The 256,190-nt window shown below is 47.4% G+C and overlaps 2 protein-coding genes across 7 annotated transcripts; both read right to left on the bottom strand.

Annotated features, from left to right (window-relative positions):
• Positions 1–21,950: 21,950 nt before the first annotated feature.
• On the bottom strand, positions 21,951–71,155 carry ARFGAP3 (ARF GTPase activating protein 3). 4 transcript variants are annotated; one of them, XM_072596335.1, is made up of 17 exons: positions 70,911–71,095; positions 68,074–68,197; positions 64,276–64,394; positions 58,734–58,806; positions 55,851–55,982; positions 52,242–52,325; positions 51,008–51,095; positions 46,035–46,094; positions 45,129–45,175; positions 44,681–44,814; positions 41,413–41,541; positions 40,852–40,977; positions 35,496–35,633; positions 32,460–32,583; positions 29,763–29,853; positions 23,631–23,752; positions 21,951–22,617 (listed from the first exon to the last, which is right to left on the bottom strand). In XM_072596335.1, exons 2-17 carry the CDS (start codon positions 68,143–68,145, stop codon positions 22,600–22,602), a joined length of 1,557 nt encoding a protein of 518 aa, XP_072452436.1. In that variant the 5' UTR covers positions 68,146–68,197; positions 70,911–71,095; the 3' UTR covers positions 21,951–22,599. The 4 variants fall into 4 exon arrangements, with proteins under 4 accessions (XP_072452436.1, XP_072452437.1, XP_072452438.1 ...); XM_072596336.1 differs by lacking the exons at positions 68,074–68,197; positions 70,911–71,095 and adding exons at positions 69,375–69,412; positions 70,814–70,833; XM_072596337.1 differs by lacking the exon at positions 68,074–68,197 and having other exon boundaries at positions 70,911–71,155.
• Positions 71,156–85,999: 14,844 nt separating this feature from the next.
• On the bottom strand, positions 86,000–238,429 carry PACSIN2 (protein kinase C and casein kinase substrate in neurons 2). Of its 3 annotated transcripts, XM_072596339.1 has the most exons (12): positions 238,241–238,403; positions 191,381–191,424; positions 136,021–136,148; positions 115,766–115,922; positions 109,848–110,083; positions 109,221–109,376; positions 98,149–98,324; positions 95,583–95,703; positions 91,496–91,617; positions 89,362–89,484; positions 88,524–88,720; positions 86,000–87,750 (listed from the first exon to the last, which is right to left on the bottom strand). In XM_072596339.1, the coding sequence occupies exons 3-12, from the start codon at positions 136,078–136,080 to the stop codon at positions 87,638–87,640; spliced, it is 1,461 nt and encodes a 486-aa protein (XP_072452440.1). In that variant the 5' UTR covers positions 136,081–136,148; positions 191,381–191,424; positions 238,241–238,403; the 3' UTR covers positions 86,000–87,637. The 3 variants fall into 3 exon arrangements, with proteins under 3 accessions (XP_072452440.1, XP_072452439.1, XP_072452441.1); XM_072596338.1 differs by lacking the exon at positions 191,381–191,424 and having other exon boundaries at positions 238,241–238,429; XM_072596340.1 differs by lacking the exons at positions 89,362–89,484; positions 191,381–191,424 and having other exon boundaries at positions 238,241–238,413.
• Positions 238,430–256,190: the final 17,761 nt, after the last annotated feature.

Below are 256,190 nucleotides of genomic sequence, written 5' to 3' on the forward strand. Positions count from 1 at the left end.
CCTACATTATGCATGTGTTCATTTATTCATTTTTATATGTGAGGGTGATACTTCCTGAGAATAATCATTCCCAGCATCGTGGACACTGCGTGGAACACAGTAGGTGCTTAATAAATGCTTTTTGAGGGATCATTTGAATGCTGGAGAGGGCCAGCCTTGGAGTCAAGAAGTCCTGAGTTCAAGGTCTGTTTTTGATTCTTATTGACCTGTGATCCAGGCAAATCCCTTCACCCCCTCTGGCCTCAGGTGACTCTGACTGTTAGGTACAGAGGAGCTGCTATAGTGGTGGAGGGAATTTCTCTATGTGGAGGTCCTGACATCAGAATCAGACATCATAGGAAAGGGCCATGACCTGAAGCCAGAACACCCAGGTTTGAGTCCTACCTGTCATTTACTAGCTGGGCAACCAGGGATACATCCCAAACTCAAAAGTTTCCTCCCCTACAAAGTCCCTGCCCTACCTCCCCCTACAGTGAAATCATGGGCAAGTGATGGATGGAGGATGTTTGTGACAAACACCTTCTTGTGAGGTGTAGGAGAAGGCCAGAGTCCACAAGTTCCCACTCCAACCTTGTACTGAAAAAGGGCTCACAGCCTCTCTCCACACCAATTCTCTCCTCTGTAAAATGTGGGCATCAGATGATGTGATCTCTAACTCCCTCCCAGCTCTGACCTTCTCTCTTCTAAGACATTCCATGTTCCAAAGTCCTTTCTGTTTCCTAATGATCTAAGGTCCCTCCCAGCTCTGGTTTTGCTCCCAGCTCTGACATTCTATGTCCTTTGGTCTAAGGGCCTTTAGAAGTCAATCCCTTCAGCTGCTAGTGCCATCCTTTCAAGCCAGGTGCCTAAGAGGTGGCTGGCTCTAAGTGACGGTAGCTATGTACAGAGACTAAAGCTGGATATATACGTGTGAGAGTCCTCTGCACAGAGATGCCCATTGAACCCATGAAGACTGAGGAGATAGTATAGAGGGGAAAGAGAAAATGACTCAGGAAAGAGCCTTATGGTAACCACACCCTTAATGGGTGGGAGATTCAGCAAAGGGGACTGAGAAGGAGCTAAAAGGAGAACCAAGAGAGAACAGTGTCACAAAAATCTAGAAAGAAGAGGGTGATCAGCCATGAAGAGAAGGCAAGGAGGATCAGGATTAAGAGATTAATGACAGCCCTGAAGGAATCAATGGTAACTTTGAAGAGGATTCAGTTTAGAGATGAGGCCAGAAGCCAGAGTGCAGAAGATCTGCCTCCTGACAGAGTCTACGATTTCGTAGGATGTGATCATGGAACCAAAGAGTGCTCCTTGAGTGACATCCACAGGGACCAAACACCAAGCAAAGAGGCAGATGAAGAGCCTTGTCAAGCTGAATGTCAGAAATGAGGGGATCAGATAGCAATGCACTTCCAGGTCATCATCACTAGAAATGACTGAAAATTTATGCTTAGAAAGTCTGTGCTTGGTCATGGTGACAAGCTTTGCAAGGAAGTGATTGCATTTGTGCAATGTCACTGCAAGGGCACTAACACCCATCACCTGTCAAACACCTAGAAAGACACAAGGCTCAGAATTAATATACGTGAGCATTGCTGGTTTCCTTAAACATACAACCAAACCCTTCACCTCCCAAAATGCTTGAGAATTCAAATAAACTCCACAGGAGTCAGAGCATTCTAACAGATAAAGTGACTCCAGAAATATCACTGAGGCACAAAAATTTCAGAATATTTTGAATAGAAGCTACCATTCTGAACGCTTTTAAACTCCAGACTGCATGGAATGAAAAACTCTTCAAAAGCAGAGTTTTGTGGGAGGAATCAAAGATGTGCAAGAACAGGAAGAATCTCATTATCGACCAGGCACCTACTCTGTGCCAGGCTAGATACTGGGCTTGACCCAGACATGTTTTCAGAGTCCAGAGAAGATAAGCCCACATCTCAAAATTTGTATTCAATTGCTGAAAAAAAAATCTATCCAACCAACCAATTTTGCCTATTTATGTAACACTTTGCAGAATGCTAAACATAAAATAACAGTGGTAGCTTGCTTACTTGTCACTCATGTCAACCTGGATGAACCTAACCTTCCCTCCCACCCCACTCCTCTTCTTCTTCTTCTTCCTCTTTGACTCTCTCTCTCCCTCTCCCTCTCTCTTTCTCTCTCCTTCCTGCTCTCCATCTCTCTCTCTCCCCCCTCTCCTCTCCTCCCTCCTTCCCTCCTGCTTCTGCTCCTCCTTCAGTTAATAATTTCCCCAAGCAATAGTAAAAGCTGGTGGTGTGCTTTATGATGTGTTGATATGACGTGAATATAATGAAAACTGAGTTATTCGATTAATCAGTAGTCATTTATATTAAGCGCCTATTCCATGCCAGGTCCTGGGGATACAGAGACAAGGATTGTGGGAAAGGCTCTACTCACTTCCAAAAGGAGGAGATGAGAGAGAGAGAGAGAGAAAGAGAGAGAGACAGAGAGAGAGAGAGAGAGAAGAAAAAAAGAAGAAGCAAAGTGAGGTGGGAGGGAAGGAGGGAATGATGGCACTCTGGTGGGAGGGTAGGGTCATCCAAGCTGATATGGATGACAAGTAAGCAAGTTGGGGTAAGAGCCTCAAACATCATTTGAAGGAACTGGGATCAATGAACCTGGAAAAGAACTGGAGGTGGCCTGATGCATCCCTCTAATGTCACAGACAGAAGAAATTTGCCCCATTGTGCCAGTCAGGGGGGACCAATGGGAATGGAAGGTTCAGTTAGGGCCTCCCAGAGCAGGAAGGCCAGTCTCTTGGGCAGGGAAGCCCTACCTCTTGGACAGCTGCAAGCCCTGGGGTCTCTTTCATCTCTGAGGTTCTCTTGCTGCTTGATGACACAGGGCTCCAGGCCCTGTGACCCAACAAGGTCCAATGGGACACATTCTGGGGATGCTGCCAAAGTGACAAGTCACAATTGATTTACAGCTCGCAACGATTCTCTATCATCTTACAGCCTGTTCCTCCATCTTCAGGATGCCCAGCAAGGAGGCTTGAGAATGAAGCTGAGCCAGAAGTGAGATCCTCAGGACCCAGATCTTATAGGGACAAGCTGGGTCTCAGAGAAAGGAAGGGACTTGCTCACAGCTGCATCACTCGTGGATCATTTAGTTAGGATTTGAAGGTGAGTCTTCCTGACTCATCTCTCCACTATTGGTACTAGACAGTGCCCCTGGCCTGGAATGCTCTCCCTCATCATCTCCAGCTCCTGATTTCCCTTCCTTCCTTCAGATCTCAGCTAAAATCCCATCTTCTACAAAAAACCTTTCCCAATCTATCTCCCTAAATGCTCATGGTTTCCTGGGGTGTTGATTATCTGTAGTTTATCCTGTGTGTATCATTTGTACATGGCCTGTTGGTTGGTAGGCGAGTTGTCTCTTCTTATAGTTCCTTAAGGACACGGAGCTGTCTTTCACCTCTTTGCATCCCTAGTGCTTAGCACAATGCTTGGCACACACAAGGCACTTAATAAAGGCTTGTCAGTCTGGCTCTCTACTCCATGCCACTTCCAGTGGGAGCAGGGGCAGGTAGGACCCATTGGTGCAATCCAGAAGAAAGCTGAGCTCCTCCAGGTCTGGGTGAGGCCTTAGAGGGTCCCTAATGGAGACCCAGGAACAGTCTTCTGCTCCTTGAGCACCTCCCTCCTTTGGTGTCCTTGCACCAACTTGCTTATGCGTTGTGTCCACTGGAAGGGCAGTGGACTTCCTTTCCCATGGGTTGCACTTTTTGGATTTCTCCAGCTTTTCCACTAAGATCCCAGGAATCTCATCACTGTGAAATCTCTCCCTTCTGCAGGATGGAGAGAGCTTTGGCTCTGGGTCTTATGAGGAAGGACCCTCTGCCCAAGATTGGGGCAGGACCAGGCACTCCCAAACCTCCCAGGTCATGCCTCTTTCTGTCTCACCCAACTGTACCCTTCTGCACTTCTTACAGTTTCTCCCTCACCCCCTCCACACACCCCTCACACCTCAGTAGCTTCCTCGGGGGTGTTGTTCTCCCATTGGACTGTGAGTTCCATAAGGGCAAGCACCCTTCTTTTTTGTATTTACAACCCAGTGCTCGGTGCCACGTAGTAGGTACTGAATAAATTTAAGTGTTTGGATCTGTGTCTCTGCATCCCCAGATCTAGCCCAGTAACTGGTATACAGTAGGGACTTCCTTAATGCTTGGTCACTCAGTACCCAATAAGTGTTTGTCTGGACTCTGCTTGAAGATTTCCAGGAACAGGAAACACCATCTCCCAAGGGAGCCCCTGACATTTTAGGAAACTAAAGAAGTATTGTCAGAGTTCTTCCTTACCTTGCTGGGCATTTGATCTGGGGTTTCCCTGATGTACTGGGAGGGCCCTCTGAAACTTCCTGACACCCCCGCCTTTATTAGGAAGAAGATAGGAAAGTGAGAAAGCTGCTTCTCCCCAAGTGGAGGTCCTCCTCCAACCTTCCTTTTTCTTCTCTCTCCTCCCCCCATCACCTCCCTGGCTCATGCAAAAGGCTGCAACCTTTGGGGTTTATGCAAAACTCATTTGGTCCCTGGGAGTCTATGGCCACACTGGGGGCTGGGGAGGGTGAAAGCCAGAGGACGGGAAGATGGGGGGGTTCCTTGGGGGAGCTGTAGCTAGGGAAAAGTTCTGCTTCTCTGCTATGGAAGTCAGTGAAGGGTGATGGGACTAATCCCAGATCTGGATTTGAATCCCACCTTTGTGACCCTGGGGAGGTCAGTTCCCTCTGTAAAATGAGGGAGTTGGAATAAGGACATCTGAGATCGTTTTTGCTCTGGATCCATAAGCCTTAGACCCTTTCCCCAAAACGTGAGGGGTGCAGGAACCTGTGTGCTGGGCATCTGACCCCAGAGGCAGTGGGATTGTGGAAAGAGCCCCGACTTTGGAGCCAGGAAAAGCTGGGGTCAATCCTCTAGCCCCTGGTGCTAAGGCCACCTCCTGGGACAGGTAGCTCATTCCTAACGTCCTGATGAAGCCCTGCATCCCTCTGGTCCCCTGGGGGAGGCTCTGCTCCCACTCACAAGATAATAAACAGTCCTAAAGTGCGACTATCTAATCTCCTCCATGGCTCTCCCTTCCTGGTGCCAAGCAAGCCCTCTGCCCCTCCCCCATGAATTCCCTACCTCTCTTCCCATAGAGGCTGGTCTATGGGAAGCCTCCCCAAACCCCTTATCTGACCATGATAAGTAACAGCTCAAATAGCATTGATGGCTTGAAAAATACCTCATCTGATCCTTACGCAACCCTGTGGGGAAAGTGCTTTCATCATCCCCATTTTACCTAGGGGGAGACTGAGGCAGAGGTGAAGTGACTTGTCTAGCTACAGTCACGCAGCTCTGAAGCCTGAGGCTATCCTGACCCCAGGCCCAGGGACCCTCCCTCCTTGACATCATCCTCCCACACTCCCCATCGTTACTCTAGCCTGTGTCAAGGAGCTGGTCCTTCTGGGCCAGGCCATTCCCTCTACAGCCCTTGATTCCAACCCCTCCAGTCTTCCCCAGCCAGGCCCGGGCGACTGGACCTTTGGAACTGGCAAGAGCTCCAAACCCGGACTGGCTGGCTCTCCCCAACTCCCCCAGCCTATGCTCCCCACTCCTTTCAACTGCTCCCTCCAGCCCTCACCCCACCCTCCTTCCAACCCCCCTTCTTCCAGCCCCCTCTTCCAGCCCCCCTCCAGTCCCCCAAGTTTTGGAAGCATTGTGTCCTCTTCCTGGTCTGGGGCCACACCTTCCCTCCAGCTCTTGGGTGAACCCCCTTCTCCACATTCCTGCACCCACCCCACTGCTTCAAGCTCTTATGGTCTGTTGGTTCTCCCTGCCTCAAACCTCAAATCCAGCCTCCAGTCAGTCAGTCAACAAGCCTCTCCCTTGGGCCAGTGGGCTTAGTGCTAAGTGCTTGCAATACAAAAGCAGGAGTGAAGCAGGTCCTGCCCTGGAGGAGCTGACATTCTGCTGGGGGGGAAAGACTGCCCAATGAGCACCACAAAGTGGCAGGGTTGGGTTTCCCCAAAGCCTAGATCTGACAGAGGCAGAGGAGGCTCCTGGGGACTCCCAGGATCTATTGGAGACATGTCAGTCTAGCTCTCAGCCCCCTTCCCAGCCAGGCCCCTTCTCACTGGAGTTCTTACACATTACTCCCTTCTGTCCTCCGTAAGAGGCACCCAGAGAGGCCCATTGCTGTTCAGCATTCATGATAGACTTGCTACTTCCTCCCTCCACATCTTTGTATGGGCTGATACCCAAGCCTGATATATCCTTCCTCTCCTGGCTTCCTTCAAGGCAGTTCAAAAGTAGCGTCTACAGAAGGACTTTACAGGCTCCTCTCCGAAATTAACTTTAGAGTTTTGGAGACACCTATACCTGTGTAAGGGCCACTTACATAGGTGGGACAGAGTCTAGAGTGTGGGCCTTGAAGTCAGGAAGACCTCAAATACAAGGAGTTAGGCAGATACCAAGCAGCTATATGACCCTAGCCAAGTCATTTCCCTGCTGTCTGCCTCAGTTTCCCCATCTATAAAGCAGGGATCATAATAGCACTACCTAGAAGGGTTGTTAAGAAGATTGGCCAAGAAAAAATTTGTCTGGAATGTTATGTTGCCGTCTTCTTTCTCCTCCCTGGTTAGATGTACTTCCTTCAGGGTAGGGACTATTTCCCCAGGATCTCTGTATCTTCCCAGGCCTGACCTCTAACCAACCTTAGACTCATGGAAGCCTTCTCTCAGAAGCAGATCAGATTCAAGACTTGAGTTCAAATCCTGCCTTTGCCATTAACCATTTCTATAATCACAAGCCAGGCACTTGGCCCCTCTGGGCCTCAGGTCTCTTTTCTGAAAAATGAGAGTATTGGGTGCAGGTATTTCTTTTTTTTTTAAATTTGATTTTATTATTATTATTTTTTTATGTTTTACAATCACTGCCATAAAATTAAGATTTTATCCCCCCCCCCACCCCCCTCCCTCCCCACGACAGCATACAATTCTGTATAGGTTCTACATATACTTTCCTATTGAGTACATTTTCACTATAGTCATGCTATGTAGTCGAACTAAAATAAATGGAAAAAATCATATAACAAATCAAAACATAATACACACACACACACAAATATGATCTGCTACATTCTGCAAATGACTTCCATATTTCTTTCTCTGAGTGTGGAAGGCATTTTGCCTTAGAAAACCACCACTGGGATTTTTTTTTTTAATAAGTTCTTGCGTTATTATGAAATTCCAAGTCTACCAGAAAAAACTCTCGCACACTGTGGTCATTGCTGTGCACAAAGTTCTCCTGGTTCTGCTCCTTTCACTCAGCATCAGGTCATATAAGTCCTTCCAGGCCTCTCTGAAGTCTTCTTGTTCATCATTTCTTATGGCACAATAGTACTCCATTACACTCATATACCACAACTTGTTCAGCCATTCCCCAATTGATGGGCATCCTTGACTACCAGTTTTTGGCCACCACAAAGAGTGCTGCTATAAATATTTTTGTACATGTGGGACCCTTTCCCATTTTTATGATCTCTTGGGTATATAGTCCTAGTAGCGATATTGCTGGGTCAAAGGGTATGCACATTTTTGTAGCCCTTTGGGCATAGTTCCAAATTGCTCTCCAGAATGGTTGGATGCGCTCGCAGCTCCACCAACAATGAATTAGTGTTTCAGCTCTCCCACATCCTCTCCAGCATTTATCATTTTCTTGTTCTGTCATGTTTGCCAATCTGATAGGTGTGATGTAGTACCTCAGAGTTGTTTTGATTTGCATCTCTCTAATCAATAGTGATTTAGAACATTTTTTCATATGATTATAGATATCTTTAATTTCTTCCTCTGAAAATTGCCTGTTCATATCCTTTGACCATTTATCAATTGGGGAATGACTTGTATAGTTATACATTTGAGTCAGTTCTCTATATATTCTAGACATGAGGCCTTTATCCCCGAGCTTAGCCATAAGAATTCTTTTCCAATTTACTACATCCCTCCGAATTGTGGTTGCATTGGCTTTGGTTGTGCAAAAACTTTTCAGTTTAATGTAATCAAAATTATCCATCTTGCATTTCATAATGCTTTCTATCTTTTCTTTAGTAAAAAATTCTTCCCTTCTCCATAAATCTGATAAATGCACTATTCCTTGCTCCTCCAGTTTATTCATGGTATCAATCTTTACACCTAAATCATGTATTCATTTGGACTTTATTCTTGTGTACAGTGTCACGCATGGGTCTATGCCTAATTTCTGCCACACTGTTATCCAGTTTTCCCAGCAATTTTTGTCAAACAGTGAGTTCTTATCCCAGAAGCTGGGGTCCTTGGGTTTATCAAATAGGAGGTTGCTATATTCTTTGCCTACTGTGTCTTGAGTGCCAAGTATATTCCACTTGTCTACCTCTCTGTTTCTTAGCCAGTACCAAGTGGTTTTGACAATTGCTGCTTTATAGTACAATTTGAGGTCTGGTAGCGCTAGGCCACCTTCCCAGGCATTTCTTTTCATTAGTCCCTTTGATATTCTGGACCTTTTGTTCTTCCAAATGAATTTTGATATTATTTTATCCAGCTCTAGAAAATAATTATCTGATAGTTAAATTGGTATGTTACTAAATAAGTAAATTAATTTGGGTAGAATTGTCATTTTTATTATATTAGCACGGCCTACCCATGAGCAACTAATGTTTTTCCACTTACTTAAATCTGACTTTATTTGTGCAAAAAGTGTCTTGTAATTGTGTTCATATAGTCCCTGGGTTTGTTTTGGCAGGTAGACTCCTAAGTATTTTATGCTGTCTACCCTAACTTTAAATGGGATTTCTCTTTCTATCTCTTGCTGTTGGACTTTGTTGCTAATATATAGGAATGCAGAAGATTTGTGTGGGTTTATTTTGTAACCTGCAACTTTGCCAAAGTTGTTTATTATTTCAAGTAGTTATTTACTCGAGTCTCTGGGATTCTCTAAGTAGATCATCATATCATCTGCAGAGTGATAACTTAGTTTCTTCTTTGGCTATTCTTATTCCATCAATTTCTTTATCTTGTCTAATTGCTACAGCTAACATTTCTAGTACCATATTGAATAATAGTGGTGATAATGGACATCCTTGTTTCACCCCTGATCTTATTGGGAATGCATCTAGCTTATCCCCATTGCATATAATGCTTGCTGAAGGTTTTAGATAGAAGGTGCAGGTATTTCTAAGGTCCCATTCCACAGTAAAGCAAAACTAAAGCCAGGGAGCTCACAGAGGCAGGGGAGCTAGGGCTGAATCTCTTTGCTCTGCACTCATTCCCTGTGTTGCCTTAGAAAGTCCCCTCCCTGGCCTCAGTTTCCTCCCTTGTAAATGAGGAGGTGGGACTAGGTGGCTGCAGGGGCTCCTCTCTCTCATCTCTAGGAAGGGAGAAGAGGCTAAGCAGGCAAGTCAGGTCTGCTGTCCTGAGGTGCCCTTCAGACTTCCAGCCCCAGGACTTGGTGAAGGAGGAGGTGTGCTCCCAGCTGGCCGCAGCTCCATCTCCATCCCTGTCGCCATTTCCAGCTCGGTTCCCGTGCAGGGGCTGCCTCCTGCTGGGATCAGATGGGGCAGGGTGACTGGCTCACCTCTGCCTTTGGCCTTCAAGAACCTTCCTTCCCAGGCTGGTTCAACCTAAAGATGCTGGGGGTGGAGGAGGGAAGGACCAGAGGGGAGGGGGCTGGAAGGAGAAACAGCTGAGGGGGAAGGGAGGTTTTCTTGCCTGCTGAGCCCCTCCCTCCACAAAAATGGTTCTGAAGTCCTTTGCACCCCCCTGTCACCCTCTTGGGAAGTCAGTGGGTGCCCCCTTCTTTGTGGGGGGGGGGGGAAAGATCTGCGTCTCCCCCCATCCATGGCCCCTTAAAAACCTCCTGTAACTGGCCTCTCAGAGTCTGAGGGCCCTTTCACCTTCATTCAATAAATATTCATTGAGGGTTTCTATATGGCAGGCAGGGGTGGCATTTTATTAAGGAGAAACACTGAGTCCCCCAATGAGTGAATACAAAATATCTATCATGTAAATGTGAAGAAAAGGGAGGGGGGGTAGATTGGGGATCAGGGGAGGCTTCAAGGAGGAGACTGCTCCTCAGCCAAGTCTATAAAGAAACTGGGGATTCTGAGAGGCATGGGTGAGGAGGGAGGGCATGCCAGGTGGGGGCAGGAGACGATTTCATACACAGGAAATGCCACATGCAGTGTATGAAAAGGAGTTCTGGGCACTGGGGCCAACCTGGAGCAGGCTGGCCAGTCCAGCTGGTGGGGCCCCTGAGAGGGACCGCAATGTCTGATCTGAGGTTGACCAAGCCAGGGTCTGCCCTGAGGCCTGAGGGTGAGGGGGCAGGGCTTACCCTGGGCCCCTCCTGGACTCCATATTTCAACCCCCCCCCCCCCCCCCCCCGACTGCATCCTTATCCCTTGGACTGGGGAACTCCCTGAGCCTGTAACTGGATTGGAGTCAAGGGGGGAGATGGTGCAGGTCCTGGAACATAGTGGGGGGGTGGAGGGGGAAGAACTTGGAGAGGGGGCTTACCCCTCTGGGCCTCAGTTTCCCCAGATGTCAAGCAGAGGACTTGGATCAGACACGCACACTGTAAGCACCTCACAAATAGTTGTGGGCCAGCTGCCAACTCCATCGGATCTGTAGGCAGTGCCTTAACCTCAACCTTCGAAACCCTGGCTCTGTGGCTGAAAGGAGTGTCCCTGCTCTCGTTCTCTGGGCCCTGCTCTGCCATGGCCTGACTCCTCCCACGATGAAGCTGGGTTGGGTGCCTTGCCCTCAGGGGATAGCTGTCCCTCCATCTCAGCCTCCCTCAGTTTCCTTATCTGTAAAGTTCGGACCGCAGCAGCACCTGTTCCCAGAGTTGTCATAAGGGTCGTATGAGATAATGGTTGTAAAGCGTACGGCACCTGGCACATAGCAGCGGCTTACTAAATGTTACTTTCCTCCCTTCCTTCTCACGATCTCTCCCTTCTGCCTCTGAACCCCTGAACATTCTGCGCATAATCATCCTGACAGCATTTACAGGCTCGATCTTGACGACAGCCCTGGAAAGGAGGTGCTGCCATTATCCCCCTTTTACAGATGGGGAAACTGAGGCAGACAAGGGTTGACGTCACCTGCCCACTTGGGGAGAGGCTAGTCAGGGCCAGTAACTTGTTAGTGAGTCTGGGGCTGAATCTGAACCTGGTCCTTCTGACTTCAAGTCCAGCTCTAGTCACTGGGCCACTTACTTAGGCAGACTTTCAAGTGCAAAGACAAGGGGGAAGAGTTTGTCTGTGGAATTGTGAACTCGGATGGCTCCTCAGGAGAGTTGCCACTGAACCCTGCTTGTACCTGTCCCCCCAGATGACCAGGTTTTTACTCACTTTACAAAAGCTGAAAGAGGCTCCATTCCTGCAAGTCAGGAAGTTCATAGCTCCATTTGCTCTCAAATTTTTAAAATTATAAACAAATCTAAATAAATTGTTCTTTTACATTTCATATTAGTCCAAATATGTTCATTTTATGATCAAACTATGGTGTCCATCTGTTATAGGTCTGGGATTTCAGGAGAAAGAGACAAGTTCTCAGAGTTCATCTAACTACAGGACTGAGTGGAAACACAGAGCCCACTAGCCGCTGTACTCATTCCTACAAGAAGGGAACAAGATGGCACCCCACAGTTGCTCCCACTTTGTCCAGACAGACAGCCTGAGGCACAGTCAAGGCTTCAGGAGGCTGTGGTTTTATGGTCGGGTTGACAAAGGGCATTTTGACTGGTACAAAGACACCAGTCCTATGAGGTAGGGACTATGGGCACTGTTATACACAAGAAGAAACAGAAGCTCAGACAGGAGTGATTTGCCTGTGACCATATAACTAATAAGGCCCGAGGCAGAATTTGAACATAGATGCCTTCTGTTCCTAAGCTCAGTCTCTTTTCCCCATGCATCATTGTTGCTGAGCCATGTTTGGGTCCTGCATGCATGTTACTTGGCCTGTTCTGGATGCCCCCCACAGGCGCACTGGGCATGTCCCTGGTCTGTCACCATCTCTGTGTGTGACAAGCGAGGACTTCCCCAAGCCAGGCCATTCCACCTTTCCTATCTTCTCTCCTGCTCCAAGGCGAGTCCCTTGTCCACTTGGGGTCCCTCTTTCTGGCATCTCACCACAGCCTTCATCTCCAAGCACTTAAATCCGCAGGCCCTGGGGATGTTGCTCACATTCCCACCGCTGGACTAACAAATGTTCCATGAAGAGTCTTCAAGGCCCCAGAGCAGAAGCTAACTCTCCAGGAAGCCCTCCTCTTCTTTCTAGAGAAACCTCACAGGCCCTGAGTGGGCTTCTCCTCCAAAGTGACTTGCCCAGGGCCATGACTTAAGCTAGAGCTCCAGGCAGGATTCTGGTCTCCCTTTTTTCTCACTGCCCTAAGTACTGACCACTTTGTCTTTCAGGGCTACTTCCCATGTGTACAAAGACAGGAGTGAACAAGACCCCAGAACTGACCTTTTCCTTCCTCGCCCTCACTATCTCCTCTCCAGCTCACTCCAGTGCAGAGGAAAGCTGGAGTTTGAGAATGGAGACACTGGGGCAGCCCAGACCCCCGAACATTGGTTGGGAGTCTGTTAGGAAGACAGGCCTAAGAAAGACATCCCCACCCTGATCTAGAGGGAGGTGCAGGCCTCCAGGGACCAGGATGGGGAGGCCAAAGACAAACTGAAGTCATAGAGCTAGTTATCTGGTCAGGACCATGGGTTCCTGTCCTAGGTTTTAAAATCTGATATTTGTCCCTTGCCTTGGAGGTGAATAATGAGACTTCATACTCAGAGCCAAGCAATCTCGTGTGTGGGTTCATTTTCATTGCCTGTTTATTGATCACAAGAGAGTGGTGCTGGGGCTGAGGTGGAGATGCTAAGAGGGTCAATGGACCATTAAACAAGAATATTCAGAAAAATAAAACGGTCTCATTCTCTTGGGTTTGGTCACTGGGGGCAAATCATGTCTCCTCTCAAATCTGTTCTAAAGTCTCCATAGAGCCCAAACTGAACAGAACAGAGACTTGAGAAAAATGCTTGTCTTCCTTAAGAGTCAGATAATGGCTAGTACTTCTGAGAGAGGCAGGAGCTGAACCATCCTGAGGGGGAGGCATCGGGAAGGGGGTGTGAGACTGGGTAGGAGGTGGGGGCTGGCAGAGGAAAGAGAAGCATTGATGGTGTATGGGGATGGTTGGGAGGAGGAGGTCGAAGTCTGGGCTTCGGGATGGTATGCTGTTTCGTTAAATGCCCCCCTTTTTAAAAACTAATTGTGCCTTCTGGCTATGGTGGTGGGGGCTCATGAGTTTTGGTTTTAAGTAGATGTGGATGGACACACAGAGTACTTTGAATCTCCTGGCTTTAGGAAAGGCGGTTCAGGGGGACACTAGACAGGATTGTCCTTGTCCTTGTCTCAAAGGGAAGGGCATGCTTTCCCCCATCACTTGAGCCCTTCAGGGCCTGGACAGAAGGAGTCCTAACCCCCTCCAATTGTAGAGGCTGGGAGAGAAGAGGGGAGAAGGTAAACAAGATATACAGGCACAGAAAGATAAGAATGGTAAATAGTGTTCTGTGCATTGATTACAAATAAAGGACAGAGAGAAAGGCCCCATATCTCTTACCTCATCAGAGGTCACAGCTGTACCAAGATCTACCTAATATAGTAACCAGGGTAAGCCAAACACTCCTGCAGACACTGGAGTAAAGGGTAGAGGGTGCGGAGAAGCACATTTAAACCCATTATCAACAAAAACATTGAAAAGACAGCAACCCCCTGATCAATGTGCTGCTGATAGCACCTTCCTGGCAGAGAGAAAGGTAAACGACAGTTACAGACTGAGGGCTGGAAGGGACTTTAAAGGTCATCTGGCTCATGTCTCTCCTTACAGACGTCTGGTAGGGGTGAGCCAGGGTTCTAGACTGGGTTCTCTGCCTTGCCTGAGCCATGCCGCATGCTGCTTCCTGCCCCCATCCCTCCCAGTCCCCCCAGTAACACAGTCAGGGCCAAGAGAAGCCCTTCTGGAGGAGGCCCATTTAGGTGGCTCCATTTACCTCCCACCCACTGGTTCTGCTCCAGAGCCTCCTGACTTCTGGCATTCTTTCCCCAACAAGTCTCCCTGTGGAACTGATTATCTGCTCTGTGGCTTCGTTGGGGGCCCTCCCATAGTCTGGCCATTTGGTTTTCCTGGGGTTTTTAGAAGACACTAGAGTAGACAAAAGCAAAAAAAGGGGAGACCCAAAAGAGCCCATCTTTGGGTCCCAGTTCTTAAGGGGGTGGGAGCATGGACACTGAGGTTACCCAGGCTCTCCTTTGCCCAGAATCATAACTAGGGTGGAGTGACTGGGATGTGACCAAACGCTGGGGCTCTCATAGTCCCTAATTGCTCCCCTTCAGGAGAGTTGGGGTCTCACATCGTATCTTTCAATCACTGTAGTTCGTCATTACACTGTAGGATGGTTTCATCCCTGATGTGGAGCTGGAACCCACAAGCTGTATGGACCAACTGCTTTATTCTATAGATAAAGACCCTGAGGCCCAGGAAAGCTCCTGACATAGAATCACAGCTCAAAGATTTAGAGCCCAAAGGGATCACTGTCTAAATGAAGAAACTGAGGCCCAGAGAAGCCAGTGACTTGCCCTAGGCAGGCATAAACAGGATGTGAGGGAGTTACTGGACTCCAGGTGCTCAGATACCAAGCCTAGACCTTTTCCCCACTGTACTATATAAGCTATAATATCAGGGCCTCAACCCCCATTAATTAATGTCTTTCACCAGAGCATGGGGAAGCCTTTGTCCTCCTTGTTAAGACCAGACGGTGGCATTTCCAAAGGTTTCTGTAACCTTTGTTCCAGCCAGTGCCAGGGTCTGCTGGTCAGTCTTGTGGAGGGCTCACCCTCTGCAGGTTGGTCATCCTGGTCACTCAGAATCTGTCTCCCATTGGGGCTTTCTTCTTGAGCTGATTTCTGTTGTTCCCATGGTTCTGTTTACTTCAGTCTGCAAGTCTTTCCAAGTTTGTCTGAATCTCTCATATTCATAATTTATTTTATGTATTAAATTTAAAGTTAATTTTAATTTGAGATTAAATTTGATTTAAAACAAGCATGTATTTTTTCTGCCTCCTACCTCCCCTCTGTCACATATGCATTCATAATTTCTTTCAGCACAATTACATTAATGACACAATTTTTTCAGCCAGTCTTCAAACGATAGGTGTGCCCATTTTGTTTTCAGTTTTTTGCAATCACAAAAAGTTTCACGAGTATTTTTACATATATCCCACATTTAAGATGAAATTTAATAGGGATTAATGAAATGTCTTACATTTGGGTTCAAAAACAATCCCTTTGAAAATATAAGATGAAGGGAGCTTTCTTCTGAATAAAGATCTCAGGGTCTCAGGGGCCTGCTAGTTCAGGACAAGGCATCACACTGAACACTGAAATGGCAACCAAAACACCTAATGGAATTGTAGGTGTCTTGAGGGAGGAGTGTTGTGTAGGAGCAGGTAGTTAGCAGTCCCACTGCCTACCCTGCCCTGGTCAGGAAGGTTATTGGCAAACTGGAGATGGCGGTGAGCAGCACTGAGATAAGGCCACAATGAGAACTGGATAAAGAAACCAGAGAGACTTAGCTTAGAGAAGTGAAGGCTTAGAAGGACATGGCATGGGCTTCTGGGAACTGATATAATGTGTCAGAAGGATCTGGGTTTAAATCTTGCTTCAGGTCCTTCTTAGCTGCGTAACTCTGGGCAAATCAATGAACCTCCTGGGCCTCGGTTTCCTCATCTGTAAAATGGGGGCACCTTTCTTTCAGGGTGGCTGAGGATCCAAGAAAATGATATTCATAAAGCATTCTGTAAACCCCAAAGAGGGACAGAAATGCCTACTGCTCTTGTTACTTGGCATGTGAAGATTCAGCTTGTTCTGCCCAGCCCCAGAGGGCAGAGAAACTGGGATCCATCATCAAGAAAAGCACTGAAAGACGACAGAGCTCTGATCATCAAGGCCACTAATCCCTTCTTCTTGGCAGAGAGGAGGCAGAACGTTGGTGTGACATGAGGCACGAGTTGTCAGAGTGGCCCGCGTGGGGCTCTGGTTTGCTTATGTATACTGTAATAGTAATTGTGACTGGTTCACCAGGAAGTGGTGGCGGGGTTATGAAAAGTATTGGTAAGAGATTTGTCTTTAAAGAAGCAAAAGTCCTTGCAAAGGGGCCCTGCCAAATCAGAACAAGCTGTCTCAAAAGGTAGTGAGGTTCCTGCTTATGGAAGTCTTCAAGCAAAGGATGAACAGAAAATTTTTTTGACATTTTGACATTTTTTTTTTTTGACATTTTTTTTTTTATTTAGCTTTTAACATTCATTTTCACAAAATTTTGGGTTACAAATTTTCTCCCCTTTTCTCCCCTCCCCCCCCAAACGCCAAGCATTCTAATTGCCCCTATGACCAATCTGCTCTCTCTTCTATCATCCCTCTCTGCCCTTGTCTCTGTCTTCTCTTTTGTCCTGTAGGGCCAGATAGCTTTCTATACCCCTTTACCTGTATTTCTTATTTCCTAGTGACAAGAACATTACTCGACAGTTGATCCTAACACTTTGAGTTCCCACTTCTTTAGCTCCCTCCCTCTCCACCCCTTCCCTTTGGAAGGCAAGCAATTCAATATAGGCCAAATCTGTGTAGTTTTGCAAATGACTTCCATAATAGTTGTGTTGTATAGGACTAACTATATTTCCCTCCATCCTATCCTGTCCCCCATTACTTCTATTCTCTTTTGATCCTATCCCTCCCCATGAGTGTTGACCTCAAATTGCACTCTCCTCCCCATGCCCTCCCTTCTATCATCCCCCCCCACTCTGCTTATCCCCTTATCCTCCACTTTCCTGTGTTGTAAGATAGGTTTTCATACCAAAATGAGTGTGCATTTTATTCTTTCCTTTAGTGGAATGTGATGAGAGTAGACTTCATGTTTTTCTCTCACCTCCCCTCTTTATCCCTCCACTAATGAGTCTTTTGCTTGCCTCTTTTATGAGAGATAATTTGCCCCATTCAATTCTCCCTTTCTCCTCCCAATATCTTTCTCTCTCACTGCTTGATTTCATTTTTTTTAAGATATGATCCCATCCTCTTCAATTCACTCTGTGCACTCTGTCTCTATGTGTGTGTGCGTGTGTGCATGTGTGTGTGTGTAATCCCACCCAGTACCCAGATACTGAAATGTTTCAAGAGTTACAAATATTGTCTTTCCATGCAGGAATGTAAACAGTTCAACTTTAGTAAGTCCCTTATGACTTCTCTTTGCTGTTCACCTTTTCATGGTTCTCTTCATTCTTGTGTTTGGAAGTCAAATTTTCTTTTCAGCTCTGGTCTTTTCATCAAGAATGCTTGAAAATCCTCTATTTCATTGAAAGACCAATTTTTCCCCTGAAGTATTATACTCAGTTTTGCTGGGTAGGTGATTCTTGGTTTTAGTCCTAGTTCCTTTGACTTCTGGAATATCCTATTCCATGCCCTTCGATCCCTTAATGTAGAAGCTGCTAGATCTTGTGTTATCCTGATTGTATTTCCACAATATTTGAATTGTTTCTTTCTAGCTGCTTGCAATATTTTCTCTTTCACCTGGGAGTTCTGGAATTTGGCCACAATGTTCCTAGGAGTTTCTCTTTTTGGATCTCTTTCATGCGGTGTTCTGTGGATTCCTTGAATATTTATTTTGCCCTCTGGTTCTAGAATCTCAGGGCAGTTTTCATTGATAATTTCATGAAAGATGATGTCTAGGCTCTTCTTTTGATCATGGCTTTCAGGTAGTCCCATAATTTTTAAATTGTCTCTCCTGGATCTATTTTCAAGGTCAGTTGTTTTTCCAATGAGATATTTCACATTATCTTCCATTTTTCCATTCCTCTGGCTTTGTTCTGTGATTTCTTGCTTTCTCATACAGTCCTTAGCCTCCATCTGTGCCATTCTAATTTTGAAAGAACTATTTTCTTCAGTGAGCTTTTGAATCTCCTTTTCCATTTGGCTAATTCTGCTTTTGAAAGCATTCTTCTCCTCATTGGCTTTTTTAACCTCTTTTGCCAATTGAGTTAGGCTAGTTTTCAAGGTGTTATTTTCTTCAACATTTTTTTGGGTCTCCTTTAGCAGGGAGCTGATTTGCTGTTCATGCTTTGACTTCATGTCTCTCATTTCTCTTCCCAGCTTTTCCTCCACCTCTCTAACTTGATTTTCAAAATTCTTTTTGAGCTCTTCCATGGCCTGAGCCCATTGAGTGGGCTGAGACACAGAAGCCTTGATTTCTGTGTCTTTGCCTGATGGTAAGCATTGTTCTTCCTCATCAGAAAGGAAGGGAGGAAATGCCTGTTCACCAAGAAAGTAACCTTCTATAGTCTTATTTCTTTTCCCTTTTCTGGGCATTTTCCCAGCCAGTGACTTGACCTCTGAATATTCTCCTCACACCCACCTCGCCTCCTGATCCTCCCAGCCAGTGTTTGGGGTCTGAGGTTCAAATGCTGCTTCCAGCCTCAGGGCTTTGGGCGGGGGCAGGGCTGCTATTCAGTGTGAGATTAATTCAGATGCTCAGGTGAGGGCAGGGCTGCCTCTCAGGCTCAGTTCCCTCAGGGAGTTTATGCACAGACCTTCAACAATGGATCCAGGCTCCTGCCTGCTTGGGGAGCCCTGGTCTGCCGCTGCCCCTCAGCTTCTGTCTCCCGAGGGGGCCCGAGCCATGGGGGCACCCCACTCCCCCCTCGACCCGCCAAAGGGACTCTCTCACCGACCCCCGTCACCTGTGGGTGGAGGGACTTGTGCGGCCGCTGGAGATCCCGTCCCTGAAGCCCGCTCGGATCTGTTCCTCTCGGTGCCGCGGCCACGGCAGGGCTGTACTCAGCTCCCAGTCCCGGCGCCCAGTCCACAGCACGAAGGACCTTTTACGAGAGGTTTGCAGGTCTCTCCGGAACAGAAATCTCCCTCGCTCCAATGTTCTGTGGCCTCTGGGTGCAGAATTCGCCGTGAGTTACTTCTTTGTAGTTGTTCTATGGGTTGTGGGTTCGGAGCTATGTGTATGTGCGTCTTTCTACTACGCCATCTTGGCTCCGCCCTCAGAAAATTTTTTTTAAAACTCTGATTTTCTTTTTCAATAAAAAAATAAAGTATTTTCTCTCCCTCTCATGTCCCCTCCCCGCCATGAAAGAAAGGAAAATCAAAATCCCTGTAACAAACCTGCATAATTGAGCAAAGTAAATCCCTGTATCAGCTATGTCTGAAAACATAGGCCTTCTTCTGCACCTGCAGTCCATCGTTTCCCTGTCCAGAAGTGGGCGGCAGGGTCACCACTGGCTGAACTGTAGTCAGCCACCGCACAGGCCAGAAGTCCTAAGCTTTTCATAGTTGGCTGTCTGTCCCTTCTGCGTGGTACTTATTTTACTTGTGGTTCTGGTTCTCTTGACTTCCTCTGCATCAATTCAGATAAATCTTCTGTTGGGAATTTTGTAGAAGAAATTCTTGGACTGGTAGAGGAAGGGTTCTAACCCTGGGACCTGAGAACCTGTTTTCTCAAAAACTCTTTGGATAACTATATTTCAATGCAATCGGTTTCCTCTGTAGTCTCATGTACTTTATTCATGAATTGGAAAACGTGATTCTGGGAAGAGTTCCATAGGTGTCACCAGAATGATGCCCAAGGGGGTCCTGGACAAAACCCACAAAAGCCCTGTAGATCACAGTGCTACAGTTTCATTGGGTGTTGTGGGGGTTGTCTCAGAGAATTCAGATTCAGACCACCTTCCATTGAGGTGAAGGCATTTACTGAGGATTTTGCTTTCCATCGGGCTGTGTTCCAAGAGGAAACAGCAACTTAGGAAAAGGCGATTTCATAGTGTAATGATGCTGATTATACAAGAGAAATCATAAATATTAACAAGGCAGGAGGAGTTTGTGAAGGAATTAGGTAATGGGGGAGGGGTCCCAGTGAAGCTCGGCATGTGGTTACCCACAATTCATACAGAAAAGCCCAAAGGGGGGGTATTTATATATGATAATGATATTATAATAAGCCCCTCTATGTCAGAAGTTCACCTAATGGCCAGCTTTTGCTATTACCAAGCAGGTATCTACTTAGGGAAAGTTCCTTCTATTGTGTGGGGGTTCACATCTTGGTCCTGCTGCTTTCTGATTGGCTGGCTGTTGTGGTCCTGCCAGAGATTAGATGGATATGGTTGTGGTTGAGTGCATGGACAGACACACCTACCGTTTCTGTGGGAAACTTGAGGAATGAGTCTGGGGGCGTTTGGCTAGCATTCCAACACATGGGTGCACCTGTTCTGAGGAGGCATCTATGAGGAAGTAAGGACACTGAGTGTGTGTGGGGGGGGGAGGGGGGCAATGGGCCTGCCATTCAGTGGGACCTATGATTGAGTTTGGGGGCCTGTGGTGTGGTTAAAGCTGGACTGTGCTGTTAGATCAGGCTATTCGGCAGGGCCCAGAAGGAAGTCAGAATTTTGGGGCTGGGGGCTGCTTTATTAGGATTCCATCAACAGTGCCACAATCTCGGAGCTTTTAATCATCTAATACAGGTGGGGGCAGGGAGGAGAGAAGAGGTTCAACGTCCTAAACACACATCTTAGCTTGAAGATGGCCAGTGATAAGGGGGGTAGTAACTGAGAAAATGGGGCTCTAGCTGCACCTTCCCTCTCCCTGGCAAAGGGTGAAAAGTGTTAAGTTCTCAATATGCCCAGACTCGAGGATGACGCAGGCATCCCTGCAGATTTCAAAGGGTCACAGCCAATTCTCAGATGTCAGTGAGGAATGCCATTTGAAGAGAATTCCTTAAATCTGGACCGGATCTAGGTGGTAGGAGAATCTGGGGTCATTTACTCCAGCCTCCCCTTCTAAACAAAGGAGGAAGCTGAGGCCTGAAGGGCAGAGACACCCCAGAATGGAATCGTCAATCCAGGGCTCTGCTTCATCGCTTGGGAGCTAGGTTTCTTTTAGGGGGAGGAGGCAGGAACGGGAAGGCCAGGGTTCCCAGCACTCATTCCTGGCCAAGCTGGGTGCAGTAACAGATGGGGTGGGCACAAGTTCTGGTGGCCAGCAGCCTCTCTTGCCACTTCTGACGCTGTGGGGGACCTAAGCTGGAGGAGGTCCTGCGGGCTGAGCCGCTGGAGAGGTGGCAAGAACAGCCAGTGGCTCTGCCCTGGGCTGGTGGCTTCTTTTCAATTCATCTCAACAGGAAAAATGAGGCTCTGGGTGCAAGCTGAAGCAAGGGCTCCAGGGAGCCTTAGCTGAGATGATCTTGGAGGATCCCTCCTGGTCTGTATTAATACTTTGGCGGGAGTATGGCGTAGCAGAGTACCAGGTTTGGCATTAGGAGAGCCCCCTCCAATGCTCACTACCTGTCTCTAAAGGCACACGGATCCGTCTGCCTCCCTGCAGACAAATACCTGAAGCCCTACCCCCACACACCCTCCCAAGGCTCTCGGGGAATGCTCCACATCCAAAACACAGGCCACGCAATCTAGCGCAACTATTTATTAGCTTGAGAAGTTTACAAATGTGAGATTTTATCCTTTTATGAAACAGATGCATTCACCATTCAGCTGGGACTCACTTTCTGGTTTGCCAAATTTCTTGCCTGTTTTCTCTGTATTTAAAACACAGCCAGCGCACTGGTTTCTTTTCAACTGGAGGCATTCTGGGATTTGCTGAAATCCAAGATTCAGGTAAAAATACCAACAAAACCCTTCATTGTCACAGGTGCTGGTGGAGATTATGTGTAAAGATGTGCACGTACGTACGTATGTGTGTGTACCCAGACCCAATTCTCCCCTTCTATTCTACACACCATATTACCTCACCTAAGCAAACCCCGAATTCTCAGCCGGTGTCCCTCCAGAACTCAGAGGCCCCACCCTGCAAGCAGCAAGATCCATTCATTCCTGAAGCCACACGAAAGCTTAGATTTATTTAATGCACTCATTGGAAAATTTAAAAAATCTTATATTTCATACAAAGTTAACAATTTTAAAAGGGATATAACGTCTTCAATACAACCTTCCCATCACTGTAACAAACAGAGGCATGGGAACTCAGGAATGTGCCTGGAGTTGTTTGGGGATCTTCAGCTTTGGTTGTCAATGGTCCCTGTGAAGGGGGCACGTTCCATCTCTAGATGACTGTGAGTAGCAGGTCAGCAGCTCTGAAAGCCCCTCTTCAGAGAAGGGAGATCTGGGAGACAGTGGTGGGGCAGAGGGGACGCTGAGCCCTCCCTTCAGCCACTCTCTCAAGTTCCTGGCTGTGATGGGAAGTGTGGCTGGGCACAGACAGAATGGCCGGGCTACCTGTGTAGGCCCCCAGGTGCCTGGGCTGGGGCAGGGAATCAACACGTACTATAAATTAACAGAAATTACTAAAAAGCTTCTACTACAGCAAGAAAAAGAATTTCTCAAAAAGGAAGAGGACCATCTGAAAGCTCCCCACTTGACAGAAAGGTGGCCGGATTCTTGGCGTGACGGCCACCTGCTGGCCTGGGTGTGACAGCCGAGAACGCTGAAGGCTGCACAGCACGCACCGTTGCAGCTGCAATCAAGATCCATACCGATCCTGAAAAGGAACAGGGCAGTGACCAGCAGGCCTCCGTGCCAGATGTTTATTCAAAGGGGCCTGCCACAGTTGCCTGGACTGCCCATTCCCAACCCTGGGGCTCGGCCCAGGCATGAGACTGGTGGCTGTCCCTGGTTTCCTATTCTGCTCCTCCCAACAACACTAGGTGGTGAGGGTGAAGGGGATTTTCACCCCCATTTTACAGATGGGGGGCCTCAGGAGCCGTCCCCTGACATAGACACCCAGACATCTATCTATGATAGGTCCTTAACACAGGGTCTGCGTGCCCACAAGGAAACAGTGGACACATTTCCAGGGGTCTATGAACTTGGATGGGAAAACCAAGGAAACCAGTAGCTTTGCTCAACCTGCCTGAGACTGTGTACTTCCTTTCATGATTAAGCATATTCTGGGAAGGTCCCTAGGGGCTCCCCAGAGTATCCAAGGGGCCCATGACCCAGCTCCAAGCACTGGCCCCAAGACAGCACAGTGACATCCCCAACACAGACCACAGCCCAAAGCCCAGCAGGCTGGAAAGGCACAGGAGTCTGTGTAGGCCTTTTGTTTGAAGGCAACTGCACAACAGATGCGGGGCTGGAGAGGACACCAGACAGGTGCAGCATCCAACTCCCCCACTGCAAAGAGGGAGACAGCTCTTAAGAGGGATTTGAACCCAGGTCCTGGAGGAGGGTGGGGAGTGGCCTGCATCTTCTCAAAGAACCAGAAATAAGCCCTTCCTCCCACTGTGCTTCCTAACGCCTGCCTCTAAAGCGGCCAATGCTGCACCAGCCTTCGAGGGTCCTCAGGGACCTCAGGACCTGCCACATGTGTGACTTCTGGTCACAAGCAAGTCATTTGGTTTTGGTTTCCGGCAGCCCCAGGCCCACTGTCCAGTGGCCAGAACCTCCACTGTGAGTGGGGCTGAGCAGGATACTCTTCTTCCCCAACCCTCTCCAATAAAAACAATGAGGATGAGAAGGGGGAACGGGAGCCCCCTGGATCATCCCACTGACCTGAATGGACGTCATGACTCCGTTGGCCAGTACAGAGAGTTTCCCTGCCACCGATCTCACTCCTTGTTTAAACTGCGTTATGTCCGGGGCATTTGGCAAGACATTGCTAAGGTTGTAGCTTCCTAAGGGAAGAAGGAAAACCTGCATCACAGTCCATAACCCCAGGAAGAGCCACGGGGAATGCCCTGACCTGCCTCAGTTTAGCTCATTCATCCATCCCATGTCAGCCCTTTGCCTGATGCCCAGGAAGGAGAGACAGCCAGGGCAGTATGTGCCCCGGGGCCTGCCCTCATCACCTCAAAGTCATGGCTTCCTCCACAACACTGGATGGCTTTTCAAGGCTGAGAGTGGGAGGCTCCCAGACTGTTTACAAGGGTCTGAGTTCCTGCATGAATGTGAGTTACAGCTCAGGGTGGGTGGGCCAAGGGATGGACCCTTTCTAAGCCCCAGAAGCTTGTCAAGGGGCTAGCAGCTGTTGGATTAACTGAGAGGTGGGCCTTGAGGATGAAAACGGGGGTGGGGGTGGGGGACGGACGGACAGAATGGGCCAGGCAGACTCTGCCACCTAAGTACTGGGACATATTCTGTAAATACAGTTTTTCTAGGCAAGATCTGATGAAGGTTTTCTTGCTTTGATACTGGGGGATGGCCAAGTCCAGGATGGTGTCCTGCATCCAGGAGCTACTGGCTAGCTGGTCATGGCATCCACTGGACAGGCAGGAGACAATAGCTGTGACAGCTGGGGCCAGATTCAGAGATGTCACTCTGGGGTGCCTGTCAAGGTGTCCCTTTGTCTTTGAATGACATGCACCTGAAGGCTCCTCTCCTTTCTCTGTCCTGATCTGCTCTCTCTCTTCCTTCTTTTCCTCCTGGGCCCTCATTCAGGCGTATCATACCCCTCCCCCCTCCCCTTCCCCAGTGCTTAATCACTGCCTGATCAAGTTGTCCTGCTCTCCCTGGCCCCCCAGTCCTCACATTCATGGCCTAGAAGATGGGGGCAGGAAGCTCCCAGCAGGTGCTTAGATGGAGCTGGTGCTGCCCCGATCCTGGGACAAGGGCCAAACCACCCCTGCCATGCCCCCAGGCACCCAGTATAGTGGCCAGGCAGAATGCCACCAGGTCTTGGACATTAACCAAAAGTCCAGCAATTCCCATTACACTGGAAAACAGACAAGTCAAGACAAAGGGCTTCATCCTGGCTTTCTGAAACCATGAGACTAAGGGGACCAAGTGATGTACAGAATGCTTCTTGGTGACAAGTGTCACTAGAAAGCCACCTTCAAAAAATCTGTGTCAGCAATGCCCCGGAGGCCCCAAAGACATGCACACACAGGCTGCAGAGAAGATCAAGGGTCCCATGAAGGGCCCCCTGGCACCTGGGGGACTCCCCAAACGTTCCTGTGTGCCAGGCTCTGTTCTGGGGATGCAGAGACAAGGGCCCTTTTCCCCATGGAACGTAGGTACTAATAAGGGGGACTGATGAGGCCAAAGGCCTCTTCAGGGAGGCTCAATGTCACTGAGTGACAATGTTAGGGAGGGCAGGTGGGGGCCGGCCTGTGTGGTCAGTCAGCATCCTGAGCAGACGGGGCCTGATGCTGTGTCTGCCTGGTGTCTGGCGTGAGGGCAGCTCACCAGGTGGCAACTGGAGCTCCAAGAACTTCCCACGCTCCTGCCTCTGCTCATCAAGGAGCCCTATCTGTGACCCTGGAGACTAGCCCCACTTAATCCTGCTAAATACAACTCATGCTGAAATTTGTGAAAAAAAAAAATCAACAGCCAGAATCACACACACAAATGAAATTAAATGCACACACAAAATAAGTGACCAAATTCTAGCCCCAAACTGTAGGCAAGGAGGGATCAGAAGATGCTAGTATAAAAGAATAAGGATTTCTGGCTGAAATGAGGTCTCTGAGCATGCTCCAAGGACTCCTCCTCCTTCCTTGTCCTTCCCCCCTCCTCACAGCCTGCAACTTCACAGCCATGGGAGGCCAAGTCGACTGCTCTGCAAAGCCCTCCTCTCCAACCTCTGAACTGCAATAAGGGTGAAGGTTGACAAACGGGTCATCTCGTGACCTTAGTGGACAACAGCCAAGTCAAATCTAGCAAGACTCACTAACCAGAGAACACTCTGATTGGGCAGATCATTGGATGGAACAGAAACTGAGAAACCGGCCCTCTCAGGAAACACCATCTGAGGGCAATGGTCTCACACTACCTCGAATTCTACTGGTTACCAGGTGCACCAAGACCCTGGCGGGGCTATTTCCCAGAGGTCAATTCTGGATCAAAGGCTATCAGGGGTCAGCGGATGGTCTTGCCCAGCTTTCCTCATGGCCTTAGGCATAAAGGGTGGGCTCGGCTGTCTCTGCAGACAGATCCGTCCTGCCCAGCCGGGGCAGCACTCGTGAGGGGGCACCAGGCTTGGCCCAGGTCTGAACCTTGGTTGTACCACTCACAGCCTAAGTGGCCACATCATCTCCATCAGGCCTCAGTCCCTCATGAGGAAGAGGAAGAGGGCCAGCTTCTGGGGTGGCCTCTGGGTCCTTCTCTGCTGGACCTGAAGATCAAAGTGCTTCACAGAGACCTCACAAAAGCGCTGTGATCCACACACAGCACTTTTAGCTTAAAAAAAAGCTCCCTCACCTGGCTCCAACTCTGTCCTTCCAGTCTCATTATAGATTGACTCCTTTGGAATGATATGGTTTTGTCAAAGAGGACTTCTTGTGGTTCCTCACACACCTCCCTCATCTTCCACCTCTGTGCCTTTGCCTGGGCTGTCTCCCATGCCCACAATGTACTTCCTCCTAGAACCTCAAGTTTCCTTTGAGGCTCTGCTCCAGAGCCACATGTCCCAGGATGCAGGAGGCTGTGTATCCCCGACCCACCTCATATCGATTTTGTACAGGACTTGACAGCTATGTTGTTTTGTTCCCCCAAGGGCTGGGAATGTTTGGTTTGTCTTTATTTTCAGAGCCTAGCATCAAGCCTGGTGGCACAGGAGCTTAACACCTGCTGAAGCTCCCCTAGGAAGGCTCCCATGTGTGGGGCTGGGAGAGACCTCAGGGACCCTGGAGGAGACAGGCCTGGGCAGGTGAGGCAGGAGCCAAGGAACTGTTATCTGTATGTCACCCATGAGGTTGGGGGGCTTTTTCGAGTGCCCCAAGTAAGGGCTGGAAACCAGGGCTTCACACAGCACCTTGCTGAGCTATGCCTTGGAAGGCCTCGGTGACTCCATCTGTAAAATGGGGCAGAAGCTGGCAGCAGGTTTGTTTTCTCCCAGGAGTGGTCTCCCAGGGTCAGGCTCTCCAGTGTTAGGCCAGTTAAGAGAAAAAGAGAGTGAAGCAGTCGCTTGCTTACCAGCTGCCCTAGCTATTGGCAGACTTCCTTCAAAGATTGAACTGAGGGGCCAGACGAAAGGCTTTGGAGATGCTGTGTCACTGGACACAGGAGCTAAGGGGACCTCCTTTGGGGGAGTTGAGGAACCCACAGCAGACCCCAGGGGGCCTCTGCTCCTGAGGAGACGCCCTGGCTAGCCAATGATGGTCTAGTTTGCAAGGGGATCTGGGGGACAAAGCCGTGATGTGGGCAGTCTGATCTTAGGGTGGCCAACACCAACACTTCAGAAGCTACACTGGCCAGTCCCAGGCCCCTCTTCTCAGCGCGACTGGCCAGTGAGCAGCATGGTGTTCTAAGAAAACAATAATAATCACCACCACAGAGGTGGGATTGTACTCTTAGGGTCCCCATTTTGTAAGCCAGAAGGCTGGGTTCTGGCAGGCTGTGAGCCTGGGGACAGAGGCATCCTCTGTCTAAGGAGGGACAGTGAGCTGTTCTCTGGGCCCCAGACACATCAGGAAAAGATCCACAGGCAAGCAGTTGGTGGTGCCGATGAGAGGTGACCCTCCTACCTCCCATTCCTCAGGTCCACAGTCACACCCCATGGACTGTCCAGAAAGCTTGTGCTGGGCTAAAGGTTGGGGTCGGGTTGCGTCTGGCTCAGCAGCCAGCATCAGCCCTTTCTCAGTACATGGCAGATAGGGCCTGGCGGGCTCCACAGGAGTAGGGCAAGACTGTGGGCACCCCTTCCTCTGGAAGGGTGGGGATGTGGGGGTGGTGTTCTTATGAGAGTCCAGCATCAAAGCGGGGGAATGGTCACTTGTCAGTCACCCAGACTTCTTGTCCTGCCTCATACAAACAACCCCACCTCCTTCCTGCTAAACATAGGCTCTAGGTGCCAGCTGGCTCCTTCCTGTGGGCAGCCCCTTCCTTTCTGTCCCTTCAAGTTGGACTTCAAAGCACTGAAGCTGGTGAGGCATCTGAAGGCTAAGGCTCCAGGTCTGACCCTTACTGAACTGGATGCTTCTCATGTGCACGACTTGAGTACTTTTCTCTGCTGTGACCCTGGCTCTCAGGGAGCCACTCCCCAGGGAGCCCCCAAAAGACAGAAGCTCTCTAGGCCTGAAAGCTGGGGGGAGGGAGGCCTCAGAGAAAGCTCCCTGCTCTAAAAAGATGGGGTCCCGAGAGATGCCAGGACCCAGGTCAGGACCCCCATGACAACAGGCAAAGCAGCAAGAACACAGATGAGAGGTGAGAGAGCTGCTGAGGCAGAGGGAAGGCTGTTCCCAAGGAGATGAATCAGAAGACTGCCAAGTTCCGGCAGCCTGAGAGAGCCCTCCCAGAGATCCTGGGCCACAGCTGGAGGGTCAGAAGGACATATCCAGGAATGATGGTGCAGAGGCTGGAGAAAGACCAGCTCCTGCACCTTTTGCAAAGGGAAGATTCCAGAAAGGCTGGCACACTCATGGCTCTCTGAGGCCTGCATATGCAGACAGGGCTCCATGAGCCCAGGGCCAAAAGCTGACTGGACACAGGGTTCTTAAGCCATGGGGCACTGGAGGATTCTCCTTAAAATGGCATGCTTTAAGTTATTTTGACACTGCTGTTAAGACCAGAATGGACTTAAAAGAATACCAGGGAAAGTTGCTAAGACCCTGCCATGCCCCAACACTGTTGTTTCCTACCCTTCTCCTCCCTTTCTGAGCCAAACCCTTAGAAAAAGCTGTCTACACTGGCTGCCTATGCTTTGTTTCCTCAGGCCTCTGCAACCTGCTTCTCTCCGGGGACCTCGGGAGTGACAACCTCAGCAGCCTCTGCAGCCTCCTTGCCCCCATGAGTCCTTGGCAGCTCTGGTCCCACCCCAGTGCGCTCCACTCCCAGATCTCTCCATCTTGCAGGCCCCCCCCCCCCCCCCATCCCTCACACCCTTCAATCACCATCTCCACAACTGCATTTCGTGGCTTTGTCCCCTTCTCTTTTGCTATGTCACCATCACTGTGATGCAGGCCCTCATAGTACAGCCTCCTGGCTGTCCTCCCTGGCCCAGGCCTCTCCCTCCTCCCATGCGGCTCTTGCATGGCTTCTCAAGTGATTTCCCAAGGGACAGGGCTTGCCAAGGCCTCTTCTTAACTCAAGAGTGAATCACAGCCTCCTTTGTCTGACTTCTACAGCCCTTCCCAGGCTGGCTCCCCATGGCTCCCCCCTGCCCTTCTTGCTTTATTAGATAATACTTCCCTTAGTGCACATGCGCTCTCCAGCCCAGCCAATCTGGCTTCTTGCTGCATCTCCAGCTTCTAAACCTTTACAATGGCTGTGCCCACACCTTTGATGCCTTCCCCTCCTCACTGAGCTCTTAGAATCGCTTACTTCCTGCAAGACACATTTCCAGCAGCCCTTTCTGAGCCCTGGTTCCTGATGCTCTCCCTCCCCATGGTACTGCATATTTATTTCGCGCTCTGTCTTTCTCCACAACACGTTTTCTCCTCTGACACACTATCCGCTTCCACAGGACGAGGGTGTGTCGGGCAGCAGCTGTGCTGTGCACGGTGATGGATGAGTTGCTACTTCGAGCTCATCCTGTGAGAACTTGATTGCTCTGACTCTAAGTGAAGACAGCCTTGACCGTGGCCGCCAGAAAGGGGACCTTGGGCAGCCATCTCTTGGTCCTAGACTCCCTTGGACTCCACAGAAATGGGCAGGAGTCTGGGCACAGGGAGCGCCAGGACGTGCAGATGGCGAGGTCCTCTTCAGGCGGCCTCTCCCCACTCCCCAAGCCCAGCTACCCACCCTTACCTGAAGGTTGTCTCCTCTGCTCATCAAACAAGTCAGCGGAGCTTATGGAGGAGCTCCCCGAGAGCCTCTCTAGCCGAGCCCTTGTCTCATACTAGAATGAGAAAACACGGCACGTCAGGGGCTGCCATCCTGGGAAGACTCCTTGTGCTGACACTTTATCAGGTTAAAAGTGGGGCCAAGAGTCCTCTTCCTGAACATGGGTGGCTCTGCCTGAGCCTCTGTATGCTAAGGATCAAGCAGCCTGGTGGGTAGAGTTGTTTCCGGGGCCCAGCAGACCTGGTTCTGTATCCTGCAAGGCTATCACTGCATCACCTGGCACATGGCAGGCACGTAACAAATACCTGCTGCCCTAGGCATCCAGGTAAGATGCAGAAAGAATGTGTACACTTGGAATCCCCTGCACTAATGAAGTCATAGACGTGCACAGAAACAAACAGCCAGCATCTCCATGAGGCAGGTTTGCTGGACGTTGATTAGAAGCATGTGGAGGAGAGACCAAACCAGACATAGAGAGATGCCTGGGAGATGAGAGGCATAATTCTGATTATAAAAAAAGTTTAGTTTTTTCACTAACAAATTCAACACAGCTCAAATCAGAAGTAGAAAATTGGGGCAGGGTGGGGAATCTCTATAGCTAGTCTCCCTAAAAGCCCTCTCATTCCTAAGATATATAGGGAATGGAGCCAAAATTTACAAAAATAAGAACCATTCCTCAATCAAAAAATAGTCAAAGGATATGAAGAGACAGCTTTTAGTGGAAGAAATCAAAGATTTCAACAGCCATCTTACATCATTAATAATTAGAGAAATGTAAATTAAAACAACTTCACATGCATCAGAGTGGCTAAACTGACAAAAAATTAAAAGATAAATGCTGAAGGACAGGTGGGGAAAATAGGAACACTAATGCGTTGTTGGTGGAGTTGTGAACTGGTCCAAGAGAGCAATATAGATCTGTGCTCAGAGAGCTAAAAACTCTGCATACTATGACGTCACTGATAGGTCTGTATCCCAAAGAGATCAAAGAAAAAGGAAAAGGACATATTTATTTGTCCAAAAATATTTATAGCCACTCTTTTTGTGGGGACAAAGAAAACTAGAAACTGAGTACATGCCCATCAAGTGGGGAACAAGCCTTGGTTTATGATTGGGATAGAATACTATTTTGCTGTAAGAAATGAGGAGCATGGTTTCAGAAAAACCTGAGATGACTCCTATGAACTGATGCAAAGTGAAGTGAGAAGGACCAGGAGAACGCTGTACACGGTAACAGCAGAATTGTACGACGATCAACTGTGAATGACTCGCGACAATTCCAAAGAACCAATGATGAAGTACACTCCTTAAAGAGAACTGATGGACTCAGGGCAGAGGCAAGCACATTTTCTTTTCTTTCTTTCTTTTTTGGACATGGCTAATGCAGAAATTTGTTTCCCATGACCATACAGATTTGAAACAGATTTTGTTTTTCTTGCCTTCTCAGTGGGGGAGGGGAGAAAATCTGGAATAGAATTGGGCAAGCAGAAGTGAATGACTTTATGAAGCATCAAGAAACAATAAAACAAAGTCAAAAGAATGAAAAAATAGAAGACAACATGAAATATCTCATTGGAAAAGCAATTGATCTGGAAAATAGATCCAGGAGAAATAACTGAAGAATTACTGGGCTACCTGAAAGTCATGATAAAAAAAAAAAGTCTAGACATCATCTTTCATGAAATTACCCAAGAAAACATCCTAGAACCAGAGGGTAAAACAGAAATGGAAAGAATCCACCAATTACCTCCTGAAAAAGAGCCCCAAGTGAAAACTTCCAGGAATGTTATTGCCAAATTCCAGAACCCCCCAAGTCAAGGAGAAAATATTGCAAGCAGCCAAAAATAAACAATTCAAATATGGTGGAGCCACAGTCAGGATAACACAACATTTGGCAGTTTTTACCCTAAAGGACCAGTGAGTTGAATTATGATACTCCAGATGGCAAAGGAGCTAGGATTACAACACAGAATTACCTACCCAGCAAAAGTAAGCATCATTCTTCAGGGGGAAAAAATGGATATTCAATGAAACAGAGGACTTTTAAGCATTTTTGATGTGAAGACTAGAGTTGAATAGAAAATCTGACTTTCAAAATATAAGACTCAAGAGAAGCATAAAAAGGTAAACAGGAAAGAGTGATCATGAGGGATTATAAGGTTAGCCTGCTTCTATTTCTGCACAGGAAAATCACACTTGTAACTCCTAAGAACATTCTCATTATTAGGGCAGTTAGACAGAAAGCACGGATGTGAATTCATGATGGGATGGTTATCTACAAAAATCAAATTAAGGGGTGAAAAAAAGAATGCACTGGGAGAAGGGGAAAGAGAGAGGGAGAACAGGGTGAATTATCTGACATGAAAAAGGCGAGAAAGCTTTTTACAGTGGAGGGAAAGATGGGAGACCCAGGAAAAGGTCAGTCGTGGTCCCTGCCTTGGCATCCAGAGATCACAGTCTAGCTGGGGGGAGAAGACAGACGCAGTGAGAGAACAATTCAAGCGATGAAGGTCCAAGCAGAACCCCAGGGGCCCTGAGTGTGGGGGGAGCACCGGTGGGAAAGCTCAGAGCTGAGAGAAAGCCAAAGAAGGGCCCAGATTGAGATCTGCGGCACTGAATGTCCCCCTCCCCTCCTGCTACATACGCTATTTTAATACTTACATCAGCCTGGTCTTGTCTTCCAAAATACATGTCCGATGAAATGGCTTTGACGTTGCCAAATTTTTTTTGCGCCTCATCTGTATTTCCAACTGGCTCATAATCAGGCTTGCGACGCGAAGTCGGTCTACAATTAAAAATAAATTGGTTTCAAGATCAATTGCAGTAAAAATTGATTTAACTGAAGTAAGACAAATGTTACTCTCACTGATAATATAGAAATTTGTATTTGCATTTGAAAAGAGACGGAAAACAAGAATAGTCATTTTAAGAACCAACACTTGAGAAATGAAATCTCCTAAATGAAATCAACCCCGCAGGCACACAACATAAACAGAAACTGTCTTTAAAGTCCTCTTGGCTTCATCTTAGATAGTCAACCTTCCGGTTCATGGCTCCTCTGCTGCGGGGTGAAATTCAGTCCCTCCATTCAGTCAACGAGCATAAAGACCCTGACAGAGGGAGGCCAGGTCATCCAAGAGGGGGAGGCAGGGCCAGAGACGTCCCATGTACCCAGCATGACCTCCTTGGCTGCCCATACTCTGCCAAGAGAGGCTGCTGTCAAGGTCCCCTCTCTTTGCATTGAAGAATAAAGAAAGGGCAGCCTGTGGCCACCATCCTGGTGGTAGTAAAGCTAGGGATGCCCAGGGGCTGCCATGATTGGGGTGGGCAGATGGACAGACTATGTGAATACAATGGAGTGTTAGAGCACCATCCAGTAAGGAATCCAGAGAAAGTCAGGAGAGCCTGGACACCTGACTGATGGATGGTGACCCTGATGATGATAACAACAACTGGCATTTATACAGTATCTACTGTGTGCCAGGCACTGTTCAGAGCACTTCACAAATATGGTCTCATTTGATCCCCACAGAAGCTCTGGGAGGGAGATGCTATTATTATCCCCATTTTAAGTGACTGGTCCAGGGTCACTCGGCTAGTAAGTATCTGAGCCACATTTGGACTCAGAGCCTTCCTGACTCTAGGCTCAGTGTGCTAGCCACTGTGCTCCCTGGCTGCCCTTAAGAGAACCAAAAAAACAAGCAATATCCACAAAAGCAGCTGCTGGTAAGGGAGTGGCCCTGGGTCACAGGTTGCAGGTTGCAGGTGATGAACGACAAGAGACAGGTGAGAGAACACAGGGATGAAACATTGCACGCATTCTCAGGCAGGGCTGTTCCAGAGACTGGCTTTGCTAAACTGTCTTTCTGTTGGGCAGAGGTGATCGATTTCTCTATCGCTCACTTCTCAAGAAGCCCCAAGAAAACGGGAACAAAATGGCCTGAGATGGAAAGTCCGCCTCTTCTGCCCCTTCAGGATGAATATAGTGACTCGCAGGCCTGTGGCCTGTCCTGGGGCCTGGAGACCAGAGACCCTCTGGCTCAGTCTCAAAGATGCTGACATTACACTCAGCAATTTTGTGAAATGGGGCAAAGTCCTCAACTTCCTCTGTTTTGTTCCCCAGTTTTTCTGCCTTCCTTTCATCCCAAGGGTCACTGCATATACTCCGAGGACATCATCAGTTTTTACTGGTTTGGCCCAGGTAAGCTCAGCAAGCGTGAATGTTTCAAAAAGAAAACAGGAGATGTGTGGCTGTTATTTTAGGAAGACTCAAGAACCCGAAGTCCCAAAGGTCTGCTCAGTCCTCATGAAGGTCTCAGCCACCTTGGCCAGACTCCCTTTCTGGCACTGAGGGGAGGGGCCTGTTCACTCCTCTATACATCAGAGAAGCCTCCAAACCTAAGGCTCACAGAAGAGGCAGTGAGAGAAGGCTTCCTGGAGGAAATGGTGCCCAAGGAAGCCCTAAAAACAAGGGCAGGAGACAGAAAGGGCACAGACAAGAATGAGAAACTGCCCTCACTGAGTGTGCCAGGCAGGAGAGCTGAAGAACCAGGTGGTTTCATGGGAGAGTGTGCCAGGGCAGGTGAGCACAAAGCTGTGCCCAGAGGGGGAGGAGAGATGAGCTGTATTGTTGTAAAGGTGAAAGGTTGCCAGGTGAGGAGCCAAAGGACAAGGGTTAAAGCATGGGCCACCTGCTGCCTGTGTCACCTGGGAAACAACCCAAGGTCTCTGAGTCTCAGCTTGCTCACCCACTAAGGAGTGTGGATGAGAGGCCTGTGCAGCCCCTTGGGACTCCAGCCTTGTGACCCCATGAAGCTGCCAAGCATTCTGGGGGACTCAGGATGGGACTGGTACCACCAACACCACATCATCAGCATCTACTTTCTGCCCCACCGGAGTTCCTGCCTGCTGGGCACAGGGCTGGGCACGGAGATCCTAGTAAAGAATCCACAACCCAAGGGGATGGGAAAACACACATTGGTCATGACCAGCAAAAGGCTGGCCACAGCAGGCTTCCAATGAGTGGCTTGAGAAAGCAGTTAAAGCAGGGCTGTCAAACCCACATCCAAATGGGGGCCACTGAGCCGAGCAGGAGCATCTCTCTGGCTAAACACAGACTGACTTGGAGAGCCACATTAGATCGCTCTTTTCCTAGGAATATGCCAACAGCCTAGAATCTGGTTGGGGCCACATTCGGGAGTAATGTGGGCCTTATCAAAGGCCCCTCACTATCTTGAGCTACTCTTGGCATGGGACCAGCCTGGCAATGGATGCCCCTTCTCCCTACGGGGCAGACTACCCCAGAGCTGATCTAATACAAAGTCAAGATGGGCCTCATGGAGGCATCTGGGCGACCAGCTCTGGCTATGAGCATGCAGCACCCATTGCACCATGGCTGGGTGGTTTTGGACAAGTTACTTCTCCCAGAACCTTGTCATCCGTAAATTATGGATAATATGTGTCCCCCCTGCCTGAGTTGTCTTAAGAAGCCCATTAAAAGACTGTAAGGGAAAAAGTTCTATACAGGCAGTAGCTGGCCATGAGGACACGGATGGGAGCAGGGCTGGGAATGAGGGGACTGAGTCACCGGAAGCTGCAGGATTGCTGGAGCCTAACACAGATGGGAGACCCATCCCTGGGCCCCCCACACTCCCAGTGTCTCTGGCCTCAAGCAGGGCCCAGATTCGTAGGGTGTACCTGTCTGCATAGCTCATCCCTTTTGAACTCAGGATGGTCTCTGTCTCTCTGATGGGCTCGTTCCTCCAAAAGGCATCTGAACTGTCATCCCATTTAGAGACAGGGCTGCTCCTCATTTCAGCAGGGTCCTCAAAGTACCTGCAGGAAAGAAGCACAAAGAAGACCCTGAGCAAGCCCACAGCTCCAAAAGCAGGGGCAACAGTGGCTGGCCTTCCTTCGGTGAGTGTCTGCTATGGCCACAATAAATGCCGGCTGTCCCCAGCAAACACTCCCAGTGCTCTGCAATTGGCCTGTGATCTCTGCACCTGGCATTCCCTGGATAGTGTCCTCAGCCAGTCCTCTGGTATTGTGGTCATCGTCCTACCGACCCACTGTGAGGACACCACCTGGCAGCTTCACAATCAAAGTGCCGCCCACCAGGATCTCCCCCTCCCCCTACTGCAGTAAAGAGCAGATGACCAATGGTCAGAACCATCGCACTAGGAAGGCCTACTCAGCTAACAGCTGGGTGGATGATGTCCAAGCTCCCATGGAGCTGGTGGAATGTGCAGTTCTCCCTGATACCCCATGTGGCAGAACCAGATTGACTGGGGGGGCCTTTATCTCCCCCACCAGGCCCAAGCCTAAGCCGTGGCCCTAACAGCAGGCAGGTGGCTCACAGGGCATTTGTGGCTGTAGGGAGGATGTGGTGACTGTGTCCATCACTTCAGAAAGGCCCTAAGTAAAGACCGCCCTGATTTCTTCTGGTCCTGTGCAGACTCCATCACGAGCCTTTTTGGTTACTCTCGCCACCAAGCGGCTTATTTCTAAGCTAAGGTCTACACAAACTCTGAATCAGAGCTGTCACTGTGTCAGTGACCCCCCTTTGGCTCCAGCAGCTGCTCCCTGACATGAGCTGCACAACAGTTTTCAATGGATTTCAGCATTCCACGTTTCATCCTTGATTCCTCCTCAAACACTCCAGAGAGTTATGAGCCTGCATCTCCCCCCACAGTCACTCAGAAAGGTTGCTCGGAAACGGGGAACTGTTTGTATGGTTCCAGACAAGACAAAGGAGCCAATCAGGCCACATCTGCTTTACAGACAGAGAGAAATAATACATGGTGATACTGAGAGAGGCAGCAGAAGGGTCACGTTTCACTTCTTTGTGCACCACAAATAATCTGATTGTTTATTTTCTGAAAATCAAGGGTTAGACTCTAATGAAAACTAAGGATGACACTGATCTAATTTTAAAAAGATACAACCCACAAGCCCTTCCCTAATTCATAATATTCTAGTATTAATGGGCTAATGAAGAATTTGGAAGCAGTGAGGGCTGTTCTGAGAATATTCAGGGAACCTGCCAAGGAAGCTTGCTCTCCTTCCAGCTTGACCAGGCCTGGTAACCTTCCTCCAGATAAGGAGAACAGAAAATAGCTCCTGTGTTGCTCACGGACAATGGGCAGGTAATGCTAAACCATTCTCCCATGTCCAGCTGGCAAGACCCAACAATGAAGTTTCTCCACAAAAACACCATCTGTTCCCTAGCTTCAGTTCCTAAATGAGTGTCTCTGATTAACTGTGGCCTTTACAAAGTACATGCTCATGCTACAGCTAGCCAGGCTGATGACTAAGCCTGCCTTGCAAGGTGGGAAAGCCCAGCACTGCTCAGCTGGTCCAGGTCAGGCTTTAGGATAGAGCTCAGAGCCGGTTCCCCAGGGCTCCCCATAGCCACAGGAGGACCTCATGATGAGCTGAGGAAGTCAATGAAACATGTTTGTGCAAGAGCACGGATGAATGAAAGCCCAAATCAGCTTTACTCATACAAACAAAAGCAGGCACAGTCAGACAACGGCCACTCTTTGGAAACTCTGGGGATCTGAGTGGAATGCAAGCACAAGCAGAGACAGCAGCTGTGATGGGGCAGGAAGGGGACAGTCTGGCCATCCTCGGCTCCTGAGGTCTGTCTGACCTTATCGGTAGGACTGTGGGCAATTCTGGGCTCCTCAATATATGAAGGCACCAACATGGAGAGTGTCCAGAGAAGCGTAACCAGGCTGGGGAAGGGCCATCACATATGGAGATCAGTTTCCAGAATGGGGCATATTGAGCCTCAAGAAGAGAAGACTCAAGGAGAACTGCCTCCAAGTATCTGAAGGACCATCCGGTGGAAGGAATCAGACTTTGTCCCTTTGGCCCTTGAGGCAGCATGAGAAGCAGAAGCCTCCAGAAGACAAGAGGCATGAGGCACTGCCCAAAGTGGCACAGGCTGGCAACCTTCAAGCAGAGGCTAGATGCCCATTTGTGAGGTAGAGATTAGAGGGATGCTGAGGCCCCTTCCAACTCTCAAATCCTGTGAAATTCACGGTTTTTGTGCCTTTAGTTTTACCATTTTTTTCTCACTGATGCTGTCAACAAGGCAACTCTGGTTATTCTGAAGTGCGCCTTTGGGACAGTCTCTCCTCAAGGTGTTGTGGAAGGAAGAATGAAAATGAAATGATCAGAGGAGGAGGAGAGGGCACTAAAGGCCTGGCCAGTTAATCCGATGGCTCAGCCACAGGGGTTAGTGACGTGACCGAGCTGAAGAGGAGCAACACTGACGCAGACAACTCTGCCTCCGGTGATGCCTTCACTTGTCCATCATGTCCACTATCATCTCAGACATGCATATGCTCCAAAAGTCCGTCCACACCAACAGCTCCTTTCCCAGGTGGCTGGACTACCCAGCACATTTTAAAAGAATGACATGGACTGGATCAGAAGAAGCTGGGTAGAGTTAGGGCTCACAGCCCACTAGAACCAGTGTTGAACAAAAGCCGCCCTAGAGAATGGGGAGGAAGATGAGGTCAGATGTGGGTATCCTGCCGCCCTCACCACAGGGGGCCCTCTCTCCACCTGGGAAGCCACAGCCTTCCTTACATGTGTGTACTCTGTCCCTAGGAATATGCTTATATTCTGGGGTTTGGGAGCTAGATTTTTTTTTCAGAAAGCTGGATAATTTACTTCTTTGTTCTTATGATTTCTTGAAATACAGCTTTGAAAAAAACAATGTTGGTTTTAAAGGAGTCCAATGACTTGCAGGACCAGGGCACTGTGTTTCAAGGGGAGCTACCTGACTAGCCTTTAAACCCAAATTGTTCTGGTTTTCAATGAATAGTCAGTAACAGCTCCCAGCCCAAGCCTCTGTGGCTCATTGTTTAGATAGCTCAGAATGAGTGTAAATAGTAACTGTTTTTTGTTCTGGACAGAAACTTTGAGGGAATTCCCCTCCCAGGCTGATATTTTTGTGATGGTAAACTCGGCCATCTTTTGTCTCAATTTTTTCCTGGTGTTTAGTCATTGAACGGACATGGCCTCAGACAAACTGAGCCCTGGGAAAGACACAAATTTAGAAAGGTCACGTCATCCGCTGCATCCCAGCCATCGCCAGTCATCTTGACTTCTGTCCTCTCGCTGGCCTCCAATGACTCTGGTGGAGAAATCGAGGCTGAGGGCTTTGTGTGGCTCTGCCTCACTTCAATCCAATTCCTCGACAAGTCCAGACATCACCCTCACCATGTCACTGGTCCGAAGGAAGGACAAACATGGACAAACAGAATGGACTACAAGGAATGAGAGACAGGAGAGCAGAGTCTGAAAGTTGGAGTGTGACGTCGATCAGGGCGTGGGCCCCTTCCCTCAGGCCTCTGAAGGGGGCTGACTGAAATCACTTCCAATGTCCCTCCAAGCAGCAGGCAATACGGTGCTGCAGCAAGCAAGGAAGGAGCCAGGGAGCACAACCAGGACTCTCCCAGAGATGCACAGAAGCGGATGCTCCAAGCCTTTGGTGTGTTGGATTGGAAGGACCTGCATTAGGGTGCTGCAGATCATGACCGGGGAGTGGCGTGTGGGGGCAGAAATGCTTCTGGGTGACACCTCTTTGAGGTATGGGGGTTCCCCCCTACCTTAAAGGGGTATCTTTTTAAAGGGGGAACCACAAGTGATGTGTACACCTGTAGAGAGAAAATCCCCACGGCCTCAATGAGTTTGTGCTATCCAAGAGGAAGCCACTAACTGTCAGTGTTGCCAGAGGCTGAGCTCCCTTTGGCCCTGGGCCAGGGGACTCATCTGCTCCTTTCCCCCATAACTGTTGTCAGAATCCCAAGAGCTAACAGGTACAGGGCATGCCAGCCACTGCCAGATGCTCGTGCTCTCTCGGTCTCTCTCAGTACTCAGTCCCTCTGCCAAAGCAGCTAGCACAGATGTTACTCCTACTTTACAAAGGACACTGAGGGCGCTGCCCAGGGTCCCCCAGGGCACTCCCTGCCAAAGGTAGGGTTCAAATCTCTCTCTCTCTCCCCTCCAAGCACTCACTGCCTGGTCAACATTTCTCATGCATGCGCTGGTCTCCTCAGTCCTCTTGTAAAGCACCTCCCACAGTTTATGATCGCCTTCAGAGCTTTCCAGGCCCTCCTGTGTCTGATCTTGACTTCTCTTTCACCTTCTCCCTGGCTGCACCTGCTATGAACCTTTCCCTTATGAGAGGGGCCATTTCTTTAGAATTTTAAAGATTGAGAAACACTTTCTCTCCAACGTATCACTGGATCCTACAAAATCCCCACGAGACAGCAATGCAGACTGAGCCTTAGATGGTGGCCTCTGCTGGCCTACTCTTTCCAAGCTGGATGGGCTGTGTGTGCATACACATTTGTGTGTGTGTGTGTGTGTGTGTCTGCTATGGGAAGATTGGCCCAGCAAAGTCTGGTGGCCTCACTGCCCAAGGGCTGGCCATAACGACTCACCCACTCCTGTTAGAACAGGAAAAGGCCCCGGCCATCTGCCTCTGTGGACACGGTACTCTCTGAAGAACTAAAAACATCTTTGTACGTATATGGACACATGAGAAAAAGCAGCACAAGTCACAGCAGGATGGTTATAATTTGCTATCGATGCACGTATTTCTAAGCACAAAATTATAAAAGGAAATACCTCAGGATGCCCCACTCTGCGCCCAGACTCTACACTTCCCTCTCACACAGGCTTCCAATAGGTAATTTGGTTTCTTGAGTAAACCCACCCACTTGCAAAGGATGTGTTATATTAGTTCCTAGGGCCACAACCTCCCACAATAAATGAATAAACTGCCATTCTGTTTGATAAATTAACCTCTTGTGAATTTGTTTAGCTCAAATTGGTTCCCATGAGCCAAACAATCTCTGGGAAACCTGAAAAACTTAAATTCCTGAACCCAAAAAGCTAAGGGCCAGGTCCTCTGCCTGCCCAGGGACTCCAGAAGGGCCATATTAACAAGGATAAGACAAAGGGAAAGTTGTTTGTCATGCCGTTAGTGGGTCTCGATTCACTCCCCTGCACAATTGTAATTTTAATGTGTTACCTTGTGCTGGATGAAGTGAAATAGGAATCCTCCTTATCGTCACTATACTTCTTCCTTGGCTTGGCCAGAATGGGGGTCTCTTGTTCAATGGTCTGCATGTCTGAGACCACAGAGTGCGAGATTCCACTGTAAAGGAAGGAATAAACACACTGACAATCAATTGCAGAAACGCACTGCTTGACTCAGACGTGAATTTTTACTAACATTCTGTTTTTGCAAAATGCTGAAGAAAGGTTAACATTTAGATGTTAACAATCAAACCCAAGGTAGTGGGATCTTTGTTTTTTTTTTATCTTTTTCACAAGTGGAATGTGCTCCCAACACCGCCCCCACACACACCCTGGTTTCTCGCTATATTTCAGCCAAGGAGTTACTGCCCCACTGTACCCATCCTTTGAGGCTTTTCTCCAAGAGACTGGAATAGTTTCCAGCCATATCAAATTATGCAGTCAATAAAACCACTTATTATCATGGACTCAATCCCTACATCTAAGGGCTAACAGAATTAGAAAACCAAACATTTAAAATCCATTTGAATGAGAAAAAACCCCAGCTCCCTACCTTCTGGTGACCCCAAACCCCATGCCGAGCCTTTCTGACTCTATCTTCTTTTTGCCACCAAAATTCATCTTCTCATCTCTCTTCATTTGAATCTCCAGATCCTTGTAGGCCAATCGTAATGACGACACCCTACAAAAACACACAGCTCAAACACTATATGCTAATTCACCATTAACTCCATCAAAATGAAAGGACACAAAATGTGAAGTCCTTCTTGCAGGTCCAGTGCAAGAGGCCGCTCCCACTCATCTCCCAGCAGCACACGCATGCATGCGTGTGTGTGCATGTGCACATGTGTGTGCGCACACACAGTTTAGTCACCCATGGCAGGCCACAACCTGCCAATAAAGCTTCTGAGACTCCCTGGGCACGTGAGCCTTCAAGCATGGCTCGGCTTTTCTGGGGGATGGAGGACAACCACAACCATAGGGATGACTTCTGGTGACATCTCTACCAAGAAGGGTCTGGTTGTAACTGAAGGGAAGGGTTGCTCTCAGAGCCCAGTGCTGGAGGGAATTAGCCCTCATGGATGTCCTCCTCCCACTTAACTCCTTTAGAATGAGAGTTCCTGGAGGGCAGGGACTGTGTCCCTCTTTGGCATACAGTAGGCACTTAATAATGCTGGTTGATGTAAGATGATCCAACCATTCTGGAGAGCAATTTGGAACCATGCCCAAAGGGCTACAAAAATGAGTATACCCTTTGATCCAGCAATATCATTTCTAGGACTGTATCCCAAAGAGATCATAAAAATGGGAAAGGGTCCCACATGTACAAAAATATTTACAGCGGCACTCATTGTAGTGGCCAAAAACTGGAAATCAAGGGGATGGCCATCAACTGGGGAATGGCTGTTGTAGTATATGAATGTAATGGAATACTATTGTGCTGTAAGAAATGATGAACAGGAAGACTTCAGAGAGGCCTGGAAAGACTTATATGAGCTGATGCTGAGAGAAAGGAGCAGAACCAGGAGAACTCTGTACATGGAAACAACCACAGCGTGCAAGGAATTTTTCTAGTAGACTAAGCCCTTCACAACAATGCAAAGATCTAAAAAATGAACTCGAGGCAAAATGCCTTCCACATCCAGAGAAAGAACTATGGAACTGGATCGCAGATGAAGCAGACCATTTCCTCTTATGTTGTTTTATTTTGTTTTCGTGGTTTCTCCCACTCAATGCAACATGACAAAGGTGAAAATGTATTTAGTAAGAATATATGTGTAGACTCCATATAAGATTGCACACCATCTCGGGGAGGGGAAGGGGAGCGAGAGGAGAAAGAAGGGGGAGAGGGGAAATCTAAGATTTATGGAAGAGATTGTAGAAAACTGAAAACAAATAAATTAATGGAAAAAAAGGAGACAAAAAAATGCTGACTAACAAGTTTTCCTCAGACCAAGGGTTCTGAATCTTTTTTGACCCAGCCTGCATATCAAAAGCATGTGGCTGGTACTATGAGTTTTAGCTCATTTAAGAGGAATAGGGACAAAGAAAACTTTAACAAAATAGATAAATCAGAGAGTGGGGCCTGGATATCATCCATCCTTCCTCAGTAAGAACCACAAAGGTAAAAAGACCGTTTGCACCAGGGACCTCACCCTGAGCCTGAAGAAAGGTCCTTTATTCACAAACAGATTCGGGTGAGTTTACTGGTAAACGAAAGAGCCAACACACAGCCTGATCTGCCAGCACCCATCACGCCAATCACAGTGGTTCCAGGCCAGCCTGCACTCAGGCCTGGGGAGGTGAAGACCCAACAGGTCTTGACATCAAGGGGCCTGACTTTTTCTGGAGCACAGAGATCATGTTCACAGATAAAACAGACAGGGGAGAGAAAGCAGGAACAAGTTGGGGATGAGAGATTCAAGCTGCATGGAATCAGGAAAGAAGAGATAGAGACAGGGAGGGAGGATATGGCTGCCATGGGGGACAGTGTGTGCAGAAGCCTGGAGAACAGTGAGCCAGCCAGTGTGGCTGCACAGTGGAGCTTGCAAAGGGGAAGGCCAGGGATGGGCTGCAGGGGCTTCCCCTGGGGACACAATGACTACAGAGTGAATTACTACACCCTGATTATATTATTATATTCTCAAGAAATTATTATACTCTTAAGAGATAATGAGAAATGACACAAATATCTCTGAAGAAAGACCAGAGAAATACCAGAATGAATTAAAATGTTCTTAATAATGTTCAGGCTTGATGAAGGGCCCAAAGGCTGAGGCCTGCACTTGAGCTAATAATCCCTTGGGGTGCCCATGAGTCCCTGGACTCCAATATGTGGAGAGCCTACACCCCTCCTGCCCATAGCACAATCAGCGGGATTCCTAGAGGGAAGCTGGAGATATAGACAGAGCTATGAATGGGTGCTGAGGATGGAAGTGTGCCAGAGGCAAAGGAGGCTACGGACAAGGGGAATGGGAAGAGAAATCAAAATGATGCTGTGACTGTGCCCTGCTGGGCAGGTGTCCACAGCCCTCCGCCCTGCTCAGCCCACACTGCGGCCTGGCAGAGACCAGGTACCCTCCCTGGCCTCCCATGAAAGGGCATCTGGGAAACTGACCATGGAGGCTAGGCTCAAGGCACCTCCAAGAAGGAGAGAGGTCCACACTAGGCGAGTGACAAAAGGCTGTCAGAATCTGAACTCAGACCCTTTGTGAACTGCATGCCTCTCTGGCAGGTGGGGAGGCTGGGAAGGGTGGTCTGGCAAGTCTGGACACTGCTGGCCCCATGCCTGGACGCAGAGGCACGTGAGTGGTTGCCGTGGCCCATGGGTCCCTGACGGCCCTCAGCGAGGGAGGGAGGAGTCTGGCTCCAAAGTTACATCCTAAAAGCCCCCCTAGATCTCCAGGATGAAGCTATTGTCACCTTAGGTAATTAATAAAGGCTGAGAGTCAATGGCAGCTTGTCACAAGGCCTCATTCACATCAGAGCCTCTGCTGCCACCTGGTGGGCACATGCAAGAAAAATGCCTGACCATTAATGTGGGAAAGTGGGAATGAGCACGCATTAGGCATCTACTGAGTGCCAGGATCTGGGCTAAATGCTTTACAAGGATTACCTCATCTGAGCCTCACAACAAGCCTTAGGAATTGGGAGCTGTTATCATCCCCATTTTACAGCTGGAGAAACTGAGGCAGGCTGAGGTCAAGTGACTTGCCAAGGGATCACCCATACACTCATGATGTCAGGCAGGTCTCTTTTCACTCTCTCGGGTCAAGCGATTGCCCCCCCGCTCCCAGGACCCCTTAATTTCCCCCACGTACATGGACTCTTCTTTGGGCGCCTGGAGGTTGTCCTGCTCCTTCCTCTTCTCCACTGCCTGGGCCTGCTTTTCAATGTCACTGAAACTCGAACCACTCACTTTCTGGGCCCCCAAGCCTCCTTTCTTGCCCCCGAGCTGGAAGAGAAGACGGGTGGGGGGGTCACTGGGAATGGGGGGAGCAAATGTGTTTCCCTCTAAGGATGACCACCCACTGCACTGCTCAGGCCGCCTCTGACTGACAGTGACCAGGTACAAGCTCCTTGTTTTTACCCTGCTCTAAACCATATGATGAATACCCCATGCTTCACAAACTGCATGACCAGCCCTGGCCAAACTTGCACCCATCACCAATGAGCTCCAAACAGGTCACTCAGAAGCCAAAAGCTGACCCTCTGAGGGAGTAAAGTGGCCTGGAAGAGTGGAAGCAGCAGTATGCACATGCCACTCACCCCCTTTCGAGCTTGGATTGGTTTCTTTTTTATGAGAGAGGAGACATCTGCAAAAAAAAAAGAATTGTTACTTCAGATAAACAGGAATAATATTGTCTTCTACCTTTTGGTTTGGGTTTGCCAACGTCCATAAAAACACTAACTCTAGAGATCTAATTGTAAATTGGAGTTAAAAAGATAAGGCATCTCTTGAATTAATTTGCTACATGAAAGACCCAGGCCCAGCACTAAGAGGACTTTTAACAAGAATTTTCAGGTACCTTCGGCCTGTGCTTGCTCATGGCCAGCAGTCAGAGAATGCCACCTTTTTGAGCACCTACTGTGTAAAGCAGGACCAAAGAGCAGGAGTCTCCTGCAGGAATACTTTAATTCACACAGCTCCTAGCCACCTTCAGACTCACTGTTTATGTGTCAGTTGGTGGAGCCTCTGGAGAGAGCGGGTGGCTTAGGAGGGGAGGAGAAAATTTGGAAGAGAAAATTTCAAAAAAGAATGTTAAAACTAGTGATTCTTTTGAAGTATGTTAAAAATCAATGTGATTCTCTTTTTAGAGCTTGAACCAAACATTCCCTGTTTGTTATGTTTTATAAGGGGCACAGAAAGATGGTAATATGACATATTCTCAAAAGAGAATTTTTTTGCATTCTCCTGATTCTCAGCAGAGAGGTGGACTATAGGTGTAGAATGAGGTTTACATTTTCAAAATCCCTAAAATAGATGTGATATGGATATGGAATAAACTAACAGCAATCAGTTTAATTTGATTCCACAAATGTAAGTGCCTACTGTGATATGGCAGTCAGAATACCCTTTACCTTCCAAACCACATGAACACAGCCATTCCCTTACCACCATTTACAACTAACTAGTTAAGATAGATGCTTACGCTTCTGGAGGAGGAGGATTACCTAATGAAGCTTTAGGTGATATACTCAGGCCATCAACACTTGGTCCTTGCTCTGGTCTACCTGCAAGTAAAAATATTGAGATGAATGTAGAAAAGAAAGCTCTTCCAAACATGCTGTGTGTTTGGACAGTCCAGCCTCTAATTCTCTCTGGGTCATCTTTCCTTTCTGTTCCTTACACTACTTTCTCATCATAGGGACCTTCATTGATTACAAAATGAAAATGCATGGTCCCAAATAACATCTACCTTATAGACTGGTGATCTAAAAAAATCATGTTAAGATAGAGACCTAAAACATGTGCAGATTGAAAATCTGCAAATACCCAAAGAACATGAGATTCTAACACCCCCAGATCAATGATTGGAGTTCAAAACATCTGGATGTCAGCCAGCCCACAATAACTTGTATTTCAGGATTCCTTAGAGAAGGAAAACGCAGAGCAGGAGTCTGTAAAAGAATGCTTGACCTGAACTGGTGCTGGTGCGGCAAAGGGATAAGGTTTGGGACTCGTGGGACAATCAGCCAACTCTGGTCTCCTGAGAATCCTAACCAGCAATAAGGTTTGGTATAGACTAGTAAAGGACACACATGCCCACAGGACACAGGCCAGAGCTCAGGGCTGGTGAGTCCAGGGGGCTTTAGGAGCAGAGGGGTCCCCATGGTCAGCCTGTGACAAACACTCATCCCATGACAGACCAGCCAAGTCACAGCTTAGGTAGGAAGCTGCTTCTATTAAGTCCAAATCAGCCCTCCCAGCTCAGCAGCCAGAGGAGGCCATGCCCAAGGCCTTTCCCAGACTGCTGCTAAGACCCCCCTAATTCTCTTCTCTGGACTAAATAAACATGCCCAGACCTTTCCATCCACCCCTCGAGGTGACAACTTTCAGCCCGATCGATCCCTCATTTGGACATGTTCCAGACAGCCAATGTCCTTCCTAAAAGGCAGAGCCCAAACCCTGCAGACATAGCTTGATGATCCAGAGGAAAGTATGCCCCACAAATTCACACAGAGGCAAAGTTCACCTCTAAGACTACAAGTCAGCCTCAATTCCTGGAATTGGGGTCTCCAATTATCTTCCCTTCTGTACAGTCAAGTCAGCTGAAAAGGCACAACCAAAGGAAAGGGTCTCACAGGTCTAAGAATGGGGCCCAGGTCTTACATTTCTGTGTCCAGCACAACACAAATGAAAGAAATGCCCCATTTCTGATCTGAAACTGGACATCATCTAGTCCAACTGTCCTCGAAATGAATGTAAATAGGGAAACTGAGACTCAGAGAGGAGAAGTCACTGATCCCAAGTCATGAAACATGTTTGACCTGTGATGGGTGCCCCCTTGCCTGGTTCCTTCCTCCACACAGTTCATGGCTTCCATTGATATATACTGACTGACTGGCAACACCTTCACCAAGGACAGCTGAGTCCATGAAGGCCAGAGAAAAGTTTTCAATCTTGTCAAGAATTCCTTTTGGGAGCTGCATGATATTCTGGTTTGCCTTTGTGCTGCTAATGCTCAAGGTCCAGGGGAGAGAGGCCCAGCCTGGGCCTGGCGGTCAGGAGGAGGCCTGAGTGAGGCCAAAGCCCACCTGGGATCCTGCCTGCCAAGGTGGATGGTCACGGAAATCCTCCTCCTCCTCCTCTGTGAATTAGAAATGAGAATACTGCACCAGGTGAGATTTCCCCCTGTGCTTGGAGATACCCTAAGGGAAGAAGGGTTTTCCTTCTTAACCAATGCAGCTCCTTCCTTGGGAGGTTACAATGTAACACAGTAGGAGGAGGGATGAGAAGCCTGCACCAAGAAGCAGGAGGCCGCTGAGAAAGAAGAAGAGCTTCTTTTTGCTCTTTGTCTCAAGGAATGGCTCTCAGGTGGCAACCCTGGGAAATGAGGATGATGTCAAAACAAGACATTTACCAGCAACTTTGTAGAAAGGAAGAGTTTGGAAATGACTGAAGGGAAGCCCATGCTTCCTTCCCAGTGCTCAGGGGAGCGGGTGGGAAAGGATTTCAAGGTTAAAAGCAATAGAGACCAAAGCCATTGTCTGAGACAATGGAGACCCGGAGTTTCTCCTGATGCCCTGTGGTGGGAAGCACACAGCAGGTGACCCTGTCCTGGGGCAGCAGCTCCATTTAAAGAGCAGGGTACTGGAGGAGATGGTCCAGTTCACCCGGAGGGGGGCATCAGTACCCACGTACCATGGGCTTCCGACATGAGACACAGGCATGTGTGACTCTTGTGACTCTTCAGACAGAGCTGCTTGCAGGCTGCCCCTCCAGGCCATCCATCCCCAGCAGTGCTCATCTCCCTGTAAGTCCCTCCTGCACAGGGCTGGCTTTCCCAGCCCTCCACTGTGCCCCGTGGACCCTACATGAGGACCATCTCGAGCCATCTTGAGGTTTAAAAAGGCTCCTGTTAAAGGCACCAACTCCACACCAAGAGCTAGCCATGATAGATGCCACTGGGTCTGATTATCTGGCAGGGATATACAATAATCCGGTTTGCACTCACATATAAACGGATTTAAGTGAGGCTGAGAGAGGGTGACATGCCCAGGGCCACATAGTTGCCTGAGGCAAGTTTTGAATGGAGGGCTGCCCAACTGAAGGAATATGTATATGAGTACATATAAAAGAAACTGAGCTTTTTTTTCTGGAGGGTAGCAGAGGATAGGTGGGGTGGGGTGGAGCCTTATCACAGACCTCACGTTAGGTGGAGTCAGAGATCCGAGGCAGCAGAGGTGAGGCTGGAGAACAATCTAGGGAAGGGGGTCTGGGCAAAGGACTGTGTCTGAGAAGGAGCGCAGGTGAGTTTGGCTGGAATGGGGGAGAGGAGAAGGAGAAATCAATCACACAGAAATTCAGTCCAACAAATGCTTAGTAAGCACTTACTGCGTGTACAGTACTGGGCTGAACACTGGATGGACATGCTCGACCAGGTACGATGAGAGGAGCACCAGATTTGGAGTCAGAGGACCAGGGGTCCAACCCTGATTCTGCCACTTATGGCCTGGGTGACCCTGGTTGAGTCACTTCCCTGAGGCAGGAGGGGTGCTCCCCAGGGACTCCCCCCTCCAGTTTCCCTTCCTAGCTCTCAGTTCCCCTCAGCAAGCCCCTGCAGCCTGGCTTTTGCACCCAGCATTCACCTAACACTCCCCTTCCCTGGTTACCAAGGATCTCTCTTAGACTATTATTCTCATGAATGTCTTTTGGTTTTACACCGACATTTGCCAGCACCTTTCCATCTCTTCTCCCAGAGAGCCAATCTTTTAACATCCACCGAGTAGCTAAGTCTGGCCTGACCTGTTGGGCTTCACACCCAGTCACCACCACCTTTACCAAGAAGGCAGAAATGCTCTTTTCTCTCTTCCCTGGGCCTAGTACCAGGACGGCACTCAGATGCCTAGTGACGCTGTTGTAGCCTCTGTGTCTCTGCCTCAGTTCTTAGGGTCTCCGCTCACCACACTCACCACTTCCTACACCCCAGTATCATTCCACCCGTCCCAGCACAGGTTGCTCAGCTCCTTTCCCTTTCCATGCAGCTCTTGATGTCTGGATGTCAGTGGGGACTTTTTTTCTACCGCTGACATCCTTGAGGAACATGCCTAAAAGCAGAACCTCTGGGTCAAGGGGGATGGACTATTGAGCAATTTCCCTTGCAGAATTTGAAACTGCTTTCCAAAAGAGCTCCACCACCACCCCAATCTGCAACCCCAGCAACAACACACTGGCGGGCCCTTGTTTCTAACATCAAGTATTTCCACCTTTGGTCACTTTGCCCATTATTAGCTGGGGGAGACGCGAAACCATGGAGCCATTCCAGTGCGTTCCTCTGAGTGACTTAGAATCTCACTTCCCATGGGTCCCGAGAACATGTGATTCTTTCTGACAAGTCTTTGTTTACTGGGGAAAGGCTGTTGATCTTTTACATCTCATTATCTCTTAACTGCTAAGTCCAATCACCTCAGCTCTGTCCTCCTCCTTTCCTTAGACTCCTTCATTGATCCACAATCCCTCCCTCATCCCCCAAGTACAGATGCCTCCCAGTGCTCTCTTCCTGCTAATCTCAGTCGGTCTCATGGCTTCAAATATCATCATCACACAGGATGACTTCCACCTCCATATCTGTCCCCAAAGTCTCTCTGGAACTCTAGTCCTGTGATGCTAGCTACCCACTGAATGCCACCTGGGCACCTGAGAGTCAACATGCCCCTCAAACACCAACCCTTCTCTACAGGTACTCAGCTATGTCACCTAATCATTCTCACCTATTCCCCATAAATAATCAAGGACCAAATCTTGGTCAATTCTCCCTCCACAACTCTCCTGTAAATCCCCCTATCACTACTCACATAGCCACTATCCTAGCTCAGGTCACCTGATGCCTCTAGGTCAGGCCCTATACTATGGTGTGGACTAACTGGTCACTCTGCATCTCTGCCTCTGCCAACCTTCCCCCCACACTACAGCCAAAATCATCTTCCTAAAATACTGACCTGGCCACATAAACTTCCTGCTCCGAAGCCATCAGTAGGAGCCCCCACTGCCTCAAAACATACAAGTTTCTCAGCCTGGTATTCGAGGCCCTCCCTGCTGGATTTTCAAGACAGGCCAAGCCCATGTGGTACCTTCTGGCCCAGGAAATGTCTTTATCCCTTTGCCAAACTCTATGACTCAAAGATTTCCAGACTCTTTCCTTACCAAAAAGGCTGGGGCTACCAGCATGAGGCTCAAGGATAAGAAATACTCAGGGATGCACAGTACTTAGTGGCAGGAGAGTCTTACTTATCTAACCCACATTCTCGGTGACTTCTGTGTAATTTTTTTTTTTAAAATAAAGCTACACATGTTACAGATGCATTGACAGCACACCCAACCCCTCTCAAAAGCTGCCAGACATGAGTCATTTTAAGAAGGCCGGAGCCTCTCCCAGAATCATCATTTTGCTCTAATTATAAAACAGAAGCACCCAAGACTCTACCTCCACTGCTCTCTGGTATGGCTTCTGAAGAAGTTGGTCTGAAAGGAACTGATTCAGGCTGTGCTGATGCCCACTCTGGGCCACCAACCTGGAACAAGGGGGAAAAGTCATGGATGAGCAAAACCCCAGAGTGGGCAAAATAAACACCTTACAATCACCAGGCCTGTCCCCAGGACAGTCTGAAGTGCTGGGTCCCTCCTTCCCACAGGCCTTTTCCCCAGGCTGGGCCCCACCCAGACACTATTCTCTTTCTAACAGAGATCACTGAGATCACAGCAGGATGAGACCTGTGAGCTACTGGAAGCTAGGTCTGGACCTAGGGTGGCCCGAAGGCAGCAAGGATGACCTCCTACTTCACAAAGGCCCCACCTTCATTATACAGAGGAAGCATGTAAAGACTGTCAGGTTTTATGTGACACCAGCAGCACAATGGAGTACATGGAGGTGAGGCCTTAGAAATCACCTCCAAGGCCAACAAAAGAGAAGGAGAAGGATTTAGTGTAAAGGGACCCATAATGCACTGCCTGTTCTCACCCCAGGGGACATACGCCCAGACAGCAGGCATCTTGACTGGCCTAAGTCAAAGGAGCCAGAGCCAGAGGGGATCTTAGAAATCCTCTAACTTAACCCCTTCAATTTACAGAGAAGGAAACTGAGGCCCAGGGTGGAGAAATGACTGGCCAAGGCCTCCCAGGGAGCAAGGGGCAGAGTGGAGAAGGGGATGTAGGCTCCCCAGACTTTCACTTCAGGGCTCCTTCCCCTACCCACAGTTGTTTCCAGTGAATTTTTAGAAATGGCCACATGATCCAGGATGAAGAGAATTATTAGTACTTGTGTAGAGTTGGCCTTTAATGAGTATTTGCTAGATGAATAAATAAGACAGTATTTAAAATGTATGTGGAGTTTTTGTCTTGCTGGTTGATCTCCATATCTGTACAAATATTTCTCAAACACCCTCATCCCACTTAAGCTGAAGGGACAGTGCCAAGCTAGGAAAAGCCTTGTGGGTCCAGTTGTTCAAGCAGGTCTCTTGTCCCCAAACCAGCAAAGGAAAAAGACCAGCCTCCTTCCTAACCAGCACAGCAGGTGATTCCACCAGAAGAGTGATTCCTAATTTCCCAGACTCCAAGTTAAAGAAGACTTTAATCATGCAAGAGTAACGCTATTTGGAAAAAACCAAATCAACAGAAACCAGAAACCATTAGGACAAGATTAGGTGGAGTGTATCACCTACCTTGGGAGAAGCATGGGAAGCAAAGAAATCCTCTTCTTTCTGCTGCGGTGATGACGGCGGAACCACACAGCTCTCCAGCCACAGCTAAAACAGAAACACAGGTCCTGGAGACCATCCTTGACCCCAGAATCTCAGAGCTGGAAGGACAATGGAGGCAGCCAGCCCAACCAGCAGCTGGACACACAGCCCTTGGACAGGTCCTCACCAGGGCTCACTCAGCCTCCACACCACCAGCTCCCAAAGCTGTCTGTCCCATCGTGGGACAGCAAGGCTGATGGTGGGGAAACCTCAAGGTGCCTCCCCAACAACAGCCAACCCTGTCCAGAGCCCTTGGAGCCTTTGCTTCTGCAGAATCGGTAGCCCCTGATTTCTTCAGCTGAGACCATTCATCACCAGCTCTCTGTAAAGTGAGGCACTCACACTGAAACCAAAGAGCTCAGATGCGGCCTGCTCAGGACAAAGTATGGAGTGCCTTCTTCATTCTGGGAGCTAGCTTCTCTTAGCACTGCGTCACAGGGCAGTCTCCAAGGCTTTAGGGGCCCCCAAAACAATTGGCCCTTTGCTTACAGGTGCAGTGCTTGTGTGGCTGACAGATCTGACCCCGAGTATTGGCCTTTGTTTTTCTCTCTACTCACTTTCATCGTGCTGGGTCTGGCATGTCATTCTGTCTGAATTTGATCCACTTGTGCCCTTAAAGTGAAGTGTTGGGTGGCCCAGGACACACAAAGATAAAAGCCAACACCATCCTGCCCATAAGGAGCTGGCCTTCTGATGGCACGGACATTTTTTAAGAGGTAAGTGAGGAGAGCATGATTTGAGAAGGAGAAAGCATTAAGAACAGCAAGGATCCAGAATGGCTCCTGGAGGAAGTAGGAACCTTAAATGAAGCTAACAATGCTGGGAGATGGAAGCGAGAAAGGGCTTCAACACGCAGGAAAGTCTGGACCAAAGGATGGAGACAGGGATACAATGCTGAGTTTGAGGCCAGTTTAGCTAGGACACCCTCCACCAAGGAGAGGGACGGGCACAAAGAAGTCCAGAAAGGCTGAGGCCAAGCTGAGCAATTGGTACTTTATCCATGGAAGATTTCTGAGCAGAGGCATACCATGGGAGAAACTGTGGGTTTAGTGATATTTGGGCAGCCATATGGAGAAAGAGGCTAAAACCATTATTTGCCTTCAGTTATAATCCCACCCCCAACCCAGTGTTCTGGGTACAGTAAGAAAGCACTTCATCCCTGTTCCTAAGATTATCCTGAATAACGACGTCTTGTACATCTGAGCAGACATGGAATCTGCCTGGATATGCATGGGGAGGGATGAGAAAGGTTGAAGGGCCAAGGATGATGCCAAGGCTCGGAACCTGGGTGACCAATCAACAGAAACAGGCCTGTCTGGCAGAAAGGTGGGTTTGGGAAAAACAAGGAGCTCCATTTTGGTCCTATTGGGTTTGAGAAGAATACACGTCTAAACATAGCTATGGAGAGGCAGTGGTGACATGGACTGGGAACTTGGGAGAGACATTAGGCCTGGCCACAGAGATGTAGATGTCCTGTATGGAGAACACTGAGGGAGACAGGGTATAGAGAAGAAAAAGAAAGCAGCTGAGGATGGAACCCTGGAGAATGACCACAGTTACAGGCATGACCTGGATGAAGACCAAGGAGAGTGGTCAAGCAGGTGGGAGAAGTCAGGAGAGAAGAGATGCTCTGGATCCTTACCCCTGAGCTTTATGTCACCCACAAAGCTACAGATCTAGCTCTACTACCCAGCCCTGCATGGAGGAACCTGAAGGCCAGCATTCAAGCCTCAGCCCTGTCCTTTAGAAACAGAGCCTGAAACCTAGGAACTTAAGATCTCTGCAGCTCAATTTTCTCTTCTGTACAATGAGAATAAAACTTGTGCTACCTATATCACCCAGTTGGGAGGAAAGTACATTGTAAACTGTGAAGTGCCATCTCATATCAACTGTTGCTCTTATTTTGAAAATACCTGTTTATTGACCCCTTTGGTTTTTATAGCACATTAACTTCCCCCACTATCTCACTTCTCACAGAGCCATCCTATGTAAAAGAAAATTTTTTAAAGAAAAAAAGCAAATGAGTAAAATTGACCTATGGGCCCAAAAATGTAATTTGTAACATTGCGTATGAGCTCTCCCCTCAATAATGGAGGCATCTTCTCACCCTCCTCTGGCCAGCTTGACTTCTGTCTTCTCTTAGTTTCACCTGCACTAATCTTTCCAGCGCCGCAAACTCAAACCCATCCTCTTACTTCCCCCCAAACCCACCTCCCCTGACTCTCTGACCTTTGTGAATGATGCCCCGATTCCCTTCATCACCCAGCAAACACTCCCCTCATCTCCCCTCATTTGCCTCTAGAGTCACTTTCCAGCCTCTCTGACTCATGCCCATTTCCGTGGTCCAGGTCCAGGACCATCTCAGGAAAAACTCACCAGATTTTCTTGGCTGACCAAGGGGGCAGAGAGAGGAGCAAGGTGGGGGGAAACTGCAGAGAGGTTGATTCTGGCTCTCCAGGAAGACTAAAGGCCAACCTTTGATTTGACAGAAAAGGAAACAGAGGCCTGGACAGAAAGTGACTTGCCGAAGGTCAGCAGGGCAAAAGGAAAGGATCTGGGTCCCACTGATGCCAAGGCCAGTGCATTTTCCATTGCTGTAGACAAGGTGACCCTGGAAATCCCTGTGTGAGTAGTCAAGATTCTGTGTGGATCTGGCCATGACTAACGTTCTTATAAACAGAAACAACTTGCCCATCACTGCGCAGTCTAGTGACAGCCAGCACTCACAAGCCCAAGGCCAGGACAGAGTCTGGATGATCTGGTCAAAGATTCAATTATGTTCCACGCTGTACTTACTGGCCCCCAAAGGAGCAGAAAAGAAAGACAAGAAGGCCATCAGAGCAGTTTTTAAATGCACAGAAGAGAAGGAAATGCAGGAGACCCAGGGAGGGAAGACAGTTTTGAAACTACAGAGCCTGTAACAGATTTTTTTACAAAAGCAAGCTACACATAATGGAGATGCGGCTTCATGGGCAGGCCTCTTTTCTGTTCTTCTTTGTATATGGAAGTGCTCATGCTAGTCAGTGTCTGTCAAGGTCAGAATAACAGAAATTTAAATTCTACTTATTAATTCTGTGTTCCTCCATTTCTGGGAAGAGTTCAGAATCTTGAAAATTCACGTCAGCCACAAGCTCCACTTCCATGCACACCAATCGGCTGTAAAGGTGTAGAGGTGGACAAGGTTTCTTGTGCAGTGGGGATGGAGGTGCAGAGCCAGCTGAGACACACAGCCCAGGCCCGATCTGAACGGGCGCCACCAACTGGGCAGGAAGGCGGCAAAAGAAATCAGCAGCACCAGTCATGGCGAGGCAGGAGATGAGGCAAAGATTCCACAGTAAGCGGGGCGCGGTATGCTGACCAGGCCGCTGGCTTTGGGGATGAAGCTTTGCCCCCAGCCCCTTCTCAGTGAGCCTGGCCTTGGACGGCCACCCCAAAAGCCACGTGACTTTGCCCACATGGAAAGCAGCAGGTTCAGGGATGCCCAACAGACAGAAAAGCTCATCTGAAGCAAGAATCCTCCTCTATACTTACATCAGTGCCATGCTTCCGAGCTGCTTGGGAAGCAAGAGACTTAATCTTCTCCCGATAAAGCTGAGCAGCACGACTGTTATACTTGGCATTGGTGTCATTTGTTGTACAGCCATGCTGATGAAAGAAGGAAGACTAAAAAAAAGAGAATAAAATCAGCACTAGAAGCTACAGTATACACTGAAAGGAGGTGACAAAAACTCATTTATTGGGAGACACTAAGTAAAATATGTTTTGTTTAACCAACTGGAACTTGAAAAGAATCCTTAGTTTAAAAAAAAAACAAACTTTGAATTCATTTAGAATTTATCAACAGATTAAAACCAACTTCTCTGCTATGCAAGTTTACAGACTAAGACAATGCATCTCTGCATATGTGGGTCCATACAGTACTTGAGGTCAAACTGCCAACCCTGGAGCTTAGTAAAGAGCCCGAGAACTTCCCATGGTCCTGTAAGGATCAGACTGGGGAAAGGAAGCAGGGAGCCCAGGGGCATGGCAGGCTGAAGACCACAGCTGGGACAGAGGTTTCTCTCACCTTCTGTTTTCTCAGCTCCCGAGAGCCACCTTTGGACTAGTAGTGACAGAACAAAAAGGACTAACAGGGAAGAGACAGTAAGAGAACCCCTAACAGGCCTGATACCTAGAGAAGCACCTACTGTGTGCCAGGTACCATGCTGGACACTGGGCCCACAAGTCTGAAGAATGAAAACACTCCTCCTCCACAAGGAGCTGATGCCATTTCGGGTCAGCAGGCCCAAATGAACTGTAAAAGCTGATGGGAATGTTTACTGGGCACTGAAAGATCACTTCAAAAGGGAAGGACTTAAGGGATGGAGAAGGGTCAAGGTTCTCATTTTTAAAGAGAAGAGAACAGCACCTGAAACCATGGGCTAGTAATCCTGACTACAACAGATTATTAAAAAGGTGGAAATGGAAGCAGTGATGCCAAAGAGCCAGCCTGGCTTCAGCAGAGCTAATCATGCCATACTGACCTCTCTGCACAGGATTAGTAGCCTGTACTGCACAGTTGACCTAAATGTTATTAAAGTATTTGATAAAGCAGCACATACTCTCTCTGTGGGTTAGATGGGAGCACAATTAGATAGATTCCGAACTGGTTCAGAGAAGTCCCTAATGTTTCAATGTCAACTTGGCAAGTCTCCCGTGGAGTGCTCCGCTGATCTGGCCTGGTCCCTGTATCTACTAGACTACTTCTATCAATGACTTGGGCCAATGTATAGCTAGCACAGTCACCAAATGTGCAGATGAGAGGATGGTGGGAAGGAGAGCTGACACACAGAGTCCAATTCCAAAAAGATCCTGACAGGGTCCAATCAGTGATGCACTGCACTAGCTGGCCAAGGGCCCTTCCCACTCTAAAGTTTGGGGTAACCCAGGTGAGATCTAGGAGGGGAAGATGCAGGGGATGCTGGGTGAGCCACCTGGTCTCTCTGGGTCTCAGTTTTCCCATCTGTAAAATGAAGGGGCAGACCAGACAATCCCCAAGTCCCTTTCTAGCCCTTGCTTGATATCCTATGATGAGTCTCATGTTGCCTTCCCTGTAGCTGGCTGCCTCTCAAGACTTAGAACCAGAAGCTAGTCCATTCAAATGATATAGAGCCACAGAGTTTAGAGCTGGAAGGGACCTTGGAGGCCAGCTAGTCCAGATGAGGAAACTGAGGCCCAGGGAGGTTCAGGGACTTGCCCAAGGATACATAGATAGAAGGCATCAGAGGAGGACTTGAACCCAGGTCTTGTGACTCCTGAGGCTGGGCTGCTCCCTGTGATGGGCAAGTGGTCCATGGGCTGCCTTCTCTGGAGTCAGGGAAGTTCCTACACTGAGGAAGGTGGGTGGATTACAGCAGGGCCTATGTTCTCTTCCCATTTTTCTCCAGCTGCTATTCTTACCAGTGACAATGCACCCTGAGCCTCTCTCCTTTGCTCTACCTTAGCTAATGCTACTAAGGGCCAACCCGGACCCTTCCATGCACTCAGCATGGCCAAAAGTCAAGGCGTCCAACTGAGTGAGGTGAGCAAAGCGGCCCTTCAGAGACATCCTCACACTGCTTTTGGTGGCTTTAGATCTTTCTCAGTACTGAAGCTGGATTCTGAGTTTCTTACTTTTCTACACCTTAAATTCTGCCAAACTTCAAGCAAAATGTGCTCAAGTCAAGATAAAAAACAAATGAATATCTAATTAACAGGGATTACTTTGGTAACCTATAAGAAAGCTCTTCTCATCTCTAAATCTGCCCAGTTTTTAGACTCCCCCGGAAATAGGGCAGCCAGATGACTCTGCATCTTTCAGGGAGGGCTCTGGGACCCTATCTAGTCAAGGGGTACCAAAGAAAGTCTCAGAGACCTTGATCCTAATCCCTATCCCTCAAAGAGGGAATGGCTAACAAATCGTTAACCCAAAGCAGCTCAGTTCCAAGATGGTCACTGTTTCCTTTTGCAGAGGTTCAGCTTCTAAAGTTGGAGTCTCAACAATTCAGATACTTCAAAGTGCTGTGTGTGTATATGTGTATGTGTGCATGGGTAGATAGAAATGCTAGGGATGAGCATGCCATCAGTCCCCAATCTAATCCTCTTTCCATCTTCTCAGATCTTCACCATTTGAGATCTGCATCTAAAGGGGGCCGCAAGGGTGCTGGGCCTACTTGGAAACTTCAAATGTGTTTGAAGCAGAAATCTTTCATCCATTTGGGTTAGACCCTTGAATTGCCTCCTCCATAAACTTCTGACAATGAAACACAAATGACATTGTATGTTCAGTTTCCCTTTCCAGGAAGTCTTCAGGCCACAGGCACTCTTAGACCTAATGGTAGAAGTTCATAGAAACAGCTGCCCCACCCCATCTCCCCACTCTCCCGATAAACTTACAGCATTGGAATTCCCTCCAACTTGCATGCATCTCAGCTGAAACCAAGACCAGTTAGAGTCCAGCTCGGTAGATCTGACAGAAGAGAACAACAGTTTTTCAGCACCATATCACTTACAGAAGAGACAGAAGGTAACTTGAAGGTTTCTAGGACTTTCAGAACTCCATGCAAGTGTGAGGCTTTGGTTTAACATGAGGTTGTGGGTGCTAAACATCTCTAGATTGTGGAGCAGAGGAAATGAACAACCCAGGGCCAGTCCAGAAGTGAATGGCCCCAGCCTCCTGGGAAAGGGAAGGTAAACCAAGTCAATGAGCCTCCTCCAAGCTGCAGAGGAGAGCTGAGGGGCAGGCAGAGGGGGACGCCAGCAGAGCCTCTAACTGCCACCCCCCAACCTCTGCTAAGAGGGGGCAACAACACCCCAGGTGAAGTGCCCCAGGCAACCGGCCAGCACCATTCTGACAGGGGCCATTGGAATCTCTCAGATCCCAATCTCCAAACCATCAGGAAAGCCACTAAATTAAAAAGGGCTCACATGAGAAATGTGAGCAGCCTACTCATTTATCATTCACCAAAAGCTGCCTGAGCACCTACTATGCCTGGGTCACCAGGGGATTATTCTAGATGTCATCACTGCTTATCCCTAAATAAACAAGAAAACCAACCATTCCCCACTGCCATTTTGCCCTTAAAAAGAGAAGAGAGAATGTTAGAGAAAGCCGACAATCAAGACGCCCTTCGATCCTGGCCTTCCCTGGCTGGACATGCCTTCTGAAGGTCCAAGAGAAGGCCAGCAATGATTCTGTCTGGACAAAAACAACCATTATCATGATTGCTGACACTTACATAGTGCTCTCTATGTGCCAGGCACTGTGTTGAGCACTTGGCGATAATCTCATTTGATCTTCATGACAACCCTGGAAGCTAGGGGCATGCTGATGGACAGATGAGCCATGACCCGGGATGGTATCACAGTGGCTTTGAGCATTTTACAGTTGAAGAAACTGAGGCAACAGAGGTTAAGTGACTTGCACAGGGTCACACAGTTAGTGTGTGTTAGGTCTTCCTGACTCCGGTTTGAGGGCTCTATTTACTGCTACAATTTTGATCCACAACCCCCAAAGTGCGTCTGAAAATAACAATTGTCTTTTCCTACTGATAAAGAAAGCTATGTCAAAATTAGGAGCACTTCCCCAAAGTTCCCCCTCTCCCCAGTGCCCAACCACCCCAACAGGGAGTGGGGGAAGGCAGACTTCCCCAGGACATCTGCCCTAATCTACACCTGTTCTGCACTAGGTGTTCATGGAGGAAATAACACCCTGACTGTCAGAAAACAGTTTTTCTGGATGTTGTGGGAGCCTGCCCAAAGCCACTGTGTAACAAATGTAGGCCACACCATCAAATAGGACCTCATCCCCAAATGAGCCCACTTTGAAAGGAAACCTCTAGGGACATATAATGAAAAACAATGCTGACTGTGGACTAAACTCGGATTTTATGAGTGATACCATCCCGGGTCATGGCTCATCTGTCCATCAGTATGCCCACAAGGGGAAAAGGCAACCACTCTCAGCAGAGGATCTCCCAGGGCGTGTGGGAGACAAAGCCTGTGATAGTGTTGAGGGGGGATAGGATGATGGAGGCTCAGTAAAATGCTCTCCTTAATCGACATAACAAACCCTAAAATATACCTGCCATACCTCCTTTGATCTAGGACAAGTGAAAAAAGATCTCGCTAGAGAAACAGCTATTGATATAAAGACACGTGGAAGGTCTCTGGTCAGACAGCAGCTGAGCCAAGGCTGCCCTGGGGGTCATGCATGCAGCCTGTGCCCCTCCAGTCTCCACCAAGCATTAGTACATGGGGGGGAGGTGTTGCCTTCCTCATTTGAATATATGCTCCTTGAGGGCAGGGACCATGCACCTTCTCAGTATCCTTATGTTTAGTACAGCGGTGCTAGCATTTATGAAGTCTTTTTTGGGTGCTGGGCACTGTGCTAAGTCCTATGAATCCAAGGACAAGCAAAAACACAGGCCCTGCTCCCCAAGAGCTCACAATCTAATGGGGGAAACAGCAGGTCTGCAGCACAGACAACATCCACACAAGAAACTAGGAATCAAGCCAGTGGCCATTGATTGGGGCAAGGCAACTGACCAAGACTGCACCCTAGCAAGACTCCAGAGCAGAGAAGATTCCACAGGCTGAGGAAAAGGGCACATAGCAGAACCAGCAGAACCAGCCATTCCACCTGGGAGAGCACCTGGTACAGGAACTGATGGCCTGCACAGAACTCTGACAGCAACGGGGACTGAAAGCTGTGTCATTAGAATGACCACTCACCCCTGCCTTCATAAATGACCTCTCTCTCTCTTCTCTGAAATCCGGAGGCATATGGCTAGCAGTAGGCTGGTTGAGCCAAAGGGTCCGGGCATTTCAGTCCCTCTCTCCTACGTTACAGTGCCTCACACAGTGCCAGGTGAACAGTAGGCATTTCATGTTTAGTGACTGATTTTCAGTGAGCTTTTTTCAGCCTCGTCCAATTCAAGAACAATTATGTTTCACAACCCTTAAGATACAATGGGGATAAAGATACAATATCAGTAACAATGTTTCCTAACATAAGCACTGATGTATCCTGATACAGTTGACTACAGGCATGGATGCTAGCCTGCTGAGAGCAGCCCAGAGGCCACAAGCCCCTCCAAAGTTGGCCCCTCCTGCTGCCTCATCACCCACTCACTCCTCAGGTCCTCAAAATCAAACTTCCTTCCCCTTCAGTACTCTCTCCTGAAGCCAGGGTCAGCAAGCATCTTCCAATGGAAACCCAATGCTTTTAAAGTCTTCCTCCTCCTGCTTCCTCTGCAGCTTCTGATAATGGTGACCACTTCAAAAATATAATGGGCAGCGAGACAGTGAGGTGAACTGGTACCACACCTGGAGACAGGAGTCAGGAAGACTCATGTTCCTGAGTTCAAATCCAATCTCAGATGCTCACTAGCTGTGTGACCCTGGGCAAGTCACTTCACCCTGTTTGCCCCAGTTTCCTCATCTGTAAATGAGCTAGGGAAGGAAATGGCAAACGCTCCAATATCTCTGCTGAGAAAATCCCCAATGGAGTCACTAAGAGTCAGACACAACTGAAAACAATCGAACAACAAAGAAGTAAAAGCTTTAATTTTCATGGATTAGTAAACTTCAGTGTGAGAAAATCAGTAAGATCAGAATGTTTGTGTGTATGATTGGCTACTAAACGTTTTCCATTAGGTAAAAGGATATACTAAAAGGACTCTTGATAAATGTAGTTGTTTTAGGAGCCTTGGCAATTCAGCCCTTGAGCCAGAGAAAACAAACAGTTAAAGACGATGGCCCTAAATGAGACATTTTAAATTTGCTCCTAGAGGAAACAGAGGGTGTGACTGAAGGAAGGAAAGTAAAGTGCTGTCTCCCGGAAGGGTCCATTTCCAAAGGCTTCATTACCCAGCGCTGGATATGATCCAAATGGTTTCTAAAGTCTGAAGCTAGATTGAGGCTCTCCTATGTAGAGGGGCTTTAATTAATTGTTAAGAAATTTTTAAATCATGATATTTTTTTCTCTATAAGGCATCCCTGATAACATCAAGAGAGAAAGAGTTATTTTTACAAAGTCACGTCCTCAAAGATTTTTTTAAGACTCTTCCTCTAGTCCAGGCTTCTGAAACTTTTTCCACTTGCAACCCTTTAGCCCTTCTTGAATAGTGGGTCAAGACCCCCTATGGGATCACAACCCACCATTTAAGAAGCACTGCCTTGTCTATAGCCAGCATTCTCTGTCATGGCAAGGTGCAAGCAAACATGGAAAGACCAAATCAAATGTTGGAAACTTTTCAAGACCCCTGATATACTAACAGGCAGCTTCATTTGACGTTTTTCCTATTGCCCCAATGTCCAGAAAGGTCACTCCATCTATTTCCACTGGCTTTCACCACCTGAATGACTTCCTGGAAGGCCAACATGAGTAGGCCATGTTCCCAAGGCTTACTGCGAGCAGGCTCAAGGAACATTACCTCAGAACCCTCCACAAGCGGCTTGGAAGCTAGAAAGGACATCTACCAGAACAAATGCCTCTGCAAAGTTTGCAGGGACAAGGGGACTAGAGGCCCATTCCAGGTCCTATTAACAACTGACGTCCAACTAAAGACACCAGGATGTGGATTCAAATGCATGTGTCTGAGTTGGAGTGCACCATGGTGCAAGACAGTTCCCCAATACAGAATTCCCTGGGAGAATGCTCCCAGAAGCAGATGACTTCATGGTGTAGATGGCTGACCCAAGACAACAGGTAAGTCGAAAGGTCATGAGGCCACATTCTTGCTCCTTGCCCTTTTTTGTCTTTCTGATGATAGTTATGTTGTCCACTGTTTGTTCCAAAGCCCCAACCCTTGGAAAAGGATCTTCATGTTTGCTTTAGAACACAACAGGAAGCTGACATTCAGGCCCTCTCGGTTAGTTCCTTATAAAACTGTTTGGCAGTTGTGCCTCCATAAGATCCTGTCCTTGGGGTTCTCAGAGAGAAAAAAAGGCATCGCACTCCTGGCTCTCTGTGATGTGTTCTAATGGATTTTAACAAAGCCTTCACCAAAGTCCTGCTGCGATGCCATGACACAGGGTAGAGGTGAATGCTCATTCTCAAGGCTGTCCGATATGTGACAGGTGCCACACATGTTGACCCACAGACTCCACAGAAAGCTATGCAAGATGCTGGAGCACAATGCAGACCCTGGGGTGAGCCCATCCATCACACTGTCCTCAAGGACCTTGTTAAAAATGAGAGGCTGGAAGGATGAGGTCCATCCAGCATCCCAGCACAGGGTCCAAAAAGAGAATCCACTGTATGCATGCAGACTTTCATCCTCCAAACACTGATGCAGAGCCTTCCCAAGGCACAGAACCCATCCCCACAGAGCTCAATGACACTGTGCCTGGAGGTGACCCTAGAGGTCATTTAGTCCAAAGGGAAGAAAGCAAAGGCCCAGAGAGGGAAACGTGGTGTCCAAAGACACACAGCAAGTTCGTGGTCAGGCTGAGTGGGCTCACTAACAGGAGTCTGCTCCGGTGAGATCATGAGGTAAAAACATACCAGCTGGTCCTTTCCCACAAGGGGCGAGAGTTGACCTTTACATTTCGCCCACTGTCACTGAGTTGTCTACTTGACAATAGCCTCCCATGCACGGCCAACGGTCCCACCACAAAGTCCTTGGTCCATCAAAGACAGACAAGATTTGTCGTGGAAATGACATTAGGGGGCACAGCTGGTGCCTGCTGTGGCTCAACTGGCAGCTGAAGCATTGTGTGTGCGTATATGTGTGTATGTATACATGCCTATCTGTCTCCCACCTCTTCTCTCTGTAGCCTCAGCACTCAGCACAGGACCACACAGAGAAAGGATCTTATAAATCATTCGTTCATTCACTCACTCAAATGAGAATCTCTAGGGCCATTTTTAATCTCTCGACTCCACCTATGGCCTGTCCAGAAGCAAACAGTCAAGGGGGCAAAGGTCACTTACCGAATGAAGCTCAGGTGAACCCCAAGAGAGCGATGTGTGCCTGAGCAGTCGATGCAGAGAAACACGCCATATGTTATGCTGGCCCAGCTGGGGTTTTTGGCACCACAGTCAAAGCACATCTGAAAGAAAAATGCCATCCATTAATTGCGATTGGTCTAATGAGTCACTGTTCAATGTCCAAACAGTACTTGATTCAAATGAAACAGATAATCCAAGGGTTTAACTAGCATCACTCGGGAGAGAGCTCAGGACAAAGCAGAAGGTCTGGGGGTCTGAAGTCAAGGTGGGTCTGGGATCGCATCCCAGTGGGACCCCAGGAAAGTGGTCAAGGAGGGAGGATGCCCAACTCTCTGGGCTGTAAGCCTGAGCCCACAGGACTCAGGCAACCAACTAGCCCATACCTCCCTTCCTGGGCACCCAGAGCAGCAGCCACAATGGTACTGCTGGGAAAATCCTGCCCCATTCCTGGCTAGAATGGCCCCCCATCCTTTTCTGGCTGCCTCAGGGCTAGTGGGCCTGGAGTGAGGCCTCTGAGCTCTTGGCAATGACAGTGGAAGCCCTGCCTCCCTCCACCCCTTTCATTTTGGGGGAGGCAGCATGAGTCAGGCAGGATGAGGAGGTATGGAAAGAATGGAATTGACATCATAGCTCTGATTATGTTATTCTTCCCCTGAAACCACCCTCCTGATTCCCCCCCTCCATCCTTTCAGTCAGCCCAGGTCAGCTTTGACCCTTCCCTCTCCCTCACTCCTGGAACCCAGCCCCATAGCTTGTCAAACTTTCCCCTCCAAGACCCTCTGCCCATTTGGTTGCTCGGGCTCCCCCCACTTCAGTCCAGTCAGCCACCAATGCCCACGTCTGACCATATGCTCACTCACTAACCTGCAATAGCTCCCTATTACCCTAAAAGCTGCATCACCATCATCTCCTTTGTTTTAAGGTCTACTTTTTTCTGAGTTTTAGAACAATCATGATTATCAGCAGCTTGGCCTATGTCTATGATTTATAAATAAACATGAACGTTGGGGACGTGTGCTCAAACATTATGTATGGATGGGGTGCCCAGTGGAAAAGTTGGGAAGTGACTGTGCCATTCCTGAGGTGGCAAATGAAAGAAACCCCAAGATAGGCTTACAGGATGCCAACATTGCTTAGGAAAAGAAACTTGGCCTTTTCTAAGTTTTTCTAACGTAGCAAAAATGTCCTCAAAGCCTTCTGATACAGAGGGATTCCTCATTCCTCACTGGGATGTCTTCCGTGTGACATTCAGTAACAGGTGACATCACGGGGCCTTGAGTTGGGCCTTCTCCCTGGCACCACCATTCTCATAGAGTGTTCACACCTGGTCAGTATAAACATACCAGGTTGCTGGAGGGGATTTCAGGGGGGCTGAACCCCAAACCCCCCAGTCATGCACCTGCCTAGGGAGCAATCAGCATCTGTTCATTCCCCCAGCAGCCCACAACGTCATCCCTGCCCTTTCCAAACACAACCCAAGTCCAAGCAGAAAGTTATTATTCATCCTCTGATGCCCACTCGACCACTTCCTAGCAGTGTGGCCAGGAAGGCGGGTCACCGGACCCATCTTCTCCTTCACCTAACTCGTCCACCTCAGAGCACAGAGACCAGCAAATGAGGTCACAGCCGTGAAGGTGGATGCACAGGTCACAAAGGAGAGAGGGCTGTTATTAAGCAGTGGGGGGGGGGGGGGGGGGCTAGAAAAGTATGGGATAAAGCCAGTACCATGGCTCTGACACCAGTTTATGTTACCCTCTGAGCCTGTAAAGTGGAGACAATGTCTGCACTAGCTTCCCATCCCCTCCCAACCCCCTCCTCCTCCCCGCCCAGAAGCTGTCTATTAAGCTTGGGTCCTGTTTGGGGTGCCCAGGGGAAGGCAGCCAATTTCCCCACCCCTCACCCACAAGCCCCAGGCCAGGGGAGGGCAGAAGTGGCTTTCTCCTGACCAGGGGAACCTCCCAAGCAGCTCTAACATCAATGAGCCTCTTGGGGGCGGGGCGGGGTGGGGTGGGGTGGGGTGAGCAGGTTGGGACAATTAAGAGAAGTAAAAGAAAAAGAGCAAGATGGCATTTACTATTGGGAAATTGCTGAAGTTTCTCCCAATCTTGGTGGGAACCGAAAAACAAGCTTCTCCCTTTAAAAGCAGCTCATCTAAGAAAGGTCAGTGGGAGGCAGGGCAGTGTCTGCTCTAGGGGAGGACAAGCGAGAGGACAGGTCCAGCCTCAGTTTCCCCAGTCTGGCTGAGTGTGGGAGCAGCAGGGCCCTCCAGCTCTGGGGCCCACAGAGGCTGGGGAAGAGTCCTTGGGCACCTGCTCTAACCATTCACACCAGGAAGTATGGACAAGATACACAGAAAATCAATAGCAGGCCCACTGCATGGATACCTGCTCTCTTATACAGAGGTTCAGCTCAATGAACATTCAACCCACCAGGCAGCTGGGGGAAGGAGGAGGGCTCAGTGGAGAGGACCCCACTTGGAGTCAGAAGAGCAAGGTTTGAATCCTGCCTCAGACACAAGTCCTTCACTCTCTCTGTGTCTTAGTTTTGTCATCTGAAAAATGGGGCTAATAATAGTAGCGCCCTTCACTCAAGGTTGTCAGAAGGACCAAAGGGGTGAGCATGTGAAGCACCCTGCAAACCTTAAAGCCTATTGAGCAAAGGTGGATCTTGAAGGCTCAGCTGACCCCCAAACTCCTAGAGGAACCTGAGAGGCATGAACTTGACTTAACCTGGACAAACTTGGAGAGATTGTGCAGGACTGAGGGTGGTGGGCTCAGGAAGAGAGTTGGACATGACTAAACAACAAAAAGGAGGGCACCTCAGACCACACTTGGACGCTGTACAGTGCCAAATATGGCCCTTCCCTCCTGGAAGCCTCAGTTTGCCTATTTTGAAAATGGAGGCACCATAAGGAAAGTGAACCTCCGAGCACCCTAGCAACATCAGTGACTCACCTCAACTCAGTCATCTGGAAGTTTTCCAATAATCAAGCCCAGGAATGGGGAAGCTGCGGGCTCCAGTACTTCAACTGAATCAGGGCCACACTTGAGAACCAAGAAGGCCACATGTGGCCTCGAGGCTCCTGATCAAGTTGAATTATGTGCATGGGAGGCTTGGAGATCCAAGAGGGGATGCCTGCCATCTCATTCTGCTTAGAAAGTCTGCCTCCACCCCTGTCCCTGAACATTCACTACTGGACCAGGAAACTAAAGAGAGGATTCACCGGAGTCAAGCAAGTACTGGCTGTTTGCTGACGAAGCCAATCTAGAGTAAACACTCAGCACACAGGCAGAGAGGAAGGAAAGTGGACACCATAGCTTCCAGGCAAACCGTGGCAACCCCCCCTCCCCAGTGTTCCTGAGCCCCTTCCCATGGCCCCTCCAGAAAGGAAGACAAAACAAACCACATACACTACTTTTCCATAGTAGTAAATCCACCTGCCATCTTGTTTCGGGTGAATCAGAATTGGCTCTGACCAACAAAAAAAAACCATACAAATCAATAATTAAAGAGAGGCAGCTAATACAGGAAGCCAGATCAGGTGTTCCCTGGTGTGCCTAAGTGAGACAGGGCCCCGAGAGGCTGTGCAGCCCTGAGAGGAGGAAGCTCCTGACAACACCTGTACCTAGCAGCACCCAGCTGCACCAAGATTTCCACATGGCTCATGGCACTCTCAGTTTACTCATCTGTAAAATGGGGACACTCCTATTTATACTGGTCTGCTTCCTATGAAGCAAGTACTTTCCCCAAGTGGCTTCTACTCCTGAATAAGGTACCTGCCTGATTCCCCCCAAGCAAGGGTCTTTCCTCCTCAGCTGCTCCCAAAAGCCTCCAGCTGTCCTCGGTTCCCATGGCTCCCACCTCAGGATTCCACTCATCACCAGGAACTGTGCAGCCCTGGCTCCTGGAAGAGGAAGTCTTTGGAACTTAGTACCTTGCACATAGTAGGTGTTTAACAGACATGTCTTGAAGTGAATTATGATCTTATATTTCCAGGACAATATTTTTTTTCTTAATTTTCTTATTAATTTCTAACCAAAATGAATTGTCAGTCAAAAACTGCTAACTTTCAGCCTCTCCCAATGCAGTACGTTATTAGGAGTACAGTGTTGATAAAATTAACCACAAGCATCCTTCCAGGGTTTGCAGCCATAGGCTTTGCCAGCTCTACACAACTCCACAAAAGCATGGCTAGGGAAATACTGCAAACACGTGACTCTTATCTGGGGCCTCCCTCCACTCTGCCCTCCCACCCCACTGGACTGTAAAGGTCTGGAGGGCAGGGACCCTGTTTTTTTCATTTGTCTCCCCAGCAATGAACACAAAGTGGGCACATGCCTCACTGCTGCCTGAAAGGCCAAGGACATGGAGTCCAGCTGTCTCAGGCCTGCACCATCCCCCCACACACACACCATGCACACAGACACACATATCACACACAAACATACGCAAAAACTGATCTATATCTGAGCCAGACAAAAAAATCTCATTTAAACACACTAACCCAGATTGTCAGCTTTGTCTATCTATTGTCATAACTGGACTTTTACAAACAGAATCATGTGACTCGTATTCAAGGAAATGCCACCAAACTACTACATGGGAAAACAGATTCCTGCTTGCTCTCCCTCTCCCTCTCTCTCCCTCCCTCCCTTTCTCCCTGGTTCCCCACAGTGCCCAGGCATCACTTCAACAAATGATTCCTTTCTCTAGCACTATGAACCCATCTTAATACAAGGATGTACCCCCACAAAATTAACAACATTCTAGCTGCATTATCACAAACTTAAAGAGCATATTTTGTTCTAGAGATCTCCAACTGGAGATGCAAAAAAAGGTGAAGTGAGGGCAGGTCTCTGTAGCCCCTAATAGGACAGCTGGACCAACAGGGGCAGGATGGGTTAGAGGGTGGGGGGCTCAATCTGAATCCTGGCCTTCAGTTAACTCTCTATGGGGCCACCAGCAAGCCTCTTCCTGCCTCGGGGCCTTTGTTTGCTCATCTGTAAGGCAGGGGTCTTGGATCTGAGGATCTTTAGCTTGGCAAGAGAGAACTCAGGGGACAAGACCCCATCTTGAAGTACCTGTCTCCAGCAGCATGATGAGGGGCCAATTTCTTCCACTTGGCCCAAGGAGGAAAAAGAAGAGAACAGGTGGCAGAGGTCAGTAAGAAGGTCCAGTCTGAACTGCCCCATAGTGGAGTGAGACATGTCAGAAATATCACACCCCTGGCTGGAGATCTTCAAGCAAAAGCTGGCTGATCCCTTGGGGATGCTGGAGGGGGTGGGGGGAGGGCTCTTGTCTTGGGGAGACATTGCCCCCTGAGACCCTTCCAGTGCTGGAATCCTGTGACTAGAGAAGTCCTCTCCCTTTCAGAGCTAAAAGTCCATGACTCAGTAGCCCTCAATGGGACAAGGCAGGAGGGAGGGAGGAAAAGGGAAAGCAAAGCAGCCTCCTTCCCTTTTCCCTTCCAAGGCCCCTAATAGGAATGGTGCCTCAACCACAGTCACCAACTACAGAAGCAAAGCTCAAAAGACCCAAGATGGGGCAAGAACCCCAAAGACTCTGATTCCAAATCAGCTCAAATGGCTCCTGGAGATGCTTTGTGGGGGCGTGGGGGTGAGGCCTGTCCAGAAGAGACAGAGCTGTGGGAGACAAGCTTCTATGGGGCTTCTGGCCTCCCAGCAACTGGAAAGGGTCATGGGGGGCCCCTTCCCGGAGCATCTGCTCCTATTGCCTCTAGTGTGCTCCACGCCTGGGGGCAGGTGAGGGAGAGGTGGCCATGAATCAAGGAGCTCCTTCCGTCCCCCAGCTGTGCAAAGATCTGTCTTGGTCCTCCTAAGAAACCCCGATCTCCTGGAGGATGAAGCGGCAGGACATGAAGAACATGAGCAGGAAGCAGGAGACTCAATCCGGGCCCTGCTCGGTGCCTCGGTTTCCCCATCTGCACAAGTGGGGGCAGTAACGCTCTTTAAGTGCTTGGTAAACATAAAGCGCCCTAGGAAGGAGAGTCAGCTACTCCTCTGGAACCCACACCCCTAACACAGAGCGCGTGCCAAGGCGAGGGCGGCTGGGGAGGGGGACGCCAGGGTCAGAGAAGGCACCTGAGGCCAGCCGGTTCGAGAGAAGGAAACCGAGTCCCTGCCTGGGTGAGGGGGAAGGTGGGGGCTGGGGGCACCGGGGCGGGATCACGGCTGGGGACCTGGAGAAAGGGGGGTCTCCTAAGGGGGATGCCGAGCGGAGCTGCGGGAAGGCGCCCCCCCTCAGACTCCCTCCGCAGCTAGGAAGGGCCAGCCTCCCAAGGGCAGTGACGGGGCCCTTCCCCTCTGTCCCCCCAGGAGATGGCAGCTTGAGGTGGTCCCCTAAGGCAATGACAAGGGCAGACAGGAGGGGTCTCCCCCCACCCTGTGGCTATGCCCCGAGGTCCTGGCCCCCGGCCCCACAGTGCGACGTGTCCCAAGCATCGGAGACTCCGCCTTGCTTCCCCCCACCGCCTGGCCCGGTGCCACGCAGGCGCACTCACGCTCCTAGGCCAGCTCCCCCGCCCTCACTCGGCCGCGCGCAGGCGCACTCCTCTCCCTCCCCCCCACCCCGACGCGCCTGGCCCGCGCGGCCGTTACCTTATTGGGAGGCACGGAGCGGAGACGCCTGAACACGGCCGCGATGTCCTGCTTGCTCGGCTCCGCCATGGCCTCGGCGGGACAGGGTAGCAGCGGCGGCGGCAAGGCGGCAAAAGAGGCGACGGCGGCGGCTGTGACCGAGGCGGCAGAAACCCCAGACGCTACAGGGAGCCCGTGGGCCCGGGGCGGGGCTGCGGGGGCCCCGCCTCCTCCGGTGCCACCTCCTCCGCCCGGAGCCCGCAGCCTGACTGGCTGCCTGGGCGCGCGCCCCCGAGTATGACCCCGCCCCCTCCACTATGGCCCCGCCCCCGCCGCTCCCTCTCGCGTGCCACATCGACGGCTCCAGCTGAAGGGGCGGGGCCGGAGCCGCGGGGCGGGGCCGGAGCCGCGGGGCGGGGCCACGAGAGCCTGGACTCTAGAACCCACCCCAAATGCTGAGAGCCTAGGAAAGGGAGACCCGGCGGAGGGCTGGGCGGCGTTATTCCCCAGCCCCCCAGTCCTAAGTGTGGGTACCAGGGAGGGAGGGCTTGAGCACCCGTTCCTCGGGAGCTTTCCTCCACGTCTGGAGACTGGGCTGCCTCTGCCATCTCCCGCCCCGTGCAGGGCACAAATGAGGAGCCTCAGGAGTACTTTAAGATGGACCAAGCCCGTGGCGGAGGAGCCTCCGAGAAGGAACCCCGAGTCTCGGGCTACAGGCCAGCCCCCTCGTCAGTCACCCCCTTAAAGTGAAGATGGGTCCAGGTGGTCACCGAGGCCCCCCGAGCTCTGAAAAGTTGTGCCGGCTAGGTCCGGGGTCCCGGACAAATGCGTGGCCCAAGCACAGCTTGGCGTTGGCCGTCTGCTCTTGGCGAGTGGGCCTGGTGGCTTACCTCAGCCCCCATTTCGTACATGCTTTATTGATCTGTAGCTGTTGTGAGAAGCATCTCCAGACGTGGATCCACAGGACCAGAGCTTGGATTCCACCATCTGCGAGCCTCAGTTTCCTCATGTTACCTGCCCTTGGGGGTGCTCTAGCTCCTAAATCTACCACCCCCATATTCCTCTCCCCCAAGAATAATATACAGGGATTAAAGACTTGCAATTATAATACTGGAAGAGACCTTGGGAAGAATTGCAATGATGCCCTTTGCAGAAGAAGCCAGGTTTAGAGGAGGCAGACCCACCTGTTATCTCAAAGCCAGTTGGTGGCAGGGCTCAGACCATGGGACCCAAGACGACCCAGGGCCATCTGGTCCACAAGTGAAACAACATTTGTGAAGCTCCTGGCTTTGGACCTGCCCCCAACCCCCTCCCCTTCCCGTTCCATCTAGTCCCAAACTCCTATAGGAGGCCCAGAGGAGTGAGGTCATGGCTCCCATAATGCCAGGCTGCTTCTCCTGGCTCTCCTAGCCCTTAGTCCAGGGGTCTTTCATTCTGTTGGTCCTCTCTAGTTAAAGGGTTATGAGCCGAGCCTACTTCTGTGTTCCCAGGTGAGCCGAGGAGCCTTCCAGGTGCTTAGAGAAAGATAAGAATGGTCATTGGTATGAACTGCCTTATGACTTATGAGTGAGCTTCACAACTTTCCAAGACTTCTAAACCACAGGGATTACCCTCATTTTTCAGATTAGGAAGCTGAGCTTCTGAGAGAGGTGGGTAACCCTTGATCACCAAAGGTGGTAGGGTAGGACCCAACTGATAGAGTTCAGACTCTGGGAACCTCCCTGAACTCCCCTTGAATCTTCCCACTTGGCCTTTCATACTCAAATCTGTTGCCCTTGGCTCTGGATTGCCCCACCTGCTTCTCACCCAAGCCTGGCATTGTCTGATACCTCCCCATTGCCTGCTGCTGTTTCCAGCTCTTGACAGTCACCCCCAGTCCCATTGAGGTCCTCCTTGGACTTCTCCTCAAGACCCTCCCTAAACCCCTCCTCCCATCATCCTAGACTACCAGACCACCCCCAGATCCTTCCTACAGTCTTTTCTGTATTTAAGTTCCATCTTGCCTCCATGAAGGCGCTCAGATTCAATCCAGCTCAGACTCTGTCTAGCTGGGATTCTATCTGGCCCGCTTGTCAATAAAAGCGTTACAAATGTGTAGGCTCCTTAAGGGCCAACCCAATATGGAGAACTTTAATAAACTTTGTTTTTCTTTGGCTTTAAAAAGGCTTGTGTCAAATTCATTTGAGCAGGAGCTGGCATGTCAGTATTTCAGGGTCCCCAGGATGCCGAACCTCAACACAATCAGTGTGGACTGTGTTCCCCAGGGGGCTGGTGTTTACCTGAATGGAACTGGAGGAACAAAATGGGGAGACTCAGTTGTAATGTAGATAAGGGCAGAGTGAGATTAGGCCTTGGAGTCCCAGAAGGGCCCTATCAGATAAGAGCTGTTCAAAATATCAAGGGTGCCATGTTTATCCAGCAGAGGCCTGAACACAACCCAAAGCAATGTCCACCAGCTGGGCAGTGACTCAGTAAACTGTGCTCATGAGGTCAGTGAACTGATACCCAGGATAAGCCCTATTAGAAAGTCCCTTACACATTGTCCTGTGTCATTATCCCTGGTACTTAACACCTATTAGGAGATCTTGGTGTGTTCATCACTGAAAGGAAAGTAACACGTAGATTCCCAACATCTGTGTCAGAAAATACTAGCCCAGCTTCCACGTGGGCTGGCCCCACTTCTCCTGACTAGGGCTCCCAACACAGAGGTTGGCACAGGCTCAGGATCTGTTCTGGGTTAGGGTGACCCTGGGCTTCCTCACAGCCCTGTGTTTCTTTCAAACCTGCTCCAGAATTGGGAGGAATGAGTCAGTAAACGGTCACTGCCATGCTGAGCTGACCCCCACACCCTCACAGACACCTGGCTCCCTCCCTTTCAGCAAGTACTGCTTCTTCCTTTTCTTCTACCCACCTCCAAACCTCCAACCCCCACCCCACTACTTGCTGGTCTGCAGTGGGATTTCAAATGCTCCTCTCTTCCCTTTGCCACTGCCACAGCCTCCCTCTGTCACCATCCCTCCTTCAAGGTCCATGCCATCCTAATTTGTCACCCTCTTCAGATACTGGTGGCTGTTATCACCCTGGGGTCCTTTCACCATTCCCATTTTCAATTCCCTGAGGTTCATAAACCCTGACATTCCTGTATCTTTTATCAGTTCATCTCTCCCAGTGCCTTTCCACTCTTAACCCTAAGCTCGGTCCTTACAGTGACCTCCACCCTTCAGTTCCTTTCCAGGCCATCACCACTGTACAGGCTGACACCTCTTTCCATCCTTATCTCTACCCCTTGGTGAACTCATTCCACTCTAGCCTCTCTCACTAATCCCAGCACCAATCCCACCTTGACAAAGTGTAACCTGGGATTGCTGCTATCATCTGTCTCACAAGCTTCTGTTCACAAACTGTGAATTAAACCAGAGGAAATGGAAAAACCTCTCACCTCCTTCCCTTCAGAGCCCTCTGCAAGCTGGCTTCTCACCTCATGTTCAACTAAAACTTTGTCCATTACCGGGAAACTCCAAGTTGTCTAGTCTAATGGCCTTTTCTCAGTCCTCCTCCTTCTCTGACCCTTGGCTTTCAGGACTCTTGTTCACCTTTCCTCCTCGATACTTGATTATGGTATTGATATATTCTGTATTGGGAAATTGATTACCTGTTCTATGATGGACACTAGTTCTCATGACACTGTTCTCTTTCTATCTTTCTCACTGTTCTTCAGTTTCTTTTACTGGATCTTCCTTCAGGTCATGGCCACTAGCCATGAGTGTCCCCAAGGTTCTGTGCTGGGCCTTTGCTCCCTCTAGATGATTTTCATTTCTATGAGATCCCAGATCTAAATATCTAGCCCTCATCCAGCCCAGAGCTCTAGCCCTGCCTCATGAACATCTCTAACTGGATAGCCCATAGGTATCTTAAACTCAGCCTGGCCAAAACAGGACTCTTTCTTCCCAAATCCTCCTCTCTTCAGAATTTCCCCATTACTGCTGAGGACACCACCATCCTCCCAGTCCCCCAGGTTTGAGGTCATCTTTAACTCCTCACCCCATGTGCCTATCTGTTGCTAAATTTTGCTTTTTCTGTGTTCTTATTTCTCATTCATATCCCCTTCTCTCTAGTGGCACTGAAATGGACAGACTGAGACAGGCACAACAAGAGTCAATTGAGAATTTGGGAGCGTCTTTATCAGCCAGCGGCTGTCCTCCGAAGAGGCAGCCCTGAACAAAGGTGTGTGTGCCTTTTAAGCATCTTAGCACCTCCCGGTACAGCCTTGTGGTTCCAATAGCACACATTTTTCACAGAACAGTTTTGACAGGGGTTCCTAGGTACTGCTAGGCAAGGGGGCACAACAGACAGGGGGGCCCAAGCAGCTGCTAGGCAAAGGGATACAACAGAGAGTGGGGCCCAGGCAGCTGCTAGGCAAAGGGGTACAACAGAGAGTGGGGCCCAGGCAGCTGCTAGGCAAAGGGGTACAACAGAGAGTGGGGCCCAGGCAGCTGCTAGGCAAAGGGGTACAACAGAGAGGGGGGCCCAGGCAGCTGCTAGGCAAAGGGGTACAACAGAAAGTGGCTACTAGGCCCAACCCTGCCTAGAAACTCAATGGACATTTCTCAACCCAGGGGCTCTGGGGGGGAGGGGAAATAATGTCCACTTCAGCACAACCAAAACCTGACCTCAGGCCCTCATCACCTCACCTAAACTACAAAGCAAACTTTTTCACTGGCCTCCCTGCCTCTAGCCTCTCCCCCACCAATCCACTCAGCTGCCAATGTGGTACATTAGGAATGAAAGCAGGAAAGCAACCAGGCAGATTATCAGCTCCGTCTAGGGGCAACATGGACCATGCCTGGATCTCTGACCTGGCTGCACAGTCAATATCATAAAATGGGAAAGAAAAAACAAACCATGTCTTGAACTTTGCCTCGGGGATGACAACACCTGTGGACTTTAGTTAGTGCTGGAAAAAGTGCCAAGCGCCCATGTATGCGTGGGGACCCACCCTCTTATTGGCTATATTCCCTTCAAAGGAAATGCCTGAGAGTCCCATGGATTTCTGCGGTGGTGGTGGGTGTGTGTCTGTGTGTCTGTGTGTGTGTGGGGGTGGTATGACTGTGTGTGTGTGGTATGTCTGTGTGGGGTGTGGCACTTTAGTTTCCAAACTCCTTCCACATTCACATTCCACTGGACCCCAAGATCACAGTCAGCGCTGGAAAGGACCTTAGTCATCTCATTTAAAGTATAAATTAATGTTGTGTTACTCTGAACTTGACAAATAGTAACTTGTGAGCACTTTCACCCACAGAGAAGAGAAAATCCACAAATCTCCATCACAGGGGTGGGGTGGGGGGGCGAGGGCTGGGGGGCCGTGTCATCAGCCCCAAAGCCACCCTGCTGCCTTTGTTTCTTCTGAGGCCTTTCCTGAAGGAAGTTCTTTCTGAAGCTGTTCACAACTCAGCTGAAATCTGTCATACCAATGAATCTAACGAAACTACCTACTTTCAGTTTTTTAGCTAGTTGATATCGAGCGGATGCTATTAATAACCAGTTGGCTTTTTAAAAGGGCTATTTATTGAGAAGGCATGGGGAGAACAGGGGTGCAAAACATCCCCCTAAATCAGGGGTGTGCTGTCCCTCACCCACTTTTGGACCTGTGAGCGGCTGCCCCAGAGCACCAGCCCCACAATGGTCACTGGTGAAGTAGCATGGCTGACAGACTTGCTCTCTTGCCTGCAGGCTGGGGCTTTTTGGTTGCCATGGGGACTCACTTTGGGGCCCCTGGTTGCCCCCTGTGGCCCTTGATTGCTACAAGTGTTTTCACACCTCTTGATTCTCATGAGATGTCCTTGGAGAGAGGGAAACTTTTCCTGCAGCAGTCAAAATCTCCAGTGGTCTTTAGATCAGAATATTCTGATTTTGGTCAATCCTGCAGGCATCTATATCTGCTGTACTCCAACTCCTTGGATAAAAGGAGCTACAATTACAAGAGACGGATGTCCAGCAGAAATCTTAAAACTCATTCAACATGTCCATAATAGAACTCATCTTTCTTTCACCCCTTCCCACCTTCCTTACTGCTGCAGAGGGCACAACCATCCTCCCAGTCTCCCAGACTCCGAACTGAGGAGTCATCCTAAGCTCCTCACCATCTCTCATCCCCCATAGCCAAGCTGTCACCAAGACCCGTAGAGTTCACCTCTCCAGCATCCCTCCAATACACCCCTTCTCTCCATTGATCCTGCCCCCAGCTTGGTGTAGGCTCAAGGTCAGGTCCAACCATATCAATAGCCAATAAACTCTAGGGGCTCCTATGGCCTCCAGGAGCAAATACAATACATCCCATTTCAAATTCAAAGCCCCTGATTACCTGCCATCTCACCTTCCTTTCTTTTCAGAGCACACACCATTAACCCCCAGGGACACTGGCCTTACTTTTTCTCCCTCAAGGTCCTCCTCCCAACTGTGAGCCTTTCCCCTGGCTGCCCCTCAGTGCCTGGGACATTCTCCCTCCCGTCTGCCCCTCCTGGTTTCCCTGGCTTCATGGACATCCCAGCTAAAACCTCACCTTCTACAGGAAGTTTTAGCCCAGCCTTCTTAATTCCAGTGTCTTGTGTCTCTCTGATCTCCAGTGTTTGCACCTAGTGGTTTAGTTGTCCCCACCATCACAGTTTCTCCATATCCCCAGTGCTGAGGCATGCACTGTGCTCTGTTACACGGGCAGGCCCATGGAGGTCAGGAGAGAGATGGGGGTATTCAGAAATGATGAAGGTAAGAAGGAAGGGGGGGGGGATCCCAGGAGACACAGACCCACAGATCCATTTTTCTGCATCATCTCCCTTCCTGAAGTTTTTCTGAAGCCTTTCTCCTGCTTCTTGCCCTGGGACTCCACATACCTTAGACATCTTCATGCTCTGTTTATTTTGGCTTTTACACACTGAACTTGGGAACAGGTAACAATGATGTGGGTCTTCTCCAATGGCCAGAACACAGTCCTGCTGGCCTGAGGGAGTCAAGACTCAGGAAAGCCCAGTGGCTCAGTCACTGAGGAGGATGTAGAAACTTCTCTGCTTCTGCCCGGCTCTGGGTCAAATGCCAGCCCTGCTCCTTGGAGATCTTGGGCAAAAACCCTTTGTGGATCTCAGCTTTCCCTTCGGTAAAATGGGAGAATCAAGCCATATCTCTCCCTGATCTCACCCCCTACAATCCTGTGAAAGCCTATCCTCTTAGATGGAATTTCTGGTGACTACGGTGCTTTCTTCCCACTTGAAGGAATTTTGATCAAGGACTAAAATATCTGAGCTTGCTGTGGGACTTTGGGCTAATGACTTTCCCCCTCTGGGTCTCAGCTTCCCTAGCTGTAAAGTGAGTTTGGGAGTGGACAAGTGGATCTCTCAGGTCTCTCCTTGCAACAGCAAGTCACTTCCCTCCAACGAGCTAGGGCTCATTCTTTCCCCACCTGGTAAATATTTAAAACAATCGCTAACATTTATATTACAAGAAGGTTTGAGGCAGTTGGGGGTCTCAGTGGATAGAGTGCCAGGTCTATCTTGATTGGATATTAGTAATAATCAATTAGCATCAATTAGCTCTTTAAAAGGACTACTTACTGAGAAGACATGACCTCTGACACTAGCTGTGTGGTTCTGGGCACATCACTTCAATGGTCTATGCCTCAGTTTCTCATCTGTAAAATAGGCATAACAGCAGCTACTCCCCAAGGTGGTTGTGAGGATCCAGTGACTGTAAACTGCTTTGCAAATCTTAAGTCATTCTTTGACTACAACCACTGGCATTTATGGAGTGCATTAAAGTTTGCAAGTACTTTACAAACATCGTCTCATTGCATCCGCTTGTATCCTCACAACAACCCTGGGAAGGAGGTGCTACTATTATCCCCAATTTACAGTTGAGGAAACTGAGGCAGGCCGGGGTGAAGTGACTTGACCAGGGTCACCAGCAAATCAGTGTCTGAGGCTGAATGGCAACTCAGGTCTTCCCTACTCTACCCACTGCAGCGCCCCTTAGTGGCCCCAGCACCCAACACGGTGCCAGGGACATAGTGAGCATTTAATAGATGCTGACTTGAGTGAATGATTTTTGAATTGTACTCAAGGTGGTATAAAGACGGCCTGACAGGAGTCACTGTGATTGTACATATGTATGTGTGGGGGGGGGGTGGGGGGAGCCGTAAGAATAGAGAAGATCCCAGGGGGCCTCGAGCTCAACCTTTACAGATGAGGGGGGTGACCTCCAGACCTCTGAGCCCAAAGCTCGCAGGGTGCCAGGCTTCTGCCCATCACGGAGTCTGAACAAGAAGAGACTTGGGCAGAAAAGTATGCACGCATCTCTGTTCTTGTCTGCTTTGCCCAGATGCCTCTCAGGGGGTCCTGCCTGTTGACTCCTCAGATGCTGGCACTGCCAGGCAGCAGATGGTGGAGTCGATGTGTGTCCTCTCCTGTGAGCCAGGGTCTATCACCATCTATTTACATTCTGGGCTTTCCTGTATCCCTGGGTTCTCACACTGGGAGATTCTAAAAGATTCTCTTGGAGTTGGTTGTGCCCATTCCATTCCATTCCACCACCCTAGCAGGCTCCTTGCCCAGAGGTCACAGGCTGCCCTAATCCTGCCTGGGGATCAGGGTGGGTCCAGTCCCAGTCATGTCAATAATTGCCTGTGTGACCTTGGGCAATGTCCAATGTCACGTCTCTGTGCCTTGATATCTCCTCTGTCAGATGAGGGGGTTGGATTCCATGGTCCCAACAGTCCCTTCCAGCCCTGGGTCTAGGTCCTAGAAATCTGTGGAGTGAGTGTTCTGCTGATAATCCCACTTGCACTAAGGCTCACTCCATGGGCCGGACCCTCACAGCTCTCCCAGGAGTGGCCCTTTCACAAGTACCTCTCAGAAACAGAGGCTTATGAGAGAGATGTGCTTGGGCCCTGCCTGCTCTCTGCTCTTCCCAACTGGCTGCATGGAGACCGTATTGTGGGACCCAGTGGGCTGGGATCACTCTGCCCAGGCCCAGAGGAGTCTGGCCTTGGGCAGCCCAGACTTCAAGGCTCACCATCAATCCAGGAGGCTCCCTGCCCAGTTGGATGCATCCCCCTGAACTCAGAGCTCCTCAGTTCTGATCATATCCTGCTGCCTGTGTGCTGTGTGACTTTGGGTCACGTTCTTCCCCTCCTGGGCCTCAGTTTCCTCATCTGTCACATGGGGTATAGGCACCCCACCTTACTTCCTAGGTTTGACATTCAATGTTCTGAGGTCCCTGCTATCCCATGCTCTCCTGTCTCTCAGCTGTGGGCTGAGCTGCCTTGGGTCCTCACCTAGCCCTCTCCCCAAACCTCCAGGCCTGCACAGGCATCGGATCATCTCTCCGTCATCGGACTCTGCTCTGGCTCCATCCCTGGTGCTGCCCGAATCAAAGTCCCTTCCTGTCCACATGCTCCCAAATGTGGGGGCCCTCCTTACAGAACATAAATCCTTGGAGGGAAGGCCCTATGCTTTGTCTCCTCATAGGCACTCACCCACAGGCTGCACTGATCTACCCTCAACACCACACTCAATCAGGCGCCAGGGGACCTCATGGAGCCTCCCTCCTGGGCACCTGGACACCTGGGCAGGCTTCTCAGCTACTGCTGGCAAAAGAAAATAAACAGAGAAAGCCTTTCTATTCAGAGCCCCCATGCGAAATGTCACAACTGGACAGTCCAGCTCTGCCAGTCTCAGGAGACGGAACTGAGGCCCAGAGAGGGCATGTAACTGGCTCAAGGTCACACAGCTCGTAAGTAGAAGAGCCACACTAGATCCCAAATGTGAATCCCAGATCAGTGACCCTCCTTCCCTGGTGCTGCATGGTGTCCTAAAATATTGGCAATACTTATCTGCCCGAATCGGATTCACTGTTGGAACAGCTGGAGGGCAGGGGTTTGTCCCAGGGACTACACAACTCAGCTAGGTTCAGGAAGCCCATGGAGCCCTCCTCAGAATCATGTTTGTAAATGCAGAGAAGCAAAGACAGAGGGTCACATAGGACCCCAAAGGCTGGTGAAAACAAAGATGTCATTTCTCCCCCTCCAAGTTCACAGTCCCCTTAAGTTTGCTCTGGGGGATTCCTTGGAACCATGTTTTGCAATGCAAAAAGACAATTGTATTAAAATACACCTATCAAAATACACACACATACACGTATGTATATACACAGATTCACATACCCCAGGTTAAGAACTCTTGATTGTAAGGATCTTTCTACAGATGAGGAACCTGAGGTGCAGAGAGCCTAACTAACATGGCCAGCTTACAATCAAGTACCCAAGCCAGGTTTTTAACCCAGGTCCTCTGACCTCACAAGCCAGTGCCCTCTCTTTTACACTGCTCTGCCTCTCAGAAGTAAACAGTGGAGGTGCTGGAAGGCTCTGCCGCTCTCCACACCAGAGCCCTGGAGCCAGGCAAGGCCACCAACGCTCATTTTCGAGCTCAGGGAATGAGGCTGAGCTTTAATGCATCAGAGGTGGGCTCTGACTCCAGGGCCACAGGTCTTCTGGTCACTCTCCTGCTTGGCATGCTCAGAAGCTCCTGGCGGAGGTGTGGGACTCAATGCCCTGGAAGCTGTCGCCTGGTTCAAGGTGGCTGGGCTGCTCTAAGCTGCTGGGCTCTGGCTTTGCTCTACCAGTCTGTGGATGGCTGGACCCATCCCTTGGTCTGGGAAGGGGAGGTCAGTGCCCAGACGGAGGTTGTTCAGGGGAGTGTTGGCCCTTAGAATGGTCATCCGGCAGGGAGTCCAGTCTTCCCTCCTTTGACATTAGCTCTGAAATGAACGAGCTCACAGCACATCACTCAAGTGTGATCTTGGAAAGGGTGAGAAGGCTTGGCACAACACCTTGTATGCCATGGTTTAGCAATGTTTGTAGAACTGGACAATCGGTTCTGGAGTGATTGTTCCAAGAGTCTTGTGGCCGAGGCTTTGGCTCAGAGCACTGGGGAAATATGGTGTGATGTAATAAGACATCATTGGATTTGGAGTCCAAGGACCTGGGTGACCCCGGCCAAGTCACTGATACTCTGGGCCTGTTTCCTCACCTGTAAAAGGGGGAACTTTGATTCAATGGCCTCCAAGGGTCCTTCTAGCTTTACAGTCTAGAATCTTTGGTTATTTTTTTTTAAATCAATAAGCAGTTTTTCTTTCTCCTGCCTCATTGAAAAAAAACATGTTTCTTGGCTATCCCAAGCCAAGGAGGGCTGGCCATGTGCCCGACCTTTCCTCAAGGTTTCCTGAAAACCACCTTTGTGGGTCTCAGGTGATAGGGGATGGCTGGAGCTCCAGGGAATGAAGATTCCTTCAAATATAGCCTTCCCTCTTGAGCCCTCAAAGGCCTCTCCAGTAAGAAAACCCAAGAGAATTTGGTGAAGCTTTTGGCTCCTAAGTAGGCTCAAGAAATAGGTCTAGTCGGGACTGCAAGTGGACCTGAAGGAATCAAATAAAATTCAAAGGAGCCCAAAGCAGAAAGGACCTTGGGGGGCAGGGGGAGAGGATCGTTTATGGCTCAAACTCTGGTTGCCTGGACAGGAATCCCTTCTAACAAAATCCCTAAGTGGGTCATCCCACCTTTGCACAAAGACCTCCCGTGACCGTGGGAGGCTGGCCATTCTGTTTTGGAAGGGCTCTTATTCAGAACCTTGCCTAAAGTCTAGCTGAAATTCAATCCTCAGAGATTTCTACCCATTTTTATTATTTTCATATCCCAAGGGCAAGCACAGTCATCAGCTTGATTGGTCCACAGGATCAGCGGTTTCCACATCCCTGCCCCGGGTCTCCCATTGTTGGGTGAGACCCTTTTGGCTTATTCACTTCCGCTCTTGTCTGACAAGTTCTTGAATCCTTTTATCACCATAGTGTCTTGATCCATCACAGGGCATCTATTATTAGACACTTCTTATGTGCTTAGCACTGACTAAGGGTGGGGATACACCCCTACTCTCAAAAAGCTCCAAGTACGGACAGAATCACATTCAAAGTGAAGAAAATACAAGGTGGCTTGGAAGGGCAGGCATTTGCATTTGAGGGAAATGAGGGATTCCATTGGGTGGAGGCAAAGAGGAAGGGCATTGCAGGCAGGGAGAGCTGGCAGCGAAAACGTCCAGACATAGCAGATGGAATTCTGTGGGTGAGGCACAGAGAGGTCGATTGGCCCAGATTGTTAGGATGTACAGCATCATGTACAATGAGGCCGGCGTGAAGGGACCGGAAAAGCTAAACAAGTGAACTGACGCATCCTAGAGATCACAGAGAGCCTGTGGAGGAGGGAACCTAAGGAAAGTCCCTTTGACGGTTGTGTGGAGTATGAGTGTCCTCCCTCCCCCTGGGGCCTTGCTTGGCAGCCATAGTCCCTAGAAATGAGAGGCGGTTCAATTCATTTGTTACCCAGCATGACAACCACGGTGATGAACGTTCTTTTTTCACATTTCAATTTATCTTAATTTTCAACATTCACTTCTACAAGATTTTGAGTTCTAAATTTTCTCCCCCTCTCTCCCCTTCCCCCATTACAAGACAGCGTGTATTCTGATTCCCTTTCCCCAGATCTGCCCTCCCTTTTATCATCCCTCCCCCTTCTTTTATCCCCTTCCCTTCTCCCATAAGGGAAGATAGATTTCTATACCCCACTGTCTGCACATCTTATTTCCCAGTTGCATGTAAAACATCCATTTTTTAAAACTTTTGAGTTCCACATTCTCTCCCTTTCTCCTTCCTCACCCACCTTGTGGAGAAGGCAAGTCATTTGATATAGGTCTTACTGTTGGACACATTCTTACTCCTCCAGCATCATCCAATCCATAGCTGGCTACCTTGGAGCAAACCATCCCCGAGCCTCCCTTTGGAAAATGTCCCTCACCCCCAGGGCTTGCCACCCCCCCCCCCCCCGCTGTGACCTCTGGGATGCCTCTTCTATCTTCACCTCTCCCTTCTCCTTGTTCTCATGTTCTATCCATCCACTGGCCTGCACCGAGACTCAGTCCCCCCTAACAAACACTGCTGAAGCCAGGGCAGCTGTTCCTCATCCCTAGCTGTGCCTCCAGTGGTCCTGGAGGGGGATGTGACTTGTTCCCCTCTACCACATCCAGACTGCCACCACACAGCCATCTCTCCCCCTTGGAAGCTCACAGTGTCATGGTGGCTGTGGTCTACTGGCCTCAAGCACTGTCTCCCTCCTCCCCAACTCTAGCCTGGACACTAGGGGACATCATTGTCCTCAAACTCCCCAGGAAGAGTAGGGGGACATGCCCCAGAGAGTGCCACAGGAGCGGGGTGTGAGGCCTGAGTGAATATTGCCACAGTGAGAGGGGCTGCAGAGGGAGGCACCTCAGTAAGGCCAGCCTCAGATATTGAGGAGTGGTGTGACCCTGGGCAAGTCACTTAACTCTGGTTGCCTCTATTTACTCATCTGCAAAACAAGCTGGAGAAGGAAATGACAAACCATCTCTGCCAAGAAAACCCTAAAATGGGGTCAAGAAGGGTCGGAGGCGACCAAAAATGACTGAACAACAAACTCTCCAACCCCTCAACTCCTCATCTTCTTAAATCCCATCTCCTATTCCTCCAGTTACCTAAAGGATCATGTGTTGGATCTTCAAGTATTTAACTTTTTAAATGGAGTTTTAACAGAGACAGCTTAAAAGGCTGTGAAGTAGCAGAAACAAACGGAAATCTGACCTCCTTCACTTGTAGGATCCTGAGCAAGTCATTAAACTGCTGCATGCCTCAGTTTTCACCTGAAGAATGGGGATAATAGCACTCCCAGGACTGTTGTGAGGTAAAATACTTCAATATTTATTTATTTATGCAGCACTTTGCAGACAAATGTTATCAACAATGACTACCTCCTGTCACCCTTCTGTCTCTTCCTCTGCCAGACTCTTCCCAAACCCTCATGCCACCTGCCATCCTTCTGCTCCATGGTCCTTTTTCAGGCCATAAACCTGCACTACCCTCCCTCTCTGACCCTTGCACTCTCCACTGTCCTCTCCTCTGGGTGGCCGAGCCCCTTTGTCTCACCTTTTGCCAAACCTCGGCCCAGAATCCCCCTGCCATCTGCTCACTGGCATGCCTGGGTACACTTCTCTCTTCTTCTGAAGCCTCTTCACAACTGCCTTCTCCCCTTCCCCAAGGACCAGTCCTCTTTCTGTCTAGACAAAAGGAAAACCATTCAACAGGAAATCCCTCTTGTAGTCTCTTCATTTCAAACCCCTCTGGCATCATCCCTCTCACTCTCCTCCTTTACTCGGAGCTCTAATAATCACATGACCCCTCACTCTCTCACTTTTCGATATTAATTCCTTCTCTATGACCTTCAAACATGCCCAAATCTCCCTCTTCTTAAAAACCCTTCACTAGATCTTACCATCCCTTCAGCCTGTCATTCCATCTCTTGTCTCCCTTTCTCAGACAAAATCCCATACAAAGCCTTCTACACCCGTTCCCCTGCACACCTTCTTGCTTGCTTCTTAATTCCTCTGCAATCTGGCTTCCTGCCTCATTATTTAACTCTGGTCACCAGTGACCTCCCAGTTGTCCAATGTGGGGGCCTTTTCTCCTTCCACATCCTTACCCTCCCTCGGCTCCCTTCCCCTCGTGGTTCCATGACTCCAGTTTCTCCCTCTTAGGCCCTTTGGTAGGCTCATCACACCATTTTGTTGGCATTCCCCTGCAGAGCCAGAGATTCTCAAGGCTGGAGGCCTTTCTCTCATTTCTGCTCTCCTCTTGGTGAGCTCAGCAGACTCTGGGTTTAACTTCCATCACCATACAAACGATAAACAAATATACAATTCTAGATCCTCAAGACTGGATGTAGGGAGATATCTCAAGAGAGTCAAGTGGCCTTTCAGTGACCTACTCTAGATGTAACTGGCCACAGGCAGAGGACAGCAGGTCCATTACCGTCCTCGGAATGGCCCCACTTTCAGGAAACCCCATTCCAGATCTACCCTATGAGTCTCACCTCTACGGCAAGTGGCCTACAGTGGGGAGAATCCCCCCTATTTCTCACTGGTGAGGCGAAGTATAAACCAATTAGGTTAAGTTCAAACCCAAGGCCCAAGAAAAAGGGACTCTCACGCTCATGAGATTAATAGTTTATTGGCTTTCTAAAATATGCATTTCAAAGAGACTCCAAAACTGAGGTTTTGACAATTTTTTGGCAAATCTTTAGCTTGTGGATGAATAATTATGATGGTAAGTTTTCATGACAGACACATCCACTACAAGCAGATGTATTCAGACTCATGGGAAATGTTCCGTGAATATATAACCTATGATCTCCTAAAGCAAAGAGCACAGCTAAGCAATGCCTACAGTATTTTGGTTACACAAAATAAAGACTTTCTCCCTTTCCCCCCAAAGTAATGCCAGTGCAGCTTCCTACATAGGAACATGGCAGCTTACCTGGCAATGATCAACCCTTGGTTATGGGGAAGACCTAGTTTCCCATTGATCACAAACAGACAATTTTGGTACAATGTTACATATAAGTGTACAAGATGGAGCAAGTTTTTACAGTGTTCTGCTACGAGAACCCACAGAAGGACTGTTGCTAAATCTACAGTGGAAGCCCCAATCACTTCCTGGACTCCACTGATCCCTCCTTTTGGGGGTGTGATCAGAGGCCACGTCCACTACAGTAGGGTGGAACGCTTAGGGATCCACCAAGCAGATTTAAATATGCCTTAATTTAACAGTCGTCAAGCAGTCTCAAAATCAGATCCACAGAAGTCTTTCGGCTAATTTTAAAACGGCAGACATGCTCTTTAGATTTTCTGAATATCAAATTATATATACACATATACACTATGACAGAGAGGCTAATAAAAAGCTTCTTAATTGATTTTACAGTTGCATTTCCTGGAAAATGTCCTTTGAACCTTCCAAATCACTGACAAAATTGTTGATCAACTAGCAAAGAGTGGAGCCTGAAGCAATCCTATAGTGGAAATAGCTTTGAAATATTCTGAATTTTTGAGTGCTACTTAAGACTATTTTAGAAACTCACATCTAAATGCCAAGAGAGGCAAATGTACTATTTTCTGATCTTGCCATGATCCACACAACAGACGTCACCTCTGCCTGCAGCTGCTGGGGAGCAGCACAACTGCTCGGCCATGGCCCTCCTCGGCTGGAGAGCAGCGTGCAGAGACTGGCGCCATAATTTAAGTACAAGTGAACAGGAGAACAACAAGGTGTATAAAAAAGTCTAACTGTACAGAGCCTTGAAATAAAACAAATCTCAGAAGGATCACTAAGAAAATGAACTTTACGTTTAATCTGAGATACAGATGACACAGGAAAAGAATCAATTAAACAAAAAAATCAGCTGAACCCACCATTTAATTGGAGGAGAAAGATGTGGGAAGGGTTACTCAGATCCATGATAAGAAAGGTAGCCAGGGAGAAGAGGACTCTGGGTATTTCTTGGCTATACTGCCTTTCACCCTCAGACCTCCAGATCTGTGTCAGGAAGAGGGTTTCACAAACCCCAAGTGACATGACCAACTCGTCTGTCTCCAAGGGTACACACCCCTGAAGCCCATCATCCTGTGCATGAAAAGGAATATGTACATTCTCAACACCATGTGCGCGTGTCTGTTGGCACTGATGCGTGCGCGCACACACACACATATGCACTCATACATACATACACACACACACACGTCTGTCCAGGGGCCCACAGGGAATGCAGCACGTCAAGACGGCTTCCTCTGGGCTCACTGAATTGCTTCTACATAATTCGCTGGGTACAAGCCGACTTGTCCGTTGTCTAAACGTCCTTTGCACCAGCCTTGTTCATCTTCATCCTCAATTTTGGTCAGCTCATCTCCTGGGGGAAACAAGGCAAAGAAATCCTGGGTGAGCAGTGAAGGAAAGAACTTTGCTTGGTGCACCTGGAGGCAAGGGAAGAAACCCTCAAGGACTGTGGTTTGTGGGCACCTCACCCTGAGTCTGGGGCCCTCTACTCTCAGCTGTCACAAAGTCAAAGTGTCACCATTAGTCCCAAATGGACACTCGGTCAAAGTGGAAACAGAGTCACATCGTTAACCAGTAAGGCTACATGGACGATCCTGAACCAGAGTGAAAAGTGACAGAACTCTAACCACATCTGCAGGAATGAACCACTGCAGCAAGGGAAGGGGGATGGGAGTGAGCATTTCTGGAGTACCTACTGTGTGTGCCACACAGGGCACTGCACTCCACAGGTATTATCTCATTTAATCTCCATAACAATGGCACGAGGGAGGGGATCTGATGCTGCAATGAGCCCCATTTTATAGCTGAGGAAATGGAAGCAAACAGAAGTTAAGTGACTTGCCCAGGGTCACACAGCTTAGGTTTAGGGTTGGATTTGAATTCAGGTGATTTCCTCAACTCTAACCACTAAGCCACCAGATGCAGGAAAGGGAGGAAAACTAAATTTGAAAAAAAAAAATCTTTGTATCAACTAGCTGATAAAGCCTGATATCCAGTATATATGCAGGGCAGCGATTCAAATCTAGAAGACCAAGACTCACACTCCCAGAGACAGTCAAAGGATCCCAGGGTCAAGGAAAAGAGCCTGTTTCATGTGCTTGACCAAGGAGGTGGAAATCAACATACCAGCCTTGAAACTGAGCTCATCATGCTCCTGGCCTTCGTAGTCATAGAGGGCTCGTACCCGCACCTCGGTCGCAGAGGTGACATCATCGTCAAATGGGTTAGAGTCGCCATTGGCATCCGTGGAGGAGAATGGATTATTGGCTTCCTCATCAGACCACTCAGTTGGATAACTTTGTGTTTTCTCATAGCTGCTGACACTGAAAAGAAATGTTGCATTACTTCTTCTCTTTCCAGGGCTGGTGGACATGGGGTGAGCAGACCTGTGGCAAGTGACCAGGGCCCCCGCCCACTACCAGGGCAGACCCAGAGCTTGGGGCTGGGGTGGGGGTCATGCCTTCTATGGCCCTCATGGTAGCCTGGAGGGGAGGGAGAGCAGGAAGGGGAGAGACGCCAGACTCAAGGTGAACATCCAAGCCACATTCAAAATCAGAGCCAAGAAAATATGCCAAGGACAGAGCGAGAGCCTAGGAGCACCTTCAGAGACCTCTCTCAGCAGAGACCACTGGGAAAGCCAACTTGCAGCAGACAATTGCCCAGCAGAGTGGCCACCCTCCCTGGGTCCAGAGTGGGCCTGGCATTTAAATTGTGGTTAGGAGGACGACAAGGATGAAGCGCCCTGTGACGGTGTTAGCCAGCGCCGGCCTGGGGGCTGCCTGAGGAGCCCAAGGGTCGACCAAGAACAAAGAGGAAGAAAGACACGTTAGGTGCATGACAGTCTTCATGCAGTGGAGTGCCACCACGCCCCCACCCTGGGAAGTCCTGAGTGGAGAGAGCGCAGAGAGTGCGGGAGAGAGCACAAGGAGGAGGAAGACAGAATGGCAAACTTTCTTTCACCAACTTTTTCCGCTTATTGTCCTCCTTCTCACTGACAGTACTCTCCGTGTCGTCTTCGTCCTCAAAGGGGTTGTAACTTGACTGGGACTGCACTGATTGTACTGTGTCACTCTGGACACTAAGGTTACTATTTAGGAAAGAAAAAGCAGCCAGGTGACCCTGCCTCGTTGGGAGGCAGTTCACGCAGATGACACGGGCTGTGTCAGGCTCTGCAGAGCAGGGGGAGGGGGCCTGGAAAGGCCCTCACCCACATGTCAGCTTCATGCTTGGGGGTTCTGACTTCCCTCATAGGGGAAGCCTCCATCCTACACAGAGACCAGTTGGTCTACGTCCTCCCAGAGCAGATGCACATGCTGCCCCAGAGCAGAGTTGACAGGTCAGAGCTGCTCTCAGCAGCATCACATTTACCCCCAACCTGGGCTGCAAGGGCTGCAGCAGCACCCAGGGCACAGGCCCTCAATGGGCAGGCCTCATGGGGTGGGGGCAGGCTTGGTGGGAAGCACTGGGGAACAGGAATGGGGACTGGAGGGCTGTAGATGTGATAAAGGCTAACTTCGGTGAGTGACTAAGCCAGCTGGCACTATTTGGGGTATCTGAGTGGGGCAAATCTTTTGTTAGCCAGGAAGGGCCTCCCTCCAAAGGTTAGCAGTGCCTCAGCAGGGGGCCTTATCTACCCCTTTGCTGAAAGCCCTTCCTGCTTGGGGATGGTTATTCAGATCAGATGTAGGCCTACTCCCCACCCACTCCCCAGCTGCTCCTAAGTCTGTCTGGTGGAACCAAGCAGAGGCAGCTCTTGTCAAACCTTTGGAAGCCAATGCCCAGCACAGGGTCCCAAGCAGCTCAGACCTCAGTGACCTCATGCTCTCCTGAATGTCCCGGAACCAGGGCTGCCCTCCCACTGAGGCACACAAACCCAGCCACTATGGTATCTGCCAGGAAGAGAGCCTAGGAAAGCAGGCCCAAGTCCCCTGGAGACCCTGGAGGCTTGGCCTGAGTGCCTTAAATCGCTGCAATTGGTCAGAGAGGTGGGGAAACAGGGAGAATGGAGCCCTGCTTTACAACCATGAGCTCACAGGAGCTTCACAAACACTTTGTGAGACAAGGGATAGAGGTTTTATTACCTTTACAGCTGAGGAAACTGAGGCCCAGAGGAGCTAAGGGTCTTGTCATAAGTGCCTGAGGCTCGGAGGCTCCCAAAGTCAAACACAACCCTGGGCTGGGAGCCACTTATCACCAGATGCTTTTTGGAGCTGAGGAGTGGACCACAACCAGAGGTCTTGGGAGACCCCTAAGCTCCAGCAGCATGACACCCATGTCCGAAGGAGCAATCTTCTTCCCTCGGGGCTGCTCCTTCCAGTTGTCCCTTGTCATATCCCCCTCCCCCCTCAAGGGCAGGGGAAACCAATTTTTTTTTTCATTTTCGCATCATGGACTTTGCCCCCCACAGTGGGCATGGAAAGTTAACTGTGACTGGCAGTCATCCTTGGTTTCCCCTATCATTACGGGCTGAAGGAAGGGGCTTCTCAGCCCTCTCCAGGGAGTCAGCTCTCTGAGGCCCAACGAGACCCAGCAGGAGGAGGAGGCACCATCTTCTGAGAATCACAAGAGGCATGACCACCCTCAGCACACACTCCGTTATTCTCAGAGTATGTTGTGCTTTAGGACAGTCAGCCGCCATCCTTAGGTAGCTCTGGACAAGAGGGTACCTTAAGGTTGGACACTAGGCAAGGCCAACTTTCTACCCCCATCAAGTCATTGACTCGTTCAGAAGTGAGGAATGTCCAGAGGCAACAGTGGGGCAGCAAGGGAAACTGTGTACAAAATACCATCATTATCAGAGACCCCAAAGGAAGCAGGGGCCCTGCCCCATCCTGCACTTACTGGTATCTGATCCCCCCGGGGGGAAGGAGGAGCACAGCAAAGGTACTTTTGGGATTTGGCTTTTTCAAGCCAGGTCTGGACCCCTGAAGGCCACCCTGGCATATCTGCAGCACCCCAGTGCCCACTGAGGATGCCCATAGACCACCAGGCTCTGTAGAGGTAATGAAGCACTAAGTTGTCCCCACTCTTGCCTCTTGTTCCAGGATCTGGACATTCAGAGCCCCATGTCACAGTCCAGTGCCCACATCTCAGCTCACCTGCTGTGTTTGTTGGGCAGGGCCTGGTCGCCTGTCTGGCTGATGCCTGTCAGAGTCACACCATCTGAGGCCTTCTTCTTCTCCCGCCTACTCAGTGTCCGATTCAGATCTGCAGACCATTCCTGGACAGCAAGCAGAGTGGGAAGGGAAGGGAAGAAACTTTTATACAGAAAAGACACTTGACATCTGCCCTCACTCCTTGCTCTCAGTTTCCCTTCTCTTCCTTAGCATCACAGAACAGCCATCACTCTACAGCACCTCAGGGCTTACCAAGAGTTCTCTGCCAGCAAGGACATGCCAGCCAAGCAGGGCCATTCCACAAGAGAAGGAAAACAAGGCTGGGAGGAGTTGGGCTCAAACTTGCCCCCAATTCTGGGTACAACAGGATGTCAAGTGACCTGACCCACTTAAGCCACCTGATGGGCAGCTGGGAGCCTGCAGCGCTGGGACTCTTCAGACCAGCTTTCCATGTAGAGTTGCAGGATGTGTCCCACAGGACTCAGGACCCAGAGAGAGGGAGAGATAGGCCCTCCCTCCAGCACAGAACAATCATTTTCTTCTCCCTGTCCTTTGGCCTAGTATTACCATCACTGTTGATAACAATGAGATAGGAGAGCTATCCTTGGCACCTGAAGGCCTGGGTTCAAGTCCCACTGGCAGCTTCTAGACTCTGTCCAGATGAGTTTACCCCGAGCCTGGGCAGGGAGTCTCTTCAGGATGAGAAGTCAGATCTGGTGCCTCCCTTTAGCCCAACCAACAGCTATTCTGTTCCTGAGGCCTCCAGGTTTACAAAGTATGTGGATTATAGTGGGAGTCCCCGAAGAGAGCAGGGAGACTGGATGCCCTGGTTCTGCTCGGGCTCTTCAAGTGAATAAAAGCCTCCTAAATACCAAAGATGAGCCCTACCAGGCCAAAGGGCCACACTATACATGCAGGTGGACCCTGTGGGGATGGGGCACGCCAGCCTGAGGCAATGGCCTTCCTCCTTTATATGGGGACTACACCATCTCCCATGCTAAACCCATGAGCCTTTGTTAAGCATCTACTATGTGCCAGGCACCTGGCCAGGAGCCAGGTATGCCAGGCAGAAGTAAATGGCTTCCATTTAGGAGACAGCATGCACATTCCGAGGTACAGACAAGACAGAAGCACAGCAGACTCAAGGGGAACGTGGAAGTGGGACAGCTGCATGCACAGACTCCTAGAGCTTCAGCGCTAAGAGGGTCCTGGAGATACCCCTGAATAGGGGCTCTTCACCTGGGCCTCCCACACTCTCAGGAGCACAAATGCACGGGCATCAATGGGCAAGAAAGGGTGCCTCTATCTCTGTTCATCTCTGACTGAAATCGAGCATCCCCCATCCCTTCCAAACAGCCTTTTGGGAAGGGGTCCTGGGCTTCCTCCGGCTGGCAGGGGAAGGGGACAGGAGGACCCTGACCCACAGGAGCATTAGAAGCTCAGAGAGACTCAGGAGGGGCCCAGGCTTGTGTACCCAAAGTGCGTGCTGGGAGGCTGCCCTAAGGACTGCAGGACCTAATACTGGCTCAGGTCTCTTCAGCACAGTTTCAAAGGACTTAAAACTAGATGTTCAGAAAGGTCCCATGCCTGTAAGTAAGCTGGTCTGATGGCAGTCTAGCTCACCATCTCAAACTCTGTGAAAGCCAGCCTCAGGCTGCCAACCAAGACAGGAACTGAGGAGCTCACTGAGGAGGCGGGTGATAAGAGCTTCTGACCACTGGTCACGAGCTTTCCGCAGCGGCCCTGGGAAGGGCTGCTTTTTCATCTGGATCCCACGCGGGAAGGAGGCAACTAGGAAGGACTTCATTTTCAGGGGAAAAAAGGTATTTTGTAGGAAGTTTACTTTCTCCAACTTTCTCTCAGTGCCACCTGGCAGGCTTCTGTCTGCAGTCTGCTCAGATCCATCTGTCCAATGACCTTGCTTCAGAGAAGCAAGCTGAGAGCCAAAGTGCATCCTGGGATTTGGGGAACAAGAAGGGGAGCTGCTACCACTCAAGACGCGGGACAAACAAAGGCATGAAAAGGAACAAAGTAGAACTTACTTCATCCTTAGGGCATGGAAAGCATAAAAAACAAGATTGTTTCATTAGAAAGACTGAAACCTGAATGGCCCTGGCTTGGAGAGCCCAGCTCAGCAGGCACAGCAGGTGGCCTCCCCAGAACCCATGGTCTTGGTGGACATTAGCTAACGCCCCATGGCTTCAGGAGTCCCAAGGGTTGCCCTGCATGCCCTGTGGTGGCAGCCTCACCCATGTTGTGCCATAGCCCTGGCTCCTTGTCCATAGTTAATGGATAGAAGAAGCGGCTAAACACCCAGAGAGTGGGTAGGGCCTGGCTGCCCAGGAAGTTTCTTCTGGGAGCACCAAGTGCTTGTGGCAGGTATGGGCAGGCATACACTGACCCCATCCCAAGGAAGGTCACCCCTAAGTGGATCTTAACTCAGCAGCCTTCCCAGCAGGGCTCATGGCAGCAGAAATGGTTTCTCGAACCCATTTCTCTGGAGTGTCATTAAAATGCAGCAGGTGAATAGGAGGAAGAATCCCTATGGGGGATACAGCTGGGAGGGCCAGGTGAATTTATGGATGATCTTCCTGTTCCCTGGGCACCCAGTCAGGAGACAGGCAGCTATGGTTATATACAGCATAGCTGAATTCAGCCAAGCCAGGTCATGGGGCTCCAAAGTACAGAGTGTGCCAAGGTCACAGAGCATCTCCCCAAAGTGGGGTTATTCCTGAGAAACTGCAGTCTTTGCTGGTAAAAACAAAAAAAACAACCAACCCCCAAAACTGCTAAAGATAAACTTCCCAGGCTCCATACTGAGATTCAAAGGCATAGATGGAAGGGACTGTTTGGGGTCACCTGACCCAACCCCTTCACTCTACAAAGGAGTGACCTCAGGCTTGAGATTCAAGGTCACCCAGTAAGCATAGGTTGGTTCAAGCTGGGGCAGGCAGTAATGATCAAGCTCCCCCTTGGGGAGAGGGGTGCTGGCTGGGAGTTCTGGGTGGGACCATGTGGGACCACAGAGGCTGTGGGAGGCCTCCACCTCCTCTGCAGAGAACCTCATATCCATTTCAGAAAAATAAGAATTCTATTTGCTAAGATCTCTGCCAAATTTTGACAATGAAAGGAAAGCAACAAGAGCCAGGCTGATTGCAAACAAAGCTGATTAGCCACCATGGCTATTCAACAAGAAGACCCCCAAGACATTTGAAGGAATTGTAAAAGGGGAGAGGAATGACTTAAGCTCAAAGTCTCCTCCCCCTTCCAAGCACAGTGCTGGTAAACCTGGATCGTTGCTTAGATAGGACCATGGAATCTGGGGTTAGGCCCTCAGCACTTTTCACTACTTAGGATCCCAGAGGAGGAAGACTGAGGTTTGGGGAGACTGAATCACATGGGCAGTATCAGAAGAGGCCTTGGAACCCAGGGCCTGTGACTGCAGCTAGAGCACAGCCCCCAGGACTGCAGAGCACCAACTCACCTTTGCTACCACATCCTGCCTGATCTAAACAATCTGTCCTGGCACAGTCAGGAACATTTTCCTTGATGTTCATCACGAAATAATCCCAGAGCAGGAAGAGTCCTTCACCAAGGCCCAGCCTGGTCCTCTCCTTAGCTCCCCATGGGGTCCCGCTGCGGTGCTGGACAGCTCCAGTGGGTGGCAGAGCCCAGGCCTGGCCCCTCTGACTCACGTGCTCTAGCTCTGATGGCTGAGGCCTGTTTCACAAGACCATTCATCCATCCAACCCGCCAGGTCCCCAGGGGCTCCTCTCCTCCAGGATAAATGTTCACAGTTTCTTCAGCTGTGCACGCTGTGGAGCCCCAGGCCCCTCTTGCCTGGCCCTGAACCCACTGTCTCAGCTCAACATATGGCTCTGAAAGGGGCCATGTGATTCCAGGGCTGATTCATGGCCCCCTCCCCATCAGTCCTCATTGACATCACTGCTCCAGGCAGCTCTGGGTAAAAAGCCATCTTTAAAATATGGGGCATCAGTTCCATGCTGGCCACCCATTCCTTCCCAGAACAAGGATGAAAGAAAAGGCCCTGGGAGGGCTTGCTGCCTACCTCAAACTGAGGCCAGTTCATGGACATCCCTGGGCCGTGGTTGGCTCGGAACCACCGCAGGTCCTCCACAGCGTCTGCTGCTTGGATGCTCTGTTCCAGCTCTCTGTAGATGTTCTTGTAGCTAGGCCAGGAGAGAACAGGCAACTGTCACCACAAGAAAAAGCCCCCTCCTCTGAGCCTGTGGACATTGCCACAGCCCCTTTCCATTTACCTACAAGGCAGACGGCTACCTTGGGTGGGTCAGGCAACAAGTCTGCAGGCCCAGGCTAGGCATGGGCAGATACAAACATCTCTGCTGTGCCAGGTCCCAGCCCTCAAGGTGCATCTGGTCCATCTAGCTGAGGGCTAAATCAGCAGCACAATCTCATAGCAATGAGGAGAGAACAGAAGGTGTACTGAGAGCTTCTTTCAGAGACCTTACAAGGACCCATTTCACAGGTGAAGAAACAGGCCCAGAGGAGAGATGTTGCCTGCCAAGAGTCACAGAGCCAGGAAATGACAGGCTGAGGACCCAAACCTCCCTTCCAAGGGTGACAGGAAGGGGTCAGAGCAGCCTTAGAGAGGACCCAACATGATTCCTGAAAAAGCCTTTCTCATGTTTCAGAGGATGCAAAGTGTTCTGTCAACTCTGCTCTAGTCAGTGCCTAAAGAAAGTCAGTCCTTGGGATTGCTAAACCAGAGAATCTTATTCAGACTCTTGAGAAGGAGGCATCTCACGTCACTCCCTCTCTGGCAGGGGCCCATGCTGCTGGGTGGCATCGTTCCCTAACCTGCCTCCCGGGGAGGCGGGGTAATGAGTCAGGACTGGAATAGGGCTGGGTCCAGGGGAAGCCCTCACCTCAACTTTGATGCCTGGGAGCTGCTGCTCTCATGTTTTCATCACTACTCTACTCAACAAGCATTTAAGAGTTACTGTGTGCCAGGCACTGTTCAAAGCCCCAAGGATATAAAAAGAGGTAAGAGACAGTCCTGGTCCTCAGAGAGTTTATCCTCTAATGGCCCAGACAACGTGTCAGCCTCCAGGCCCATATGGGTTCTATGCAGGATGAGCTGGAGAGGAAGGTACAGAATTCAGGCAGACCAGAAAGACTTCTGGAAGGAGGTGGGTGAGCCTGGGGTAGCCCTTGCAGGCAGCTGATGTGGGAGCCTACATCTCTGCATTTAATTCCTGACATCCTCTGTGACCCGAGTCACATGGCTCCCCTGCCTGGGTTTTCTATGAATTAGCAGGACTCTATCACGCCACTAACCCACCCACAGACAGGGAAGGAAGAGATACCTGGAGGAGAAAGTGGGGACCAAGTCCCCAGAGTGCATCTGCTGTGTCAGATGAGGGTGTCTGATGGAAGCTCCCTTTTCTGGATGGAAGAAGCCAAAGCGAATGAGAAAGGCCTGGAGGAGGCAGAGGAGGATAGGTCCAGACTCACAGAATGTTGGGCTGGGCAGGACCCCTATCATTGTCAGAGCTGGGACAGGCCCCAGAGCATCGCAGGGCAACCCTCATTTTAAAGATGAGTCTGGGTCACTTGCCAAGGCCCAGCGAGGCAGAAGCAGGATTCAAACCCAGCACTTTGGTAATACTCATCCCTAAGTGGCATGGCAGCCCAAAGGTCAGACTTCAGCTGAATCAGACCAGGACGACAAGCTGCCCTAGGTGGACAACGGTTGGCTTTGGGGAAATCAGGGATCAAATCAGGGATCACAAGATGGCAGCGTCAGAGGGTGTCGTGGTAGACTGGCACCCCAGGCACCACTGAGCCTACACGTGGTTCTCATCCACATCAATGCAACAGAACGCCAAACCTGTTAGGCACTTGCTACCTGTGGGACTGTGCGTGGCCGGACAACACACAGATTCTGCTGGCCAGGAACTTACGATCCTAGACAAGGGGTCATGCACGACATCTGAGGACATTTCTCCTCTCTGGGATGGTTCAGCCAGTTTTCAGACAGTGCTCATTATGAGGTGACATACATCTCCCTGGAGCCCTTACCTGGAGCCCAAGAAAACAAGGGCACTTCCCCTCCAGGGTCCCGTTATCAGCTGCTTTGACAGCACCTCCCTGCCCTGGGGGCCCCCTATGTGTCCCACTGTGAAGTCTCCCTTCTAAGGCAGAGGACTGCACCCTTGTAAGCCCAAGGCTATGACCAACGTTCCCACAACCCTAAACGTGCCATTTCCTTCAGAGCTTGCTGCCTCTATAGCCTCTGCTAGCTGAAGAGCAGGCTTGATTTCCTGAGACTCACATGAGATGTGGTGTTTCTCCACTGCAAGTGTGCCATCATGGTTGCATGGGAGAGGGGGCACTGCCCAAGTCACTCGATGAGCCACTTGTCTTCCCCCTTAGACAGGGAGCTCTCTGAGGGCAGGGACCAGGGTTTTTGCCTTTCTATTTCTGAAGCTTGGCACAAAGCCCGGCACACAGTAGGTACTCAATAGTGTTTGCTGACTGTACATGTTGATTATTTCATATGAAGCCTCACCAGGAGATATGAGATGGTTTGTTTTTGAAGGGTAAATCTCACGTTAGAATCCCTGGCTAGTGAAGGGGGCCTCCCCTTTTACCTGGGAATGTTAGACAGGTCCAGATGCTTCTGAAGCTCTAGCAACACCTCTCGGAAGAAACGCAGACGTTTTTCCTCAAATTGCTGACACTGTTCAAACACCTGCTCCATATTCTCCATGTACTGGGGGGTCCCTTGGTCCAGATCCTTCAGAGATTTCTCATACTTCTCCTTGGTCTAGAAAAGACCCACCCACCCTGGTCACATTGTGAGGTGGTTGGTACTCACCATGCCCGCAGCCTAATGGCTGTGCCCCCCCCCCCCATGTGTGGCCCTACATGCCACCTGCCCAAGAAGACTCAGATTCGCACATAAGGAACACCCACAGATCCCTCCCCCTCCACTGCCAGCGTCTATGGGGCCCTGGAAGCAAAATGCTTTACAAACATCATCTTGCTGTAAGAGAGAAAGCAGAGTGTGGGGCGGAGAAGGGGGGTGAGCCCGAGGCTGCTCGTCCTCTCCCATTTCACTAGGCTATCATGGTTTGGCTATGAACAAATAAGCAGTGATTAAGCACCTGGTACATGCGAGGTACTGTGCCAGGCAAGAGGAAGTAGGGAAATCGTGTGCATGTGTGTGTGCGCGTGTGTCTGTGTGTGTGCGTGTGCATGCACAAAATAACCACAATGTAGTCTGCTGGACTTCTTCATGGGTAGGGTACGGGGGTAGGGTGCTCCTATACAGGGGGAGTCAGAGAAGGCTTCAAGAAGAAGCTGATGCTTGAGCAGCTGTGAAGGCCACGAGGCCTACTGACAGGCAAGAAAAGGAGAGACGGTGGAGAGTGGTCTGGCCAAAGACCCAGAGAGGAGAGATGGCATTTGTGGAGTGAAGAGCCAGGGCATTGGTCTGACTCGAATGGAGAACACGGGAGGGGACGAGTGGATCCCAGGTTTGGAAAGGAAGCTGGCAGTGAAGGGCTGGAAAGGCCAACCAGAGGAGTTCATGCTGGATTCTGGAGGCGATAGGGAGCCCCAGATTCTACAGAGAGGGGAGAGCAGAGGCTTAGAGGATGGTCCTGGCAAGAGACATAGTGGGGGTCAGAGGCAGGGCATGTGGGACAGTGCACGGAAGGCACCATATGAACCTGGAAATGTAAGATCTGTCAGCATGATGGCTGTGTAAGGGCAGAGAAGGAGGGAATCATGAAAGATGCTAAGGCTCCTTAACTCCCCAACACAGGGATCTAAGAGAGGAAGGGACTTGGGGACATAAGGGGATGTGCTTAGTGTAGACAGGCCAGATCTGAGCCATGCTGCAGGAGGCAGATGGAATCTGTGGCTCTAGCAGTCAAATGTGATTAAACCCATGGGAGTTGGTAAGGTCACCGAGTCGAAATTAGGGGCTCAAGCCAGCAGCTCAGGAACCCTCAGAGGTGACATGGAGAATGACCCAGCAATGCAGGTTGAGAAGGGGTTTTTAGACAGGCCTAAGGAGAACCAAGAGGGCACAGCCCCAGGAGTACAGACAGAGGTGGGGGCAGCCAGGAAAAATGGATGCTTAATAGTAGCAGACATTGCAGGGGACAGAGCAGGGAGAAATGAGAAAAAGCTTCAGATAAAAGCCATTCCGAAACCACCACCCACTCTGGGGGGCACTGATGCATTGCAATGATGATGACAGAGGTTTTCCCTTTGGAGCTTGGCTGTCAGAGGGAAAGGTCTAGCAGGGGCTCTTCAGGACAGAGGAGATCTAGGCACGGAAGGAGAGATGGGGCGGGGTTGTCTGCCAGAAGACAGGATGGCCCATGCAGACAGCATTGGCCTTGGTGAGGAGGAAGGAGAAGCAAATGAGGGATGGTTTCAAGGGTTTGGAGGTGCAGAGACACAGAGGAAACAGCCCAGGGGACAACCAATGCCCTGACAGGCCCTCTGCAGCCCTGTCCCGTGATCTAGGGCAGACCACGTCCCACCCAGTGGAACGCTTGCCACCACATTCCCTACACCTGCCACCATCTTTGCTGTTTCAAATTCATCCTTCCAGGACCAGCTCAAGTTCAACTACCTCCCCCAAATCTCCCCAAAGTCAGAAGTGGTTTCTTTCTGCCACATCATATCTCTCCTGCTCTGATCATGATGAGAGCAGGGACGTGGTGTCTTTTCATCTTTTCGCCCCCAGCACAAGAAGCTGGGAAGGGTCAGCATTAGATACGCTTCCTATCTTCTATCCTCACTTCTAGAGTGTATCCTAAGACCTGGGTTACAGTCTCTAACACTCCTTCCTAGCATCTGACCTTGGGAGTCCCACCTCTTCTACACGCGATTCCGTCAATCTTTCCTTCCTTAAAAAACAAACTTTTGTTCACGTCTTTGGTTTCTGCATCATCTAGGTTTTTCAGACAATATCTCTTCTGCCCTCTCCCAGAGAGCCATCCTCCTCATGTCTTAGCCAACAGCTATGGGTAAGGACCAAGACAGAATGATGGAAGCCACCACCTCCTCCCAGGGCCCTCCCTCATCTCCCAGCTCCCAGGAGTTCCTCAGAGAGCTTGGCCCAGCTATCTCTGCTGTCCTGGCCACAGTCTTCTCTCATACCCTTATTTGGATATAAATAAACCAAGTCTCACCCCAAGTGATTTTTACATTTTTAAAGTTCTGTCCAGGACTTTCTTTGGGTTACCAGAGAAGCGGCTGCTGTGAAGGAATATTCTGGTCTGTGTGAGACCTTCCCCTTCTCTGTGGCACAGGCCCCAGCCTGGGATGCACGGCTCAAAAGCAGAGTTGGGTGACTTCTTGCAGAACCCCAGAAGCAATCACAGTTCTCCCAGCTTCCCTGGAACCCTTCAAGCACTGACTGTCTCTGTCTCTTGACATCTTTGCTGATTTGCTGAATGGGAAACGAAACCTCAACAGCTGCACTTCTCTTATTACAGATTTGGAGCAACCTGGCACATCTCTGTGGATCCTCTGAAAACCGCACTCAGAGCCTCTGACCTTCCTCCTCCCTCAGATTTGGAGACTCTATGGCACACAACATCTGGCTTCATCTCCAAATGCCTGGGGGCTAAGCATGGGGCCCTGCACAGAGTCCAGGCTCAACAAAACCCAGGAACTCTGGCTCTGCCACCGACTGCTCGCGAGACCTGGGCAAGTCACCTGTGCCCACTCCCTGCTGACAGACACAGAAACTAAGGCTCTGAGAGACTACCCCACCCACCTTACCAAGTGACTGGGAAGAAAGCCTTCCACAAACCTCAAAGTATTTCTATGCTAAGTGAGAGTAGGCACTATCATGCCTTTAGAACTGTGAAGCCCTCTCCATACGCGGATGCCCTGAGTGCTACAGGCTCAGATGACGAGGATTCTGTCCTGAAAACCCTGTGGTGCCTCCAATCAGAGCAAAGCAGGACTCTTCCCTCCTTGTTTCTAAAATCTAGGTAACAAATACAAGTGTGTATGTGTGTGCGTACATACATACATACACACACACACATATATGAATGAATGTTTAGCATCTCATAGACCTGTTGATCTAGTTACCTGGTCAGAAATAGAAAGGGGGAAGGAAAAGGGATGAGCAGTAATTAAGTGCCTACTAGCTATGCGCCATGGATTGTGCGGAGCACTTTACAACATAATCTCATCAGTTGGTGCGCCCTGTCCTGTTCTGATGAGGTCACACCGATTCTCTGAGATCCCAACTTCCTTTTCTAGGTCTTCACTAGCCAGTTCTTTAACTAAGTGGTCCAGAATTTTGCCAAAACTGACAGTGACCTCAGTGGCCTATAATCTGCTAACTCCATTCTCTTCCAGTTTTTGGAAACTGAAACATTAGTCTCTATCCAACCCCAGAATCAGCACACTGCTGAAGACCACATTTTCAATCTGAAGCTCATGAAATTTATATAATGACCCAACACCCTGAGTCTCCGACTTAAATCCAGCCCAGGAATTAGGGAAGAGTTGCCCATTCATAGCTACCTACCAGCTATGCTGCCTCTGTCACAGCCTCTTTTCCCTTAGCTCCTAGGTTATTTTTGTGTAAGGCTGTGGGAGAACTCAGAGCCTGAGCTTGGTCAGACATCAAAGACGTCAAGGTCACCCAGTGCATGCTGGGTCATCGTCAGTTGTTCTGGACTGACCAAAAAGTGGCACCTTTTGTCCTGCCACCGCACTTTGATAACTGCAACTCTGCCAAGGACCTTCCCGGTCTCACTTGGAATCAAACCAAGTCTCAGGAGTAACAACGACCTTTGCTGACCTTTGGTAGGTGCCCCAGGCTTGGTCCCACCTTCCCCCAGAAGGTTTTTCCTTCATAGCCCAGGAAGCCTTTGTTTTCTTGCAGCGTGTCCAATCTTCGGCAGCCTGAGCCCACTGGCAAGGAGGCAATGCTGACCCCTGCTGCTCTCAGTGCCCTCGTGAGCCCTTTCTAGTGATTAACTGGGCTGGTTCACAGCAATAGTTTGTTAGTTCTCTCTCTTTAGTGTGACTGAGGCTGTGTCCTTATGGATAGGACTGATCGTTGGTAGACAGGTATAGAGTGTCACCAAAGTACCAAGCCTGCAGTCAGGAAGATTTGAATCCAAATCCAACCTTAAACACTTCCTAGCTGTATGACCCTGAGCAAGTCACGTCACTCCGTTTGCCTCAGTTTTCTCATCTATAAAAAGGGAATAATAACAGTGTCTACACCTCATGGGATTGTAGTGAGGGTCATATGGATGATAACTGTAAAGCACTCAGCACAGGGACTGGTATGTAAAAGTTAAACTTTATCATTACTGTTGCTGAGACATTTGACTTTCCCACATTAACAGCCACATACAGCAGTATTTCTAACAGTCGCTGAAATGTGGTCTCAAAGAGCTACCAGTTTTTCATGTTTCCTTGGAGTAGCATGCATTCTTAAAAGCCACAACAAGGGGTGTGTGGAGTGAAATGCAGCCTCAGCTGACAGAGGCCTGACCGGAGGTGCAGCCAGTCCAGCTCAGCTTCCTCTGAGGTGGCTGAGGGAGCTGCTCATCTCCCAAAGAAAGCCTGAACAAAAAGACGGTTTTACACTGAGCCTTCTTCACATTCTGCCCACTGCTGCAGCCTGCCAAGGAGCCTGACCTTGTTATCAGCGTGCTGCCTCTCTGTCTCAACTAGCCTCATTTCTACACTAAACTGCCAGCAGGCAGCCTTGCTAGGTTTCTTCCCAAGCGTTCCCTCTCCCCATTCTTAGAGATGCTAGATCTCTTCCTACACTATCTTGGGATGGCTCCTTTTCCTCCACACATACCACTGAAGGTTTTAATACTTTTCATCCAGGGCTCAGACAGATGGCAGAGGCCAATGTGACTCCCCTGTGCTCTCCTTGGGGCTCCACTGGAGATCTCTGGATGAGTTCATGGAATTCAATCATCCCCCTTGGCCCAAGCCCACCTACGTGCATGCAGCCAATGGCCCCCTGACAGTTTCTGCATGGTCCCCAACTTCATTCAAAAGTAAAACCAGTCTTAGCCCGGTAGGTGGGGCTATAGTTTGCCAACCTCAGTCTGGCCCACCGTTCTTGGACTTTCTCACAAGAACAAAGACTGGTCAGAAGCAGCAATAATAGCAGCCAGCATTTACAGAGCTTCTGGGGTTCCATTCACGGGATAAGGAGGGTTTGTAAAGTGTCTCCCATTTCCCATCTCGTTGATCCACACACCAACCCGGGAGGGAGGGGCTGTTAAGATCTTCATTTGACAGGTAAGGAAACTAAGGCAGAGAGATTAAATGCCATGCCCAGAGTCACTCAGCTAAGATGGGCCTGAGACAAGTGAACTGTCCTCTTCAGCATCTTCTAGTTCAAAAAGGACATGAGCTTCTCTTGCTCCGACCTGCTCCTGATGAATGTAGCTGTCTAGGAGCACAACTTCCTTTTCTGGGGGCTCATGAAACAACTTTAATGATACAACATGGAAGCACAGTCAGGCCAGGTGAGCTTGAGTTTGCAGACTCTTCTGTTTCCAGAATCTCAGCACAAACCCTGCCCTTCTCCAGGGACGTGGCCTTTCTCTGTCTCTCCCTGATAAGTCAGAGATCCCTGACAGTTTCAGCACACTTCTCAAAGACTTAGCTGAGGATCAAGAACTGAAGGAGGCCACTGGCTTCTTCATTAGCCGGCAGCCTCACTGCCATGGGCAGACTTTTTTTTCCCAAGAAGAGCACGGGGTAGCACTGGTAGGGCATGGAGAGCAATGAAGACTGGGTTTCTCATATGGGCATAATTTCAGGGTCGGCTGCCTGGGCTGAGTCAGGCTACTGATAAAAGTCATGGACAACGCTAGCACTTTACAAATATTCTCCATCTGACCCTGACAATAACTCTGGGAGGAGGGGGCACTGTTGTTATCCACATTTTACAGATGAGGGAACTGAGGCAGGGAGAGGCTACATGACTTGCCCAGGGTCACACAAACAGTAATGGTTTGAGTTGCCTCCTTGACCCCAGGGCCAGCACTATCTACTACAGATGTCATCTGAAATGAAAATAGCCCTAACCTGATCTGTCTGAACCAAATCTGCTGACGCTAAACAATGAATGATGGGTAAAAATGCTGCTGTGGGCAACCCCCATGTCCTACCCAAATGTTACCAGCATAGGCTTAAAGCTGTCTCAGGAGCGAACTGGGGGAAAGCTGTGCAGTGGAGAATCCCACACAGTGGGTTTGGGTGTCAGGCAGCCATGGTTTGAAGCCTGGCTCTGCCCCTCACACCCTGGGTGACTTTGGCCACCACCTCACCAGGCCTGTTTTCTAAGAGGGTTAGACCAGATCACCTCCACATCCCTTTGATTCTTCCACCTTTGATCCTATGGCACCCTGACAAGGAGAAAGATGGCAGCCAAGGGCAACCCTGCTGAAGACTCTCAATTCACTTGGAGAGCTGTATAGGGGAAGTCGCTAGAGTCAAGCTGGGCTCTCACCTCCTAGGCCATACTGAAGGAGGAAGTAGAAATGGCATGAAAGGAAGGAGAATGTGGCAAGAAGAGTGGGACTAGCCAAGTCGGTGCTGGGGAAGATGGACATTTCAGACTACTGTGGGTTAGTTTTCAGCATACGTGAAAAAGACTGTGCCAAATCTTGTGTACAATGTTCACATTACAACTGAGAACCATCAACTACCTGACCATACGCTTCCCCTACTTTCTCCTATCGACTGCCTCTTTCTAGCCTGAATCGCAGATTGAGAGCACAAACAGACCTCGATGAGCATCTGGACTTGTCCCTCTTTAGCAAACCCCAGTGGGGGTGGTCCAGTTCCTTCCTGACGCCCTCCAATGAGGGGAAGCGTGCTGCTGCCTCCCGAGGAAGTTCACTTCACTTCATGGTAGGAGATTTAACTGCTTTAAAAAAGGGTTTTCTCACATCAAGTCTAAACTTGCCACTTTGCCCCCTGGACCCAAGGCTCCCAGTCCTGTTCTGTCTCAGTGGTGTTCACATGACACTTACTCAAATAGCTACAGACAGTTATCATGGCCTCAACCACCCAGAGCTCCCTGGCTTTTCTCCTTCTCTTTAACTGATCCTCCCTGAGCCCTTTCACCACTTGGGATGCTTTGTACCCAGAACCAGACCCAATTCTACAGGTGAATGCAGAGGGATCGTCCCTCCCCGGTCCTAGGAAGGTTGGTCTCCCTTGGCTCTAACCTCCCACACTGCTGACTCACATCAGCGCTCAGACAGCTGAGTGCCCAGGCAAGCCTCCTCATGCCAAGTGTAAGGTCTGATGCTTACTCTTCTACAGTGAGGCATGATGAAGGAAAGGAGACGGGACACGGCCAGACTGGGCACAGGACACACTCTGGACGATGCCACCTTTAGTCAGCTTCTATCACCTGACAGACTGAAAGGCCCGGGCTTACTGGATATTGGCTCAAAAACTCATTAATTTGACGATTCAAATCAAAATTATTCAGTGGAGTGAAATGGGACCTGGGTGTCCAGTATGTGTCAGGCAAATCCAGTAGTCCTGGACAGGCACAACAACAGACTTCTGATGACCACGTGACTTTCACTGTGGAGTGGAACATAACAGAGGGAGGCCACCAAAGATGTTTCCTGTCACCTGGAGACTAGCCAGAGGATCTACATGGAAAAGTCATTTCCCTTAGATGGGGAGGGATTGTGGGGGCGGCTGTGAGTGAAGGGTGTCTCAGAACAAGGCAGGGCTTCCTATGGGAGCATCATTCCCCTCTAAAGCTAGATGTCCCTCAAGAGAAATCGGATTTCTCCTCCTGAGTCTGTAAGGGCTCAGACAGAACCCAAGGTGGGCCAGTCTGCATTGGAGAATTCATGAAGCTGCCCTGTCAATGACCTGAGGCTCTCCCGGAAGCAGAGTCCCCTACTTTTCACACCCCCAGCCTTCTGGGGGTGACATGTGCCTGACACAGGCCTGACACTGTAAACTCTCCCAATCTCTGAAGACTTCAAACTGCAGGCTGCTGAAAAGGCAACTGACAGATGTAAACAGTGTAAGTGAGTCCTCCCCTAAGACTTGAGTGTGAAAAGCAGCACTTTGTAAGGCATCACTGCTGGATGGGGAAAGAGGACTGGCCATGTGCTGTGGCAGGCAGAGGACCTCCCAGCCCACCGGATGCTACCATGAAGGTGGCATCAGAGAAGGAAGGAGGCCGCAGGCTGGCAGTCTGATCTGCCACACACGGCCCATCTGGGTCCAACATTTCCTCACCTGTAAAATGCAGGGTGAAGAGTGTTGAGTGAGATGGTTATGAAGGCCTCTTTCAAAGCTATGTATTATGATCCTATGATCTTTTTAAAAATTGTCTTTAATTCAATAAATTTAATTCAAACAAGTGCCCAGATCTATGCATACTGTCAAGAGGCAAGGGTGGCAGTGTAAGGCAGATAGTGAGGCTCAGAAGAATGGGGTTCAAGGCCACACCTTAGACACATCCTGGCTATCTGACCCTGAGTGAGTCAGAAGCACAGAACTGGGGAGTTGGGAGCCCAGTGGCCTCTGGTCCAACATATGCATTCCTGCACCCCCAAAATGCTGGCCTGGCCTCCAGCTCCAGAGATGGCTGATGCCACTTGGGGGCAGCTCTGATTGCTGGGCAGTCTGTCCTGACTTCCAGCTTACACTGGCCTCTTTCTATCTCCCCCTCATCAGTCCTGGTTCTGGGCCCTGGGACCAAGCAGAACCAGGTTGGTCCCTTCTCCAGTGCAAACACCTCAGAGACACCCAGCTGCCCCAGGTACCAACTGTGTCAATGGAGAGTTCCCAGATCAGGAACTGCCTACATGATCAAAACAGACATATGACCCCTCTAAAAGGCACACAGTACATGCTGGGCACAGGGTGAGGCTTACAGTGGGAAGAATGAGAAATTTTTAGTGAGAGGTCTTGAGATCAGACACTGATTCCAACACCTCAATTAAATTCAGCAAATAGTTATGAAGGGTCCATCATGTGCAAAGCACTGCTCCATCCCTCCTGTTTTGGTGACTGATCCCTCCTTTAACCTCACCTCCCTCCACTTCTTTTCTCCCTTTTTACCCTTTTCCTCCTGTCTTTATGTTTCAGAGTGTGCGTGCACGTGTGTGGTCCCCTCACAGGCCAGCTGCTCCCCTGGTCTCCAGGATCTTCTCTCCTGGGTCTCCTTTCTCCTTCCCAGTCTCCTCTGCTGCTCCTTCCTCTAGGTCATGTCCCCTCTTTAAGTGCGAGACCTCCCCGGGGCTTGGCTCTTTCTACACTCTCTTACCTAGTCATCCCGTTGGTTCCCAAGGATTCCTGGCATCTTCACATAGATGACTCCCAGTCCCAGTCTCCCTGTTGACTTTCAGGCATGCATCCCCGCCTGCCTACTGGACATGCCCACACCAGTTATCTTTTGGGCATCTCAAACTCAATGTGGCTAAAACAGAACTTAGTTTCTCTCTCATCCTTTCTCTAAATGTCTCCAGGTTTCCCTCCCAGGCCTGAAGGTTCACAGCTGAGGAGGCATCCTTGACTCCTTATGCCCCTGAATGCACACAAAATCCTGGCCATATGTAGTGCCATGCATCTTCAGTGACTCCCTCTCACCTAGCCCTGTCTCTCTACTCACATGCCCATCACCATAATCCAGGTCCTTGTCACCGACTACCTGGACACTGCAGCGCCCTCCTCCACACAGCTCCCAGAGTGGCATTTCTAAGTCACAGGGTGGACCACGTCAGGCCCCAGCTCGATAATCTCTGGGGGCCTCCTGTGCAGGAGGAACCACATACTCTTCTTTTCGGCATTGAAAACCCTTCCCAAGCAGCCCCTGGCCATCTTTCTTTGTCATTGAACATGGTGCTCACATTCATAAATGCTATGGGCCAACCACACTGGCTTACTGGGGGGTTCTGAGACATGACCCCCACCTCCTGTCCCCACACAGTGAATGAGCAGTTTTGAGGTGCCTACTATGTGCCAAGCACTACACTATGCAGTAGGAATATAAAGAAAGGATAAAGGATCTAATGGGGGAGACATCACGCACATACAATTCACACGTGGTGTAAATGGGAGATGATCTCAGAGAAAATGGCAGAGGGAATGGAACTCTTACAGAAAGTGGGACTCCAGGGAAGCCAAGGAAGTTACAAAGAGAGGATGGGGAGCAATGTACAGACAAGGAGGAGAGTCAGGGGAAAAGCCCAGTAACAGACACCTCCTCACACACACACACACCTGGAACAGCCTCCTTTGTCACAAACTCTGTCTCCTGGAAGCTCAGCTTAAACAAAGCCTCCTCCAGGCTGCCATCCTTGATCCACCCTCCCACCCCAGTGATGCTGGGCTGACTGTACATATGCTGTCCAGGCTTCCATGTGTCCATGTTCCATCCCCAGTGCCTGAGAGAGTTCCCAGAACAGAGGAAGAGCTTATGAATGCTTGTTGATTGTGTGTGTGTGTGAGAAGACACACAGAAAAGAAGGAAGGATAGGTGAGAAGAGCCCAGGCCGTACAAGACACACTCACAGCTCACTTACAACCTTCTCTTTCAGTCCTTTGTCTATGGAAATGGTGATGGGTGCTGAGGACTACCAAGTACCCAAATAAAAAGGACTTTACCAGTGGCTGCTACCCAAGTGGCGTGACCATGTGCATGTGGATGTACCTTCAGCACATCTTGCTTGCATTTCTCCACTTTGTCCTGGAGTTTCTTGAGCTGCTCTGGGTTGAGGGCAGGGTCTGCTTTGCTATTGGTCTCCCGGGACACAGCCAGTTTCTCCTCCTTGCAGGCAGCGTGATATGCTTTCTTGGATGCCTCCACCTAGAGGGAACATTTCTCAGTGTTATATTTCTAGGCCTTATGAGCTACCTGCTGAGGTTACCTAAGATTTGAACTACAAGGGAAATGATGAAGTTTCAGGAGGAAGCAAAAATGTTTCAATAGCACCTTCTTCCATAGGAAAATGTCTGAAATGAGGGAAGAGATGGGAGAGAAGATTCACAGACCTGGAGAGAGGAAAGCTGGGTACCCCATTGCAAGACGGGGCCTGGAAGGCAGTGTGAAGAGGAGGAAGGCCCAAGAATGCAGAAGGAAAGCCAGCTCCAGAGAACCAGGTGGCGCCATTTTAGCAGCGGGAGTGGCGTAGCCCAGGGCTCCCAGCCTGCTCGAGAGCAAGCTCGCCAATGACCAACCCCAAGACTTTCATAAGCATGGTACATTCCAGAACCAACCCCCCTGTCAGGAAGCACCTGCCCCAGGTAGGGAGGATGGATGAGCTACTTAGCCAGGTACCTCCTTGAGCTTCTTTGCCCAGGGCTTTTGGGCCTTCCTGAATCCATCCTCCGCCTCTCGGGTCTCCTTGAAGCCCCCCATCATCTGCTTGTGAAACGCCTCCTTCTGCCAGTTCTTGATCTTCTCGAAATCCTCATTCATCAGGGAGGCCTTCACTTCGAGATGCAGCTCGCTCACCTTCTCTGCTTCAGACATGACGGCATTCCAGGCCTTCTCGACGGTCCCATATTGTGGACCTAGACACAACAGAGGGTGTGTTTGGGACCAAGTGGCAGGACCTGGGCTGCTGGCAACAAGTGATATGGAGGCTGATGCTGGACTTCCATTTTCATGACAAGTCTACCCCTGCCCCCAGCCCCAGCACTGCTGGACAGTTAGCCCTCACTTTGGAAGTCTAGGCAAAGACCTAAGAGAGTTTCGGTTTGGTTTTCTCAAATGTTTTACCTTATCAATTTTGTTCAGATATATTTTTAATGGAGTTGAGGTTTTTTGGGGGGGAGGGGTTAACTGGAGAGGTAGAAGGAGTCAAATTTAAACCCCTCCCACTGGCCACTCTTGTAACAGGATTGTCAGAGAGAGAGAGAATGCAAAATAGGTCATATTTCTCTGCTTTGGAAAAAAAAAGTTATTGGCCTGAAGAATGCTGAGATTACAGAGTGCCACATTTCAGCTCCTAATAATTAGCACTGTTCCTAGATGGAGGGGCCAAAGTTCTCATAGAGGGCCAAATTGGCAGAACTCAAACCCGCTGCCCTTGGTATCACCTACCAATGAGGCACATCCATGTTGGTGAGCTCCAGGATTCCTTTGTCCAATGACCCTGATGTCATCCACCCTTCCCTCTGCTCACAATTCCTAACTCTGCTGTTCTCCCTCCCCAGGGCCTCCCAGCCCTCAGTTCTCTCCCAGGCTGCCCCTCCTTGTACTGAGCATCATCTTCTCCCTTCTCATCCCCTTGGGAACCACCTCAGTTCATCCTCTTCTCTCTTGCCCTTTAATCCACTGGTGACAGTAATAGCTAACATTTATACAGCACTTATTATGACTGGCACTGTGCTAAAAGTGCTTTACAATTATTATTTCATTAGAACCTCATGACTCCCCTTAGTGCAAGGTACTATTATTCCCATTTTACAGATGAGAAAACTGAGGTAAACAGATGTTAAGTGACTCAAGATCACTGGCTACGAAGTGTCTGAGGTGGCATTTGAACTCAGATCTTCCTGACTCTGGGTACTTCAGAGCCTCCTGGCTGCATTAAAGACCTTGTCCTGTACAACTTCAGCCTTGGGTCACTCCCACCATTCACTGTCTTCATTCTTACATAAATGTTGCTGACCAAAGGTAAGAAAATCAGGAAACCCAAGTTGCTCCACTACCAGATTGTTCCCCAACCTCACCTGGGCCCTCACTGCTGCTGGGCAATCCTCCTGCACTTCCCCACTTCATGACTCCCTCTCCCTGACCTCCACAGTGGCTCCTGAGAGCCATCTCCACTTTCCTCTAACCTCCCAGGATGCCTCCCTCTACCTCCTTGGCTAAGAATTCTGCCTCACATTTCACTAAGGATGATGCAGGCCAACCCCTGAGAGACCCTCCTCCTTCCCTGTTCCCTCGTCTCAGAGTCCCCAGTGGTGTTTGCTCCTCCCTCTTCTTTTGGCCATGTCTCCCACCAGGAGGTGCCTTTCTGCCCAGGGGGCGCTTCCCATCCACCCCTTCTCTCTACTCCTCCTACTCTCTCACCCTACCTTCAGTGACTCCTAGTCTACTGTCTCCTTCCCTCTGACCTACAAGGGTGCCCAGCACAACAGGCACATGCCTCCCCACTAGTCATTGCCCCATCTCTCTCCCCTCCTTTAGGGGCTGAACTCTGGAGAAGGTTGGTTACAGTACATGGCTCTACTTCCCTCCCTCTCACATTCCCTTCTTTTTTGTCAGTTCTTGAGTGCCTGCAGTCTGCTGACACTGAAGGGCTCCTGTTCCTTCATGACCTGAGTTGTGGCTCTGCAGGCCACTGACCTCAGGCTGCCAAGGTCTGCTCCTCTATACAAACTCTCAACTCCTAGGGGAAGCTTCTTCCTGATTCCAAAGCAGGCCATGCATGGTGCTGCTAGAGGTCATGCTCCCTGAACCACTTGGCTGCTTTCCTGTTCTGTCCTGAAAGAGGAATCTCTTGAGGAAGTGAAAGAAAAAGTGATGCGGCCCAATGTGAGAACCAGGATAGTGCCTCCCTTATGGCTGCAAACAGAACGGATTCCAAGATCTGCGATGGCAGTCAAGATCATTTCCTTTGAACATCTCCTGGATCCAATAAAATTTTGCGTGGCAGGCTGTGACCAAAGGGTGCTCTTCACTCTACAGTTTGGCTTCCCACATCATCAATACTGCTCTCTCCAGTCACCAAAGACCTCTTAGCCACCAGTCCAATGGCCTTTTCTCCATCCTCATCTTCCTGGTCTGCTCTGGGGTCTCTGACAATTGCAATCAGGCTCTCCTTTTTGATTCTGTCTCCTCTCTGGGTTTTTGGGAAATCAATCAGCCTCTCCCTCACCCCCCACCAGTTCTCCTCCAGCCTCTCTGACTGCTCCTTCTCTGTCTCCTTCATCCAGATTCCATGGGCATTAGTAGCTGCATGTCCCCTAGGGCCAGTCCTGGGCCCTCTTCTCTTCTCTTCTCAGTCCAGACCACTTCCCATCATCAGTCCCCATGGTTTTGGTGATCATCTCTGTGCTGAGGACTCTCAGTTCTACTTTGCAGTCGAAGATCTCTTCTGGCCTCCACCCTTGAAGTAAATGGTGCACTCAGCATATATCCAAGTCTCTGGAACTCACTCTCTTTCCTTCCAAGCCCTGCCTCTCCCTAGCTCCCCTGTCCTGTGAAGGGGCCCACAATCCTCTCAGGCAGCCAGGCTCATAACCCAGGTGTTTTCCCACTATCTATCACCCCTGATGCCCAATCACTGGTCAAGATTCTGACCTTTTCACCCTTGTAAATTCTCTCCTCTGAGACAAGGCCTTATCCCCTCATTAGCCTGGATTAGCAAGACAGCTTGCTGACAGGGTCTGCCTCAGTCCTTCTTTCATGTCAACTGTCAAACTGATCATCCCTAATCTCCCCCTCTGACCACATCACACCTCTCCCTATTCCATAAATGCCTTCAGGATCAGATACAAAATGCTGATTGGCATTCTAAGCCCTGCTCCCACCTTCCTAGTCTTCTTAACCTCCTCTTCTCCCCCATGTACTTTTCAATCCTGTGGTCCTGGACTCCTGGCTGCTCTTCACATGAGACACTCTAGCTCTCAAACCTGGGCATTTCCTCTGGCTGTGCCCTCCCCTTCCTGGCCTCCCTGACTCCCTTCAAGTTCTAGTTAAAGCCCATCTTCTACAGGAAGCCTTTCCCTCAGGCCTGCCCTGTGGTGACACATTAGATTGTTAGTTCTTAGAGGGTTGTGACAGTCTTTTATGTTGCTCTGTATCCTCAGGGCTTAGCCCAGTACCTGGCACACAAGAGGTGCTTAAAGATTAGCTTCAACAGACACAGAAGAGAAGACAATTGCCTCAGGGGGCAGGAGAGTGCTAGAGGCCTCGGGCCAGAACTAAGGGAAGAGCACGCCCATAACAAGAAACCTCCCTTCGTTATATCTTTCCCTTCTTAAAAACAGCAAAATGTATTGGTGTGGGAACTCTTCTTCTTTAATTCATTTCCGTAATCTTTTGTTGAAGTTCACCTAATATGTACTAGGCCCCGAGCTTAGGGGTTTGCGGTACACTGGTGTGGGATGGAGAGCACGATATTAACACACTGAAGTCACCACAGATCCTTGGAGGAGAGAGAAGACATTCAGAATGAGCTCCCCTTGAGTCACGGCCGCCATCTGCCTCCACAGGGTGCCTATCCACACCTCCCAAATGCAGGAGATCTCAGGAGCTGAGGTAGGCCTTTTTTTCTTATGCTCAGCTGAAATCTGCCTCCTCCTCACTTCAGCTCAGGTTGTCATTCCCCAGGACAGCCCCTAAGGCATCAGTAGCCAAAGGACAAGGTTTTTCTCTTTCTTCCTCTACAGATGCAGCACTCCCAGTTCCTTCAAGTGCTCATCCCTCCTCTGGCCTGGTTCTGACTCCCCCTTCACCTCCTGTAGCCCCTTCTTGGGTTGGCTCTGTTCCAACTGGCCAATGGCTACCCTCCAGCAGGGCTGAGGCTTGGCCACTTGCAATGCTTAGAGGAATGTTCTGCACAAAGTGAGTGCTCACTCCCTGATGGTGGCCAGGGCTGCTCCAGAGCAGACCATGGCTCCCGTCTGCTTGGGCCTCTCTCCTGTTCCCTGCACACTCCCTGTTCGTTCCTCCCTCCCTTCAGATCTGGCATGGTGCCATGCTATTGTAGAGGTACTTTTACCCTTTTCTGCAAAGGGATTGCCCATCTTCTATCTTGCCTTCAGGGCCTGGACAGAGTTCCACCCCCTTCTCTCCTAGGGGAACCTAGGTTACATGAGAACACAGGGTTTAGAGCCAGAAGACCTGGGTTCAAGTCCTGGTTCCCCATCTGCAGAGTGACCAGTCAGACCCTCCCTCTTGGGGGGACTGACCCAGAGGGTCTCTAGGGTCCCTTCTGGTTACAAATTCTGTCACTTAACTTCTCTGAGACTAAGCTTACTTATAAGGAAAGGAAAGAAAAAGGCAGGTCAGGCCCCCTCCTCCCAAAGCCCAGCAGCAGGCACAGACTAGAGACCCTCCTGACCCCTCAGAAGACACCGTGCCCTGATTCCAGCAGCACTGAGGCAGAGCCCATTAGAACATGCCTGGCCCAAGGCCCAGAAGAGTCCGGGTGTGACTGGGGTCACAGAGCTGGGTCTTTAAATTAAATGAGAATAGGCTGTCCCACATCACAGCACCCAGCGTCTACACTCCCCAAGTAAGAAGGCGATGGCAGACTGGAAATGCCCATCTAGATTTACCTGAAACACTTTGGAACTAGATTAACAAATACCTGCGATGAAATGAATGGAGACTCTTGGCCCTGGCTTTGGGATAGGGAAGCCCACACCTTTCCTGTGCTCTTGGTAGAATCAGCCTCAGAGCGTGGCAGCACTGGGTTCTGAGCCCCCTGAGCCAGGGCCTGTACCCATACTGGCTGGTTCCTCCAAAGAGCATGCTTGTTTCCATGAGGCTCCAGGAGTCATGTCATGGGAACACCTGACTTGGAGGTGTGCGAGAAGCCCAGTTCCACCCCATCTTGATCATGACCCCCCAGGCTCTGAGATCCACAATTAGAGAACCTCAGTGCTCTGCCACTTCGTGACTATGACGCCCTGGTACTGGGCGCTTCTGATCTTTGTGCCTCATCCTCCTCATCTGTAATGAGACAACCCCCTGCCCCAAAGATCCTGCACATGACCCTCGATTTTTCAGAGCTGGAAGAACTTGGGAGAAAAAGGCCAAAAGCCGAGACGTGTGCTTCCATTGGTGGATCTGGAGCCAAGTCTGTCATTCTGCAAGCTAGCGATTCACAAAATTGCTTTTCTTCTTTCTCCTCTCCTCTGAGGAGGGAGGGGGAAGAGTCTTCTTGGGATGTGAAAGCACAAGGCAGTCATTAAAAGAAGCTTTTCAAAAGGAAAATGACCATGGAGGTGATCCAATGCAGCACTCATTTTACAGATTTGGAAAGGGAAGGGACTTGAGCCTGGCCAGTGAGTGGCAGAGCTGGGGGCTTGGAGAACCCCCAACTTCATGGCTGACTCAGTAACACTCCCAGCCTGCCCAGTTCTGGGGAGAGTCTGAGGAGATGAGGAGGACTGACAAAGGCCAGGGCAGCCTCGAAGCGGCACATAGTCAGGGGACAGCGGAAGACAAGCCAGACCCCTGAGGCTGAGCTCCCCAGGAACAAGGCCCAGGCTGTAGGGAAAATGAGCTCTTACCCTTTTCCACAAGCTGCTTCCATCGCTTGGCCCATTCTGTGAGCTGTTGCGCATAGGCCTTCTCAATGCGCGCCCGCTCGTGAATGCAGTTCATGAGATCATTGCAGAGTCGGTGGCCATCATCAATCCTCTTAACAGTTCGCTTGTAGTTTCCAACCTAGAAAACAAAGTGAGATTCATGCATCACTGAAGCACTGTGGGAAGAGAGCGGACTGGGTGGGGAACCCTCAGGACAGCAGTGCTATGGATGGGGAGAGAGGGCAATGGGGGACACTGAGGAGGACACTGAGCAGGAGAGTAACATGATTAGGCCTGTGTTTCAGGAAGATTATTTCTACAAATGGTTGGAGAAAGGAGCCTATGGAAGCCAGAAAAGCAGGTAGAAGTCTGCTCTAAGAATCCAGGGAGAGTGGTCAGGGACAAAACAAGGTGGGGAAGGGGGGGGCAGGGGAAGGCAGGGGACAGATTCTAGAGGCTGTGGAAGCAGAACTGATGAGCTCTGGTAAGTGACTGGATGTCAAGGGCGAGGGAGAGTCTGAATGAAAGTGTGGTTCTAGGGGTGAGGGAGGGGATCCTGGGGCACAGTGGGGCAGCTCTGGGGGATGCACAGAAGCTAGTCAAATTCAGGGGTCAGCAAGCAGCCCAGCTTGGCTGGAGCACAGCATGAAGGGGAGGGGAGGGAAATAGGCCTAAAGTGCCAGGAAACATATGCATCTCTTCCTCTCAGGACTAGAGAAGGTGCAGAGGTCTATGAGCAGGGGAGGCCCAGCGTTTGTCAGACCTGGGCATCTGGGAAAACATCTGGCAGCTGTGGGAGAGATGAGCCAGAAGCCACAGGCCTAGTCAGGAGGCAGTGATCTGGGGAGAGGTGACAGACCTGAACCTGAATGACATGTGCATACATGGCAGGCACAGGACAGGTGGGTAGGACTTGGTGATAAACAACATTGCCCCAACAACTGGTCTCTCCCACCCTGTCCTGCCCCAGCCCACCTGGTCTAGCTCTGGAGAAAGGCAGCCTTCCTCAGCACTCCTTCTGATCTGAATCAGGTTCTGTCCATTCACATAACTGAAGCTCAAACACGAATGAGAAAACTGAGGTTTCTAGGAAGCCCTGAAGGTGTGTAAGGCTGCAATCCCTTCCTCTCTTCTGCATCTGTCCCAGAGACACCTAGTCATTCACATGTTGCTCCCCATTAGAAGGCCTGCTCCTGGAAGCCAGGGACAGCTTGGTCTGTGTCCCCAGCACTTAGCACAGTGCCTGGCACAGGGGGAGCTCCATACCTGACCAAGCCAGAGAGGACAGGGTAATAGGACAAAGTTTCTGGGGACTAGGAGCAGGCAGCTTCCAAAGACTGCCATTCCAGTGACCGCCAGGAGCCTCCTTACAAATCTGGCCCAGGCCACAAAGGCCCTGCCACATCCAGCAGGACCTGGTCAGGTTGGGGGGCCTCAGGTCACCTACTCCATTCAATGCTGAATGCCCAGCTGGTCTTTGCTCAACCAGCTCCTGAGAGGGAGAATCAAATTCAGTAACAGCCCAACTTCACCATGAACCCTGTGTGGGGCTGGGAGCTACTACAGGATCCAAAGAGAAACACTGCCAAGACACAGCCTGCACCTGCATTTATAGACGAAGGAACCACATTCAAATCCTAGCTCGGTCACTTCCCTTCCTCTCCCTGGGACTCAAGGCCCCTGGGGGAGTATTCTCCCCTCTCTAGCTCTCAATCCAATGAATGCCCAGTCCTTGTCTGTGAAGCTGATGCCTTTCTAATGAAGACTACAACTGGGCCCAAATAACAAATATTTGTCTGGCGTGGGGCATGGAGTGGGGAGTCACAAGAAGTTTCTTGAAGGAAGTATCTGAACCATTTTTTCCAGGGATAGCACAGGTAGAGGTAGGCTACCCAGAGCCAAACTTAGGGACATGTATTCAGCATACTGCATATTACCTTTATAAACAACCCTCCCCATGTCTAATTGAGCTTTTACCCAAAGTATGTGAATGGTGTCTTCTCTATTCATTTGGGAGAGCAAGCCTGAAGTCCAGAATGGGATCACTCTTTGTACAGTGGGGGACACCCTCTGCCCACTATTATCTGACGGAGCAGGAAGCCACAAAAAGGCCATTCAAGGCACGTTCCCTGGCAAAAAGCTGGCACAAATAACCGCATCTGAAGACAATGTGATCGTTTGCCTAGAAAATCTCAGAGTAGCAATCAACAGAGTAAGCCCAAAGCTTCTGTTCAGTACAAGGACACATTGACAAGGCAAGCCACAATAACCATCAGGATTTCTCTGCACGGCAGTGACAAGATGCGGGAGACAATAACAGGAAGGGAAATGCCACTGGAGACAGCTACAAAATACATCCAACCTAAAAAAAGAAAGAGGAATTCACCCCCAAATCTTTGACAACTTTTATAATGTGCCTTTTTATTTACAGTTCACTCTCTCGGTACATTAGTTTTACAGTTTAAAAAAATACCCCCCTCACTTTTTAAATTTTAATTTTGATCATAAAATGGCAGGAATGATATCTGAGAAATACCACAAGCTTTCCTCCAGAATTTGTTTGGAATCCATCTCATTCACAACATACCAAGTCTTTGGCAGGTCTTCGGGGATGGCCTTTCCAAAAAGCCCCTTCCCTTTCAAAGAAAACACCAACTTGGATAGGCAAAGCTGACCTCCCAAGCCCGAGGTGGGAAGAAGGCCGCCTGGATGCTTTCACTTGTACGAATTCCAAGTGCAGAACAAGCCAACATCACCTTTTTAAGAGACAATGTCCTTGCAGAATGGAATTTTGTTGAGTGTTTCTCTTCATCTATTGATATGAGCACGTGGCTTAGGATGTTTTGTTTTTAATATGATTGGGTTGATTGCTTTCTTAAGGTTGACTCATCCTTGCATTCCTGGGACAAAGCCAGCATCCTCGTACTGAACCATTTGGGGAATGAGCTACCATAGTCTTTCTGCCAAGATTTCATTAAAAAATTCTGAACCAATATTTATTAATGACATTGCTCTTGAATTCTCTTTCTTGGCTTTCTTCTTCCCTGGTTTGGGTATTAAAAAAAAAAATTAGACAAATTTCCTTTCTTCTTTCTTTCCTCCCTCCCTCCTCTCTCCTTTCCTTTCTTCTGTCCCGTCTCTTCACTATCATCTTTTACAAAATTATTGTTTCCCTGACTCGAATGACAAATATGGTGAAGGCAGAGAAGCCAAGACACCTTTTCTGAAGTGAGGCAGGAGACAGGACAACATACACGATGAGCACACTGTTGGACACCGACAGAAGGGTATGATGACATGGAATTACAAGACTCGAGCTTGGTCCCAAGAAAGAGCTGGGGCCAGGCACTTCCAGAGGAGGGGCACAGGGGGTGTGGAACACTGCACACAATGTCAGACTTTCTCAATATTTTCCTTAATTCTGTTGGAATGTTTTTTTCTTGTTATAAGGGACAGGTTCTCTGGGAGGAACAAGTGATATAGTGGGAAATGCAGGTGAGGCAAAAACCAATGATATTGATTGTTTTTATTTTAAAAAAACAAACAATCCTCCATGCTCCTGACTGGGGCCACACCCCAGCACAGCTCTTAAAGCAAGTTTTGCTTTGACCTTGTTCAAGAACAGTGCAACCCCATCAGTCACTGCACCCTGGAGAGTGATGGAAGCTTAGGCCATGCCAGTAGGCCTTGGCAGCCAGAGGCTTCCTTAGGCCTTGACACAGATGTCCTCTCAGAGGACGTGTGACAGGCTGGGCCAGAGATCAGGGCAGTGGCATTATAACTCAAAGAGAGTCAAGGGAGCCAGGGAGCCATGGACCCCAGGAGGACAAAGTGTCTCCCTGTTCCAGGCAGATGCTCATCTTAACCACCGGAGAAAGATAACGGTCTAGGCCCTTTCTAACTCTCCAGAGATGCTGCTGTCTCGAGGACTTACTCCAGCTCCTCACAATCTCTCCAGTCATGAAATCCCTCAGAAAGGTCAAGTGAAACCTCGGCATGAAATCCAAGCTGGCCTCTCATAGTCCCATTCTCAGAGGCCACACCCATCAGCCTCCCAGGTCTCTTTACAGGCCCTAAGAGCTTATTAGTTAACTGCCCTCTCAGCCTCTAAGCTCATAGTTTCAGTTTATTCTGAGCCATCAACACGGCATGGAGGCTTTGGACCATCCCTCTCCTCCTGGTTCTGCTGATTCTGCTCCCTAGCTACAAGGCAATTTGCAAAGTCACCTCATTCTTATTCATTCCAAGACTCTGCAATAAATGTGGGTATTAGGGGACATAAGGTACTGTAGTAGGACATAAGGGACAGTAGTTATGAACCTGGAGGTCATGGATTTGTTGTATTCACACACACACACACGTTTGTATTTCAATATAACTGGTTTCCTTTGTAATTTCATGTAGCATGTTATGCATTTAAACATTCTAACAAGAAGTGCCAAAGGTGGTCTGGGCAAAAAAAGGTTAAGAGTCTGACTGAGAGAAAGCCTAGTTTGGGGCCTTGTGGCACTCAGACTAATGGAAGAAACAGGCAGTGACCCTACTGTCACCCTCCCCCACCCTTAGGCTGCCTGTTTCCCAGGTCCTCCTCCTCCTCAGATCATAGTGATCAAGGCCTCTCACCAAGGATATCCTCCAAGGCTCTGGCCTGGGCCCTCTGCTCTTCCCTCTCGCTACTATTCCACAGAGTACTCTCCTAAGTCCCATGGACATAATGATCATCTCCACACTGATGCTTCTCAGGTCTATTTGTCCAGCCAGCCTTACCCTCTCTCTTGGCTTCTAGTCAGGTGAATAGACATCTCAAACTGTACATCTTATATAGATCTCAAACTCATCATGTCTAAAATAGCTCGTTATTTTCCCCCAATCCCTCTCCTCCTGCTGTCAAGGGCACTTTTGCAGTCATGTAGTCAGGCAACCTACATGTCCCCCCCCCCCACAAACAGCTGTCAAGTGCTACCAAGATGATCTTCACATCCTCTCCTATTTGTACTTCCTTCTGCCCTCTGACACTGCTCAGAGGAGAGGCAGGGCTTCTTCTCCCCACACCTAGACTACTACAATAGCTGTGGAGGGGAGGGTCTGCCTACCTCAGGACTCTTCCCACTTTCATCCTCCATCCAGTGGTCAAAGGGATTTTCCTAAAGCCCAGGTCTGACCATGTCACCCTCCATTCAATAAACTCCAATGGCTCTCTGTGGCCTCCAGGATCAAACAGAACATCCTCCATCTGCCGCTCAAAGGCCTTCCTCCGTTTCCTCCATTCTCTGTGATCCTTTGTGGGATCTTCCTCCCACAACCCACCTCATGTCTGGATGAAGTGTCTTTTCACTGGCTGGGGGATGTCTCCTGCTGGTCATTCTCTCCCTCCTCTTTTCCGATCTCCTGCTTCCTGGATTCCTTCAGGTCCCAGCTCCTTCCAGGAAGCCTTTTGTGAGCCTGCTCCAGCCAAGTGCCTTCTCTTGGCAGTTGCCTCCACTGTATCCCAGCCAAAGCCTGCTGGTACAGAGGGGTTGGCCAGCAGTCTCCCCCATTACACCACGAGCTCCTGGAGAGACAGGATTTTCTTCAACCTTGCTTTCCATCCCCAATGGTCAGCACAGGACCTGGATCACACGAGGTGCTTAATAAATGCAGGCTGATGTGACAAACAACCCTGACGTTATGACATGAGATGTTTACTAACAAGGCTCAAAAGAAAGTGCAATGGGAGGCTGGTGGGGGATGGGCAGGGAGAAGAATGTGTGAAGGTATCATGGCTGTGGCAGAGTTTCGGGGGGAATCCAGCAGGCAGAGAACTCAGGGCCCAGCCTCCAGGACGGTGTTGGATCAGCAGGAAGAAGCCAGGCCTGAGATCCATTGCTGTCAAGTCCTCTGTGCACCATGGATCTCATCTTCTCATCGATAAGAGTCAATGAAGTCAAAGGCCCTTCTAGTTCTCAATTCAGGGAGAACACACAAAGTGGACACACAAGATAATGGTGCCCCAACATCTTCATACGTTGGATGAAATCATTCAGTGTTTGAAAATGGCACCAAGACTTTGGGGGTGCCCTACAGACCTCTCTGCAGTAGGATTAAGTTTGCACACTGACACTGCACTGGTCTGGCATTTCCTTCTCCAGTTTATTTAACAGATGAGGAAACTGAGGCAAACAGGGCTAAGTGACTTGCCCAGGGTCACAGCCTAGGAAGTGTCTGAGGCCAGATTTGAGTTCAGGAAGAGGAGTCTTTCTGATTCCAGGTATGGCACTGTAGCCACTATACCACCTGGTTGCCCCATCATTTAAAAAAAACAGATGAGGAAACTGAGGCACACAGAGGTGAAGTAACTTGCCAAGGATCACAGGATAACTGTGAGGCAGAATCTGAAACAGACTGAATTCCAATGCTACCAAAAATACAAAGAGAGATGCCTTCTCCATAGGAGCTTTTCATCACTTTCCAATGAGAAGATTTCTGGAGCCTGCACCAGACAGGGAAAACAGAGAGGAGTTTCACTGGAAAGGTAAATGCGGTTGCATTTATAGCTGGGCCACTCGTGGCAGCTTCCTGTTCATCCAGCTCCAATCTCTTCGTAATCACCTGGTCTAGCGCCCCCCACTCCTTTTTTTTTTTCCAGCACAGACAATGATTCTTCAGAGGTGAATTTCTTTATTCTGGTCACTGCACCAGAGTCAAACTGAAACCTGTTAATTTGGAAGTCAGTGGAAGAAGAGCTTAATATACACTCTGGCTGATGGATTACTTTCCAAAACGATTGACGGGTACATGTAACTGAGCTTAGGGGTGTGGGGGGTGCAGTCATGGAAGGCTCTGAAAGCCACAGGGATTAGTGTTTGATTTGGGAGTTCATTCAAGCGGGGGTAGGGTGTGTGTGTGTGTGTGTGTGTGTGTGTGTGTGTGTGTGTGTGTGCGCGTGACTGCGTGACTGGGTGACATAGTCAGACCTGAGCTTTAGGAACATCACTTTAAGTGGCTGAATGGAGGCTGGCCTGGCATGGGGAGAGACCTGAGGTAGGTAGACCCATCCACAGACTGTTTCGGTAGTCTAGGCGTGAGGTGATGAGGGCTTGCACCAGGGTGGGGGCAGAGTCAGAGGGGAGGAGCAGGTGTGTCAGAGAGATGTTGCAGCTCAACAGGTCTTGGCAGTAGCTTGTATGTGGCATACGACTCTGAGGCTGTGACCCTGAAAGATTGGGAGGCTGGGGTTGCTCTCAACAATTATAGGGAAGGTAGGAATCTGGAGGGGGATGATAGAGGGAGAAGATAATGAGTTCCATTTGGACAGGTGGCGTTTCAGATGTCTGCTGGACATCCATTCTGAGATTTCTGAAAGGCAGTTGGAGATGAGAGACTGGTGGTCAGCAGAGAGGTTAGGATGACAGGGCCGGTAAAAGTAAGAACTGTCAGCTTGGAGATGGTCATTAAATCCATGGGAGCTGATGATGTTACCTAGTGAAGTAGTCTAGAGGGCCCAGGACTAGAACCTTGTGGGATACCTGTGGTTAGAAGGTGTGATCTGGAGAAGGATCCAGCAAAGAAGATTGAGGAAGTCTGGTCTGATAGGTAGGAGAACCAGGAGAGAGAGATACCCACCTAGAAAAAAAGCATCAGTGAGGAGAGATGATCAGGTCAAGAAGGAGGACTGGATTCGATAACGAAGGGCTCATTGGGAACTCTGGAGAGCAGCTGTGGTGGAATGATGAGACTGGAAGTCAGACTGCAAGGGGCCCTTTCAAGGATTTAGCTACAATGGGCAGGGGAGATATGAGATGTTGGTGGAGACCTGGGCATGTTTATAGACAGCAGGAAGGGAGGCAGCAGACAGCGAGAGATGGAAAGTGACAGAGGGGACAATCTGCTGGAAGGGATTGCTTGGGCAGGGAGAGGGGTCAGGCTTGGTAAAGAGTAAGGTCGCCCCTTCATAAGAAACACGGGTGAAAGAAGAAAGAGGAGCAGAAGGTGTCCAAGGGGTGAGAGAGGAGAAGAGTGAAGCCAAAGGGAGGCCAGTCTTCCTGCCTTGTAACAGTCCTTATACTGAGCACTCATGGGGACCACGAGACATCAAGAGAAACTCATCAGAGTCTCTCTTTCCTCCAACAACAGAGATGCTGAGCGCTTAACCATTATTAGCTCATTAGCAGATGCTATTACTATCCTCTTTCCGCAGGGGAAGAAACTGAGGTGAAGGTTAGTGACTTGCCCAAGGTCACATAGTTATAAAGTGTCTGAAGTCGGATTTGAACCCAGGACTCTTGGACTCGAGGCCCAACTGTACCCACATAGAAGGATAGGGCAATTATCAGTCACATTAATTATCTTTTGAGTTCACCTCTGATCAGGTAGGAGAATCCTTGGGGGTAGTGATCAAAGGGGGACTGAATGGTTTTAGGAAGATGATCACCCACAACTGAAGTGATGATTGTTCTGAACCTGCTCCTTCAACTCTTTGAGAATGTCCAGTTAAGAACTTGTGTTAGAGAAACTGACAGCAGAACGGGAGGATTACCCACTGCTGGAGACCATTGGGGCGGCAGAAAGGTTTAGAATGAGTTTGAACAGAGTAAGTAAAAGTGGGGCAGGCTCGTGCCTTAAACCCAAAGTACAGCCTCTGTTCGAACGCCTGCTAAGGTCATTACTGAGCAGCAGAAGGCGCTCTGGGGCAGCCAGTCTTGGGAATCTTCCTCTACAAATATTTACTCGTTTCATTGTCACTGTTTCCGGCTACCTGGTTTCACAAAGCACTTTTGCATGCATGCTGTTATGGGACTGTTAAGAGAACTTTTCATTTTTATTATGCCGTTCCTTGGGGCTATTTGGCCAATGGAAACCTGTTCATATTAACCTCACCTGGCTAGAACCTGACTCAGAGAAAACTTTGGCATTTCTCTGATAAGCCAAAGAGGAGTCTGCACTTTCCAAAGTGATTTGGCAACTACTTGTGGAAGGATTCCTCCGGCTTGGAAACCTTGGGGTAGCTTTGTAACATGTAAATCTTCTCCTCTTAATCAGCCCACTGTGAATTCTTTAACAGCAGCAGTCAATTTTACAGACTGTTTAAATCCATAACTTTAACCATAACAACATCCAAGGAAGCAGGAGATGTTCAATCTGTTTGTCTAAGAGGCCATAACGATTATTACATGTTAACAAAAACTTGTCTCTCTGGTAACCCTGGTGTCAAAGCCCAGTGGTATTGGACTCTCCATACTGGTGGAGGTGAAGGCCCTATCGGGAATGAGAAGTAGGGCAGAGCTTAGATGAAGAGGTGGGAAAGCACCAGCATTGGCAAGGCTCCCTTCAGGGACTCTTCAGGTTTCAGGCCTTCTATGATCAAGTTGCTTCCAGCTTTGAGCAAGAAGATGGAGGTGGCCAACTCCGCTTCAGGAAGCTAAAAAGAGACTTAAGACTTTGGGAAGACATGAGGGGAGAGCACAGTCCCTGCCACATCTGTATACTTTGGAGAGATTTCCCTTGGGTGAGACCCTGTTCTCTCTCTCTTAGTTGAGCGGAGTTATCTCCGTCTCCACGGGAGATGCCATCATTCTGTAGTGATCATCCCATGTACGCCTTCTCTGATTTTCTGTTTTGCTGCAATCTGGATAAATAGGTTTTGTTTCCTATTCACTATGAGTGTTCACTGTGGACCTGATATTGGGTGGGAAAGGGGCTGAGCATGGAATCTCCGATTTCCCCGCAAATGACAAAGCAGTCAGAAGTTAGATGGCATCCAATTATATCCTCTAACTGAAAAATCTTTAAGGGAGCAGAGATATAATTTTAGCCCAATACCACCTTTCTCTGAAGAACCCAGAATCGTGGCTTCTGGCTCCAACCTTCTGTCTCTCCTGCTTGATGGGAATGAAAGATTTCCTTGGAGAAGGGGGTTGGGGGAGGAGAAGAGGTCAGAGATGTCTGCCTTGTTTTGAGTCATACAACCATGAGCCCTCTCAACACATGTGGAGCTCTCTCATCACTCTTCCCATGTTGTGATGTAAACTTTTCCTGGGTTCTGGTTTATTCTTCTGAATTTTTAACTTATACTTAAGCATAATAAAACCTAGGTTTTTAACCTCTAGAATTTCTGCATAGTGATCCATTTATTGAGTACCAGAGTCTCACACCTCAGCTCTATGGGTTGGACATATTAAATCAGACTTTGGCAGGGGTGGGGGTGGGGGTGGCAGAGATGCATATCTCACAGATGTCAGGAACTCCCGGAGTGACTGGATGAAACAGGGCTAGAGCCTGAAGTCAAAATTGGTGGTAACTTTACTTAGAGCAGAGAAGTAGCATGAAAAGAACCTGGGGAGGTGGGTTGTAGCCAGACCAGGGAGAAACTTGGAATGCCTGGCCATGGAGTTCTTCTGTTCTGTGGACCACAGGCCTCAAACTGGCAGATGCAACTGGGACCAATGTCTAACAAAATAAATACAATACAACACAGATGATGTTAATTTGTGGTTTTCTAAGTCTGCATGATGTGTTTTTGACATCACTGCCATACACACTGACAGACACTGAAAATCTTTCTATGTGCTGAGATAGTTAATCAGGCAGTTTTGTGATGAGTAGACCAGAGAGGGAGAAACCTGAGGTAAAAGCAGAATAGAGAAGTGCTGGTGATGGCCCTTTGCCCCTGTCCCCCAAAGACAATGCTGTGGCCGCCACCATGTGACTTCTCATTCCTCCCTCCTCTCCTCTCAACCTCTAGCTTGCACCTTCTCCTCCTGGCATGGTCTCCTCTTCACAGCACTCAGACCAGACCTCACAACTTCGCCCTTACATCTATCCCCGTCTATCTTGCCACCCAGGCTGTAAGTTACTTGAAGGTGAATCACCAAGGGGGTATTTCTTTGAACCGTGCACAGTCCCCAGAAAGCTTTGTCTGGTTGGGCATGATGAGGGCACGAGCTGGATTGTGTTTCTGCTCCATATCAGCTTCCCTGCTAGCCCAGAGCAGGCACTTAGTAAGAGCTCATTAAATGAATGAACACATAATCAAAGCCCAAATCACACTGACCACTCTCTATACATTCTCCAAAAAAGACCCCAAGTCGGCTTCAAGGGATCCTCTGATCACCTCAACTCTAAGATAGTCGTTGTACTGTAAATACCCTGGAGTTCTCTGGGACACCCACAACTCTGCGTAAGATCTTTTTCAATGGTCCCACAGTTGAAAAATAAGTTTGCCTTATATAAACAAACTGTTTTTCAGGTTTCTTACCAAAGCTGACCTTGACCAACATTCAACCTCCTAAGGACCAACATCCTAAGGACCTTTAAAGGATGGATTTTCCCAATGATGGCAGAGACCCAAGAACTGAGCTGCTCACTGTATTTGTTGAAGATAAGTTTCAAAGGCAAACTCAGTGTGCTAAGGCGTGAAACAGAATTCAACTTCCTAAGCCCCTCTGAGTTCACAGAATAACGAGGCAATGTGGTAGGGATGAAAAGAATGGAACAGAAAGGAGGAGGCCTCTCTTCTCTTTCAAGGGCCTGGAGCTTAAATCTCTGACTCTATAGGAGGAAGGAGTGGGGTTGGTATTCAGGGTTTTATCATCTACACTCAACCCCTTTTAGCAATCTAGTGGTAAAACTCACAGGCCCTTTCTCAGAATCATGTTTTTAAATGCCTAAAATCCATAGGATGACAAAAGGAAATCCCTTTGAATGAAATATAGTGATCAACATTTTAAGAAAACAACGTTATGGATCCCACTTCACCGCCCTAGGTGCTGTAGGTATCAGTTGTTTCTGACTTTTGATGACCCCATTTGGGGTTTTCTTGGCAAAGATACTGGAGCGATTTGCCACTGACTTCTCCAGCTCATTTGACAAATGAAGAAATTGAGGCAAACAGGGTGATGTGACTTGCGCAGGATCACAAGGCTAGTGTCTGTGGACAGATTTGAATTCGGGGAGATGATTCTTCCTGACTCCAGGTCCAGCACTGTATGGATGGTACCACCTAGCTGTCCCATCTTTTTTTTTTTTTTTTTTTTGCCAATTTCATAATAGACCAAAGAAATCCTATCAAAGTCATCTGTGAGCAATATTTCCACACAATACAACACTACATTTGGTCAAAAGATGGAGCCTCAGTCACTAGCAGGAATTTTATATCAGCCCCTGCCACATACAAAATGTGTTTTCCACATTGAGAACGGCTGTGATTCAGACAGTGGGCACTAGAGCGGTCAGGGTGTGCTCGGAATTACTTTCAGGGTCCTTGGAGAATTAGGTAATAACTTAATAGCACCTGTGGGGGTGAGGGGGCATGTGCTTCTCACAGGCTCAGCACAAACTGGCAAGTTCTGCTGGACGCTAGAGATAAGTCTAGGGCCACTTTGCCGATGCCAAGAGGTTCAGAACTGAAGGGAAGGAAGAAACAAATATTGATTAAGCACCAAACGCCTGCCAGGAATTGGCCAAGCACTTGACAAATATTATCTCATTTGGGGTTCCCCAGCTAGTGAATGTCTAAGGCAAGACCTGAGTTAGGTCTTCCTGCCCCTGGGCCTTCAAGCCCTGGGAGGTGGGCAAACAGGGCATGACCCATCAGTGCAGTGGGCAGGAAAGAGTTCAATCAGGATAAGTGAACTCGAACCCTCAAGATGCTGGCTATTTTGAAACCATCAAAGGAGGGCAGGGCTATGATTGCTTGACTAGTCAGAGGACTTCAGAGCACTCCCAGGCTGACCCACACACAGCAGGGCAGGTCCCAGCACTCTAGAATTATAAAAGGGTTACCGCCCTCCTATTTTAACAGGCCCAGAGAAGGTCATTACAAGGATGGTGTTCTCTGGCCTTCCCACTACACACCGCTGCACCAACAGGAGTGTGTGGAGGAAGCCCCAGACACAGGAGGTCACACTCCTTCTGTTCCACCGATGAAGGGGAGGACCGCCAGAAGAAGCAGCCTGGATTCCTGTGCTACCTAATGTTTGGGCCAGCGGAAAACCCCAAGTCCTTCCCATACTCACTTCTTAACCTGTGAAGTCTGCCCAGAGAGTCTGCCGCCTCTTGCTGCTGCTCCCTCTTGACTCAATCTGGCAGGCGTTATTTCCATGGGAAGAATTGTTCAAAGATCCCTGAGGAGCAGCAGTTAACACCCCACAAAGTCAGTTTGCCCTTCTGTCTGCCCACCTGCTTCCTAAGCTTTACCTATTGAACACTTTGGGACAGGAAATACCTCCATCTAGAATCCACAAAAGCTGTTCTGGAGAGTCTAGGGCCACAATTCCTCCTGAGGGGGCTAAGAACATTCAGTGCACAATGCAGGCCAGTTCAGGTCATTTCCATTTGAACAAATTGCTATCGGGAGCATTTTCCTGTACCTCACACCCACAGCCTCAGAATGTCTGCAAAGCACTTTGTTCCCCACACTCTATGAGTCAAATAGGGCCTTTACAGATGAGAAAAACCAAGGTTCATAAAAGGAACCAAACAAACACTGGAGCCAGAATCTGAACCCAGATCTCTCCTCGACGGAAATCTGGTGCTCTTCCTGTTAATAATAAAAATAATGAAAACTGGCATTTACACAGAGCTTTATGCACTGGGCAGATATGATCTAATTTTACACCTTCACAACAACTCTGAGACAGAGGTACTATCAGGATCTCCATTATACAGATGAGGAAACTGAGGCAGAATGAAGTTAAGGGACTTGCCCAGGGTCACACTGCTAATAAGTATTTGAGGATGGATTTGAACTTGGGTCTTTCCAACTCCTGGTCTGGTACTTTATCCACTGTATCACTCTGTTGCCTCAGGCACTGACAGACTAAAATATATCCCACTACATTCTTTCACATTTAATATTTTAAGGAACTCATGCCAGCATTGAAGTTCTTGCAGAGCAGATATTAAGCAATACTGCTGAGAGTCACTTCTTCCAGTGAGTGATTCCTCCCTCACGCACACAGCTGTGGGAGCTTTCTGCGCCACCTTATTAGATTAGGAATTCATTCTGCTGTCACCAAAATAGTGATGTCATACCAGTTCTTAGAAGCTGGCACACAAACCTGGTTCTTCATAGCTCCTTCTGTGCAAGATCTTGGCAGGTTTTTGAAAATTACTTGCTAAATTTGTGGAATCCTTGGAAGAAATGGGTACCCTCTAGGTAAAGCCATACCTACAGGTTTCATGTGACTTGGGATGAGAGAAAAGTGGCCTCTCAAGACAAAAATTATCAACACTGGCAGAGCCAGGATGAACAGGTCGCCAACATTACCACACATCTGAGTTTCTCTGCCTAGACCTAACATTTAGCAGGTACCTTCTTGGCAAACTGCCTTCAAGTTAGTAAGACAGCCTGACTCCACTGTCTCCTGCGTGTTTTCCCACATCCATCTCTGTGAGCTCAGGGCTCCAGGTCTCACCAACTCACAAATGGGGAAGCAGGCCCAGGGAGACAGTGGTTCATGCAAGGGCACGCTGTTGGGATCAGAACTGAGATTCTGGCCATTCTGGCCACGTCTCTGGGCTCTGCCTCCAGTACTCTTACCGCCACCTCTTTTCAAACAAAGTTGCTGCCTGAAACCCAGTTTTCAATAAAACCCAAGTTTTATTAGAACTTCAGGATTCTAAAGGTCATCTGGTCTAACTCCCTCCATAACTCAAAGGTGCCAAGTGAGACGCCATACAGCCCAGGGCAAACAATGGAGGCCAGTGAGGAATTTCGGCTCTGACATTTGCTAGCTGTGTGACTCAAGCCTCAGTCTACATGTCTGTAAACAACATCATGGCTCATGTAATCCTTAAATCTCAGAGTTATGAGGGCAGTGCTTTGCCTTCTCCAGGGCAGTGGTGTAAGAATATTCAAGAGATGGATGGTCAGAAAGGGAGATGGGAACTAGCAATGAGCGCCTCTACCCAAAGAATGGCAGAGGCCCTGGAATGGGGACATTCTGAAGCATGGGAATGAGTCCTGTGAGCCTCCACTTGGGAGGCCCTCAGCATTCTAGATTGTGCCCTGTCATCCTCTATTCCTCTCACACTATCTAGGGGAAAGATCTTTCCCAGCAGCAGCATGGAGAGGAGGGCAGCTTCAGAACCCAAGAAACAATCCGGCCCAACTGGTTTTCTCTTCTCCAGGACTTGAGTACCTCAGGCACATTCTACTCAAAGCCAGCACAGTACTAACCAGTGGAAAGAGGTCCCAAGGGAGCAAGGATTTTAGTCTTTGTTGAATCACAAATTCACTCGACAACTTAGGGCCAGTCACTTCAAGCCATTTCTCAAGTCTCAGTTCCCTCACAGGTAAAAGAAGGGCAATGAATTAGCTGATGCCTAAGGCCCCTTCCAGCCCCATCTCAATGACTCTGATCTGCAGCATGACAAAAAGGAGGCCCCTCTACAGGAGGTCACCCTCCCACCTGCCCTAAGAGACTCTTAAGTCTTAACCCCAAGAGCACTGGGGGCAGAGGCCTGGCTGCCCCAAAGGGAGCACCACTCGGTAACGTGACTCACGTTGTGAAGTCGCTGGACATGGGACTCCCAGAGACCTTAGGAATCATCTCTTCTCAAATGCCCATTTTATAGAAAATCCAGGCCCAAAGTGATTATGCCTCAAACTGCCTGGTTACTTATCAGTGACAAAGCTGGTATTCAAAGCCAGATCTCTGTTCCAAATCGGCCCTGTGCATATCTGTCTATAGAAAAGGGAAGAAGCTGGTTGGTTGTTTGTTTGGCTTTTCTAAACACAGAACAAAGTACTTTCATTAAACTCATGGTTATAACTGCCAAAGAACCAGGATGAAATAGGACATTATAATTCTTTTTATTGGGACTGACTTCCAGATGTGGGGGTTTAGAAAAAGACAAAACAAAGTGATCATAAGGGGCAAACTTTCAACAAGACAATTTCAAAGGTTTACTGACCCACACCTCTCTTCCACGGTACTGTCTGAATAATAAGCGAGAGACTGATCTCTAACAAATCCTTTCTCTTCCCAGACACAGGGCTCCCATTTCTTCCCAAAGCTTGGTGTGCAGCAGACACCACAAGGATGCCGAAGAGAGAGCACCTGGCCCCTGCAGGCACAAGGCCTGGGCAAATCACTGAGTTCCCCGAGTCTCAGTTTCCTCATCTATAACAGAAGGAGATTGGACTAGATGGTCTCCTCTGAGGTTACCTTCAGTGGCAGAGATATGACCCTGTGGGTCTTGTCCTCAAGGAGCAAGGAAAGCAGAGATAACCAAGCAATGCTGGGAAGTATAAAGGTATCTTTCATGCCAAGTGCATTAGAGAGGAATCCAACCACGACCAAAGGAGAAGCTGGTTTGTCAACCAGAAAGGCTTCTTGCAGTGGGCAGAGGGGGAGGCATTACCACTGGACCTAAAGGACAAGAGGAACCCAAGGGGAGGTGGAGGGAACAGAATGACTCCTGGACTGACTGCAAAACTGCAGGATCAAACAAGGTCTGTTTTCAATAAAGATTTATTTGAATTAAAACAACTGAAACAACTTTCTAACTAGTGGATCACTCCCTCTCATCTTGTTCCATTCAAAGTCCACCATGGCTTAGAGTATTCTGAGGTCAATGATGAGGGCTGTTTATTCATGACCACCCATCCACCAGCCCCAGTCCCTGCCCCCAAAGGATTCCTGGAAGGTAAGGGATACCTTTTGCTCATAAAAATTCCATTCTGTCTAAAAGCCTGGGGGACTCTGGGTCAACAACATTTATGTAAGTGGTTCTTTTCAGTCACCTCAATATTTATTCCAACTATAGCCCTTTGTTGCTGGATAGATTTGGGTAACCCGAAAACTGGTCAGGAAGGCACGCTTGGATTAGAGTCGATTATAAGTCACCAAAATGACCTTGCAAACAGTTTTCAAAAATGGATCAGACCTGTAAAAACCCTCTTGGGACCACCAGGTCTGTCTGGAACTTCACTTATGGCCATGGCAAGCCCTCCCCCACCAAGAAGAACATCAGCTGATGCAGGCCCCCCCCACTCCATCTGCTGGCAGTTTGCCTTCCACGCTGACTTTTCCTCAGTCTCCTCTCTACAAAGGTCCCTGATCCAAAGAGGCATGTTTAACCACCACCCTCCTGACCTCTCTGCATCAGGAGGCCTCCCTACAGCCAGACCTGACTCCTTCCTCCTTCCTGCCCTCTCTTCCCTTGGGTTCCTGACACAGAATTCTCTCTTCACCTTCTACACTTGATCATTACTACATTATTATTACTCCTATTTCTAAGAATTTCATTTTTCAGAATATTTTTATTACTGTCTTTTATTTTTATTCACCCAAGTTTCCCCCATATTCTCCCCATCCCACTTCCAGAAAATCATATCCAAAATACGGACCAGCTGGTGTCCACCCTACTGGGTGTGTGTCTCTGTAGATGCTGGGAGGCTGGTCCTTGGGCACCCAACAGCTTCTCACCGCCCCCAGACTCCAAGTCCTGTCAAAGTCAGCACTGTTCTCATACCATCTTCCAATAGTCCAAGTCATCTCCATGCCACAGGGGAGGGTGGAAGGGAGCAGCAATCCAAAGACGGTCCCTTGGTGCTCCTGGACTGCTGCCTACCTGTCCTGATTCCAATGAACGGACTTCTAGCAAGCATTTTGCTCTTTCCAGGTGAAGATAGAGAGTCACATATGTGACTACTTGGTTGTTGTTGCTAAGGCCAAGCCTTGACTGAAAAACCAGTCTCATCATAAGAATCACCAGGTGTGAGGCAGAGGAGAAGGAAGTCAGCTCCAAGGATGCTGGGATCACATGTGTGCCAAGCCCAGAAATCAAGGACTTTTCATTGAAATGATACTAGAAAATGCTGCCCTCTAACAGGTAAAACAGTTAACTCATTTGAAACCCACATGTACGCACATATTTACAGCACACATTTCGGGGGGAGAGGGGCATCAACTGGAGAAGAGCTGAACAAATGATGGTTTATGGATGTCATGGAATACTACTGAGCCATAAGAAACGATGAAGCCTAGTAGGCCTTGTCTAAGCTGACACACAGAGAAGCGGCCAGAACGAGAACAACCGAACCGCTCTGGAAGTCTCGGGAATTCTAATCCATGCAATGACCAGTCAGGATAGGCTTCAGGATGCAGAACTGAATCCAGAGATTCCATGTTCACCCAGGAGGCGTTCAGAAGGGTGGGGTAAAGCACTAATGGATGTGGTCTGAGGACTTTAGAAAACCGCATGTTGTCCAATCAACACTAAGATAAAAGCAGCCAGCTCGGTTCCTCTTCAAGACAGACACCTTACACAGTGTGACCTAAGCTTCCGTGAGGCTGCGGCCAAGGTGGGGCTGGGAACCAGCATCTCTCACAACTGGCTATAGACAAACTACCCTCCTTAAACAGGCACAGAGTCCTTCTTCAACACCAAGGCAAACCTTCCAAACTGGGTTCCTGTAGGCTCGCTGTCCTCTTCACGTTGCTGGTCCTGCTAGATATCACTGGCCAACACTACATCTACCATCCATAGTCTAATATCCAAAGGGATGGATGCCCTCAGCCAGAGACATTGCTGAAAGCCTCAGAGCAAATGAATGAGGTTTACATACCCACTATTCAATCATTTAGTTGGGTGTCTAACCACAGAAAGAGTTTCTTGTAGTCTATATGCAGGCCTAGGTCTCTGAAATAGCTTGTACACTTATTCAGAGACACTGGGAAAATCAGCTCCAATCAAAAGACTACAGATGCCATCAAGACATCACAAATAATGTACCAGTCAATAGCTGTCTACACTGGCCCTCACCAGGGAGGGAGCAGTGCAGTCAGTGAGCACTGAGGGCTTAATGGAAGGATGGGAGTGAGGTCATCAAAGCCAAACACTTCTGGTAAGAAACAAAACTGTCATTTGTAGAAAGACATACCCTGGCTTCCAAGTTCTCTCAATATGTGTGTGCACATACATGCACATACACACATACACACACACATATACTCTCTCACATACATGGCAACCAAATCACATGATCCCACGAAAGGAAGATAACCAGACAGGAAGCTGATGATGCACCATTTTACAGCCCCGGGTCAGACAGGCTTCAGGGCCTACTCTGTAATCCAGCCTTACCCACTGACCAACCAAACAAACCACCTCATTTCCTGCTACTCCAGAGGCTCTGATCTCAGCAGGTCAATCTTTCTCATGCATTCCTTCCTCACACATTTCTACCACCTGGCTTTTGTTCCTGTTGCTCCCCCAAATACAGAGGAAGAAGCCTTGCCCCTTGTTCCCCCCAGTCCTCCCACCTTCCAGGGTCAGCTCCAGTCCCACTGCCCACCCTGCTTCCTGCCACCTTCTCCACCTGAGACTGAGTAGTGGAGGGCAGTCAGAAGGCCTGGGTCTGAACACCAGTGCGAGCTTACAGTTCCAGGCCCAGCTCGAGGTTCCTTCTCCTACACCCTGGCTTTGCCCTAGAATCCATACTCTCCATGGTCTACCACTTCTCAGAATCACAAGTGCAAAGCTGAAAGGATCCAACCCACACTTCAATAAAGACTTCCTGTATCTAGAACAGCCTGACCAGGGCTCTGAGGGACTAAAACAAGCTAAAGACTCCACTGCACTCAAGTGCATAAGGTAATAATTAAGTGAAATCATCTTCATGTTGAAAAAGCAAACAGCCCAACCTAGTCCAGAAGTGCATCAGAGATGGCTGTCTTTGCTGTGGACTGGCGAGGCTGCCAGGGGAGCCCTGGCCTGCCTGGAAAATATAGGCTTTGTCTTGGCCCTCATAGGACAACTCCAAGAAAAAAGCTCAGGATGACATTCTATAGATGGATATGATCCTGGACAAGAGTATCTGTCAAAGGTGTTTCCTCTTCTGCAGCACGAACCCATGCTACCTACTTCACCAGACCACTGTGAACAAAGTCTTTCGTTCAATGGTCGCCCAGGCAGAGGCCAGCTTCCTGCAAGTTCAAAAGCCACAAGGCTTCACTGACAGAGACTCTCCAGCTTTCCCATTTACCTCCCTTCTCTCCTACACAGCCCTGAAACCCTCTTATGATGCATTTACTGTGGGCCTCTGGAACATGGATAAGCCAGGCTGGAAATCAAAAATGTCACCCTTGTGAACAACGATGCCATCCAGAATCAGGTCAAAACCACGACTAGTCTCTATTGGTATAATTCATAATATACTCAAGAAACAGATGTTTGCTCAACCAATCACATATAAGGAAAGCATCCCAGGGGCCTCTAAGCCACAGCAGAGAGAACAAGACAAAACTCACCTCCCAGAAGCTATCACTGGAAACTTCTAGGCCAACAGAATCATCATAAGTGACAGACATGTCTTCAAAGGCAGAGGAAGAGCCCCCGAGGGCTGAGACTTGGAATCACAGGCGCTAGAAGTTCAACTCTATAAAAAAAAAGAAAAAGAAAAAAGATGATGAGTTGGATTTGTCTGTTTTTAACTCTCAAAATAAAGAAAGAAAAGAAAATTCCACTTCACAGGTAATTTCCATTTCCTAGCCTAGGCTGAAATGGAGCTTATTGGTTTGTTTTATTAACAAAGTTAATAAATTTGTTAACAAAAAGTTAATAAATACCACCTTTGACCTATCAGCAACAGAGACTGAAATGTAAACTTGCCTGCTTTCCTGGAAAACTCCGAGGACTTTCTGAAGAGCGAAGGTATTTGGATCTACTTCACAGACAGAGAATATAAGAACTCTTAAACCAAAAGACGTTCATGTGGGGCCCCAGAGAAAGGAGAGTAATGGCTCAGGCCTCTTTCCCAACCCATGGTGGCTCCTTTCTCCCTGCCTGTCCTCCAGTGCTGAGGGAGACTCCAAAGGTGCCACTTGTCCCACCTTTGGTTTCTGCTCTGCTTCTGAGGGGGCCCTCCACTTTGGGCTGCATGTACCATTGAGTCATCACAGCACTGGGGCTAGTGGAAGTCCTGGCCACACTAGGCTCAGCTAGGCACAGACGCCAACAGCGCCATCTCCCAATTTTCTCCCCAAGCAGGACTGGTACAGAAAAAAAGGAGTCAATGAAAAGCTGTAGTGAAGCGATGGTCTCGACACAAACTTCATGACTCAGATTTTAAACCCAGGGAAGAGCTTCTGAATATAAAGAAGTTAAAGAAATTTTTTTTCCTATAAAGTACATGTTGATGAAGCCCATCAACGCCACGGGGTTTGCCAGTTATGTGTCCAGACCACATGGGAAGGTGTGGAAGCAGGGGACGTGGCCCAGGAGGGCCAGGGCTGCTGCATTTAACTGGCCATTTTAGGACCCTAACAGTAGGCCTTGAAAGGGTGGCCCATGCTGCTGTACTTGAAATATTTTGGAAGAAGGACCCTAAATTGGACACTATCTCCACTTTGAGGACTGGAATGTTCTCTCTCCTCCCCTCTACCTTCCAAGCTTTCCTGGCTTCCAGATTCAACTTAAAATGTTAGCTCTTCTGCATGAGCCCATCCCAATCTCTCAGTTGCCAAGGCCTCCCCTGTGACATGACCTTTCATCTACTCTGTGCACATCTTGTATTCATACCTTTGTTTACCTAGAGCTTCCAGGAAGCAGGGACCAGACCCATTTCTTTGACTCCCTAGAAGTGCTTGGCTTAAGAAATGCTTACTGAATGAATACCACTACGCAACAGCCTACTTTAGAATTCATCAATCCACAAGCATTTCTTAATTGCTTCAAGACAGAAATTCAAAAGAGAAGTTGTCTCTGAGCTCAGGTAATCTAAATTCCACTGGGAGAATGTGACAGATTCACAGATCACCAACTACAGGCTCTGGCTGGAGGGGCAGCCCACAAACAGGCCTCCTCCATGGCAGAATCTCCATCCTCATGGGCTTGAAACGCCAGAGGGGTTTTTATTTTAGGACAGAAGTAATGGGGAGCCCCAGAAGCTTCTTGAGAAGGAGAGTGACATTGTCAGACAGAGGCAGCTGTGTGTGAGAGATGAGGCAACTGCAATGGCCCAGGAGAGAGCTGACACATGCCTGGTCAGGGATGGCTGTGGGATGAACAGAGAGGAAGAGAGGGGTACAAAAGAGGGTAAGGGCATGGAAGTGCCTGGCTCCCAGGAGGACGGTGACAGTGAAGAGCTTAGGGGCAGTGGAAAAATTGTACAGTCCTCAACAGAAACAGGGCAGAGAGGACGAGGAATGACCTTCAGGGGAAAGTCAATGAGCCCTGCTTTAGACCGGATGAGTCTGTGCTGCCTAAAGGCTATCCAGGTGAGAATGTACAGAGGGAGCCTGAGATGTGGCCCTGGAGCTCCGAGGAGGGATGAGCATCGTCTGCAAAGAGATGAGAGGAAGGAGGGAGGAGACAAGCATTTAGACAAGAGATGATTCAGGATGAGAGTCAGTGTGGGGAAAGAAGGGGACAGGGCCTGGGCTGGGACCTTCACTCTCTTACTGTGATCGAGACTGAGAAGGATGGGCCCAACAGGCTTTTGAAAGCTGAGCTCTTTCTTCATTCACAGAAGATATAAATAGCTACAGTTGCATGGTTACAAGAAATGCACTGCTTCCTAATGGCAGCTGCTCTTAACGCAAACACCAATGTATGACGGTTTCATAATCTGAGTATTTGTGAAATAAAGACAGAAGGAAGTATGTGGAATATTAGCCAGAAGTTCATCAAAGCCGACTAGACCAGCCTGGTTTGCTTGATGGCATGTCCACAGAATGGATTTTTCAGTGTGTCGGTCAGTGTCCCTCTTGAAGGCAGCTCCTTGGAAGCTGCTTGGGGCTCAGGAATGGCCACTGAGTTATTAGGTCTCTTCCTGAGCTTAATAAAATGTGAGCGATGTGAATGCAGCCCAACCAAGCCTGACAACTCACAGTCTAATGAGCACAAGCTGGGTTCTCACCCCTTCCTCTTTTCAAAGAGGAGCCCTCAGACTCTCTCAGTCCAGTAGCCTGAGTGTCACCAGATTCAAGCAGAAACAAGAAAACAAATGCTCAATAAAACCAACTCTGAAGAGAGTCCTCCAATGTTTACCATGTTCTCGCGCCAATTTTGTGGAAAATATGGGGGTAGGGGCTGGCCAATAGTACAAGTGGGTGAATATGAAAACGAATGAATGGCCAGACCCCAAAGGAGCAGCACTAGGGGCACTGGGCTGGCCCTATCTCTGACATTCTGAACAGAGACTCGAGTGAAAGAATAAACCCCATTTCTAACGTTGATGACCTGGACAGCGTGTCTGGGAGGCTCAGGGATACTGACCCTCTGGACACACGCTTAGCAGACTGATAGGAGACATGAAAAGCTGGGAAGCTGGGGAGCAGGTCAGGAACTCGGGCAAAACAGAATGTTCTGTTACAGCTCAACAATCAGGGGGTCCCTCTGGGGAGGGGGCACTCTCTACCGATGGACTCAAGGCACCAAGCTCATCCAGGGTCATGGGGAGAGCGGAAAGGTCAGAGGGCCCATACTATTGCTCTTTGACTTAAAATAACCTAATTATTGTAATGAAGTGTTACAAAAGGCAGTTTTCTCCCATCACTTTTTGTGAGTATGTCTTTCTTCTGAAGATTTCAAAGCATAACCAACATTTCTCTGATTAACTTTACAATACTTCTTTGGGACAGAAAATTAACAAGCATGTCAAGTTTTCTGATGGAGATACAGACATGTCTAAAAACTGAGATTCAGGAAGCTTTCCATGGGGACTGGGCAACTTAGCTGCCAGTCTCCTGCTGCCTACAGAAGGGGTATCAGCCTGAAGGGTCTTTTGGGGGGGGTCATCAACTCAATCTCAAAAACTTGAGACAAATGTAAAAGCTCTTCTCCAAGAATCAATGTCCTCCATTTCAAAAGATCATGATCTGTGTCCAGATTACTCATAAAAATTGAATGATAAGTTAAAAGCACAAAAGTTCTTTTCCTTGGCACAAGAAGCATAAATACTCTTAATAATGGCTTCACCCAGACCTGATTTTAGGAACTTTCAGAATAACTCAGTTATTAAACATTAATGACATATACAGGTCCAACCATGCCACAAATCTGCTCCCAAAATGACACAGGCTCTCAATTCCCTTGATACATATTTTAGGCCCTTCCCAGCCCAGCTATTTCTCAACCTATTTCCAGCCCAAAATTTCCCACAACTCTCATTCATGTCCTCTACATTTGGCCAAATTACTGAAATTAGTGTTCTCTGGACCTAGCCTGCCCTCTCCCACCCCCATGTACTTGGCAAAAGGCAGTGCCCCCCTGCCAGATATACTTTTTTTGTCTTCCACTTCTGTGCCTGTTGTATCTCTGTACCTCTTTCAAGCCCCAGATCAGGTACCATTTCTTCCATGAAGGCTTACCTGATCATCCTCCCAGTGGAAGATGACTTCTTCCCTTCTCCTCACCCACTACTGGTTCATTCTACTTTTCATCCTACTTACGTGTGTGTGCGTGTGTGTGTGTGACACCTCCCACCTTTGTCTGCAAGCTACTTGATGGCAGCATCTGCCATTTTTACATCTATCTTTCAATCTGCAGGGCCTTGAGTGGGGCCTGGAATAAGGAGACACTGAATAAATGGCAAGAGAATATAACCAAGGCATTGGACTCCATCCAGAACATACAGCTGAGGTTACAAGAAAGATCAAACTCCAAGGGCTTGACGTCACAACAGAGGCACAAAGTGCCAGGAGAACCAGAGGAAGAGGAGGAAATCATGCTCTCTCATGGTGAGGAGGGATAAGGGAGACTTTAAGAAAATGAGCTAGCTTTAACTGAGCGAGGCCGTGGCAGAGGAGACTTTGGAAGGATGGATCATTTAAGCAAAAGTGTGGAGGGAGTAAGGTTCTGAGCATATTTTAGATACAGTCAAGATTTCATTCAACTGAGCTGACATGGAAAACAAGAGAGAAGCCATGAGCCAGAGGATTAGAAGGCCTAGAATTCAGGACTTCTACTCTATAAGCAAGGAGGAAGCAGTGCAAAAACATTTCACTGACAAGTGCCAGGATCAAAGCTGTATTTCTGAGAAGGAACCTGGCCACATGCATGCAGCACTGGCCTGCTCACATACACATGGCACATTGGAAGGATGGGTAGCTACTGGATGACTGGCAAAGGCTCCAAGACTTGGATTGAAGAGATGCCAGCTGTCATTCAGCCAGCGTCCAAAAGGAGTGATTAATGGAGCAACGTCAATGTGGCGATGTGCCTCTAGGAGATTTACCCAATGGCTGGCCCTTAGTTCTATGCTGCTTGACATTTTCATCAATGCTCTTGAAACCACAGACTGTATGTTTATCGAATTTTCAAGTGACACACAGGCATGAGTGATGTGGAATACTCTGAGGATTTTACAAATAAGATATAGGAAGAAAGACAGGAGGTAGATAGATGGATAGACAGATAGATGGCAGCTGGAGAGATACAGAAAAAGAACTGTCTAGTGCAAAGTCAGAAATCACCATAGCTAAAACAAAGAACAACATCCTAACAAATAGAAATGAAAAAAGTGAAATCTAAATGAATGCACAGAGGCACCCATACAAAGTGCCCCGCTGCCACATGGGGGGTTTAGTTGACCATGAGCCTGCTCTAGGTCTCAATAGTGACATGGTGACCCCCAAAGTCACCTTCATAAGTGTCCAGGCAAGCAAGGTGCAGACAACTCCACTATTCTTAGCCTGGTGCCCCCTACCACGAACAAGAGCGAGGAGCCTTGTTCTTCCACTTGGCCCCAGAGGGCAAAAGCCCAAGCAATTGGCTGCTGCTGCAATGATGCTGAATGAATTAGACCTCAAGAAAGGAACAACTTTTTTCTTTCTGGATAGGATTTTAATTTTATTTATTTATTTTTTAAGTTGACAAACAACGCCAATGCTCTCTTGGTCACATCCCCAAATACCTTTTCATCTACAGTCCAGCCGGTCACCTATGTCTCTCTCTGAAGGCATAGCCCTTGTTTCATTAGCAACAAAGGAAAACCTGTTTACAGGGTATGGCAACAGTAGTCAAGGCTGCCAGGGAGGGAGAAGTCTCCTATTGCTAACAGTCTTCAAAGAGAGGCTGGGTAACCATTTGTTCTCACAGACAGGTCATCTAGACGGTATCTGAGGCCCCTCTCAATTCTGAAATTCACTATGTTTGAGACAGATTTATCTCAATAACAGTCCTCCTGAAGATGTCATCTTTATATATGGCTGTCCTTCATGTAGTTATGTTCAAGGTGGAGCTGGAGACAGTTAAGTGAGTGATAAAGAGCTTGTTGTCAGTGGGGACTGGAAGTAAAGGAAATCTCCAGCTTAGTTCCTCTATAAAATACAAGCAAACACACTTAGTGCATGGGCTCGGGGCCCAAGGTGATTAACAGAAAAAACATGGAGGAATTGTTCCTTCCCACGATGAGTCCTTAGATTAGTTCTTTGAAGGCAGATATTTGTCTTGGTCCAACGACTCAGTACAGTATGATGATGACTAACCACTACACCAAAGCACATCTTATCTTGTGGGATACATGGATAAATATCCACATAACGGGGTCATATGTTGTTGGAGCCAAAGGGGGCCTTTGAGATTATCTAGTCCAATTCCCTCAAGTTATAAACAAGGACACATGACTGGTCCAAGGTCATACGGTGATTTAATGGCAGAACTAGGACTAGCAGCCAGTCCCCCGACTCCTCACCAACTCTGCTCTTCACTGGACATGGCAGCTCTGAGCACACAGTGGTCAGAAAAATAAAAGAAGGAAATAAACTCAAAGGTCAAACTGGCTTAGAGACCCACAGTGGGCCACCATCAGCGCTAGAGCAAGGATCCCAGACTTCCTGGAAAAGGCCCAGCTCAAACCAAGAAGAGGCAGAGAACCAGAAACTGATCCCTATTCCTCCCATTTAAAGCCCCCATCTCTCTCCACTGCTTCAGTTCAAGAAGTTACAAGTGCAGTCCTTACCTCCAAGTACTCACCAGGCAGTCATGTTTCCTGCCTGTGGGGAAGGCGTCGGGTCAGCACAGTCCAAGGACAGTCAGGCTGCTTTCCCAGGTAAATACAATGGGCATCTGTATGGCCCAGGCAGTTCCTGCTTTTCTTGTACTGTTGTCTAACCAAAGACTTTGAAGCTCCCTCCACTCTGAGCAGACACAGTCTGTCATCACCAACTCAAGACCCAATGCCTTGCACTGATTTCCTGAATTTTAAAATTCCTGCTTATCCAAAGTCCTATTCAATAAGGATCCATTGCTATCCCCTAGGCAGCCATAGTCTGGTCTTCATCAATGCTGGAATTGTAATCGTGACATCATCAGACCTTCCCAGGGAGCCTCCTTAAACTCTCATTCATTCATTCATTCATTCATCAGTGAGGCAGCTGGTACACTCAAGGACCTTGGGGCATTAAGGGGAGCCAGAGAACACATCTGACTAAAGACAGTGAATTTTCCCTTTAAAAACAATATAATTTTTGACAGGAAGTGTTGAATGACGATTTGCACTGCCCACTGAAACTCTCCCTTACAGGCCTCTCTGTGATCTGGTGGTCAAAACAGGTCGGTCAATATTTGTTGTGTCAGATTTTATTACACATAGGTCCTGTCCTAGGCATGGGGAACTAGGAATACATAAAGATTAAAAAACAATATAGATAAGAGCTCACAATCTAATGGAGGGGAGGGGTAAGACTTGGGCAAAGAACAGGGTATAAACTATAATTTGATGTGGGCAAGGGAGAAATCCAAAGTGGTCTAGCAAAATGTGAGACCAGAGCATCAAGTTTTTGTGTGCAGGGTGATAAGGAGAGGCTTCACACAGTAAGTACATGAAGACTGGGTTGGGCCTTGAAGGACAAGCAAGGTGCAGGGAAGGTCCATTCTTGGCCCAAAGGCCAACGTGTGTAAGTGTACTGAGGTAGGAAAGGGCAGGTCAAACCTAGAGAATGGTTAGCACAGCCTGGTCAGAGGGGCTACTTCATTAGAGGCAACAGTGAATAGGCTTCCAAAGTGGAGACTGAGACAAACAGACTGAGGACACCCAGATATGCCAAAATACCAGAAGACCTACTCTTTATTTTGTCACAAAGGAAATTAGAAGGTTTGTTCTTTAACAAGAATGGCCTGCTGAAACCTGCCCAACAGGACAACAGGTTGGAGGGGTAAAAGAATGAAAGCAGGAAGAGCAGTTACATGGCAGGAGAATTAATGAAGGTCTACCTGGGCAGGGCAGCCCTGGACAAACAAAGAAAATGGGGGGGAGGGGAGAGAGATAGATGGAAGTGAAAAATCTAGGACTCAGCAAGATGGAGGAGAAAGACAGTAAAAGTCAACCCTACGGTCTCCTCCCTGGGTGGATGCCTGCAGACATAAGGCAGTGGGAAGGAGGGAAAAGCTTGGGAGGACAGTGCCAGCCTTCTGACCACCATCGATTGAGTTTGAGGGAGGGCTGGAGACACCAAATGGAGGTGTGCTGCAGGCAGTTAGAAATGTTGGACCGGAGCAGGGCTGAAGATTCTTACAGAAGTGATAACTAGAGCTGCACACCCGAGGACGAGGGCACAGAGGACAGAAGGGAACCCAGGACAAAGAATGTCCAACCTTAAGGAGGAGAGGAAGAGGAAGCAGAACTAACAACAACAATGACCCAAGTGAAAGGGGAATCAGAAGCTCCGTGTCTCAGAAACCAAAGAAAGCAAGAATGATCCAAAGGAGGGGGAGGTTAACAGCTCAAAGCCCTACATGTGCCCAGGAAAAAGCTGGGCCAGGAAGGTTCAAACTCCAAAGGGTTAAGGAGAGGGACTAACCAACTGCAGGCACTCTCTGAACCCTCCAAGGCTGAGGGGAAAAGACAGTGACAAGTAAAACTGCAAGGAAAGCAGTGAGCTTCACCTGGAAACAGGCTTCCTGAATGCCTAGCAGAGATCTTGGGGCACAGAGCAGTTTATGATTCAAGAACACAGAGAAGCATGTACTTGCTCGTATCTCCCAGATGGGAACCAATGGGAGAGGGAAAGGAGCAGGCATTCCTCAGACCGAATGAGCCCTGACATGACCCTGCGTATGATTAAGGCTGCCAAGGACTGAGAAAAAAGAAAGTTCAGAGCCCTAAAGAAGGTCCTTTCAATCACAGCCTTGGTGCCAAGTCAAACAGGACCTCACAGAAGGACTTGAAAGATTCAGGACTGCAAGGGCCTCAGAAAACATCTGGTTCAGCCTCCTCTCTCTGCATTGATGGAAAGGGAGGTCCAGACTGCAGATGACTCAGCCAAGGACTCGGAGGTGGTAAACAGTAAATCCAAAATGAAAATCCTGCTTCCTTGAGTCCAAAGTCAGCACTCTTTCTATTGACTGCACTCATTTATCTTCCTCTCTGATAAAGTCATATTAAAAAAGTGTTCCCAACACTAACAGAGGCAAATTAGAACAACTCTGAGGCTCCATCTTATATCCAGAAGACAAACAGAGATAACAAAAAAGGAAACTGAGGGCCTGTGTGAGGACAAGCACACTAATGCATCATTGGTGGAGCTGTGAATTGGTGCCACCACTCTGAAAAGCAAACTGGAATTAGACGCTCTGAAAGACACTAAACAGGGTCGAAACCCTTTGGCCAATCACTATCACAGCCACGCCTATATTCCAAAGGGATCACAGACAACAGGAAAGATCTCATTTGCACAAAAATACCAATAACAGTACTTTATGTTGTAGAAAAGAAGTACAAAATAAGCAGGGGTGGGGGGAAGTGGAGAGCTGAACAAAGATGTGAATAAAATGGGATCCTGGTGGAGGAGAAAAAACGATGAGAGGGAGGGAGGGAGAGCCTTGTGTGCACTCCTGCAGAGGGAGAGGAGAATGGCTAAAGTGACTCTAAGACTAAAACTCAGCAACTCTGAAAGATGTGAAACTCCCATGATTCAATGTGTCTCTGGCCCAGAGAGGGATGGGAGGAGGGCTTTCACTTAACTCTCCTTATCTCTTACATGGGAAGGCTTTTCTTTTCAAATGGGAGGAGGATCACAGAAGCATTCAAAGACATGGAGTGGAGAACAGAAGGCAGTTCAGAAGAAGACAGACAAGGCAGAACAGATTTGAAATGAAAATGCTATATTTATTACATGCTTTTAAAAGAACACATGAGAATCTTAGAACTGAGACATTCTGTTCATAACAGAGATGTGCAGTTTGCTACACAATCCTCATTTTCTGTTCTGTCTGCAGAAATATTCATGGTAATTAGTGTTTGTCAAATTCAGAAAAACAAAAGCTAAAAAAATGTTTTCTGAAAAGGTCACAGGAGGAGAAGAAATCTGTCACAGCACCTAAAGCCCCTGGCATCATGGGAGGTCTCCTTCAGGGAGGGTGTGCCCTCCCAACATGGCCATTCCACAGAGAGTGCACCCTGGACAGACCCACACACCAACTAACTATCCCCCAACCTTGCTGGAGCTCACATGAATTTAAGGAAGCTGTTCTAACACAAATCACAGGGACCATTCCCAGGCCCTCAGGGTTAATGGCTGCTGGGAAAACTCTCTTGAAAATGTGAGCCCATATTCAAGGGTAGGGGAATTTCCAACCATTATGTATTATTAACCAATTTTGGCATTACGTGATCAATTTCAGACGACAGGAAAGGGCCAGGGGAAGCACTCTATTTTCTGCCCTGTGGTAGAAACTTCTTGAGAGGCCTACAAATCACCTCTTTGGGAACATTCTCCAAGATTCCTAGATCAGGAGGGATAAAGGTCTGGGTTCAAATCTGGACTGTCAGTAGGCAAACAGTGTGGCCCTACCAAATCCCTTGAACTCTCTGGGCTTCAGGGTTTTCTATGTAAAAAATAAGAACGATGTACTCAATAATCTCAACTATGGGTCCTGAGGGGGCCTGGTCAGAAGGCCTCACAGCCTGTGAGACTGAAGTTACAAATGAAGAATACAAAATGCCGAGCTTTTCAATCGCAGGACCCAAGAGACCACACTTATATAAAGGCACCTGACCTTGCTTTTTAAAAAAATGAGAGGTTGTGTTTTTGCATAGTTTCACTTCCTAACCAACATCCCAGCACCACCAAGAGACACTTGACACTCACTAGCTCTGTGACCTTGGGCAAGTCACTTAACCCCAATTGCCTCATCCTGGGTCATCTCCAATCGTCCTGATGAACATCTGGTCACTGGATTCAGATGGCTCTGGAGGAGCAGTGAGGCTGGTGACCTGCACAGCCCTTCCTCATTCAAAACAAAGTCAAGTGCAAGTCATGTCATCATTTCTCTGATGGCATGGTCTTCTTTGGCAACGAAGGATGAACACACACACACACACACACACACACACACACACACACACACTACTTTCCAGGTATAATCATTCATTTCTGCTCATTTTCTTGAGAGGGGGGTGAACAAGCTTTTCCAGGGAAATATATAATAGTTTTAATCCAAATGTTGAAATGCAGGGGTAGCACAAATCTAATCCAATTGGGCTGTAGTCTGGTTCTGTCTTTTAATGATGGCCTTGGCTGGCCCTTCATGGACAGCTTCTTTTTAGGACAAGTGTGATAATCCTTCCCTCAGGCCTAGAGAACTGAGCAGTGAATTCTCCAGGACAAAATGAATCAAGAGGCAGCAGACAGGACCTGGAAGAGGAAGGACAGAACCTGTGGCAGAGCACAATTTCCCCTGATTTGGGAAGCAGAAGCTCTGCCCTCTTACCCCCGGCAAGCCCTATCTCATGCTCCCAGGTCGAGGCACTCAGGTAACAACTCCAGGTGAGCTTCTCTGAACCCTACGAACCTTTGCCAGCTCAGCACAATAGGAAACACAAGCTCATGTGAGGGATCTATGGGGGACATCCAATATCCTCTGTTATTCAGAAAGTTCCTTGTGGAACATCTGAAGATACAAATGTTTTCTGTAACTATAACAAGTTGGAAAGAGATGACAAACAAATGTAAAGGTTAAAGTAAGAACTGAATTTATATATTTAAACAAATGAACCTTGGAAGTTCTCCATACACAATTAGGTTTTGCAAAAGAATAGAAACTTGTGAGACAATAAAAACTATGTAAACTCAAAAAGACAGAAAATTTAAGTAACTGTAAAAACTGTTCATCAAATTTCAAATGTGAATTACAGAGTTAAATACTGTTAGAGTAAATAAAACTAAACTTGAGTGACTCTTCAGACCAAGCGACCTCAACACTAATGAAGCTCTACAGATAATGCCCAATTATGTAAACTACTGCCTGGAATGGCTGAGGAGGAGGGCAGTCAACAAAGCTGAGAGCCTGTCTTCCATGCACTTCCAAGGTCATCAGGTCCAACCTCAAATCCCTCTGACTCTCACTTCTTTTCCAGGAAAACTCTCCTGCCCTGACTATGCCTTCTCTTTTCCCTAGCTTGACTGCTCAGTGAATCAGGGGAGCTCAATCACCTCCTCTCCACCCCCTTGTCCTCGTGGGTCCTAACCAGCAGAACTCAGTCTGCTGCATATATCACCGAGGCTCCCTCTTCTCTCACCATCAGAGGTGACCCTTCTTGCCAAGGCAATCCCCTCTACATATACCCTTGATTCCATTCCATTCTGTCTTCTCCAGTAGACCGCTCCCTCTATCATGCCCATTATCTCACAATCTCTTCCTCTCTATTACTTACAAAGATGTCCATTTCTCCCTTATCCTTAAAAACCCTCACTTGCTATGAGCATCCCTACTAGCTACAGTCACATCTCTTTTCTCCCTTTCCTGGTTAAATGCCCTGAGAAAGCCATCTATACCAAGTGTCTCATCCCTCTCCTCTTACTGGCTTCTAAATCGTCCACAATCTGGCTTCTAACCTGATCATTAGCCTGAAGCTCCTCCATCCAAAGTCTCAGCTCTCCTGTTGGAGTGCCAACTCCACGGGCCTTTTCTCATTTCTCAGGGTGCTTGACCTTGTTTCATCTGCTTCTGAGACTCCTCCTAAATATTCTCTCCTTTCTAGGTGGCCATGACCCTGTTCTCTCATGACTCTCCTCTTCAGTCTCTTTGGCTGTATCTTTCTCCTGGCCAAATCCACTAACTGTAGAGGTATTCCAGGATTTCTCCTGGGCCTCCTCTCCCTCTCTGCTCTCTCAGTGATCTCAATAGCGGCTATGTTACCATTATCACTTCTGTGGAGATGACTCCTAGATCTATTTATTCAGCCCTAACCCATCTCGTGACCCCACCACATCATCAACTAACTGCGTAGTATATGTATCAAACTGGTTGGCCCAAAGGACTTCTCCAATTCACCATCTCCAAAACAGCACTGTTTGCCCCCAGACCTTCTCCCCCATCATCCAGGGTTATAAATTAGGTATCATCCTCAACTGCTCACTCACATCTATCCTACACATGGAATCAACTGTTAAGCCTCCACAGTATCCTGTGTGGTACAGTGACAATCCAAGAGAGCAGAAGGCAAAGCTGCTCAAGTCTCCTTTGGCCACTCTTGTCAGCCTCTGGATGATAAAGGACAGAATCACAACAGCCCAACAATGGCCACCATAATTAAGGAAATGGTAGAGATCCTTGAGCTGTCTTCCAAGGAAGCCAAGACAGTATCTCCATTCACTAAGAGAATTGTGAGCTGGGATTATGGAGTCAATGGCATAGGGAATTGCAATGAAGGATTCCAAGAGCATGAGAATCTGCCAAGTGTTAGTTCAAAAGCTGGACTCTGATCTTTCCTGAGGAGGTAGTATCTGACAGGAGCCTTGAAGGAAGAGAAAGATTCAGAGAGGCAGAAAGAAGGAGGAGTATGCTTCAAGGCAGGGAGGGGCAGGTAAGGGAAGGGGGTAGAGGAGAGAGAAAAAGGAGTGAGGAAGAGGAGGCGGATGATGAAGTGGATAGGGTTAAGAAGCACAGAGGGTATTGAAATCAGCAAGCTGCCAATAGTTCACCTTGGCTAAGACAAATAATATGCATTACTGCTCCTACTTCACAAATAAGAAAATGACAAGATCACAGTGAGCAAGGTTTAGTGACCTCTTCCAACAGTTTCACTGTTCTGGGGCAGAAGAAAAGAGGGTGAAAAGTGGGAGTTATCTAAGGTCAGGAATCTGTAGGTTAGGAAAGGTGAAAGTGCACCTATAACATAAAAGACGTGATAACCTGGACACTGCTGGAGGAAGATGCTACAGGTATAGCGTCAATTTGTTTCTAGTGAGAAATCAGAATAAAAATGGACTTTAATTCATTTTTAAAGCAAATTAAATTGATTTTTACAAATATTTTGAATTGGGGTCTAATCTATTCATTGAGAGTAAAGAAAGGTTAAAGGGAGGTTGAATAATGTTTCAGTGATTAATGCGGACAGAGGGGGCATGCTGGCCACATATGAATTAATGTTGTAATGTGTTCCCTTTAGAGGGAACAGCAACTTTCACATGAATAGGGAGGTGGGTGGACTGGAGAGACATGAGTGGGAGAGAACAAGAAATTCTGTCCTGTTTGCCCCAAGGCTGGCAGAACAAGACAACACAAAATAAGCTCTCTCAAGAAACCTCAAATAGCTTGCAAGCCACAAAGGAATGATTTCCAGAAAGTACTATTATTTACCCAAATTGAACCTTGACTGTAGCTCTTCTAGATGGAGCTGCACAAAGAGCTAGACAGGCTCTCCAACTAGAAGGGGGGATCACTCACCCTCCCAGAACACTTACCCTGTACGTACAAGCACCTGTCTCATACAAATGTCTAAGACCAGGCCCAGATCCCTAAGAGATTACAACCTAAAATGTCCCAAAGAATAATGATACAAATGCTCCAGGCTCCCTCCCAGGCCATCAAAGGGAAAGAATATAGATGATTTCCATCAAGTAAAAGTAAAAAAGCTTTTGCATGAACAAAATCAATGCAGCCAGGATAAGGAAAACTGTCACCTGGGAGACATAAAGTACTTTACATAAAGTATTTCTGATCAAGGTCTGATACCCAAGATATAGAGGAAAGTAACACCTTTAGGTTACTAAATGCCAAGAGGCATTTCCCAATAGATGAATGATGCAAGGACATGAACAGTTGTTTTTTTTCCCAAAAGAATTCTAAATTGTCAATAATCACATTAGTGATTATTACAAATCATTAAAAGAAATGCAAATTACCACAATGAGATTTTACCTGACACTCAGCAAGTCAGCAAAGATGATAAGAGACCATTGTAGGTGGAGGACCTACAGGAAGACATTGATGAAAACATGAGTCATTCTAGAAAACAACTCCAAAGTACCCCTCCAAAAGATACTCCTCAACTATTCACACCCTTCAACCTAGAAATACCAACGCTGTGCCCTAAGAAGATCAAAGACATGAGGAGAGCTCCTACATCTACTGGCTGCCTCACAGAAGAACAACTTGGAAACAGATTGTGGTACATGAATGAGATGGAACACTTAACTGCCTTAAGAAAGCGTGATTATACAGAACTCAGAGGGGCATGGGAAGACACAACAGAGGGAAGAGAGTCAGAAAAAGGAAGCACATGGTGTCCCCAAAGTCTTGGTCTAAAGTGAAGCTATTCAAGCTTGGAGCAGCTCATAGCTAAGGTCACTGGGACGCCCTCTACATGATGACACAGAAAACTGCAAAGAAGCTTAGTGCTGGGTAATGATCAAGACCAATCTTGACTTCAGAGCAGAGATAAGGAAATATACCAAGCACAAAGAGTTCACCTTGCCTCGCTTTTGGGATTACTCAACTATTTTTCCATCATGCAGGGAAGGCTGACTGGACAACTAGGTGGCACCACAGTACATGGAGCGCCAGGCCTGAAGTCAGGAAGACATATCTTCCCAAGTTCAAATTCAGCCCCAGACACTCCCTAGCTGTGTGACCCTGGCCAAGTCACTTCACCCCATTTGCCTCAGTCCCCATCTGTAAAATGAGCTGGAAAAAGAAACAGTAAACTACTCCAGCACCTCTGCCAAGGGAACCCCGAAATGAATCACCAAACAAAACGACTGAACAAGAGCGAAGAATCAACTGTGTGGGGGCGGGGGGGGGGGGCATATCTGCAGATGACTAACAGAACAGAAGCCACCAATTAAACTTAAAAATAAAAGGGATAAATTTCAACTGCAGTGATTAGGAAAGGCTTTGCAGAAGAGACTCTAACAAGCGGACAAGGCATTCCAGGTGAAATGCTAGTAACTGCATATTATCCACCATAAACTGACTCCTGAATTTCATCCAATTCATGGCTCTAGTCTAGTATTTGTGAAAAGGTAGAAAAGTTCTTTTCATTCATTTTATTGTGAACAGAATTCCTGAGAAGGCATGTGATGGGAAGGGAATGAATCAGAATAATCTTAAGAGTTGATACAGAATGAAGATGAAGTGGAGATGATTTCACTAACATTTGGGAATTGATATTTAGCCTACTGAAAATCTCCATGTGACTTAACTGGACAAGCTGTTCATCACTTTTAGTCCAATACAGATGAAAAACTGGCAAGCTAATGAATGGCTACATTTTATTCATGGAAAGGGAGAATGGATGGTTTTATTAATTATATTAAGTAGGTTCAGTGTGTTCACATAGCAGCGTATTTTCTCCAAAGAACACACTCATCTTTCCTCCCAACGCCAGATGTAGGTGGTGCTATCAATAACCTTGCTTTATAGGAGAAACTGAAATAAACCAAAAAAAGATTTTGATTGTCCAAAGTAACCCATAAATTGAATCAATGAGCCATGAGCTGAACCTTCTTTTTGAACGCACCTCTGATCTCATAAAGAACAGACTAGTCTGAAAGATGTTTGAGGATCTCTCCTATTGAAAAGGTGGCAAAAGTCTCTGGTTTAATATAAAATAAAAGCCATTTCAATAATGTGCTGCTGTACCATTACAATGCAATATTATAATACTGTGTTGGTGAGGAGGGACGAGAGAAGGGGGAATCAAGACCCATGTGCTTCCTGACCAAGGCCATGAACACACTCATCACTTGGCAAAATCTTCTGCTGGAAGTTCACTCAGTCAAAATTCCCCCTCAGTTGAGAGAGTCATAGCTGGTTTGTATTGTCCCCCACCTTATGCATTCTTCTTTCTCAGGTTCAGAATACACTCCCCCAGCCCCAATTCCTGCCCCTATACTAAGAGACTCCACCACCCACCCTGATGCTCAACGTCCTGCCCCTGCCCTTATCTCTCAGTTTCACAGGAGCCTGACATCCATGATGACTCCATTCGACTGCAGCCAAGCACAGGAATGGTCACATGTAGGAAGGATCACTTCGTGAGCCAGATCTCACCATTCCCCATGTCATTAATCCAAATTCCATTCCTCTCTGGCCATAACTTAAGTAAGCCTCCATCTGTCCCCGGGCCCACCCACTCTGACCCTCAGTATTTTCTCAGGCTATTATTATTAATCCTGCGCTGACCGCACTTTCCTCTTTTTACAATCTCACCCTCATAGGTCACAAATTCAGCTTTCTACTGTCCTGTGCTCTTTAACCCTTTGTTGCTTTGGACTAATCCTCAATCCTGCTGACTGGGAGACGTTATATATTCATGTGACCTGACTTCGATGGAGCTCTCGCTGTAAGAAGGCAATCCTTTTATTCGTCCCCAACAAATCCATATTACAGCACCCACAGAAGCATTTGGAGAGTCTCTCTTCTCTCCTCCAGTCCCCCCTATCTGTGCCACTGCCCTCCCTCAATTGAGGATCTTGTCTTTTACTTTACAAGGAAAAATGAGACCTTTCTTACCTCTCTTAGCCAATCCTTTTACACATGCCCTTGACCCCTTTCCCTCTCATCTTCTCCAGTAGACTGTGCCCTCAAACACTCCCTCACCATCTTCAACCTCCCCCTATCAACTGACTACTTCCTTTCTGCCTTCAAAGATGTCTACCCTCCCCCTTCCTATGCTTATAAAACCTTCAGTAGACCCTTCCACCCCCTCAAGATAACAGGGAGTCACTGGAACTCATTGAGCAGAGGAGTGATGAAGTCAGATCTGCACTTAAGAAAGATCACTGTGGGTGGGAAGAAACAATACAAGGAAACAGTTTAATTAGGAGGAAGAAGGGAAGAAGGCCAGGACAAAAGAAAAAAAAGAATGGATGGGAGAGATCTTGAGGATGTAGAAAAAGCCACATTTGGCATCTGATTGGCTAATGGAATGAAGGCAGAAGAAGGAGTCAGCCCTGAGGTTACAAACCTGGAGCAAGAAAGAATGCAGGTGATCAAACAGAAACTCCTGGCTCTGCCTTTCAAGTCCTGTGACCTGGCCTTGAACTACCTTTCTGGTTCTTCCCCCACACTCTGCAATCCAGTCAAACAGGCCCTGCCATCTTCTATCCCGTGCCTTGGAACTGGCCTGTCCTCCTTTCTCACCCCTGCTCACAAAATCCTCCCAGAACCACCTTCCAGCCAAGGCCTTTCCTGATCGCCTCAACTGCTCTCACCTGCCTCCCTCCCAAACTCTCTTGTAGTTAAAATGATTTCTGTTCTTCAAATACTTGTATATGAACTTACTTTCTTTCTTATTCGAATGTAAGTTACTCAGTTTCTGTGGCGGCAAAGAAGTAGCAACCAATGGCCATGGACTGGGAAATGGCCAAACGAGAGGTGGTTCGTGAATGTCATAGAATCTGGCTGTGCTGTCAGAAATGACATGGCTGATGAACAGAGAAACCTGGAAAGAGCCATACCAACTGATGAAGAGCCAGGAAAACACTACACAACAACAATGGAAATAGAACAAACGGCCACAGGACAAAACAAATATATACATATGTATGTATGTATGTATGTATGTATGTATGTATGTATGCACTGTAAAACTATAAAGAACAAGCTGAGCCCTAAGGATGAGATAAAAGAAGGCAACCCTGATGAACGGGGGAAGGGAGAAACATGCCCAAGGTGCATTGCATTTAATGTCATTTTGATTAGTTTTGCTGAATTTTTTTTCTCTTCTCTTTTGTTTTTTAAAACAAATTATTTCTTATAAGGAGAAGAAAGAAGAATTCAGGAGGCAATGTAAAAACAAAGGATGTTAGCTACTTGCGGATGGGAACTATTTCATTCTTTATGTCTGTATCCCCAGCACTTAGCATGTAATAGGTGCTTTAAAAATGCTTACTGGATTTTAAGATCATGCAATGATCAGACTTGATAATAATAACTATACAGCATATACTGAATGCTTTACAAAGATCTCATTTGATCCTCATGACAACCATGGGAGGTAGGTGCTATTATTATCCCCATTTTACAGATGAGGGAACTGAGGCAAAAGTGTAGTGTCTTAGACAGATATTAAGTGTCTAAAGCCAGATTTGAACTGAGATTTTTCTGACTCCAGGACTAGCATTCTGTCCCCAGACACAAAATTTTGAAGAAAAATTATGAAGATCTTATGTCAGACTACATACAAGCTTGAGTTTCTGAACTATATTTAATTTTCAGACTCTTCTGTGAAATTCCAAAGATTAGAGCATCTCTCTAAAGGGATTTTAGTCATGGAATAATCCTTAGATGTATCAAGGGAAACTAAAAATACCATTGGTCCAGCAAGACGTTGGGACAAAAAGGAGGGGCATGTTGGGAAAAGTTTGGAGGAGAATTGATCCTGTTTTCACAGGAAAACTCTAACTACCTTGTCTGCCTCTCCTGGTATCTACTCTAGGGTTTTATTTCATCCTCTCCCACCAGACACATGAGAAGCAAAGTCTAAGCTCAGCTGCCTTGCCTTCACCCTGAGCATCAGCCCATCCACCCTAAGGCACCATCTTCACTTTCCCCACAGAGATTCTAAGGCTTTTCTTTCCTTTCCTGAGCTTTCTTCATTACCTTTAGCTGACGCTTCAGGCACTATGCCCAACCCCCCCACCTCCACCCCCAGACTTACTTTGAAGCATTCATCACATCATTACCTGACTCAGAGGGGTGTAGGGTGTGTTCAGGGAGGACCTGTACTTTGGTGTGAGGGCTACAGAGATGCAGGATTCCTGCCTCAGTAAGAAGGCAGACGAAATTCAGTTTTAGGCCGATAGTAACGATCTAAAGCTCTTTTATGATTCCCTGTAAGCTATTTATGAACCCAAAACCTATGGTGCATCACAACTATTCAGTGCTGATGGAGCCACACTGATTAGTGATAAGGACACGATCCTAGAGAGATGGGCTGAACACTTCCATAGTGTTCTCAACAGACCATCATCAATCAATTCTGAGGTCAATGACTGTTTACCTCAGGTTGAAGTCAATCCCTCCTTAGCTGAACTTCCAACTGAAGAAGAGGTTTTGAGGGCCATTAGGCTCCTTTCATATGGCAAAAAGCTTGGTGCTGATTCTATTTCAGCTGAGATTTACAAGGTAGGAGGACCATTGTTTATACAAAAGTTGACTGAAGTTTTCCAGGTTATATGGCAAGAGGAAATTATCCCCCAGGAATTCAAGGATGTCTCCATTGTCCATCTTTATAAAGGTAAAGGTAATAGATTGTCCTGTGACCATCACGGTGGGGAGAGGGGGTCGTCTCTCTCTCAGTCACTGCTGGCAAAATTCTTGCTAGAGTCCTCCTTAATAGGCTGATCCTTCACCTGGAAGATGGTCATCTACCTAAGAGCCAGTGTGGCTTCAGTAAGGGCTGAGGAACAGTTGATATGGTGTTTGCTGCCTGACAACTCCAGGAGAAATGCCAGGAGCAAAATAGAGGTCTATACACAACATTTGTAGATCTGACCAAGGCCTTTGACACTGTTAGTCATGAGGGCTTATGGAAAATTATGTCAAAATTTGGTTGCCCGGAGAAGTTCATCAATATTGTACATCAATTTCATGATGACATGTTTGCCTGGGTTCTGGATAGTGGACAATGCTCTCAAGAAACAGGTCTGTGTGCTTGCTCCTAAGCTTTTCAGCATGATGTTTTCAGCCATGTTGTCACATGCTTTCAATGAGGATGAACATGGCATCAAGGTCAACTATTATACTGATGCTAAGTTTTTCAATATGAAAAGGCTACAAGCCAAGACCAAAGTGGAAGGAGTTCATGATTGGTTCATGATTTTCAATTTGCAGATGATTGTGCACTCAACGCAGCCTCTAAAGCTGAGATACAACAAAGTATGGATCAATTCTCTGCTGCCTGTGCTAATTTTGGCCTAACGATTAACACCAAGAAAACACAGGTGCTCCATCAGCCACCACCACAACGTCCACAAGTGGAACCATTGATTACAACAAACAGAGAAATTTTGAATGCTGTGGATAAGTTCACTTACCTTGATAGCATACTTTCCAGGGATGTACACATTGATAATGAGGTTGATGTATGCATTGCCAGAGCTAACTCAGGGTTTGGGAGGCTCCCAAGAATAGTTTGGGACTTCAGACTGGCTACCAAACTGAAGGTCTACAGAGCTGTTGTGTTGATCTCATTGTTATATGCCTGTGAAACATGGACAGTCTACCAGCGCAATGCCAGGAAATTGAATTGCTTCCATTAGAATTGTCTTAGGAAGATTCTGAGGATCACCTAGCAGGATAAGGTACCAGACACTGAAGTCCTTGCTCAAGCTGAACTGCCAAGCATTCAAACTATGCTTCAGAGAGTGCAACTCCAATGGGCTGGCCATGTTGCTCAAATGCAAAATGTGTGCTTGCCAAAAAGACTATTTTATGGAGAACTCACATGGGGCAGGTGATCACATAGAGGTCAGAAGAAGGGATACAAGAACACTCTCAAGAACTTTGGACTTGACTGTGCAACATGGGAGACACTGACACAGGACTGCTCAGCATAGCATGTCCATATCAGAAAAGTGCTGTGCTCTATGAGCAAAGCAGAATTGTGACAGCACAAAGTAAATGTAGGTTGTGCAGATTTAGATTATGCACCCCAAATATTCACACGGACTATCTGTGCCTAATCTTTGGTATAGCATTCCAAGCTTGTATTGCTCTGATCAGCCACAGTGGGAGACACTGAAATTTTCCTGGTACCTTCATTTCATTTACTAAAGTTTCCTGATCCTCCCCCGGCCCCTCCAGTCCACCTGCCCAATGCTCCAGTCCTCCACTCTCCTGCCCCTAGCTATTGTTCCATTTCTGAGATTCTTTGAGCTTTGGGGAAGAACAGGAAGACAAAACGTCATCAGGGAAAATCTGTCAAATGGTGAACCACAGAAGGACAGGCAGAAGGCTGGGGCTAGGCCAGGAGATGTTGAGGAAGGCCTTCCTCCAGTATGTGGCTGAAACCTCTGAGTATGAATTTGAGGGAGAACATCGACAAGAGACGCACAGGCTAAGCAAGCATGGAAACACCTACATTTAGGTCCACAAAGTTAACTTCTGGAGTCCAAGACGGTGGCAAAGTTTTCATGGCTGAAGTACACTATGTGCAAACAATATGACTCATCAGCCCTAAAAGGTCATGCCATATCAGATCACATTTTGAGAAGAAGCACAGACCAGTACCTCATCAATGAAGGAGGCCCTGCTATGAACACATCTGGAATGCTGTCTTCAGTCCCAAGACCCACAGGTGAGGAAGGGGGTTGATCAGCTGGATTTCATCCAGGGGAATGACCAGTATGGTGAGTGAACCATGCTGGGAACTGGGCATGTTCAGCCTGGAGAAGACCCAGGGAGGACACAGAGGAAATATGAGAAGAGGACCTTGGGTCTGAAGGCTGGAACAAAGAACAATGGGTAAACCAGCTCAATCACCCTCTCCCTCCTCAACCAGAGGATTTCTTGCAGAAGCTGCATGATCCCTTACAGAAGACACTGTCGCTGAGGGGAAAGGTTTGACTAGGTGCTTTTGGAAGCTCAGAGCCCTGTCACCGTTAGCCCTGGGGACCCAGCTTAACTAATGACAAAAAGCAAAGCAGGCAGTTCCACAACCTGCTCAAGCAAATAAATAGGTCAACTTCTCAGAATCAAATGTCAACAACAGTCTCCTGCCACAACGTCGAGGCCATTGCTTTTGTCCAGGTTTTCCTGCATGAAGCATTGTAGGCACAGATCATCAAAGCTCGATGAAGGATAGAAAACAATCAGCCTCAGTCTTTGTCTTCTGATGCCATTTTCTTAAGTAATGAGTGGGCCACCTCTCAGAAGCTCATGAGAGTCAGAGGCAAACATGAAGACCAGAAATGTTCAAGGCCCCAAGGCCACTGCTGGCCCTCACTGAGCTGATTCTGAAGAATGCAGACTGTGCTCTCAAGTCTTAATTTAAAGAGGAAGTGACTCAGCACATAGGGGTTGGGGATGGGGGGAGGGGTGTGGGGACAGAGACAGACACCTGGCTGCCTTCACTGGATTACTGAAGGTTTTCCCAGAGTCACTGGCCTTTCTTCCAAGAACATCCTATCTCTTGGGCATCCCAGCCTCCACCAGTTTGGATGATAAAACCTGGAGCTGGAGAGTATCTAACCCTAACTCTAACCCTTGGCTCATCTAATCTCATTTTACAGAGAAGGAAATTGAGGCCAGAGAGAGGCCAAATGACTCATCCAAGGTTCAGGGCTTTCACACTAACTTTCTAGTCTGCTGAACAAAGCAAAAATAACTGACTAGCGTTTCTAATGTTGGAAAAAACACTATCCTAGTGGAAGAAATATTCTTAGATGTTCCAAGTAGGATATGTGAGTTCTAATGAATTGTAACTTTGAGGTGTGTGTGAAACAATGAAGAAGTGAGTTAGAGATATTATGGCACCACAGCAACAGACACCAGGGAAGAAACCACACTTGCACAGAGCCGAATACTCACACATCAATATTAAGCTACAGTGACTCACGCTGTCCTCCTCCAATAGGGTTTAGAGAACAGTTCTTCAGGGTTTTCCCCTGCTGGAGAAGTGTGAAACAAGGCAAAGGCAGTTTTCAGATTTTTTTCTCCCTTAAGAAATCGAACAGACAGTGGTGGCTAAGACCTTGTACGCCCAGGAGGAAGGAGGAAGGCTGGGACCAAGGGAAAATCTGAGATTCAGGCTTTGGCTTTCAAACAGAGGGCAAATGACAGGTTGCCCACTGGAGCACATGCTCCCAGAAAGCTCAAACAGAGGACCTTCCAAAGGGAATAAGTGTTACTCCCAATTGTTGGCCCCAGAGGGTTTTTTCATTGTCATTCAAGTCAACTCCTACATTTTGCAAAGGTGAAAGTAGAAGCAGAGATGGGGAAAGGATCAGCCCAAGGCCACACAGCTTGGAAGGAACAGAGGCCTGCCTTAAAACATGGCCCCCATCAGCCAAGTCCAGAACTCTTGCCACAGCCCCAGGCTTCCTGCCACCTGTTCAGAACCTCCACCACGGGCTAAGATGCTATCTTCTATCCACTCCACAGGGAGTCTTCAGGAAAGGAAATGGGAAAGCAGCTAAGCCCAACCTTCAAATTCCAAGTGTGCACCACGGACAAATCCTGCTTTGTTCTGACTTCTTGGTCCCCATCTCAGTACCTGGAATGGAGGTGAAGACAGATGACTTCCAGTGTTTCTTCCAGTTGAGATATTTCCACGAGGTACGCTAACAGTCTGTATGTTTACACAGTTTTAGAATAAAAATGGATACATGGACATCAATGACAATTTATCAATAGCAAATTATAGCCCAGACTCAGACTCTCTTTGGGCTTGATTCCTTAAGGGAAGGGAATCTGGGGCTTTTCACCCTTGTCTTCCTAGTCCAGCGGCCTCCTTGAATAGAACAGGAGTGAACAGAGCCGACCCCAGTGCAGCTGCATCCTTCTCCAGGTTCTGAAGCAGCTCCCCAAGGACTCAAGTTTCCTTTTCTGAAGCTCTGTGCCACCGGACTCATACCCCAGGAGGTCCTCCATCGAGGTTGGATTCATAACAATCATGATTTCTGGGAAGAAGTTAAGAGGTGACTCAGCTCTAGGCTCACTCCAGCGCTTTCACAAATGTCCCTGGCCAACCTGGGTTCCTCTAACTTTTCAAAAATCATCAGATTAAGGCTGTTTACTGGCTAATCCAGAGGGGGGGAACCTGTGGCTTGGTTTGGATTCAGTCAAAGGACTGCACTTGAGGAGCTCAAGGATCACATGTGGCCTTAAGGTCAAAGGTTCCCCACTCCTGGAATCCTTTTCATCACATTTTACATCTCACCCCAACTGTAATGCATGGGGGTGAAAAAGAAGGTGCTTCCTGACATCCAACAAGAAGGAATCTGATGGAAGGTTTTCATTTCAAACATCTCAAGCTGGGCCACTGAGTGGAACAATCATTCCATTGTACTCAGAAGTGACTGGTAGAAAAACAAAAGGTATCAAGGAAACTTTGTTCCAGACCACCCCCACAAATCCCAAGGATTTACATTCAAACCAAAGTCAAGAGAGAGTAAAGACATTTAAGATGCGATCTTTTCTCTCAAATAGAACAGCTTTACAGAAAGAGAAGACACATGAGAAGGAATGTTTCTAATCACTAAGTTCTATTTCAGCACCAATATTTTCTTATCCCAAATGGTGCTGCTTCTCGAGTTCCCCAATGACAAGCATAGGGGCTTGTTCAATTGTGTAGTCCACCACATTTTCTCCTCTGACATGTGCAAGGTAGTCTTTAAAAGTTTCACTTTCAGCTCTCCTGACACTCTAAAAGAAACAGAATCAGAAGTAACCTTCTCAAGAGAATGCCCTGAGAAACCAGTCTGCAAAACTGAACTGAAGAAGCAGATGGGAGGGGGGAGGGGCAAGAGAAAGGCCAAGAAGACAAGATCACAAAGGCTTATGCAGCGAGTCGTAAAATAACCGTGAACTTCTACATGTGGTATCGCCTGAACCCTAATCACTCTATGAAAGAGGAAATGTCTCAGGCAGTTCTGGTGCCCATTTTCAAGATGGGAAAACTTGAGGAAGTAATTGAGTCAGTTTACTGTCAGTTCTATTCAAGGAGGCTGTTAGATGAGAAGACACGATAAAAAGCTCCAGATTCCCTTCGGTTACGGAATCGGATCCCGAGAGCCTAACGTCCTACAAGCTTAGGTCATATTTTGCTACTTTGATTCAATTCAACGAAAACATTTTCTAAGCAGCTACTACATGCAGAGTCCTGCGCCAGGGGCTGGGGCTGGGACAGCTTCAAAAATGATGATGGCACCATCTATGTGCAGCTTTAAGTTAGGGTTATCTCATTTTACCCTTAGGATATCCCTGGAGGGTAGGTGCTGTTACTGTTCCCATTTTACAGACGAGGAAACTGAGCTAGAGAGAAGTTCAGTGACTTGCCCACTGTCATAAAGCTGGTAAATGTCTGAGGCCACATTTGAACTCAGGTCTTCCTAGACTCTGGACTCCAGTGGGCCACCTCACTATCTCTAGAGAAATCAACCAGCTCTTCCCCTTATGGTCAAGTAGAGACAGACTACACAAGTAAGTGTCTTGCAACATCAGCCATCATATAAGTGTAGACAAGGTAGAGTGAGGTTGCGGAAAGCAAAGGGTTAATTAAAGGGTTGGGGAAGGGCATGAGGCGGGTTTTAAAGGCCAGATTCAACAGGCAAAGATGGGAGTGAGGCAGAGCAAGCCTGGAGAAGATGAGGGGAGGCAGGGTGCAAGCTAATTCTGCTGGCACACAAAGCATGCTGTGCTGAAAGAGAAAGAATCAACATAAAAGATGGGAAGAGAACCTAAGTCCCCCGCTCTCAGGAGACCCTCAAACTCAGGATCTCTCACACTCAGGCACCCACTTAGACAGCTGGCAGAACTGGGCCTAGGGAGGTTCTCAGGCCTGATTTCCAGATGTGTTGCTATGTCAGTCATTTTGACTTTGGCCAAGACACCTCAGTTCTCAGGGACTGAGCTTCTTCTTCTAAAACAAGCAGTTTAGACCTTAGACTTAGGCGTCTGAGGGTCTGTCCAGCTCTGAAATGGTGCCCCACCACAAATCAGGGTCACTGATGGGCAGGGATTGAACAGAGCAGTGCAGAGAGCAGCTATCTGTTTGTTGTAATGGAAAACCATCAGGCAGCAGGCCAGCCCTGCAAGACAGCTTTCAAATCATTACCATCTTTTAATCCTCTCATTGCCAAACACTCTGGGAACTTAGTGGAGATTTGGGACAAAGATTTTTTTTTGCCCAAGGTTAATTCTGAGTTAATGATCCCCAGCTTACCAATAGAAAATGTATCTTTAAGAGAGACTACAAGTACATATTTTCAAATCTGATCTTAAATGAGATGAAGCACAAAGTTTTTTTTTCTTTTAAATTTATTTAAGTTTTCAACATACATTTCCACAAAATTTTGAGTTCTAAATTTTCTCATCTCTCCCCTCCCCCCACCCCAAACTGTCGAGCATTCTAATTACCCCTACCACTAATCTGCCCTCCCTTCCCTTACCCCCATCTTCTCTTTTGTCCTGTAGGGCAAGATAAATTTCTTTACTCCATTACCTGTATTTCTTGTTTCCCAGTTGAATGCAAGAACAATACTCAACAGTTGTTCCTAAAACTTTGAGTTCCAACTTCTCCTCCTATCTCTCTCCCCACCCACCCCCATTGGGAAGGCAAGCAATTCAATATAGGCTATATATGTGTAGTTTTGCAAATGGCTTCTGTAACAGTCATGTTATGTAAGACTAACTATATCTCCTTGCATCCTATCCTGCCCACCATTTCTTCTATTCTCTCTTTTGACCTTGTCCCTGCCCAAGAGTGTTCACTTCTAATTGCTCCCTCCTCCCACTGCCCTCCCTTCCATCATCCCCCCACCCTACTTATTCCCTTCTCCCCCACTTTCCTGTATTGCAAGATAGGTTTTCATACCAAAATGAGTGTGCATTTTATTCCTTCCTTGAGTCAAATGTGATGAGTAAGTTTCACGTTTTCCCTCTCACCTCCCCCCTTTTTCCCTCCATTGAAAAGTCTTTTGACTCTTTTATGAGAGCTAATTTGCCCCATTTCATTTCTCCCTTTCTCCTCCCAAAATATTCCTCTCCCATCCCTTAATTTTATTTTTTTAGATATGTTCCCTTCCTATTCAACTCACCCTGTGCTCTGTCTCTCTCTCTATGTGTGTGTGTGTGTGTGTGTGTGTGTGTGTGTGTGTGTGTGTGTGTGTGTGTGTGTGTGTAATCCCACCAACCACCTAAATACTGAAAAAAGTTTCAAGAGTTACAAATATTGTCTTTCCATGTAGGAATGTAAACAGTTCAACTTTATTAAGTCCCTTATGACTTCTCTTTGCTGTTTATGTTTTCATGCTTTTCTTGATTCTTGTGCCTGAAAGTCAAATTTTCTTTTCAGCCCTGGTTTTTCCATCAAGAATGCTTGAAAGTCCTCTATTTCACTGAACGACCATTTCTTCCCCCTGAAGTGTTATATTCAGTTTTGCTGGGTAGGTGATTCTTTGTTTTAGTCCTAGTTCCTTTGACTTCTGGAATATTATATTCCACACCCTTTGATCTCTTAATGTAGAAGCTGCTAGATCTTCTGTTATCCTGATTGTATTTCCACAATACTTGAATTGTTTCTTTCTAGCTGCTTGCAGTATTTTGTCCTTGACCAGGGAACTCTGGAATTTGGCCACAGTGTTCCTAGAAGTTTCTCTTTTTGGATCTCTTTCAGGAGGTGATAGGTGGATTCCTTGAATACTTATTTTGCCCTCTGGTTCTAGAATCTCAGGGCAGTTTTCCTTGATTATTTTATGAAAGATGATGTCTAGGCTTTTTTTTGATCATGGCTTTCAGGTAGTCCCATAATTTTTAAATTGTTTCTCCTGGATCTATTTTCCAGGTCAGTTGTTTTTCCAATGAGATATTTCACATTATCCTCCATTTTTTCATTCTTTTGGTTTTGTTTTGGGATTTCCTGGTTTCTCATAAAGTCATTATCTGTTCCATTCTAGTTTTGAAAGAACTATTTTCTTCAGTGAGCTTTTGAACCTCCTTTTCCATTTGGCTAATTCTGCTTTTTAAAGCATTCTTCTCCTCATTGGCTCTTCGAACCTCTTCTGCCAAACGAGTTAGCCTATTTTTAAAAGTGTTATTTTCTTCAGCATTTTTTTGGGTCTCCTTTAGCAGGGAGCTGATCTGCTGTTCATGCTTTGACTTCATGTCTCTCATTTCTCTTCCCAGTTTTTCCTCCACCTCTCTAACTTGATTTTCAAAATTCTTTTTGAGCTCTTCCATGACCTAAGACCACTGATTATTTATTTTGGATGTTTGGGATACAGAAACCTTGACTTTTATGTCTTTCCCAGATGGTAAGCATTGTTCTTCCTCATCCAAAAGGCCGGGATCTGTTCACCAAGAAAGTAACCTTCTATAGTCTTATTTTTTTCCCCTTTTTTGGGTATTTTCCTAACCAGTTACTTGACTTTTGGATCCTTTGTCAAGAGTAGGGTATACTCTGAGGATCTGTAAGATCTCAGTTCCTCCAAGGTGGCACAATCAAATGTGTACACTGGTCTAGGAGCAACCAGAAACTTTTGTGCCCAGAATTTGTGAGTAGTAGTTTCCTCTCCACAACTATCTGGCCTCCAGTTCCACTAAGCCAGCACTGGAGGCTGAGATTCAGATAAACTGCTCAATTCCCCCAGGGGCTTTCATTGGGGGCAGGGCTGCCATTCAATGTGAGATAAAAATCAGTTGCTCAGTTCCTCCAGGAGCATTAAGTGGGGGCAGGGCCTCCACACAGGGCTGAGGTAAGGATTAGCTGATCAGTGCCCTCAGGGATTTTATGATCCCAAAAATGGATACAGGCTGCTGTGGGGACTGCTGCTGCCAGATGGGGCCTCTGTGCCTGAGGCCAGAGCTATTGGAAAACCCTGCTCCTTTCTCTGTCAGCTGAAAAAACTCTCTCACTGACCTTTGGCGCCTGTGGGTTGAGGGATCTGGGAACCACTGCTACTGCTGTTGGGTATTCTGCCCCCGAGGCCTACTCTCGTCCTTCTCCTGGAGCTGTGCTGGGTGGCCAAGGCTGGGACGGGCTCTGCTCCATGTCCAGCACTAGAGATCTTTCCCATTGGCCTTTCGGGTCACCCTGGACTAGAAATCTCCTCCACTCCATTGTTCTGTGGCTTCTGCTGCTCTAGAATTTGTTGAGAGTCTTCTTTACAGGTATTTTATGGGCTGTGAGGGAAGAGCTAGTGTATGTGTGTCTTTCTACTCCACCATCTTGGCTCCTCCCCCCCCCCAAAGTTTAAATAAACACAGTGGGGAGAAGACAAACTGATTGCTTTTGTGTGACCCACAAACAACGAACCCCATCAAGATTTCTGTTTCTATCATTCATATGCAGCTCACTTTATATTTCCTTGTATTATAGTGATCTGTTTTCTTTTTAGTTTTACTCGGTTTTGACTACATAGTTTATCTTCCTGTATACTCAATTCAATCGTCATTTCAGTTTTCCCTATGTACAAGATCCTGTGAGGCTCATGCACAAGCGTGTGCCTGTACATGCATGCAGATACACACAGGGACTGAGGCTTCACTGACCTCACCACCCCAAGAAAGGCCTGAGACAGACTTAAAAGCCCTTCCCTCCTGTTGCTGAAATGAATTACAGGGATCCCTGCCACCTGTAAGTAGACAGCCAAGCCTATGCCTGAACACCTCCAGTGATGGGAAGTCAGCATCTCAGGAATCAATTCCTTTCACTTCTGGACAGCTCCTTACATTAAGCCTAAATTTATGTCCCTGTAGTTTTCACCCACTGGTCTTAGTGGAGGTGTGTGACAGGATGGATGAGTATAATCAACTGAGGAAACTCCCTGGGGGAAAGGGGGCATTATTCAAACCAAAGGTCCAAGGGAGCAGCCAGGAAAAGTTTCCAAGGTCAGAAGACTGAAATGGATGAGAATAACAACACAATAAGCTTCATGGATTTTCCCACTAAGGCTCTCCCAGCTGTCCCCTGCACTGCCAAGTAGAATGAGCCCCAGCCTTCTCCCCATACCACCCATTCTGCCTGGGTTCCTTCCTCATGATGTAGTTCTGAATCTTTTCATCATCTAAGGCATCTCTATAATGCCAGACACAGTCTGTGTTCAATAGCTATTGAAAGACTGAAGAAGTCAAGTGCATGAAGCCAAACGCTTCTGGTTGCCAGGCTTTGTCGCTGCCAGCCCACTGCCAGGTTCCAACCTCCCGAGGGGTGTACACTGGGAGACAGGAGTCGCCTCCACAAGAAACTAAAGGAGCAAGGACAAGAATGATCCTTTTTGAAGCCCTGGGACCTGTACCTCCACTAGACAGGAACTATCAAGCAGCTTGCCCTGAGACCAGCCCTTACACCTTCTCCCTCTTTGTGACTGATACAAGGAAAGAAGGTCTGGTGAGCAGGGAGGTTTCCACAAAGTGGAATGAAGCAGAGAGGCGATGAAGAACCCTAACCACTACACTCACCAAAGTGGTTCGCCCAGGGTATTGTGCCTAGACCAGTGCTTCTTAAACTTTTTCCACTCATGATCTTGTATCTGAACAAGAATGCCCCCTTGTGAGGAGAAACCCCCTTCCCCTTCCTCAATCTGGTTTAGCCCCTTTGTTGGGATGCTTTTCCCAGGGGGTGGCTGCTGTACATTCTCCAGCTTCTTGGAGTGGCAGGTGAGAACTGGGTGAAGGTAGATGAGCAGCCCTGGGGAGGCCTCCCCAAAGAGGTGCTAGTCCTCACGAAACCCCGTAACTCTCTGTTGTCCTCTACAGTTAAGGGAAAGGTAGAAGGGGGGATGATTTAGGAGGAAAGATGATGAGTTCTGTTTCAGACAACACTATGTGCCGAGCACTGTACTAAGAGTTGGGGATAGAAAGGGGGCAAAAGACAAGTCCTCCCCTCGAGGAGCTCCCAGTTTAATGGGGAGACAACATGCAAACAAATATATACAAACAAGTCCTATACAGGATTAACAGGACATGATTAACAGGGGAAGGCTCTAAAAGTAAAACAATCCCTGCTTTAAGGAGCTTACCTTTTATCAAGGGCATTTTATTCACACACACAAACACACACACGTATGTACAATAAACAAAAATATATACCAAGTCACTGAGGAGACAGCATGGGGGATGGGGGAGAGACGACTGAAAAGAAGGTGAATTGAAAGAAACCACAGATTCTGGAGAGGCAGCAATGAGGAGAGATTCTATTTCGGACACAAGGAGGAGTGAATGTAGTTGGGAAATGGACTGATGAGAAGGTCATTTTGGCTATGTCGGAGAATTTGGGAAAGATAGTGATGTGTAAGAAGCCTGGAGTCAGGTTCCAAGGACTTTCAATACAAATGGGGAGGCACTGAAGTTTATTAAAGAGGGCAATGATACAATCAGTTTGTACGTTAGTAAAAACTCACTTTGGCAGCCATGTGAAGTACAGGTGGGAACAGAGAGGGAGTTGAGGCAGGCAGACCAATGAGGAGGTGACTGAAATGGTCTAAGCAAGAGCTAGTGAGGATCTGATGTGGGGGGAGGGTAGAGCTTTGTAAGTACAGAAAAAAGAATGGAATCAAGAGATGTTACAGAGGTCGATACATGACTGACTATATGGGTTGAGTGCAAAAGAAAATCCAGAATGACAGACACCTGAGAGTGACAACTTTGCTGATTGGAAAGATGGTGGCACCTCGTGTGAGAGAGGAGAGAACACGGCCACTTCAAGAACATCAATGAGAGCACTGCCCACTGGTACAAAAGGGCCTTGGAGAACCATGGTTCTAGGTTATTAACCTCATATCCTCAGAACTCAAGCCACAAAAAACAACCTGAAAAATAAGCTGCCATCATTTCCACCATGGGTGGGAATGCTTCAGCTGCTACAAGGGAAAGTCTAAGAGAAGAAGCGGAATGGGCCCACTAATGTAAGCCAGTAAGTAGCATGGGAACAGTGCACCCCAATTCCACCCAGCAACCAGGAATTAAGCATGATTGAAGTATCCTTCACTAGAAAAGAGAGGCGATGAATAGTAAGAAAGATTTTATCTTTCAAACAGTTAAGTCCTCTGGGATGGAAGGATGTGGAGAACAAATGAGAACCAGCCTCCTATGGCAGAAATTATTAGATCAAAGGTTAGAAGCCATGGACTCAAGGACAAGCTCTGCTGCATAAGAGCTGTGTGGCCTTGGGCAAGATTACTTCATCTCAGAGCCTCAATTTCTATAACTTTCAAAAGGGGATAATATAACCTCCTCTGGCATCATAGTGAAGATTAATAAGGTAATCTGTGTCTAACACTCATCTACAATAAAATGTTACAAAAGTGTAAGTCATTATTAAAGCAAAATTCAGCTGCTTCATCATGGGCATGGAGAAAATCCAGGGCTCTCAAAGGTCCCCCCAAGCCACAAAACCTTCACGGATAGCCCCATGGCAGATCAATGACCGCTGTTAGTCTTAAAAGAGGATGAGCAGAGACACTCAGCACCAGGAGGGACAGAGATGAAGAATTTTTCAGCCACATCAGTTCTCAAAAACTATCAGTCCACAGGGTTGCCAACTGCACAGACGAGGAAACAGCAACAACCATGAAATACTAAAGTGCTGACAGTTATCACTGCTTTCATCCTCATCTTTTCTTCAACAGATTTCAGTTCGAGGCCATGTCATTCTGACACCAGTGCTTCTGGGAGATGGATAAAAGGATCAAGGGAGAAGCTCCCCCAAAGTATCCTCAGAACAACTTTGGGCATGGACAGGCCAACAGGATGACCTGCCCACATTGCTCTGATTTCTTTAGCTTGCCTTCTATGCTTAAGGAGCTTTTCAGTCTGTGGATTTTGGAGGCCATGAGGAGTCAATTTGGCAACAGCTATTCAAAATGTCCTTGGATTTTTATGGGTCAATATCATGTCCAAGAATTGTGGGCAACAGTGTTGTCTGGGCTGAGGCTTTGGTTCCAGGATCTGGAGCTGATCTGGAGAATTCTCCAGACTTTGGGGATTTGCACTGGGGAAGCAGGCAGCTGTCAGCTGGTAAGTCTATGAAGGCTGCAGGGCTTGTGGTGTTGAGTTCTTGCCATTTGGTCAAGGGTGCAGTGGTACATGGGAGGCTCCCTGCAATGACGTGTTGCAGAATGTCTCCTGTTTCTTTGTCAAATCGGAATCAATCAAGAAATGGGTACTTGAACGAGTTATTATTCAGTCACTTCACCTCTCAATGTTCCGGGCACCTCCCTCAGGCTCCATATGGCAGAGGTGCTGACCTACACTCCCTATCGCAGGGACATCACAGGAGGCCTTGACCACTAGATACCTCAGGAGGAAATGCAAGGCAGGAATTCCCTGGGAAGGAAGTCCTTAAAAATGACAATTTTTAAAGTCACAGTAGCTCTGAATGAAGTTGGAGACAATGTCACAGTGGGGCCGCATTCATAAGCAAATTCATTTTTATTGTTCATTACTTGGGGAGGAGAAAATCTATTCCCATATAATTTGAAGCTGTGCTGATAATGTTCAAAATCTCATCAGTTTTGGTAGTAAATATGTCATATGACAACATTCTCGTAATCAAGGTAAAAATATGATAAGGTCACAAAGGCTATGAAGACACTGTCCCCAGTTCATGTAGGGGTCACTAATTCCTGGCTGTACCAAAGATCATACATGGGACCTAAACCTGGAAAGAGCCTTAGTGTTGATCTTCCCCTAACTCTCCTGTGGGTTTTATAAATGAGGAAATTGAGGGACAAAAAGGCAAGTGACTTGTCTGTAAGAAAGTGCTAGAATATAGGTGCTGTTATTATTCCCATTTTACAGATTAGAAAACTAAGGAAGATAGGTTATGTGACTTGCCCAGGGTCACAAAGGTAGTAAGTGTCTGAGGCCAGATTTGAACTCAGCTCTTCTTGATTCCAGGCCCAGTGCTATATCCACTGAGCCACCTTGCTATAATGGAAAAGTCATGAAGGGCTATGAGGACAGAAAACAAAACCTATTTTCTCCTTCAAGACAGAAAGGTAAGGGACAATTAGACCTGAATATTGCAGACCCACTGTCAGGCATGTATGTCTTTGTTATAAGAAGGTAGGGGCTGAAACGCTGGCCCCTCAGCAACAGCAGCAGCAACCAAACTCGTGTCCGAGGGCCCTGCTGGTGCCGAATCCAGACCTCCCTCACGTCAGGGCTCAGAACCCCTCAAACTTGACCAGTTGCACATACGCTGTAAAGTAACTGTTCTGCAGCACGTGCTCTCAAAGGTAATCTGCCATGCCAAAATCACTTCTGCTGAAAGTGAGAGGAACACTGTTTTCACTGAAAAAAGTGGCAATGTTACATGGGAGATGTTCTCAAAAATACCCAACATTGTTAGCAAGTGTCTCATCATTTTCTGCTTCTAATACTCTAGAACAGCAGATGAAAAGCTAGCAAAGCTGAGAGGGACTTTGCACGTCCATCCAGGCCCCCTTTCCTTCTAAAGATACGGAAATGCTTCAGGAAGCCAGGATTGGGCCACCCAGTGGACACAGCTGGCAGCTGACCTGGCCTCCTGCTTCCAAGCACGAGGCTCTGGCCACTACACACATGGCTTGGCACCATCAGGTCACACAGATACCCAGATACATGCATACTGAAACACAAACAAATGACGTCCTGCAAGCCTCATAATATTTTGATCACTGACACACCAGGCATTTATGGTATGAAAACGATTTCTGATAATGCCAGGACCAGTCATGAAACTCCTTTCCAAATGAGAACTGCCTTCTCTGACAATGCCCTGCACCCTTTTACTCCCCTCCTTCCAGCCAAGCTTCTGGGTGTCCCAACTGCCCCAGAAGGAAGGCAAGGCACCTTCTTCTATCATCAAGTGCTTCACCCAGCGAGGGAGAGGAAAATACAGCACAGGATCATAGTTCATCTGGGCCAGGCCATTGGGGCAACAGGCCCAGGGGTGGAAGAGACAGGAGAGTTGGGCACTGAAAGGAGCTTGCAGATTGGCATCATCTCCTCCTGGAGAGGAAGAAATGCCCAAGATCCCCCAGATCCCTGGCTGCTCAACATTCTTACACTACCTATGATCCAACTGAAGAAGGAAAATGAAAATCCATACCTCCCCCACCTCCAACTTCCCCTCAACTAAGGTGAAAAAAATAAGCATAAACACTTTCAGGTGGAAAGAAAGAAAAGCTGGGACATTTCTCTGACTTCTTCATGAAGAAAAGGACTTTCGGGCACCTTTTAAGGCATATTCCCAAGATCAAACAAAGGATGTCCTATTAATGAGGCAGAGGTAGGTCAGCCCAGGCAGCGCTCTGGTCATCCCCATACTTTTCACTGCTCGCTCTATTAGCAGGGTTTCTGGGCAGACAAAAGGACTCTGTTGGCATCATTCACAGGAGTCTTGTTTCTCATGTAGAGCAGATTGTTTTCATCTCCTCTCTGTCCTCCAATTCAGTCTTGGGCATGTGGCCCCATTGAGTTCCCAAAATGACATAAGCACTGACTAAACTGTAATCTGGCCGAAAAAAGATTCCCTGCCTATGGTAAAGGCCAAGACCAGCTGAGCGAGTGGAAATCTATACCATGTCAACTGGAGACAAGTATAGAAAAACCTCCTCCAGAAGACGCAGGAATAAAAAACCTAAGTGATATACAGATCACAGGAGGTGTCCTCAGAGGTCATCCAATTCAATCCTTGCATTTTACAAAGTAGAAAAAAGTTTAGAGAGGTGAGCATAGGACTCATCCAAAGTCACAGAGCTAGTTACTGTCGCAGGTGGGATATGAACCAAGATCTTCCTGACTCCAAGTCCAGTCTAATTACCAGGGTGCCCTTCTGACCATCTGAAGTGCTGATGGAAGAGGAGGGAGGGAGAGAAGAAGCATTTACTGAGCACCTCCTGTGGACCAGCCGCTGCACTAAGCGCTTTACAAATAGTGTCTTATATGATCCTTACAATTCTAGAAGGCAGACTCTATTATTATCCCCATTTTATAGTTAACAAAACCGAGGAGAACAGAGGTAAAGGGACTTGCCCAAGGTCCCACAGACCTGAGACCATGTCTTCCTGATTCCAATGCTGATACGATGCCAACTGTACCACCTAGGCTTGGGAGAGGCCCATGTGGGTGTCATGTAGTTAAAACAGCTCACTTATAATTCTTACTGTCAGAAAGGGACACCAGGGGCCTCATTCAGTGGGGAGCTCCCTATTCCTGGGATGCTTCCGTTTAGAGCTGATCTACGCCAGACTCCCACTCTCCACAGCACCATGGGGCCCACCATGCTCTGAGCTCTAGGAGACCAGAACAAGATTCACGTGTAACTGGGAAACAGTAAGCAAAGTAAATAAAAACAACAAAACATAGATAATGTTACTCTGTGGTTTTCTGAATGACTATGTGGCCTTCAGGGACCCTTAGGTGCGGTTTAGGGAGTACTGCTTCTGTCTGGGTTAGACCCAGCTGCTGCTCAGAGGCTCCTTCCAGCCCAAGGCCTCAAGGACTAGACAACAACACAATTTCCATCTCAGTCACTGTATCCACCTCATTTCATGTAAGGCTAACTTTATAACTTCCAAACCAGAGACACTGTAAACCAAAGCGAGACTTCAAAGGTCTGCCCTGGATACTCGCCCATACAAGTATGTTAGCCAATTCCTTTCAAGGAATATGAGTTGATTCAATAGGAAATAGTGGATTAATAATCCCAAACTGTGCTCTTGGAATCAACAGACTTCCCAAGCTGGCACTGCTAAAGTACGCGTGACTAGAAGGGCCCAATAGAGGCACTAGCGATCTGAGATGTGAACAGCACCCCCAAGGGAGCCCCACAAGGGACCCCCAGAGCCTTGCTGGAGAACTGTACCAAACGGCCAACAGATTACGCCAGGATTCATTCAGTCCGAATCTCAGAGTGCACCTGACAAAGAATCCCCTCCCTCATCAGTCACTGTTAGCGGGAGAATGTCCAGTGATAGAAACTCACTTCCTGCTTAGACACTTCATTCAACCTGAGGGCAACTGCTCCCTTAAGAGGATTACTTGGCCAGCTGAGCTAAATGGGGGTAGGTAGGCTGTTCTGTCCCCCTTTGCACTCCTTCCCCTAGAAGTACGGGTCTGGGAGAGCAGCAACAGCCCTTCCTCAGCCTCATCATCAAGGCAGGGAGAGGTGAGAATTCAGCCAGTGTGAACCCCCAGGCCTCATTCACCAACCTCAAAGACAGGCAACAAACCAACACAGAAAAATGAGAAGAAAGAGACCTTCTTCTGTACCACATTCACGGGAAGTTCATTTTCAACTGTCCCAGCACCTACAAAACAATTTTCTAGTGGATCTTCCTTACCTACCAAAAAAAAAAAAAAAGCGACAGGAAGCTCCAGATTTCCACTTAAAAGGAGATGCCTCAACTTCCAAGCTGAACATGTCCCAGCCAGAGGAGCTTCCAAGAAGGTACCAGGCACCAAACAATCACAAAGCATCTATTAAGCACTCACTATGCGCTAGACACTGGATACATGGACAAAAAAATGAAACAATCCCTATTTGCAGGAAAATTACATTGTAATGGGGGAGACAAGTACACATTTGTATTTATGTAAAACTGATGAACATGCACATATATGTACACATATATACATAGCAATTACATACAAGGTCGTGGGTAGGAGATGGTGATCAGCACTCAAGGGCCTTAAGAATGGTTTGCTACAGGAAGACAGTGCCAAGCTAGGTCCTGAAGGGAAGCCAGGGCCTCTGTCATGAGGACAAGGCTGGTAAAAAGGCACAGAGACAGAAGGTGAAGTGTTCTAAGTAGGGAACAGAGAAGGCCAGTTTGACTGGATCACAGAATGTAGGAGGAGGAGAAAGGTCCATTGAGAGGGAAAGGGAGGCCAGGGCCAGGTTTTACAGGGCTTTAAATGCTAAACAAAGGAGCATCTATATTATTTTAGAGGCAACAGGAAGCTACATGAGCTGGTGAAGTAGAGAAGTCATATGGTCACACCTGATCTTTTGGCAGCAGTGAGTGTGGAGAATGGACTGGAGTGGGGAGAGGCTGGAGGCAGGGAGGCCAAGGAGGAGGCTGTTACCCAATAATCAAGGTAAGAGGGGATGAGGCCCTGATGAGGTCTTAGCTGTGTGAATAAAAATAAAAGGGAGAGATGCTGGTAATGTCAAGACAGTAAAACTGGGCAGCTGATGAGCTCTGGAGGGTGAGGAAGTGGGGGCGGGAAGAATGGAAGAATGATGGTGACCATGACAGAAAGAAGAGAGAAATTATGGAGGAAGAGAGAAGATAATGACCTATTTTAGACACACAGAGGTTAAGATGTCTCCAGGGCATGTAAGGGAGAGCCTGGAACTGGATGTGTAAACCTAGGGGTCATTTGCACAGAGCTGATAGTTAAAGCCATGGGAGCTTATGAGATTACAGACAGGAGACAGAGGGAGAAGGCAAGAGGGCCCAGGACAGAACTTCGGTGAAAAAGTCAGATCTGGGGGAGTGATGTTGCCCATGAGCCCAAAAAGGAGAAGGTAGCCCACGAGGTGGAAGGGGACCAGGAGATTAGTCATATTATAAAAACACACAGTAGAAACACTATCTGAGCAGAGAGAAAGGTCAGCAGTGCCCTAGAGGAGGTCAAAGACTGAGAAAAGACCATAAGACATGGCTATCAGGAGATCGATGGTGCCTTTGGAGAAGAAATTTCAGCTGACTGATGAGGGCTGGAAGGCAGACTTCAGAGGCCTAAGAAGTGAGAGAAAAGAAACAGAGGCAGCCAGTGCAGTCAGTTTTCCCCAGGAGTTACACGGGAAGGGAATGTGGGGAGATGGTAGGTCTAGAGAAGTGCTTTTAAGAATAGGGAAGTGGTGGGCTTGCTGGACAGCAGAAGAGAAGGAACAAAACAGCTGGCAGGTTAAATGAGCCAACAAACTCCAAAACCGAAGGGTCTGTGCCTTACCATAACGACTTACAACATGCTTGCCTTACAAGCAAACACCCTGAAAACGTTTAAACATTTCCAACAAACGTCTCCCAGTTACCAGCTGCCTCTGGAGGCCCAAGAACACAGAGAGTCTCCTCCAGTTTGAGTCATGGAACATTTCTCAAGTGTGCTCTTACTTCGCAGAAGTGACCTTTCCCCTTGGAAATATGCTCGTGAACCTCCCTAGCAGCCCAGATTCCTCCAGCCCAGGTACTGTGTCTAGTTCATCTTTGTAGATGGGAGTCTTTGCCCACAGGTGAATCCACCTGTGTACGTATACATTCACACAACAAACATGGAAAGGCTTAACTTGGAAAATGTATACTATATCGGCTGTACCTTTGCAGTGGCACAAAGGCAAATCAAACCTGGTGAATCAGCCCTAGTAAGGGAGATAAAGCAGATCCACAAGTAACCATGATACAAATTAGGATGTGATAGGGCATAAACATCGAGTTTATGAGGTGTGAGTTTAGAGGAGGGCTCTAGAAGGCAGAGATCAAAACGGAACAATCAGGAGAGGCTTAAGGAAGGACAGCCCTGGACTGGCTTCAGGACCTAAATGGAATCTCAGCAGCAGAGATAGGGAGGAAGCCCTGATTCCAGGTAAGGAGCTGGAGCAAACCCAGGAAGCCCAAACATGGGCTGCCCAGGGAGGACGTAGACCCCGGAGGACAAGTCTGGAAAGGGAGGCTGACCCTTTACGGAGAAGGGATCTATTAACAGTGTGGGGGCAGGGGAGTGATAGGAGGAGATCTGTGTGAAAGGAAGAGGGATCTGCAAATTTGGAGCGGGGGAATTCCATCTGGAAGAGATTCCTTTCAGCAAGAACTGCTAGCCATACACAGTTGCCATTTAGAAACAGATCATTACAAAAATAAATAACCCAAAATAAAGTCAAATTCAGGAAGGGCAAAGAACTATTTGAATCCAGACTGCCTTAATTACAGGACCTCCCCTGGGATTACCTTTGAGTCATCCTATGTCTTCATTACACATAACTGTTTGTCTATTGTCCCCTCCCTTACAATGTGAGCTCCCTGAGAGGGGGCTGTTTGTTGGCTCTCTTTGTGTGCCCAGAGCTTGGCACACAGCAGGGCCTGAAAAAACATCTGTTAAGGACTTACTATGTGTCAGGCGCTTGAAATAGCATCTCTAACATATGACAGAGAGAGAGACAGAGAGACAGAGGGAGAGGAACACACAGAAAGAGAGGCCAGCCAAGGGGGAGAGAGAGAGACCTCCAATGGCTTTCTCTAAGGAATCAAGGTTCCCAACTTTTGAGGTGGTCATTTCAACAGTCTCGTTTCCTCAATTGTAAAATGAGTGAGTTGGGCTAGGTGGTCTCAAAGGCACCTTTCAGATCCAAATCTACAATGTGACGGTTCCTTTGAGGCAAAATAACTCCCTACAATACAAAGACCCTCTAAAATGACAAATCAATTTCCCAAGACAGCAGGTAACCTTTGTCACCTGCCACAGATCACAATAAATGCTCAGTGAAAGTCATTACTGTGTCCCTTCCCAGCTCCCTGAGGTCCCACACCCTACAATATCAGGTCTGAAGCCCTCACATTTGGCCTCCAAATCCTTGACTCAGCTTCCCCAAATCACCTCACTTTCTTTTTACGAGAGGTATAAAACCTGAAGAATAAACTTTGGCTCAGCCTCTCCCTCTTAATCCCTTTAGCTTGGGCCTGGAGTGTTTGGCAGAGCCTGTCTTTCCTTCTACATACAGCCTGAGAGTTCTCCTTCAGTTCACTGAGAATAGTTCCTTTTAGCCCCATTTTGGAAGGGAAAATAAAGCTCCCCTTGACTAAATGAGATCTAGGAGTGCTCCTCCACACCTGCTCCACATCCTGTCATGCTGGGCCACTGTCCTCCCCAGGCTTTTCTTGAGTACAGGATCAGGATGGTTCCCAGTAAATACATGGAATGGAGCCTCTAAAAGGTTCTAGTACCCGCTCTCCCAATAGAGAGGCCCCAGCAGGGCTGGAGAGGTGACAAAAAAGGTTGCACACATGCCCAATGGCCCAATGATGTTGGTGACATTATTACAACCTTGCAGTAACACCCCAGCAAATTCAACTGCCAGTGCCAGGCTGGGCCAGAGAGGCCATCAGAAGCAGCTGGCCTGTCAGACTGCCGCAGTTCTGTCCGGCTCCAGCCTAATCCAGGCTAGAGCCAAGCAGCACCAGCAGCCTTGCTCTCAGGTGGCCTGTCTGGCCACCCACAAACCCTACCCTGCTGTTCTGAAGAAGCTTTACCTTTACCTTAATTGCCCATTTCATTTTTAAAAACACTGTTTATGATGCATTTAGTAAACACTAACAAACATGAACATTTCCATACACGAAGAACAAAAATAAAGGACCATACACAAAACTAGTAATATCTAGTTTATACAACTTGTTTCTTTTTAGATAATTTTTTTAATGAGTAAAAATCTATTTTTTGTCTCCTTCCTTCTCAAAGAGTAAAGAAAACACAACCCCTGTAACAAATATTCATAGTGAAGCAAAACCAATTCCTGCATTTGCTTGCCCTTTTATTTTAGGCCAACAACAGCCAAAGACAGCAGCCATTGGCAAAGGTCTCCAAGAGCTTTCCACCGCAGGCCTCCCCTCCTCCTGCTGAAGGCCCCACCACAGGCCCTGGGTTTGCAACCTCAGCATTATCCTGGGCTCCTCAGTATGCTGTTGCACGTCACCCAGCTCCAATCAGTCCTCAAATGTTGCAACTTGTTCACCTGAGACTCTTCTCTAATCACACATGGCTTCCACTTCTCTTTGGGCCCTCACTGTCTCTCACCTGGATGCCTCTCACCAGGCCTTGGCCTCCAGGGTCTCCTGCTCCCATCCAACCACCTGCTGATGCCTAAAGTGTAGGTCTGACCAAATCATCCCCCCCAAATCAAGAAACTCTAGTGACTCCCTAGGACTGTCAGGATAAGGGGCAATACAAAGCTTGTGTTGGACACTTAAGGCCCTTCCTTACTTTTCCAGATTTTTTACACCACACTCCCCCCACCTATTCTACCCTACCATCAGCTACATTGGCCTACTTATATTTCACACATGACAGCTCATTGTCAGCCTGTGGGCCTTTGCTCTGGCTGTCCTCCATGCCTGGAATGCGCCCCCACACGTCTAGCTCTAAAATTTCCTTGACTTCCTTAACGTTTTACATAAAATCCCACCTTCTGCAAGAGGTGCTTTCCTGGTCGCTCTAGCACCTCCCACCAAATCCTTTGAGATTTCCTTCTGTCTACCTTGTCTATATCTCCTACAGGCCTGGGCATTTTGAGGCCCATTACAATGTGGACTCTCAGGGCCAGGCAGGGTTTTAGCATTTCTTTGTATTTCTAGCATTCAGCACAGCTTCTCATCGATGCTTACTGATGTACTAAAAATATGTACAGGCATTTTTAGAGAGAAAATATCTTGGATAAGCTCAGTTTCTCCTCAAACCTAGGCTTGGCCTTTCTCCTAATCTTCACACTTTGGACATCTCAGACTGGATGTCCCAGATGACATCTCCAACTCAACCTGGCCCAGACCGACCTCATCACCCCTCCCTCCAAGTTCTCCCCCCTCAGACTGAGAACCAGGACTGGGGTTTGGCTTGGTGGTTGGGAGGAGCACAGTGCCTGACACACAGTAGGTGCTTAATAAATGCACGCTGACCTGACTTAACTCACGATTCTCCTGATATTTTCACATTTTCTACGGGAGTGATAATAATAATAATACACCAACACACACATATGCACGCACACATCTATAAGAAACTTTGGCACAGAGTACTTTATTCAACCTTCCCATCTAACCTGTGAGACTGGCAGGTCACTGTGCTGAGGAAGGCAGAGAGGCGCAGTGAAGCACAAAGGGTGCTCTCCCAGGAATCAGCGAGCAAAGGTGGCCCTGACTCCAATGCTGAGTCCAAAGCTCTCTTTACAACACCATCCTGTTTTCATTAAAAGCTGTAGGTGAATTCCCACAAAGCTAGACGTAAGAGCTGCATGCCCTCATTTTGCCCATGAAATGTACAAAGTTTTCTCTTCAGTGCCCACGTGGACAACCGTGTTTTGCCGCATAAAGTCTTCCTGCAATAACGAATAGATAAGTGACTACAAAGGAGAGATGTATCCCTGAATCGAGGGAAAGAACAAAACATTCCTCCTTTTAAGCAGATGAAACAGTTGCTCATCAGCTGATTCTGTGCTTTTTTTTTCTTACTCTAGTGACCGAGCAGATATGTAATAACTCCTGTATCAGGAGATTAAAAATTCTGGACAGAGAAGCCACTTAACTTTCCTTCTTGAGATATTCTGAACCTGAGACCTCAGGATCCAATGACGTCTTCCGTGTCAGTAAGAACCAAGATATAGCCTCCTTCTGCATCACTAAAACATTTTGTCAAGGACACCTTTCCATGCAAAAATCGGGGTTTCATTGTCTCTTTCAAAGATTCTACTGCAGAACAGGCCAAGATGCAGACCTAGATTCAATGTTCAGACTGTGGTAGGGGCACTGGAGCCAGGGTTAGAAATCCCTGGACGTCCACACAAATGGAACTTTAGGATGACCTCTCTCAACTTGGTATCTAGCCAGCCCAAGGCTCTACATGAAGTAGGCACCCAATGTTTGATGCAATGAGTTGGTGTAAATCCGGGAAGCCAGGTCTATTATATGAAGGGAGCAGACCCAGGAGAATCATCTCTATACTCACTGGTGTAATCTGACGGGATTCTGAATGCTGCCATAGCTAGCCAGCACTTCAGAAAGATGATGACGAAGAGTGCTCCCTCCCCAACTCTGCATGGAGAATTTAGGTGCACAACGAGGCAGCTCTTTCCATCACAGACAATGTGGAAATTTGTTCCGCTGCTCTGTACTACTTTGTTACAAAAGAAGATGTGGGGAGCTAAGGCACCAAAGTAAAGGCATCAATGAAACATTTTTACACTATGAAATGGAAGGCAGTTTAGAAGGGGTACTACAGGTACTACAGGTGCGCTCACAGAGGCACCAAGACTTGTACAAGTCAACTTCATCGCTCTTACTGTTCACTTCTCCATTTGTAAATTAGCAATTAAAAACAGTACATAACATACATGCTTAAAAGTGCTGTACAAACAAATGCTGACAATCCATTGAATATTTTAATCATAAATGTCCAATACCTAAAATGTGCTTTAAAAAGCAACCATAAGTTCAATATTTCTCCACATTTGTGAAACAAATGAGGTCATGCTCTTCCTAAGCAGACATGCTACTATGCCTTAGACAACATTATAAGGAAGGGAAAAAGAATACTTGCTTCACCAAAGTTCTGTGGGGGCCTGAGTTCAAATTCCCAGATCTATCACAAATTAGCTATAAGATCCTGGATAATTCACCTAACCTAACTATATCTAAATTCCTTCATTGATAAAATGAGGGCTATCCCAGCACCAAAATTCTATGATATTATTTGCCATCAGAGCAGCCAGATGGACACAACAAAATAATCTGAGGCTGAAACCACAACACAAGAGGAGACCACGGGATCCCTCAGTGCAAAGACTTCATTTATAGCTTACTGAACCCAGAAGGCTACTTTCAAGTTTACAGAAACTTCCTAAGACTTATTACCAAGAAGAGAATACAGGGAATATTCTGGGAATTGTAGCATCTGGGGAGAAAATGTAGGCCCAGAGCAGTGAAGGACAGCCCTCAGAGTCACAAAGAACTCAGCCAAGAGAAAGATACAAGTGTCTCATACTCCTAGTGCTGTGTTCTCAGCCCTACACAACAATGATTCTAGGAAGGCCAAAGTCGTCTTTGATAAAGAAAAAACAAAAAGCATCTGAGGAACCTCAATAAAATGTTCTTCTCCAAAGCACAAGCTGTACCACCCCACACTACACACGCCTCCACACGTAAAGAGAAGGCCCAAGATGAACCAAATGCACAATGGACAACATCAGTGCAAGGAGATCAACACTGTGGCACTCAGACACTGCACTGCAATGAGGGTATGATGTAATGAAGGATGAAGAAGAAATAACGACAAGGTTCCCATTCTAGCCAAACTCCCCAAAGCGAGAAGCCAGAGGAGGTGTTGAGCCAAGTCACCAAGGCAGTCAGGAAACGCCCTCTTCAATCTGGTGACAAATTCAGACAGAGGGCTGCCATCCACCATCATTCCTTCGGTGGTGATGGGTTGATAGCAGCCCTAGGGTTCACACTGCCAACCAACCATGAGGCTAGAGGAATCAGCCCTCCAAGGGGGGAAGGAGGGAGCAGGGCAAAGTAAGGCAGTAGACAAGGCAGAGCAAGAAGGCACAAGGGACTGAAGGGGAGGAGAGACCTCAGTGGGAAAGGAGAATGTGTCCTCCACCAGAGTCAGGAGGTGGCGGAAGAGGCTTCCTGGAGGCTTGTGGCAAACACCATTAACTACAAAAAGCAGGTTGTGACCAACACCCAAGTCCTGGGAAGGCAAACAACTCTGCTTAAGGGAATCTCAGCTCAGACTTAACTCGGCTCCCAGAAAACCACTGAAATCTAACCACAACTCCGCAAAGTTACTTTAAAAAGACAATCCTTCCATTTATTTTTCCAAATAAAGAATGCATAAATGTTCTAAAAGGAGAGACAAGATAACAAGGTCTTTATTCACAGATTTAAGCAAAAGTCCACTTGCAAAGAAAACAACCTCCCCTCCCCAATGTTTTCTTCAAATATTAAACCTTATTCAGGGACTCTTAAATCAACCTACAGGCTTCCGTTAAACAGTTTAAAGCCTATATGACTTAAAAGATGAATTTCTCTTATTTTAATCACTCGGGTTTATTTAAAAATCAGTAAAAGTATAGCTTATAGAAAACCCCCCTCAGAGCATCCCCCACTCACACTGTCTTCTGCCGGACCGCCTACTAAAAAACTCTTCGGGGAGTGTCAGTACCTGTCTGCCCAGCCCAGCCAGGAGGTCTGTCCTCTTTGCTCTCACAAGCAGAATTTTCTCAGTACATTTCATCATTTCCTGCTGGCTGCCAACATCCTTGTCACCTCAGAAAAGGTCAATCCCCTACACTACAGCAGTCGACATCCAAGGAATCCAAAAGACCAGGTTCACAAAAGTGAAAAATTTTGATGGAGATCACTCACTCCCTGCACCCACCAGGAAGAAACTGGATCCTCAGAGAGGAGCCACATTCAAATACTTAAACCTTGGAGCATCAAAGTACTCAGGTATCTTCCCAGTGAGAGAAAGGAGTAATCTCTATCTGCCAAAAAAATTCCTATGGGATTTTTCTCTCAAATACCTTGAAATCTTGTATATAAACCAAATCACAAAAATGTACAGTAGACAGTCTCAGGATTTTCCTTCGTACTGGAGATCATTTTAATTCTGCTGAAGCTAATTTCTTTCTGAAACATTTGGAAGTGACAGCAGTTCACATAGTCCTGACTTTGAGGAAGCAGATAAAGTTTCTTAAATGAAATAACACAGAGAAAGCTTTAAGCCTAAAAGGGCTATCTGAACGCATGTTGGTTTAAGTTAGCATTCCTAGCACAGCTCTGAGAGTGCTCCCCGCTCCCCCTCCCCCCCTCACAGCTCCTGGGAATTTTCCTAGCAACCAACAGAAGGAATTCTTCTCATTTTGGGAAAAGAAGATAGGGCCCAATCTCGAATTTCATCTCCAACGAATTTTAGCACAAACCCCAAACAGAACTTAGGGCTTTTGCAAGAAGTCTTCAACAGCATCATTGACCTCAAGTCTGTTGTCTGACAGACCTGCAGAACCTTAAACAGTCAGCTGCTATTCAATAACACACACAGTGGGTTCATCACACCATTAGCTTAGGTATCATTATGGCTATGTCTTAAAACCAGACATTTTAAATAGGTCAATGGATCATTTATAAGTGAAAATCTTTCCTCCTTTTTAAAGAATTCAGCCAATATTCAACATTTATTGAGAACCTGCTGTACTCACAGCACTGTTTTGAACGTTGGGTTCAAAGTGAGGGAGGCATTTTTTTGGACAGTCCTCCATTCAAAAACAATTGCATAAATAAAACCCTTTCCTCGGACGCCTTATACCATGGGCATCTCCGCTCCTGTTCCTCAGCTGTGAGAATGCGTGGCCAGTGACAAAGCCCCGCTTGGGGAGGGTGGTCCCCAGGCTGGGGTCAGCCTCCGGATTCATTTATCCTACCCACAGGCCTCTTCTCAGCAAGCCCACTAGAATTCTACAGGCATCAGTCACAATGACTGAAACAACTCTCCAAGCTGAACAGGAGAACTGGATGCTCAAGAGAAAAACGTCCGTTCCCTACAAGGGAGGTTCCTTTTGTGTCAAACCTTTTGTTACGAGCATTAGTCTTTAGCAGAAGTGAAAATCTACAGTCCTCTGTTAGATACTAATGCTCAATGGCAGGTAAAAGAATTACTGCTGTGCAAGAGCTCATAATTAAAAATTACAGACTGGGGAGGAAAAGCTTGCAGCTAATTCCCAAGAGATGCCTCGTCAAAGAAGACGCATCTTCCTGAATTCACCTCTCATGCACGCAGGGAAGACAAGAGGTGAGGATATACTGAACGGAGTGGTGGCTTCATCTAGGGGTCAGGTCATGCTGCTGTTAGGGTCTTTTTTCCTTCTTTTTTTTCATTCATTCATTCATTTAGGAAGGAACGAAAGAAGAAAGAGGAGGAAGAAAGAACTTATTAAGTGCTAATTATGTGCTAGGCACCATGCGAAGCACTTTACAAATATCATCACATTTGATACATTGGGAAATGAAGATGATGCAAGAACAAAATTATCAAGAACAGTTTTTAAAAACGTGCCCAAGTGCAGCGTTTATAGTTAGTATCTGATATTACAATGTGATTATATTACAAAACAATAAAGCAACTCAAATTGTGCTAATTATGTGTGTCTGGTCATAGATTTATAGCTAGAAGGGATCTCAAAGGGACAGACAGGTGACAGTGGATAGATCACTGGCCCTGAAGTCAAGAGGATTTGAGTTCAAATCCAGCCCCAGACATTTACTACCTGTGTGACCCCGGGCAAATCACTTACCCCCAATTGTCTCCCCAAAACAAACAAGCAAAAAGAATCTCTCTGGGGCAGCTAGGTGGTGACACTTACTAGCTGTGTGACCTTGGGCAAGTCACTTAACCCCAACTGTCCCCAAAAAATAAAAAAAAGGGACCTCAGAGATCTAGTTCAAGCCCCTCATTTTACAGAGTTGCCTAAGATCACATGGGTGGTATCAGCATATCTTTTAACAGTTTACTCACAGTCTGTATAAGAAGGTATATAGGCCTTCCAATTCCTCTTTCATTACCTCATATAGTGATTGCTAGTCCTAATAGCATCAATACTGAAAACAAAATAGATTTATTGTAATTCTAACAAATGGAACTGATGTGATGGTTCACATATGTTTCAATTATATAGCACTTTAGAATTTTCAAGATTAAGACCACTCACTTACAATTACTAAATCAAGAACATGAAGTGAACTGCACAAATGAATCCCTGTCATACAGTTAAGGGCACTGAGGCTCAGGATAGGGAAGGGAGAGAACAACCCAGCCCCAGAGGGGTCAGGACCAAAAGTTTGCCCAGGGTGCCCTGGGCTCCCCCCCCAGTCAACACTGTCTCTCCATGCCAGAGCACAAAGTCAAGAGATGTGAGCTGTGGCAAAACTTCCAAATTTTTATAAATTAAGCATCTGCCCCAAATGGAGTCTAAGATTTTTTTTTTTTAAGCACATTGGTTTTGTTTTCAAGTTTTTCTAAAATTGGTTCTACTTCAAGGCTAAATACAGCCCTGAGGGCTGAGCCTAGCACAAAAAGACATCCAGTCATTTCAGACAATCCTATAGATTTTGAACATAGGCCTGGAGAGTTCTTGGGCGGGGGGGAACCTCTTCTCCTATGGAATCAAACATGAGACAGCCACATCTTAGGTTCTAACTTTCAGCCAGTCCTATATAGGACTATGTATAGGACTATATATAGGATTATACAGAACTATATAGTCCTATGTAAATATAGGAGTTGATGAAAGATATTTGGGCCCAAGTCCAAAGAGAGAGATTCCCAATTGGCACAGGCTTCTCCAAGTACTATTTACAAGTAATAATGCAGTGAGGGCATCCAGAAAAGAAACAGTACAAAGCTTCTGGAGAGCCACATCACAGGAGACATTGCTTTCACTGGCTGCACTGGAAAAATCCAAGGGTTGAAGAGGTCATATTGGCTCAGCCCATGAGCTTAGCCCAGAACTGGCACCCATGACGTGCAGCTGCAGCAGGAGCCTGAGGAGCTAACATACCACAGCATGTCCAAAAGAGGGGTTGCAGATAGACACTGAGTCAGGCCTAGGACTGGGTTCAAGCGCGATGGCATTTGGGAAACTAAAGAGCCCTGCCAAGGATCCCCAAATGCTCCCAATCACAGAAACCAAACCCCTCCAGTGTCTGCAGCCTCATGAACATGGCTACTTCCTCCAATGACACCAATTGCAGCACTCTCAAGCCTGCCACCTCTATACACCTCCCATCTGTAACTGTCTCCAAGAGTCCCCCCAACGTGCTGGGGACCTTCCTCACATTCTCCTGACCCCCAGGGACATGATAACAATGGAGCACAGAGTTATCTCTTCCTTGAGCTCATGACACACCTGACCCATTTTTCTTATCATTAAAGTCAATGACTTTAGTTCTTCAGGACAGCAGTGCACCAGGCCTCAAAAGTCCAGCATCACCACACAAGTCTGGTGACTCTGATGGACCTGTTTCAGGGAGAAGTTTGGGGCATTACAAGAAACACACAGCTTCCTAAAGGCAATCCAGCCCACTCTTCCTCCAGTTCAATTCTGGGCCAAAACCCCACCAAGACAAAGACCCTGATGGAGGTTCTCTGGGGGCTGTCCCTCCAACTGCCTTTCACACTCTAGACACGGCATTCTTCAGCCATATGCCAAACACTTCTGAGAGATTATGGATCTCGTTTAGGAGACTGCAGCAAGCGAGCATATTACTGTTAACAAACAGGGACAACGCTTTGCCCATGTGGCCTCTGTGGCCGCAAATAAGGAAACTCCATTATCTCAGAACAATCAATTCCTCCGGGGACAGTGGTCAGGGCCCCAGAGTGAAGAGATACATCAAAGGAAATACATTTCAGCGAAGAAAAAGTCAAGTATGTCCTTAAAGAATCCAAGTGTACATACGGTGGGCACTGAGGCCATTCTAAGCCCAGGCTGGCAATTTCCCTGTCTGTAACAAAGTTCCTTCCTTTCATTCTAAAATCACAAAATGTTACAGACAAAAAGTACCTTGGAACATAAGAGGGTACATTAGGAAAGCTAAACTAAGAGATTCTTGTTTCCTGATCTAACAGGCTTCCTAAATGTTTTTTTTCATTCTATTGAAAATACCATCACACTGTGTTGAAAGGTATTAGGTAAACAGCATTCCAGGAAGGCAGTCCCACCATGTGCTATGCAGTCAGGGCCATCAATCAGTGTTCTAGCTAGCAGGGTTTCAGGAGATTACAATACAGTTTGGTAACGATGCATTATTTCACCATTACTAATGCAAAATGATACGAGGGGGCAGGGAGCTCACAAAAGAAGTGGTCAAACTGGAGAAGCGTAAAATCTCAAAATCACCAAATGAGACATCTTTCACTTTAAAATTCCTCAAAGACAAATAGGCAGTTAAAGTGTTATTAAAGCTGTTTATTACTCCTGGCTGTACAGTTATTCTTAAAGCTCAATTCTCTGGCCAAGAATGCACGAATATGTACTAATAACATGGAAGCCAGGGGAGTTTGCACCCTGAAGTTCTATCCTGGAAGGCATCTGAGCCCTGGTTTTCACCCTAAGACCCATGTGACCTCTAGGGGGTTACCCGGGCCTTTTGGAGCCTCAGGTTTTAGACTGTCAAACCAAAATGAGAGAATCTAGGGAAAGTCATGCCAGCTGTGTGCCAGGATGAGATGGACAATGAAGAGGGAGGAAGGCTCAGAAGATTTGTGCTGCCTGATCCATAAGACAGAGCTAAGACAGAGGATCGAAAGGTGCCTGCGAAGATTTGGATCAATGTAAGAAAAGCCTTCTGAACAACGGGCAGCAGCATGTGGAGTGGGGCCACCTCTGAGCACCAAACCAGAGGCAGGAGGGCCCTTCAACACTGATTCTGTACACACAGGGTTTAGAAGGACAAAAATTAGCAGCAGAGTCTGGGGAAAGGGCTCTGAATTTGGTGCCATGAATGTCTCCCCATGTGTTGTGACCTGGCCAGATGACTTCCCTGACTGAACTTGTTTCCTCACCTCAAAGTCTGGGCATAAAGTAGGTGCTCCTAAGGCTGTCCTGAAGGCAGAGACCACCTCCATGTCCACCATAGCCACTGTCCTAAGCCTTGGTCCCCTATATCTGTGCCCAAAGGCTCCACACTTAGGTCCAACAGACTCACCTTCCCTTGGAAGACTGAGGCCCTACCCAAGCCCCTCCCCCTTCACTTCCTGCCATCCACATTTCCTCGGGGCACAGAGAAAGAGGGGTGGCTCCACCTTGGGTATCCTTCTTGTTGGTGGGGGTGAGGGAATGCCCTTGGGCAAGGATTGACAGGCAGGCTGGTGAAGCCTAGTAACCCACCAACCCCTTCTCAGTATCAAGGGCTTTAATACAGAAAATAAAACACATGAAGTTAAGAAGGAAACAGATTCCATTGAAATAGTTATCTCAATCCTAATAGATACAAGTTGACAAAACCAGAGTAGGAGCCCCTGGTCTGCCTTGCCCTCCTCCTTCTACACATTCCTTCTCTCTCTCCCTCACTCCCTCACTCTCTTTATCCATCTCCAAGTCAATTCTAAGTTAAAGTCTTAATACAATCAATTTACCATATGCTATAGCTAAAAAGAAATCAAACTGCTGAGAAGATGTACCCCCTTCCTTTCTCTGCAAAAGTCAGGGCTTATGGGTGTGGAACACTGCCTATGCTTTCCGGCTCAGTCGCTGTGTTGGGTTGTTTAGAAGGAAAGCTTGATGCTTGGGAGGGGGGCCAGGAATAATCTTCCTTTTGAATGCAACTCAGTACCCAGCCCAGTGTTCATGCCCAATGCAGGAATGGGCCTACTCAGACCAAAGTCAAGAGCACTGGGCCTACGAAGCTGAGGGTGTGCAAGTGCCCATGATTGGATGACTCCTGGTATTGGGCAGCCCATATATTTACCACCTTTGGCATACACACCAGTGGGACCACCTTTGCTTGCCACAGAAACATACAAGGGAACTGTAGAAATTAAGCATGGTCTGGTAAAAGGTCTGGCATATTTCTATATGCCCAGGCCATTTACAGATATTTCCACATACTAGGTTTTCACAGATGTTTGTAGAATTGCAGGACTAAATCCTGTAGCCAGCTGATGGGGCTTCAGAACTCATGAGGAGAACAATGTGTAGCTCTGGGAAAGACATCTGGGAAGCGCCAACCGACAGTGAGTCAGATGGGGGAGTTAGGATTCTGAGCATTAGGAAGAAAAGGCTTTGGGGATGGGAGCCCATACTCAAGTATCTGGAGGTTTTCATATGGAAGACAAGAGAGACTGGTTTAATGTGGCCCTGAAGGTTGGACCAATGAAAGGGTATGAAGACAGATTTTGGCTCAATATTATGAACAACATCCTAAGAGTCCGAGCTGACCACAAAGGAGAGCAGGCAACACTCCAAGTGCTGGTCGCATGCCTCCTGACTGATCCTAATCCTAACCCTCCCAAGGCCATCCATTACAGCTACCGGCCTCTCAGGAAGGCCAGCCGTGTACAAACCACGGGAGCAAGCAGTGGCCCAGCAAGAGATTCAAGAAACAGAGTAAGAACAACTAACCAAAAGAGAGACTGCCACCAGCAGCAGCACCTCAAGGTTTTCCAGTCATGTTAATAATCCAAAGTACCAAGAGCTATGTATGAGACATGAGCTGCTCAGTGCATCCCACCAGCAGGGCATTGTGTTCTGAGTGACATTAGTGGTAAGCATTTTAAAAGAGTCTAATTATTTAAATAATTTATCAATTACAGTACAAATGGAAATGACTCCATGAGCCTGATGAAGACAAGGAAGATGGAAGCCTGGAGGGTTACCAAGTACTTTCTAAAACAATTCATCATTTGATACTAATGACAATCCTGGGAGGCAGATAGTACAAGTGTTATTCTGCCCATTTTAAAGGTGATAAAAATGAGGCTCCCAAGAAGTCAGGTGACTTATCTATCCAAGGTAATATAATAAGCAGCCAAGCCAGAGCTAGACCTCAGGTCTTTATGTTCCAAACCCAATTCTGTTGCCTCTCATAGCTCTGGGTATCCAAATCAACAATCTTCTTTAGGATCATGGAAAAATTAGGGGGGCTAACCTGTCATTGGGAAAGGACATTGCTCCACAGTTAGCTAATGATCCAGTGATTTCCCAAAGATGAAATGCTAAGAAGAGGAGCCCCCAGGCTCTAGGTATTTCTCCACTTCTGAAACTTTGTCTCTTCAGTAAAGGATGAAAACAAAGGTATGATTTGCCCACTTCCAACTCCTCCCACGACGAGCATTCTGGCTCCCTGAGCTCAAATGGAGTCATGTTCCAGGTCAACTAATAATGAGTTCAGAGCTCTGTGAGGTGAGAACCAAGTGGGCCTATCACTGGCCCAGTCAAAACGAAGAGACTAGCACAAAGTGCCAAATGACCCCAAAATGAACAAATGACCCCAGGCCAATTAGAAAGAGAAAGCCTCAAAGAGGGGGAGTTAACATGCTCATCTTCCTCTTTATGAATTAATCAAATTGCAAACTGCTCTCCTGAGAAGAAAGATGCTGGTTCCTAATGCACTAAAGTAGGGGAAACACCACAACCTCTGGAGAGCACCTCCTGGGTATGAGGAAGAGTATTCTTGGCAAACCATGAACACGGCTCACAGCAGGGCAGAGGGAAGCATGATGGCAGGAGAACTGGCCCAACAGAAGTCAAGAAACCCACTTGCAGCCACTGAAAAGCTCCTCATCACCCCATCTATCAACTGAGAAGACCCTCCATCACCCAGTCCTTTTTCTATGGTGTTTTGAGGTTTACTGTCCACACGCTCTCCCAGGCAATCTTCACACTGACCCTGGGGAGATGAGGCCTTCCTGCCTCTGTTTCCTGAGGATGTGGAGGGGGCAGGATTTGCAGCCAGTTCTCCTGACTCCAAGGCCATAGTCTCAGCACCATGTCACAACACGCTGGAGAACATATGCCCTGTCTACATCATGTGGTTGTGCACATCCCCCAACAAAGGCAGAACCATTTTTGATCTCAACAGAGGCAGAGCCCCAAGAGTTGGTACAGAGCAGGCACAGCATGAACGTTTGGAAATGTACTGCCAGCTGGCTCCATCCCTCAGTGTCACTACTGGCAACATCACGCTCCAGCCCTATACACTTCCCAAATGTACACAGTGCTTGACATACAGTAATAGTTCCACAATCACCTTAGGTCCCACAGGTGCTATCCTCCTAATACAGGTGAGGAAACTGAGACTCAAAGGCAAAGGGACTTGCTCCTGGTCTCCCAGCTAATGTCTTTCAATTCCCTGCTCTATGCCGCCTCCAGGATCCAGTGAGATGCTAGGATGGATGGCTGGCTTACATAAACTATTCCTGTTTCCCTTGAAAACACAGGCTGTCATGTGTTGCTAAAGAAGGGCAGACAACTCAAGCTGCTAGACCAGAAAGCATGAAACCCAAATACAAGCTGGCCTGACTCACCAAAGCGTCTTGGAAGTACTCAAGTCACTGAAACGATCCTGAAGCTGTGGAGAAGAAAACATTTCCATTATTTATGATATGACTAGCGGCAGTCTGGCTTCCCTCCATCTATCAAACAAGGCCTCCCCATCTTCAGCCTATCTCCCCAAGTAGCCCAAAGCATGCTTCAGGAAGGAGCCCCTCCAAGAGCATCGGACAAAAGGCCATTAGCCCGTGGACAAACTACTTCATCATTCAGTTGTAAAATGGTACGACTGAAAATCCCCTCCAACATGCCAAGTCCAACTCTTGCGCTTTACAGGTAAAAAAACCAAGGCCCAGAGGACTGAATGGCTTCCTCAAAGTCATCCTCAGGGCACTGGACTTCTCATTCAACCCTACTACTCAGCATTCCCCAAAGAGAAGCTTTCATGGTTCAATGTGTCATGTCTTTTAAAAGGTAAATGGATCATCTAGAAAATCTTCCTGGGTAATAATTATTATTACTATCAATAACTCACATTTCTAGAAGATATTTCTTAGAACATTTTTATGAGGCATGTAATTCAACTATTAGCCTTATTTGACAACTAAAGTATTTTTTTTAAAAGGATGGATGAAATCTGGGCAAAAAAGGAGTGGCTCAAGAGGTCCAATATTAGGGACAAACTCGGGAAGATCACACCCAGTTGAAGGGAGGGCAGGAGGGAAGCACCAAAGAGGGTCTTAAAGGAGGGAATGTTTGATGGTCCCTGGAAAGAAGAAATGACTGCAATTATCAGGGAGGGCATACCTGGCAAACGGAACAACATGAGCAATGATCAGGAGGCAGGGAGGAATATAAACAGTTCCCCTGAGCGAGGATCTAGAGGCTCCAGGAAAAGAATAAGCAGGACATACAGTGAGAACATGAGGCTAGGGCTAAGTTTTAGGGGCTGTGGATGCCTGACCCAGGAGTCTGTACTTAATGCAGTAAACAATGGAATGCAAGTGTTATTCTCCCCATTTTACAACTAAAGAAACTGAGGCTCAGACCAATTCAGTGACCTACCCAAGATCATCACCATCTCAAAGCCAAGTGGTACAGGGCCATTAGGGCCTCCCCAACCCAGCTAATCCAAATACAGGCTACAGAGAAGAGTGCCACCAACCAGGCTAACTAGCACTACCCTCAGCCCTGAGAGGAGAGAGAGGAGAGGGACTGAAGATGTTTCCCAAATGACAACCAGGAGATGCTAGAACAGCAGCTGAGAAGGCCAAGGCAAAGCAGGCCCAGCCAGGAGGTCCAGAGAGGTTGGAGTGGGGCAGCCCTGCCCAGCCTAAGTTACTGCAAATTGTCATCTTACACAGCAGGACTCTGATAAAGTGAGTAATTTGGGAAATCATTTCAGAAGACTAGCCGCAACAGTCTCCAGAGAGCAAACAGTCACACACACCCACCAAACACATTTACCCAATGATGGTGGAGGAGGAAGCAGAGGAGGAAGACTTCTCCTTCCCTCTTCCTCTACTCTCCCTGGCCCTACAGTCTATTTGATGACTCACCCAAAATGAAAACACCCATTCCTCTTTCCATGCTGAGCAATCCAGCTCACTCAAAATGACCCAACTCATCTGAAAAGAAGGCCATAATATATTCCAATTCTGCCACTTCCTAGTTGTGTGTCCTTGGGCATGTCAGCTCAGCCACGTGGGCCTCAGTTTCCTGTGGTCATTCCTAAGTCCCCCAATCTCTCCTGGACAAAGGCTTCTGGAAAAGCTCATTTCCATGACTCTCAAAGCCCTGTGCCAGGGGACGGTGTTAATAGACAAATCCATGCCATCCTCGTCCTCCAAAGTGTTGTCTGGGAAAATGGCACCTACACCCAGCCAACTGGACCCAGAAGTGACTGGCCGACTTCTCCAATTCACTAATAAACCCCCTTCTCTCCTCTGGGTGGACGAATAAAGCCAGAGAACAAGAGAGAGCAACTAAGATGCCTGTCACTTCCTGAGCTTGGGCCAAAGGGATTGTACAGCCTTTTCTAGGGGACTTTACAGAGAGAGGAGAAAACTGAGAAAGCTTCAAGCTTAGGAGACTGAATACCAAGGGACATCCCAGGAAGGCTGGAAGCAGAGGTGGTGCTGTCCAGGATGGGGCGCTAGGAAAGAGAGAGGCCAGATCCCAAGGAAAAGAGCAGCTCATGCCTCCACAGCACTTTACATGTTACCTCATGGGATCCTCATAACAACCCTATGAGGCAGGGTCTAGTAACAGCCCCATTTTACAACAAATGAGCAAACTGAGGCACAATTTGACCTGAGCTCTTCCTGACTCTATCCACTGTGAGAAGTTCTTGACTTTTTTTTTTTATCATGGATGCCATCCCCTCACACACACCCTGGGCTGTCTGGGGAAGCCTGGGGATGAAAAAGGACACACAAGATAGCAATGGAAAGCAGTTATACTGAAACAGAGATGACATGTTTTCCCATTCGGGTTCAACTCTCCCTGGGCTGCCCGTCCTGGCTCAGGGACTAATAATCAAATCCCCATCAACAATGCTTCTGTGAAAGCTGTCTTAACTTATTGCAAGACTTTCTCTGCAAGTTACGTTAATTTTCTTAGTATGTTGTGTTTATTTTGCATTGAAACTATTCAACTTTGAATATTCACTTAGTCATTGGTTCTGTGTTGAGTCTGCAGCTGAAGTGGAGTTACAGGCGTAACTTTAGGGTTTACGTGTTAGCACTGCAACTGGTACTGAAGTGTTTTTGAGACTTTAAAGGCAAATGTTGGCTTTCAAAGTTTACCTTTATACAAACTTAGTGTTTTGAAAGGTCAGAATTTTGATGGTTTGACCATTCTTAGCATTTACTCTCCAACAAATACCTCTTCAGCAGTATGATATCTACAATATGATGCTTCATGTTTATAATTTAATTCTAGAAATTTACCACAGAAGCAGACTTTTTAAAACTGCATTTTTCATCAGTGGAACCAAATAGATAAAGTTGTAGCTTAATTGAAGACTTCCAATTCTAAACCCTGTATTATATAGCAGATTCTCTACAGACAGTCCAATCATTGGCTGTTAGGTTTATTAGTTCAATTTTGCTTACAAAGTACCTGGAGTCCAACAATAGATAACTGATTGCAATGACAATTAGGGTAATTCAAATTCTGGATGTAATTTTAAAAATTTATAGTAACCAAACCATACTAGATACATAAGCTTCTTGGTGGGTTACTTTTCTTTTTTTCCCTTTCTTTCTTTCTTCTTTTTGTGTTTTTTACTGCTAAAACTTACTTCAATAGCTATATCTAAATTGTGCAAAATATTGGCATTAGAAAGGATGATGCTGAAGCTTTTTTTAATGTCACTTAAAGGTTAATCAGAGTATCTGAAAGGAATTGCTTTTATAAAAAAACTAATTTTAGTTATTTGTCATGGAACAAATAAATTTTATTTTTGTTTGTTAAAAATAAAAAATAATAAAATAAAATAAAATAAAAAAGAAAGCTGTGTCTTGTGGTGAGGGTTCCTGAAGCCCAGTCGGCCTAGATCAGAGCTCCCTTTGGGGTGAGCACATGTGCTGAGGGATCCAGAGACCCCTCCACATCGGCCCCTTCCCTGTGGGGCTCTATCCCACTCCACTCTTCCAGTGATAGCAAACTAGCCTGTGTCCTGCCAAGAACTTGCTGTGGATCTAGTTTATAACATACAGATTACGGTTTAATGTCCTAGGTCATGTCAAAAAGCATTTATAAAGTCCTCACTAAGTTACAGGTGTGTGCTAAGTGCTGGGTACACAAACATAAGCCAAAAGAAAGCCAGTCCCTGCACTGTGGAGTTAAACATTCTATGGGGGAAGATAGCATATAAAATGAACCTGAGAAGGGAAAGGTGGAGATACCAGGCAAGGTGGCAAGTCTGGGCCCATCCCCCAAAACGGAGCTTCTGGGAAGAACTTGCCAGTGAAAGGAGAGCCCCTGGAAGGCAGGCACCTTCACTGTACCCTCATCAAAGCCTGCTGAAACAAGTCCAAGCGAACTGAGGAGGTTTCTTGAGGGAGCACGTGAGCAGGGGATTGGTCTCCCCACCCATCCATCCAACTGCTATTTCAGCAGACCAGGCTTGAGGGGATGGGGCATCAGGTGGGGACAAGATTATTAAACACAGAGGAAAGCACAGGGTCAGGCAAAGACCCAACTCTGCTGAGAACCACAGTTACTACTCGTCCAACACAAGGTCTTCAAATCCCCTGGCAGTGGACACAATGTCTGCCCGAGTGGTCACACTTCTATGGAACGTGTACAGAGACACAGCTGCCAAAACGTCCCCCAAGAACTACCATGTGGCTGCCAAGGGGGAAGGGAGGGCTGGAAGGCAGGGCTGCCCTCCCCATTCCAGGTCTCACTTCTCTCCCTCCATGGTCCCCCCAGCCAAAGGCATATGTCACACCCCTCCCAACCCAAAGAAGTGACTCTCAGTTCCTTGTTTTGAGAGTTTGTAGCCTGGCTGGCCTAGAGTGGCCTCTCCCCAGAGTATCCTCTCCAGCTGGCCTCCCCAGATACTGCTTGCTTTACTTCTTACACTTGTGAACAGAAAGAGAATGAGCTTGGGAAGGACAACTTATGAGGAGGAGCCCCGGTAAGACCTGCCCTTGGGAGCAGGCAGACCTATGCCACCCTTCCAAAAGATCCGGAACTTTGCTTGGCTTTTCAGACTTGATTTTTTCAAAGGTTTTATTATTTTTTTTTAATTTGTACACAAAGTATCTGTAAAAACCTTGACCACACAGACCACCCCAAGTCTATGGGCCTGACCTCAGACAGGGCACTCCAAGAGGCAGCCAAGGAAGAACCCTGGGTCTGGAAGCAGGAAGATGCGAGGCCTAAATCTGCCTCAGACCCTTCCTAGCTGGGGGCACCTAAACAAGGCATTGCCTTGCCTCAGTTTCCTCAACTCTAAAACGGGGATAATAATGGCACCTACTTGAGGTGTAAATGGGATAATATTTGTAAAGTGTTTAACACAGTGCCTGGCACACAGCAAGCAGTTAATGTTTCCTCCCTTCCCGAGGCCTCAGTTGCTCTTCTGCAAAATGGGCCAATGGAGACAGATCTGTGGTCATCTTATAAACACGTAAGACAAGGAGCAGAATGAGCACCGAGAGGTTACCAAAGGCTTCTCGTGGCAGCCCAGGAGGAGGATCCTAGTCACAGGCCCAACCAATGTGCAAACAAAGCACAACCACAGGGTCTGGGAGGTGAGAGGGCCAGCTGGGGCTCAGAAAGGGAAAGGAAGAAAAGGGGGCTGGAACTGAGCCCTGTGACCATGATACCCCACCCCCTTCCATCTGTGAGAAGTCCCCTTCTTGCACGAGTCTTTGGACATTTTCTTTTTTTTCTTTCTTTTTTTATTAATTTTATTTATTTTCAGTGTTCTACAATCACTACCATATAACTTAGATTTTTTTCCCCTCCCTCCCTGAGATGGCATACAATTTTATATAGGTTCTACACATATATACCCATTAAATACATTTTCACTATAGTCATGTTTTGTAGAATTAAAATGAATGGGAGAAATCATATAACAAACCAAAATGTAATACACACAAAAAAATGATCTGCTATGTTCTGCAATTGAATTCCATAGTTCTTTCTCTGGATGTGGAAGGCATTTTGCCTTAAAAGACCATTGGGAATTTTTTTAAGTTCCTTGCATTGCAATGAAGTTCCAAGTCTACCAGAAAAAATTCTCGCACACTGTGGTCATTGCTGTGCACAAAGTTCTCCTGGTTCTGCTCCTTTCACTCAGCATCAGATCATATAAGTCTTTCCAGGCCTCTCTGAAGTCTTCCTATTCATCATTTCTTATAGTACAATAGTATTCCATTACATTCATACACCATAATTTATTCAGCCATTCCCCAATTGATAGGCATCCCCTTGATTTCCAGTTCTTGGCCACCACAAAGAGTGCTGCTATAAATATTTTTGTACATGTAGGACCCTTTCCCGTTTTTATGATCTCTTGGGGATATAGTCCTAGAAGCGGTATTGCTGGGTCAAAGGGTATGCACATTTTTGTAGCCCTTTGGGCATAGTTCCAAATTGCTCTCCAGAATGGGTGGATCAGCTCACAGCTCCACTAACAATGAATCAGTGTTCCAACCCTCCCACAACCTCTCCAACATTTATCATCTTCCTGTTCTGTCAGGTTTGCCAATCTGATAGGTGTGATGTGGTACCTCAGAGTTGTTTTGATTTTCATCTCTCTAATCAATAGTGATTTAGAGCATTTTTTCATATGACTATAGATAGCTTTAATTTCTTCCTTTAAAAACTGCCTGTTCATATCCTTTGACCATTTATCAATTGGGGAATGACTTGTATTTTTGCATATTTGACTCAGTTCTCTATATATTTTAGAAATGAGGCCTTTATCACAGACACTAGCTACAAAAATTCTTTCCCAGTTTTCTGCATCCCTCCAAATCTTGGTTGTATTGGGCTTGGTTGTGCAAAAACTTTTCAGTTTAATATAATCAAAATTATCCATCTTGCACTTCATCATATTTTGGATCTCTTTTTTAGTCAAAAATTCTTCCCTTCTCCATAAATCTGATAAATACACTATTCCTTGCTCCATCAATTTGCCCATAGTATCAATTTTTATACCTAGATTGTATACCCATTTGGACTTTATTCTTGTGTATGGTGTCAGGCATTGGTCTATGCCTAGTTTCCACCACACTGTTATCCAGTTTGCCCAGCAATTTTTGTTGAACAGTGAGTTCTTATTCCAAAAGCTGGGTTCCTTCGGTTTATCAACAGTAGATTGCTATATTCATTGCCTACTGTGTCTTGAGTACCTAGCCTATTCCACTTGTCTACCCTTCTGTTTCTTAGCCAGTACCAAGTGGTTTTGATACTTGCTATTTTATAATACAATTTGAGATCTGGATTTGGACGTCTTCTGAACTGACCAAGAGTTTCATTCCTTCTGACACAGAGCACGGGGGGGACCCACTGCTCTCTGAGGACCAAGGCCCCCCCCAAACCTGCTCAATGGAAGCCCCACAGTGTAATTGCGGGGGGGGGGGGGGAGTCTGAAGGGTATGGAGCTGCAGGAGGCTCTGCCTACAAATGCATGAGGTCCAATGAATCAATTAACTGCCTGAGCTACACTGACCGTGACCTGGTTCTGCTGAACAGTTTCCAGGGCCACCTTCACCTGTGAGGGTTCCAGGATGACATGGCAAGCCCCTGTCCTACACACAACAGTTTGGTTCCCTGGACCCTGGTGCTCCGGCAAGATAGGGGGCATGAATATTATCATTTTACAGATGAGTTATTTTTGTCCTTCATTCTCAAAGAGGGCCATGACATCAAGATGATGATGTGACTTGCAGATGAGTAAACTAAGGCTCAGCGGAATAAAGTCTCTTTCCCAGGGTCAAGGTCAAACCCTGCTGAAGACCTTTTTGGGGGCCCTTCAAATTTATACCCAGCCTACTGCTCTCACCAATATTAAAAAGAATAGTTTACATTTCCAGCTTCTTTACAGTCTTCCACTGGGAAGAAGAGTCTGCTGCATGGAATGCTTGGGAATTTCCAGATGAAAGAGATCCTGGAGAGTTACCTGGTCCAACGTCTCTCTCAGGGCAGTCTCTCTTCAGCAGTCCCACACAAAACCAGGATATTGTTCTAAAGGTCACTGGTTCCAAAGAGCACATTCTACAAATTGAGTAACAAAGAGTGCCCAGCCCTCCTGCAAGGTTTGCCTGGGGCTGAGCCCTGCCACACCCCTGGGTGGATTCTCAAGGCCGTCCCTGGGGGATTCTGGGGATTCCGCTGATGTGGAATCTGCTGCCTGAGCCTGGGTCCAAGGTGTTCTGCAGTCAAGTCCCTGGGAAGCCTGCCTCATAGCCTTCACTCTCCTCAAGCATGAGGCCATCACCATGGCAGCAGCTTCCTTATCACTGTGTCTGATTCTACTAATTACTCAAAAATGACTTGCAAAACCCCCATCAAAAATTTTCCCCAACACTTTGAATTATGCAATCATGAATCTCCACGAGACAACAGAGCATCATTGCTCAACCCTTACAGTGGGGTAGTTTCATAGAACTTCACTCCAACTAAGCAGAAACATCATGCCCACATGGGAAACATTTCTGGTCCCAAGCTCTCTCATCCATTCCTCCAACCAAGCAACTCCTCTTGAACATTTACTATGGGCCACACTGCACTGGGCTAGGAATGAGGCCATGAGCAAGATAATGTGCTTCCTGGGCCACAAGGAAGCTAAGGCCTGGGGTATGCCTAAACCACCTCTTCTGATGCTTCATCCAGGCCTTAAGCTAACCATGGGTTTGCAAAGACTGTGCCAGGATCTGGCAGATCCTACCAAGTCAAAAGACTCTGGCAAGGGCCCGTGTGTCCATCATCCAAAAACTAGCTCAGCCAAGGCAGGGGGCTCATCATCACACTGAGGCTATACTGAGCCACAGGAACACCCCAAGACTACCAACTAAATATAGAGGGCGCCCAATCTGCAGCTGTGGAGGGAACGCCCATATTAAAGAAATCTAGGGCCATGAAGTATGGAAGACACCCAGAGGAGAGGAAACTGCTTCTGAGATCAGATTTCACCATGAAATCAATCACTGCCAGTGGAAGTGAGGGGATAAGTCTCTGAGGACAAGATAAGGTGGCGGCTAAACTGGGTCTTGGAGAAGGAGTTGGGCACCAGTGACAACTTTCACATTGCTCCAGGCATAAGGACAGTTTAAGACACAAGGTCAGTGGAAAAGACCTTCAAGATTTTCCAACCCCTTCATTTTAAAGAAGAGACCTAAGCCCAGTGATGTTAGTAACTGATTCTCCCTGATTGTCCCTGGGGAAGAAATAGGTGGCAACATGTGTCAGGAGATGTCATCATCTTTGGTCTAGGCACATCCACAATTGCCCCTCTCCAAGGTCCTTGCCTCAGTGACCTGAGGGGCCCTCAAAGGTTGGGATGTTGCTAGGCTCTTGTCCTAGTGAGAATCTCACCTTTGTGGTAGGGAAATAGGACCCCAGCACAAATAAACGTCCTCCACAGTGCCCCCCATCAGCAGGAAGTCCTTCTCCTCTCTTCACAGCCCAGATCACTCTTGTCTCTAGGAGGCCTTCATATTTTAACTTCCATTCCACGGAATTTGGTCAGTTTCTTCACTTAAGTTGTACTTCAATGCCTGATCATGGCACGAAGGCCAGGGACCTCTTGCCAGTGGTGCCTGAGCTCAGACAAGGATGAGCCAAGCTGAGGCCCAGGAACCTGCTTTGGTTTGTTTCTGGAACATTTGGTAGCTTTGTTTCAATATAATTCATCTCTTTTGTCATCCCATGCACTTAATGTTTACAAGTTTTTCCAACAGTTTTCTGAAAAAGTCCTCTTCCTATGGCCCAGATCTGGCCATTTTGTCCATCACCTCCAGGCTGGGTGAAAGGTTTGCCCTTCATTAGAGAGGTAAACCCCTACTGTCCTCCTGCTACCTACTCTGCCATCACAGCTGTTCCTCCCAGAAGCTCCTTCAGCTCCCAGGCTCTCCTCTAGGCCTGAAACGCTCTTAGAGGAGGCCTTTCCTGCCCCACTTAATGCCAGAGCCTGCACTCTGGTGACGGTCTCCTTTCTCTCCGACCTAAAGCTTATTCTTATGTTGTTGTTTTCAGATCAGTTCTCTGGTTAAACTGCAGTCTCCTGGCAAGGCCTGTCTTCTGCTTCCTTTTGTAGCCCCAGATCTGAGTTCAGTGTCTGAGCCTTAATAAAGGTTTATGACTGACCAACTGACAGAAGAGGTCCCGTGCTTTCAGCAGGCTCCAAAGGGTACAGAATGCCTGGCTTCACACCCGTGGGCAGTAATGATCTGTACGTACTCTTGGGGGAGGAGTAGCCCCACCAAAAAAAGGCAGCTCCTCAGCAGGAAAGGAAAGGAGCTGCCTCAGCAGGCAGCTCCCAGTCTAATAGATAGCCAACCACATGAGTGCAGGACGGACAATCCCCAGTGAAATCACTGCTTCTTGGGGTCCACTTCTCACCTCCAATTTGAGTGAACTGGGTCCTTTTTCCTCTTTCTAATATCTGCTGAATCAAACTGATGAAGAAAAGGAAAATGCAGGATCTAAAGAACTGACAGGCTTGCAGCAGTGGACAAGAGTGCTGTGCCCAGAGTGCCAGGGCCTGGCAGAAGTCCTTCATCTGCTCCAAAGTCCCAATCTAATCTTGGAGGAGTCAAGTCCCCTTCTCCCAGTCTCAGTTTCCCCTTGTGTAAAATGAGGAGTGGACCTATGGACTCAGACACTCTTCCTGTATCAACCTGCCATGGGGGCAGTCCCACAGAAGCCCCCCTCACCAGTCCTAATTTGAATTTCTTTCCTTCGTCCACCTACCTGCCATTTTCCCAGTCTCCTCCCATCCTTGAGGAGTCTTCAACAACAAAAATGTCTTCTGGGAGCTCAAAGCACAAAGTCCAGGTCAGAAAGGGTGGGAAAGAAGAGCAGGTTCTCTTCCAATTTTCAGGCCCAAAGGCATATCCTTCAGGCAGGATTGATACACAAACTCCCAACATTCCCCTTGTTCCAGTGCCACAGCTCCTGACCAGTATTTCTTGAAGTCATTGGAATTCAAAATCCATACTCCAAATCACAAAATCAAAGAAGCAGGAAAAATATGATGACCTGGTCATTGATCCCTTTCATTTGACAAAGAAGGGAAATGAGCTGGCTAAGGTCTCTGAGAAGGTGGAAGCAGAGCAGGGAGGTGACTGAAGTCTCTCCCACAACAACCCGCTGGTAGGGAATAGGACAGAGTACTTACAGAAGAGGAAGATTTCCTAGCACAGGTGGGAGAGAGGGACCAGAAGAAAGGAGAAGAGTGTGCTGCAGAGGACAGGGAGCTAGACTTGGGAGTCACAGGGCCCCAGATTCAAATCTTGACTCTGCTACTTACTACCTGTACTACTTGTGTGACCTCAGGCAAGTCACTTCAGCTCTTGGGGCCCTCAGTTTTCCCACCTCTAAAATGGGAGGGTTGGACCAGATGACTTCTAAGGTCCCTCTTAGTTCTAACTCTGATTCCCTGTGACCATTTCTGGCAGACATCCTCTCAGTTCATATAATTGGTTTCCTCCTTTTCGCGGCTTAACAAGCAGGTCTGGGCAAAGACATCATGTTGTAATAGAGAGTTATTGCCCTGCAGTCAGAAGACCTGGATCCAACAAGCAAGGAAGGCATTGAAAGGCTTCAAGTCACCATATTTTTTCATCTGTAGAACTGGAATACCAGTCCCCCACCTACCATACAGGATGGATTTTAAGAATTGAGTTTATTATAACATTTACATATGATATCCACGTGACTTACTATCTCTGAATCTCAATCTTGTCATCTGTAAAACAAGAGACACAGTACAAGGCAACTAACATGGACTAAACAATCAGAAAAACAGGAACATATGCACCAAGGGGACAGAGACACAGAATGGATGCCCTTTGGCTCTGGTCACCTCATAGACCATTGGGCCCGTCTCATTTTTAAACTGACAAAGGCCATGCCAGCATTCACTGTCACTCTTCGCCAAATGCATTCACTCCCTGAAGCCTCCTCAGCACCCCAGGCATCAAAAGAGTCATGTTGTTTACTATGAAACGACACAAAAAAGCCCTTTTGTGAAATAAAGTGTGAGAAAAATGTCAGTTATTAATAGGAGGAGACCAAGAGAACAAGTCACTGATAACTGTGACGTTGACAGTGCTGAGCACACAAGCTGGAAGCCTCACATTTTGACAAACAAAGCAGGAGAGTGCCCAAATCGCCTTCCTGGGACCAAAGGACTTCTGTTTCTGAGCAGCTTAAAAAGCCTGTTTGGGGAAGGCCGGGCTTGGTGAAGAGAGGATGGGGGTCCCTTCCCCAGGTGCTGGGAGTCTTACAATTACCTTCTCCTATGCAAATATCAAGATTTCATTCCCTCCACTGCACCCTGAGGCCAATGAGGCCCCACTGCCACAGCCCAGAAAAAGACACATAAATGCTTGGAATGCCTTCATACCAAGAAACAATGTTCTGGATGATCACTGGATGTAAGGGAACTACCTCCAGGCAGGAACATGAGTCTGGGGCATGAACCAGAATCTGGTGTTTATAACATCTGTCCACTGGGAAGGAGACAGGAGCCAATGTGGGAGCAGGAGGCCTCAGTGCCAACACAAGACTAAAGGCAGAAGAGCTCCTACCAATGGAACTGTCCCCACTGTCAAATCCAAGGAGTCTGTCTTTCCAGATTTTCTTGGGTAAATCCCAGGAGAGCGATAACAAGGGTGGGGCAATCAGCTCTTTGCCCCCTCCTTGAAGCGGCATCCCCCCAGCAAATTAGCTTTCCATCTCATCCAAAAATAAGCCCAGGCCAGGGACAGAGAGATGACGATTCTATTACCCTCTCTAGTATATAAAGTGCTTCTCCCACTGAGATACAGAACATAAATATGGCTGCAGAACCTTGGAGTTGGAAGAGGCTGTAGAGACAGACCATCTAGTCTGGATGAGAAAGCTGAAGAGAAGAAGTTGGTCCAAAGTCACACAGCAGTTACAGCACTGGGATGAGAGAGAAAACCCTAGTTCCATTTTACAGGTAAGGACACTGGGGCCAAGAGAATGCAAATCACCTGTCCATGGTCCCACAGCTCTGTCACAGGAGGTCCAGAGCCAGCCTTGATCACCAACCCTAAGATGCCCTGTGGCCCCTCCAGGAGATGTTGCTGCTCCCTATCAGTAAGCAATGGCTCCCTCTGAGACAGTGAGAGGACTCTGGGCCAAAGCCAAGGTGTGCTCTGAAGGGAATGAAACAAAAGCCAGGCAAGCCAACACTTTGCTTTCTTTTCTCCTGATTTCCTGAGTCAGGCAGGTTTTCTTTGGTAAGGAGAGAATTTAGAAACCCGACAAGAAAGCCAACTAAAAAGAAGCTGGCAGTGTCTTAAGGCAAATGAAATCCTCAGTCTTGGAGCCAATCCCTGTTGTCTCTGACCCTCTGCATGGCAATGGTTCAGATCATGATGGTCCACCTTGCAGGTGTCAAGAAGACAGCCCTTGGGAAACTAGAAGGCTCATAGGAAGAGGTAAGGGCAAGAAGTGGGGCTCGAGAATGGCTTCCATCCAGAGAAGAAGCTGCTCCAGGTCCTGGGCATTTACTTCATACCAATGGGCACTGGGGAGGCCAATGGGCAAGAGGACTCAGCCCCTGCCCTCAAAGACTGCCCACTCTAATTGGTAGAGACAACAAACAAAAGAAAGTTCAACTGCAGGGCAGACAGAAAGGCCCAGGAATCCTCCAATGGTGAAGAGACTGGCAAGCCCAGAAGTCCTTAGATCACATAAGTTGGTCATGCCAGGGAACTTTAGGCACAGGCAGGGTGGGCAGGAGAGGCTGGAGGAACTGATAGATATGGATGACAGTGCTCTTCCACTTATCAGGAGAAAGTAGATTCTTAACCATGGATAATAATGCTAGGTTGTGCTATTAGGAGAGCAAAAACAGCCCTGGATTCAAATCTTGACCCATCTGACCTTAGGGAAAGTGCTTCTCTCTCTGGGTTTCCTCTTCCTGACAAAGGAACGATAGGGGGAGTTGACCAAACAATGGCTGAGATCTCTCAAAGATCTAAATTCTAAGATCAAAAATGAAGATTCTAAGTTTCCTGAAAGCAAGAATCTTACCTGATTTTCTCTATATATATCCCCCTTGTAGTGCAGAGGAGCCAGGGTCAATTAAATGTCTTTGTAAGTAAGGTCAAAAATCAATTGGTTATTTTTCTTTCCATGGAGAAAAAACAAAACCACTCTATTCCTCAGCATCACAAACCTCCTCCTTAACCAGGTGGCCCACCACCTTCCAAATGGTGGGCCCCTCCCCTAAGGGGACAGCCATCTGGGAGAGTGACAGATGTGAAGAGCCACAAAAACCAACCAGGCTTTGGGCCCAGGATTTCCACTGCTAGGGCTCTCTCCAAAAATCATCATGAAAAGGCAAAAAGAAGGGCCCCAAACCACCTACAGTTCTGAGCTAATTAAGAATCAGAAGGACACAGGAGAACTATATTCAATGTGGGGAGGAACAGGGACATAAAAGTACTACAAACACAAAGAAAATACCAGAGAATTTCAGGGAATGGATGGGAGAGCCCATGGGATGGGGGAGGCGTACAGGGAGTAGGAAGAGTCTGCGATAGGAGGTGGCACAGGAGCTGAGCCTGGAAGAAGGGAGAAGGTTTCCAAGAGGTGCTGAAGCATTTTGGCCTGGCTGCACCAGAGGGTGTGAAATGGAGCAGTGTGTAAGAACTGTGGAAAAGTAAGCAGTGAATCAGTTGTTAAATGGCTTTAAATATGGAACAGAGGAGATCATAATTGATTCTAGGGAAAACTGGGAGCCATAGCACTTCTTAAGTACCAGAATAACCCAGTCAGGCCTGTGCTTTGGGAATACACTTTTGGGATGGAGCTGTCTGATGGGTGAGGAAAGGGGGAGACAAACATGAAAATAGAAAAAAGTCTATGATCCACAACTGGCCAATGGCGAGATAATCATGGTCTATGGACTCATTCATTTCACAAGCATATATTAAGTCCAACAACAAAAACCAATCTCTGGACATTCCAGTAGAATGAATATGACTATGATGGTACCTGCCAGAAAAAGATGAAGCCTATGAGTGCAGAGGAGCAGACGCCTTCCGAGGTGATACAAAACACAATTCTCTGCACTGACTACACTTACCATTTTTTAGAAAAAAAGAAAGAAGGAAAATGGGCCCCCATTTTGGACAAGCTTGTAAAGGGGCATGGAACAAAGCACTGGATTCATTGTCTATTAAATCTTTGGGTTCTGTCCTGTGATGGCCAAGGGCTTTGAGAGAAATCTTAGCCTTGTTGTATTCATTTATTTCACAGTTTCTGTGTTGATGACTATTAAGTTTATAATTTTAAAAAATGTTTTAACCGGGCAAGAGTATGGATGACTCCTCTAGATCCATCACCATTGTTGAAGGGAAAAACAGTTTCAAGGACAATCTATTGATCATGAATCGCAGTTATATTTATATTAAGAACAATAAAATATTCATTTGTTACTTTATTTCAAAGTCTTCAGGGAACCTTACTAAAAATACTAATTTCCAAATGCCCAAGGTCAGGAGATTTTAAACTGCTGTGGGTATAGAAGCCAGGAAGAAAACAATTCCTCATCATCTGAACCTCCAGTTCTCCCCTTCCCAGTAGCAACCTGAGATAAAACAAAAATGCCTCTTTTACAAAATAACTATTTAATACAAAGAGCAGCATAAGAAGTCTCTTAGCATACTGGCATCTGGTTAAGAAATACAAGAGAAAACTAATGATAGGATTTGACCTGCATTAAGGCTGGCAGTCTTACACAGGGATAAAGAGCTAGGCTGCGAGCCAAAAGGCTCAAAAGCTGCTTCTGCCTGCCTGACCAGATCATGTGACCTGAGTCTCAGTTTCTCCACCTGCAAAACTGGGAATGCTAATGGCACCAACCTCCTTGCTTCACTGTTAGGGTGAAATCTGATAACAAATCTTAAAGCCCAACCTAAATGTGAATTGAGTATGATTAGTACTTGAGAATGTACAATTTTCTCCTAAAGAGTGAGCCAGTTACTTCTCAGTCCTCTACCCAACAACTCACATGGAAATAAATGGGTACCAGGTCCAAGTTCACTCTCTCTTCCAATAATTAAGTAAAATAATGACAGCTTTCCACCCCACATCCCCCCCTTCTCTTTAATTTTATTGATAGCATTTGTTTTTTAAGCATCTGTGGCTTAAACAACCCCTATAGGCTTCAGGGGGACAAACCAAGGCCTTTGGTGAAGAGGTCGGTGGGGGAGGCCACAGGATGTGGCTCCTACACAGGACCCAGCAGAGAAGTTGCTGGCTAAGTAATAATCCTGGACAAACCATCCTTCTCGGACAGTTTGTTCACTGATAAAATAATAGATAAGAGTAACTAACAGCTAGCATTTATAGGTTTGCCAACTGCTTCACAGATATCTTGTTTGATCATTACAACTACCTTGAGAGATGGGTGTTATTATTATCCTCCTTTTGCAGACAGGGAAACCGAGGCTACTGGAGGTTAAGCAACTTGCTATGGGTAATGCAAATAACGATGTGAGGCTAGATTTGAACACAGGGCTTCCTGGCTCCAGGCCCCACACTCTTATCTACAATGTCCTAGAGACTTCAAGGCAGCAAAGATAATAATATTTGCATTTTCTACTTGAGATATTTTAAGACAGACTCTCTGTAACCCTTAAAAGCACTATGTGATATGAATAGTAATTGTTGTTTTAAACAAGTAGCAAAATCCCCATTTTAGAGATGAACAAACTGATTCTCACAAGACTAGGTGCTTTGTCCATAACCACATGGGTGCTCCATGGAAAAAGAAGCAAGACACACCAGATGTCCTCATTCTAAACCCTCTTCTCCCCACATCTTAATGTTCTCAATTACATTATGCAATTGACCTGAGGATCCAAGTCAGTGCCCCAAGCCACCTAGATGCCAACAACTCACACTCAGACAAAAACTACTGGCAAAGCTGGGAAGCAGTCTGGGAAACAGTAGGCTGGGACTGAAATCTCTCATCATCCACCATGGAGAGTTCTAAATGGATACATGAGCCTGCTAGAGAAGGTCACATTAAACAAGTGGAGGAGATTCCTTTTACAACCTGGGCAAGGGAAGAGGGAAGAACAAAGGATAAAGATGATTACAAAAGAAAAAGTGAATACTTCAATGACCTAAAACCTGAAAGGCCTTGGGTAAACCGCAGCAAATGTCTGGGGAACAGGGGGATGGAGAGGCGGCCTCAGTCAGGAACACTGGAGTTTAGTCCTGCCTTGGACAGTGGCTATGGGATCCAGGACCAATCACTTCATCTGTCAGTGTCCCAGGCCACTCTCCAAAGTGCAAAAATCCAGTCAGTCGGCACTGGGAGGCACTGGGAGTAAGGGGAGCTTCCTTAACTCAGAGCTCCCTGTACCAAGGAGAACACAGTCACTTTTGTCCCTGTTTTGGTCATCCTTTTGTCCATTCCTCAAAATGCAAATGAGTAAAGGATGGGAGCTGATAGTTCTCCAGGAAGAAATGCTAGCTATCAACAACCATATAAAATGCTTCCAATCAACATTAATAGAAATGTAAATTAAAACAATACTGAGATTCTACCTCCCACCCCCAAGACTGGCAAAGGGTTACCTGAAGAGAGGCACACTGGCCCTGGTCAGTGGAGCTGTGACCTAGAAAATCACTTGGCTTTCTACCCCAAGATCATACTAATGGGCACTCCAAAGACCAGAAATACTCCCAAAGATAGAAAAAAAAAAGTTCCAAATGTACAAGAATGTTTGTAACAGCCCTTCTAGAGGTAGCAAAGTACTAGAAACCAAGTGGTATCCATCAGTCAGAGAAGGGCTAGAAAAATGTATGACTGTAATGGAACATTACTATGCTATTAAGAAATGATGAAAGGGATCATTTCAGAGAAACTGGGGAAGATGTGCATGAACTGATGCAGTGAAGTAAGCAGAACTAGGAGAACAACTGATCCAAAGTCTATAATACTGTAAAGCACAACTCTCATGGGGGGGGGGGGGGGAGATGGGGAGGATCAGTTATCATGATAAGGATCCTGCTGCTGAAACATGCTTCCCCCCTCTTATCAGGGAGGTAAGGCCCACAGGGGCAGAATGAGGCCCAAAGTCTCAGATGTGACCAATGTACTAACTGGTTTTGTTCCAAGACAAGGCTTTTTATGAGGGGAGGAGAGCAAAGAGGAGTGAGGGGGGAACAAAACGATGCAAAAAACAAGAAAGGGGCATCAAGGAAATAGTTAAAAGACACAAGGAAAAAATCCAAAGGAAGGTCAGAAAGGGTCACACAAATATCTAAAACTGTATTCTCAAGTGGCAATCATCAAAATTACTTGGTACTAGCTAAGAAACAAAGGTGGATCAGTGGAATAGGTTAGGTACACAAGACACAGTAGTCAATGGCTATAGTAATCTGTTTGATAAACCCAAAGACTCCAGCTTCTGGGATAAGAACTCTCTATCTGACAAAAACTGTTGAGACAATTGAAAAATAGTAAAAATAGTATGGCAGAATCTAGGCACAGACCAACATCCTATGGGTACGTAATTTAAACATGAAGGCTGATACTATAAGCAAACTGGGAGAGCAAGGAATAGTCTACCTGTCAGATCTATGGAGTAGGGAAGAATTTATGACCAGAGACAGAACTTTATGAAATGCAAAATGACTAATTCGAATTACATTAAATTAAAAAGGTTTCACATGAACAAAACCTGTACAACCAAGATTGGAAGGAAAGCAGAGAGCTGGGAAACAATTTTTACAGTCGGTGTTTCTTTTAAAGACCTCATTTCTCAAAAATATAGAGAACTGAATCAAATTTATAACAATACAAGTCTTTCTCTACTTGATAAATGGTCAAAGAATATGAACAAGGAGTTTTCAGATGAAGAAACTAAAGCTATCTAAAGTCATATGAAAAATGCTCTAAATCACTATTGATTAGACAAATATACATTAGAACAACTGGGATATTACCTCACACCTATCACACTGGCTAATATGACAGAAAAGGAAAATAATAAATGTTGGAGAAAATGTAGAAAGAGTGGAACAATAATGCATTGTTGGCAGAGTTGTAGATTGATCCAACCATTCTAGAGAGCAATTTGGAACTATGCCCAAAGGGCTATAAAACTATATATATCCTTTGACCCAGTAATAAACCACTACTAGATCTGTATCTCAAAGAGATCATGAAAAAAGGGGATATACTACTTGTACAAAAATATTTATAGCAGCTCTTTTTGTGGTGGCAAAGAATTGGTAATTGTGGGTATGTCCATCAATTGGGGAATGGCTAAACAAGTTGTGGTATACGAATGCAATGAAGTACTCTCATTCTACAAGAAATGATGAGCAGACAGATCTTACAAAACCTGAAAACCAGAAAAACCTGGGAAGACTTACATGAACTGATACTAAGTGGAGTAAGCAGAACCAGGAGAACATTCTTCATAATAACAGCAATACTGTGCAATGACCAACCATGACAGACTCAGCTCTTTGCAGCAACACACTGATCCAAGACAATTCCAAAAGATCTGTGATAGAAAATGCTCTCCACATCCAGAGAAAGAACTATGTCTAAATGTAGATCGAAGTACACTGTTTTTACTTTTTTTGTTGTTTTTTTCTCATAGTTTTTCCCTCTTGTTCTGATTCTTCTTTCACAACATGACTAACATGGAAATATGTTTAACATGACTACATGTATAATGTATATCAGACTGCTTATGTGTTGAGGAAGGGGAGGGAGGGAGAAAAATTTGGAAGTCAAAATCTTAAAAAGCGAATGTTGAAAACTCTCTTTACATGCAATTAGAAAATAAAATAAAACAGTATTAACTGGGGGGGGAGGGGGGGAAGAGCCACACACAGGCAGGGCCATATTGGTGCCATGTTAAGTAGAACATATAAACAAGCTGAATACAGCAGAGTCACAGTCTCATTTACAAGCCTTGTTCTGATCTTGGTAAATGGAAATGTCCTTGTTTGTCAAGTTCATCATTTCTGGAAAAGTTTTCATTCAGTTCAGTGGTTCCAATATTGCCCATGCCTAACAAAGTCCAACCTCAAGGTGAATCATCCAAGAAATGGTCTCAATGCCTCTATTGCAGCACAAGTAGTATGAAAGTAATACATGTCAGCACACACTCACTTCTTCTTAACAAGGCACTTCCAACATCCCCAAACCCTGCACACTTTTCTGTATTCAACAGTCCAGTGGATAAATCTCCAACATCCTTTCCCCAAAGAGACATAGACCCTGCTCAACTGGATCAACCCAGATCACCCAAGCTGCTTCCACACCTCAAATGAAGCCCCAAGGCCCAGGAAATGGATCATCAAAAGGCCAGCTGACTTTGGGAAACAAGAAAGAGGGAAGCACAAACACAGCGGCAGGCTCATAGCCCAGAAACGTATTTTTCCTAGCACAGTAACAAGCAAAGCTTCCACCAAAACAAGTCCTCCCAGAAGTAAAGCCACATCCACCTAGTTCGGGTTTGATTTATCAAAAGATACTTTAAGATGGGTCCATGATGCCCAGACAAAATCAATAATAATTTCTATATAGAGGTAGAAGAGTTCTAATAATGATTTTCATCACTAGCCTTTTAAAATAAGTCTATTAATGTTTTGTTAAGAGAGGCAGCGGAAAAAAAGGTAAACCCAACACTCCCTTAAAGATTTAACATACTGCAAAACTTGCCTCTAGGCCCTTTACCTCTATCCTGAATCAAAACAAATTGTTCAGCTTCACTTCCTTTCTTGGCGCCATAGTCCCCCTCCCTACCCCTACCCCACCCACTGGCCCCATATCATCTCTGTCAGGCAGGGAGATCAGGCTGTGATGGAAGGAGGCCCCCAACCTAGGTCTAGAGACAAAAATGGCAGAGCCTTTCCTCCTTCCCCTATGCCCCACTTTCATTAAATAGGATAGGCTACACTCAGTCATGTGCAATATTCAATAAAGCACAGACACTCATTGGATTGATTAGAAATCAACGAGTCCAACTCCACCTCAATTTACAAATGAAGAAAGAGTGGCAGCATTTGCTCTACAGTCCCTGGAGGGCAGGTGCAGGAGCAGGACTGGGTAGAGGTGGAAGGGGCACACATGGGTTCTAAGGAATAATAAGTGCAAAAGTCACAGAATTCCTGACATACAGAATCTCACAAGTTTAGAGCCACTGTCCGCTGTTGCCTCTCAAACTATTCAAATAAGGGGAGTACTGCAAGTGTGATTATCCCCATATTATAGATAAGAAACCTATGGATACATGACCTAAACAAAAAAGATCTTACCATAAACCAATTCAGAATGAAAGGGAGGAAATACCTTTTACAACTATGGATAAGGAGAAAATTCTTAACTAAACAAGAGATAGAGATGACTCAAAGTATTTATTAAGCACCTACTATGTGCAAGGTCATGTATCAGTGCTAGGGATACAAAGACAAAAAAATAAAACTATCCCTGCTCTCAAGGAGCTCATGTTCCATGGGGCACAAAGGATAAAGAGAAGAAAAATGTACATCTATTGGGATATATGGAATAAATGCACAATAAATCCAAGGTAGTTAGAGAAGGAGGACCCTTAGCAGTTGCAGAGAGGAATAAGAAAGATTTGCAACATAAGTGGGGATGTCTTGAAGGAAACCCAGGATTCTAGGAGGCAGAGGTAACGAGGGAGGGCATTCCAAGCATGGGAGACAGTCAGGGCAAAAGCCTGGAAATGAAAGATGGAAGCTCCTGTGTGAGCAGCAGAGAGAAGGGCAGTTTGGTTAGAAAGAAGAGGACAAGCAGGGGAGCAAGGGATAACGAGGCAAGAGACATCAAGTGGAACGTTGGTAGGGAAGAGCCTTAAAGGCCAAACTGAGGCACTTATGGGATGTTAGGGGTGTAAGCTCAGTTTCATGAGGACAGTCTCGGGCAGGTAAAAGTGAAGACCTCTAAATCTTAGAGTTCTCATGAGGCCCCCCAGGGAACAGCTGCGGATTGAGGCAAGAAACACAGGCTATCTTGTGTATTTCCACCTCTTCTCAGTTGGAAACTTGCTGGGGAGAGCATCCCACCCTTGAGATTGGCCCGTGGTCTGAGCACACCTGTTCTTGACTAGTTAGGGGCTGAGAGCAGGCATGGTATTCACGTGCAAACTACGCGGCTGGGAGAGCTTAAGTGGGGACAGGAAAGCCTGAAGGCGTTCTTTTGCACTGAGGGGCCCTTAGAGGGCAGAGGGTCCCTCCCCTCTCCTGCTCCCATCCTCTTGTGGTATGATCCTTGCCCTTGGAAGGAGGAGGATTCCTCTCTCCTGAGGAAGAATTCACCCTGCACATGTAACTAAGACCCTGAATAAAGCCTAACCCTTGTTCGACTCTGGAAAGTCTCTTCTCTCAACACTTTTATCCAGCTGATCTCCGAAGACCAGGACAACAGATAAGAAAGGCTCAGGTAACCATTCGGTGTCTAGGCCAAACAATGGGAGACAGACTGGATAATTTCAACTGCATACTATTGAAAAGGTTTTGCAGAAGCAAGAGCAATGCAGTCAAAATTACAAGGGAAGCAGTTAATTGTGGAGAAAAAAAAACCTTAGCAGCAATTTTCTCTGATAAAAGCCTGATAACCAAGACATAGAAGGAATTAATACAAATATATAGGAACAGGGTCTCATTCTCCAATGGATAAATGGTCAAAAGCAGTTCTCAGGTATCAAAAACCACCTTGGAAAAATGTTCCAAATCCCTCACAATCAGAGAAACGCAAATAAAACACGATGCACCAACCAGACTGACAAAGATGGCAAGAAGGACAATGGCAAAAGGGGAGATGAGGCTGAGCACCCTCCCACACTGCTGGTGGAGACAACCACTGCGGAGGGCAGTTTGGGACAGTGTAGCCCTGTGCCGTAGCACCACCACTAGGAGGGATACACCCCAAAGAAGACAAAGGGACACATGTGAACAAAAATATGCATGGTGTACTTGTTGCCACAAAAAATCCTGGAAACAAAGTAGCTGCCCATCAACTGGGGATGGGGGAATACATGCAGATATACAAACAACACACTGCAAGAAATGAAAAAATTTCAGATTCAGAGAAATCTACGAAGACTTCTATGAACTGATGCAGGGTGAAGGGAGTAGAACCATGAGAACAACTGTACAAGAACAACCACATGGTTGAGAAAATCAACTCAGAAAGACTCGAGAACGACTGCCTGGGAGCCTCTGCCCTTCCAATCTCACCCCCGGACCAGCAGAGCTGGCCACTTCTGGTCAGAGACCGCATGCCCAGCAGCTTTGTTTGCTTCTATGTACTATAACAAGCCAGGTCACTGGTAGGCAGTGACAGCAAGAAAAGCACCAATAAAAGAGAGTAAAACAAACATCCCCCCAACAAGTTCTGAAAAGACATAAACAAGCGGGGCAGTTCTGTTATTAACATGGAAAATTAAAGAGACATAGTAAAAAGCCAGAAGGTCAGTTTCACATGCATAGAATCCACTTCTCTATTCTTTGGATTTTAAAGTATTCATGTCTGTGAACTTTTCAAAGTTCATAATGAAACTCCCCTTTTTAAAAGCTTATGGTGGACTAGAGTAAAGTATAGTAATGGAGGAGAAAGGGGCAGAGCACCACTCGTGGCCCTCACAATGGGTGCTCCTAGGTGGGGACATGGCTCAGAACCAGGTACAGGAAGGCAGGACACTTCCCTTTCGTTGGCTCAGCAGCAGTCAGGAAAACAATATGCCTGATGACTACAACATAAACAGAAACCACCACTGGGAAAAGGAAGGCTGTGTAATTACAACAAACCAAATGGGCTCCAAGGAAGGGAGTCATAAATTCACCTCTCTCCTTTCCTTACCAAGGTGGGGAACTATGGATGAGGAACAGGCTTATACAGTCAGACTCAACTGACACATTTGTTAGTTTTGCTGAACTGCTCTCTCCCCCTCCTTCTTTTCTTCTTTATTCTTCGTTATAAGGGAACATTCCTCTGGGAAGGAGAGGGCAAGGAATATATGAAGAAATGGAAGAAACATAAAAAGAAAAGTTTACAAAGTTACTCAAAAAAGGATTACCCAGCCAGTTTCACTTAGATTAACCTCACGGTTTTGGAAAAATCTGGGAAGACTTGTAGGAACTGATGTAGATCAAAGAAAGCAGAACCAGAACAGCACATACAATGACAACAACATCATAAAAACAACTGGCACGATGACTAACCATGACTCCAGGGAGGTCATGACAAAACATACTGCCCACCTCCTGACAAAGGGAATGGGTTCAGGGAGCAGGCAGCAACGGAGAGATATGGGTATCTATACATACACACACATATGTATGCATGTATATGTGTGTGCATGGGGGCAATGTGGGATTTTGTTTTGCGTGATACTCTCCATGTATATATGTATGTATGTATATATATGTATGTATGCATGTATACATGTTTCTCTTTTTCAGTGGAGGGGGGCATGGCACCAGTGATGAGAGAAAAGGAAGAGGATTCTGGTTAATTGACAAAAAAAATTTATTTTTTGAAAGAGAAAAGTGGCCCTGGGCCAGGGGGCAAAGGTTCTCTTGGGGCAACCAGAAAGAGAGATTCTTGAGGAGTCTGCCAGAAACTGTAGCTAAAATCAATCTTTCACACATAACAAAGGTTCACAGGATTCATGGGTATGTATCACAAGCTGATACAATGTATAAGATGTAAGGAAACACCTACTACATACATGGTCCTAAAAGCTAGAAGCTGCAGATACAAAGACAAAAAAAAAAAAAAAAGAATTCCCCAGGGATGACTGTCTTCAGGTAGCTTCCCCTCTGGTAAGCAAGTGGGGCCAAAGCCTGATTCACAGCCAGCAGTGCTGAAGACTTTGGCTGTGGAGACACAACAGCTGTATAACATCATGTAGAACACACCAGAACACAATTAAGCTTGGTGGAAACTTGAGGGATGGTTCTTCAAATCAGACCTGTGCCATTTAGCTCCCTTTTTCCCCTCAAAAGTCTTCATTTGAATGCAGTTTTTGCCTCTGACACAAAGCTGGCCATGTGCCTTACAATGAAGCAGATTATTTACAAATGTATAATTGTTCAATGTAAATGTTTAGCTGGCTGGCAGACGCTGATTCGAGGAGGCTGTCAGCTTGCAAACCTCCACCCAGAAGCCAAGTCCAGTTGGCGGATCAACTGGAATCAGAAGACAACAGATAAGAGAGAAGGGCTGGCGGGGACTTGAGCTGGCAGAATTCTACTGAATTTCTCCAACCAGATACCATATGCAATTTTAAAAAGTCTCTTTTCCAGAAGTTATTCTATCAAAAGGATATTGATTTACATATAAAAACAAGAATATAACTGCTTGGAGGAGGAAAAAACCTCCCTACTAATGTCCTTGGCATCAAATGCTGCTTAATGTAGCTTTCACCTCTCATCTGCAAGACATTTCCGTGGAATTCAGGGTGAGGAGCGGTAGGTGGCCTGGAAACCAGGAAATAGGTGTTTTTGTCCTACATCTAACACACACTGGCTATGTCTCTGGGCAAGGCCCAATCTCTCCCTCTAGTCAGTGGAGATGACAATCAGCGTGGGTAGAGGGAATTTTCTTACTCGGGAATTGCCCATATCAAAGCAATCGCATGCCCAGGCCAAGGTTGAGATTTTTCTCAATGAAACCTTTTCTGATTTCCTCAGTTCCTAAGGCTCTCTCTAACCTTAAATTAACTTGCATTTACTTAGCTGCATATAGTCTCGTAGCAATCTTTCCCTTCCCGTCAAAGTTGAGGCAGGGGGGCGGAGTCAAGATGGCAGAGTAGAAAGATGCACCTACTCTAGCTCTACCCCCACAGCCCATAAAACACCTGTAAAAAATGACAAACAAATTCTAGAGTAGCAGAAACCACAAAATGACAGAGTGAAAGAGATTTCCAGCCCAAGGCAGCCTGGAAAGCTAACAAGAAAGGTCTATCACACCAGGCGTGGAGCGGAGCGCAGCCCATGGAGCCCAGCCTTGGCCGAGGCACTGGCAGGAGCAGGGGCAGGCCTCGGGGCTGAAATTCCCCACAGCAGCTGTGGTTCCCAGATCCCTCAACCCACAAATGCCAAAGACAGCTTCGAAGGTCAATGAGAAAGCTTTTTCACCTGGGTGAGAAGGGAGCAGGATCCTCCCCTAAACCCAGCCCCAGGCGGCAGCAGAGGGGGAGGCTGTAGTGGCAGCAGCAGCAGTATCCATTTAAGGAGCCATCAGCCTAAAGCGCCTGGGGGAAGTAAGCCTGATCTGGGTCTCAGTACTGAGTGGTGGCCCTGGGGTGAGGAAGAATGCTGGCTTGGTGGAGCTGGTGGAGGCTCTGGAAAGCCTACTTGCAGATCCTGGGCAGAAAAGCTTTGGTAGCTCCCAGACCAGAGTGCAGGCCAGGAGAGGAGTAAATTTCCCTCCCTTGATTGTGCCACCTTGGAAGAACTGAGAACTTACAGGTCCCCAGGGTATACCCTCCTCTTGACAAAGGACTCAAAAGTCAAGTAATGGGCTAGGAAAATGACCAAAAAAGGGAAAAAAATAAGACTACAGAAGGCTACTTTCTTGGTGAACAGATATTTTCTTCCATCCTTTCGGATGAGGAAGAACAACACATAACATCAGAGGAAGACCCAAAAGTCAAGGTTTCTGCATCCAAACTCTTGAGGCATTTTTTAAAAGAATGAAACATAAAAATTCTAGAAGATAAATCGCTCAGGTAAAATTTAGATATACAAGTATAAAAAAACAGCAGCTGCATCATCCTTAGCCAACATCTTTATCTTATAAAGTTGAAATATGACAAGAAACGTAAATAGTCTAAGGAATAAAACATTTCTAAAATACTCAGTATCATACCAAGTGAGGGCTGTTCACTTCTGATTTTTAAAGAAGCTCTTTGAAATTTGTGTTTACTCCTGAGCAAAATGAAGGTAATGCTCATTCTCCATAAAATGACATCTGATCAGCTCCCATCTTACCAACTTTTCCTTCAGAATTGCACTCTCATCCATTCACCCTACCTCCCAAAGGGACACCCTGTAAGTGTCTCTTAAGTAGCCTCCCTATCTCCACTGTCTCTTCTCTCCATACATAGCTACCAAATAATCCTAACACACAGACCTGCCAGGGAACAAGCCTGATGGAGTGCACTCATTTTTGTCTTTCTAGTACAAAGCCTTACACACAGTGAATGCTTCATGTCTGGTGATCTAAATTTAAGAGAAATGTGAGGTATTATCCACTTTTCCAGAGACAATTTTTTACTTAAGTTGTCAACATTCCCCAAACTTCTGCCACCTACATATGCCCCATTCTAATGCCACACTAACAAAGGAGTAGCAAAGTCCAAGGATGGTGAATGTAAGGTATTGGGGAAAAGTCTAAGCCTAGAGGCAAGCAAGCACTGAACTCCTCCTCTGGACCTGCTCCCATCTAGTGGCAATAGCTAGTGAAGCAGCCCCTGCCCTCATGGAGACCACACACATGAATACAGAAAAAAAATCACAGGGTAACCATTTTTGGAAGGGGGGAGGAATGCCCTGCAGCTAGGAGGATCAGGAAGGCTGTATTCATATCCCTCGCCTACAAAGCAGCCTGTGAGCTGAGATCTGAAAGACGTTAGAGATTCTGAGGGCAAATGTGAGAAGGCAATCCTGTCCAGAAGTGGGGGGCAGCCAATACCCAGATGTGGGGGATGGCTGGTGCCGAGGCACAGAGATATGAAGAGAAGAGAGAATGTCAATTTGGCTGAACTATGTAGTGTGGAAAGGAGAGGAAGGGAGCACTGGACCAGAAAGACCTTAAATGCCCCCAAAAGAAGCTTAACTACAATCCAATCTGATTCAGAAGGTGACTGGGAGTGACGTGGATGAGCCTGCGCTTTACGAAAAATCACTGGCAGTGGGAAGGAGGGCGTTTTGGAGAAATGAAGCAAGAATCTGGGAGCGCAGCCTTGAGGCTGAGGTGATGAAGGCAGAAATCTGTTTGCTCTTTCCATGGTGAAGTCACCCTCCTCCCACTCAAGCACCCTTTTTAGGCCCATGATGCATCATCCACAGCCAGTCAGAATTTGCACTTTATTGGCACACCCATGAAAAGTGAATCACCCTGAAAGAGGCTGATGATGAGTATTCAGAAGCTGCACAGGGATAGATTTCTACAGCACAATGTAGGATTTTGCTCTGGAACATAGCTTCCTCTCCTTAGAATGCTCAGCAGACTCTACCCTTGGGCCAGACAGCATGTGATGGGCATGGCAAACCCCCAAGGCATCCCCCAATTGGCCTATTGTCAGGAATTCTGACAGAGCAAAAACTAACAGCTATGGGGGTGTAGAGAGAGAAGGCAAGGGAGGGAAAGCTGTCTGCTTCACATGTGGTCATGTGACCCCACCCCAAGACAGAAGAGTCACAGGAAAATAAAGGAGACCTTCTGCATGACATAAATGTGCATTAGTTCCCCACCAGGTGATGAAAGACCCACTTGAGGGGGGCTTGGGAAGGGGAGGGGATGGGTAGGATTCACACAGCTCCTCCTGACTCACCCCTTGCTTTATGGTCCTGGGCAAATGACCCCATTGCAGTGGGAGAGGGAACAACGTTTTCATCCACTTATCTAAAAAGGCTTAGCCTGGGGCATCTTAAGGTCCCTACAGTTCTCTAGGACGTGGAGATTAGAAGGGGAAGGGCTGAGCTAGACCAGAGATGGGGCGCTAGAGATGAGGGTAGTTTTCCCAAACACAGAAACTAAATCAGAGGAAAACAAGGCCGGATTTTAATTAACACTAAGTGCCACAGATGGTGTAAAACCATTCACTGAAGTAATGAAAACAATCAAGTGTATAACCTTGTGAGAACAGAACATTAGCCCAGGTGATTAGCAGACCCACTGAGGACATCCAGTCTAATCATTTCTTGCTTAAGCGAAGCAAATACCCTAATTCAACTAAAATGAGACAAAGTCACCCTGCCCCAGATCTGGGCTCTGGGATGCTAAGGGGAAGCACGGCCAAAACCTGCTCAGTTCTTTCTGTTTAAAAATATCACCAATGCAAAAGAGGAGAAGCACCATTCAAGGTGTTCAAAGGCTGCTTCCTCCAGGAAACTTTCCCAGAATTGTCCATCCGATCTAGAGTACTTTTGACTCCTCCAGCACCTTTATCAGTCTGGAATGTTTCTCGGCTTTATCTTGGGTCACATCAGGACTCCTCCCCTACTAAGTTACAATGCCCTTGAGGGCAGGGACCAAGGGATTCTTAACTCTCTATCTCCAATAACGAGCATAGTAGGTACTTAATGAATGAAAAGGCCTTCAAGACCAAGAAAGAAATGGTAAACACTTGCTCCAACTGATAGCAGTGAGAGATTTCCATTTAATGTACCATGCCCACAAATGCAGACAATCCCTTTAAGGGTAATTTCCAGGGCAAGTTTACAAAACTTCATCCAAAGGGCCTCTCCTAATGCCTGAGCTCAGATAACGAACCCCAGCTAGCAGTGACTGCACCCTCACCTCCAGGAGCCCAGGCCTCACCCCACTCCAGCAGCACCTGCACACAATCTCACATTCCAGAATCCACTGCCACAGACATACTGCACATGAAGGAGTGATGAATCACCAGCTGGGCCACAGCCTTTTCTTCTTTCCTCCTCTAGTTTTGCTTCTTAGAACATGGCACATTCATTCCTAACAACTCCTAAAGATGCTAGCCAACTTCTTTTAAAGACACAGCGCTTTCCTTCACAGCGTGTGGCACATTTACATAGTAAATGCTTCCTAAGTGCCAGTGGAATGACGGTGGCTTCATCTCTATGTTCATATCAAGGAGGAAAAAGCCGCTGCTGAGAAACATAATGTAGAGTCTTTAGCTCTACCTCAGGGACTCACAATAGCCAATGACCAACCACAAGCACCTGACCACGCACTGTGGGGGAAGCCCAGTCACTCCAACTTTGACCTTCCTGCCGTCAACAAAACCAGAGGACAGGAGGTTCACTGAGGAGAGGCAAACAAAGGCAACAAGAGGCAGTGCATGGGGCAGGTGCTCATCTTGTACTGCTCCACTCACCATCAGCTCCTGCAGAGACTAAAACACAAACAAAAGATGCCTACAGTCGCCCAACATGCATCACAAGAGCTAAAGGGGGCAAGGGAGGGGGGGAATGTGTGTGTACATACATAAATACACATCTATACATATATACGCATACATACATACATACATATCCATATCTCCTAAAACACTTCAGATTAAATCAACATATTCTTGATGCCCAGTGACTTCAATGCAAAAGATCAGTAAAAACTCTGATGTCAAAGAGCAATGGGAAGGAGCAGAGAAGGCTCTGGGTGAGCCCCAGGCTGGGAAGCCACCCCTTTCTTCACCTCCACTTCACGGAATCCCCCTCTTCCTTCAAGTTAGGCAGTCTGTGGGGGTCTGTGGCATGCTCCCGCAGACTCCTGGCATGGTGGGTGGACCCCTGGGAATGACTTTATGGGAAGAAACGGGTGAGAAGCAGAAAGGAAGGGCCAAGTTGGACAATTTGCGATCGGTATCATTGGAGGGAGTACCCCACTAAGGTGTCCCCAGATGCATCTCTGTATGATCTGAGTAAGTTCCCTGATGTGGACCTAGGGGAGGGAGAGCGACAAGTCTGAGCAGGCATCCATTCTCACATCCTCCTGTTACAAGAGAGGAAAGGGGAACAACCTGCCAAGGGCACAGAAGTGAGAAGTTTGGCCCCCAATCTAAAAAGTTCTATAGAAATGCTCTTTTCAGATGAGTGAAGATGATGATGGTGAGTACCCAATCTGCATCAATGCTGGCCCAGCTCTGCACCAGAGCACAGAGACTCTACATAGAAAATGGGGACAGCATTGAATAAGCACCTCCTCTGTACCAGGAATAATGCTTAGCACTGGGGATCCAAAGAAAAGAGAGCTCACGGTCTAACAGGAAAAGACATCTCAAGGAGAGCCAGCTCCAGGGGAAGTCCTGGCAGCTGGAGGACATGGTCTCCTGCAGGAGATGAGACTGGAAGTAAAACCACAAGACAGTCTGAGAAACAAGGAGGCTGAGGTGAGGAGGGAAGGTACCAAGGCCCAGGAGGCCAACGGTAGAAAGGCTCTGGGCCAGAAAGGGGAGGAATAGCAGCAGGCCAGGTTAGCAGCACTTGACAGGCTGCAGAGGAGAGTACAAGTGAAGATTCCTAAGCATATTAACTTCCTTAATTAAAAAAGCATCATGCACCAACAAAGTGAGGCCCAAGAAAGGGACTTTATGTTCCAGCATATACGATAACTCCGAAATCCATCAATAATTTAGCAGAGGTTTGAAGCTCACTCAATCTTTGCAGAGCTAATACTGGGTTAAAAGGTACAGCTAGCTGATAACTGCCTAATCTGGCATCCTGAAGGTGCTCGGTCATATGGTACAAATATATGAAAATGTTCTCAAAATAGGATATCCAATAGCATTAAAATTTGATTTGTAAAATAAAATCTCATTTATACTAAACTTTTAAGTAACCCTAAAGACCTTAAAGACTACTATTTATTAAGTGTGCAGAAACTTTTCAGAAGTGTTAATCCTGTGAGTAAAATTGGCAAAGTTGTACAAGTGTGAGAGAAGGCAAGCCCTACCCCCAAAGATTACACTGAATAAAATCCTTTCTGTCACATGGTTCTAACCAAGCCCCACCACTGGAGCACCAAGACAGCGTCACTGAGCAACCAGCTTGAAGCCCAAATCTGCTGGTCAGCACTGGACAACGTAATACTTGCGCTCACAACCTCACTCTTAATTCTAAGTACCAGCTCCCTGTAACACAGCTACATCTAATGGTGGTTTCATGGAACCAATTAACCAAATTAGCTGAGTATGCCTGTAAAGGGGATTATAGTCAGTAATCTGGACAATTCCCTTATGCAGAACATCTCCTGATAATGCCCCACAAACGAGGTTACTACATCCCATGAGAGCTGACAGCATGAACTTCAGTCCAACTACACACATGCAGGAATTCCATCCATAAGGAAAGAGACCCGGCATGGATTACTAAACAGAGTCATTGCTGCTTCCAGTCAACTCTGCTGTCACCCCACCCCACTCCCCACAGGGACAAACTGAGACATTCCTTGGAGTCATCCTGGCCTCTTCCCCCCTCCCCCCAATCCATACTGCTGCCAAGATCCCACCTGTACAGCTCTCCCATCTGCCTCATTCTCTCCACTTTACATACAACCTCTAACCCAGGCCAGGCCCATTTCCCGCCTACCCTAATGGGGTCACCTCCTTCAACTCTGTCCCCAGTTATCCAGCCTCCACATACAGCAGTAGAGAGAAAATCATGTGCTTGGTAACTGGAAAAAAAAGTTTTGGGTTTTGTTTTTTTTTAACAAACTGACAGTTCTCTGTCTCAGAGGTGACCATGTAATTTTCTCCCTATCCCAACTCAGAAAACACTCACTACCTCCCTATTATCTCCAGAATGAAATTTAAAAATCTTCAGCCAAGCATTCAGAGGCCTACAGAGTCTGCCTTCCCCTCTCCTTCTAGTCTTGTTTATTCCCATTCAGGCATTCTCGCATGTGCACACACTCTCTCTCTCCCTGTCCTTCTCTCTCTTCTCCAGTTCAAATGGTCTGCTCATCATTTCTCCTACATGATGTTTCATGCACCACCTCCATTTCTTCACACAAGTGGTTTATTCCAAGACGCAGAATGCCCTCCTTCACCTCCCCCTGGGCTTCCCTCCTCCTCCTCCATGTTCATGGGGTCCTTCCTCATCTCCCAGTTGTGAGCACACTTTCCCTCAGAAAATCCCTTTGTCTTTACTCATGTCTCCTTCTGAATCTTGTCTAGTAGAGGGGAGGCTCTCTGAAGCTTCAGCACCTAGTACAGTATCTGGCACATAGTAAAAGGTGGGTTTGGCCACTGCTGAAGGGAAACATTCACAAGCTCTTGACTTTGTGGGAAACAGGATGACTCTGTTTATGTGAATCACCTGAGGGGTTGACCATGTCTGTCTCCTGCTATTTCCCAGAGGGGTCAGGCTTTAGCAGAGCATTAACCATGTCCTCCAAGCATCTCTTCTGGCACCTTGTTAAGGGCATTCCATGTAAGCTCATGGTATAAGAAGAATCACTTGGGTTTGCTCATGAGTAAATAAGTGCAGCCCAAAAAGATTAATGTCAATGAGAGTCCACAGACAATCCAGGCCCGACTTCAAGCAGCCCTCACACGCTCCTGGAAGTTCAGTAAGGCTCCAAGGTGATCCGGATCCAACTGTCCAAGAAACTGCCTGCAAGTTTCCCCTCCACTAGAGTGGAGGGGAAAATCCTTCTGTGATGGGCTCCATCTCACAAATACCAAGAACTGACAAGCAACTCTCCATTCTCTGGATGCCCACAGCCTCAGCACAGATACAGACTACTGGAACCAACTGGAAAAGACTCAGAGGCATGGAAATATTTCCAAAGGTTCTTTCCCAGTGTGTCAAAGACCTTTTCAGCAGACTGATGAAGCCAACAGACCTCTTCTCAGAATTATGGTTTTCAATGCGTAAAATAAAATATAGAGAGTACAAAGGAAACTGATTCATATTGAAATACAATGACCAAAATATTTTTTTAAAAACCAGATTCACAGATGTCAGGTTCAAAATCTCTGATAATCCAACTTCATTCTAAAAGAAGAAAACTAAGCCTCAGAAAGATGAAGTAACCAACCCAACATAAAACACAGGTCTTCTGACTCCTAGCCCAGCTCAATTCAAGGCAATGATTAAGCCCCCCATGTTCTTCCTATGGAACTTATGTTCTCGCAACACCACACCAGACATACTAGCCCTTCCAAAGGGCACATTCACAGCCCAATATTCTGCTTTCACCTACTGATCTAGCACTCAGTGTGCCAACAAGAGAGCAGAAATCACTACTGCTTTTAGTCAGGTTGGGTGGGAGGATGGATAGACTGAAGGACAGATGGATAGACAGAAAGATGATTGGGTGGAAGGATGGATTAATGAACAGATGGATGGATGTCCATCCACCCATCTTCCATAGCTTCTTATATATTACCACACAATCACACATCAGCAAAACCTGAACCTAGCTGATCACTTTTTTCCCATCTCTCCACACAGAATGGCTGGTCCATAAACTTGTTCCTATCAGATTTGATTTGTCTTTTTTCTCTAGGCTACCTTAAATCTATCATCAACAATACTAGTGAGCATCTAGTCTGAGTGTTCTAGAGAAACACTGTCATAAGGTCAGTTGTTCTAAGGCTCAAAGTCTCTTTTTTTGATGAAATCATGATGTCTTTGGTATATGGAACCTTAAATGAAGAAATCCCCTTTCCTGATACAGATCAACAATGGTTCTACAGCCTGGAGAGGTACCTGGGGAAAGGTGACATCAAAGGCCTTGCGTAGGATCACACAACACAGTAGGGATCCCTGAGAGATCAACAGCTAGAAGGACCTTCAGAAGTCATGTACATCACCCTCCTCATGGTGAAGAAGGGAGGCTGGGGGACTTGCCCCACTTTACAAAGGTAGAATGCATCAGAGGTGGGATTGGAACTCAGGTCCTGGGTCTGCAGGGCTGGTGTTCTCTCAAATGCCCCATGCTGTCTCCAATCCTCCAAACCTACCCCACCAATTCTTTCTATCATTGTTAACAAATTGAGGAACCTTATAAGAATGTATTAGAAAAATCAGTTGACAAGACAAAAGGGATTGGGCTGACAGCAACATAAAGTTACTGTCAATCGTGGGATGGGAGAGGATTCTGGGAAGATGGAGGAGCAGGTCAGAAAACTTTCATCTCTCCAGAATTTCCCTCCACAAAAAAGACAGAACATCACCTCAGGGCAACAGAAATAAACACAGAGTAAAGTAGTTGTCTTCCTCAGACAATCTGAGAAGACCCCAGGAAAGACCCATGGTTCAGCTGGGTTGTGAGGCAGCCTCAGCCTTAGAAACTTTCATTTCACAAACAATGTGGGGGTCTGACTGCTGAGTAGGAGACTGAAGTACCTTTCATTATCAAGGGACACTAAGCACAAATGTGCTGACTAAATGCATCCAGAGTTGTGGTTAAAGGAGAAGGAGCTAGCACACACCTGGTGAGTGCGGCACCAGAGGAGCAGGGACTCTGGTGGCTGCGGGTACTTTGCAAGAGAGCAGAGGCCCTGGTTTCAATTAGGGCAGAAAGGACAGCTGTAGTATGCAGCCACTGGAAGGATCTCAGGGAGCAAGATCAATTGTGGGACAGGGTAACTGGGGGCCCTAGCTGTGGCTTAGAAGGGGAGAGGAGAGACCAAGGCTTTGAGGGAGACCTCAGAAAATAACAGTAAGAAGGATCTGAGACTTGGAGCATCATTCCCTATACCTCAGAATGACAACTTGATTACATTAATAGCTGCTAAAAACAAAATAAAACAAAAAAACAAACAAATAAAAATGAGTAAACAAAGGAGAAAGAACCCAACCATAGATAGTTACTATGAGGATAGAGAAGATCTGGGTTCATATTCAGAGGAAAATAATGGAGCTTTAAAAAGTCACTCCTTTTTCATTGAAAAATGTCAAATTATCCCAAGCACAAAAAGAGTTTTCAAAAGAACTTAAAAAGGACTTTAAAAATCAAATAAGATTGAGGAAAGTTTTAAAAAAAAAATAATAGCAATCCAAGAAAATTATGAAAAGAAAGTCAACCAACTTGAAACAGGGAATCAAAAACTTAATAATTCCTTGAAAACTAATACTGGGCAAGGGGAAGCCAATGATGTTCTAAGACATCAAGAGATCATAAAACAAAATCAGAAGAAAGAAAAAATAGAAGAGAAAGTGAAACATCTCATCAGAAAAACAACTGATCTGGAAAACAGACTGAGGAGAAATAACATGAGAATAGTCAAACTACCTGAAAATTATGATAAAAAAAGAATCTTGACACATTATCACAAGAAATTATCAAGGAAAATTGCCCTGAGGTTCAAGAATAAGAAGGTAAAGCAGAAATAGAAAAAAAAAAATCCACTGATCACCACCTGAAAGAAATTCCAGGAGGAAAATTTACAGGAATATCATAGCCAAGTGTCAAAGTTCCCAGGTTAAGAAAAAAATATTGGAAGCAACAAGAAAAAACAATTTAAATATCATGGAGCTACAAAAAGGAATACACAAGACCTAGCAGCTACAACGTTAAAGGACTGTAGGTCTTGGAACACTATATTCCGTAGAGCAAAAGACCTGGAGTTATGACCATAGGTAACTGACCCAGGAAAGTCAAGTATAATCCTGAATGGGAAAAAATGGGCATTTAACAAACCCAAAGACTTTCAGGTTTTTGTGACAAATACCCCGGAACTTAAGGGAAAATCTGACATATAACATCCAGGAAAAATATAAGGTAAACATTAAAGGGACTCAATAAGATCAAATTGTTCACTTTATATATGTGAAAATACTAGCAGTACTCTTACAACTGTCATCATTATTTGGGTAGTTTGAAAGAAAGGCTTAGACTCAGCTGAGTATGTGTATGACGGGGTGATTCTTTTTTTTTCTTTAACGTGTGCACTTTTATTTGAACTGGTCTTAAGTCAGTGTACAGGTAAAGCTCCTCCCCTCCCCCAAGTACTGGCACCAATCTCATAAAACTCGAAGGGAGACTGTGAAGTCTTCATTCACATCTATGTTGGGGGCAGAGAGGGAATTTAGGGGGCCATTCAATATGGCTGACAATTTTTAAAAAGGAACAAGTATTGAGGTGGAAGATACAAAGAGTGTTTTTAAAGGATTACATTAATTTACATGTAAAGCAATACTAGTACCTTCCCCCTCCCCCACTCCCTGATGGGGTGATTCTAAAAAAAAATAAAACTGCAAAGGGAGAGAAAAAAGGAGTAAAATTATCTCAACACAAATGAGGCATAAAAGGAAAAATGGATACAGAAGAAACTAGTGGGGGGAGGGTGGTTAAGTGCTGGAAGCTTACTCTCATCAGGAAGGATTAAAGAGGAAATATACATACATAAAGTATGTATGTATATATAAAAGTCTTCTAAATTCAAAAAGAAATAAGAGGGCAAGGGGGATAGGGTGGAGGGACTTTTAGGGGGTGGGTAGGTTAAGGAATAGAAAGGTAAGTATAGGTAAAAATAAAGCAGAGGAGAGTAAGGAGAGTTAGGGTAAATAAGGTAAGAAGGATAATGAAGAAAAATAAGATGGAGGAAAATACACAGCAACTAATTGTAGCTTAAGACTGTAAATGGGATGAATTTACCCATAAAAAAGAACTGGATAGTAGACTAAAAATTTTAATTCAAAATATGTTACTTTCAGGAAACAAAAATGACACACACAAAGATAAAACAAAGGGCAGGAGTAGAATTTATTATGTAAAAAAAAGCAGGGATAGAAACACCATCTCAGACAAAGTTAAGGTTAAAATAGATGTAATCAAAAGTGAAAGGAGAGAAATTATACTATTATTATTCAATATTGTTTTAGCAATATTATTATTTTATTCAGCAACATTATTCAATATTGTCTTAGACCATTTAAAATACCTAGACTGTATAAAATACCTGAGTGTGTGTGTGTGTGTGTGTGTGTATGTATATATATATATATATATATAAAAACAGACACAGGAACTATATGAACATAAACACAAAACACTTTTTATACACATAAACTCAGATCTAAATTAATGCAGTAATATTTATTGTTCATGGGTAAAGTCAATATAATTTTTTAAATGACAATTTTACCTATCTACTTATTTAAGGTCATCCCAATTAAATTATTAAAAAATTATTTTACTGAGTTAGAAAAAATAAAAACTAAGTTCATTTGGAAGAACAAAAGGTCAGGAACTTCAAAGAAACTAAGAAAAAAGATGTAAAAGAAATAGATTCAGCAGTATCAGACCTTATTAACCCAGGGATAAGGAACCCGCACCCCTGAGGCCACATGTGGCCTTGTAGGTCCTCAGGTGTGGCCCTCTGACTGAATCAAAGGATTCATAAAAGGATTTGTTCTGTAAAACTTGGATTCACCCGAGGACCTAGAAGGCCACATGTGGCCTCGAGGCTGCAAGTTCCCAACCCCTGCCTTAACCTTAAAAAGGATAATTTGTATTACTTTAAATTAAAATTTTCTTGTATAAATAAAACCTATGTAGCCAAGAAGAGAAGGAATGCAGAAAATTGAGAAAAAAATTTCATAGGCAATCTCTCAGGATAGAATTGGGTTGGAATATTGCTGTGGTGTAGAAAATGATGAGCTGGTTGATTTAGAAAAAAATGGAAAGACTTGGACCTACGAAGTAAGATGTTATCCACCGTCAGAGAAACAGATGACGAGCAGAAATAATCACAGTATGGTCTTACATAGACACACATGAGTGTGTGTGTGCATATATGTGTATGTTTATAGATATCTATACACACATACACACACACATCTCCGCACTTACTTGTAGCCTTCTTTGCAGGGAGAGAAAAGGGGAAAAAAGTAAAAAGGGCACAGTAGAAAACAAACCAAAAAAAAAAACCCCAACAAGAGAGCAAAGAAATGCCAGGAAGCTTCGAAAACAACCTGTAGTATTTATTATATAGGTTTTCTTAAAATGGAAATTTATTGTTTTGTAGTGAATCCTCTCTTACTGTTTGCTGTGTATATGGAAATGTTTTTTCTTTTCTCATTTCATATTTAAATTTAAAATTTTTAAAAATTACTAAAAAAAATGGGATGAAAATTCATCTCTTCATGGGTCTTAGCACCAGACTCAGGTCTCAAAAACCTTCCTACAAGAAAATAAAACCAAAGCACTACACCTCCTTTTACAGGGTAGGGAGTGGCGGAGACCCAAGGCAGGTCCTGAGGAGGAGCTTCTTGGACAATTGGGAGCTTCAGCTATGACAAGACATATTGGAATTCAAAAAGATTTCTGGAATTTTCATTTTATGTCTGTTGCAGAACTTTCCCAAGTGCTCCTAGTAAGCACATCTTTAAATGCACATTGCAATCAGCAATCACAAAATAAACATGCAGTAAACTGACCAAGTCTTTCAGAATGCTTTGCATTCTGAGAGTCAAAAGTTTGGTCCTATGACAAATACGGCAAAGAAAATGACTGTCGGCCCAAACAGCCTGTGTGGCTTCATACTTCCCGATTCAGAAAACAGCCTTTACAGCTACTGAAAAAAATGTTTCCTCTCCAAATGACATATTCCTTGATAAAATCCAAAGGACCCAGTTCCTGGGCAAAGGACTGTGTTTTACAAAAACTGCTGGGAAAACTAGACAGCAGTCTGGCAGAAATTAGGTTTAGACCAGCACCTCATATTATACATCCAGATAAACTCCAAATGGATACCTATAGTTCATGAACAAATTAAAGGAGCAACAAAGGGGACAGGTTTTTGACTAAACAAGTGATAGAGAGGATCACGTAAGATAAAAGGGACAATTCTGGATATATAAAATTTCAAAGTTTTGGCACACACGAATCTAACAGTAAAAATTACAAGAGAAATAGGTAACTGGGGGAGAAAAATCTTTGCAATAAATGTGTCTGACATTTTCTCATATAGAAGAAAATGATCCAAAACTTTAAGACCAAGAAACATTCCCCAATAAATAAATGGTCAAGTATATGAACAGGCAATTGCAAAGGAATACACCTAAGCTATCAGCCATCACGAGGAAAAAATACCCTAAATCACAAATAACTAAACACAGATGAAAGCGACTTTGAGGTGCAATCTCATACCTTCCAGATTGGCAAAGATGACAAACAAGGGAAATGTCAAATGCTAGAGGAGCTGCCAGAAACAGGCACAGCAGTGCCCTGCTGGTAGAACTACAGATTGGTCCAGATATTCTGGAGAGTAATTCGAAACTAGGCTCACTAAGTGACCAGACTGCGTACGTATGCCCTTTGACCCAGCTCTACCACAAGCAGGCCAAAACACCCCCCCAAAGAGGTCAAAGAAAGAAAAAAAGGATCTATTCATACAAAAATAGTTACAGCAGTCGTTTTAATGGTAGACAAAAACTGGAAATCAAGGGGAAGTGCTACTGGAAAATGGGTAAACAAATTGTGGCACATGAATGTGATAAGATACTATTATCTCAGAAAAAATGATGAAATGGACAATTTCAAAGGAAACTGGTTAGACTTTTATGAACCAAGGCTAAGCAAAGTGAGTAGAACTAGGGGAACGTTAAAGAGAAAAACAACTCTAAGAACTTGAGAATTCTGATCAATGAAATGATAAGTCACAAGCTCCAAAGAATGACAGTGAATCACATCACTCACCTCCAAGAGAGCTGATGAACTTAAAATGCAGACACACACTTCTGGACATGACTAACATGGGCATTTGTTCTACTGGACAATACAGATACATATGGAGAGATCTGTTTGGGGATTTTTTCTTTCATTTGAAGGAGCAGGCCAGTGGAAGGGTCATACTAATTTTTAAAAAAAGTTTGTCATTTGAAAAATAGAGAAAAAAACTTTTAAAGAAAATTATAAATTCCACGAGATTTACACTGTTAATCAGCTCCAAGCAGTCATGTCAAGTAATGAGAATGGGACAGAATCAGTTACTTAGGTTTTTACCCCAACACTGCCTCTCACTGTAAAATGAAACCATGTCTCAGAATTGAGAGCTAGGAATGAGGGTATTCAAAGTCGTTGCATTGGGCGCCCTCATTTTACAGATGATTAAAAAAGACCCAACAGGTGAAATGACTTGTTCGAGGATACACAAGAAAGAAGCAGCAGAAATGTGTCCTGCAGACAAATCCAGGGCAGTTTCCACCACAACCAGGATGCCCTAAACTACCAGAGAAATACCTTAAAGATTTTTTTAAAAAAGGGGGGGGGGGAAGGAAATGCTTTGGAATCAATGTTTTAGATAAAGAAAACTAAACATTATTTTGCAGTGAGCTAAGTGACCCTGGGAAATCTTCTTTACCTCTACAAGACTAAACAAATGTATCATGAGTACAGGTACAAAGTTTATCTTGCAAAAAATCATTTAAAATATGGTTTTAAAATGACAAAGAAGTTTCAGTCCATTTTTAGAAAATGGGCTTTATACTAGAAAGGGCAGAAGAGAAGATATCATCGTGGTCATGTTTTATTGTAGAAGAGCAAACCAGAGAAATCCATAAATCGTCCCTCAAAAGCAGCAGGCCTTGTTGGGATCAACAAGAGCTTGCTAATTCAAATGAGTTCTGTCCATCATCCCCAAAGCAAGCTCTCTAATTATTCCATCAGTACAGACACTGTCCATGGTGGCCACAAACACGAGTCAGGCCCACTGACTTCCTCATACTCCCCAGTTTGGTCCCCCATCAAAGACCTTTTTCCCCAGACCTGGCTCCAAAACACTTCTGGCTGCTCAAAAATATGATGTCTTCCAAGAGTAACTGCCCTCACAGCTAAGATGATGCAGAAGAGTGTTCTCATTGCAGGCTCTGAAAGCAATTCCAAAAGGGAAACTGCTCCAAATACTCTGGAAAACGTCAAAGTTTTTATGACTACTGTCCCATTCCCCACCACCCAAATCTAAATAATGCACATAGGGCCACCTTATAAAGATTTTTATTTCACAAACAAATTCTTTTCCTCTGCTCTCTCCCCACCCCACATCATAACTCACCTTCATCTTTCCTAACTTTACCTCTTGTCCTCCAGTGACCTTGTTCCCCCAGCACCCCCACGCCATCATTAACATGACAGCTCACTGAACAGGTTAAGAAGCAAGAAAGCAGCCAAGAAACATGGATCAATTAACATAACCAACCTCTGTAAACTGCATGTATGAAACGTAGGGCATACACGGCCAGAGTCTACAGGATTTGCTTAAATGGTTTTGTTTATAAGGAAAGGCTACGGTATCAAAACACTTTCTTAAAAATTGCACCTGCATTTACTGATGGGGAAAATGTCTTCTCCCCACCTGCTCCAAAGGGACTAGAAAAGTCAACACCCTGAGGACCCTGGAAAAGCCAGAGTACTCCTGCGTGCCCACTCCCCATCTCTCCACATGCTCCTCCAAAGTCCTTCCAACTTTCCGAGGCTTGACATGACCCCTGACCAGCCTCCAGCCACAAGCGCTGGCCCCTGAGGCCCCTTGGCCTCCCACTCAGTCTCCCCTCTTCAATCTGTAGGACTTTCATCCGACCACAGTCACTTCCAGGAGCAGACCCATCTTAGAACTCACTCTCTCAGCTTCCTCTTTCGGATCACAATACCATCCTTTAACACCCTCTCAGCCTCCCCCGCCACCAGGTCTTCATAGCCTTCTCTCTTCCTTCTGCTAAGCCAGCCCATTCACCCACTGCTGCAGCCTCACTTTTCTCCATTCCTATTCTTGACCTCTCAGTTGATCAGGGGCAAGACACACCATCCTTAGCACAAGAACCCCTTTGCTCCTTGTTATGCCAATCCTCAACCCTGGATCACCCCCACCATCTGGCGCCCCAATCCTTCTCCCATGATGCTAAACAGATATTGGAAACCATCCCAAGGTACCAGCTGGGCTGACTCCAAATTTATTATTGAATCTCAACTGGGCCCTTCCTCCTACTTAGCAATCGTTAGTTTTCTATCATCACATCCAACTATTCAAAATCTTCTCTCTCAAGCCCCCAAATCACCACCACCAATTCCTTTGCCTCTTTTGGCAGGTAATATACCTCCCACTTCACTGAGCAAATGAAGGTCATCTGTCAACTCAATTTCCTTTCATTTTTCACCTGCCTTCTCAGGAAAAGGCCAGCCTCTCTACCCATGCCATCAATCTCCCTTCAGTCTCCACCTCCCCTATACTTTGCCATCCCTTTGGATCTTCTTTTCACTACAAAGCTCTTAAAATCATTTTCAGGCTTTCACTCCACCCCAGCTGCTAGGCAGTCCCTTCCCATCCCATTGCTCTACATCACTGACAGACTTCTTGAAGGTGACCAACTGTCTCTTTCTGGAAACTACCTGCTATCAATGTCTTGTGTTTCTACATCATATTCAGTTTCCAAGGCATCCCTCCCCATATCCCCTGTACCACCACCATTCCCTCATAACAAAGCTGAAAAAAAAAAAGAAAAATAGTTCAGCAAAACCAACATATCAATTGCACCTGCGGGTATCCATTATACTCCAAAGCTGTGGCCTCCAGTCCCTTACCCCACCCTCACCTCTGGGCAGAGAGGGAGGTGGGTTTTCTTCATTCTTTTACAAACCAAGCCCCAAAAATCTCTTCAGGGCTAGATCCACAGGTCTTTTCTCCAGCCTTCTCCTCCTTGTTCTCTCCAAGGCTGACTCTAACCGACTCCTCCAGGATGCCTTTTCCTCCTGACATCTAATGCTCCCTCCTGGCTTACTTCCTCTCTGACAGCTCCTTCTCAGGCTCTCTGTCTGCAGGTTCTGACTCCAAATCTAAGTCTGTGGTCATATTCATGCCCTTCTCTCCCCTCACACAACCACAAACTGCTGTCCAGCCCTACCTACCCCTTTCCTAGATGATTGGCATTGATCTCCTTGAATCCCTACTCTTTCTGATCCATCCTCTGCTCCACAGCTGCCAAAATCATCTCCATAAGGTACAAACGGAAAGATCTCACAATCGGCATTTATGCTTAACAACCCAAGTTAAAGGATGCATTCCTCATGCCTGGTAACAGTAAAACTGTTTTCTCAGGCCTTGCATTCTAAAGGGATTTGTTTGGAAGTATCTGTTGTCTCAAAACAAAAATATACCAATAAATTTGTTTTAATTAGCTCACTTTACAGTGCCAGGGCATACTCTAATACATCTAAAGTACCTCATGTGAAATGGTAAACTGCCTTCTGAGCTAAAGTGTGGAGCTCACCAATGGCACACTTCAGCATGTTTCCTAAGCCAAAGAGCCAACATGGGCACCATCTGTCCAAATAAGGGAGCCCTAATCAGACTCTACACAGGCTAAAGGAACACAAGAGACATTCTTCCATTGCCGCCAACTTGCTCACTGAAATGACTGGAATGGAGATGGCCCAGGGTTTCACCTCCCAAACCTGATGCCCACAGGTCCATGCCCTCTGAGGTATGTAAATGATCCCTGCTAGAAACCATCACCAGATGACTTGAGCTGTGGAATGCACAGGGATTTCTTCACCAAGGTCTTGCTGCTCTTCAGCATTCTCCAACACTCTATTTGTTTGGAAATAACCAAGTCGATACTCTCACTTGAGCAAAGTTGGGCATGACTTGTATGATCTGTGTTAGGTCACAATGAAACCCTGTATCAGTCATGGTGTGACTGGAGAAGAAAGGAACACTAAATAATACAGAATGGATCGAGCAAACTATTAAAGTCAAGGAACTCATGCATACATTGTAATGTCCCATCATATCCCAAAACTGTCCCTGTACAAATCAGAGGCACCAGTTCTATCCTCTGGCTTCCAGGGAGACAAACTAAGCACTCAGTAAACATGTACCTTTAAGAAAAGAAGAAAAACAGAAGAAATGAACAGCTCTGGAACAAATGCCCAGGCTCTCCCACTTAGGAATGGGGACTGGCCATCTGTAACCTTGACTGGGTTTCTGGAACTCAGCTGGAAACATTCATTAACCACCTGAAAACTAATCCATCTCCCTCTCCATCGCTCATTACATCTATGTGGCCTCCTAAAAACTTCAGCTCAGAGGTAACAACAAAGATCGTGGATACCTCTCCGGAAAACAGCGAGCAAGACTGGTTATGGCTGGTCTTTATCTGATTCTAGAAGAGCAGAAAGATTCCAGAGACCCACTCACTGATCTACTTCTCCAGCTTAGGTCACCTCTCCCAAGTAATAAGTATTATCCATCTTAATGGTCCTTCATGGTTTCTAAAAGATGCAGGAGAACTGTGCCCCCAAAAGCACCACGCAAGAAACTTTTTCGATCCACTGGCCTCCGATTTTGCCTGGGCAAACCCTGCCAAGGTTGTCTGAAGGTTTAGGACTGAATTTATATTTGCACAGAAGAAAAGTTTCCCATACTGAGCAAGGGAAATAGTAAGTGAACCCTGGCAACCATACAAGGACGAGTCTGACGAGGGAATGTGAAGGCAACCAGCACTGCCCCTGCAAGCTGCAGGAGGGGAGACAACATGAGCTCCTCAGGAGAAGTGCAAAGGAGGAAGCTGGGGAGGAGGGGGACAAAGGAGCAAATGTTCTGCTGCAGCTTCTGCTGAAATGCTTCAAGCTGATCTGGATGATCATCAGCACCTCTGGGAAAGCCCAGAGCCTGGGCTGCTTCGTAAACAGGACAAACAAGTCACTGTGGAGACTTTCAGCCACCAGGAAATGGGGAAGGGGACGGGGGCAGAAGAGGCAGCTCTCCTAGGGGGCCTGACTCACCTCCAGTGCACTGCTCTCCCTCAGTCCCTCCAAGGGCAGCACCGGCTAGGCTTAGGAAAGGTTCCAATTCCTCCCCCAGACCGAATCTTAGATAATCTGAGGGGGGTCACTACAAGTTTATGCTCCACACCGCAGATGGTACAAATGCACTCCTTCTGGGTGGAGGAGGGAGGAAATAGGGTGCCACTTGTGGCAGATCAATGGGGCACCCTGGGCTTCCATCAAAGGCAGTTTAGGAAAATTCCAGGGTTCTGAAAGGCTACCACTCAGTCGATCCTCTGATGCTTTCTCACTGCCCTCTCTTCCCCACCAGCCCCCATCGCAGACAGCAGGGGAGGCCTTGGATCCCTCCCACACATAGGAGAGTGTGTCCCAGAAGGGGAAAGGGAGGGAGAACAAGGGACTGCTATTGAAGCAGGATAACCCCAGGGGACCTGAAAATAAGCCCAGCTGCAGAAGGGCCGGCCAGGCTCCCAGGGCAAGTTATTAAAGATTCCAGCTTCCTGCCCTTCCAAAGAAGGCCCGTCCCAAGCAGCAACAATCTCCCCACACCCCTCCCTCAGCTAAATCATCACCCTCTCCAGCTCACCCAATGCCACTAACACACCCAGGTTCCTCACCTCAAATCCAGCAGCTTGCTCCTCCAAGAGAACCCCACCCCCAGGAACCCCTTCCCCTTCAGCCCTCTCAAGTGTCTCCCACAAAGGCCCCCTTAGTCATTCTTTACGTTGTGTGCAATGAGCTGTGTACATGCCAATATCCCCACTCACCCCCCAAAAAAACCCAACCACAACCTTGTAAGTTGGGGGAGGGGGGAGAAGGAGCTGTCATTTCTCATCCTTGCTTTCCTCTTCTGTTAGACTGGCTCCCTCTTTTGCCCCATCCCATATGTGTGTGTGTTTGGAGAGAATATGTAGATAATTATTACATAATTACTATTTAGTCACACGTATTATATCCGTAACATATCAAAGTGGATATACACGCCTATACAACGGGTGGGCGTGAACATAAAAACCTCCTTGTATTAGTTACATATTCACTACATGGAGTAAATATGAAAGTGGACACACACGTATGTGACATACGTTATACGCACATACACCGGCACTTTCACTGCGGATGCTGAACACGCAATGCCCCCTCTGCCGGCCTCAGTTTCCCTCACAGTCTAAGGCGGGGCTAGACCCCGCAAACTCGGGGGCTCCCTTCCGGGGGGGCCGCTCCGGGGCGGGCGCGCGTCTGCACCTGCTCGGAACTTCACCTGCGGGGTCCAAGGCGCCCCTTCAGTGAAGGGCTCTTCCGGTCTCCCTTCCCCCCAACCCTGAGTAGGTGCCTAATGAACCTTCCCTGGAACGAAGGGCGCTGCCTTTCTGGCACACAGTAGGCGCTTTAGGAACTCCGACCCGAACTCGGGGAGTTCAACAAACCCCGGAAAACGCACCGGCCCCTCCCCCTCCGTGCCTAGCCGCGGGTCGGGCGAGGAGGCGGCCCTGGTCATCGCAGCCCCGGAGAGCTCGGGTTCAAGTCCCGCCCCTGCGGCCGCCGCCGGCCCGGGCGACCTTGGGCCAGTCCCGGCCCCGGCCTCGCGCAGCGCCCGCGCGGCGGGGGGGCCCGTGCTCGTGCCCGTCCCACTCGTGCCCGCGCTCCTCCTCTCCCCCTCCCCTCCCCCTCCCCCCTCCCCCAACGGTCCCCGGCCCGGCCGGGCCCCGCCGCCTCGCCTCACCTCGGCCCGGGGCCGCAGACAGCCCGCCTCGGCCCGCTCCCGGCCTCCCGCGCCTCCTCCCGGCCCTGCTCACGCTCGCTCGGACGGACGGACTGACGGACCGACGGACCGAAGGACAGACGGACCAACTGACTTCCCCGCCCGCCGCTGCCCAGCCCAGCCCCAGCCGGCCCTGCCTCCCGCCTGCCCGCTCCCCATTGGCCATCTGCCCGAGGGGCAACGCCCCCTCTCGGCTCTGCCTCCGGTCATTGGACAGCCCGCTCAGCGGGGGCCGAGGGAGCCAAGGCCACGCCCCCGGCGCGCCAGAGGGAAACTCTCTGAGCACCCATTGGCTGGTTTCCCCGTCGATCGGAGCTGGTTGCTATTTAACCAGCCGGAGGCGAGGGGCGGGGGCGGGGATTAGTTAGTTACAGTTTCTTAAGGGCTCAGAGCCCGGTCTACGTGGGGCAGCCCCGGTGTCACCGCCCTCCCCGGGCCTCGGTTTCCCGCTCTGTAGAATGACAGTGGGGTGAGCTTGTCGGGACCCCAGGTGGGGCTGAGCCGGCCTGCGCTGGGCATCGGGGGGACCCTCGCCCAGCACGTGATTCCCCCGACCCCCGGAACCCCCCCAGGCTGCCCCTCCACTTCTTGGGAGGCAGTGAAGACCCCGAGGGCGGAGGCCGGCGCCACGGAGCCCCCCTCCTCGTTTACCTGGTGGGTAACTTGCATTGCACTCGCTCCAGCCCTGTGCCCAGTACCCAGTACCCAGCACGGAGTAGGTGCCTAATAAATGTAGATTGATTCATTTCTCTCAATTCCCCACGCCCAGCCCGCGGGAGGGGCTTAACAAATATTCATTGATTAGGTCCGCACCTGGCACATAGCAGGGACTTCACCAATGTGGACTGATCAATCGGTTTCTCTGTAATCCCCATACCCAGCACAGTGCCCGCACACGGTAGGGGCTCAAGAAAGTCTCACTCTAGGTGGAAATTTGTTTAGCTGGACTATGCCTACCTGTTACAAGGACTTGGTTTTTCTTTTCTTTCTCCTTTAAGGAGAGTGGACGACCAGAGAACATAGGGAGGGAAGAAGGCAGACAGAAGCCTGCATCAACTTTTTTTTTTTAATGCAGAGGAATGAACAGAAGAAAGGTCAGAGTTAACACAGAAAAGCAAGATTGTCCTTACACTTAATGGCAGCTAGTGCATGCCATTGTGACGAGAGCACCAGGCCTGGAATCACTAAGACCTGAGTGCAAATGTAAACTCAGACGCTAACTAGCTGAGTGACCCTGCTGGAGTCACTTCACCTTTTCTGCCTCAGTTTCCTCAACTGTAAAATGGGGATACTAGCAGCACCTCTCTCCCAGGGTTACCATGAGGTCAGAATCCCTCCAGCCTAGCAGCCAGGAGGCTCCGATCTCATCCCAATTCCAGTTCTGCTTCCTGTTCTCACTAGGTGACTTGAGGCTTCAGTTTCTCCTTCAAGGACAGGCAAGTTCAAGTACTGTGACCTTGGGCCAGTGACAGTCTCTCTGAACTTCAGTTTCCTTATCCATCCAATTAGGATTTACTCTGGTCATGGGGCCATGGTGAGCCTTGAATGAGATCATGTGTGCTTTGCAAATATTCAATCTCTGTAAAAAGTTCAGCTATTACTCTTCAAATTCCTAAGCTCTGGAAAGGAGCAAGTCCAGCCCTCTCATTTTACAGATGGGGAAACAGGCACTCAGGGAAGGGACCCAAATTCTTTCCACTTCGAGGCTGTGTCTAATGCAGGTGTAGGTTTGTGGGGAGGTGGGGGAGGTGTCAAATAGAATTAATTATACCAAGCTGGAAAGTCAAGTTAAGATTTCCCTCCTTCCTGAGAGGCCAGCCTGCAGGACAACCACCCACCAAATATTAGTGTCCAGACACAATACTGGATCTGGAGCCGGGGACCTGGATTCAAATTCCACCTCAGCCACTTATGGCAATGGTGAAGTCAGGTCACCGCTCAGAGCCTCAGTTTCCCCATCCATAAAACGGGGGGTGGGGGGGGCAGTAATCCCTGCAGTACTCACCTCACAGAGTTGTAGGTAGGAAGTTTGTAGGTAGTTTGTCAACTACCAAGCATTACAGAACTGAGACTGTGGGAGCAAAGTCATTACCTGTATAGCCCCTGGTAAAATATACTGGCTATTAATTCTCATAGAGCTTCTTTTGTAAAGTGCTTCCACAGCTACTTTGTAGGTCAGTGGAAGCCCTCAAACTTCCTAGTTTATACAGGATGTCCTCAAAGTCTCAGTGGCATTTTAAGCTTAAAGCTATCAATAATATTAAAACTACACTAAGACTTTTGGAGACCAGCATGTGCATCTGGCAACAGTCTTGTTTGGTCTCCCTGCCTCTGGTCTCTCACCACTTGGCTCCATCCTCCACACACCCACCAAAGAGATTTTTGTGAGATGTAGGTCTGACCATAGCATTCCAGCCCTGTTCTCCCACTATCAACTCCAGCTACTCCCTATTACCCTCCAGGATCAAAACTAAAAGCCTCAGTTGAGCATTCAGAGCTCTTCACAACTGGACCCCCTCCTCACTCTCAGGCCACACGCTGGCATACCTTCCTGCTGCCCTTGATCTTTCACCTCCATACCTTTGCATGGACTGTCCCTTCAGGGCTGAAATGCTCTCCTCACTTGAGTTTCCCAGATCTCTCTGGGGTCTGAGCTGAGACACCACCTTCTACCACTTGAAGGCCTTTTCCTCTGGGTTCTGGCCTACCCCATTCCCAGGGGTTCGTGTTCTCCCTTCCTCAAACGACCTGGTATATCCCCCACATACATAAGCAGCACAAGTGACTGTTTCATTTTTGTCTCTGTGTGCCCAGAAAGAACAGAACACAGTAGCTGGTATATAGCAGGGACTTAACAGATATTTGTTGACTGCTAATCGACAGAGGTCACACAATGAGGAGGTCACTTCAAGCTGGAGAGATTTGTTCAAGGCAGGCCTTGAAGGACAGGCCACAGATCAGTAAGGTGTCTAAGAATGCCACACTGCTCATCACAGGGGCCAAACCAGTGTTCGTGCCCAGGCCAATGGGAGCTCCCTCCCCAGCCCACACCCACAAGCTAAACAAGGCAGGCGAATTCAGGTGTTGAGTATCAATTATTTCCTGGTGTAAGAACAGAGAGAGAAACTGGAGAGGCCCACGGCCCTGTTCAGGGCTCCCCAGAGACTGCACAGGCCAGCAAGGCTCCTGGCCTAATTTCAAGGGAGCCCCCACCCCTTGCTCAGCTCTGGGGAACTACTTGTCAGGATATTCTATTCCTTTGGGGAAGGGGGGTGAAAGTGCTTTGTTTTGTCTCCTTTGGGGTTTTCCGTTCAACCCTCTAAACTAGGTGGAAAAGTTCAAGGCTTTAAACACTTGGATTACTGGCTTCTAGATGCCCCCCCCCCCCCCCATCTCCTCCCAGCTCCACATAGCCCGATTCAGCTGTGACCTTGGCCAAGTCCCTTCTCCTGGTCCTTAGTTTTTTCCTTCTGTAAGATAAGAAGGTGGACAAGGTGATCCATAAAATCCCTGCCAGCTCTGAAATGCCACCCTCCTGGCTTGGGGATGCCTGCTCTCTGTATACCTGAATCCTGCTCATATTGCTCACACAGTAGGCATTTAATAAATGCTTATTAAACAAATTGAAATTGTGGGATGCTTCCATGCAGCCACCCCTGATTCTGACCATGTCACTCCCCTACGTAACCTCCAGTGATTCCCTATTATCCCCAGCATCAAACCTAAAACTCTTCTGTGATGACTTTAAAGACCTTCCCAACCAGGCCCAACAGCTGGTCGCTTTCCCTCTGCAAATGCGTCAGTCCAGCCAAGCAGACTTGTTTTTTCTTTCTCACACATCTCCTGCCATTGTACTGGAACTGGGTCCCTTGCTTGTAATGCCTTTCCTCCTCCCCTCCCCCTTAGAGCCCTTGGTTCCTTCAAGGCTCATCTCGCAGGGGCCACCCTCCTCAGGTTCCCCTTCCCACATCTTTTATCTGTTTCTTTTTTGGACATCCTTGTGCAGGTCTACATTGTCTCACCACTCGCCACATTTGATTTTTGACTTTGCATCCCCAGCACCAGATCGGTACTTGGTAGCCCTGCTTAATTAAGGCTTGTAGAATGCATTTGCATCTGTAACAATAATAATCCCTTCTCTCACATTTTTAAAGGTAAAAATCAGCTTCCTCACAGCAACTCTGGGAGCTAAGGAGTATAAACCACAGAAAGAGCCAACATTTCAAGTTTGCCAAACCCGTTATCTCATCTAAGGATCACCCTCCTTATTTTATAGAGGAGGAAAGGGAGGTTTCCAAAGGTGCTGGGGACTGATCTCAAGATTCCCACTAAGGGCTTCCAGCTCCCAGACCTGGGACATCAGCCGGCCAAAGGCACCACTGGCCAAGTGGATGCCTGCACTTTAGAAGTCCCAAGGGGATTGTGAGGAAATGCTTCGGACCTCAGGGCAGAGAGATGGGAGGCTAGGCTGGAAGGTCAGATATGGCAGATGTGATCGATCCCCTGAGGAGGTGGGCTTGCTTTGCTTCAGACTAGTGAAGGCTGAGTGGGGGGGGGGAGAAATGGAGGGAAAGGGAAGTGGGGTTTTCCCCCTAGAAATGATTGAGATACAAATACAAAGGGAATCAATAAGAATCTATATTTTGAAAAGATCTTTGGGATCCGTAAAATGTCATAGAAAGGTGAGTAGCTATTATTTTATTTTTAATTGAATTCTTAATTTGTATTTTAAATTAAAATTTCAAAATGAAAGATTTAATTTTAAATTAAAATTACAAATTATTTTGAATTGAAATTTTTATTTTAAATTAAAATTGCAATTTTTAATTAAAATTTTATTTAATAGTGAACAATGCTAGTGCTTCTGTCTTTAATAAGGGTTGTCATTTCCACCTTCTCCCTGCTTGCCTGTAAAGCCCAACCCTTGTCCTCTCCAATTCACCCTCTCTTTCTAATGCTCCATTGATTTCTCTCCCCATCCCACACATCCTATTCTCTCTCCCCTTCCCAATCTTGGTGGCTCCCCACCTGCCGCTCTCCCAAACAAGGTTCCAGTTCATTCCTCCTCCCCCACTCCAAACCTGTCTCCTCTCCACATGGACTGTACCTCCCCCCTACCGTTCCTGTCTCCAGATCTTCCTCTGCTATGGGTACCAGACCAGTACCCTCCAAATTCTCAGATACCCCCACGAAATGGGTTCCTGGTGCCGTTCTTTTCCAAGAAGTCTTCCCCACCATCACAGGTAGTTAAGAGGAGGACGAAAGAGGGCAGAATGACTGTTTCGAAGCCTCTGAAAGTTTTGTCCCATGAGAGAAGGAGCTTGACCTTGGCAGGCAGATCAGCTGAGGGTCAGCAGCCCATTCCAAGGAAGCAGGTTTTAGCTTGAGATCTGGAAATTCTTCCTGACAGTGAGAGGTGTCCCAAGAGGAATGGGTGGATTTAGGATACATCTACCTTCCCAAACCATCTTTTCTCTCTCCCTTGAGTCCTCCCCTTCCCCAAGAAAACAACTGGCCTTTCAAAAGCTCAGTTCACTGCAAAGTCGATAATTCTAGTGAAGGAGCCAGTGGCCATTTCTTGTGCCCTCCCTATCCTGCTCTCTGATGAGCCCCAATGGCCCAGGGGGACCTTGGGAATCCAGGGTCAGTGAATGAGTGAATGGACATGGATTGACCCCTTCAAACTGAGCAGGCCTCTCTCTCTGTGCCCCTGAGTTCAAATCACTGCCCTTCCCAAAGGTATAGGACCTTCTCCCTAATCCCCCTCCATGGAGTCTTAGCACCTTCCCCCACCCCCTACAAATTACTCTGTAGATACATTATGCAGACAATATACACAGTAAATACTTATCTTAGCCCATATTGGGGTCCCCCCCAAGTGGAATGTACACCCTGGAGGGAAGCCCAGTGCAGTGGCTAGCACACAGCAGGAGCTTAATAAAGTCTCTGGCTCCTTTCTGCTCACTAAACTTGACCCGGTTGCTCTGATTTCCTTTCCCAGTCAGTCTGTCATCAAGTCCCTCCTTTCTCCTCCCTCCATAAGGTGGCCTCATTTTCACTCCTTCATCTATTTTTAATCTAATTCTAACACCCTCAATACCCATCCAAGTCTGACTTGGATGCCCTGAGGGCACATTAGCAGGGAGGGGGAAAGGTTGTCTGAGTGGTCCTGGTCCCACCCAGCACTCACCTGGACCCCTTCCTCTCCTCTCTCAGGGGGTTGGGACAGCCAGGTACAGAGGTAAAGAAGTTCCTGAGGCTGTGGCCATGTCTCTTACTCCATTCCCAAATAGATGTTACTTTCCACCTTGCCCTCTCCCACCTCCATGCTTTTATCCATTTCCAACATCTGACACCAATGCGCCCATCTCTGTTCACTGGCATTCTTCTCTTCCTTCAGTGACCAGTTGGGGGTCACCTCCTCTGATCCCTCCATCAAGAAGGGTCCTTCCCACCTAAGGGCTTTCCCTATTTATTGTCTTTTTTGCACTGTGTAAAATAACTAGTCATTCCTGGAGCTGTAATACTTGCCAGTATTTTTATAAACCTTCAGGTCTGAAAAGTGTTTTCTGTATCATTCATCTCATTGGCTCTCTCGCCAGCTCTCTGAGATCGATGGGCTATTATTATCCCATTTCATTGATGAGAAAACTGAGACTGAGAGAGGTTCAAGGTCACACAGTTAATAAGTATCCCTCCTGTCTGAAATCCACAATCTGGTGAAGTGCTTTCTCAGTTTCCCTATAACTTTGTAAGACTGTCCTGCTTTGGGTCAAAGACAGTGGGTTTGCTTTTCATCTTGGTTTTTCCAGCACAGAGCCCAGTCCAGAAATGGAGTGAGAATTTGATAATTATGAATTAGACTCCTGAAAGCTCAGAGCTGGCAGAGACTTAAATGACCAACACTGGGCCCTCCCAGTATGGGGGAATCCCATCTAGAACCTCTGCACCAAAACAGTCCCTGCCTCCCTTGAAGGACAGAGACTCCTCTCCTCCCTCCCTGTCAGCCTTTCAGGCCTAACCCTGCATGTCAGAATTTTCCTTGTATGATAATTGGGCGCCTCCATTCTGGATGGATTGGAGAATCCAGCTTCCTTACAACCACCAAATATCTAAGGCACAGGTCTGAACAGTGTACATCCCTGTTCAAAAACCCTCTGGGGCTCCTGATTACTTCAAGGATCAAATTCAGCCCCACTTCGTTCCCCATTTCACCTCAAGCCTTCCTCCCTTGAGAGTTCTCTAGGCTCCAGCTCTGGTGCCCAAAGCAACATTCCATTTCCTTCAGAACCAGCTGTCCCTGGAGGCTGGAATGTGCTCCCTCCCCCTCCCATCCTTATCAGCATTCAAGGCTTAGTTCCGTGTCTACTTTCTTTCCTGAAGGCTTCCCTGACCCGCACCCACCCAACAGCTATTTACCTGTCTTTCCTCCCTCAGCCTCCCAGTCCACTGATCTGGATACCTGTTAGATGCTTCTCCCCTCAGCAGAATGCAGAGAATTTTTGAGGTCAAGGGTGCTATCCATGTTGTCTCTGTAGTCCTGGCCCTTAATCATCACTTAATAAATACTAGTTGGGTGGATTAGAATCGAACTGCGCCTGGTTCTGCAGGAACCTGCTGACAATGCTAGAAGGAGGAATCAGCTCCCTACCCCACCCACCCAGGTCCCCTTTCTCCAGGTTGGAGACAAACATGGCATGATTGGTAGGCCCTTCGCCCACCTCGGGAAACTCAGCATGTTTATCAGCATCCTTCCTAAAATGTGGGGCCCAGCGCTGGACCTAATCCTATGCTGGCTTCAGTGGGAAGGAGGAAACAGGCATCGACTCTCATGGGGCTGAATCTGTCTCCTTTCATCTTTCCTCAGGTGCACAATTCTGGGCACAACGTGCCCTAGGCCCTCAGTGTGGGTGGCCTGCCCAGCGATGCCATGGCTCCAGTGCCACCCCTTCCTGTTATCACAGCTTGGGTTTTTGTACAACTGGTTTGAGGCTGACAGCTCTGGTTTCAGCCAGGAGCACGTGTCATTAAACATAATGAGAACATCATCTGGGCACAGAGAGAGCACGCCCCTGTCCAGGGGAGGCCTGGGCTAATGAGAGGGGAGCCTCCTGACTGGGGCGGGGGTGGGGGGTGACCTGGATCACTAAGAGAACACCAGCAGAGAATGTGCTTGCAGAAGAAAATAATGTGCCCAAGTGTAATTCTTGAGGTAGTGAGTTCCCGGTCCCTGAAGGTGTTCAGGAAGAGGTATATTGTAGAGGGGAAGGGAAAGGAATATAAGCCTTTCCAGAGCACCTGCTTTGTGACAGGCACTATGTTAAGTAAGAGCTTCACAATTATTCTCACAACAACCCTTGGGAAGTAGGCGCCATTATTATCCCATTTTACAGTTGGGGAAACCAAGGCAGGCAGGCAGAGTAGAAACAACTTGCCCAGGGATACAATGAGGCTAGATTTGAACTCAGGTCTTACTGACTCCAGTCTCTATGGTGCCCCCTAGCGGCTTCAGACCCCTGCGTGACTTCCAAGGATCTCTTTCATTCTTAGTGAAATACATTGAATTCCCTTTGACAAGCACATATCAAGCACCTCTTCTTGGCAAGGCCCTGGGTTGGTTGTGAGTACAGATAAGGAAACAGAAGAGAATTTGAGAAGTTCTTCCTCTTCCTCCCTCTCTCCTGCCATTCTTTGTTTCCTCCCTCCCTTCCTTTGCTCCCTCCTTCCTTCCCTTCTCCTTCCCACAGCCCCATGCTCTGCTCCTCCCAGAGACTCTAGAGACAGGGTAGGGAAGGGGCTCTTCCCCAGGGTCCAAACTTGCTTTTTCTTCTGCCATTTTTCTCATGCTATCTCAATATAATTGGATTATGGGAAGGCTTGGTCCACAGGCTGCCCCACACCACAAAAAGGTGACGGACTCCTGATCCAGAGGAGGGCCCCCCAGCCCCATGGCTGTGGACAAGAGCCCTAAGCAATACAAGGATCACTGGTGCATGCGTTGTTTTGGCAAAAGGAGGGCCTGCACTGAAAGAGGGGGTAAATGTCCTTGAAATATGACAGTCTCTGTCAGTAAGCACTTATTAAGTACCTACGGTGTGCAAAACACCCTGTTAGGCATGGGGATACAAAGGAAAAATGGAAAGTATTCCTTGTCTTGCATCCAGAGCCCTTGCTTCTAATGAGACAATACATGCAAAGAGATGACTGAGTACCCGTTCATTTCAGGAAAGGGAAGGGAACACCTGCTGTGTGCCAGGCACTGTGCTGAGCATTTTTCACAAATATCTCATTGGACCGTCACAGCAGAGGAAACTCAGTCAGGCAGATACTAGGTGACTTGCCCAGGATCACATGTAGTTTCTGAGGCCCAGCACTCTGCGCACTGTGGGGTCTCTAGCTGCCTCTAATAATGGGGGGGAGGGGGGCCTTCCTGCAGGTGTCAGTCCCTGAGCTGAGCCTAGAAGGGAGGAGGAGGGGGAGCACCACAGGCCCCTTCCCAGACTGGTCCCCTGACCACACCTCACTCCACTCCATATTTCAGGACCTCTCACTGGCTCAGCAAAGCCCACACACCCTCCATCCAAATACCACTAGATATTTGCAACCACTGCTGCTTCTGCTCAAGAAGCCTTGATGGTCTCCTCTTGCCTCTAGGACAAAATACAATCCACTCTTTGGCATTTAAGAGCCTTTGCAGACTGGGCTGTCCCCTTCCTCTCATCATCCACTACCTGACCCCGCCCACCCCTCAAACTCTGGTCCAGCCACTTGGTCTGAACACACTGCTCCATAAAGGGCTCTCCTTTCAAGCATTGTGCTCCTTCTCTGCCCCAAAATTACCTCCTGTCTTTGCTATTTACTTGTCTATTTATGGTAGAGGGTCAGCTCACTGAGGGAAGGAATGATTGTATGCATCCCAGTGCTTGAGTCCGGTGCTGGCGCAGAGATGCTTAAGGAATCTTTGTTAACTGAAGGAAAGGGAACTACTTCCCTCTTGGCAGCACAGACACATGGCTGCTTGTCCAGCAATCAGAGAGAGTAGCCTCCTTTAGGAGTGGGGAGGACAGGGTGACCTCCTCCCAAGGGCCCCCTCATTCTAAGCTCCTAGGACCTGGACAATGAAAAACAGCCAGCTAGCCTAAAAGAGGTGTGTGTGTGTGTGTGTGTGTGTGTGTGTGTGTGTGTGTGAGTTTGTGTATGTGTGTGTGTATCTGTGAACATGTGAATGTGAATGTCTATCTGTATCTATGCATGAATTGTGAAAGGATGTGTGTTGATGAGTGTATATGTGGGGGGAGTCCGTGACTGTATGAGTGTGTCTGTGTATCTCAGTTGTGTATATGTCTGTAAGTATGAGTGTAAGTTGTATGTGTGTCTGTGAGTGTGTGAATGTGTGTTATGTCTGTGTGTGAATTGTGGAAGTATGTGTATGTGAGTGTTTGGGGAGGGGGGTACGTATTTGTGAGTAAGTGTGTATGTCTGTGAGTGTGTGTAGGTATATGTGTGCATTAGTGTGTGTGTGGGTGCATGAGGGCATGAGGGTTTTCCCTGAACTTTCCATTCTCTCTCCCATCCCCTTCCTTCAGAGACTTTCTGTTCCTGCCTGCGTCTCTGTGGACACACAGACTCGCTCTGTTCTGGGAAAGCAGGTTGGGCCACGCCAGGAAACAGCCTCACAGACTGAGAACAGTTTCAGATGGTCCTGAATGCGGCTCTTTCTCTGGCCACGAATCCGGTTTTCTCCATGCCTGGGGCAGCCCCAGCTCAGAGGCCACTTCCTGCCGTCCGACTCAGGCTCTCCCTCTCTCCTTTTGTCTTCGCTGCCCATGGGGCAGGGTCTGGAGAGAGGAGATGATGATGATAGCTCACAATGTACGGTCCCTGGAGGGCAATCTCCTGAGCAGTGTCTGGCACATAGTGTGCACTTAATACATATTCACTGACTGACTGAACAACCTCGTGAAGCAGAGCCTGCTGCTATCCTCCCTTATGACAGACAAGGACACTGAGGCTGACAGGGACTTGCCCCAAGTCTCACAGCTCATAAGTATTTGTTACAACAGAACTCAACACTGCATCCTTTCCCACACACTTGTGGCAGAGACACAAGCGAGGCAGAGAGACCTATCCAATATGGAAGAAGAACAAGATGATTTTGAAGTCCAGCCCCCTGAAAACTTGCCATCAAAGAGGAAGGAGTCAGGAAGTGAATGATAAGGGGACTACTGGTGGGAAAGGCTGATATCAAAGAGCTTAGGAGGAAGAAAACTCAACTGCGACCTTGTGTGTAAGCAGACAGAATTGGGAAGATGTTAACACAAGGGAAGAGGAGCCCTTAAGTGATCACATTTTGGGATCTGTTTAAAGAGCCCAGACATGGATGAAGAGGCATGAATCACCACCTGAGGAGGCAGGGAGCCTGTGGATTCCCAAGAGAGAGAAGCTTTAAAAGAGATGCAAGAATTGTGAACACAGAATCTTGGGCTGCCCAGCAGAAACAATTGGCAGAATATAACAGCTGGAATCCACAGTGATAAGTATTTGCAAAGAAACAAAAGAGGGAATGAAAATACACAGAATTGAAGGGCAATTTGGAGGAAGAGAAGGAAATAGGTGCCTGGTGACAGGACAAGGGGCAAAGGACTCAGGGGGTCAAGTTGAACTGGTAAACGAAGTCTGTAGCAGACCAGAGCAAGAGGGACAAAATAGGAAAGGGGATGTTGGTGAACTGAGACTGTTGCAATCAGGACAGATCTGGAAGGAAGGGGAGAAGCACGCAAGGAGATTGAAGGACCAAAGAGGGGAACATCAGTGTCTATAGGGAATGTACAGTATTTGTGATCCCAGTGTGTGGTGGCAGTCGGGTAAAGCTACACACCACAGGAGTGAGGTCTGGGAAGCAAGGGTCTATCACCTGTAGAGTAACCCAGGTCCCCAGAGAGTAAGTGGAATTTGGGGAGGGAGGAAGATGAAAACTTGGTATGAAACTCCTTAACCACAGAGGAAGAATGACTCAGGAGCTGGAGACAGTCACCAAATATGGAGATGCTGGTGCAACTAGAGGAGGAGGAGGATGCCGATGATAGCAGCTAACGTTTATGCGGTGCTTACAGAGTCAGGCGCTATGCTAACTTTACATATATTATTTCACTTGATCCTTACTACAACCTTGAGAGGGAGGCGCTGTTATTATCTCCATTTTACAGTTGAGGAAGCTGAGGCAGAGGTCAAGGGACTCTCCCAGGGTCACACAGCCAGATCTGAACTTCCTGGCTCTAGGCTGGGATCTCTATCTACTGGACACAGAGAGCCCTCACCCCCTTTAGAATTGTAGGCAGTACAAAAGAAGGGCAAAGTCACCCCAGCCCTTGAGATACTAACAATGTAGTAGAGGATGGGTCAGATCTTCTATTCCCTACCCTGTGATGGGATGAGAACCAGGGCTCCTCACGTTTTTAGGTCCCCTTGGGCTTTTGGTCCCACTCAATGCAAAGGAAATGAATTCTAGAGTTTACTTTGAAGGTGGACTTCATTAAGTGAAAGGAAGCGATTCATTGTAATAGGATGATTTTGACAGGTTGCTCATGACTCCCGCAGGCATGTGTGCTTCAGGAACATCTGGACTCTTCCCCCAGAATTCTTTGGAAGGAAGTTATATTTTATTGTAATAGTTCCATTTCAGACACTCAGTATTTAGGCCCAGATCTCTCTCTCAATAGGCCTGTTTCCCCTACAGAACCAGAGGCTCGCCTGATGTCCCCCACCCTTTTCTCCATCACATCCTGTGGCAGTCCCTCGATGATGTCCCCAGATATTGTCAGTCTGACCCCTTCCCCATAATATAGTTTTATATCTATTTGAAGGCAGCAACCTTATTTCCTCAGAACCTTCTCTTCTCCTCATTCCACATCCCCAGTTCCTTCACACAGTCCTTAGATGACATGGCCTGGGGGCTGTCACCATCCTGGCTGCCCTCCTCTGGCCATCTGTCAGCTTTATCTGCTTCCTTCTTCACAGGGGTGCTCAGAACTGAACACAATGTTCCTCATGGAACCTGACCAGGGCAGAGTTGATCACAACTATTTATCAACAAGCGTCAAGCATAGACCATTTGGGGGAGGGGACCCTGGATCCCAACAGGCCTCTCCTCATGGGCTAGGGGAGGATGAGTGGCTTTGCTGTGAGATCCTTCTGTCTCTGGGCAGGACCCAGGGCAGGCAGGCAGGGGCTGCTAATAATTCTGCAGTACTGGTGGGTAGTCAGTCACTTGAGCCTCCAGCTGCCAGGACCAAGAGCCAGATGCCAGGTCAATTTAAGTTTTATACCAGCCATGATGGGGGAGGGGAGGGGGGCCATATCCCAAAAGGCACAAGGCTCTCAGACAACAAGAAAGAAAGAGTGTCTATATGTTTGAATACCTTCAGGGAAGTGGAGAACCAGTATTTGTTCATTCAGAGTGTGTGTGTGTTTGTGTATGAGAAAGAGAGACAGAGACAGACAGAGAGAGGGAGACAGACAGAGAGAGGGAATGCTGGAGGTGACTTGGGCCCCACTAAGAAGTGTAGACCAAGGTAATGGCATCGTTCTGCTGTGGGGTCCTGCAAGATGATGTGTGTTTCACAAAGAAGACTCCCACCATGGTCTCTAAGGCTGAGACTGGACCCTGGAGCTTAAACTGAGTCTGTGGCACAGGCAGCCACTTACATGTGGGGGCTGCATCCCTGATGGCTCCTTGGTAGAGGATGTGGTTCCTGCCCCAAAAGGTTAGTATGGAAGACAAGGCACAGCTGTAATAATGATAATAACAAGTCGAATATGAGTGGTTCATAACAGGCATAAAGAAACGATCAGAAAGGTTACCAGTATCTTGGAAGACGTTGTCCAGAATCCATCCCAGACTCCTCCCAACTCATAAAGAGCTGTGCTGGGGACCCCCATGGGCCCCTTCTCAGAATGATGTTTTTAAATGAATAAAATAAAACACACAGCATTACATGGGAAATCAATTCTCCTGAAACACAGTTATCAAGATATTAAAGAAAGGACTGGATGGAGCTCAGACTAAGAAAGGTTCCTATTTGCAGAAGGCATCATATTAATTGCATCGAGCGCCATGACAATCCAAAGCTTCCTGAGAGAAATCTATAGACTGTTGTAACCATCCACCCTGGAAAAACAAAATATTTGGAAAACCTCTATTGGCCAGCCAATGGCTTGCAACCAGAAGGGCAGACTGTTGAGTGATGAGTGAGTCCCTCAATAGAATGGATATGCTTTCACTGTAATTAGACAATAAGCTGAACCCAGAGGGAGGAAGAGGAGACGTCTTAATTGTATTAGAGATTTGGGCAACACTTCCAATTATCCTAAACTGATTTATAAAAGCACCATTGTCTTCACAGAGATAATCAATGGCTACAAATCATCAAATGCCAATACCTCAGAAAAATAAAAAACTCTAGGAACCAAGAGGGTGATGAAAAAATGCCTAGCAGGCACAAGGGTTTGTTGCATGTTAGCAGCAAGTTATGAAGTAACGTGATGCCAAAGTTAGGAGGAGGGGAAGGCGCTAAATCAGAATCCCCTAGATGTGAGAAGGACCAGGAGATCTTTGGGGTCTAGTGTGCAACTTCTATAGGAGACTCATGGAGACACTTGGCTATGAATTGCACCACAGAAGATGCACCATTGTAAGCCTGCTGGGGGAGGGAGGGCACCTGTCTCAAGTCTCTCCCCCACTCCATTCAGCCACCAAAGTGACTTTCCTGAAGTAGGTCTGACCATATTACTATCCTACTCATTAAACTCCAGTGACTCCCTCTTGCCTCCAGGTTCAAATACAAAGTTCTCTGCTTAGCATTTGAAGTCCTTCATAACCCGGCCCCCTTGTCCCTTTCCAGTCTGCTTATACTTTAGTCCCCACACATATTCTTTGATCCAATGACACCCCGCCTTCTGCTGTTCCACAATCAAGACTCTCCACTTTCAGCTCTGGTCCTTCTCTCTGGCTGTCCTCCTTGCCTGGAATGCCCTCCCTCCTCATCTCCACCTGCTGGCTTCCCTGACTTTCTTCAAGTTCCAGCCAAGATCCCGTGTTTTGCAGGATGTCTTTCCTACCTCCTTTTAACTCTACTGCCTTCCTTGCTAATTATCTCCTTTTTCTCCTGTACACAGCTAGTTTCGCATGTATTTGTGTGCATGTTGTCTCCCCTCTTAGATTTTGAGCTACTTAAGGGCTGGGATTTTCTTTTGGCTCTTTTTGTATCCCTAGAGCTGGGCACATAGCAGGCACTTAATAAATGTTTCCTGATTAATCAAGAGATCTCCCTAAGGGGGAGGAGCCAAGATGGCGGAGTAGAAAGACACACATATGCTAGCTCCGAACCTACAGCCCATAAAATATCTGTAAAGAAGAACTCCCAACAAATTCTGGAGCAGCAGAAGCCACAGAACAACAGAGAGGACGAGATTTCTGTTTCAGAGAGCCCTGAAAAACTGATGCGAAAGGTCTGTTGTGCAGCAGACCGGGAGCAGAGCCCAGGCCTGCCTTGGCTGCGTGGCACCAAGAGGAGCAGATCTGAGCAGGCTTCAGGGACAGAATCTCCAGCAGCCGCGCAAGTCCCTCTGAGAGGGTCTTTTTGGCTGGCTGAGAGGGGAGTGGGGTGTCCCCATAACTCAGGCCCCCTCAGGAGGCAGCAGCAGAGGCAGCCGTGGACAGGGACTCCCAAAGCAGGCAGGAGCTCGGATCCATTGTTGAAGATCTCCACATAAACCCCCTGAGGGAACTGAGCCCAGTGAGGCAGCCTTGCCCCCACCTGAGCACCTAAACTTAATCTCACACTGAATAGCAGCCCTGCCCCCGTCCTAAGCCCTGAGGCTGGGAAGCAGCACTTGAATCTTAGACCCCAAGCACTGGCTGGACGGATCTGAAGGCGAGGTGGGGGTGGAGAGGACACTCAGAAGTCAAGTCAGTGGCTGGAAAAATGCCCAGAAAAGGAGGGAAAAAAATAAGACCATAGAAGGTTACTTTCTTGGTGAACAGATATCTCCTCCCATCCTTTCTGATGAGGCAGAACAATACTTACCATCAGGGAAAGACGTAGAAATCAAGGTTTCTGTAACCCAAACATCCAAAAGAAATATTCCGTGGGCTCAGGCCATGGAAGAGCTCAAAAAGGATTTTGAAAATCAAGTTAGAGAGGTGGAGGAAAAACTGGGAAGAGAAATGAGAGAGATGCAAGTAAAGCATGAAGAGCAGGTCAGCACCCTGATAAAGGAGACCCAAAAAAATGCTGAAGAAAATAACACCTTGAAAAATAGGCTAACTCAATTGGCAAAAGAGGTTCAAAAAGCCAATGAGGAGAAGAATGCTTTCAAAAGCTGAATTAGCCAAATGGAAAAGGAGGTTCAAAAGCTCACTGAAGAAAATAGTTCTTTCAAAATTAGAATGGAACAGATGGAGGCTAATGACTTTATGAGAAACCAAGAAATCACAAAACAAAACCAAAAGAATGAAAAAATGGAAGATAATGTGAAATATCTCATTGGAAAAACAACTGACCTGGAAAATAGATTCAGGAGAGACAATTTAAAAATTATGGGACTACCTGAAAGCCATGATCAAAAAAAGAGCCTAGACATCATCTTTCATGAAATTATTAAGGAAAACTGCCCTGAGATTCTAGAACCAGGGGGCAAAATAAGTATTCAAGGAATCCACCGATCCCCTCCTGAAAGAGATCCAAAAAGAGAAACTCTAGGAACATTGTGGCCAAATTCCAGAGTTCCCAGGTCAAGGAGAAAATATTGCAAGCAGCTAGAAAGAAACAATTCAAGTATTGTGGAAATACAATCAGGATAACACAAGATCTAGCAGTTTCTATATTAAGGGATCGAAGGGCATGGAATATGATACTCCAGAAGTCAAAGGAACTAGGACTAAAACCAAGAATCACCTACCCAGCAACACTGAGTATAATACTTCAGGGGAAAAAATGATCTTTCAATGAAATAGAGGGCTTTCAAGCATTCTTGGTGAAAAGACCAGAGCTGAAAAGAAAATTTGACTTTCAAACACAAGAATGAAGAGAAGCAAGAAGAGGTAAACAGCAAAGAGAAGACATAAGGGACTTACTAAAGTTGAACTGTTTATATTCCTACAAGGAAAGACAATATTTGTAACTCTTGAAATTTTTCAGTATCTGGATAGTTGGTGGGATTACACACACACACACACACACACACACACACACACACACACACAGCACAGAGTGAATTGAATAGGATGGGATCATACCTTAAAAAAAATGAAATTAAGCGGTGAGAGAGAAATATATTGGGAGGAGAAAGGGAGAAATGGAATGGGGCAAATTATCTCTCATAAAAGAGGCAAGCAAAAGACTTTTTAGTGGAGGGAAAAAGAGGGGAGGTGAGAGAAAAACATGAAGTTTACTCTCACCACATTCAACTAAAGAAAGGAATAAAATGCACACTCATTTTGGTATGAAAACCTATCTTACAATACAGGAAAGTGGGGGAGAAGGGGATAAGCAGGGTGGGGGGGGGATGATGGAAGGGAGGGCAATGGGAGGAGGGAGCAATTTGAAGTCAACACTCTTGGAGAGGGACAGCATCAAAAGAGAGAATGGAAGCAATGGGGGGCAGGATAGGATGGAGGGAAATATAGTTAGTCTTACACAACATGACTATTATGGAAATCATTTGCAAAACTACACAGATATGGCCTATATTGAATTGCTTGCCTTCCAAAGGGAATGGGTGGGGAGGGAGGGATGAAGAGAAGTTGGAACTCAAAGTTTTAGGAACAACTGTTGAGTACTGTTCTTGCCACTAGGAAATAAGAAATACAGGTAATGAGGTATAGAAAGTTATCTGGCCCTACAGGACAAAA

Source organism: Notamacropus eugenii, chromosome 3 (assembly GCF_028372415.1).
Source record: "Notamacropus eugenii isolate mMacEug1 chromosome 3, mMacEug1.pri_v2, whole genome shotgun sequence".
Classification (NCBI taxonomy): Eukaryota; Metazoa; Chordata; class Mammalia; order Diprotodontia; family Macropodidae; genus Notamacropus; species Notamacropus eugenii.

Bases quoted from the DNA above. Each gene is read 5' to 3' on its own strand.
- PACSIN2 (XM_072596338.1), bottom strand. From the start codon at position 136,080: ATGTCTGTCACTTATGATGATTCTGTTGGCCTAGAAGTTTCCAGTGAT. The intron at 110,084-115,765 runs GTAAGAGCTCAT...TGTTGTGTCTAG, and splicing joins GAAGCAGCTTGTGGAAAAGG to GTCCACAATATGGGACCGTC. The intron at 87,751-88,523 runs GTATGTTGATTT...TGTTTCCCCCAG, and splicing joins TGAGCTCAGTTTCAAGGCTG to GAGATGAGCTGACCAAAATT.
- ARFGAP3 (XM_072596334.1), bottom strand. From the start codon at position 69,605: ATGTCTCCCCAAGACAAGAGCCCTCCCCCCACCCCCTCCAGCATCCCC. The intron at 52,326-55,850 runs GTAAGTATAGAG...TTTCTGTTTTAG, and splicing joins CTCGGAAGCATGGCACTGAT to CTGTGGCTGGAGAGCTGTGT. The intron at 29,854-32,459 runs GTAAGTATTAAA...TTCTCATTCTAG, and splicing joins GAAGACAAGACCAGGCTGAT to TATGAGACAAGGGCTCGGCT.